The sequence below is a fragment of the Acanthaster planci genome, linkage group LG05 (genome assembly GCF_054643075.1).
Source record: "Acanthaster planci isolate LZ-2023a linkage group LG05, COTS_SCS, whole genome shotgun sequence".
Lineage (NCBI taxonomy): Eukaryota > Metazoa > Echinodermata > Asteroidea > Valvatida > Acanthasteridae > Acanthaster > Acanthaster planci.
In genome coordinates, this window is record NC_141781.1 from 20787463 (window position 1) to 21037790 (window position 250328).

General features: G+C 43.7%; 9 protein-coding genes and 4 long non-coding RNA genes across 19 annotated transcripts; 9 read left to right on the forward strand and 4 right to left on the reverse strand.

Annotated features, from left to right (window-relative positions):
• Positions 1–5881: 5881 nt before the first annotated feature.
• On the forward strand, positions 5882–68283 carry LOC110984148 (gonadotropin-releasing hormone receptor-like). Of its 3 annotated transcripts, none has more exons than XM_022243984.2 (5): positions 5882–5982; positions 29981–30168; positions 47841–48561; positions 62374–62578; positions 63300–68283. In XM_022243984.2, exons 3-5 carry the CDS (start codon positions 48043–48045, stop codon positions 63797–63799), a joined length of 1224 nt encoding a protein of 407 aa, XP_022099676.1. In that variant the 5' UTR covers positions 5882–5982; positions 29981–30168; positions 47841–48042; the 3' UTR covers positions 63800–68283. The 3 variants fall into 3 exon arrangements, with proteins under 3 accessions (XP_022099676.1, XP_022099675.1, XP_022099677.1); XM_022243983.2 differs by lacking the exon at positions 5882–5982 and adding an exon at positions 29604–29740; XM_022243985.2 differs by lacking the exon at positions 5882–5982 and adding an exon at positions 44738–44931 and having other exon boundaries at positions 29609–30168.
• Positions 68284–79822: 11539 nt separating this feature from the next.
• On the reverse strand, positions 79823–83243 carry LOC110984139 (uncharacterized). The gene is made up of 2 exons (XM_022243973.2): positions 83083–83243; positions 79823–81630 (listed from the first exon to the last, which is right to left on the reverse strand). Exon 2 carries the CDS (start codon positions 81619–81621, stop codon positions 80830–80832), a length of 792 nt encoding a protein of 263 aa, XP_022099665.2. The 5' UTR covers positions 81622–81630; positions 83083–83243; the 3' UTR covers positions 79823–80829.
• A 3951-nt stretch (positions 83244–87194) lies between these two features.
• On the forward strand, positions 87195–100663 carry LOC110984153 (uncharacterized). The gene is made up of 3 exons (XR_015425301.1): positions 87195–87356; positions 97432–97535; positions 99481–100663. It is a non-coding gene; the product is annotated as an uncharacterized LOC110984153 (long non-coding RNA).
• A 4109-nt stretch (positions 100664–104772) lies between these two features.
• LOC147799218 (uncharacterized) lies at positions 104773–107309 on the forward strand. Its single transcript, XR_015425313.1, has 2 exons — positions 104773–105084; positions 106097–107309. It is a non-coding gene; the product is annotated as an uncharacterized LOC147799218 (long non-coding RNA).
• LOC110984131 (uncharacterized) lies at positions 105840–114683 on the reverse strand. Its single transcript, XR_015425312.1, has 5 exons — positions 114344–114683; positions 110202–110304; positions 109489–109580; positions 107447–107524; positions 105840–106327 (listed from the first exon to the last, which is right to left on the reverse strand). It is a non-coding gene; the product is annotated as an uncharacterized LOC110984131 (long non-coding RNA).
• A 6592-nt stretch (positions 114684–121275) lies between these two features.
• On the forward strand, positions 121276–126114 carry LOC110984130 (complement C1q-like protein 3). Its single transcript, XM_022243961.2, has 3 exons — positions 121276–121468; positions 121701–121772; positions 123949–126114. Exons 2-3 carry the CDS (start codon positions 121770–121772, stop codon positions 124708–124710), a joined length of 765 nt encoding a protein of 254 aa, XP_022099653.2. The 5' UTR covers positions 121276–121468; positions 121701–121769; the 3' UTR covers positions 124711–126114.
• Positions 124814–127890, reverse strand: LOC147799219 (uncharacterized). Its single transcript, XR_015425241.1, has 2 exons — positions 127652–127890; positions 124814–126767 (listed from the first exon to the last, which is right to left on the reverse strand). It is a non-coding gene; the product is annotated as an uncharacterized LOC147799219 (long non-coding RNA).
• A 19-nt stretch (positions 127891–127909) lies between these two features.
• gfm2 (GTP dependent ribosome recycling factor mitochondrial 2) lies at positions 127910–143286 on the forward strand. Of its 2 annotated transcripts, XM_022243960.2 has the most exons (18): positions 127910–128252; positions 129483–129585; positions 129923–130054; positions 130970–131095; positions 131308–131396; positions 132131–132280; positions 132700–132885; positions 132985–133065; positions 133653–133801; positions 134266–134406; positions 134723–134822; positions 135276–135465; positions 135988–136064; positions 137749–137887; positions 138666–138848; positions 139465–139631; positions 140131–140262; positions 142291–143286. In XM_022243960.2, the coding sequence occupies exons 1-18, from the start codon at positions 128214–128216 to the stop codon at positions 142414–142416; spliced, it is 2310 nt and encodes a 769-aa protein (XP_022099652.2). In that variant the 5' UTR covers positions 127910–128213; the 3' UTR covers positions 142417–143286. The 2 variants fall into 2 exon arrangements, with proteins under 2 accessions (XP_022099652.2, XP_086993048.1); XM_087136922.1 differs by lacking the exons at positions 127910–128252; positions 129483–129585 and having other exon boundaries at positions 129942–130078.
• A 1527-nt stretch (positions 143287–144813) lies between these two features.
• LOC110984140 (4-galactosyl-N-acetylglucosaminide 3-alpha-L-fucosyltransferase FUT6-like) lies at positions 144814–147707 on the forward strand. The gene is made up of 2 exons (XM_022243974.2): positions 144814–145682; positions 145906–147707. The coding sequence occupies exons 1-2, from the start codon at positions 145138–145140 to the stop codon at positions 146735–146737; spliced, it is 1377 nt and encodes a 458-aa protein (XP_022099666.2). The 5' UTR covers positions 144814–145137; the 3' UTR covers positions 146738–147707.
• A 1894-nt stretch (positions 147708–149601) lies between these two features.
• On the reverse strand, positions 149602–171769 carry ipo11 (importin 11). 3 transcript variants are annotated; one of them, XR_015425297.1, is made up of 29 exons: positions 171703–171769; positions 169857–170206; positions 168507–168783; positions 167803–167935; positions 167047–167105; positions 166526–166574; positions 165629–165699; positions 164799–165026; positions 164338–164421; positions 163936–164013; positions 163608–163698; positions 162718–162765; positions 161933–162038; positions 161589–161752; positions 161134–161174; positions 160701–160766; positions 160431–160481; positions 159494–159607; positions 158533–158648; positions 157997–158073; positions 157626–157705; positions 157076–157156; positions 155971–156066; positions 155619–155732; positions 154731–154852; positions 154207–154296; positions 153744–153816; positions 152557–152940; positions 149602–152260 (listed from the first exon to the last, which is right to left on the reverse strand). XR_015425297.1 is itself a non-coding variant. In XM_022243990.2 (28 exons), exons 2-28 carry the CDS (start codon positions 170090–170092, stop codon positions 152782–152784), a joined length of 2904 nt encoding a protein of 967 aa, XP_022099682.2. In that variant the 5' UTR covers positions 170093–170206; positions 171703–171769; the 3' UTR covers positions 149602–152781. The 3 variants fall into 3 exon arrangements, 1 of the variants encoding a protein (XP_022099682.2); XR_015425298.1 differs by having other exon boundaries at positions 149602–151248; positions 151543–152940; XM_022243990.2 differs by having other exon boundaries at positions 149602–152940.
• A 42-nt stretch (positions 171770–171811) lies between these two features.
• LOC110984167 (tubulin-specific chaperone A-like) lies at positions 171812–176211 on the forward strand. The gene is made up of 4 exons (XM_022244044.2): positions 171812–171976; positions 173469–173574; positions 174176–174262; positions 174583–176211. Exons 1-4 carry the CDS (start codon positions 171918–171920, stop codon positions 174667–174669), a joined length of 339 nt encoding a protein of 112 aa, XP_022099736.2. The 5' UTR covers positions 171812–171917; the 3' UTR covers positions 174670–176211.
• A 3521-nt stretch (positions 176212–179732) lies between these two features.
• Positions 179733–215633, forward strand: LOC110984170 (homeobox protein orthopedia-like). Of its 2 annotated transcripts, none has more exons than XM_022244054.2 (5): positions 179733–180116; positions 204678–204862; positions 206763–206920; positions 208976–209110; positions 212335–215633. In XM_022244054.2, the coding sequence occupies exons 2-5, from the start codon at positions 204712–204714 to the stop codon at positions 212950–212952; spliced, it is 1062 nt and encodes a 353-aa protein (XP_022099746.2). In that variant the 5' UTR covers positions 179733–180116; positions 204678–204711; the 3' UTR covers positions 212953–215633. The 2 variants fall into 2 exon arrangements, with proteins under 2 accessions (XP_022099746.2, XP_022099745.2); XM_022244053.2 differs by having other exon boundaries at positions 179755–180116; positions 208967–209110.
• Positions 215634–229645: 14012 nt separating this feature from the next.
• Positions 229646–243554, forward strand: LOC110984144 (uncharacterized). The gene is made up of 3 exons (XM_022243979.2): positions 229646–230590; positions 234995–235341; positions 240883–243554. The coding sequence occupies exons 1-3, from the start codon at positions 230116–230118 to the stop codon at positions 241399–241401; spliced, it is 1341 nt and encodes a 446-aa protein (XP_022099671.2). The 5' UTR covers positions 229646–230115; the 3' UTR covers positions 241402–243554.
• The last annotated feature ends 6774 nt before the right edge of the window (positions 243555–250328 follow it).

Sequence of the window (250328 nt, forward strand, 5' to 3'; positions counted from 1 at the left end):
TTTCAACGGTTTTATTTAATGCATGGACATTGTGATTTGACGTAGTGATTTATATCACATTTTGTATACGGATACAAGTCAATCGATTGGTGTTGAAGTCCTTCAATAATGCAATGAAGCCAAAGTGATGCTCGTAGGGAATCGGTTGGTCGATAGTTTTGCTGAGTACTGCGCACACTTTACTCTGTAAACAAGAGGCAGGTGGTTGACGCCTCTGGGCCCGTGGGGCCGATTCCTCGAGGGCCCGCGTCGTGTTGTGCGAGCGCGCCTTCCGATGTGGGCTGCCGTCTTCCAGGACCCGTGGAGTCCGCGAGCGAAATCCTGCTGGCTTCTCCCAGGACGAGAGCGCTCTATACGCCTTCCTTCCGCTCGCGTGCATTGATCGCTTGACACTCCGTCACGGTGTAGCCCCTTGTTTGGCCTGTAAACACGCGCATCTCCCGGAAATTGTCCAGCAGTGGGGTTCGACCTTCTGGCTGATGATCTCAGTCGAAGAGACGCTGACTGAATATGGTGTAGCAGAATCGATCTTTATTTTCTCCCTTTTTCTCTTTTAATTGAGAAAAATCCTCTCAATACCATGTTTCTGTGCCTTGTAATTTGGGGTTTGGGGCAGCTGGCTGTCTGTTCAATGCAATACCCCTCAAAGTGTGGACTTTTTCTTTGTTCTCCTGTGGTTAAGGAAACTTGAGGACAATGCTCCTTTTTCTCTGACTAGGATAACTCCTTCGAGCTGGATTTTTGATGGTTATTTGCTGGACTGTTCCTCTTCATTTTGTCAGAAATTACCTTGACCCCAAAATGCCTCTGAAACTGTTTTTCAGAGAGGGGGGAACATTGTGTGGACGTGTGCGAGTCCACACTACGCCACTGCACCCTACATTATGTGGACCTCTTTTGTGCAGAGGTCCACACTATGTATGGCATGTTTGCACACATTTAAAAGCACTTGTTTGTTGGCACATTCAAATGTGCATTATCTACTGTACAGTGTAAGCTAACTTGTCTTAGTGCAGATTTCACCTGCTGGTCAACAATGCATTGTTACTCTTTCTACCGTGACATTGAGCACATGATCAGGGTGTCATTGGAAAGACATTCAGGCCTTTCTGGAGACATAATGCTTAATTAAAAAATATGCAATTTTCCTGTAAACAATGGTTTAATATGGGTTTCCTTTTTTCACCTTTGGTTAGTACAACTTAATAGGACTCAGACTGCTCATTTTTTCCATTAGTATTGAGGGGAATTAGGCTGTATATGGTATCTATTAGTTGATGTTTTGACAGAACTAGCCATGCGAGATTTGTAATACTTTGTGAATTATGGTCGTCTCATACTATAATTGTGTGGGCGGCCAAAGGTTACCGAAATATCACCCTTGGTTGACCGTAGTTCTCTCTCAATATCTATATTCGCCCATTACATGTACTTTGAAAAAAGGTCGTGTATTCATTGAGTGTTAGGTACTAGTGTTTATTATTTGATGTTCTGACAGCTGCATTTGTTGTTTTTTTACACTTCTTGGATTGTTGTCTTCGGTCCTGACGGCTGAGCGTAGTTATCAACTACTGGTATACGAAGTGAGGAATCCAACTGTAACGTAGACAGAGAGAGGCTTACTTCTTTACCGATGGCCCGTCATAGTCTGTGAACGACTGGTTAGGCAAAGCTACGACTGTGATAGCAGGAGAGGTGTCAGTGAAGCCCACGAGCACCGTCTTTATCATCAACGTATCACCTGCCAGGAGAGGGCGGGCGAGGGGAGCGGCATCGACGCACAGCGCACGCATGTCTTACCCGAAATCACCACGCCGCTTTCAAATTCTCTGGTCTCGGTTTATTGTGACACGTTAAAGTCATATCCCTGTGTAGACTTGTGCACCGTAGCCGGAAGGAGCCAGGAAATTCGGACAAAGCTCTATATCCGTCTGGAATAGTAGAGGAGATCTAAATAAAAGCAAGACCCGTAATCACATGCTAATTATCTTTCAGTCTGAAAGAAAAAAAGTATAAACACATCCGGCGAAAAGAATTAGAAGCCATTAGTGTGGTCCCATCCTGTTCACACGCAGGTGGTACGCGCACGTTACATTCGTCTCCGACCAATAGGGTTTCGTGACTTAGTAAAGTACGCGCGTACGCTCGCGTTAAGACGTGCGTGAGGTCGATGGCCCCGCAGTAATGGCAACTCCTCGGATTGGTCTATTAATTAAACATGTTCCAACCACAATGTACAGTGTTTTAGGCTACCTTTGCACTTACGGAGGAAGTTGGTTTCGTGTCGAACACAGTCACATATGGTAGAATTATCTACAGAAACACAAACTCAAAACAAAAATCGCTTCTATGGCTTCCCGCCTTTTTGTATAGTGACACGACTATCCGTTAGACAAGGCTGACAAGTAATGTTTTTCATGCATTTTTAACCCATATGTCAAAACATCATTTTGTAACTGTGCTCTTCGAATATAATTGAAGGGGTTATTCGAGTGAACTTCACTCTGGTACGTTTTTCTAGCAGATTTCCACATGCATAATGACGAGATGCTGCTTTTGCGATTTATTTCCCTCAGTATTTAAAAATTCCCGCCCGTCACTTTAGGAGCACACTCCAGAACACGCAGCGTGGGGTTTTTCTCAAGAGATTGTCAACCTGCACTTCGGCTAAGTGATATCATGTGTTCATTCCGTTTGCTCACTGCCCTTCTGTAATGTACGAAACAAATTATGAAGCACCCAAGCGACCGATGCAGACCAGTCAATTTGGGGGAGGGGTGACTATTGACGCGGAAGAAGTTCTAACTTTGGGGGAATCTTCCGAATTATGACATCGCAGTTTATAAATATAGAACACTACATTGGTATAAGAAACAGAACGGCGCTAAAGCAACATTTCAAATGCCAATTATGCCGAGCGATATAGAGAAAGTAAATCTATATTTAGGTATAAAAACGATTTCCCTCATTCCATTTCAAATGTCAAAAACTATGGCAGTGACCCAATGCCGACTTAAATCTGGAATGCCCATTAAGGAGCAAATTATTTTAATATTACCAAAGGCAGAAACAGATTTGAATGTAAAAAAATGTTTTCCTCCCACTGCATTGCTCGTGGAACTGAGGAACATTTGACTTGTTTGTGGAACCTTGCTGTCAATATTTTCATCCCCAGAACCCGTGGGGACTTGAACGCGGCTGCTGTGGCAGCGGATTAGGCACTAAAAGCTCCGGTACCCATGGATTGTTTGGACCGCAACGGGTCGAGAGAGGAGTGGGCGCCCACAGCGACCGCCGATGGATTACCAGGTCTTTTTTTTTCCTGCGGTGCTAAATTTGCTCATGCCCGCGACCGAACTTCAACCCAAGTCGCCGCGAGGGAGGAGAGCTACATTAATGTGCACTCCCGGGACAGTGCACATTAAAACTTCATCGAGTCCATCAGGAACGTCTTATCTGGCGCGTCAACTTGGCAATATCCTGTCCGAGACAGAATGGGGTCAAGATCCTTAACACCCATATGATGCTGACTTGTCTCCGGTCTATCCCAAGCTCAACATGATCATCTGTGAAGCTCCTTTTCCCGGTATTCAGCTATCGAATTTCGATTTGATATCTGACACATCCCACCTCGCGTACGAAGCGGCACATAGGGACCGTGACACATTTCATTCCCGCATTATTGTCCCACTCACTTCTGCTAAGACGTATAATAGCGGGTTTCAAGTCGGACTCGCCGGTTGTTGTGTTGAACATAATCTGTGCATACGCCATTATGTGAATTTTAACTTGTGCACGTGTACAATAACCCGTGCACGCGAGTTCTTCGTTGTAGGCACGGCATATAACCCCAGCCTATGATTCCATAACGGCTTATGTATTCCTTTTCGGAGCAGAGTGGGTGTATTTTTCTCACCACGTCCACGCAACTTTAGACGGGCGCTCCCGAACTCAAGACAACCACCAAGAATTAGTGTAGGCCGAGCACACATCACCACAGCTGCCATTATGCATCCTAAAAACCCTGTCACAACTTACTTCCTTTTCTTCAGTTCCTTCCCCAGCCCCTTTTTCCATTTGTGCAGGTCTACTTGGGTATTACTTTCAATAAATATTCACAACTGAACGTACCCAGTCGCTCATCAATTGCTGCCTTTGGCTAGGATCGCTGGTAACTCCAAAGGGATTTTATTTTTAAGTCTTTCTGGTCATAAAACCAAGGATTCCTCAAACTCACCCTGGGCACTGTAGTCTGTAAGCCTGAGAAACCTGTAGAGAGGAGACAGTGAGAAGCATTGTAGTTGTGTAGAGGTGGGAGAAAACCACACAGGAATATTCTGGGTATTAAACCTCACGGAACCAGGGACTGAAAACCAAATCCACAGGTGGACCGTGCCGGCTATCGAACTCCAACCTGATGCGTAGCCTCTTGCCAAGCCCACCACTAATTTTGTTGGCCTGTTTTGTGGACAGAGGGTCGGAGGGCTAAGGACGGAGGGGGACGGCTTTAAAGAAGATGACAATAATTCACGCACGTTGGGAGCGGAGAGAAACGACTTGACCTCTCTTCTGCGAACGCCCAATGGGGGCAGCGTGACGCATCATTGTAGGACCTCTTGCTGGCCATCTCGGAGCACTTCCAAGGAAGATTATCCCGGTCTCTGAACTTTCTTCGAGACTAGAGCCGGGGCAGTAACCGCTTGTTTTTTCTCGCATCTTTTCCAGTCAAGGAGTAGAAGACAAAATTGCTTGTCTTATTTCTCTTTAAACGTTGTCTGGGAGAGCCGCTCTACATCCATCACATGTCATGCGGTTCCAATATATGACTTCCGGGACAATTTCAGTATTCCTCCCCCCCTTACAGTTTGCAGTGCACCGCTATGGCATTCGAGACAGAAGATAGGGTCATATCAGCCGACATCGTGGGAATCCTATGGATTTATCTCTGCCCAAATAGCTAGTCATTCTGTTGATGAAGAAGGTCAGAGAGTATATTGCGACCGTTAAAGCGGTGTCGAGAGGCAGATCCGAAGCTCTACCCGTCGTTGCTGTAAAACTTCCAACCAGTTTCACCAAGCACATGTTTTTTTTATGCCAATCCGTATTCATTTTTTTTTTGATGCTTCAGTCAGTATCAAGACTAGTCGATGGCTGGAAATAGATACCGTAAAACCCTTTGGGGCTGGGGTGGAATCCGCAGTGACCCTTTCAAGTTGTGTCAAGTGATGTCTCACACCAGTTATGACATCAATTTGCATGAATATTTTCACGCGCTGTTCCCGCGGAATGTCGCAGTGCTGACACCCGGTGTAGCAAGATCTCACACGTTGGTTTTTTTGGGTTGTCTTCTGGACCTGGCACAGGAAAAGAGAGCTCATAATGATCATCATTACAAAGCAGTTGGTTCGTTGGGATGTAAAACTGTACGGCGCAATAGTATTTCTAGGTTTGAGCAAGAGGGCCAAAAAATAAAAAATGAAAAAACTGCCAGTGTACGGTCGAAAATCTCCTCACTCTTAATTTTCATCCTTCAAAGATGATCAAAAGTGCAGATTTCATCTGCGGAAGGCTAGTTATGGGGAGAAAAAGATGCGGAAATCGCATTTTTCGTGTGTATCCTTTTTAGATAATGTTTTAGAAGTTTTCCCACTGGTTTTGCAGTGGTGGGCCACAATGTATTTTCGTGTCTTTGAGGGTTGAGGTGTTACTTAAGAATGTTCTTCTGCACGGAAGGCTTGCATACAGTGCGCCCTTACTGAGGGCTGCCCTTTGTTTCTCTGTGGTTTTAAATGTGTCTACAGACACTTCGTTTTTCATCGTCCCTGAATTTAAGTACCAAAAGCTTCCAAGCTCTCAATAATGATTTACTGTTTCATTTCGCAGCAATCATTTCGGGAGCCTGGACAGCATTGCCTTTGTGTCTGACAACAGATTGTGGCCGGGGCCTGTCTACTGGACTAAGGCGCGGAGTGACCTACGCAGGTAAAGCAGAATGAATAATGCCAGACGATTTAAAGTGCAGACGTCTGGTTGAGAAAAAAAGAGGAGCGCGGTAAATCCGATCGCCCCACCGACCGGACGCGCGTTTCGAGCAATCGATGGGAGTAATTATCTGTCGAAGGAGAAATTGGATATGAGGCCCGTGTGTGTTTTGTTCGTTAAATACAACTCAAACCGAATTTTGGCGTTTAGGTCATTCATGACTACTCAATGCGCCTGCGCCTCTGTCACAGCAACCTGACTTGCAGACAGAAATAACGGAACAAAACCAAGCGGATAATCGCAAAGAGTTTAATAGCGACAACAGTTCTGGTAGGGCACGCAGCGCAATGTATTCCTACATTCGGTCTCGTTACCTTCAGTGTTGCAAAAGCAGTTATGAACCTCTTTCCAGGGCCAGATACAACCACGAAGGACCTTTTCCTGTTATCATGTGAATTTTTAAAACTGTTGCCTTGCGGTCGGGAAATAATTATGCTGTTTTATTTGTGGAATGGGTATGGAGTTTGCTTTGCCTTATTTGGTTTTATTTTCTATTTGGCGATAAATCAAGTTAATTTACAAGAGCAGAGCATACGCAGACATTGAAAAACACTTATTACCGTGGAGAAGTTGTATTATTTTTCCCTTGCCGAGGGTACATCAGGGCCCGCGTAGAATGTAGTGGTATGCGGAATGTGTCAAATGCATTGGGCCCGGGGTATCTCCTGGTGACAAACTCGACCGACTTGAAGAGCATTTTGAAGACCTACAGACTAGCCAGTCGGCACGTTGTCCAAACAAACAGCAAAGGGCCTCATCGAGTCAACAGAAACCAGGAGTTAATCGCCCCCACCAGTTTGGTCACACAATGTCCAGGGCTCCCCCCGTCTTCTGCCAAGACGCGCTGAAGAACGAAGCGGCGACGCGAGGTCGTACAGAGGATGCAAAGCAACATTGCCTCCCTAAAGGTCACGCTACCTCCTCTGTCATCTTTTCATTAGTAATGTATCCAAATAAATCAACAGCTCGGTCCTATAGGGAGCCCTAAAGGGACGTTATATTATGGAGAATGAAATATGACACGGGTGGAAAAATGCCCAAGAGGAAAACAAGACAGCTCCGTAATTATCCGAACCTCGCCGTCAGTCGTGCGTATCTCTAGTACCAGACTGTGCTGGCGGTTGTATAGCTCAACTCTATATTTTCGTCGATAATAGTACGCCTTGACCCGACAGAGATGTGTACAACTCTTCCGAAAAAGGACAACCATCAAACTCTTCAGATACGTTGCCCCTGCTCATGGATTTGACATGCGGGAGAGTTACGATTCAAGAATACTCCCCCTGTATTGTAAAGCTTGATTTTGGCGCCCATTGCCGTGGGCGAAAATGTCACACTTGAGACTGTTGGGATGTCATTAAGAAATTGGCGCCTGGACACAAAATCCTGGAAACCATTGGACACTAATGGTCATCAGGACCAGCGCCGGCTGTAGAAGATGATACCAGCGAACTTTGCTGCTTAAATTACCCAACACCAGAGGTGTAAACGAGTCCTTTTGCCGAGGTCGGGAGGTTTCTACGAAGTCCCGGTTTAGTGTCAAGCTGTTTGAACCAAGCCTGGGGAAAATGGCTCGCTCGTCGTTAAATCAGAAATTGGACTAAGCCTTTGATACCGGTGTTGTTGTCGAGACCATCACAAGAGCAGACACAAGACCAGACACAGCAGTTCATCTGAATAGCTTGTGACTTGAATTCAGACTGGAGGCCTTGTGCTGGTCCTGTGTGGTCTTGTGAACGTCTTAATTGGTCTCAACTACAACACTGTTTGATACTATGGAAAGACTCTTAGCCCTTGGGCGAATCAGGTCTACTGCACCCGATTCGACTACCCACAGCTACTTATAAGTGAGGCCTATGCAGCAAAATAGCCATGCAATAACTGTGATGCTAATATATTATCGTATGATGCAATAGATTAGGCAAACTGATAAGTGAGGACAGTCAGCGAGCGTCTCGAAAGTTTGCATTGAGAAGGCTCGAACAAGCCTCACTTATAGGTTTGCCCACTGCGTAGCATCATGCGATAATATATTAGCATCACAATTATTGCATGGCTATTTTGCTGCACGGGCCTCACTTTTAAGTAGCGGTGGCTAGTCAGATCGGGTGACTATTTTGAATGTCAAAAATGGTCTTCACTTGTTGGAATTTGGCAAGATTTTGTTACCTGTATCACGCCGTTCCCTGTAGGCTCAGCCTTGCTGCTACTCGCGCTTGATTTCAGTATGTTGTCACGGTGAGGTTATACTTGGAAACTTAATGGATGACTCAACCGTAGCCCTGCCGAATGCCCCCTCCAAAAGGTGTAAAATCACACGGTGTCTGGAAAGGGGAACGCCTTGTTTTAATGACTTTTTATTAACACAGAGGCACAAAGATTATTTATTTGTCAGCAGTCAGCCTGCCTGGCCGTCGGCGGGCCCATCCTTACCTCCGCGAACAAATCGAGTGAGTCAGGTCCTCTAACCGAATTACCGCCAGATGAAGACGGTGATGCTGTATAAATGACAATCTCGTCAGTCATTGCTGGACGAAGATGTCGCCCGGGCGAATATGACCCAGGAGACAAACCGTTTACCACCGGTTCGACTATTTACAGGAGAGATATTGCAAGCGAGTGAACGCGGGGTATAGGGTTACCATTCCCGACGGGTTGTTGAATGCGATTGTATCGAGTTGCCGGGGTTTAATAAAGGTTAATGAAAATACGCGACGGGTGCTGTTACATTTTATTTTTTTTTTGAGGGGGGAAACGATGCCTTGCAGGATCTCCCATTATGCCATTTCTTATTGACCTGACGTAATTATGAGGGAATCTCACCGGCCTGTATGGAAATATCTGCTACATGCAGAAACAATGGGTGGCGTGGTTTTTTTGGGTTTTTTTTTACGTGGCAACGGCGTCCAAACATGGCGTGCGTCCGAGTTCATTCGGGAAAAGTAAAACGCGTGCAAGGTCTGCCCCATCAAGGCCATCATACGCCGACTCGAAAGCGTGCTTTGTTCTCGAATGACCTTGACGTTTTGAAATACCGTCCTGGCTCATGGTTTCTGTGGTTTGACCACTTGGCGCCCATACAATACAATGAAAAGTTTCCCTCAACCTGTTTCGTCTTTGCCGGCAAGGCAACATGTATTCATTGTTCCAGGCTCAATGTCTTCATTGTACAGCGCGTGTGAACATATCTATATGACATTTGCGCTATAAAAATGAATAAAATATTGTTGTTATTATTATTATTAAGGGAGTGGCCTATGTTTCTAACCAGAGCGGACTGGACTGTGTCTCCTTAGGCCTATAGTATGAAGACTTCCTGAGTTGAAAAGAAAAAAGAACCGACGGTGTTCCTTTCAACTGTTTGGTTTCTTTGGTCAGCTAGTCGGCTGGTAGCTGAAAGTGGCACGATCATCTGTGTGCATCTATGGCAAGCTCCGCAGGGTGCAGCCATAAAGTTCACAGGCTTTTGTCGTTGCCTACCGTAGACGAGTACAATGCAGACGCGCCCCCAAGTTACATGCGGGACTGGCACTCGCTGACACAGCGTTGCCGGTCTTTAAGCGAAAGTCCATTCCTCCACGGTGCACCGACAAGCCTCAAGAAGAATGCTATTCCAGTGGCATGCCGGCAGTCTTGTCCCCTTATCGGACGATGCTTCTCATCATGGAAAAGGGGTCAGGTACCCGCCGCAGCGTGAAAAAGAACTTCATGACTCGTCGTGTAGCTTTTTAGGAAGCTGCTTTGAGGCGTAGGAATTGAGTTTGGAAAATTCTTATTAGGCATTTCATCACCTGACATCTACTGTTGTGGTTTGGAGCCTCATATGAATTATGAATTGACAAATAAACACAGGATCAGAAACGGGTGTGGTAAGTGTTGAAGTTTTCATATTGTTTTGCAATAGGAAATACTCGACCATCGCGAGCATCGGCGGTGTAACATCTGAATGTTGACAGCGCTCGTTCAGACAATTTCGGCCGATTTAGGAAGCCAGTGGGAATTCCTCCCATGCGATTTTTCCGGCTACCTGGCTCACGAATCGTTCGAGTCACCACTTCAAAGAACCAGGCTATGTGGTCCAAAACGAGCATCGCTGTGCGGCTATGGCTATTTGAAAGACTGCGCTAATGGCAAAGACTCAATGGCCGTAGCCACTGAATAATCGATACGGACGGAGCGACGACGCCGATGAGCGTCTCAGTCGCGCCTCCCTTGCAGACGAGAGACGGCGATGACCGAGCAACGCTCGGCTGACGCCACGAGATGGTTATCTGTTGTTACGATCCTGGTTAGCTCGTCAGAGAAGCAAGACCGGGGCTGCCTACTCCGAGCGGCGGAAATGAAGTGTCGCTGTGTCATGCATGGTTGGCAGCTGCGCGGGGAAAAAAAATGAAGCTTCAGTAGGTTGGAGCTTGGCTCAGAAAAGAGGGTAATGGAGACGGCTGAGTAGTATACCAACCAGAGACATTCTCACATTGGGGGCCATGGGAGTTGGATGATATCTACAAATCGATTCTTAAAGTTTGAAAAATACTACCAGCATGGTCCATGAATATTTATTAATTCACGAATGCGACTACGTTCATAGCCTTGCATTGCTGCGCTGTCTACGTGATACCCACGCTTTCATGTTGCTATCTCAGAAGTTTTGTGTCGCATCCCCAGTGGATCGAAGATTGAGAGCTTTACTGGAGTCAACCGGTGATGGAGTATAATGAGTAAATAATGAATCATTATGAAGTATCAGGCAGTAAAGTCTTGAACCAAGACTAGGCGAATGCGAGACTCATTTGAAATTGGATAAGGAGTGCTGAACTCTGTTTCCATCTCTCTCCTGGCGTAGTGACGTGTAAATCTGGTTATCCACTTCGAGCACTGCCTCGTAAAAATAAGAAAAGCTATGTTTTTCCCCGTCGAAGGCGTTTAACTCAATTTTCATGGAAGTTTGATACACTGCTGCTCTCTTTCGCAGAGAGTTAAGTGGAATTTTTTTCCCTGGGGGGGTATATCAGAAAAAACTTGACCAATTTTTGAAACTTTGCAGATTGATGTACTTACTGATGAATGCCTTTAGCTTTACGCACAGATCAAATTTAAAGGAATCCATTCCACAGCTGATCGTGACTTGCAGCCAATTTCACGAAGCAATGCGTCACTTTAAACGGGTTTGGCTTAGGACTAAAACACACTTACGCCAGTATCCCGATATCTCGTATTAAAGCTTCGTGAAATTACTCTCAACTTACGCAATAAAAAATGTGGAGTTACGCCACTACAAAAGTTTAGCTGCCAATCTTTGGTGACGTCAAATGCAGCTCGCTTTCACATTCGCCTGCAGTATGCACCAGCCTCAGGTTGTGTGAAATCGGCTGCTGGAAGGGTCGAAGTAGCCCCACCAAATTCTCGGCTGTCAGCAAGCCTATTCTTTTATGGTTGCAGAATCTGGACTGGCACTCATTTCGACACTTGTATACATCATCGACTGCACCAGCAAAGTCCATTAGTATGTATACTGTAGACGGATCTTCCTGGCCGACCGCGCTTCCACTAAGCCATAATTTGTCGCTCTGTAAGTGCGACACGATCTCACAACCGTTCAGCACCCCCCCACCCTTCGCTTGGTGATGGAGAACGTCATTTCCAAGATCTCGCGTTCGAAATACCACCCGATCAAGTAATTGTCGGCCGCGAATGATGCATATTCCGGGTTGGAAAAAAAAGCGAGATGGCAGGGGAATTAACACACGCTCTATCGCGGCAGTCGTTAAAACACGCCCACCCATTCCCGGGACCACACGCACGCTTGGAGTAACGGCACGCGCCGGCAGTTGAGCCGTCGGTGTTCGCGTACCATGTACGAACACCCAGTAATTTGTGAAGCTGCATACATAGTGCATGTTCTTCGGCGCCGACAGTCATTGTTTGCTCAACAGAATTGAGATGACGCAAAATGAACATTTTGCGTGATCATTTTGCGTGTGGTATCGAAGATGCAGCTCTAGCGCAACCTAATTTTTCAAAATTCCATTCTTCGACATAATTACTGTTCAGTCCGTTTTTCAGAGTCACGCATAATTTGCTCTCTCCAATTTACTGTATTACAACATAAACCAAAGTGCTTGGAATCCTTGTTGAATTGCAACCTATCAAAACACACTGCATCTATATACTCCCAGCGCTTTCCCCGATAAGATTCTATTGCCAATGACCTAACTTCTTTCAAATCGACCATCGAGGAAGTCGAGGTTGGAGCGCGGTGATTCGAATCGATATGGCATTAGGCACCGCAGTTAACATCTCAATTGTTATGTTGTCAATATCTTGTCCGTCGTGAGACCAGACCAGGGCTAGTTTTTGTCATTGTGGCCAGAACCCCACACATCGACTATTTTCAATGTGATAATCTTGTCTTCGGGCACTATGAGACAGCGATTATCTTGTCAAAATCTTGTCACTATGACAAACGGAACTTGCTCTCTCCCGGCAAGAGCTGTTCTTGTCAGTCAGACCAGAACCCACTTATAGCATGCTTTTTAGCGTAGCTGTGATTTGTTATACTCTAATCCAACGACAATAAAAAGAACTCCATTACTGTGCTCGCGCACAGGTGATACGCTAATTTTTCATACCTCTTCCGAAGGTGGGGTGACGTGTCCTTTTCTGCGTAAGTCAACGCAAGCCTCAAGTTTAATAACGTGCGCGCGACTGTACGAGTGCCGCCACAATATGGCGTCTCATAGCTTCTCCCTTAGTCTATAGTACCAGTCACTCGCCATAATAATGAAGGTAAAGTACACAGAACATCAACGGGCAGGGTTTCTCAAAATGACACATGCTTCAAGTTGACCGGCCAACAAGTCCATAAAGTTTAATAGCAACGGGGCTGTTATTTTGTCCGTGGTATGGCCAGCACAAGGTGCATCACATGAAAAAGAGCGATCTCCCCATGAATGAAATGACCGGGGTTCTTTTAAAGAGGATTCATATTACTTGATCGCAGTCTACGTGTGGGATCTTAAGGTTGTAATAAGTCATCAATATATGCTGGAGCAAGACCGCGGAGTGACTTAAAGACAGATAAGAGCATCTTGCAAATGATGACCGTCATTATTGCCCGTTAAGGCAGGGGTGAGTTTTCTTCAAGGATTTCTCCTGGTTGCAGAGTATATTTCATCATGGCGTTTCTGTTTTCAGGAGTTTTTTTCAAACTCCAGTTAAGGTGTTATTTAGATGTAAACGTTGATAGTGTATACATGATATGGGTAGATAAATCTTGAAGGTTTGCATGGTGAAGAGATATAATAGAAAGTAGGTTTGCGGTAGCACCATGGACGTATCTCTTTTGTGAGTATTTGTGGTTCTGAAAAGAACCAGTGTACACTGGTACATGAGTATTTGTGGTTCTGAAAAGAACCAGTGTACACTGGTACATGAGTATTTGTGGTTCTGAAAAGAACCAGTGTACACTGGTACACTGGTACTTTTCAAAACCACAAATACTCACAAAAGAGATACGTTCATGGTGCTACCGCAAACCTACTTTCTATGATATGGGTACTTCAAAGGGTGTCTCTTAACAGATAAATATAAATGTTTACCGTATATACACAATGCTGCTGTGGGACCCCCAAAACCTCTGGTGATTACATCGTGAATAATCCTCCAATCTCACCCCTGTTTCAGGCAATTTTTAGAATGTGCTTCGGGCACTTAAAGCCTACCGATGAGGTAAAATAATTATTCTCCCGCACAAAATCGTCATCTTCTTGCCTTTTGTATTAATTTAGGATTGCATATCAAGTCTGGGAATCAATCCAAGCTCATCTGTTAAAGTACATGAGGATTCTTTGCAGGCCACCGCCGGGTCCATTAAAGCCAGCCCTCGGAAACGATTTGCGAGATTTCAAATTGCGACTATATCTTTGGAAACTTAATTAAAAAAGCCGTAGGCGAGCTTGGAAACAATCGCGTTGAACTTTCCCCGACTGCGTATCCTGATCAAAACGAGATGTCTGCACGCACTCAGAGCCAATTCTAATATAAGGACACGAGAAACTGTTTTATTATATTTGGTTCAGCGAAAGTGACATTAGAACTTTCGTGGTCGGGGGCACTCTCCGGAAGGGGGAAAATTGGGCTTTCGGACTAGACTCGCCATGAGGAGAAACCATAGGGGCGATATTGCGCATCCCCAGTCGCAAATCTGGCCTATCCACGCTAATGACCCCCGGACGATTAACGGTTCCCGCGGGCTATTATTGTGCGGCTGTATAATTGCTCGTAATACAGGTAATAATACTATGGATTGCTGTGTGAGAGAGTTGGGGGGGGGCGCAAGGACCTCCCGGGACGTCAGCTCGCATTACCGTTCTGCTATGGTGTTACAGTCGGCGTTCTCGCGCACGGGGCAAATGGCTTGTACACGGCGGGATATTTTGATCAAAATGGGATACGGTGAGTTCGGCATTAAATTACAACATTGAAGCCGTGCAAGTCAGATTCTTAAAGACACGAGTAGTCTTCAGGACACATTCGGACGCTAAATTATGTTCTTTCGTTATTATTTATTTTTTTATTTTCTTTTTTTTAATTACAAATATGTATTTTTTTTGGGGGGGGGATTTAATTTTCGTGTTCTTGGTTAATGCTTTTCCATGATATCCTTTCCACTGCTTGTTTGGCAGTCGTGGGTACTACTGTTCGTATAAGAAAGACCCATCACCTTCCGAAAAATAAAACCTTGGAAATGCCAGTTTCATGGAATTTCACAGCAGTTTATGTTGATGATTGGAATTTAAAAACAATGTTTTCCGCCAAAACTTCTAAATTGTACCCAGTTTTTCATTATGAAAAAACCTTAGTTTGCTTGTTTCCAATGTAACATTTAGGAATATTTAGGAAGAATCCATACGTGGATCATGGAGCTTGCAGAAAACCGAAAAGATAGCATTCCGTTCATTCAGGTTTATCCTGTTAATTAACACGTTTGGACATCTACTTGTAAGCTGGCCACAAAAATTTATGGCCAGGAAGACTGAAACAAACAAACAAAAATTGATTTGAAAATTAATGAGGCGTGACTGTGGACATGGGTAATTAATTCTCGACAGCACTTCACCGATGAAGGTGAAAAGCTACCGCGTTCTTTGCTTTAATATACCTATTTGTAAATGCCAACAACACGGCAGATTTAAAGAGTAGCTGCAAAGAATTTTTCGCGGACCGTTTTTTTGTCCAACTTGAATATTGTTCTTCCGTGCATTAAAACTACTTGGCATCCCTATTGTAGGCTATTGTGCAAGTGCACTTTTTGTAACATTTAAGATTTTCGACGTTTTCCTCTACCACTGAGGGCGCTGTTGCTGTGATGTCATCCATTGAGGAAATGGTTCGGTACCGATTATTTCTGATCAAAATGTAAACTCACTGAAAACATTTCTGAGAAGTGGTGACTTTATTGCTTATTGTCAAGTACTTACACAGAAAACAATCACGCAAGAGACAATGATAAGACAGCAAAGTCTAAAAAACAAAACAAAACAAAAATCACACACAAAAAAATGCCGGAGTTTTCGTGCATAAACAAATATCACACTGACGTTTTCCTCCTGTGATGACATCACAGTGTTGCTCATGAATATGGAAATTGCATTAGCATAAAAACTACAGCAGCGAAGCACTCTTTAAATAGTGAAGCAAACACTGAAAAGGGGCTTAACTGAGACACAAGGATGCATTTTGGGGGTTGTATTTGGAAAACACTCTATTGCTGCTTATAATTATACCCTTTAATGTTTCTTCAATCAGTGAGCCAGTTTAGTATTTTAACGGTATTCGACACTTGGGTGCAGACCTCACACATGTCCAGATGCCTCCGCGTGTGATAGAGGGTGCTATACATTTCATTTCATATTCTGGAAGTATATTTCAAAGGTTAGGTCAAAGGTCAAGCATGTATGTCTATTTTTAAAGATCTTCTATTCCAAACACTCGCACAATTATTTTTGAACGTATGAACGAGTATTTAGGTAAACCTTGCAAGACATCAGAGATGAGCCTTCATCAGACATCAACCCCTTTCTATTTCTGAGATACCAAACGGCGTAAACAGCAGATGGTGCGATATATTACGGCCCGCGAAATGTTTCTATTTTAATCATAGGTGCTATGGTCGGTGCTCAACATCACCTTGATTTAGCGTATGTTCCCCACCTTAAAAAAGTAATCAATCACCCTGAAAATGGAGGGAGGGACAGTTGGAGAAACCACAAATATCCCTCGGAGACGTCTGCTCACTTTTGAGGAGGGGAAGATAAGACCTGTGCAGGTCCCCTCCGCCTTGTGCGCGCCGTCACGCTTGTTGCCGAACAACGCTGGAGTGTTTTTCATTTCGCCCTGGAGGGCGGCCCATTCTCGGAGCTAGACAACGGACGCGCGGGATGATATTCCGCTGTGTCAGACGAAATTGTCTTTCCGCGGTTGCCCTGATGTGTGGCCGCGATAATAATTGATGACAGCCGCGGCAATGGCAGTCGGTCGCGTGGCCGACACCACACGACGTTCGAGATAGGGAGGGGATGGGAGATCCAGGGGTGGGGAGAAAGAGCCCCTCACAGCTGCACGGCAGAAAAGTTGTCAGACGGGGCTCAAACTTTGTCTTCATCGAGGGAGACCACCAGGCCCTGCGTTCCATCAGGTTTACGCCGCTCAGCGCTATATCGACTAGCGCACAACGGTATCAGACAAATCTGCACTTTCTCTCTCTCTCCCAAAAAAAAAAATCCGGAACAAAACAAAAACCAAAAACGCATCACTTCAATCTACAATTATTACGCGCCGCGAGAACGTTACCTTGTGGCGTGTTACTGGTGGCGTGCAGGAAAGCCCCGCGACCAAAGACTCTTAAAACAGGTAATAAATGGCGGTCGAAGATTGTCTCCTGTGACAAACATCAGCTGAGATAATACAGCGAGGACGCATCTGAATCCCTGTCGCTGTTAGTAATCATCCCCCATCCGAAAGTGCATTGTCATAGGACTGAACCCTAAATCAAGAAGGTCGAGTTGTAACTGGTGACATATTCCACCCTCGAGCAGAGAGTGACTGATGAAAACGTACCCGGATCGCACAAATAACAAGTTTCGTTAGTCACCGGTTCGAACCTCCGCCCCAGCAATTTATCACTTTCATGCAATTCGCAAGCGCAAGTCCCCCAACGACAACTGACGGATACGGTGTCCCCCAAAGTAAAAAAGATTACCCCGCCCTGCCCCCATTTAAACGGGGATCGTTACACGGACCATGCAATACAGTATTTTACTGCAGCCCTTCAAATTTCACCTCAATGCTTCAACATTAACAACAAACTGAAAGCTTTAATGGAAGGGGGCATTTTCGATTTGTGTTTCCAGCAAAATGGTGATTGTCATTCGCTTTCATCTGTTCTTATTACTTTGCCTGGTTTCTCTCTTTTTTCATTGGTTTTATTTTTCATGTTTATTTTCTGGATGAAGGGTAGGCGTCCCCTTTGATGCCCCCCACGAAGCCCTATGCTTGAAGATAGAAGGCTTGTGTCATGTCGCCTAGTTAAGCGTTTCCGTCAGACAGGCTTGTTTCGTGCTGTTGCACCAAAGACTCGGCGACAGTTTGCGCGTCTCATGCACGGTATATAAAGGCCGCGCAGTATTAATAAAATTCCCAGTTTAAACCGTTCGTATTCCGGTGGGTATTTTCCTGCCTTCTCGGGTTGCCTGACCCCTTCCATCCAGTCTCAGCGTGCGAGTCAGTGCTTGTTTGTGGGATGGGGAGATTTATCTCCCCAAATTGCCTCCCGATGCTTGTGTAACCATAACGAGACGGCAATTGCGCGGGACGCTAGGGCGTTCGCCTTCAAAGCGAAGCCGCTGAGATTTCTTGGTTTGACCGCATTTACTAGGAGCTGCACGCTCGTCGGGCTGTGTGATTTACATTCGGCCGATCATGTAGTCTCCACTCTCCAGTGAAGCTATCCCCAGTCTGCATATGTGTTCTTGGACTTTTTCCCGTAATGCAATGAACCATAGTTGCCATTTGTGCAATTTTGACAAATGACCCAGGCTGCTAAAACCGAGCGGTTTCCCCGATCAAATTGATTCACTCGATTTTTTAAACACAAAATGTCAAACAAAAAAGCAGACGCCATTCAGGTAAAATTCTGTTGAGTGCTAAGTTTCATTCAAACATCATGCGTTAACCGAATATAGAAGACCTTACGAAACAACATTTTTTGGGAACTGCACCACGTGAGGTAATGAAACAGGAAAAACAACATTCCCGGGAAACCATTTTCAGTCGTGTTCACAGAATTATTCAATGTAATCCGTGTTTGAAAGAGATGATGCCAGACTCTTTCGGGTTTTGAGCCTCACGTGCTTTTTATGTGACTTAAAATATGTATATAACTAATCACAACTGTTTAAGTATTCATCAGCGTAAATTGACATCAGTTTGTAAATCACTTTTATTTTATTGCTGTCATTTTCATTCTGAATGTCCCAAAAATTAAACGGTGAGTCTCACTTTCAATTCAGTATGGCCGACTTGTGAATAAGTCTAGTTCATTGGAAGGAAACCATTTTCTGTCGTGTCTCAACTTTTGGAGTGGTTAGGTTTTTTTAAGTTGATACAGTCTTAGTTTTTGAAAGTTCCTTTGGAAATAATGAGGAAACGGGGAAATAAAGAAAGCGAAACTCTTACAATTCCTTATGATCCAAATAATACCCCTATAACCGCATGGAAATGAATCGCTAGGGTAAACGGATTCTTGAGTCTTTAAGTGGAACATTCAGTGTAGGTGCTGAATGCAGACGAGACCATTCTATTACTATATGTATGTTTTAGTTTAAAAAAAAGAAAAGGTTATTGGTTTTGAAGCCCTCGGGAACGGAAAGCCGACAAAAGAGTGAAAGCTAAGGCATGTGATATTCGTACGCATCACACTTATTCCGTACGTCGACGACGCTTAGTAATACTTTCAAATAACAGGATATGGCCTAGGGCATCGATTTCAATCAACAAGAAGGGGGAATTTCTCTATTTTTCTCCTTCATGTTGACTAAATGTTTATTGTAGGCTACATTACGCCCTGGAACGATACTTAATTTTTCTGCGCACAGCCTCGAGCCCAATTTCTAATTCCTTTCAATTTCAAAAGGGCACCTACGGTTTTTATCTAAGATGACGGATTTACCGCAATTATAGGACGAATTAGACGACTACAAATTTGACTTGCAATACTACACAAGGAATTTGTGTGATACGGGATTGAAACGGGAGAGCCAATGCAGTATAAACCATCGATTTCCGTCAATCCTTCCATCACGTTCTTTCCATATTGTGGTGGTATTTGCCACGATCACTGAATCATTTCATTTATATTTGTCAAAAAGGTCGGGGTTTGAATTACAAGTGGTCCAGTGGCCTCTCACACACTGATAGAAATGTTGAGGTGGGGTTGTATATTCCCCACCACGGGGACCTGTGCCCTTGCTTCAACGTATATTGCATCTCGACAGTCAAAAATCCCGAGACCTTCACCGCTTGTTTCGCAGTGTGAAATGTGACCTCGTAAAAACCGACCAACCCATCCGGCCCGCGCTCACTTCTCGTTTCTTTTTTTTTAATGAAAATATGCCGCTGCACTTTTTCAACAGCTCCGGATGAGTGTCGTAAAAATTAAGCACCCTGTCTTTTGAGCAGATCGCCTCGTTTACATGACTCCGACCTTAGGTCTATTGGAGACATATAATAATTATTGTTGGAAAGAGTTGGTAATAAACGTGAATTGTTTATGCCATCACGACCTTTCGGTCCCTTCGGCTAATATATGGAAATAGAGTGCACCTGCGGTATATTGTGACAAATGAGGTTATTTGCGTCGGCATTTGTAATAAGACTTAGATTAATTGAAAAATCAGGAGCCGTTACTGCGATGGTGCCACGTTCACTCCAAGTTGGTTTGTGCGCGCTAAATAACTTTTCGACCGATGGAGTGCTGTTACTTGCAAAACTGCGAGCACTTCGAGGCTTAATTTTTGCGAACACTCGTGCGCGCGTATGTTTTGGTGCCACATTCAAGGACCCATTGGATGGACACTCAAGCTGCCCATTAACTTCCGGCTCCAGTGGTTCCAATTAGCTGTATGCGTAGTCGACATGGTTTAAATTGTAGTGGCGTCACACAAATCCGATTGACCTATAGTGCTAAAATCGCGTCAACGCACCTTGTGAAATACTGTCCAATGGACCTTTCCCATGCAAATTAGGTAGGCGCATCCTCATTACCACCACTGGTTGGCAAAGTTGCTTAAGTCTGTAATGTAACAAGACGAATCTCCATGTGCGCGCAACTATGAGCACATACACATCGTTTCTGTACTTTGAGTGCCAAACTTAAAGACAAGAATTGTTACTTTCCAACCTCAGGACACTGAAAACTTTGCTTAGTTTCCAAAAAAAGCTGTAGTACGGTTTTGCTTGACCTTCAACGCACTAAGTTACGATTACAGCAGCTCTCCTACTCTACCGACAGTGTCGACGGCTGCGCTTCCCAACCAAGGGAAGTAGCGCGCATGCGCATGCCTAATTTGCATATTTCATGGGAAAGCTCCTTTGCGCGATATAAAAAAAAGAACGCGAGACGCACAAAATTTGAGATGAAAAAAAAACAGGTGACAAAATTCCTGTCTTCTTTAAGGGGCGTGGCTAACTGGCACACGGCGATAGGTCAACAACGCTACCTCCATGCTCTAATCTTTAAACTTAGATATTACGCTAGGACGCCGGTCTCAAGACTCATTATGCTCACCCACATTTCGAAAAGCTGTGTTGTGCGCCCCTGTAAGCCCTCAGCTGGACCAAGAGAGGGGGCGATTTTCTTAGCAACAGAGGCTCTTTGATCGGAACCGAACTTCGCTGGTTCACAAACGACCAAGAAATGCACGCCTTACGGTCGCATTGCCACCAACTAAATGAACACTCCCGACCAATACAGCTCTTTTCAACCGATGAGGGGGTGCTTCTTAAGTCAAGACCGTAACCACATTGCCCGCTTCTTTGGCACAATGGAAACCGGAGCTCTCTGCCCAGAGTGGGATATAGCCTAAACCATTGTAATGATTCTATTTCACCCCCCTTCTCAGATCCGCTCTTCTCTTAGCAACTATGTAAACAGAGATTACGACAGCATCGAAAAACGTAACCAGGTCGAAGACAGAGATCGCTCTTTGGCATCAGGTCCCTCTCAACCTGCTGAGCCTCGAACCATTTCGAGTGCCCGGTGCGTGGATATTTCATGCCTTCGCTAAGCGGCGAAAAAGGGTTATCTCTCCATCCTTCGAGGAATCCTCTTCCGTCTACTCTGTTGCAATTAATTTGCGTGATGTTATCGCCACGTCGGCGGCAGGAGCAGTGGGCCAGGCGGGGGGTGGACAACGTCAGACACAGGGGAAAAAATCCTGCTCAATCTCTGATTTGTTTGTTTGTTAGATAAGTGACCTCTAGCCTACAATCGCTTCTTTTCCAGCTGTCAATTTCAAATGGAGACAGGAGGTTCCTCTGCCGTGATGATACCCGTGTTCCTGGACTTTTGTTTTTTTATTTTCTTTTTTTTTTTAATGACATCCGAGTCTCAGGTTGTATAATTTATTACAGATGCTGTCAGTCTCTCCGAGCAGAGACGGGCTGAGACGACCAGTCGTCGGGCAGGCAGCGCCTCAAGAGCCCGAGAGCAATGTCTGCTGGACCGCTTGGGTAGAGTCGGGTTTCTCATTGGATTCTCATCCTGTAACCCGCAGTGGCGATTTCTCTATTTTTCCCCTCTCTTTCTTCTTTTATTGTGTCCAGGCAGCCCAAGGCGATGCAATCTCGCTCCGTCATCTGCTGCCTCCGCCCCTCCGCACGAAGCCCAAACCATCTTGCGTCCTCCGATTCCCCCCCCACTCCCTCGTCATGTCTGATTCGTGTCCTCCCCTTTTGACGTGTATTATCGGGAATTCAATTTTGTTTTCTTCCCCAGTCGTCCGTTTGTTCCCTGAAGCCTCAGCCTTCTTGCCGGATCCAGATTATTTCCCCAATAACAAGATTAGACAAACTAATGAAATACTGAAGGTCTCATCGGATTTTTTCCACTATGGAGTGACATTTACGTTTGACTGCTGGGCTTTGCCTTTGCTTGTTTAGACTTTATCTTTATACTTTATACCTTGTTCTTCCCGTAATATGTTTCTGATAGGAGAACAATAAACGACAGATATATGTGACCAAACGACCAACACTGTGCTTGTTGACTATATTTCATATTAAACTAAATTTCGGAACGGGGGCATAATTCGTGTCCTAACTGTCACTTCGTTGCGAAATGACAAAATGCTGTTTACTTTCTTATTAATCGCTAAAAAAACACTTTATAAAAAACCCTGATCTCAATGTTGCTTTGTTTCTACGATGTGACGAAAAGTCACCTCGTCAGCAGGGCCTAATGGGGGACATGCATTCTTCTGCAAAAGTCAGGATGCTGTATGCGTGCGTAGGAAAGATGTTGAACGAGAACACGGCGCATGTGTTGAAATGTGACAAAGTCTAACTTCTCTGGCGTTTGCATTTTTATGAAGTGACAAAAACCGTGCACAGTGTAGCAGGGGAAAATAAAGACCTCTTCGTTTAGCTCTTTTCAGGAAGAAAAAAAATTTTCATATAAAAATACGGTCAGATGAAGACTCTAAACTGTGGATGAGCAGTGACAAAAATTAATTTCAGAACAGTGCAATCTGTGACACGAACCAGTCAAAGATATGTCACAAAAAAGGAGTTATATTCAAATTCAGTCATACACATGTGTCTTACTTCATGAAAACACCTTAGACGAGTTGATAAGTCGTCGTTGACGTCATTGTCGACGTCGTTCAAAATCAATCAAAAATGTTTCAGAAACGGAAGATCTTCTACAGAGGATTCTCTGTCAAGTGGGTTTTGATGGTCAGCGTTCAATTTACACGGATGTGCGCGGAAATGCGCACGCCTTCGAAGTTTCTCAGCATTCTGGCGTACGTGATATCGTCGATAGACGTGATGCCTCCACAAACATGGTATTCCTGAAATACTTTTACCCATCATGTTACGTCATGTGAAAAACCTCTATAGGCCCGTGAAGGAATAATTTGGGGGCCAGGTCCAGTTTAAGCGAGCAATTCTCCTGGATTTGCAGTATTAACATCACAGCTCGCTGAAAAAAATCAGCGTTTTGGATGATTAGCCTACCCAGCGCTTTCCCCAGTTAATTGGCAGCGCGCATGGGTCGGTAACCTCGCCTGCCTCTACGTACCCTCGTCTTGACTGCTTCAGTGCCACGCAAAAGATGATACCAACCACTCTCTCGGCACGATTCTTCACAAATGAACCTTGCAGTGGGAGGTCAAAAATAGTCTCCACCATATGTGACCGTTTTATGGTTTCGTAATGTGTTTGCGCAGTAACAGGCTTTTCTGGGGTCAGACTTTTAACGCCGTAACAAAAATTCCAGAGCGAAGCCAAAAAGGAGATCAACAAATGAAAGTTGCGCTTCTGATCAACATTTTATTAAGCTCAGATATCCTCAGTAACTCCACTTGGGCGGTGTATAAATTTGACTCGATCACGCGCTCTTACTCACCTCGACCTTCTTGGGCCGATATCTCTACTTAATTCGAGTCATTGCATTAAAATAACCCCACTCGACTGAAGTCATGGGATTTAGTGACGATTTATAGCATTTAACACAGAGCTGCCCAATACGAGTCGACTCTAAGGGCAAAATTACCTGGACAGCACGAGCTAAATCCGATGAAAACTGTGCACGCCTGTTTTGGAATTACATTTCCATCATTAGTTGCCTGACTGTCAAAACGAAATGTTGTTCACATGATCACATACAAAAGTAAACTCGACTGCCAAAATATGCCTGAAGAAATAAATCGTCAGTAAAAGCCACCGATAAAGATTTCAAAGTGAATCTCTTTTATTAAAGTTTAAATTTAACGTCATTACGCCTTTTTTCAAAGAATTGGTGGCAGAAATGTAGGAGTGATGGGTTTGTGTATGGTCAAATCCCTCTTGATAGAAGCCCAGCTATAATCTCCTGTAAAATAACACAGAGTTCTCCTGGGACAACCCGAATACGATTGAGCTGACTCAAGTGACTGTACTCTCTTCCTAAAGCCGCCAGCTTAAGCTTGCTGATCGAGCCGCACCCGGTAATATTCCGCGCTCGAACGTGAACTTTGTATTCCGTCGCAGAACGCGACTTTGTTGCCTATTGACGGATGGGGCCTCTGCAGTCCGATATTGACGGAGATTTGGTCTGGCTGTGGCGCGCTGAAAATCATTTTCATAATTGAACAGCAGGTTACGATGAAAGGGCAATCTCTCTCGAAAAGTACAAACGAAAATTCATACATGGTTTATACTGCCTTTGACTTGATGAAATTGAAATCTACCTTCAAACTTATACGGAACTCTCAGAACTGTTTGGTAACTGAGTTGAAAATAATCTGAATAAGCTTCCTTTGTGGAAATAAACCTCGTCGTAAAAATGCTTTCAAATCCCTAGAAGTGTCATTATTCATCATAGTTTGGCTCAAACACTGCGATGCGTGTCACAGTTAACGTGGGTGTGAGTACTGTTGTTCACAATATCAATTCAGTGAAGGGTGACACGCTATACCCTAACCTTTTTTAACCAGCAGAGCGCGAACATACAACAGATGTGGGTAAGTTATACACCAATTTAAAGGGACCATTTTGGGTTAAAGAGAATGTGGTGTGTGAGCTTCCGTTTGTGTTTATTTGTCTGTTTCCATGCTTTTTAAATAATGCACACAACTTCCGACAAGGGCAACATTCTGTAACAACAGTTCTCAACCTGTTCTTTTCTTGGGTCTTGAAAAACCAAGGTGTCGCAATGCGGGAAAAATAACATTCTGTTCTGTTGTTTGGATGTTTTCCCAGGCAAGACTACTATTAGCCAGTACAATTAACAATTAAATAGTCAGAGTTTATTCCCAAATAAACCCTTTACTTTCTCTCCAAATGTAACACACACAAAAATCTCACAAAAGAGCCCTGCTCGTAATCTTCCCTAGTCCAAAAATTATAATTAGTATACGCCTCAATGGTCCCGAAATTACAGCTTGCGTCTTTCTGTTTGTTTTCCCGCGGCATACCGTATAGACCTCGCGTGTCTGTTTAAGGCAGGCACTTGAAAGGGCTGACAAGAGTCTACTTCTTCTTGGTACAGTATTTATCTTCCAGAAACTTAGTGGTGCAACAGTGTCAGATGAGTCGCGGTTAAAAGGCTAGCATATTTTAGCCGATTGCGGCGCCGTCAGTTATTCAAATGTCACTGGTACCATCACCGAACTTCATCACAATCGCAATGGCTTGTATCACTGTACTCGCCTGCCCCCCCCTCAAAAAGTGGAGGTCATTGTCAAAACTGAAAACATGTAAACATTAATTGTGAAGTACTCGTGCAGTGCTCCAATCTACTTACCGTGCTAAACAGTTCGTCTCAGGTACACCTCCCTCAGATCTCAGCCGGCATGTAGAGGAGCAATTATCTCAATATACCCGATCAATTAAACCAATATTAATCTTTTGGCGCCAATTGTATTCAAAAGCTTTATAATGTGAGGACGGTGCGATAACGAGGAGTGACATTTGTGGGTTAACCCTAACGCTCCTCAGTCCTCCAACAGGTGAAGGATTGAGGAGGGTTAGGGTTAATGCCCTTTGTGTGAAGTACCTTACGGGCTTGGCGAAGCTTTGCGGGCCGTCTTGTACGCACATTCTGTGCGCATGTGTCATTGCGCACGTTTAAACTTTGAAAAGTGTTTTCGTTCAGGTAAACTGCATCCAATGAGAATTCCAAGAAATGACCTCATGCAGCCTGTCCAATTCAAGCCATCCAATGACACTTTCGAGGAAGTTACGTTTCTTAGCCCCTTTAGAAATCAGCCGATTCCCGCGAAAGGGCATTGTGGGGCGACCGCGCGTGCGTTGCTCTACTGTGCCGCGTTTTTCGTGCGTAGGAAAAGTGAATTCCAAGACGCTGCCGTCATTCGAGTGGCTGCACGGTGTTTGCATCCTGTCACTAGGAGACGTCTGTTGACACAAGCAGATCATGTGGAGCATCGACAAAATGTCTCAAGTGCGCAAAGAGGATGTCACGCAGAGTCAAGCAAACTCTTTTCCCGCTGTTCGTCAAGAAAAGGGGGAGGGAAGGAGAAATCTCCAAGGTTTCCACTGTCGAAGTGGAAAGGAGTACATCCGAGCATTTGCGACATTTCTCCGTATACTTGTTACAGGGGGAGCTAACGTTTTCCAGTCGACAGTTGTGTCAACACCGCCACCCCCACCCCCCCCTCGTATCAATGGTCACCGACGTGTTTGCCGTCATGCGAATTCGTAATCGCTCAGAAGCTGCGGGAATACCGGCTGCTTCGCGCAGTGATAGCCGCACGGCTCGGAAAGAATCATCGAGCTGCGGTTGCCCTCTCATGGGAGTTGAAAGAGAGGGGAGGGGGTGACTTTACCCGCCAAATTAAAACAAGCATCGAGGGGTGTGTTTACCCGAGCGGGGAAAATGCCGACGGAGCGTGGCGAAGAAACTAGCGGGCAAACAGGGTAGTAGGAGCTACAAGTGATGAGTTCCGGCGTGTGTGTGTATTGTGAGAATTGCAATGAGGGAAAAAAATCTTTTTAAAGGGCCACGGCACGCGTACGAGAGCTGTTTCAAGAACGTGTATGAACGCACAACAGCGCACCTCACTCGGCAGATATATTTAACTGCTCCACTCGACCACAGAAAACAGACCCACAGAAGGAGCAAGGTATGCTTTCCTGACCTTCGTGATTGCCCCTTTGTTCAATTTCTTTCTGCTGTGGTAAAAGTGCGCGTGGGAGGCCCTGTGGATAATAGTACGACGAGAAAGTGTTGGAGGCGGAAGAAACGAGACTGTACATTAAGTCGAAGTCTCGATGTGAGTGATTTCATTCCACGTCTTGGGACGACACAAACATCTTTCCAACAAGACTGTGACGTTGTGACGTGGTAATGCATGGCTGCGTCGTATTAGCTTTACACTGGGCGACCGTACCCTGGCCCGAGGACGGCTGGGTGCACTTGTGTTAAACACGCCAGACGGTGGGTACGAGGTTAAACCTGCGAGTATGGAAGCTTAGCTCATCGAATGCACCCCCATGAGATCAGAGCGAGGAAGCCGTGCAATTCACGCGTGGTTTGGTAAGGCTTCAGAGAGTCACGAGAATGCAGTTAAGGGAAGGGTTGTGCTATTGGACGTATGCTCAACCTCGTCGAGAGAATGGCCCAATGGGACCGCTACAGCCCAATTATGGATCCCATTTTTGCCGCATAAGCGCCTGTGGAGGTTGTGCGAGTGGGCCAGCCTCTAACGCTTCCTGAGTGTCATGACATAACATAACAGTCATGACATGATATAAAAATAAATTTTAAAAAAACGAAAACGTCGTCGTGGGTTAAGTTAATTCGTAGAACACAAGTTTTTCATCTTGTCATAATTTCCATAGCCACATCTGCGGGCACCTCCACCATCTGGGTTTTACGGCCAGTTCTGGTTAACTACTCTGCCTACCCACATTCATGTACAGGCCAAGATAGCTCATATAACTTTACACAGTTGGCCTCAGAACTTAAAATAGATTGTTGTAAAGCACTCATCTGTCATACGGTCGTTTCATCAATGCCAAAAGGGTATCTATTATTAAAGCACTCTATACCAAATGCCTAACCTATAGGTTTGCTTTCTTTGTAGGTTCGTTTGTCAAGGCTGAACTATATATTGTTTAGGTTAAAATGGTACAGACTTTTAAAATATGTGCTTCGTCTGCCGACTGATTTCATGATTTCGAGTTGTTATTTTTTTCAATTCACGATTAATGTGATCTCGAAATTCGGTCCCCCAGATTTACTTGGAATTTCAAAGATAAGTATTCCGTTTCGTCGGTTTCGTAATCTTGAAAATCTATAAATTAATTTTAGCTAACTCGGCGGATATGGCAAAATGGCATATATGGCATCTCCATGACAAAAAAATTAAACAAACAAAGAAGCAAAATGTGGATGGGCCATCGGCCGTTAGAAGGGCCACGCCTCCTTAATGTCCTCTTCTCAGACAAAGGCCAGATTTTTTTTAATGAGAAGTCTTAAAGGGCCCACGAAAACCAGTTTTATTAGTTATAATATAAAATTATGTGTTTTAAACGATTTCCTAATGTAAACAATTGTTGTTTCGATTGATAAATGGGAGGGAAAATTCTCGGCTAAAAGGCCCCGCTCCTGAGAGGTATCTCATTAACATAGATATGTTGCATATCTGTGGCGTACATTTGAGAATACACCGTCACGCGCTGCTAACGCGTCAATGCTTGTCTTGAGTCGAGTTCTGAAAGTTCATTCTAATTTTTGTGTGCGTTTAGAGATCATGCCGACCAGATTTGTTGCCGCAGCCTACGGCACCACCTATAAAGATTGGCCAAGCCTGCATAACTCTCCAATCGAAGCGAATCAAAAGTCAGGCTGGCCAGAGCCAAATGGTGGGGACTGACGGCGAGATTCAAACTGTGCAGTGCGCATTTCTAGCCATAGTGTTTTCTTCCGAACGTGTACGATTTGTTTGGAATTAAATTTAAACGATTGCTGAAGTCAAACGGCGTGCCCACGATCTTTTGGAAATCAAAGAAAGTCTGTGAACAAAGACGACGAAGAGCTTTTACGAAACGCGACCGACAAAGGGTATGAAATGCTTCCAAATCGGCCTGGGCTATTCCGCTCAGTATTGGTGTGTAATAGAGGGTTTGCATGGCTGCCATCTTGCAGGCCTGTTCTTTTGTTTCACAAGGCATGCACAAAGGACGTTCCCTGGGGGACAAATCAACTTCCTTGCAACAGTCCATTACGCAAAGCCTCTGTTGCCCATACTTTGGTCTTACTGCATGTACACATGGTTTTACAGGGCGCCTTGGCATCGCATACGTGGACATGTACATGTACATGTATATAAGTGTACATGTACACGTATTTTACCTTCAGACGTACTAACAGGGTGCAACGTAACAATTCGACCGCAGAGGTTTTCATGTACCCTTTAAATCTGGTTCCTTCCACACATTTCTATGCAGACGATTGTAACCAGCGCGTAGCATCACTCGTTTATACAGCTTCAAATGATAAATTAGCTGTCCGGATTTTTTTTAACAAAGAGATCAGTGTTTTTGCTCATGGCGCTAATACACAACCAGTCCCGACTCTATGTAATCTCTTGTCGCAGAATACCAGAACAAAATCATTTTTTCCCTCGTTATGTCCTTTTGCTCCTCCCCTTTTTGCCCAGATGATGACACCTGCGCACGCGCATCTGTTGTGCGACCGGTGATTCAATCACCTGACGTGTCTGTAAGCAGGGCGTGATAGCTAATGTGTAAAATAATAAAACGAAGCAAGCACACGCGCCGCACGAGAGTAGAGGGCTCATTTCGCTGTGTGCCATCGCGGCCGGCAGATCGTAAGGGACTGGCTCGGTCGATGTACGGTCGACAGAGCAGTGGGCTTCGTAGACAGGCAATTTCTGCACCGTGTGATACTGTGGTACGTTTTCAGGCAGTTTGCATCCCGTACACACACAGTCATTACGTTGGAGTGGAAGTTTTCTACGGAAGGGATCGTAATATACTATTATGGTTTCGGATTTTTTGCCGGTTGTGCGAGCGCAGCTCCCGTTGGACTGACCCAACTTTGCCCGGCAACTCCGAACTTGACCTGGCGGACCGCATGCTCTGACTTAACTCACTCTGAACTTACTGTCAATCTCAAACTTTCTCCAAACAGTGTCGACACGCGAAGAAAAGACCCAGAGATCTCCCTTCTTTGGGATACTGCCAGCGCAAGCCATCGTGGCTACGAGTTGGAATGAACAGATTCGCCAAAACATCCTGAAACCAGCGACGTCACATTGTTGATGACCGCCTTCCACATACGTCGAGGACGGGTGGCCCATAGCAGCAGTCCGTGAAGAAGTAAGTACCTGTTTTCGTCCAGTTTACTTATTACCCGATAGGTCCCTCTTACGTCGCCCATGCTTTATCCGTATGGGGGTGCCAACGTTCAATGGAAAGTCACCCTTGGTTGCGGTGTTGCAGATGCTACCAGGCATGGTGCGTTGTTGTCTGAAGTGGTCAGCCTGACTCGATCATCAGGTGTTCCCTGTACCAGAACCTTCAGTGTGGTGTTGCGAGACATAGTATGTGTTGTTCCTCTCGGAGAGGCTCACCTAAAACTTTTTAGCGGGATCATTGTTTAACGGGGAGGTTAAAATGACAGGATTTCGCTGGTCGCCCTGGAAGCATTGCATGCTCTACGGTCGTTCGGGTGAAATCCTGTCATTATAACTTAAACATCCTCAACGTCTTGCCAGCTTGAGAAGTGGTACATGGTTTTTCCAATGTGAACAACCAATGACGCCCTTTCGAAATTTGAGTGGCTTGGTGTCAACCAATTGAAAGATTGATTCTCTGAGCACTGGTAATTTTTCTCCTGTCTTGCTGGCCTGAACCTTAATATCTAATGCGTCAGGTCCCGTCAAGTGATAATACGTTTCACTCTTCCGGTGAAGGGCCAGAGTGTAGGGAGCGTTTTCTCAATTTACGGCCAAGGTGTTGCAGATGAAGTGCCCTGCTTATCCTACGATTGTTTAAGTTTAAATAACATGTGATTAATACGCCCCGGCCCAGCGCGCAGTTGTGCAGAGTCGATACAAAATATACTGTACAAAATGGCAGTCGGCTTTTTCGATTGAAACTCTCACTACTTTATTCCTTTCCATACCTTTCATTTTTTGCCTTCCTTTTCACTCCAGCTCCATTTATTTTTCTATCTTGCGACGTTGAGCATTACTGTGTGAATAGTTACACCACGATGCATGGACTGTTTTGTGCTTGATCGTCCAGGTGTGGAAACTGGCGGCCCATCACCTACTTACCCTTTCACGACATCAGTAATTGGTTACTGCCATTGCGGAATACTCCCAGAGCTTGTGAATCAGCCACGGCCAGATTTTGAGTGGCTGAAACAGTGTATGAGCGTCGCCGTAGACGTAGAGTTGGCGTGGACAACATATCCACAGACGGATCCAAGTTCTCAAAATGTAACCAAAAAATGCCTTGATTCCACGCAGTCTCGTGGATTAAATTTCTCTTTAACTATCCCACCCAGAGCTACTCAGCGCAGGCAATCACTGCCGACTTTGGCAGTTTGCAATCCACGCTCACTAATCCAACAAAATGGATCAATTTAGGTCAGTCATCTTTGATACTGCAGCTGAACTGTACTTTGTCTCTGGAACTTGGATTATATGTTCTTCTGTAATGGATCATCTATAACAGGATGGCGTCTGTCTGTTTTCAAAACCCCGAAAGTTTCTGGGTTTTTTTGTTTAATCTCTATTTGAGGATAAGAGTGCGGTGAAGGTGTTTGTGTTGTTATAAGCTTCATGCTTTAGCCATTATTGTGAGCTGTGTTCAGTTCCCCTTTCACATGCCACATTTTTATGTCACACTGCCTCTGTTTATACGTGTGAACTGTACTGCATTTCAAATAGGTTGTGTGGGCCTTAAAACGGGAGGTCGGCACGATGCAGGGTTAAAAGACGGGTGTGTGAATTGGAACAGCCTAGGTCCATACAACCTTCACTCGGTCTGTGAAATAAAGCTTTGGGGCATTTCGGTGGGCGGGGTTATCCGGAGCTAATTGAGGGGGGACAGTAACTCATCATAAATTACCCAGCATGAGAAAAAGAGTTCAAGATTCTATCGTGCAGATTCCATCTTCCTCCGCGCTGCATGCTGTCTCGGCAATCGTCGCACTACTTTGCTCTCCGCGTTGGACGTGCACGGCGCGTGCAGTTCGGGTTTTATTATAAGTCCTACGTGTAATGTTCTGCTTCGACTTCTGATTGCCGCTCCTCGATGCGGGAGAGTGTTGACGTCGTCCCCGATATGTCAGACCTGCAAAAGGAAATTGTCCACGATAACTGTGAATAATGGCGACCACTGCCGTGCACCATAATTGGGCCTGCCTCAAGGCTTTCGCGGCCTGTCCTGACGTCTGAACTCATAAAAATGAGTGATATAATTCGAGATACATTTTGCAAAACAGTTGCGGAAGATACTTGACAATCAATGAAATACGATTATTGATTGACGCCGCTAAAACGAAGCAACTGTATTGCACCTGTTCTAACGCCAGGTAAAAAGCAGAGGTTAAAACAATCTGATAACGTCAGTGTGCAACAGCCGCCGCTTTTTGCCACATGAATTTCAGTTTCAAACACCCACAGCATTGTCTCTTAAGTACTTCATTTGCCCATTGCTCGTCAAAATACGTTTATACGCTCAAAGTTAAGTTCCTTCCCATAGATGGTTAGATTCTTGCCACTTTTTTTTACCGACAGAGAGCTTTTTCGCATTAGCTGTCCGTTTAAATTATAAATGTTATAAATATTTTCATCACCTTCACCCATTTTACCTGGAGAAGACCTACTGATCATCCCCTAAGAATCCCTTGAAAAGGTTAAGCCAAACACATCTTGTCATCAGCCCCAAGTGCGACACAGCTATTTTACCAACCACAGGCGACACCCATGTGTTTGGCTTTTGCTGTGTATTCCTTTACAAATGCCGACCACGTCCGCGTGGACAGCACAATTAACCGTTTTAAGGTCGTTCTGGCAAGCTCTGCTAGTGATCTGCATTGGAACAGCATGTTCCTGAAGACGAGCTTCCTTTTGGCATCATCCCTAGAGTGTCTAAAATCTTCTCTTTTCTTTTTTTGGCCAACGTCCGCCAGAAGAAATGGTTGGTAGATTTTTTCCACTTCGTACACAATGCCGCTCGCTTTTGATTCACGTAAACGTCCGGAAATGCCAGTTTTTAACCACTTCAACCTCGGCAGCTGCCGTGTCACTTTCATTTCTCAGATATTGGCAGACACGACGATGCAACATGTCTTTCTGTATTTTAAGGATGCGATCACGTTACATTTTGATGCCTTGCCTGTGCCCTGTATCGAGTTATTGGCGCACCTCATATTAGAGAGGCCCTCCTCATCTGCAATATTAAACAAGCAATTTGTAAAAGCACGGCTTGACGCTGGAGCACGTTGGTTGGCGTCGGCCTGGCAAATGATGCTTTCAGTCCACGCAGAATCCAGCTACCGATACAGTCGCACCTCGTTATTAAGAGGTCCTCGGACTAGGCAAATTGTACCTTGTTATAACTGGAACACTGTATTATCAGGAATGAAAACAATGAAAATCATAGGAATGGGATCTAAAAATGTCCTTATTATAAGCAGAATCTTGTATAAACGGTACTCCTATTAACCAGGTTCGACTGTATATTGTTTTGGCGATAACAAGCAGAGCACAGCTCGGTGTGTAAAATTAAAAGGGGGCCGACATTATTTGCCGTGCAATGTTTGAGAACTTGAAGTTATGCAGTTTTCTGAGAATTTTTTTCCTCTCTTTGAAAAACCTCGCTCGCGACATACCATAGGCATTTTGGGGGGAGGATATGCCATGCATCCATGACACTTTGATACAGTAATCCATATTAATTGATATCAAGACAAAGATGATCTATCTGACGGTTATGGTCGGTCCGTATGGTCTGTCTGTGCGGCTATCACACCGTCAACAGTTCAGACCCTCTTCGTATTCTTCTGGTTTTAATTTATTAATAGAAGAAAATCCAGTTCCTCTGTGAGAGCTACACACCTGCCACACACAGGCCTGTTACACCTTGTACGGGGTAAGACACTTCTGACAGACACAGCTGTCGGTGTGTGGTTACGTGCGCCGCCGCGTGCCCACGATTGTCATCCCTCGGCGGCTGCGTGCTGCGCTTACATTGTGTCCAGCCCAGAAATGCCACCAGAGGTGTTGTCATTGGCATGAAACAGAGTGATTCTGCTTCCTGAACAAAACGGGCATCATTGCAGAATCGCGTTGTCTGCCTGCCAAAACTGCAGGGGGCATCGGGAGACTCGAGCTGGAAATACGCCCGAACGCACCCGCTCGATGTCGTGCGTATAAACTCAAACGCTGTTGAGCTGCGCGTTAACCTGCGCGTTATAAACCCGCATCACTGTGGTACACGATGTACGCATGTGCGTAGTGAAGGTCCCAGTTAGTCGTGTTCTCTGAAAACTTTGGGTCAGTTTTTTTCACACAGATCTCGATCAGTGATCCGTCACTATAGTTCACCGACAGCAGAGCCCGCCTAATGGACGGAGCGAACCAGCGTTGGGATCGCCGATCGAGATCGTGATCCGTGTGAAAACAAACTAGGCCCAGCATTTGATTTGTCGTCAAGTCGTGGTCCCAAGGGGTCGGGATTTTACGGGGAAGGAAAGACGTGCTTAAGCTGCATAACTCGTTGCACTAAAAATGTCCGGAATATCAAAGATTCCCCCTTTTTAACAATTCAAGACAATGTAAAATACGTTCACAGACGCACTGAACTTAAATTCTCATTTATTGCCTGTACCGACGCACAAAGTATCTCGAACTTCACCCCCCTATTAAATTGGTGTGAGCTTGGACTATTATTATAGTACATTAATCATACCTTCCATTTATCGAATATAGGCCTAATGCAGGAAAAAAGCTCATACATACCAGCAAAGAATGAATAATGGTAGAGTTCGAGCAAACACCATCATGTTCAGTCGTTATTAAAAACTGGGACGGAAGACATACATGCATGGCGCTGCCGGCATACCTCCATACTGTCTTCGACTAATAACCGATTCTAATGATAGTTTGTGATCAAGCGCCAGGCTTGCATCCCTGCAGGATGATCTATTCACGGTCGTTTATCACGGGGGAATGTTCCGCGGATGGGGACTTACATGACAATCCCTCGTGTGGGTCCAAAACGTAGCCTAAATCGCGTGTGTGCCGCGCACGTAATGTGCATAGGTTCAGATTATAAATTGATTGTGGAGTTCCACAGCGGCGCCCATATAACCCGAGTGGTAAAAGAAAAAACCATTACAAAGTGCAATCGGCCATTGGGAAACGTGCAACGTTTAGATTGAGTCGAATTGGAGCTAAAATGCAGTTGGTGTTAAAACACTTGGGTACGAGTACCTTTTCCACAGTACAGGGGGCGCCCTTCCTCATGCGCACTTTCAGTGCACGTGGAGTCCGCATGCGCAAGTTGCGGAGCGTGTCCATAAAACGCGACAGACTAATGCGGCTATGGAGGGGATCAAACAACGTAATGTAGATAGGCGACCTCAGTGCGCTTTGGAGGATTCGAACAGTGTAGAATCAACACGGGAGGAATACAGGCGATTCACAGTGGTGCGCCTCCAAGAGTTTTCATCGCGTTGGCCTTCACACCGCGTGAAATTTGTCGACCCTTTCCAAAAGCGCATGGGATCCACTGATTCTTGTGAAACACACGTATTGAAATCGAAAAATATATGTATCGCTTTGGATGGGGGGGGGTGTGTAGTGTGCCTATCATACGAAACCACTTGGTCGATATTTTGGCGCCTCGCATAGACTGCAGTTACTGGAACCCTTTCGTTAATGTTTCCAAGGTGGTTGGACACACTTCCTATCCTCACGCGGATAATCCCACTGGTTTCGGGTTGGTAGTACTGTTTGTGCCCATAGAGCTTCATGCGTAATAGGCTACAGTCCATTGCTTGTCATGGGTGCATTATGTTCCTTCGAGGCAACAAAATAAAGCTCCAACTCTAAAGAAGGGTGCCTAAAGAATAAACCTGATGAAGTTTCAGCTCAGTGAATGCTGTACCGGTGTATTTCAAGAAGACGCATAGTCTAGGATCTCGTCGCGCAGTGAGCCAACCAAAGTATACCAACCGCACGCGCGTGTCGTCTACGCTTGCGTGCACTTTGCCCAATTACAATCAAATTACTGGCAGAAATTTCCAAAACTGCGTCTTTATATCTATATAAACTATATATATATATATAAACTAAATCTTTAAACCACAAGAGCGCTATAACTCCTTTTTTCCCAAGTGCCCAAACTGTGATCTCGCATTCAAGAGGAAAATAGTTCACAATTCGATAATACCGAATGTGACCTTAACAGTGATCTTAAAATAAAAAAAAATGACGATAGCCACCCACATGTTGGTTCTTGTGATGTAAAGAAAGGATCTAGCTAGAGGACTTGTCTGACCTACTGTGCACAGCTCAGCAAGTGCTTTTATGTCACATGTTGACAGACTTGACTTTATATTTCATTCCAAAAGGGAGATTGTGGACCTGACGCTGGTAATCCAGGTTGACACAAAACTATCCACGACAGGAAGGTTGCATACTGTTACGCGCTCCCGAGTATACTGGAGCCGACAGGCGATTTTGTGCTGACACCCAATCCGTAAACGGACACTGCGTGGCGTGAACGCAGCGCGGCGGCGTCGGGCTATCGGCTTTCGTCCGGCCCTGTGAAGCTCTCCACACGCTTATTTCTCGTCGTGCAATTTTAAGGGTCACTGCAAGGAAGATTACCGCTTTCAAATTACCCTGCCAAAAACGCTTTGTGCATTTCCAACAGACGGAAAAAGATCTTTTTTATGCAGACCCCAAACGGGACTATTAACACAGTAAGGTCATTATTTTGTAACATGCCTGTGTTATTATCGTTCGTATACCTCCAATTACAAAACAGCGGCTCGTCTCGTTTTGATTCAAGAGGATCGACGCGCAAACAATGAGAATTTAGACCGAACTTAGAAAACCAAAGGCAAGATTTCAGTCGCTTGTCGTAAAAAAAGGTGTAAAAGTAAACCTGATGACTCTGTTATTCCTTCAACATTATAATGGACCTCTCCAGGAATCGTCTTGACGATTATGTCGCATTGTGCCGAGACGAATTTGGTTTTTGTTTGTTTGCCTCCCTGGGCGGGTCATCGTCCATTTTTCTTGGACTTTGGCAGGGATGAGAAGGATTATGCGACTAGAGACGGGAAGGTTTCCCTTGGCTTAAAGGTAGTGTACCGTTGCGTGCCTGGAAAAAAGGACATAAGCGTTTATGCCCTTTTGCCGGGAAGCATGATCACTGAAAAAAAATTTTCCGGCAAAAGGACGTATGTATGCAACTGTTTTATTTTAATGAAATATAAACATTTCTTTGCAAAAAGTTTGTGAAAAATTTTCCGAAGTCGTTTAATAAGTTGTTCAAAGGCTGCTTTTGGTACAACCTGTGTTGATTTTGTAGTACATTTTACCCGTTTTTACTAAATAAAGAGAGTGTGTTGAGCGAATTGTACTTTTCAAAGATCGTTCGTCCGGACGAACGATCTTTGGAAAAAGCATAAAGTTTCTCTTTTCTCGAAAATGACAGCATTTCTGGCGGTAAGATTTTACTGATTGTCTGACACTATCATGTACTTACTTTACAGTAAGATATTTCGAGATAGATTCGACGGTCGCGTTTTTGATATCTTTCAAATCCTGTACACTGCCTTTAAGGGAGAGTTACGGAGCAACATCTGAAACAAAACTGTCCCCCAAATTGGCTTTTACTGCAGGAATTGTTAATAACGATGTTTTTAGCTTTTGTCCCACCGCAAAAAGCCAGGCCCTGATAGACCGAAAAATCCTGACGCTTATCTAGTTTGGAGAAGTTTATTGTGTGTTTCTTTCCCCAAGACTTCGGTAAATTGAAAAGACAAAAGAGAGTAAAGAAAGCACTGATTCGATTATGGATAAATCCGAAACGTGAGTCAGTTTGGCTAACATCGCATATCTGATTGAATCGTATAGCGACGAAACACAGCACGGAATTGAAGCCACTTGAAACTATTACACAAAGTCTGTTATTTTGGATTGAGAAATTATTTTGACAGGCAAATCGGAGTAAAACAAATGAAGAACCAAGATACCTCTAAAAGTCGGTTCATGCTTTAAATTAAACAGACAAAGGTAACAGCAACGCCAAGATGTGACGTTCGATCAAGTGTTCGCGATGCCACTGTGCCGAAATCTTTTCAACTGCAGCGAAATTTTGCTGCCATTTCTCGTGACGTCGAACTGGCCTCGTGTTCGAATTCGCCTGAAGAATGTATAGGACTTGACGCTCTTGGCATTCCCAAGACAATCGATGGTTAAGGTGATTTCTCTCGATACCGTAAACCGTTGTGGTGATCGATGACAGCTGAAAATTCTATCCACCATGGTGGGAAAACAGGCATGAGTTTACGAGTAGGCCTATCGATGGCCCTGTGCCAAGTGCTTTGCATTTCACGCAGAGACTACCGGTGGCACCTATTTGATTTCCACTATGGAAACGGCGTAGGAGTACAGTAAAGCCTGATCACTAATTCGACTAATAACAAGACCGGGACTTGATGAGCGCGTATCGTTGACAAACCCTTTACACACAACCACATGGGTGTACATGTACATCAGCCTCAGTCTATTCACCGGGGCCACATCTGGAATGCAGAATGATGTTAGGGGAAATTAGATCAACGCAGCATGTTCAGAAGGGCCGACCCGCCAGATTACACACGGCGGTGGGCTTGAAAGCTCCCCAGTGTCCTGACACGAATCGCAGCCCTTGTGTGGCGGTGTAGATGGTGGGGGATGAGAGGTGATGGTCCTACAGCTGACGGCTATCAATAGCGACTGTAGGGTACCAAAAACAACGACTCGGCAGTAACGTAGCCAAGGGGAGGGGCGGCAAGGGGAAAACTCCCCCCCCCCGAAAATCCTGGTTATCTAACCAAGGGGGCAAGACAACTTCGCACGGCCAGCAGGAGAACTGGTTTGGATTAAAAAAGATGTCAGGAGCCCCACCGCTTAAGCGGTATAATGAGCGTACGATGGCCAAAGCGAATTCGCCGAGCAAGTATATTCACCCTGTATTCACTGTCACGCTCTTAGGACAAAGAGGTGCCCCCGTTGTAAATTTGGAGTCATTAAATTCAAGCGAGGCAACCGACAAGCCAATGAATTCGCCTGTACATGAGGCGCGTCAAGACGCACGCAGATCGCGCTTATTAGCGGTGTTGGTGTGATTTCAGTGGCCAAACTTCCGTCGTCATAATATTGTATTGAATACGGTACATAATATTGCACAAATTTCTAATTCTGTTAGCATTTTTTTGCTGGTAGCCAATACATTATGCTCTCCTGCCTGCTTCTGCCGTTCGTCGTGATCTCTGGCACCAGATGCTGCGAATTAGTACGTGCATAAAAGGCAGAGTCATAACTTTATTATGAGAGAGCTGTATTAATTAATTACCAGCGCCATACGCTGGCTACACAGGCCCGTGTTAACAGCGCCATACTAACCTTTCTGTGCTTGTATCGTTTGACTTATTTTTTTCCCTGTCACAACCAACCTTGAGGCAAAGTTTTTGTGGGCTGTCGTAAAATAAAACTCGTATTGTAAATTACTACTGAATTCTGAAAATAAAATTCTAAACGTGAATTTCTAAAAACCACGTAAAAGCGGTAAGCGCACTGATGAATAAGAATGGAATAATTTCCGTAATGTTCAGTGGATGTGCATAGCCTCGTATTGGCTTGAGTCTGGGAGTCGTCTGGGAACGCCACACGATGGGTTTTGCAATTTCTCACGCTTGGGCCCTGGCTTTGCCACAGTTTCGGCCAACTTCGGTCGCGTTGGCACCAGACCCGCATTTAAAGAGAAAACAAACCGATAATGAAACTTTGTGTACATACGAGACCCGATCCGACTACCCACCGCTACTTATGAGTGAGGCCCGTGCAGCAAAATAGCCTGCAAGAACTGTGATGCTAATATATTATCGTATAGGCAAACTTATAATTGAGTCTAGTCAGCGTCACTAAACTTTGCAAGCAGAAGGCTCGAGCAAGCCTCACATATAAGTTTGCCTTCTGTATTGCATCATACGATAATTATTAGCATCACACTTAGAGCATGGTAATTTTGCTGCGCAGGCCTCACTTATATAAGTAGCGGCGGGTGCATTCGAAGACTGTGCTTTTTGTGGCTTCCAGTGGCTCAGGGTAAGAATGCAGTTGGCATGCATTGGTGAATTTATGCGTCGGGGGGGGGGGAAGCCACCGATTTGCGAAAGTGCATTCTATCGATCATTACGTCCATGCTCGTCTCAGTGATGTTTGGTTCCCAGACCAATAAATCCTGAATTAATGGAGAGATCTTTAGGACCAGTACCAGCCACGATCACACGACCCCCTAAAAGGGTTGGAAATTCCTCCTGTTATCGCAATGCTTTGTCGAAATTTGCCGAAACGTTTTTGTTGACTTTCTAGTAGTGCCGCTTGTTTCTTGCGTGTAGAAATAACTTGTCTTCAGATCTTGCCCAACGTTCATGACAATTCGAACTGATTGCTCAAGTTTTCTTTGTAAAACTAATTGTTTTCCACGTTTTCACAATTTGGACGTGTGCGCTCAATACGTACGAACACAAGGAGGTATCCCAGGATCAACGTGATACGGTTCTCCTTTTTTCAGTCGACGGCGGTTCGAACATTATTGATACGAAGGAGAATCGGTCTATTTCTTTGGGGGCTTCTCGCAGGCGCGCCCCCGTGTAAACGTGTCGTTATCACTGCCTGCTCATTGATTGGCTAATGAGCGTGATCCGTCACGAAGGTGACAGCGTGGCAAGCTCCACGTGGCCAGCCATCAATCTTAACCATCATACCATGCAATCTGCTAACAAGGATAGGGCACCTCGTGGTGTATGGCCCTCGAACCTATTACAGCAGCGATCGTGACGCCGGGCGTGAAAGCTATAATATGCTGTCACTTACTTGACCTAATACATCAGTTCTTCGACGTCGAGTATGTCTTTTTTTTTAAGTATTCGTGTTAAGTTCAGTGGGGGTGTTTTGAAAGCTGCGGCATCAAAAGTGTATTGCATTTAGGTATATGTTTTGATAAAGAAAAATTGTTTTCTTTATCAACAAGGCATTAAATTGCTATATATTTCTTTTTCGCTTTTGAGCATGCGCCCTGGGAGGTTGGAGGTACGCGTTGACGAAATGCTAATCTTGTACCCAAAGAGGGAATTTGTAACGGTGTCTCCTGAAGTGAGTCTTCACTCCAGTGGTCCATGCATATCATACCAGCGACCATGCAGGGTCATTCTCGGCTTGGGCAGAGCCTATCAATCGCCAGGATATCAGACTACGCGGCTTGCCATCCACCAGCTGCCGGATTACTGCATGTTTAATTTTGCCAGTTGCTGACGTGCGTATCCATTACTCCACGGTGCTGAATTCATGAAATCAGCGGAGATAAAGGATAGCTTAATCTGCACAGTTTTGTGATAAAATGTTCACCGTCCCCAAAGCAACTGGGGGCCATTTTTCGCATAGGTTTAGGTTACGCAGCCAGTAGCCAGACTTGATATTGTCGGCAAGATGAACGTGAACAAACTGCTCTGACAAGACAGCCCGAGACTTTAGTGCAGACACTCTCAAGGCCACGTGTCAAACTTATCCAAATATTGAAACATTAATTCCCAGATAACCCGCCACATATGCAAACCGTGTGTCGACTTACGAAGGCACTTCTGCGCAGACGCAGCACGTGCAGCCCCTGACTGCTATCATGCATTTCATCAGAGTGCAGTCGATGGCGGATTTTGGTAGTGTTGGCCGGTGAATTGCATTTGGTATAGTGTCGTCGATAGTAGCCGTCGTCCCTACCCAAAGATGTCATTGAGTTCCCGAGGGACGATTGTTGATTATGGACGTGACACTCGCTGCGCCTATCCCCGAAATGTTGGCAGTTTTTCCAGTTTATCCCCTTTATTTACTTATCTTAGAATGGCTGGGCTTAAGCAGTCGGGTTTTAGCCGACTGTCTCTCTTAGCCGTCTTAGATACGACAGCTAACTGAATTTATTGCAGTAATTATTACCGTATCTGCTTCAAGAAGAAGCACTCCCTCATTGGTTGAAAAGAGCCATTTTTAGTTGGGAGTCTTCATTGTGTTGGTAACGATGCGACCGGAACACGTGCATTTCAAAGTCGTTCGTGAACCAGCGAAGTTCAGTTCCGACCAAAGGAGCCTCATTTGCCAAGAAAAATGTGCCCTCTCGTGGTCCAGCTCGGGGCTCATACTCTTGCTAGTGAGCCCGCTTATAGGCCTGTTGACAATGACATCACTGGTTCGTTATTCGGCCATCTTGAATTACATCTTACGATCAGCTGTTGGGCATAAACAATACGCGACGTTCGTTCTTGCTGTCCAGTCCAGTGAAGTTTTTTGTTTGCGCTTACCGTACAGCTTGTGTTGTACTAGCTATAGGCCCAGCATGGTGAACTTTTGCGCCGCTGTGTTGAAAAGGGAAGGTGAGGCAACCCGAGAACTGTCTCAAAGACGACAGACAAAATGGCCTTCCAACATATCAAGGAACATCCCGAAAGGAACTTGCCCTACATCCGCATATGTTCGGACCATTTTATATCAGGTGCGTGCCTCTGTTGTGTTTTTTTATCTCAGGGAGAGGGTTCCATATACCGCCAGCACCTTAGATCTCTTGCACGAAATAATTCTAACGTTAACACTTTGTCAGGTTGACCGGTCTAAACAGTCTATATGTATCATGACAGAAAAAGCCTAACGTTAAGTACACAGGCCCTTATGTCTAACATTTAAAATTTGTTGTCATTCCTAGGCCTGAACCAAAGCGCTGTGTGAGCTACGTGATGGCAGGATATGGCATGTCTTTACAATTAAACCTTTCCAAGTTTAACCAGTTACTTTGACCATATCATATGCCACTTTGCCCATAACCATGACAATCACTTTGCCAATCTGCCACTTCACCATTTACCACTTCGCCCATTTGACTCCTTGCCCACATGCCACTTCACCGAAGGCTTTTGTCAAATTGCAAAGAAAGTCACATTAAAACAACTACACTGTACCCAATGCTTCCTGAATCCACCGGAATGCCAGGAAATATAAAAAGACCTAATAGCGTTAGTAGGATGGATTTAGAAACTGTCTAGGTTTTTCTGTGGTTTCAACCGGCGGGAGTAAAGCTAAAAGCGTGGGAGACCAACCCAAATCTGCAATAAAATGATCAAAAGTTTCATAAATATTTTAGTGAGTTGTTTCTCAGAATTCGTCATCTTCATGCATCTAGGTATTTTCAATTTTTATTATTATATCCAAAAACTGCACTCAATAAACTTTTTGAGGATGCTCAGATTTGCAGGCCGACTTGTGAAATTGGGGCATGCATTATACATTATTATACATGCATTATGCATCCCCATAGACTATGTCATGGCAAAAGATAGCAGTGTAGTGTCAATTGACAAAATCACAGCTGTGTGTTGCGCATCGACCAGTATGTGTATGTGTCAGTTTTCCCGTTTGACTGGCTGCCAATACACACATTATCAGCTAAAATAACCACTTGAATAGCTGCATACGGTCCATAATATGTGCGGGTACATTTTAGCTGCAAATAGGCCTACATGTAATTCAGATACAGTCCATGATGTTTAAGGCTGCGTACATCTGCGTTTGTTTATTTAGGATACAGGTACAATGGATTTCATCTGAAAAAGTCTGTGGGACTATTTGCAGTCTCATTCAGTAATTTACAGTTAAAAAGTACACTGACATGTACAATTTTCTTCTCATCCGAAACAAAAACCTGTGGTGTATATTTGTAGTCTTGTTCAATATGTATTCTACAGTTGAATGAATACTTGTCCATATGCAACAAGACATTTTTCGTATATTTCCTTGGTCAGTGCTGACTTTGACTTCATGTTTTTTAAAAGATGTCTACATGTATGTACAATAGCGTATAACTCCCCTGTCCATCCAACATCAGCCGTTCTAGAGGGCAGAGGCCCTCCCAAAATTTCCCAGTCTTACTCAGTGTGCTGAAACAGTGTCTGTGACCATCTCTCTGGCTGATTACTCTACGCTCGCGGGATGTCGCGCTTTGCGCACCTGGGCGTTCATCGTTTGGGTGTAATAATATTCATGGCTCACTTTCAAGGGGTGCAAGTAAACTTGTGGCTGGCCGATACTTGTATTGGAGTCTGTCCTATGAAAACTAGGGCTCTATTTTGTAGTTTCTACGTTCTAATTTTGTTACATAGAAGTGTTTGTCTTTCAGTCTCGGTATCCGCTGAACATTTCTTCAGAATCATCCCATGAACATGCCCCCCCCCTTCGAAAAGATCAGGGTGTAGCCTAACAAAATGAATGTTTGGGAATTGGCGTATATATTACAATTTTCTCTTCATGGCAAAGCGCCACGTGTACTCAGTCACTGTGACAGCACAGACCTAGGGAGCTTCTCCTCAGGGTCAAGTGGTGACCATGATTTTTAGAGGATAGGATTGGCAGTGGCATGCTGTCAGCGAAATGATAACGGGAGATCGTTTGCATGCAGTGCATGCACTCAGCGTGGACATTCAACATTCATCATTTTCATGCCAACGAAGAGACACGGGCTTGCACGAAAAAGCACTGATAAACCAATGCTGGACTCGACCACCGTGGAATAGATCGTGAATATTTATTGTAATCCCCGTTGAATCAAACAGGAAGGTCGAAACCTTAACCGGTACCATACCACGCTTGCACTTCGCATATGTGGGGGACGGCGCACACGTATCTTGAGTATTCAGCAAATTCCCGAGGACTAATCATGCTGGAATGCCGCAGCAGTTATTACGTCACCGTCAAGAAGGGGAGAAAGCGAACAGTTAGGAAACCAAAGCCGCTCCAGACCAATCAGGTAAGAGCACCCCGCCGGTACTCGGCTCGTCTGCAGCATGGCTGAGAATTACCATAGAGCTACAAACCCACTATGGAACTACAAACACACTATGGAACTACAAACACACGTACGGAAAACCGGCTGCAGCCCATTTCCATCTCCAGTGTATCGGTTGCAGCTATTTCGTTGCGGCTCGTCTTCGCAAATACACATGTGAGCTGCATGACTTTCGGACGCTGATCGGGAAATATTTGGCCCCCTTTTTTTGAAAACAGCATGGTTTGGGCCCGTTTTTTTTTCTTGGTATAAAATACGAAGACATGTAGCTACCATACATAGAAATTTTAGGGGAAATGGAGCAGCATTTCTATGGGCACACAACTAGAATAGAATTCGTGTCATGTTAAAAGTCATGTAGAGTCTATACCGAAAAAGGTTCATTTACTTTGGAGTTCGTGGGAGCGGAGCGGACGCTGGACCCCACGGTTCTGGGGGTAAGGCCAAGGGGCCAAGAAAAAATCCACCATTATGACCATGTCCCCCAGAAATTGCAGTTGCAGCCCATTTTATTTGTCATGTTTGTTAGGCGTAAAACGATCCGGTGATAAAATTAAACAAACCCGTACCTTTGATGAAACAACGTGCAGATCATTAACCCTAACACTCCTCAGGGTTTGTAGCTCTATGGTCCTCCAACAGGTGAAGGATTGAGGAGGGTTAGGGTTAAATGACTGTGGAAACATAACACGGACCCATCCGGAAACAAACTGGTTGGCCGTTAGACCATTGTAACTTCGCTGGTCCTTCGGTGTGTATGGACTCGGCGAGTACACAGGAAAGTGTACGATATCAGGATAAGAAATCGATGGTAAAAGTGACGGATCGTCACTCCACGATCTGGATCAGTTGCAGAGTCTGGTCGTAACGGGCTTTTGAATCCACGGTTATCTATAGGGTTTCATAATACGATGATCGAGCTGCATCAGCAGCCATGGTGATGACACTGGACGACAAATGTTTTCCTCTTGCGCTGGAGGGCCGTAATCTAAGTTATTGGACCACACAGGTCGCTGAGATTACAATGGTCTATCCGGTTCGTAAGTGATTCGTCACAAACGTGGACGCGCCACGATTTGAAGGCTCCCATGGGACGATCGCTGAAGTTGCTTGCTAATTTCCGGTTCCATGTAAACGGCGACTAATGCATGTAACTCTATGTGCAGTGCATGTGCAGTGGGCGTGGTTTAAACCGATGTGACGTCACACTTGCGAACTGGATAGGCGAGGTGCTAGTGCACCAATAATTTGTGTGCATACTGCGCTGTGATCGGCAACGCCGGCTGCATTCATTGGTGCGTCAGGTGAATGAGAAACCAAGGTGATAGATAAAATATAGAGTACGTGGACTGCTCTTTCCGCACTCCTCGAGTAGTCTGGTCTGGTGACTGATAATAGTGCCCGTAAGCCATGCAAAAAAAATGGTGGGTGCCAAGCTTCAGTAAGTCTGCAATATGTATCAGCCCTGGCAAAATGTTGCAAACAAAAGAATTTAGATACCACCTGCTGAGATGTTAATTTATCTCCTGCCCTCAAAGCCATACTGCCAGTTGAGAGATTGCTTGACACTGTTCCAGTGACCAGAATGAGCCAATTTGGTACTCGAATTGCGCATCCCTTTGGCGCATATAAGGTCAAAACACCAGTATGTCGGGGCAAGGTCCGCCACTGCCGTATTCTCACTTCCGCGCACTGAGTAAGTTCGCTGGGCCAGGGGTCAGATCTTCCCTTCTGTATTTGCATAAAGGCTTGTTCGTACCTAGTGTGGAAGCCCATACGAACGCGATCAGAAATTCACCCCTGCAAATTTTGCGAGAGTTGAAAGGCCGACATTTACTTACGAGCGAATATGAAAGCGAAGCGAATGGGACGCCATGAAATATTTGCCTCAAAATTTTGCTCGAGTTGGAATGTGTTCAACTTCTGCCAGTCGACAGCGCAAATATTTGATCAGATGTCACAAAGTTGCGTTTGTGTTCACTCTCTTGAAAAATTTCACAAAAGTTCCCAAGGTCACAAACGGAGTCGATCCTATCGTCATCCCCTTCACTTCAGGGATCAGCTTCGAAGGGTAACTGCCAGCGAGATGATAACATAGCAGAACGACGCACTCTGCTGTAACATACTTCAGCATCCGTGCACAGGTGTATTGCCAACTGATGCAACGCGTCGTTGCTTACTTTGTGGACTGCCGCTGCAGTTGTCAGTAATATTCAAAGGCATACGGAATTACACACTACATTTAAATACCCTATCTTTCGTGTGGAATTTACTGTAAATTAGATAAATGTGTAGGATTCTGACACGGTTGAGGATAGGTGTTTCGATTGGTATTGCGTAATCATGGGCGAGATCCAGGGGGCGCACGCCCTACCCCGTTTACTCCCCCCCCCCAAAATAAATAATAAAAAGAGAAGAAAAAGACGGGGGGAGGAAAAATAGGTGGACCCAGCCCCACAAATAAGGCAAAGGCGTAAAAGACAGCAGTTATGTTTCCAGATACCCAACCTCCCAAACCACCCCTGAAATAAAATTTAGTTCACGCCCCCCCTAAAATCTTGGATCCACGCCCCCCCCCTTCTGGGTCCGCCCCTGGTAATTATGAATAGTTGGAGATGGGGTTTGGTGTAATTACGACTGAAGTTAACACAAGTGGCTCGGAACTGGTATTACAGTTTTGGCCTTGTCGTTTGAGAACTGTTCGTCTCAGGAAATGAGACGAAATGTGGAAACTTCTATACTTGTAATAAGACAACTTAATGTTACTGCAGTCAATTTTGGATGGTCAAAAAGTCAGAATTACCACGGTGATGAAGATGTAGCAAGGATTATGTTTCATTTTATCTGTTTTCGAACTGTTCATTCGGCAGATTTTGCGGTCCAACTGGCTGGCTTGCTGACACAAACGCCGTTCCAACTAGGAATTTATCTTTGAGACACCAACAAGCTATAGCAGAGGTACACCTTTCTGGTCGCCGGGCTGTCACTTTCACATTTGGCTACCTTCGCCAGACTCCACTTGCCAGCTACGCCCATTTTTTTGGAGGAAGGAGGGATTCCTCTTGATCCAAGATGGCCGCCATCGAGGTAGAGAGAGACCAGGAGTTTGATCTTTGCGCAGTACTATCGTCCGGTTTTGACTGCAACGAAAACACCACCATACCTCTGCCTGAGTTTACGCCTTTCACGGCGTTCAAGGTGGCCACCTTGGCCACCATGATCATTTTCTCCACCGTGGGCAACGGCATCGCCATCGCCGTCACCTGCAAGATCCGCGGCCGGCGGAAGTCCACTGTGACCACGCTGATCCTGAACCTGGCCCTGGTGGACCTAGTGGTCACCTACTGCCACATGCTCTTCCACATGGTCTGGTACGCCGTCAACGTCTGGTTGGCCGGCGATGCGCTGTGCAAGATCGCCAAGTTCTTCTCCAGCTTCGGGCTGTTTGCCTCCTCCTTCATCACCGTGGACGTGGCGCTTGATCGGTGCCTGGCGGTACTCAAGCCGCTGGGCCAGCGCCAGAGACCGTTCCACATCAAACTGCTGATACTGGCGTCGTACCTTCTGGCCACCCTCTTCAGTATTCCTCAGGTAGGTTGCCTTTATAATGACCGGAAGCCATTACTGCATTTGTGCCCAGCTTTTGCAGAGGTGCTACGCGCATGTTAAATGCCTGTCAGACTACAGGATGTCGTTGTTAGTGCCAAAATGCGCGCGCATCTCTAGGTTGATATTCCGGTTCGTTGATGCTGCACCTTTCCACTTAAAGCCTCGTCTTTCTTAGAATGAGACGCAATAATTTGGGATGCGGCACGGACACATACGTCAAATGAGACACGTGTGCGTTACATCATGCGCGCAGAAGAAGTGAGCACCGCTCTAATAAACATGTCCATTTTACACGATGTGCCAGTGGTAACATTGGAATCCGACTACATGCAAAGTTGACGTATATTAGCCAATGCGCACTCTTAGGCCGTGGCTAGGCTGAAACGGCCTTCCAGAGCTACGGCTAGGTCTTCTGTCTGCGCGTCTCCGCGCATTTCCAATGGTTTGCAGACCAAGGCCTAGCTCTAGACAGCAGACTCGGATGCATCCTTCTATACTCAGTAGATGCGTAATTGCCGTCAGCAACGAACTGGATAAGAACACTCGCAACATGCGCGTGTATTTTTTAAATGGCGTCTCCTAGGATAAGCGCAGGCTTTGTCGTTTCATAGGAAGGTGACTACTGTAAATCATGGACTTACGAGCGTGGATACAGTGCTAGTCGACTACAATTTCTGAATTTATTTGTTTCTAGAAAGAGCTTGCGGGAGTCTGGTTGCACATTTATGCACTTAATGGTTTTTTGGTAGACTTGTGACAAGTAGATTTGCATATTATGACGTTATTTTCTGCCTTGTTTTTCTATCTCCCAATCCACATTCAGTAAATATGTTCACTATATTCATAGCATCAAGTATTAATATAATGACTTATCAGCATTCCAGTACAATGCTGTTTATTTTTTTATTTTTTTATTTTTTTTACTTATTTATTTTTTGGTTTTCATCGAGCCCTCAGATACATTTGAGTGTCGTAATTACATGTACCTCTTTGACGCAAATTATACAGAAAGTTTTTCAATCAGTTCCCCCGGAGATAGCAATTATTTTGTTGTCCTCGCTATGCATTTCATTTAATTTCTCGCTTGACAAAGAACCTTTAGGTATTCTGGATATTTTACCAGAGTTGGCACCTTTATTCAAATGTATATATCGTGCCAAATACGAGGTCAATTCATACGAATGACATTGCCACTTCTAGCGAAGGCGGTCTGTGGCGCAAAACCTGTTGGCAGTAGGCTTTCGCTTTATATTTGTTTTAGCTCAAAAGTGCGTCATATCATCCTCAGCCAAAGCTACAGCTTTTTGCCAGACATAGAGGGATCCCAATACGACGCCTTTAGCGTCGATCTGCGCACTTCCGCGTTTGAAAACGAGGCTGTTTGTGTCAGTTTCAATTCTTAATACGATCAGACGATTGAAAGTAAGGAGTCAAGACACAAATACATAAAAGTATGTTAAACTCAGACTTTTTAGGCTGCAAATTTGTGTGGAAGAGTTTTCAGGATGACTGGACACGTGAAATCAAAAGAAAAAATAACGACAATTGACCGCGAACTAACGTACCTGCGATGATCGTGTATCTTGTGCAGTGGGTGTGGTTAAAACTGAAGTGGCACCACACTTACGAATGGGATACTGTATGTACTGTGTCGACTCCGCGGGCGCGCAATGAAGTTCAACACAGAGAGCCTCGGTTTCGATATGCACAGAAGGCGCTAATGTGAAATCCCTCTATTTCGCCGACGGTGGCAATAGCGCTAAAGTGCCATAAAGGACCATTGCAGTTACACTGAGAGACATAAAACAGAATGATATCCTAGCCTACAGTGTTGGCGTTCCGGAGACCTAACATAGGCTGTCTCAGTGCTCGGACAGGTCAATCTTTCCACGGTCGAGGGTGACAGCTCACGAACTGACCCCTGTCGACCTGCAAGCACTTACTTGCAACTCCCGTGGGCTCGAGTCAAAATATCCCACAAGTTGCCAAATCCGCTTACTTCACCTCAAACAAACCTCAGACTAACCCGTAATACCTCAGCGCTCACCCTTCCCGCCGTTTATGACTATTTACCCAAGTCTAATGTTGGATTCCTCGGTCGTGCTCCCGACTTGGAAATCACATCACACCCGCAATCGTGCGCTGTCTTCATTGGTTGTAAAATCGACCCTATAGCGCTGCTGCGATTACGCCATGTCAACATGTGTTAAATTCAGTCGATAAAGACTATGTGGGCAGTGATGGGAATGTCACACTTTGTACCCTGTCGTGACAAGATCGTCGGCACTGACGTCACAGATTTTATCGCGCACCTCTCTTCTCCGCCATGTTTGATGTTCGAGCGTGCCCGGAAAGGGCAGCGACTCGTGCGTTTATCCTTGTCTTGCAATTTGCAGTGATGATAGCAACAGTATTTTCGTCAAAGCACAGTGATAAATTGCAGGACGTCATTCTTTTAGCGAAGCATTCTTCCAGTGTTTAAACATTATGAACAATGCCGTGAAATTAACTACTAGCGAGTTTACCGGCTCAGCAGTGAAGCATGACAAGTTCGATAGTTGACTTAATAACATATAGAGCATAAATAATTTAACACATTGAAAGCACATAACCGCGCGTTGTACGTTGGAAGCTCGAACAGATGGACCTTGAATATTTTTTTCAAGTGTGGCAATGACATTTTCAATTCAATTCAATTTAACTACATTCATTTCCTTCTCATGGCAAAATACAGGTACTAACAATGTATGAGCTAAATAGGCCACTAGAGGTGGCAAAAACCTTAAAAGCTGAGCTCGTATCAGGCATGCCATTACAAGAAACAAACAAGACAACACAAAAGAAACAACAAAATACAATCAGGGAAAACTTTACACAAAATGAACATCAAATAAATGACCCCAGGGACTAGAAATGCATGAAATCTATTGCATAAGATAACATGTAACGTCTGAGAGAAATCGGTAAGCTATTTCATAGTTTCGGTCCGGAATATTTGATACTGTATTGAAATGCAGATGTTCTATGTTCGTCGTTGGCACCGCATATGCAAAAGTAAAGTGTCATTAATGGCAAATGCAACTGCATTATTTTCCCACGCCAAGATAGATTGGTCATGTGTATCTTTGCCTGTCGGTCTTTTGAGACACGCGATGGCATAAACATCAGCGTCCTCCAAAGCAGTTCTTTGTGTTTTTCCTTCTCTTGCCAGCGCTTAGTTACCTGAAATCATCAGCAGTAACCGTACCAGTAAAATGGTACCTGAATGGTAAACGGCCTTAATGCATCTTATAAGTAAGCGCGTGCGTGCTTCCCACCCAGCCTCGTCCCCAGGGGGATACTTACATCCAGTTTGGTCTCCAGTAGTACCCTCCTGAAAAGAAACGTTGTTCCTGCATGTGTGCTGTCGATACCGTAACAGTGAGGGAACAAAATCGCGTTTTTTTAAAAACAATTTCGCGTATTTGGTTTCACATTTGCAGTAAATTACGTCGTGTGCTTTCCGTTTTTAACATTCCCCCGTAGTAGATGTGAGGGGATTCTCTGATACGCTTTGACCTTTTCTAGAGAAATCTGAAAAGGTCACGTATAACTTATGAATATGGATTAGATTCAGTATAAAATGTTTGACCTTTTGTATGGATGAGAAAAATATGGAATAGGCTTAACCAATTGGAATGAGCTTTTGTTGGACCAGTTTGATCTTTGATATAGACGAAAATGAGTGTGGAATAATTTTAAGGGTAAAAGGCTTTAAAAGGGTTTTAAAAGGTTTAAAGTTAAAATTGTCGGCACAATTTGAAGTTTTATACGGATGACAATGAAATGTTATACATTCTTAGATGAAACATGAATGTTATATTCTGTCAAACCCTATGCGTGTAATCAGGGAGCCACAAGGTTTGAACAGGAATCTAATCTACGGAGGCATAAAGAAAATATTGACAACGACGAGGAATTAGACATGAATGCAGTTCACAGTGATTTGGAATCCGTGAAGGAGGCAGAAGACGACGAAGCCCCGGATAGACGGAGATGAGTGTGGTTCAGAATCGGAAGAATTGTTACCTGCCAAGATTGGTTGGGAGAGGCTAAAGTAGCCAACAGAGAAAGTGGAGTGAAAAGTATGGCAATATGCCAAGATGACAATAGACTCATCTCCATCCGAGGTTTCGTAGCCGTAGCATTCAGCCTTCGGTTTTCTAGTGTTTCAGTCTCCAGACAGGATTTACCGTACTTACTGTAGTTCTAAAAGTTTAAATGCAAAAAGCCCGGCTACGCCAATGAATACCTATCACTTGATGCGCCTGGTATGCAGTTTATCTGGTACAGACCTAAAGAGTACCGAAGAGTGACGCCATCTGAACCAGGAAATGTAGTGCAAACAAATAGGAGTACGCACTCGTGTTATTCACACGCTGGTTTTTGCGCTGTTGCCTTGTTTTACACGTAGTTACGTGCGTGACGTATTCACTTTGGTGCTCAAGTCTTCTTTTCATGGTATAGGCTTAGATCAGTGGTCTGCTGATGGAAAGAGCGTTGATACATCGTGTAAAATTGCCTGTCAAAATGACACTGATTCTGTACCATCTAATTGTATTCTACAGGACTGTAAACAAAAGCTGTGGACTGCGGCAAGCGAAAACGTACGCCTTAATATATGATGCAGAACGTTAAAAATAGTATAGCTTATATGGCCCCAATATAAATGTCGACTTAATTGTGCAGAAGAAAAATATGACCGTGCCCAAATTGCATTGTGACATTCAACTCTCGTGTAGTTTATCTAGGTACTACCATCTCACTGACACAGCGGCCAAGATGTTTCGTCCTTTTTTTCACTTTGCCTTCTATGGTGTCCGAGGACATTATAAACAATGGAAAACACAATGCCATGGTACACTGACATACGGCCATGTGTTTCGAAAGGTTTAATTGCTCACATGAACACAGTTTTGGCCCTACAGTGCATAAACTGCGCAGCTCTTATTTTCAAGCACATTGAAGTCACAAAGGTTTTCTACAGTTTGCTTGAGAGTTCGTTATTGGGCTTTTTTTTTATTTAAGCCCCTATGGACGCAACCGGTCCAAAAAAGGACTTCACGACGCAGTGCTCCACCTGTTGTCCCACAAGCCAACTCAGTTATATCGCATAGAAGTCATCAGGAGGAAAGGCGGCAGTCAATTATCCAAGGTGGCCAGCCTCCATGGACCGCAAGAAACTGTTGTTCGCCAGCCTCCACCAATGCCCATGTACCAATCCTGCCGGCCGTGAGAAGTTTGCCTGACGTCGAGCAGGTAACACGCACCACCAGGACCCTCCTGTTCGTGTCTCAGAGGAGCGTCTTTCCCATGAACCTCTCGCTACTGCTGAATTGCTCTGTGAATGATTTAAGCTCATGGGGTCACTTACTTTTTACTTGGATTGGACAGGCTTATTAGCACAGCTGCACACCTCCTTACTGTTGAGATCCCATGAGACTGTTCGTCCGGGCCGCGTGTCGCTTCCCAAGCGAGATCGAAGAGTTTTGAAAGAGGGCGCCCTCTGTGATTATGCATTATTCATAATTCTGTCCGTGGCTTTAAGGAGTGATTATATAAAAAGGTATAAAGGTTATAAATTCACCGGAACTTGGCAGTCAATGTGTGGATTGGTGTGGAATACTCCTTACTTGAAATCCTCCGTCTCAGGTTCAAATCCCCTCTTCTGTTTCACAACACTTTGTTTAAACTTGTAAATGACAAGTGAGAAAGGAACATTCTCACATAAGTTTGGTTTTTGAGGTCGAGAACAATGCATGAAATTTACATGTAACAGACCAATCACAAGACAGGAAACCAAAACCATTTATGAAGAAAATCGCGTCTGGGCCGTAAAAAGCCGTTCAGGATATTGATTGAGATACCTTCCCTGACTATGGTACTCTTTCGAATCTTCAGGACGCCACGTGTAAACCAGAGCGCTCCCCCCATTGGTATCCACGATATTTCCTGATATCTTTTTCAGTGGTATCGCGATATTCCAATATGTTTACTGGAAGCATAGATGATGATATGCTCTCCACACATCGTCGACCCAAGATCATGGCATTCCAACCTCGCCGCTTTAGACGGCCTCTCAGCCCGTTGATGAAGTCTTCTTCGTGGATGACAGACTATAAGTATCGCCCCTTTGGGCGATAGCCTCGTCGTAAAGACGAACGGGGCCCGGGCGGGCGGTTGCTCCGGGGGACAGTCACCTGCACTGACGGTTAATAATTGGTCGGCAGGGACTCTTGAGGAAAAAAAATGCTCGCGTGGGCTTATTTTGTGTGGGATTCCCACTGCCGATGGCTACAGGCTTGGCCTGCCAGTGAACTCCGTTGTCGATTTCATGACGATTTTTTGGCAACCGAGACGCTGTGTTTCCCCCGCGCAGAACAACATCGGGTAAGGAATCTATCAAGTCGTATCTGCAATTACAGTGAGATCTGTTGCCACTCTACGGTACTTTTTCTCATTATTTTTCACCTACTGGATGGCTCGACTGCGCTGTGCTATATCAGTCGATGCTGTGAGCAATCGCAGACCTTACTAACCTTTTCTACAAGCATCTTCTACAACCGTAAATGCAAAACAAAGGATGATCGCCTGGGGCTTAATTACCGAAAGATTGTGTCTCGAGATCGAGCGATCGCGCAGAAATTGACCAGTCGCTCAGATCGACTGATTGCCCCTAACGTCATCCCAAACTCTTATCTGGGGCAGCGGAATTTCACAAGTTTACCCCCCTTATCTTCAAATGAGTTCTTTTCCCTCATCAAAATACCCAAGGTTAGCCTAAATAATTTATCATCAAACCTATCTTGGGATTAAGTGACACGGTTCTTCGCGGTAGCCTTTGTTAAAATTGCATTTCTCTTAAATAATTGCTCCTAGGAGCAAGAACGGTGCATTTATAATAATTATGTTGGGATGCATTAAGTTGTCTTTCTGAATAAATTGAACATCGGCATTGGCTCTTAGCCGAGTGAAATTCCATGGCTTGTACATGCTTCTGCAGTACCGCTGGCTTCTTGATGTAGCTTGCGATCACAAGGGCCCTCATAAACCAATCCATCAAACAAAAGCTGACGAGTTGAGACGGAATGAGACCATTAGTCATTACATTAGTCATTTTTCTTTTTTTACTTTTCACAGCGAACGGCCGATTTTTGGCAGGATTATTCGCAGAAGTAATTTATAAATTTATATGGTAATCGACTTGAAAAGTATCGTCCCAAATTACAATTGTAAATAAATGAAGCTGTTGACATCCCTTGGATCGCCCATCATGGACAAAGTGTGGTTTTTAATTCTGAAAGATGCAGTGGACATTTTGTATGGAATGTTCAAAGGGAGGAACTGAACACCTATTGTCCAGTCATCGCACCGCTGATCGACGTTTGCTCTGAAATTGCTGTGAAACGTTGAGTGTTGACCCGTCGGTATTGCAGAGTAGATGTGCATCTTGTACGAGATACCGTCTCTCGAGGATACCCCGTTGAGGTCGCCCGCTGAGTGGCATAACTGGGCCGAAATAATCCCCTTTTGCCAGATAAATTTGAATACTTGGAAATCTGGTACACTGAGCTATCTGATTGCACATAAACACAATTTGAATTCCCAGGCCCTGTTGCTATACCTCGTGATTCGGGGCAAGCCTTTGCATGTCGACCACCATCTTTAGAATGGACTGGTTCCTTTGTGCCTTTCTTCACCGTTGAAAACAGTGTATTGGTGCAAGGCGTGTCTTTTGTATTGCTATTAAGCAAAACCTAAGCATCAGTGTTTTAGTCTGGAGAACGTAAATTGTTATTTTCACTTTCAAGCCCAACAACTGCAGGCTGTAAACACTTAAAAAATTCAACGGGGGGGGGCAGGTGCAACCGGGAGACACCGTTGGGACCGCTTCCCCCCCACCTATGCCCTCCGAGTTGTGGCAGTCTCTGTTTAATTGACAGCCCTTGAAGAACTTAAGTTGTTGGGTACGTATAGACTGTGAATTTTTTTTCACAAACCATTAGGCAGTGACCAGTTAATTGGTATATTCATTACTTGAATTTTATCCCCCTCGGGATTGGGAGGGAGTTAACCCCCCCCAAAAAAAAATTACAATCCAACAGATTCTGCTTCCAGCTTGAGATCCTCATTGTGACCCGTCACCTGGAACGTCATTGTGCTTAAAGAACATGACCTCAAGTATGGCTGCCACGTGTGCGAGCGTGAGCTGTTTACATACGCACGTCATCGTGGCGTCACCACCCCCGCCACTGCTGTGCTTCATTGCTACAAGGCTGGCGAGCCAAGGATAGATTATGCTCGCGTGCCACGTTTGCACTGTGACCGAAGCACGGAGCGCTTATCACGAGCCGTTTGGCTCAGATAGATTTCTGGAAGGCCGTCTTCCTGTGTTGTATCCTGAGCGCAGCGTGAGACTCTCGACAATTTTGAAACGAGTAAGAACTAACACAGGAAGATTTCTTTCCACAAATTCATAAGCTTATCGGGCGAATCCTTGCGTAAGGTCGAAAACATTATCAATATCTTGACGGATATTGACCAATTTTTTTCAGTTTTCCTTCGTACAAATGTAAACAAGAAGCAAACACAAATTGCTCTAAACCTCATTATGCACCACTTCTCCTGTTTTCCTTTAAGTCAGTTTAACTGCTAAGAGCTATTTTCTGAGCCATGTAATGGGAATTTTATGACTTAATTACATATAGGCTAAAAAAGCCTGGATTCATTCACATGTTGCAATGAATCTTGGCTTCGTTTGTAGCAGTACAAGAGATAAATATCAACATTTGTGGGATTTTGCGCACGTGAAAATTCTATATTCATGAGCCAAATCGTAATGTCATCCAAGGCCGAATAGGAGTGTTTCCATTGCTTTGTGTACAATGAGTGTATTACACTTTTCTTGGAGTGGGTTTTACTTTATATTTGGTTTCACGTTAAACAGCTTGCTTGGAAAATGGTGGTCGCCATTAGTTCTTCAAAATATTGTTTGTGGGTGATTTGGAAGATTTGGAAGTTTTCCACCGTCTCGTATTCTTTAACGACGACATCAAAATAGCGCCGTCGTACATACGTTGAAAAAAGTATTTATCTCTAAGAATTGAAAAACTAGCACCTGCTTTTCACTTCTAGTGAAGTGCTTAGATCTTGTCTGTATTGTATCACAAAGTTACATGCATGGAAACAAGTTGAACTAAATATCCACTGCATGTGTCATTTGAGTAAAAAATTAAAGTTCGGAAATGATTCTGTCTTATTCACACAACGCATAGGCCTTTGGTATCTGTGTAAACATTTTAATGACCACCAAATGAATGGATATTACTCACATACAAGCGTCTATTCACCGCACAGACAGGAAAATAATAATGCCGTGTCCTGATTATTTCGCTGGTTCGCCCTAATTTTGTAGTCCGTCCTCACTAGATGATTTAGGTCGTCCTCAAGAAATGAGGACAGCGCAAAAATATTAATAGCTTTGGTCTGGTTTTGCTTCCACTGTGCCCCGGGTATTGTGCGGCAGTGAGATCGGTGTCATATGAGATGTGGACTTTTTTTTACTTCACACGGACTCCCCGTATTCCATATCCCTTAGTCGTCCATTGATCGGTGCACTCAACCATAGGCTGTACATTCATTGCGGACGTATTTCGTGAAGACCAGCACGCCGCCCGAGAGCAATGCTAACTGCATACGTCAGGCTTAGAGAGCGATCTCTAAACTAATCCGATTAGACGCACCGCACTTTCACACGCTTCTTCAGCTTGACGCGCGCGTGCATTTGGCAAGTCTCGGGAGACCGTCGAAGCCCTGGCATGTTGCGTTGGGCGCACAATGATTTCACGATGGTTCTTCAGTGGCATCGTATTCCGTAAGCTGCTTGGGTCCCACCCATCACCTTGACTGATCCACAAACCTCTGAGATCTCACAATCACATCCTCCATGCATATTCTGTCTTTTTAATAACGGCCCTTTACGTAGACTTCACTGCAAAGAAAGTTTAAGCACGAAATACGTTTAGTTTATTGAAAGGCAATGTTTGACAACAGAACATTAACGGTTATAGGATTCAAACACGTCATGTCTCGATTCTAAATAGGCTATGTTTGCAAATTCATAACAAAGCTTGGTTTTCTAATGTGGCGTGTACCTTTGACGCCCATTTCGTATGTGGATGTACCCGCCGTTCTCGCAAAATGTTTCGGTCGCATCGGTCTGAAACTTTGCAGAGATGTAGACCATTTGTGTCTTGGTTTATGCCAAGTTTCAACAGAATCTGTCTGCTTATAGTAGCAGAATAAAAAAAAATCTCAATTTATTCTTTTTTAAATCCAGCCTTTTTATTTGAAAACTAATTCACCAGTCCCGTGTGCTACAGTAAACGAAAAGAGCTGCATAGTGTGCACGGCATGTATTTGAATTTCAATTTTACACAGATGTAGGCGTAGGCCTACATGATAGAGAAACTGTGACCGTCGTTGCTGGCAGTTTTTTATCCATTTTTTTTTATTTTATTCAATTTGAGCAGCTTCAGCTTTTATCAGAGTAAAGGTTCCTGCTCTGCACTTAGAAATTTTGCTTTGTTGATATTGATCAATCTTGCACGGTCGACGGAAGAATCGATCCGTTTCGTTGTGCAGGCCAGTTCGTGTTGGAAGTCAACCGCTGCAAACCGATTCCCCATGTCTCTTCACCGCCGATTGTCGTCTGTACTTATTATAGGCATTGTTTTCAGGCAGGTTGGAGCCCCCGTCCGCTCCGATCGATTTTGTGACATCGACCTTTTTCCATGTCCGGCTTCGGGTCATCCCTCCCATGGTGACTCAGTGCCACGACTTCGTGTGCGAAATGGTTGGCGCGAAAGCCAACTATTCAGATTTGGGAATTTTTCCGTGCAAGTATGTACGTAGCGGAGAGTAAAAAAAAACCTCTGTTTCTCCTCCCCATTTTAAATGAAACTATGAAGTCTTCACGATTTTTCTTTTAGCGTCAAATTGCTTGTATTTTTTTCTTTTTTTGTATAAAGGCATAATGGATAATTTGCTTGGGAATGCCGTATGTTTCATCGTTACACCTAATTACGTGTAGTGCAAGGTAAATCCCTCTCTTTTTTGTTCCGTGGTCGATCGAGAGTGGCAAACTTGCGAAACGTGATCCACGCCGGGACTGTTCTTCCCGATGGCGGCATTGTTGACTCAACTTGTGGAGCGCGTTGAAGTATTTCACGGACGGGCGGGCAATCCCCCGTAGTACGGTGCCACGCTTTTAGCGCGCAATATAGTCTCTTCAGTTTGCACTGCACTCCAGTGCCTGTGGTCTGAGGTGCTACTCGCCGCCCGCGCCAAAGAAGGAAAAGCTTTTTGCTGACTTTAATGGATTCGCTTCTCCCAACAGGGCTGGCCCGACAATGTGCTCCAAGTGTGCACCCCGCACGCCGATTCTTCAACAAGCCTGGCTGCCAAAAACAACAGGGATATTTCAATGTTACCTTTTTGTAGTGGACAGAACAGCTTTTAAAGGACGTGGGGGGAATTGGGACAGTGAACTTACAGTGGCAAGACACGTCAAACGTCTTAGAATTTGGTGGTTTGATATTTGAGTATTTTTTTTTCAATAGACGCGACGTTGTAGATGACAGGAGCAACAGTGCGTTAACGTTGCAAATGCCCTCGAATATGTATACCTGTACCGCTAAGTCGGCACGTAGCGCGCTGAACACGAATCACAGTGTGTCTTTCGTTTGATGTAAACTGCCTTAAAGACGCTGGGCCAGCTAGTCTCTCTCACAGGGTGGTGTCAAGGTAACAAAAAACACTTTGCCACGATCGTTGGAGGTTCATTCCCACTTTGCTTGCCCATTAAAAAAACAACCGAAGGAAAGAAACTCGATAACCATTGCTTATGTAGTAACCCCAGCATCAGAAAAACCAGTTATCTGCATTAGGGCTCAGTTATTCCCAAAATGGTCGGGTTTTGTCCACATTCACGCAATATTCCGTCATTTCATACCAAATGCCAGGTGAGAGAACACTGCCAAACTATTTTTTTAATAAAATGTTCTCTGTTTTTTCTCCTCTTTGAAGTTGTCGACTGTACGGCACCCCGTATACTTTTTAAAGTGAAATTGGTCGGCCGTCCCCTCAGCAACTGATGTACCTCCCCGGTGCAGGGAGGATGCACTTGACGTGCTTAAGATCCCCCCCCCCAAAAAAAAGGCTGCAGGAAGAGATAAATGAGCGGTTTCCGCGCAGGGGAAGCCATTTAGGGAAGTGAGCCCCTCCTGTAGCTGTGACTTCCGCGGAAAGTGACAAGTGATGGGAGTGGTTTATCAGGATTACGGCGTGGGGAAATCTACCACCAACTTTAAACGCCGGCAGGTAGAGCGTTCTGAACTGTAAAGCAACCACCTTGTGGTTATACACAGGGAGCCGGGGAAGCTTGTATAAAGCGTGTCTTTGGTAGCTTCCTCCCGTCGACATCCACGCCATGCAGTCTGGTTTCCACTAACCTGACGGTACCCCGACTTCTCTCAGTGGCACACTTGCTTTGCGCACTTCGAAGTTCGAGCGGGAGGGATACACGTCTATGGTATACGTGATAGGGATCGTTGCGTCCTTAGAGACTAGCATCCGTCACCTCCGCGTTTTGTCGGCAACAGTCACACACCTGTCGGGATGTTTGTTCTAATGAAGTGTAGAAACAGATAGCACACTGTTAACTTGACCAATTGGTGTTGTCACGATAAGGATTTTTCTCATCGAGGCGGAAAAAAGTTTGAGAGTTATGACGAACTAAATGAACTGATGGTATGCAACTAGTGACCGTCTTTCAGTTTGTTTGTATTCATACACATTGCTAAACAAATTAATCCATGTAAATTCATGTCCAGATATTCGGCCAGTCTGGGGGTATTTCATTTGCGAAATAATACCAACATTGCTCGATACATAGACTTAAATAAAAACATGGGTCCCGTGTATGTCTGTCAACAAATGATCCAGGAAAAAAACGGCATTTGAATTTCACATACCGCATTCAAGCAAACCACACGAACGGTAAAGACAAGTGTACATCTGATCGCCCATTCCGTGAGAGTGTTTTCATAACTGGTGCTTTCAAAGGTGAACAACTGTGGGAAAAAATGAAAACAGGAGAATTTGGATCCTGCAGTACCTTTTTTTGCGCGGATCGAACGGCGACTCAACTCCCCCGAGACGGTTGTTCTTGGGTGTCTGACCGTAGGCGTGAATGGCAAGTGTCGTTAATGAACCGCGTATTGATTTCCCATGGGAGCCCGACCCGGCGCAGAACATGAAGGGAGATGGTTGCATTGCAGATCCCCTGTGCCTTTCCAAGAAAGCACATTTATGATTTTTTCCCCCACCCGGTAACCAGATAGGCGCTCCTTGGAGCACACACATTTGGGGCACATGCCCGTCGCATTCGGGCAACGCGCAGCTTACAACATCCTCTGCCTTGTGCATGCAGCTGGGTCGTCTTTCGGCTAGATATAGAGTCCTGGCCATGTAGTGCGCCATATGAATCCCATACAGGCGAATCGTCTTTTGTTACTTCAGCTGCATGTCTCTGTTATCGTTATCGGTCATGCATTATCTCGCTTCATCCCAGAATGCTGTGTCGATATGCCCCGCCCCTTCCTCCTTTAAGTGTCTCTTACTTTATGAAATCGTATGACGTTGGACTCGGAAAGCAATCCCAACCTATCTGTCCACTTCTTCCCCTTTGTGCAGCTGTTCGTCTTTCGGGTAGAGCACTGGCCGTACGACCCGGACGTCGACTGGTGGCAGTGCGTCTTCTCGAGCGACCTGAGGCCGCCCTACGCTGCCGTCTACACTACGCTGGTCGTCATGGGTCAGGTCATCTTCCCGCTGATCATCATGTTCGTCGCCTATGGTCTCATCTATAACAAAGTGCGCCAGAAGATTGTCATGAAAGGTGATTCCCACCCAGAGATCCCCCAGCACCCCTTCCCCTACCTCCTGTATCTCCTTCCTTGAATTTCTCCCATGAATTGTTCATAAATAACAATTTTATAAAGAGGTAGGTCGTTTACCGACAGGAATATGTTTAGATTTGATCACTCGATGTTCTCAAGAATACTTCAATTCTGTTCCCCCGCGGTTCGACCGCTGTTTCCCCGTCTCCATTCCACGTTGTTTGGTTTGATGGTGCAGTTTTTTATGACCTTAACCATTTTTTTTGTTTTGTACAAGAAAGACCATGATTTTACAAGATTGCGATTGACAGCACGTGCGATTTACTTTATGGTGCTATGTACTGAGTACAAAAGATCAGTAATTTGTGGAATATTGTGTTCTAGATGACAAAACTCTTACTGAAAAAAGCCATTAAAACAATGTCACATTTTATTACTCTCTGAAGGCAAAACACACTCGTTACACCCGTTAGAGTGGTGCCTAGTATGGCTCTTTGAAAAGAGCAATGGCTAATTCACCCCTTCAGAGTGGTGTTGACCCTGGGTTTGAGTAAAAACACTCAAGAGAGTGCAGACTGCATTTCAAAAGAGTGAAAGATCACTCGAAAAAGAGTCGTCCCTCATCTGGCTCTTTAAAGACGGAAATTTTCATCAACAGGTCGCTTGGCCGCAATGACGGTAATTTATTGACGCTGACGGCTGTAACTTTTCTCCCCGCAGAAACCAGCGAGAATCTTTCCGAGATGCGACAAGCGCGCTCCAAGTTGTTCCTCCGGGCCCAGCGGCGCACCATCCGCATGGCCATGGCCATCTTCACCGTCTTCACCCTCAACTGGCTCCCTTACGCGTTCTTCTGCTTGTGGTACCTCTGGTTCCCCCACAACACCCTCCCAGACGCTGTATTCGAGATATCTTTTCTTTTCGGCCTCACCAACTCCTGCTTCAACCCGCTCATTTACGGCGCCTGCAACGTGCGCTACTGCCACAAGATCTGCGCCTGCCTGGGGCTGCGGCCGACCTCCAAGTCGGTGGAAACCAGCCACTCGGATGGCCGGTCCAACAACAAGACCACAATGTACTCCGTCCGCTGGCAGTCCTCCAAGAGCGCCAACAACACGACGCGGGCGGGCAACAGCAGGAACAACAACAAGGAGAGCCGATGGGGGAGGACACAAGCGGTGCCCCCCGAGAAACAGCAGATGATAACAACCACAACTTGATCCAAGAGCCCAGCGTCGTTGTAGGGGAGGTGGGCAATGTTATCGGAAACGTGTATATAATAAGGCATTGTGGGTCCCTACTTCATTGCCCTCTGTGGACGGGAGATAATTTGACGTGTTTAGAATACTATTCGTCAGATCCGACGAGATGTCATCACATCGATGGCTCTGCTCAGGCAGAGCTTTGTTTTGTTCGTGTTTTGTTTTTGTTTTTTTTTATTTTTGCATACCGTCTGCGTGGCACCACACCAATAATGCCTGCTAACCTGCTTGACATTCTCATGGCTTCATGGCATTGGATGACGAAGAGAACGTTGATATTTTGTGTGTCAAGCAAAGCGGTCAAATATTATTCAACACCATTCTACATGTACATAGTTTTTCGTAAGTATCTTCTTCTCATGTCACAAGTCATATGTATTTGATAAAATGCTTTGTAAAATGAAAGCAAAATTAATAAGTTTATTACAAGGAAAAGCCACCATCTTTAAGAAAAGGGCACCTCTCGCCAGTCTGAAAAATGAATTTGATTTGTCGGTACAGGATGAACGAACTTGAAGTATGAATTGCGATTGGCCAATACTTGCTCCAGACCTTGGAACTCACACTCATAGCCCAAGACCACCGACCCGACTACCCACTGTTGTTAATGAACAGGCTTATACAGCTGAATTATGTAGCTTCAGCATCGTTTTGTTGGGTCATGATCACAAAGAAGGAAAAAGGGAGTTCGGTCGAGCTGATTTAAGAAATCTAGTCGGTATGAGCAGAAGTATTAGTGCTATGGGTGTTTGGGATTCCAGTCCTAGACGGTTCTTTTTTATAACATTTTTCCCTGTTTTGTTGTTCTTTCCCATGGTAAAATATCTATGTTGAAAGATTATCAGATTAATTGCCCGAATCTGTTTCATTTCAGTTTTTTTTAGTCGAGGACAGAAGTGCAATCCATTGTGTTCTCGGTCAGGTAATATCATAATATATTTCGGCCATGTTCCTAACGTGGCATTTCTGTAAAAGCTTTGTTTATTAACAGGGACGGATTATCGGATCGGGTGGACCGACATGTGGAAAGGGATGTATGTTTTGTCGGTACACGTTTTCCATCAGGTTGGGCATAAAAAATGGACTGCTTGTTTGTGGTCCAGTCCCGTCCAGTTATGGATGTACGGATCACCTTGAAAATGTTGTCTGAAAGCTAGCCTGAGTGGATGAGAGTTTAACGTGAACAAAATGCCCACGTGCAATTTGCTGATTTACACAGTATAACCTTTGATGGGCCTGTGGAGTTGACAGATATTTAGTATAGCTCGTTAAGTTCGTCTTTAAGACCCAGTATCTTTTTACCCAATTTTTGCATCGTCACTTGACAGTTGTTCCCGGGTTTTTTTTTTTTCCGGTTGACTTGAATTTCCATATGCATATGAAAAACTGTGACGTCATCTTAAGCAGAGGTTTCCATGTTGCAGCTTCTCTGTCATCCAAAGTTTTTATAATTGTTTAGTTTGATTTTTGTCTTTGGTTTGGTTCTGAGTTTTGCTGCGGTCAGTGATTTATTTTTATTAATTTTTTTATTATTTTTTTTGGTGAGTATGTGTTTCCCCAAGGCTTCATTGTTCAGTCTTTACAAGAAAGTCAGTCAGGGAGCAGGATACCTGTATAAAAATGTTTTGGTGAGGTATATTTTGGGTTCATAATTTCTACAAGATACAGCAAATCTGCAGTCGTTATGGGACAGTATTACTCTTCTGAAAAAGGGAACTTTAAAAGTCAGAACTAAAGAAGGTTAATCCAACATGGCTCACAGGAACAGATACTTTCCGAAAGTGCGTTTCATTGTGATTTGATCTGACCCGATTCTGATAGTTTTATGACTTTTTTTTTACAACGTCAGCGTTGTCGATCCGGCTGGGGCGCACTGCTGTAGGGGTCACACAAGTTTTGCACATGACTTTGAAGAGACCCGTGGTAGTTACTGTTTGACGGGTATAGCTTAAAGAGCGAACATTCCCACCGTCGCGTCTAATGAACTCTCGGCTCACGGTCATGGCTCGCGACGCCTTGTCATCCATTAAAAACGCCGGAATCATCCGCCATCAAGAGAAGGATGGCAGTGCGCCTAGCCAAACTCCACCGTCGCAGAGAAGATCAAAATTTGCAACGCTTGGCACCCCTCGAAATGAAAGATTCATTGAAGTGAATTGACTCCTTGCAAAAGTATGACGACCAGAGTGATCAACTCCCAAATAACCTTTTCCGTTCTGCCCATCTCAAGGCAGGTGGGGGGGTCCGTCTGCCCCCCCCCCCCAGATCTCGGCCGTCAAGTCTTCAGTGGCATCTTGGTGCGCATGTACAGACATTAATTATGAACACATCTGTGAAAAATGTAAGGTTAAGTCAACCATCGGCTTTGTTGTTATGGTAATAATAGTCGTAATGATTGCCCATGGACAATGATTGAGTTTAAGGTTATGCAGATTTTATTGTAGCAAACAGATATGTCGTAGATAGTGGCGTCGGGACGCTTGAACGCTTCATCACGGAAACCGGTTGGCATCGAGATTCCAGTATTAAAGTAAGATTGGAGTTGTTTGTGCGTTAATTTCCATTAATTTTTTGTCTAAAAGCGAAGATTGTATGTGGAAATGTCGGCAGTGTAAAGTTCGGAGACTTTTTGCACATTTTTTAGGATAGTTTTCACCTTTTGCACACGCTTCGTATGTATCGCTTGGGAAAGTTTTTTTCACAGTTAATCTTGAAGTTAATTATTTAAATAACCTTGTATTAAGTTTTTCCTTTCAGTTCGCAGATGCACTGAACAAAATAAAACCCCGATGGCCCGCCATCTTTTAATTTCGATACCGTGACCATAACGCAGAGATAACAAGTCGAAGGGCAATCTCTTATATAGCCAATTTAACGGCTCTTTACCCTTTACGTTTCAGTCAAATTTGTTCGGTTATGAAGTAACAACGAGCAAATATATTTCCTGCAGGAATTTAAGGGAGTCAATATAAGAGAAGGGAGTTGTAGTTGTTGCATGGCTGCCATCTTGCAGACTAGCGCTTTTGCTCCACAGGGTATGCACAAAGGTTTCCCTGTGGAACAAAAGAACTGCCCTGTAAGATGGCTTCCAAGCAAAGCCTCTATTGTCAGAGTTGGACGCCTCGAGATTGTAAACTGAGAGTCAGACGTTCCTTGGGCTGAGCGAAACGGCTGACTTATTGCGTGGCGCTCAGGGAAAGTCTCGTGCGACCCACCGCGCTCCAGGCAACCGTAACCGCTGATCAGAAATGGCAGCGTGGCTGTTGATTGGTCGATTGCTGTCGCAGTGTGAACATCTATTAATGTGAATGTCTGTCAAGACATTACAGAAGGATTGGACCGTAGCTAAGATGCTACACAAGGTAAGACGTAAGGTCCAATGTATAAACTGCATCCTTGATGTCGCATACATTAGATTTATCCCATCCATAATCGTATTCCACAGTAAGACCTTAAACTACACCTCAGCTAGTGTCGCACAAAATGTCAAAGGTCAAATTAAACTTAAGTGCATAAATGAAAAGTGCCGCCCAGCAAACTTGGCCACGAAATAGCTGTTTCTTCGAATCTTTAAGTGCATGACTATGTGCTTCAGCGTCCAAACAAAGAACGCGCCGGAGCTGCTGTCCACATTTGCCGCATGGTCCAACGGGCGGTGCTGTTTTACTTAGTAACGGAGTTCCACTTTTCTCCAGCTTGTTTCATGCCTCTTGGGATTGCTGTCTTCCACATTCTGTCGTCCAGTTCAAGAAAGGGGCAGTGTTGCATGCGCCATGTTTGTCATCGCCTGCAAACACCGTCCAAGGAGTTGGACATGTCCCCATTCTCTGCATTTGAAAAGTGGTCGAGTTTCGAGCGCAGAATATGAAATGACGGAGAACCCGCAGCCATTGACAGAATCACCACAAATTTATCACTGCAATCAATTCTCTTAAATTTCACTTCTTACCAAGCCATTGTTCAGTGTGCAATGCCCCAAGTGTCTTGTGGCGCTACCTTGTCTGGTTATTCAACTCAAGCGTTGCGCTGTCATCGCTATATCCTACCCAGGCGCGGTGCTCAATGTCCCCAGTGGAGCGTGAATAACACGCACGCTCGTTGATTTTGTATTATACACCTCCCACATTATGTGATGCGTTGTGTCAGAGACCACGTAAAGTTAACAAGTCATGTGAATATTGATTTTAAATACAAATATTTTGGTTCCTTGTTATGCACTTTGTACGTAAGCTTGTATTCGGGGATGACATTTTAACCAGGTTATTGTGTATATTTTTTTGTCAAAGTGTAAATAAATCGTGGACGATTGTCGACAAAACGCATATGTATCATAAAAAATACACCGTTATGAAGCACAGTTGAGCACAATTGAAATAATTTATTGTTGGTGGATATTTTAGTACAATAAAGAGGACGAGGTATATCGATACACTTCGAGAAAACTGTCACGTAGTAATGGGATGTCGTGGATCAGCATCGCTGTCTGGTGTGCCTTCTCTACGTTGTATGCCAGTGGCATTTTTAATGAATATTTTGATATTATACCTGCATAAATCCCCGTGATCTGATTGGTGGATGGTTGATCACATGTCATTGATTTATTCGTTCTATTCCACGGTACGCGTTGAATAGAACTTCATTTCACTTGACTGGTTCCCGCCCCCATTCGTGTCTTTCATTCCCAGTAAGAAGGAGGAAACGAATGTATGGACGGGAACCAGTATAACATCGCGCGGTACTAGTTTATTTGGTGGCGCTTCGGGCAGGAATCTGTAACACAAAATGATTATGCAGATATTGTCTATAACAAATAATGAATGTTTCGCATTCGTGCAATGATGAAAAAACTTCGTTCGCTGACAGATGTAATGTTCTATTCCACTTGGCTTCGCCTCATGGAATAGAATATTTCATCTGTCGCCTCGTGAGATTATTCCTAGCATTGCACGCATAGAAATTCAGTATTTGAGTAATACTACCCCAGAATTATCCGAGGAGGCGGCATTACGTCGTTGGCACCCCACCCACGCCTGCATTCTTGCACGAGAAGAAGTGTGTTCATCTTGTTTGGTCGAAGAGGCATGCAACGCGCGCGTATTTCCTGCAAGCCGGCGTGGCGTGTCTACACAAGAATGGCCTCTTGTTCTTGGACACTAGTTTAGTCTATAAGAATGGAGGGAACTGTTCTGAATCAGCTTTTGATCAAGTTTGGGCCAAAAGTCCAGGCCTGTGTAAATCGTATAATAGAAGTTAATATGCATGAATTCCTTTCACAAGCACCATGAGTGAAAGTTGTGCAGTTGACATCTTAAGTGGTCTCAACGGAGAGCACATTATGTTTGACAGTGTTGCGGCTTAATCTACGTGAAGGGCGGACTTCACGCACACTGAACACTGTTTACTAGAGGGCTACTTGACCGTTGTTTTGCGTGCCTCTCGGGACAAACATGTTTGCGTTTTCACATGTTGACAATTCTTTTCCGAAGAATAATGACTTCCTTCCAGGTTTCTTGCCTTGGCGGTTCAGATAAAAAATTTTCGATGTAAATCTTGGCACCTCGTTAGAATCAGGCGAAGGTGGGCGGAGGGGAAACGTTGTATGCTAAAAAAAATGAATTTACTTCGGGAACGGCTTCACGCTAGGGAAATTGAGGGGGATAGTGATTTGGAATGTTGCGGTTCCTCGACCCATTTTCCCAACTTGTAGGAGAAAAAAATGCAACAGTGATTTTGACTAATTGCGACCAGTGTCTCAAGATGTGCTTTCCTGCGGACTAATGCGAGGAATTACATGTAACGATCAGAAATGACGAAAACAAACTAGCTGGTAAACACCAGTCAATAACCGCACGTGTTAGGTCGTCGACAGGGCGAGTCAGCACCGAACGAGTAACGTACTTGTACTGTCGAGAGATGTCAAGAATACAGGCGTTTCACAGTAGTGCGCTACCAAGAGTTTGCAATGCGTTGGCCAATCACAAATTTTGCGCGTTGTGATTGGCCAAGGCGTTTCAAACTCTTTATGACGCACTGTTGTGAATCGCCGGTGTTTCATTTTACGAACGAGGGTGGTTTCGCGGCCATGGCACTTTTTTTTTTTTTTTACAAAATGAACTATGATAATTACGTGTACATGAACATACTAAGTATTGAATTTTGGGGACAAATTTGACGTCATTCAAAGTGCTGGCTGTTGCATACACAAAGGCGTCATTGTCATGTCCTAAATCAATGCAGCAGACTATTAGGGATCGTCAAATTAAGCACTTAATTGATCATTTCTTCCGACGTAGGTTAAACTTCTTTTGACTCGCTGGAATCTTGCCGACAGTGTGACTGCCACATAAACATGCATTCGGCTGTAGCCAGTTATCAAATTGCGACTTTTCAAATCCGAGTATTACCTATGTAAGCCAAAATAGATAAATTCAACACGGTATTCACAGACATAATGCCTACAATCGCGATGCATTTTGAAGCTAACAAAAATTAGCACGCCAAAACCGACCCCTTCCCACCTAAAGATCGAGTCTGCCGGTTGTGTGTATTTAAGAAAACGTCCTTACGAGCAGCAAGACGCAGCCGCTCCCCAAACTCTCTAATGAGACCTCGGTATTGAGAGCCTATACACTGATTGAAATTTTTCATGCAAATATATATTGAGCAGAAGAGCATAATTTGTTCTGAGGACTTTCGGCCAAGGACAACCTTGTCTCCAGTGTCAGGGCAAGTCGTAACCCAACACAGCCACAGGAAGGCCCCGGATGAAGAAAGACATGCTCCCGATTAATTTGTCCTTTCGAAAGCTTCCGATATGACGTTATTTTTTATTGAAATTTGACGATTGAGTTTAGAACTAAAGAGTTCTGTTTCGAAGGTTACGTTATCAGGGTATTACATTGTATTGTATGCTAAGATGCACTCCACTTCTATATATGCAGTAATTTTCATCCTCGAATAGTGTTGTACTTTCACGTAACTGATGAATTGTTGCCTCCCCCAAAAAAATGAATAACTAAAAGAGAACAGGCGACGCGTATTCCATGAAATAAACACAGGATGGTTTTGTTGGATTGTTTGGGTGAAGTCAAGAACAAGTAGTAACAAAGGAACTGGTGAACTAGTCAAATGCTGAAAGGGGGCCGCCAAATATCATCAGCAGGCTTAATGGTGACTGATTCGAATTCTATCCTGGACTGATAAGATACAAAGGCCAGCGAATTACCAAGAGAGTTTTCCCCCTTGTGGCTGTCTTTGGAGGGTATTAAACTTGGGTTCAGATTAGAAATGACCAACTGCAAGTGTTTCATTACAGACTGCCCTTTGGCGTCATTTCTCCGTATAACGCCTGCGTTTGTTTGAACCTTCCGTACATTTCTTTCAGTACGCTCAATAAGCGTCCTGGTGTCGTACATTCAAAAGCAACATGGAAGCGCTGATTTTGGTGGAGTCATTCAACCCCACTAGTGATAATGATGTGTTATTACATGGCATAGACAATGAGCCTCGAGCTGGACCAAGAGAGGGCGGGATTTTCTCAGCAACGGAGGTTCCATTGGTAGGAACTGAACTTCTCTGGTTCACGAAAGACTATGAAACGCACGCCTTACGGTCGCATCGCTACCATCAAAATGAACACTCCCGACCAACAACAGGTGGATACCATTGCCGAATCAAACTCGTCTGTAGATAAAATTAAGCCAGGATAATAAAAATGTTACATTTCAAAATTAAAATGCAGCATACGGTGTGCTTTAAATATTTGAATATTCGGAGCCATAATTAGGAAACAACCTTCCAACCCTATGACAGCTACGGTCTTTCAACCTTAACTGCATTATAGGTCCCATATGTTTGATTAGCGTCACTCATGTAGTTGCACCGCGTACAACTATATTTTATGCCCTTTGCTTTTTGGAATTTTATACTCGGGTACATACGTACACGCGGGTCGCTTGGAACCAGTGATGTGTAAAGCTTTGGTGTGGCATGTGAACTACGTTTGACTTATGAACGACGGAGTGGTGACAGAACACTGTTTGTGCAAAACTTCGCTCTTGTTTATGAATTAAAATGAGACCTGAGACTTTAATTAACAGAAGCTGGTTTACTCGTATACACAGCTAGATCCTGTGCTGTATTCGCCGCCGATCGTCAAATCGTCATCCGCTTCTCCCATCCCTGGACAGCTCACTAAACAACAACTTTGGAAGTGAGATTTAAGTGAGGTTTTTGACGTGGAATAAATTATGGTTTGCGCCCGATTTTTGTTTTCATTTGTGTGGCACTGTCTGCAGTTTCTGACTTTGTGCAAAAGTGTTCTTGAAGTAATTTGGAACCAGGGTGCACGTGTTCTACTTAATTTCCTGTTCTGGTTTTCACCGACCAGACAAAGCTTTAGCATTTCTTTTCCATTGGAAAACAATTAATGCCCACTCCAATCCTTTTCCTTGCCATTTTATGCTGCCCCAGTTTCCCTCTCGATGCAGTCATCCACCTCGAATGTCAAACTAAATACAGTTACGGCGCTTTTCCAAGTTCACTCGCCAAGGACTATTAGCCAGCATAGCAACGATCGATTGTTGGTCATTTTAGGCGATTATTTAGTTCGATATGTGGCACAGTTCGACGGCTGAGAGAGGGTACAAAATAGCCGCGGCAATATCTGGGCCGGTGCGGCATTCCCAGACGTCGATTGCAGACACGTCTCTCTGCACACTTAACCAGTGAATTCACTCTCAGCTCAACTCGGAGTCAATTTTTCTCTGAGTCCCCACAGTGATTTTGTTTCTGTTAGATTGAATGGTTTCCTGAACAGACGTGTCGCAAGTATTGGATGCCAACGGCACGTGACTGGGTTGCAGCAACCGGCGGTAGCTACAGATGAGGTTATCGAGAGCTGGGAGCTGGAAGCTTAGTCGACGCGCGTGGGTTCGTGCCAATTTTCCTGCTTTGAATTTGAGACCCGGAACTGATTTATGAAATGAGCAGTGGTTCTGCAAGAGAAAAAAATCCATCGTTCCAGTTCATTCCATGTTCTCACTCCATCCACCGTTATAAATCCCTCCAGGTCGACAGCGACAAATTCCCGCGCAATAGTGATTGATGCGAGCGCGTAAATGGCGTTATGTGCTCACACGGAAGAGGACCACCGAAAACAAAATCACATATGCCAGATTCGGTCAAAAGATGGATGGGTTTTTGAAAAAATATGTGTCGAAGAAATAAACACTGGGATGTCTCAAAGCGAAGATCCGTGGATTTATATCCTGACGTTATTGATGCTCACACCTGACTTTTTGGCATTGGGTGTCAAACCCTTACCAAAGAAAGCAGCCGAGATATTAATCCCTTGTGCTGCTTTTTCCCCTAGATGGCTGTTTTCTGGCGAACGGTAGAACGCGGTTTTCATGACCACTTCTTGGTTGTGAAACTCGACAGGCGAGAATCGTATTTCTTGGCGCTTTTTAACCGATGCAGTGCACCTTATTTCTGTACTGGACAGATTCACAATCACAAATACACGTTGATTGATTTGTATTTTTCTTTTTAAATGGAATGACGCAAACATTTTCGGTACATAAGAGACTCTGACATAATATTTCCCAAAAATATAAGCACCAGGGAAAAAGTAAAACGAGACATTTAAAACGGTCCTCCAAAAATGGAAACTTGAAACAGTATTGTCTTTTAGTAGCCACTGTAGCCTTTACACTCTTGGGCGGTAAAATTGTCCCAGTTTCACCACATCTAGTGCTTAATTAACAGCGTGGATGGGTATAGAGTAGGAACAGAGACAAATCGGTGTCGTGAGGAGGGGTGGTTGGCTGCTGTTGAGAAAGTCAAGAAGCTGAACGGCAAAGTCATGAACAGGGACTTGCATTATTGCAGTGTGACTTTCCAAATCTTTTCAAGTTTTCTCAAGGTACATATATATATTTGATTCAAAACATTGGTCAGCAGGAAAGAAGGGTCGGTTTGTCAGCCCAACCAAAGCCTACTATCCGTCTGTGCCGAGGCCAACTCTGTGGGGGTCACGTCAAATCCACACTGTGCCTTCTGCAAGTCAAGAATGCTTGCAAGGCATTGATTCCAGCGAACGAAAAAAACCGCTGGAAAAACTTTGGAATCCAACACATTAAGAGCAGAAGCTTTTTCTGGCATTTTTATTTCCCATCCGATATATTCATCAACTCCCATTAATTTCCCGCGGCGTCTTGTATTGGATTTCACAAAATGGCCAAAACGTTCCGATCAGCAAGGCAGATTACGGGCCTTCTAATAATATGATTGATTGCCGATTGGACAGCTGTGGCGCATATAAAGGGCGAGTCGATGACAAGTGGATAACAATATGCAGGCGATCGCCATGGCAGTACATGATTAACACGGTGGAGCGTGTTGCACTGTCGATGTCGCGCAAATTCATGCTACGGTCGCACCGGTATACTGGGGGTGGAATTTTGACAAGCTTACGTACCCACTAACAGAATGATCTAGGGGATAGCCAAAGGAGCAATGCCTCCACCCCGTATACCGATTTTAGAAATAATTTCTAAAAGGCAAATTTTAGGACCATGCTACTTCCTAAAATGTACCGGTAAGTTAGAATGCCCCAAACTCTGTAGCCTCCCACCATAAAGTCACAAACAGGTATTTCTTTGGCCCCTTATAATAATTTGCCCGCCCCCTCCTCCAAAATTTGGTTCAAGATCATCCTTTGCACATAATGGTATGTAAGAACCGACAATGCATTCTTGGAAACGGAGACTTCAGTCTGCTTTTAATCAGTGTCAAAAACTGACGACGCATTTTGACGTTTTGTCCAAAGGTTTTGACGTTTTGGAAACTAAGGGGACCACCTTTTGCCTTCGGTCACGTGGACACTGACGATTTCGTTTTCTTTCTTTTTTTTTTAAACACTACACGCTGGAGAGTTTCTACTTGAATAAAGGCTGTAATCGTGGATCTGACAGATGCTTCCTCGAAGGTGTGTAAAGGCCGACATTTCAACAGGGGAAACTTCCGTGAGGCGTGAAGACTAGTCTCCTTTCAAGATGAGCAATAATACCATTCTTTCGTAGGAAAGTACGCGGTGTATCCACAGACATTTATGCAGTAACCAAAAATACGTAGACAGCCTTTTTTCGTCGGATTCGACGACAGAGACAGGGAGCCAAACTAATTTTAACGCTCTCCATTGAGTAATAGACCCTGGCGCCGTTTCCTGAGGGCGTGGAAACAATGCGTTTGACCACAGGTTAATTGCTGTCTGATCATGCACATACTTTGTGCAATCACACTCGAACGACCGTAGTCGAACTATTTTGGGGGTTAAATCTCCCCGTCACCAAACTCTCATTCCTTCCTGGTCGACGACGCACAGTTATTTGCACATTTGTTTTCATGTAAATTGCTCCCTCTGTATACTGATAGATATAATAACTTATATCCAAAATCATCCTTCGTTCTGGAGACGTTGGTCGAACCATAGAGGAAGAATGGTCAAATCATAGTTAACTGTTGTCGTCGCTCGAACTCTCCTATGTTGGACGCGCTTTACGCGTGCGTGGCAATGTATTTATTTCATGATTACGTGGGGTCAGTACTACGAGCCAGTGTGCCAAAAATGACAGTTGAGTTTGTGGACTGAACACCGCAAACATCATTTCCTACGGGGGAGAGGAATTATTGATGCACCTCGCAGGGTCAGAGCATTATCGACTGGCGAGTACACCTCGTCCATCGGCAAGGCGCAACAACAGGTGTTTTAATAACGTACAGGTCGCGAGCGGCAGGAATACAGGATGCAAGGAGGCTAGAGACGTGTGAGATGACGCCTCGCGTGTTGGTCCAGGTGCGCCCGGCACCTGCAAGCCTGATTATAGGACACGTGGGATGATTATGGATTAACACTGCCTCCAAGCAGGTTGCAAGCAAACAACCTTTGGGAAAATGTAAAACCGTGACGCCACTTCGGCACTCGGCGAGCTGCCTTGATGATAATTTTTTGTTCATTCACATCGAGCGAGGGCGCTGTTCCAACTAACAGAGTCGCCCATACTGGTGCCTGAAACTCATGGGTTTTCCCCACATTTTGCCTGTCACTTTATTTGACTCTAAACTGTAGTTTTGTGACTTTAATCTCCTGAGCTGGGATCTTTAAAACTCGTTACAGCTATATGTTTCTGCTTGTTGACGTCAATCTTTTGTAACTTTTCACTTGGTTCCCATGGTTAACACTCAAAATTGGTTTTTGGTGTGAAAATGAAGTCACGGAGGGAGACAACCTGCAGTATTTCGATAAACCCATCGGCACGCCCTCCAGTGTTTCCACTTTTAGAGAAATTTCCTTATTTTAAAGACAATTTTCACGTCCTCAGGAAATTTCTAAGGAAATGAAAAATTTAAGGAAATTTTAAGGAAAATCCAAATTCTGAAGTCGGAAATTTTATAGAATTTTCCAAAATACAGAAAAAAATCATGAAAACTAAATTTCAGTTGTGTTCCAACGAAAAAATTGGCAAATTCAGGACAGGGATTGGGTGTACGGTATGTATTATATGCAGCGTCTTGCCCTTGGGGCCTACTGTTGCCATCCTAAAGCCTCGTTTCGCGGCAGTGTTGGCGCGGCTGTTTGACTGGTTCCGTCCAAAAAAAGTCCGAAGATAGGTTAAACCAGTAGGCCTAGTCTGGTATCCGTGGTATTGTCGTGATTCGTTTGACCTCAGTGGTCTCAGCCTCCTGTAAGCGGCAGGGTTGCCGCCGCAATCGCTGCTCCATTCAGTTTATGAAAAAGGAGTGCATTCAGATGCGCAATATTTAAGGAGAAACGAAAAAAATTCAAAGAGAAATTGAAGGAAATTTCAGAAAATCTCAAAGGAAATTTAATTTTGAGGAGTGGAAACACTGACGCCATCGCGTCACACAGTGACACCTGTACACAAAAATTAGAATCGGTGCGTTCAACACATTCTGACTGGGTCATCATCACTTGCTGAGATACGCGGATGAAAAATGACATTTTTCGAAACATTCAAATACTTTCTCCTGCATTTGAGAAGAATTGACGGTGCGGTGGGTGCTGGCCCATCGCATGTTAGGCCGTGTCGGAATCACTTGGATGAGGCCTGAAATTACGCACGAGTCTTTGGTAGTGGCTGGAACCAGTTCCCATAGAGTCGTGTATAATTTCAAACCGCAGCCAAGTGAATCGGAGGCGGCCTTTAGTCTCCTCACCCACTCTTATATGATCTAATTTCTTTTGCGACGATTATTGCAGGAGATCTCGGCAAATGTTTACCTCAGGCAATGACTTTTTCATTCTTACCGTCTCTCTCCCTGTGGATTTTTTAAACACACCATTGCGATCAGACAATTTTTATGGCCACTGCCTGAGAAGTTCTACATGTTTTGCTTTTTTTGTTTTGTTTTTTAAATTCGCTCCCCCCCCCCTGAATTTCGAAAAGTATCTCGGTGAAATAATCCGTCAAATCGGCTCAATCTCCCGGCATTAAATCCTTGCCCTGCTTTGCCTTTCAGGGCAATTCGGAGTCAGAATCTAAGTAAAGTGGCCACTGGAAGAAGTAGAGCTTTCTTACTTGAGATCCAATCGATGATTTCATCGGTTTATCAGCGACAGCGACGACCGTTTATCGTTATAGTCAATACTCAAATTCTTAAAAGGAGGGATCCCGCGTGTGTTTGATCTCGGCTGCACTAGACTCGAAACACTCACTTCAAGGACAACTGTCTGCGCATAAATATTGATGTCTTCCTTTCACATTAAGGAATAGAACTCCCAAGTCATTTGCATGTACATGTATTGTCATGTCTGTCGAAAAGCAAAACTGTTTGCGGACAAAAAAATCAAAATTTCTTTGTGCAACCATTTATGGCCTCTGAGGAGAGAGGTTAAAATTTGGGCCGTTTCACACGTTTCTGGAAGTCGCATTGTTTTAAAATGATCTTTCCCATTGTTATCCTTTTTCAAAAAAAACACAAATATTTTTACTCTTTTGGGGCGGGGCATCGCCCTGTTGCTCCCCCCCCCGAAACGTCAGTGAAATCAAGACTGACTGATATGCTGCTCATCAATGACAAAATTCACTTGAGGGTTTTATTATATTCTGACCTGTTTTTTCATAATTCGTTTTTTAAGCTTAGTTGATTAGAGACCGAATTCACCTTTACACGATTCAAGGAACTGTAAAATAATTTGAGTATAGAACCCAATAATTTGAGACTGTAGTACTGTAGTGTAGAGTACGCGCACACTGTCGATCAACTGGTTTATTTTTATACGTGATTAATATTGCCAAGAGTTTTCTATACAGAAACCTTTAGCCACAAAATTCATTGCAACGGACAAACTGTGCCAGACGTTTCGTTCTGGCGCTTTGCAATGTATTTGTATAGAATATCCATGAAGAGCCGAGTGATCACACACAATGCCTTGATCATTGGGCCGGCATACCTGGCATTTTTGTATGGGCAGTTTGAAAGGATAGGCATTTGCTATTTTCGTCATTGTTACAGCTGCTGCTGTGGTTGTTTAGAATAATCTGGAAAACAGTGCATTTGTCTGCTTCAGTTTCAACTCAAGTTGTTACGTCGATGATAACAGAACGGGACAGTGGGGAAGATTATGCACAGTCAGCGAATGTAAACGAGGAAACGGGAGCTCCGAATCGGTCTTCTCAAACGTTTCAGAGCCAGCCGTCCACCAAATTCCTGTAAGTCTTTTCTATTGTATAGGAAACCTTATTTCGCACAGGGTACGTGCATGCAATAATGAGACTTCATGTAACATTGGACGCGTGAACGGACCTTATTCGTGAGTCAGCCATATCGAAATTGAGAGCGAGGCTTTGGGGGAAGAAATATGAGAGCGACTCACAATACAGTGCGCCACCAAGATTTTACCTTGGAGAGGCCACATTTAAAGTTTACTGTCGACAAAAGCATGGCCGCCTTTTTATGATTTTAGCGTATGAAGTAGACAACTTGGGAAATATTTCATAGATTGGGACATTCCATACCATAGAAAGAAAAAACTATTAAGTGACAAAACATCAGAAACAATTCAAGTTCACCGCACCCGCACAACCTACGAATAGAATTTGCTGACCATTTCCCACATTGCACTTCGAAAACTGGCCTTTTCTGTAGCACCTCTTGGTGGCACCCTGAATTTTGCCCGTATTAAAAACACTCCCAAATCATCTGGTATGATTTTGCATACACCGTAGCCTGGGGGCTTAGGGTTAAAAAGCTCCTCAATTAAGTTTGAATAAAACAGATCCGTTGGGGGAGGCAGACCCGTTCCCTGAATCCGTCAATCCGCTCCGAGCTGAACAAAAGAGGGCGTGTTTTTGTTTTGTTTTGTTTTTGGTTTTGGTTTTTTGTGTTTTTTTTTTGTACCGCACTGGCGCGCGTTTATACTGCGATCAATGGCACGTTTAACGTGGAGCACGCTGAGTACGCGTAACGAATTAATGTATGGTATCTGCGTATACGCAGAACGCTTGCAAGAACCCAAGAAAACTTACTACCATCTGTCTTTCTTCTGCCGCTTGGGGGTGCACTTCAGCTCGGGACGAATAGGTGCAAGGAGTCTCGGCCTCAAGTTTTCTTTATGTCCCCAGCCATCAGGACCCCCCTTACTTAGATACTTCTCCCTGGATGTCACATTTGGAACCGATCTTAACACATTCAAAGTTATCGCTTCAAAAATATGTAAAACCATTCTCCTAAAAAGACCAACCACATTTCGAACGTGTCCCCGTTCCTTCCATCATATGTGTACATTTTTTGACATGGACATCTTCCTGGAAGAGCTTCATCACAAAACAATTAAAAACACGGTGGTGTAAATTTGTGCCTGAAGTTAGGGGATAAAATATTTAGGTGGGGGGTACTTGTCGGGTCATAGAAATTTGAAAGAGGGGAGGGGTTGACACCATAATGACACTTAAAGGGTGAGATGTTCAAGACACAGATGTATATCTGTAATGTGCTTTATATTCCTGCAGAATCTTACATCGGAGCAGCATATTTCGGATTTTTTTTTTACTCTCCTTTTTGAGAGATATCGAATAGATTTTTGTTGCGTGGGAAGTACGAAAAAACCTTCCACATCCGCCTTAATTTTGTTCTCACAACGAGAAAGTGGGGGAGATTTAATAGCCCATCCCTGGTGAAAGGGTGAAGGAAATGTACCCCCATTCCCCGAGATTACAAAGAGAAAACAAAAACAGCGTGACAGAACTTTATTTCGCATGCCTTGACATACCGTCTTTAAACTGATATTTAAATATCTTGATATTTCTTGTTTGTAATCAAGTGTGGTATGCTAATAGCTTTAATTTTTGCCTCTTAATTATACTCGTTTTAATGTAAATTTTTAAAATTTGCTGTTCTCCATTACAAATATTTAAAACTAATTTCCTGTCTTATTGTACTTTTCATTTTAACATCATAAAGTTGAGTAATACACATGTAATAAAAGCCTCAGCTATCCAGGTACTGTGTTAGGAAAGGAAGGCATCATAACTACCAAAGATCCAGAGTAGATTGTATTGTGGTCAAGCGCCATTTTGTCGCAGGCCATGAAAAATGTAGCCTGTTTTTTTATGAACACAGGAGGGGCGTATCCTTCCTAGCAAACACCCTGCACGCGCGGAAGCTCATCAAATACCAGGAAGCGTTTTCGACACTGCTTTTGTGTAAGATATCAACCCCCAAAATTGAAATAGCGAGTCACCTATAAAGCAAAGCCGTTAAGAGGCGAGATGCCCAAATTCTTGATTCTATTGCTGTTTATAAATCACTCTGTCTCTTCTACGAAAAAGTGTCTCAGTGGTTAAACGCGTTTTGGATTTTACGTGTTCAGTTATTGTATCTTTACAAGCGCAGAATCAAGAATTTTTGTCTCATTAAATTTAAATTCATCAAAAACCGGTGGAGAATTTTCCCAACAACCCTTTCTAGTTTGGGTACAACAAAAACCCCGTGAACGAGGTGAAATTGGCAGTAGTGCCGTGAACCTCACCGACCAAGGTTAAATAAACGCGGTCATCCGGCACCAATGCCATCACGGAGCTGCTGCTTAGTTGGTGATACCCGGAAGTACTGTCGTGAACTGTAACAGTTTGTTCAGTGTTTTTATACAAAGACACATAAATGGAGCTTATCTGCGGTATCTTTAAGACTGAAAAGATGAATGCGTAGACGCCGGGCACGCTGCACGTGAAAGTACCACCGGACAGGTCGAAATTCGCCCCTACGTTAAATATTGTCTTGTCAAAGGTCAGGGGACCTCCCGAAGAACGGTATCTGGTTATTCTGGCCACAGTGAAGGCCACTTGAGGAGTGCTGGTACCACAGTCACCTTTTGGGCCAACCAGCCCCGCGGGTCCTGGGCTGCCCCTCTCCCCTTTCAGACCGGACACTCCCGGCGGGCCTTGCTTCCCGGGTGGCCCAAGGCCTGCCTCCCCCACCTCGCCCGGTCGACCCGGCAGGCCTGGTGCGCCATCGGAGCCTTGGTCTCCCTTCAGCCCCTTCAGGCCTACCTCCCCTGGGGCCCCGGGATCCCCCTTGGGCCCCATCGGTCCCGGGGGAGCGGGCACGGCGGGGATACCGGGGGTTCCAGGCAGGCACGGGCAGCCAAACGAGCTGCAACTTGAGTGTGTTTCCTCGGGCGCTGCTGAGCCATCGAGCGGCAACAGGTTTAAACTGGTTGTCAGCCACAGCACGACGAACAGCAATGCAAACTTCATCCTCGCGAGCTAGGAAAGAAAAAACATCACAAACTTCGTCAATTAAAGCAAAATCCACAGACAACAAGGGTGGCAAATTAAGCTGCTATGTTCAGTAACATCTTGGAGTTATTAAACACAAGGAGTCAGCACATACAGAGATCGAAAGGGTCAATGATAGCCACCGTCAGCACTGCGCGTGCTGCAAGGACAAAACTGAGGGAATGTAGCTGGTCCAGAGTAAAATAAAAAAACACACAAAAACATGGGAAGATTCGTTTTCCTTTCTGTCATTGTCCACAACTGTGTCGGCATGAAACCTCACCATGTTGTGAAATGCATTCCTGCAGCATGTTTCCATCTTCTTTCAACCGTAGGAACCACTAGGATTGCGACTTATAATATAAATATCGCAGTTCATATTTTGGGAATTTGTTCTCTACCTCTGGAAACGTAAAAATGTCATAACTGACTTTAAAAACGTCCGACTTTTGCCTTATAACCACCGCTGATTTGGAATTTTCGAGAGCATGCGCTGATCACTCGCTGACTCCTGAGGACTACTGAAGAGAACTGCGCATCTTCTTCGTGCATCTTTTCCACAGCGAAACACGGCGAGTCTGTGGGTTACCAGCTACCTGGCGGTGGCGATCATTGTATACAAAGAATGTCTGGGGTCTTCAACACTGGGGCTGGTAGCCGCGCTTTGTCTATGGAGCCGACCGGAGCAGTTAATTGGATTACGGTCTGTAGGGACTTCGTTCTGACTACTTGTGTTTGATAGCTCCATGGTAACATGTAAACCCCGCTTCACGCTATTTAGCAACACAAAACGAAGCAAACTGAAACGCGTGCAGGGAAATTTACTCAGATTCAAATGTTCAACTTTTGCGAATTTGCAGCACAGATTCCATCTGACGTCACAGTGTTGCGTCAGTGGTGGCTTTTGCACCAAGAATGAGCCGACCTGAGGCTCAAGTGCCATAATAAAATCGTGCCATTTGGGCGAATTTAATGGTTGAATTTTTTTTAAAAAGCGGGTTCCAAGCTGAAAGTTTTTTTAGGGTGCTTGAATGTCACTGTGTTTTGCGGCGCAAATAAAGTTTTAGTACCTGTGAAATTATACGGTGCTTTCACGGGTACTAAAACCTTTTGTATGCCCCCACGTTTTTCGCAGGCTAAAGGCACTTTTCAGGATAATCTTAGACTAGCCCTGCACGAAAATGCACCAAGCCCATTGTTGTATGAGTGTAATCTTCAATTTCTTACTCTGAAATTCGGCGGAGTAAGAAAAAAACAAAACAACAGTTGTAGATCTAGCTAGGAAACGTGTTAGTAACCGTCCTGGTCACATAGGTGACAGACAGCATGATGCCCATGCTGGAATGCCCAGTTTGTCATGGTAGAACATTCCAATGTATGCATTATGCAGTTGCCACTTCATGTAAGTTGGCGTCGATTAGTCTGAAGTTGAAATCTCACCTTGCAAGTTGACAGACTGGATCTCGCAGTGAGTTCGAATCAGCTCGATCTTTGCTGCCTATAGAAGATGTGGTGGCGCAAATATGACTGTGCGGGGATCACAGCCCCTTTTTATGCCAATGCAAAACTTTCTAAACAGTGACTGCAGTGAGTTACACTGGTTTCTGATTGCCCTTTGCGAACTGTCAATCAGAAACTGGTCGACCACCACCAAAGTCATTGACTTCCCACATTCCCGGAAGTAGTCACGGTGAACTTGTGCGGAGTTTTTGATTGGCTCTCGCTCGCTGTCAGTCACATCACACGGCACTCCAAGCACGAACAACACAGTGAAAGGACTTTACTTCGCTGGTCATCTTGACAAGGCAGGCTCTCATCCAGAGTGTTTTGAGCCCCCCCCCCCAGCATTGCTATCTTCCCTTTTTGGCGGCCTACGCTTAAAGGTTGCAAGCCCTGCTAAAAGCATACATCCCTGTAGAGGTTTCATTTTTGGTTGAGGACAAACGAGATTAAAATGATTAAAACAAAAGAGATTAAATGACTTTAATAATGGCGAAAAAATCAGCCACCTCGCCCCCCTAAAAAACTGGAAACCTCCCACCCCAAAAATCTGGATCCACCCCTGCAAGGCACTTCCCCAGATGAGACATTAGGCCTACTAGCCATCCAGTATCATGTTAAATTGCACAGAGTATACCAGTTGGAGTGAAAATAATTATTGTGTCATTCTGGACACTTGCGGACTTTATCACCATGACGGGATCTCGTTTTGTGTACGTTCATTTGTTTGTACTGGCTCTATCTAACGCACCCCGAGGCGCGGAGTTAGTGCTCTATACAGAGAAGAAAAAGAAACACCCTTCGGTGCAACCATTTTTATGACTGTCTTCGTCGATCATGCGTTTTCCATACGTTGGTCTTTGCATGCGCGTAAACCGAAAGCGGATATAAGCGTGCAGTGTCCGCAAAGTTTACCTCGCAACATATTGGGGTTTTTCCTTAATCAGCGACATTGTTGTAATCTTCAAATTCCGTGTTTATAACTGACAATGCATTGATATAGGCGATTCGTATCATCACACATCAGGAAACTACCGGTAACTGCCTCGGGGTCAGGGCAACTCCTGGCCTTTAAACTTTTGTCTGAAGAAAAAGTTGGCGAGTCACTTCCGTCATTACTTCCAGTTTTCCCGAATGGTTTCATTGTCTGCTTTGTCTCCATCCTATATTAAACAGAGCTTTAGTGATTTATATTCAATACAATTCAGATATAAGAAATACAAGCTTGTACAGCGAAGATCAGCGAATATGTTTTTTTATAAAAATCAAACAGTTTTGTAAAGCGAATAGGTTGGTTGAGTCGGATGTTGATCATTCGGATGTGCATTTGTATGGCATGTGGTTAGAACTTCCAGATTGAAAAATATGAAAATTGCTCTGCACATCAAAAAAGCATGCTTGGCGATATTCACACGTGCATGTTGGATCACAAATACTCTTTATATCAGAAGCGCCGATCCATCCAACCACAAATGAAACTACACCTCAGGCGCAAGTCACGTTTACCTGAGTGGACTATACCACTCTCCAAAATAATAATAACCTGATCCAATGTGTGTGTTAAAATTACCAAAAGAACATCAAAAATGGAGGAATCTCAGACAGATCACCAAAAAATTGTCAAGAATTTGTCATGACACTGCCACAGCATCCCCTGCCCTTTTTGACCAGGGGATTGGCTCTTGAAACATCCCCCTCTACCCCTCCATATTTTCGTGGTGAAAGGGGAAATTAAGGCAGATGGTAAAGAATTTTTCGGACTTCCTAGCTACCAGAATGTATTTGATAGCACTCAAACAAGGGAAAACAATTACAAGAAACATTACTGCGCCATATTGATGTAAGGTTCTGCAGGAGTGTAATACACATTACAGATGTACATCTGTAAGAGATATAATACGTCAGCATCCCGCCTTTCAAATTTCCGTGGCCAGGCAAGTCCCCCCCCCCCAGTTCCCGACACATATTTACGTCAGGGATTTTACAGATGGTTACACACCATCTGTAAAATCACTGTCATAAATGAATAACATGGTTGAGGTTTTGTTTTCTCGGTGTTTGTCACTCTAGCGATCTAGGCTTCCATGCCCGTCGTTCTAGTCTCCGAGGGACGTACGGATCCAGTCCAAGGGACTGTCCAAGGACGACGTTGTGGAGAGCTACACGGCAGTTACAGTCGAGTCCGCTCGTCAAACTGGTGGAGCAGCAGCTGTAAGGCCCGACCCTCACGGGTTTCATCAAAACAACGGGGCCTAGAAAATCACCAGTGCTCCGCGGCAGTGGCTTATTCAGGAGGCAGAGGAAAATGCCCTTTGTGGGAACTCTGGCCGCCTTCCCTTCCCCTTTATAGGACGCCATCTTTTCAGGAAAATTGCAACTGCGTACAACACCACCAGGTGCGTGTACACGCGGTGTGCAAAATGTTCTAAACTCATGTGCGTGCTAGATTCAAATTATGTTTGAATACAAGCGCAGCCGATGCACATCACGAGAGTTGAATTTAAAAATGCCGATGCACGTGGCATCTGTAGGAAGTGGCGTCATTTGGGGAGAGACTTTATTGAAAATTGGGAATTTGGGGGAGGGAGCTGTCGCCACGTCATCTGTAAAGAGTGTGCTGATATTCATGTAATTGGGGATCCTGAGCAGCTCTTGCAAAGCGCCACCTACAGAGCAGATTGAATCCTGTTTTGTTCCCTGTGAGATTGAGAGAGAAACCTCTCCCGGCCTCGGACACAAATCGTAAAATGGGCCACCTAATGACTCGCAAAGTGCTATTGCAGATGCGATGAGTGTGATGCCATTTTGCAGGCAAATCAGTGGACCCAATCTGGTTGCGATGTTATCCAATGGTACATTAGTCTTCTGCCAGTGTAGATGGTAAATCTGTCCGCCGGTAAAACTGTCTAGGAGACAGAAACACCAAGGGTATCTGCCCCGCGTTGAAGTGCATCACCAAGCCGCAAAAGAAAGACAAATGGCAGTAAGTTCTTCAAGCGGGTTCTTGCACACGTTCTGCGTATACGAAGAGCAGAGAATATTATTCTTGCACGAACCGATCAACTTTCTTGCCGGAGCTATGAAGTCTTGTCTGCTAAGATTTGTCTGCTGCCCTCATCGACCGATTTCGGTATTTTTGGGAAGACCCCATGCGGAGACTGAAAAAAGCACACAGGCAACGCCAATTTTTGCTGATTTAATGACAAAAAAGGGGGTTAATCCAACTCATTGTATACAAGATGTTTGAAAAACTACTGTTTAAAGTCAATTTAAAACTGCAAGGCTATCCCATTAAAGGAATAAATTCGTAACGCGTACTTGGCGTGCTCCACTCCAAACCCGCCGTTGAGGCTCCATTATATAAACGCGCGCCTGTGTGGTGAGTACCCAAAACGAACGCCCTCTTTTGTTCCCGTCGGTGCGGATTCCCCCAGTTTGTCCCTCAGTGGGTAATTATGTCATATGCCCTCATTTTCGCACGCAGAAGTCTTTATTTTGACTTCGTGCTATTTTGATGAATTCATTCCACATAAAATACATTTTTAGACTTTCATGCCCTTTTTCAAGACACCGAAATGAAGAAAAAATATAATGTAAATGCGTAAAATTAATCGAGCTCTATGTTTTGCAAAGAATCAGTAAAAGCGGCATTGGATATTCTTACAACTAAATGAAGTGCAGAAAAGTCTCATATGCTTTCCCTGCTGACTCCATTCATAAAAATGTGAACTCCTACTTGGAAAAGCCGGAGGGACAAAAGTACCTGAAAGAGACAGAATAATCTGGCGGAGACAGGCTTGTGATATTGTGATGGGACACATTTTCCAAGGGAGACACGTTTTCCTTTGGGCAGGGGGACAGACGGCTGAAGTTAAAAGAGGGCGCTATGCAGTTTTTCATCGTAGTTTTGAGACTCGGCAGAGGGCGCTCTATAAAGCATTTTCTAAACCTGCCTAGTCTCGGCTAATAGAGGGCGCTACATACTATATCAACAGAGGGCGCTATTTATTGTATCAATAGAGGGCGCTATACATATCAATGAGATCAATCGAGGGCGCTGTTTGTATGTGGGACATCATGCATACCGTGAGTCGATAGTGGCAGCTGGGACAGCACTTATGTATCTCAAGTTATAGTTTTGAGAAAAACGAGTATTTATGGAGATTGCTCGAGAATGTAACAGCGATTTTAATCAGTGTGGAGAAATTCTGTAGGTAAGATAAACAGTTTGCGCAGTGGGGAGGGCAAAATCGTGTGACCAGCATCATGAGCGTGACCAGCCGATCAGTGCATGACCGTACCTCACGTAGTCCGATACTCGTGCATCATTGACTGAGCAACAACATGGTCATGGACTATTTCATTATTCAGTCATTTGGCATTTACATTGCCTATTTACAGTATACTATTATACATGTACTTGTTGGACTAGTCTGAGTAGCTTGGACTGTACAAAATGGATGCTGGTTCCTTCATGATTCTGGTGAGCTCATCACGCGTGCCAACTCGTACATCAACATGGCCGCACACCAACACAACCAATTGACCAACTCATGATCATTACGATCATACGCCAAATTGTACCATCACATAAGTGTGACGGTACATGTGAGGATGTGTGCTTTTGCCTTTCCCTCTATAAATGTCGTATTTGGAGTAATTGCAGAATACCCCACCATGCAAAAATACCCCCTTAAAATCCAATGGCTACGTAGTCGAGTGGAGGTTGTTCAACTTTTTCATTATCCTTGCTGCGTCAAGGTACATGTACGTGTTCTGTACAGTATTGAAGTCATTATTGAGAACGAAGCACTCACTTGAATTACATACCACTCACCAGGGGAAGACTGAGAATTTTCTAAGTCCAATGTGGGACTGAATGTGGCTGGCAGGGCTGTCCAGCTCTACATGTAATCTCCACCCGGCACTTGGAGTAATTTTGAGTCTGACAGCCCAGCACATATATTTCATTCCCTGAGTTGGTAAAATTTCTTAAAAATCTCAAAAATTTCTCATGTATTTTCAATCTTTAGCAATTATAAGATATTGCTGTGTTTAATTCCTTGTTTTTAACAGCAAAAACACTGAGGTACATGTATGTAAGTGTAATGGGGAAAAATGGCACACTATGGAGAAATTAAAAAAAAAAAATCCCCTGGCAAGTCCAAATGAACAATCGGGAAGAATTCCATATACGAAGTTCACTGTAATATCGCGTAATTACTACAAAAGTATCCTTACTTTGATCGCTGAATGAAGCCGATTCCAATAGGCATTGAAGAGCTGAACATCATAGGACAGAAATGTGGAGTTTTGGGCACACTTTTGGAGCTACACATGGACCAGGTTTACATCGACAGGCGGCCATCTTTGCTTCTGAAGAACATGGCGAATGCGCACGACATGTGCGCATGAACCGAATCATATCCGGAAAGAACCATTATGTAACAGGGGTTGGGCTGCCACAAGCATTGAGGTAATTTTATGCATGAATCCGCAACATGAGGAGTGCAGAGGGCCGTCATCTGTCTGGATGGATCTACACAGTTCACGAAATGCCGCGCAATGTGCCTTACTGTACATGTACAATTTTTACTTGGGGGAAAATAGTGCGTGTTTTGCGACAATTTTTAAGTTGGAGGATTTGGTTAGAAGGAAAAAATGGGCCCAATTTCTTTTACAGACAGTTTGTAAGTTGGACAATTTGTTTAGAAGGAAAAAATGGGCCCAATTTCTTTTACAGACAGTTTGTAAGTTGGACAATTTGTTTAGAAGGAAAAAATAGGCCCAATTTCTTTTACAGACAGTTTGTAAGTTGGACAATTTGTTTAGAAGGAAAAAATGGGCCCAATTTCTTTTACAGACAATTTGTAAGTTGGACAATTTGTTTAGAAGGAAAAAAGGGGCAAATTTCTTTTAGAGAGTGCTTGTCAGTTGGAGGAGTTTTTTTCTATATTTATACAGAGGGAAGGGGAAAAGGGAGCTGAAACCTGTCTTTAGATTATTGTGTGGCTATCTGCGCTCTAAAATGTGAGGGGAGGCTTGTACAGGAGAAGAACATCCTTAAGGATTTGATTGAAGTGGTCTACTCCTGCATGTCGGCAGCGCCACATGTATTCGGCTCACGTCATACAGTCAATTGTGCTCAGACATGTACCTTACCTAGTTGATTTCCTTTGGCACAACCTACTTATATTAACAACGGATAGCCACATTTATTTATATTTAAATATTCTAATTTATACAAATATTCGTGAATAATTACATATTCAGTTTCATAAATATTTAATTTTCCAAATATTCATCTTGACCTCATCGTGACCTCTCCTTAATTCAACCGTAACTTTATATGGAACATATCGACTTCCTCCGGCAACAAGCGCTCGTGTGGCGTGGTCAGACTGCTGTATTTCTATACCTAACAGTTCTCTTCATTGCAGGTTCGATTTCCCTTTACGACACAATTTGGATTAAATGTATTAAATGTGTATACTAACTGTAATAATCCTTGTACTAATGACAGGAATACTGTGGAGAAATAAAAGGACGGGATAGTGAAGGAAAAAGGAAACGGTAGAGGATATAGTAGGGGAAAAAAAGAACGGCAAAAGGACTCACTTTTTTGCCGTTTTATTGCGTGGGGCCCCTTCTTTTTAAACCTTTCCCCTTAAGTTACTGAACCCCCTTTCACATCTATATCCCCCAAAAATAAATGTCGCCCCTTTTTAAATCTGTCCTGGAGCAAAAATTTCTCCTAAAAAGTGAACTTCGTATATGGAATTCTTTCCAAACAATCAACTGAGGAAGAGAGGACAAAGGAAGGCATGTTCTTAGGCAAATGGGTGGAAATACTTATACATCACTAATATTCTTAGGCTAAAAAGATTAAGAAAGGTAAGAAAATATGAGAAAATCAAAGAAGTAGAGATCTAAAAGATGATTGAAGCTTAGAGTGTGAGTGTTTTCTAGGCATAAAAGCTAGACAAAATTAGGAAAACTACAGTGATTCAGAAAACTAATACTCAGAAAGAAAATGGACAAACCTTGACAAAAAGTTTAGAAACTGGATAATATTGAGGGAACTACATGTATTTCTATGTAAAAACGTGTATTTACTGACATACACATTTCTGGCTCTGCCACACTAGACTAAATAAGGCACCAATCCAGGCCTTGAAGTGAACGACGGCGGCCATACAACCACATACATCCCATCACATGAGACAAACTTCACATCCAGTTTTCCAAGTACTGTACATGTACAGCACTACACACGCACATTGCATTTGGTGTGTACATGTACATACATGATGTACAGACACAAACAAAAGCTCAGCACCAGAGTGTCCCAATACTTCAAGCATTGATACCCCTGCTGTACAAATAAATATCTGTATTTGTATAGTTGCATTCCAGCAGGAGTACATAACATGAAGGTACGGCAGAGTTTATGCGTAATATCAACTGACAGTCTCTTTGTCAGAACTTTCCCCTGGTGCCCACCAGGGGCCCCTAAACAGCCCCCTTATTCCCAATCCCCTGGCTGTGACCCGTGAGAGTTCCTGTCACTGCACTTCGTCAAAAATTACCCGGCACGAAATTTGGCTTGGTGACAAGCCTGATCTTGATGCTGCTCTTTGAATGTGAATTAGTTTTTAATTTGTACTTCTGAAAGCTGAAAAGGAGCTTTTGATGTGCATCAGGCAATTTAGTCAAAAAGCATTGTTTCTAGTCATCTGACTTCAGAGTTCAGACTGTAAACCGATGGCTCGTCAAGTTGCAGTGCACGAGTTGGTCAGCATATGAGTTGATCAGAGTGCGAGCTAGTCAATGTACGAGTTGGTCAGAGTACAAGCTAGTCAGTGTACGAGTTGGTCAAAGTACAAGCTAGTCAGTGTACGAGTTCGTCAGAGTACAAGCTAGTCAGTGTGCGAGTTGGTCAATTTACAAGCTAGTCAGTGTACGTGTTGGTCAGAGTACAAGCTAGTCAGTGTGCGAGTTGGTCAGAGTACACGCTAGTCAGTGTACGAGTTGGTCAGAGTACACGCTAGTCAGTGTACGAGTTGGGCAGAGTACAAGCTAGTCAGTGTAGGAGTTGGTCAGAGTACAAGCTAGTCAGTGTACGTGTTGGTCAGAGTACAAGCTAGTCAGTGTACGAGTTGGTCAGAGTACAAGCTAGTCAGTGTACGAGTTGGTCAGAGTACAAGCTAGTCAGTGTACGAGTTGGTCAGAGTACAAGCAAGTCAGTATACAAGTTGGTCAGAGTACAAGCTAGTCAGTGTGTGAGTTGGTCAAAGCACAAGCTAGTCACTGTACGAGTTGGTCAGAGTACAAGCTAGTCAGTGTAGGAGTTGGTCAGAGTACAAGCTAGTCAATGTGCGAGTTGGTCAGAGTACAAGCTAGTCAGTGTAGGAGTTGGTCAGAGTACAAGATAGTCAGTGTACGTGTTGGTCAGAGTACAAGCTAGTCAGTGTACGAGTTGGGCAGAGTACAAGCTAGTCAGTGTACGAGTTGGTCAGAGTACAAGCTAGTCAGTGTACGAGTTGGTCAAAGTACTACATGTAGCTAGTCAGCGTACGAGTTGGTCAGAGTACGAGCTAGTCAGTGTACGAGTTGGTCAGAGCACAAGCTAGTCAGTGTACGAGTTGGTCAGAGTACAAGCTAGTCAGTGTAGGAGTTGGTCAGAGTACACGCTAGTCAGTGTACGAGTTGGTCAGAGTACAAGCTAGTCAGTGTACGAGTTGGTCAGAGTACAAGCTAGTCAGTGTACAAGTTGGTCAGAGTACAAGCTAGTCAGTGTATGAGTTGGGCAGAGTACAAGCTAGTCAGTGTGCGAGTTGGTCAAAGCACAAGCTAGTCAGTGTACGAGTTGGTCAGAGTACAAGCTAGTCAGTGTAGGAGTTGGTCAGAGTACAAGCTAGTCAGTGTACGAGTTGGTCAGAGTACAAGCTAGTCAGTGTACGAGTTGGTCAGAGTACAAGCTAGTCAGTGTGTGAGTTGGTCAGAGTACAAGCTAGTCAGTGTACGAGTTGGTCAGAGTACAAGCTAGTCTGTGTACAAGTTGGTCAGAGTACAAGCTAGTCAGTGTGTGAGTTGGTCAAAGTACAAGCTAGTCAGTGTACGAGTTGGTCAGAGTACAAGCTAGTCAGTGTACGAGTTGGTCAGAGTACAAGCTAGTCAATGTGCGAGTTGGTCAGAGTACAAGCTAGTCTGTGTACGAGTTGGTCAGAGTACAAGCTAGTCAGTGTATGAGTTGGTCAGAGTACAAGCTAGTCAGTGTACGAGTTGGTCAGAGTACAAGCTAGTCTGTGTACAAGTTGGTCAGAGTACAAGCTAGTCAGTGTACGAGTTGGTCAGAGTACAAGCTAGTCAGTGTACGAGTTGGTCAGAGTACGAGCTAGTCAGTGTACGAGTTGGTCAGAGTACGAGTTAGTCAGTGTACGAGTTGGTCAGAGTACAAGCTAGTCAGTGTACGAGTTGGTCAGAGTACAAGCTAGTCAGTGTACGAGTTGGTCAGAGTACAAACTAGTCAGTGTACAAGTTGGTCAGAGTACAAGCTAGTCAGTGTGCGAGTTGGTCAAAGCACAAGCTAGTCAGTGTACGAGTTGGTCAGAGTACAAGCTAGTCAGTGTAGGAGTTGGTCAGAGTACAAGCTAGTCAGTGTACGTGTTGGTCAGAGTACAAGCTAGTCAGTGTACGAGTTGGGCAGAGTACAAGCTAGTCAGTGTAGGAGTTGGGCAGAGTACAAGCTAGTCAGTGTGCGAGTTGGTCAGAGTACAAGCTAGTCAGTGTACGTGTTGGTCAGAGTACGAGTTGGTCAGAGTACAAGCTAGTCAGTGTACGAGTTGGTCAAAGTACTACATGTAGCTAGTCAGTGTACGAGTTGGTCAGAGTACGAGCTAGTCAGTGTACGAGTTGGTCAGAGTACGAGCTAGTCAGTGTACGAGTTGGTCAGAGTACAAGCTAGTCAGTGTACGAGTTGGTCAGAGTACACGCTAGTCAGTGTACGAGTTGGTCAGAGTACAAGCTAGTCAGTGTACAAGTTGGTCAGAGTACAAGCTAGTCAGTGTGCGAGTTGGTCAAAGCACAAGCTAGTCAGTGTACGAGTTGGTCAGGATACAAGCTAGTCAGTGTAGGAGTTGGTCAGAGTACAAGCTAGTCAGTGTACGTGTTGGTCAGAGTACAAGCTAGTCAGTGTACGAGTTGGGCAGAGTACAAGCTAGTCAGTGTAGGAGTTGGTCAGAGTACAAGCTAGTCAGTGTGCAAGTTGGTCAGAGTACAAGCTAGTCAGTGTACGTGTTGGTCAGAGTACGAGCTAGTCAGTGTACGAGTTGGTCAGAGTACAAGCTAGTCAGTGTACGAGTTGGTCAAAGTACTACATGTAGCTAGTCAGTGTACGAGTTGGTCAGAGTACGAGCTAGTCAGTGTACGAGTTGGTCAAAGTACTACATGTAGCTAGTCAGTGTACGAGTTGGTCAGAGTACAAGCTAGTCAGTGTACGAGTTGGTCAGGATACAAGCTAGTCAGTGTAGGAGTTGGTCAGAGTACAAGCTAGTCAGTGTACGTGTTGGTCAGAGTACAAGCTAGTCAGTGTACAAGTTGGTCAGAGTACAAGCTAGTCAGTGTGCGAGTTGGTCAAAGCACAAGCTAGTCAGTGTACGAGTTGGTCAGAGTACAAGCTAGTCAGTGTAGGAGTTGGTCAGAGTACAAGCTAGTCAGTGTACGTGTTGGTCAGAGTACAAGCTAGTCAGTGTACGAGTTGGGCAGAGTACAAGCTAGTCAGTGTAGGAGTTGGTCAGAGTACAAGCTAGTCAGTGTGCGAGTTGGTCAGAGTACAAGCTAGTCAGTGTACGTGTTGGTCAGAGTACGAGCTAGTCAGTGTACGAGTTGGTCAGAGTACAAGCTAGTCAGTGTACGAGTTGGTCAAAGTACTACATGTAGCTAGTCAGTGTACGAGTTGGTCAGAGTACGAGCTAGTCAGTGTACGAGTTGGTCAGAGTACGAGCTAGTCAGTGTACGAGTTGGTCAGAGTACAAGCTAGTCAGTGTACGAGTTGGTCAGAGTACACGCTAGTCAGTGTACGAGTTGGTCAGAGTACAAGCTAGTCAGTGTACAAGTTGGTCAGAGTACAAGCTAGTCAGTGTGCGAGTTGGTCAAAGCACAAGCTAGTCAGTGTACGAGTTGGTCAGGATACAAGCTAGTCAGTGTAGGAGTTGGTCAGAGTACAAGCTAGTCAGTGTACGTGTTGGTCAGAGTACAAGCTAGTCAGTGTACGAGTTGGGCAGAGTACAAGCTAGTCAGTGTAGGAGTTGGTCAGAGTACAAGCTAGTCAGTGTGCAAGTTGGTCAGAGTACAAGCTAGTCAGTGTACGTGTTGGTCAGAGTACGAGCTAGTCAGTGTACGAGTTGGTCAGAGTACAAGCTAGTCAGTGTACGAGTTGGTCAAAGTACTACATGTAGCTAGTCAGTGTACGAGTTGGTCAGAGTACGAGCTAGTCAGTGTACGAGTTGGTCAGAGTACGAGCTAGTCAGTGTACGAGTTGGTCAGAGTACAAGCTAGTCAGTGTACGAGTTGGTCAGAGTACAAGCTAGTCAGTGTAGGAGTTGGTCAGAGTACAAGCTAGTCAGTGTACGTGTTGGTCAGAGTACAAGCTAGTCAGTGTACGAGTTGGGCAGAGTACAAGCTAGTCAGTGTAGGAGTTGGTCAGAGTACAAGCTAGTCAGTGTGCAAGTTGGTCAGAGTACAAGCTAGTCAGTGTACGAGTTGGTCAGAGTACGAGCTAGTCAGTGTACGAGTTGGTCAGAGTACAAGCTAGTCAGTGTACGAGTTGGTCAAAGTACTACATGTAGCTAGTCAGTGTACGAGTTGGTCAGAGTACGAGCTAGTCAGTGTACGAGTTGGTCAGAGTACGAGCTAGTCAGTGTACGAGTTGGTCAGAGTACAAGCTAGTCAGTGTACGAGTTGGTCAGAGTACACGCTAGTCAGTGTACGAGTTGGTCAGAGTACAAGCTAGTCAGTGTACAAGTTGGTCAGAGTACAAGCTAGTCAGTGTATGAGTTGGGCAGAGTACAAGCTAGTCAGTGTGCGAGTTGGTCAAAGCACACGCTAGTCAGTGTACGAGTTGGTCAGAGTACAAGCTAGTCAGTGTAGGAGTTGGTCAGAGTACAAGCTAGTCAGTGTACGAGTTGGTCAGAGTACAAGCTAGTCAGTGTACGAGTTGGTCAGAGTACAAGCTAGTCAGTGTACGAGTTGGTCAGAGTACAAGCTAGTCAGTGTACGAGTTGGTCAGAGTACAAGCTAGTCAGTGTACAAGTTGGTCAGAGTACAAGCTAGTCAGTGTGTGAGTTGGTCAGAGTACAAGCTAGTCAGTGTACGAGTTGGTCAGAGTACAAGCTAGTCAGTGTGTGAGTTGGTCAGAGTACAAGCTAGTCAGTGTACGAGTTGGTCAGAGTACAAGCTAGTCAGTGTACGAGTTGGTCAGAGTACAAGCTAGTCAGTGTACGAGTTGGTCAGAGTACAAGCTAGTCAATGTGCGAGTTGGTCAGAGTACAAGCTAGTCAGTGTACGAGTTGGTCAGAGTACAAGCTAGTCAGTGTACGAGTTGGTCAGAGTACAAGCTAGTCAGTGTACGAGTTGGTCAAAGTACTACATGTAGCTAGTCAGTGTACGAGTTGGTCAGAGTACGAGCTAGTCAGTGTACGAGTTGGTCAGAGTACGAGTTAGTCAGTGTACGAGTTGGTCAGAGTACAAGCTAGTCAGTGTACGAGTTGGTCAGAGTACACGCTAGTCAGTGTACGAGTTGGTCAGAGTACAAGCTAGTCAGTGTACAAGTTGGTCAGAGTACAAGCTAGTCAGTGTATGAGTTGGGCAGAGTACAAGCTAGTCAGTGTGCGAGTTGGTCAAAGCACAAGCTAGTCAGTGTACGAGTTGGTCAGAGTACAAGCTAGTCAGTGTAGGAGTTGGTCAGAGTACAAGCTAGTCAGTGTACGTGTTGGTCAGAGTACAAGCTAGTCAGTGTACGAGTTGGTCAGAGTACAAGCTAGTCAGTGTACGAGTTGGTCAGAGTACAAGCTAGTCAGTGTACGAGTTGGTCAGAGTACAAGCTAGTCAGTGTACAAGTTGGTCAGAGTACAAGCTTGTCAGTGTGCGAGTTGGTCAAAGCACAAGCTAGTCAGTGTACGAGTTGGTCAGAGTACAAGCTAGTCAGTGTAGGAGTTGGTCAGAGTACAAGCTAGTCAGTGTACGTGTTGGTCAGAGTCCAAGCTAGTGAGTGTACGAGTTGGTCAGAGTACGAGCTAGTCAGTGTACGAATTGGTCAGAGTACAAGCTAGTCAGTGTACGAGTTGGTCAAAGTACGAGCTAGGCAGTGTATGAGTTGGTCAGAGTACAAGCTAGTCAGTGTACGAGTTGGTCAAAGTACGAGCTCGGCAGTGTACAAGTTGGTCAGAGTACAAGCTAGTCAGTGTACAAGTTGGGCAGAGTACAAGCTAATCAGTGTACAAGTTGGGCAGAGTACAAGCTAGTCAGTGTACGACTTCGTCAGAGTACAAGCTAGTCAGTGTACGAGTTGGGCAGAGTACAAGCTAGTCAGTGTACGACTTGGTCAGAGTACAAGCTAGTCAGTGTACGAGTTTGTCAAAGTACAAGCTAGTCAGTGTACGACTTGGTCAGAGTACAAGCTAGTCAGTGTACAAGTTGGGCAGAGTACAAGCTAGTCAGTGTACGACTTGGTCAGAGTACAAGCTAGTCAGTGTCTATGAGTTGGTCAAAGTACAAGCTAGTCAGTGTATGACTTGGTCAGAGTACAAGCTAGTCAGTGTATGAGTTGGTCAGTGTATGAGTTGACAAAGCTGCGTATGCGTTGGTCAGTGTACGAGTTGGCACAAGCTGACCTGTTGCCTTTAAAACTTTGACATGGTCGGGTGACAGTAGACTCTAAGTACCATTCATGTACATGTACTTTTGCTTCCATTACATAATTTCACTCAAAATATTTTGTTCATTGTTCTACCCTGAATCAAAGTCCTCAGAATTCACTTGCAAAACGGTCCTTAGTCTGTTTAATGCACCTCTTAGGATTCTATGGGATGTACACGCAGACGACTGTTTCCTGTGCGGTGCATCGTCCGGTGTTCAGCTCGAGGTCATCACAGCTTCTGAACGTTGCACTGCTCAGGAAACAGTTGTTGGTGTACGAGTGCACACCGATTCCTCAGGCTTAACTCTGAGTGGTCCACTCGGTTGGCGCCTCCTGACTGTTGGACATTCTCCCTGTCTTTTTGCCTTCAGTTTGAATAGCAGAAGAAGAAGAAGATGGCAACTTGGATTTCCAGCTCAGCAGTAGGAGAGTTTAGGATTTGAAGGGGAAATTTCTCAGTTTTATCTTCCTGAATGTAAGTAAGCTTTAACGCCATCACTGGAATCTCTGATTCCCATTGATTCCTTACAGTGGGCACATTAGACAGTTTTAAAGGTGAATTCTGAGGATTTTGATTTAGGGCATGAGCTGTTTTGGATGAGATAAATTAATGATAACAAAGGCTTATGAAAGGTACCCGGACTCAACTGTCGTCGACCATGTCTTAATGTAAAAAGAGGCGATTCGTTGAGATCTAGTTACTCAATTATTGCCCCATAGTGTTGCTCATGTACCAGACTACGACACCATTTGCAGACCTGCCAACTGTTCTGATTTGATAATCTGAACTGTTCCGATTTTTCAAGTTTTAAAAGGCTTCAAAATCGGAGCGTTTCGATGTCTCGGGAGTAAAAAAAAAGTTTAAAAAGTCTTGAAATTTTCCGTGGATTGTCCAAGAGGTTCACTCGTCCTCATCTTACATCGCACAACACATACCCACGTACGTGCTGATTGTGCCCAATCACTTGGCTGCGGCTTCAATTTAAGCGTGGGTGTATGGAAAATGGGTGCAGCCACAACTGTACGTGTAGATTCGTGTGTAACTTCAAACCGCAGCCAAGTAATACGGATGCTAACCTCGACTCCATCGGCTGCGTGCACGTTCCTTTGAACCATATAGTGTGGCAAGCTCGTGTGAATGGGAACAAGGTTGCGCGCCAGGGACAAAAATTAATGAAGTGACGGCATTATTTATTTCTGTCTGTCCCACAAAAAACTCCCTCATTCTACATTTTGTCGTTCACCATAAATTATACAACTTTTTTCTAAATCTTTTTTGTATGCATGGTTCAGTAATTATGGAAAAAGAAAATTAGAGATATTGCCATTTGTAAACAAGCCTATACATAGCCAATTCGCCGTGTTGTATTTGTAAATGGATAGTTCCATAGCGGGTGTGCATGTGATGACCACTATGCGATGTCATGTCAAAGAGCTGCATCCAACACGAGTAAGCTGATAACCTGTGTCCGAAAAGAAGATACTTCAAGTCTTCAGTGATAAATGCATACATCCATGCTTGCTGTCCCCCAAAATGTGATCCTTGTGCAACCATGGCAACTGTATTGCTGTTTTCCAGTCTTTTTGTATTTCACATTTGTGATTTCATTAAATGCAGCAAAGAATTGTAATGCAGCAATAAAAATTTAGGCCTACTATTAAAAAAAAAATGAAATTTAAATGCACAAAAAGAGAATATGAAAGAAAAAAAATTGAAGTACTCACAGGAGAATGTTTTTTGGGGCATGGTGGTTGTGGAAGGTGCTGGGGAAAATGACAAATTCTGTTTCATGTTTCACTTACTGTCTTTTAAGTATTGTTCTAAATAGCCTTTCCAGTGCTCTAAAAATAGCTAAAACCCAGAACCTTCCGGGAGCATTGTCCCTGGACCCCACCAGGGGCCCTAAGGCGGTCGCTGGACCCCACCCAATAGGGGCTCGTGCCAAGGTGTTTGCATTGCATGCGCGATGGTCGTTTCTTTCTTTCCAATGTTGGCAGGTATGCAATTGCTTTATGTGTGGAGAGTCCCCATTGCTTATGTCCCTTGAAAATGAGATTGAGACATAGAAAGGACATACAACTGCTGTGGCTGACTGCATGACCCACAGTCGAATTTTCCCTCTTGTCTATACCGTCACTTACACATTACAAACAGATGGTCAGTGGGAGACACCTGCCAGAACAGAAAAAAACTGGCACTGCTTAGGCTGCCGGGTTCGATCTAAACTCTGGTCAGCTTGCCGAATTCTAGTTAAAGCAGCCAGGTTGTGGTCAAAACCATTCTCTAAGTGGTCCAGTGGTCTAGTGTAAAACCACCAAGCTGGGTGAGCACACTTCCGTAGAGCGAGGCAGTCAACTGAAGACAATCATTCGTCCTAATCCAGGTATCCAGTTGATTTTATGTGTGTGCATCATTGCAGGTAAACCGTGTGGCAGATGACATCCTCTATTGCCATGGAGAGAGCTGTGCTTGCAGAGGTTACCAACCAAATTCCAAGTCAGGAAAGGATAGGTACATGTACATGGAATATCAGAAAAAATACCCAGATTTTTTAAGCATGTTTTTTCTTGTTAAGCGGGTAGAAAGATTCTTTCAATATCCGTCTCATAAATCCTTTTCAGTTACGACACCAAAAATGTGACCTGTCACCACAAAATGAGCTGAAAGTCGGAATTTTCAAAAATTGAGATATTGGTATTTTTTAGTTCAGCAGAAAAAGAGCTGTCCAACGACATGTACCTGGAACACTTAGGGTAGAAGTATAATGTGACAATGTGACATTATTCTGGCAGCTTTGCAGCTTTGTTCCTGACATTGTTTCAACATTTCAGACCAGGCATACATAATGCTATTGTCAAAACTGCTGTGAAAATGACGTTTTTAACGCTATGATCCTGCAAAATGTTTGGAATTAAATAGGAGACAGGTTAATCTTTCCAAAAATTACAAAATCCCCTAATTAATCTCCACTTCACTATGATTTTGAATTTTCAAAATAGGAAAGAGTGGAATGCGACTTTATGCTCAGCTCATTTTGTCGGGACGGGTCACCAATGAAAAGTTTCACACTTTGATGAGTTTCCTTTATTCACCTCTATGATTTTAGTGGGCCCCCTTGTTAATGAACTCCTCAGTTTTTTTCTGCAGCAGACTTTAGGGCATGCATATGTCAAAATGACCACAAACTACAAATTCTCTTTGAATTTTAAGAAAACCCCTTGTAAAGTTACGGCAGCCAAAAAAAGTTTTGTGGCCATCAACATTTTTGGTAAACATTAGTGTTTCCCAGCCTTCATTTACCGAAAAGAAGTGTAATAAAATTGTGATAAAAGTGCAGATGTTGAAATTCACCCTACAGGGTAATCATTTCAACTTACAGTTATTCAAGTGAAGTTCAGTCTTTTATACCTTGGCACTGATTGGTCAATCCCATAGCAACCCCGGTGGGACATTTCCAAGATTTTCATCAGCACCTTCCATTAAAAAGTGTCTTTGACCAGAGCTGCATGTGTTCTTGTGCCAGTGTTCAATAATTGTGTACTTCATCATTAATAATCTTTGTGTGCGGTTTGTTGATCAGCGTGGTTGACTTCATGCAGTCTTTAGATGGCCAATAAAACTTCCACAGGTGTTTCTGTGACGTGAAGAATGTGTCACTTTTAATTGCTGCATATAAAAAAGATGAAAGATATGAAACAATTCCAAAATTAGAAATGAAAAACAAATGAAGTGTGTGGTTGAGGAGCTTTACCTTGTACAAATTTTGTGGATGAGACACCTACATGTAGTTTCATGTGTTTGATTTATTTAAAGGCCCAAAAAATTCTAAGGTCCTCACATGTGTGTAGGTTGAAAAAGCCTAGTAGACAAGTTGGGACAAGTCTGAGCTCATTCACATTTCAAATCTGGTACCTTTAACAATGTCAAATGTTATGAGATGGGGGAAACATTTTCCATCACCAAGGGAGAGAACATTTTTAATGCACATCTTTCCATACCAGGGGAAGGGTAAAGTTGAAGGAATCCCCCGAACTCTGAAATCTCAGGGGAATTATGTCATACAACCGAAAGCTGCCACAAATATAGAAGATACAGGAAAACTGAGTTGGTAGTAACCCTGGACACAGTCCGGGTATTATTTCGATAAATAAGAGCATTTAGAGTCTCCGAATTTTTTCTCATCGCGATGATGTCCCCCCCCCCGGGTTGCTGCACATGCCACGGCCTGAGAAAACTATTTCGTCCACCAAAAGCATAAAAGCACTAAGCGAGACATCAAAATGCAGTATCTTGTTTGGAATTTCAAAAGTGATGGAAATTCATCAAGACTATTCATAAATGTAACAGTGATAGGGTAACAGTTGCTGTTTGACGAGAAATTGGTGATTTGGGGTCTCATAAAAAGGAGCTGCCACACTTGGAGTGTAATGTTCTTTCAAAAGAAACAAAATGTTTTTTTCCTTGTTTAACATTTCAAAGTTTAATCAGCAAGTCTGTGCTTGCGAATAGCTAGGAATTCAGTCTGTACGTTTGGAGTTCATGGTGGAGTTCCATTTTCAATTTCTTCATTTTTAGATTATGAAATTGCAAGTCCTGACATGGGTTTTGCCGAGAACCATTCACTTCAAATAGCTTGCAGTAGCTTTCACTTGGAGATTGCAGTTGGGTACGTTTAAAACATGCCCTCATTTGTTCTTTCTGGTAGCATGCTCAGCTTGTCGGACCAAGTCATCGATGTCTGGTTGTTACGAGACTGAACCCAAGATGTCCCCGGCAGCCTTGGATTCCTTAGACGTTAGCTGGTTGACCTTGTGACGCAAGATGTCTTCAGGCAGCTTCGTATGTCAGTTTGTCCCTCTCACGGCTTCAGCATCACAGCCTTCAAGACTAGAGGAAGGCTGCAAATCTTCGACTGCAACTTTCTTCTGCTGTTGGCTAAGAATAGTGGGAAAATGTTAAAATTATGAATTCCACGTTCCGGAGCTGTTTGTGTTCTGAAAGACTTGGTGCGTTTGTTTGCAAATTGAATTTGGAGAAAAGGGGACCTTTCTGTGCAAGAATGGTGGTCTTTGAAATTAAAGACACATTGTTTAGCATTTTCCAACTGTTGTAGTTTTGTAATGAACAAATTTCACAGTGCTGGCATTGAGCCAGCGAGTTTGCAATAAAACAGTGAAAGTGGATGAATTTGATATCAAGTCTCTTCAATTCAGTAGTATTTTATGACTATTTCGGTAAGAGTTCCATTTACGGACATCAACAATTTTCCCTTGGGGTAGTTTGCTAGCCATACAACAATGATAATGTGTCGCAACAGTCTTTTCCAACAGTGACACTGTTGAAGCATGTACTTTTACTTGGAAAATACTACGAATTTTTCAGCCCTTTCTCATACTCATAGGGTTTTGCACAGGGTATCGACATCAAGTGACGTCCGCATAGGGAACTCTATAGCATTAATTTGATATAAATTGAGCCTTGGCAGAATTATTTTTTAAGGCTAATTTAATAGCTACCTATTTTGATTTTAGAGGGGGGGGGACTTATTCTAAGGGAAATTGAAATTAGCAAGGCTTTAAGGGGAATGCTACCAAAATGAAAGTGTGAACTGCACATGATATTTGTACGGTCAGGATATGGATGTACATGTAATGTACCAAAAAAGCATTTGCATCAAGACTGGGATTAGGAATTCCTCCATGCTAAGACCGAAAACATTAAGGAAGAAATTGAGCCACTCCAGTAGAATGATTCGTCATACACATTGATATTTTTCAGGAAATGTGCCGTAAACGAAGCTGAAATACCCCCAGTTTCTTACCTTTTATGCAGTGGGTCTGCTTGTTGACACTGGCGACAGAGCCATGGAGGGATGAAACATATGAAGAAATAGCAACAGTGGCAGGTTTAGGGTCGACGACAAAGTGCAAATGCCTATGATGTAGAAAGTAGCCAGAGCGTCTGATAGTGCAATGCCTCTCGGCTGAAAACCCGACTACAAATGACAAAAATTAATATGGATAAGCTATGACATAAAACAAACCACGTGTGGGCAGGGAGCCAATAGGAATAGAAGGGGGAGGTGTGGCGAGAAGAGAATTTGGGGGAGCGGGAAACGTTCCATAGACTAGACTGCACGGGGAATACAAGTCAGAGTTAGAGGCGAATACAAGGCGTTTAAAATCTGGGCCCTCATTGCATACACGTTAAAAGAACGGTACTTTGGCTGAGAAAGAGACCAATTCTTTTGTTGGATTCTTTTGTTCAGTCTCCCCTTAACAATAAAAAGATTCGAGGCTTGGGAGAGGATTAGACGCCGCTATCTTTCGTTACGCTTGAGTGAACAACAATGGGGAGAATTGAAGCAGAAAATCTCGAAAAACTCGCCTTTAAAAGCATTTCAGGCAACAACATGATACTTTTTGCAGAGGAAATTACATAACAAATCTAACTATAGTTTCAAAATTTCAAAATTCGCCCGAATAAAAAAGTTGGCTTTTCAGGACTGGCTGGTTCCACGCTAAAACTTTCTCCCATCCGACGTTGGTGGCGCTATAACATTGAAAGTCCACCTTAGTTCGAGAGCATGCAGTGAAGCTGTACACGTTTACGTGTGTATATCAGCATACGATGTGCTATCGAGAAAACAAATTCGCAGTTTCATTTTTAAACTTTCATATGAAATTTTCAAATAGATATTATCTTTTTATACACATTTTCCCAATTTTTTTTATATTTTTCATTTTTACATTTTTCCTCGAGAATCATCTTTTCTCGGGGGCTTTAGACAATGTTCATCCCCTGCCACCCGGTTTCAATCTCTGTTTTTAAAAATCCTAAACATTCTATCCTTGTATATTTTCCATGAACAAAATCCTTTCTAATTCATCGGTCACACTTTCTAAGGTTGCACTTGAATATTATTTTTCCGTTTCCTCAAGGGCAAAGACTTTTTGCTATTTTTTAGTAATATACACGGCATTTTATACTACGCGATACTGGTTCCCGCCTATGCAAGCCAAACATCGCGCAAAAACGGGCAACCAGCTTTTTGGACCGTAAAGAAAATCCGATTTGGACCGCCGATATGGCTATTTCTGTACACGGCCGATTGTGCACACGTATATACAGCACAGCGAGCTACAAAATTGGCCATTTCGGCGTTTCCACCAGACATGCGCATTGTGCACAATTATATGGCGTGCGCTGTACTACAGAAACAGCCATATCGGTGGTTCCCATTGCTACGTGCGTAATGCACGGCCCAGGCGCCGTGACTTTCAATGTTATAGCGCCACCATCGGCGAGTGGGAGAAAGTTTTAGCGTGGAACCAGCCAGTCCTGAAAAGCCAACTTTTTTATTCGGGCGAATTTTGAAATTTTGAAACTATAGTTAGATTTGTTATGTAATTTCCTCTGCAAAAAGTATCATTTTGTTGCCTGAAATGCTTTTAAAGGCGAGTTTTTCGAGATTTTCTGCTTCAATTCTCCCCATTGTTGTTCACTCAAGCGTAACGAAAGATAGCGGCGTCTAATCCTCTCCCAAGCCTCGAATCTTTTTATTGTTAAGGGGAGACTGAACAAAAGAATCCAACAAAAGAATTGGTCTCTTTCTCAGCCAAAGTACCGTTCTTTTAACGTGTATGCAATGAGGGCCCAGATTTTAAACGCCTTGTATTCGCCTCTAACTCTGACTTGTATTCCCCGTGCAGTCTAGTCCATGGAGCGTTTCCTACTCCCCCAAATTCCCTTCTCGCCACACCTCCCCCTTCTATTCCTATTGGCTCCCTGCCCACACGTGGTTTGTTTTATGTCATAGCTTATCCATATTAATTTTTGTCATTTGTAGTCGGGTTTTCAGCCGAGAGGCATTGCACTATCAGACGCTCTGGCTACTTTCTACATCATAGGCATTTCTACTTTGTCGTCGACCCTAAACCTGCCACTGTTGCTATTTCTTCATATGTTTCATCCCTCCATGGCTCTGTCGTCAGTGTCAACAAGCAGACCCACTGCATAAAAGGTAAGAAACTGGGGGTATTTCAGCTTCGTATACGGCACATTCCTTGAAAAATATCAATGTGTATGACGAATCATTCTACTGGAGTGGCACAATTTCTTCCTTAACCCTCCTGTTTTAACCATCAAAAACAGTCAGAAATGCCTTCCAATTGATTTCCCCCAGTACACAGACACGTATGGGAAATTTGACTGATATGACAACTGTGTCAAGAATGCATCTTAGCATAGGAGGGTTAAAGTTTTCGGTCTTAGCATGGAGGAATTCCTAATCCCAGTCTTGATACAAATGCTGTTTTGGTAGATTACATTAATCCTGACCGTACAAATATCATGCGCAGTTCGCACTTTCATTTTGGTAGCATTCCCCTTAAAGCCTTACTAATTTCAATTTCCCTTAGAATAAGTCCCCCCCCTAAAATCAAAATAGGTAGCTATTAAATTAGCCTTAAAAAATAATTCTGCCAAGGTTCAATTTATATCAAAATAAATGGTGTAGAGTTCCCTATGCGGACGTCACGTGATGTCGATACCCTGTGCAAAACCCTATGAGTATGAGAAAGGGCTGAAAAATTCTTAGTATTTTCCAAATAAAAGTACATGCTTCAACAGTGTCACTGTTGGAAAAGACTGTTGCGACACATTATCATCGTTGTATGGCTAACAAACTACCCAAAGGGAAAATTATTGATGTCCGTAAATGGAACTCTTACCGAAATAGCCATAAAATACAGTACAATGAATTGAAGAGACTTGATATCAAATTCATCCACTTTCACTGTTTTATTGCAAACTCACTGGCTCAATGCCAGCACTGTGAAATTTGTTCATTACAAAACTACAACAGTTGGAAAATGCTAAACAATGTGTCTCTAATTTCAAAGACCACCATTCTTGCACAGAAAGGTCCCCTTTTCTCCAAACTCAATTTGCAAACAAACGCACCAAGTGTTTCAGAACACAAACAGCTCCGGAACGTGGAATTCATAATTTAACATTTTTCCCACTATTCTTAGCCAACAGCAGAAGAAAGTTGCAGTCGAAGATTTGCAGCCTTCCTCTAGTCTTGAAGGCTGTGATGCTGAAGCCGTGAGAGGGACAAACTGACATACGAAGCTGCCTGAAGACATCTTGCATCACAAGGTCAACCAGCTAACATCTAAGGAATCCAAGGCTGCCCGGGGACATCTTGGGTTCAGTCTCGTAACAACCAGACATGGATGACTTGGTCCGACCAGCTGAGCATGCTACCAGAAAGAACAAATGAGGGCATGGTTTAAACGTATCCAACTGCAATCTCCAAGTGAAAGCTACTGCAAGCTATTTGAAGTGAATGGTTCTCGGCAAAACCCATGTCAGGACTCTGCAATTTCATAATCTAAAAATGAAGAAATTGAAAATGGAACTCCACTATGAACTCCAAACGTACAGACTGAATTCCTAGCTATTCGCAAGCACAGACTTGCTGATTAAAATTTGAAATGTTAAACAAGATCAAAAACAATTTGTTTCTTTTGAAAGAACATTGCACTCCAAGTGTGGCAGCTCCTTTTAATGTGACCCAGAATCACCCATTTCTAGTCAAACAGCAACTGTTACCCTATCACTGTTACATTTATTAATAGTCTTGATGAATTTCCGTCACTTTTGAAATTCCAAACAAGATACTGCATTTCGATGTCTCGCTTAGTGCTTTTATGCTTTTGTTGGACGAAATAGTTTCCTCAGGCCGCGACATGGGCGGCAACCGGGGGGGCGGGGGGACACGTCCCCCCATGAATTTGGTATGAGGACACAATGTTGAATGTCCCCTCCATGTTTTAAGCAAAACACTTAAAGAATTGATGGATATGGATCAGGAATTTTCCCTTTTCAGTTGTTATAAATGGAATAAGATAATAAACATGGTGTGCATAGAAAATGTAAATTGATGTCCCCCCCCAAGATCAAGGAGAGATTCCCGCCCATGGGCCGCGAGGTCACTTTTGTATTTGTTGAAATGAAATCTTTTTTTCCTGAAACTGAAATGAATCTTGAGCCTGATCCAATTATTTGAGAAGGGGAATTTTGCCAGCTAAACTTTGAAATTAAATTGTCCGTCTCCAAGTTCTTCCCTCGTGAGTTTATCGATTACTTCAAATTAGGAACAGCTAATCCTTTGAGAAAGTGCACTGTTGCCTTTATATCTACAAGAATAAAGCAGGAATAATTCTGATTACAAGTCTGAAATGATGTCCCAGCTCTGTTATGCTTTCAGGCAAGTTTTAGCAGCCTTAAAGAGTGCAGCATCACGTGTTTGAAGCTTGTAACGACAAAATTATTCAGACTCTAGGCAGCTAGCACAATTTAAGAGCATCATTCCTTACCTTGTCATGTGACCTCTGATGGCCAATAAAACTTCCACAGGTGTTTCTGTGACGTGAAGAATGTGTCCCTTTTCATTGCTGCATATAAAAAAGATGAAAGATATGAAACAATTCCAAAATTAGAAATGAAAAACAAATGAGGTGTGTGGTTGAGGAGCTTTACCTTGTACAAATTTAGTGGATGAGACACCTACACCTGTAGTTTCATGTGTTTGATTTATTTAAAGGCCCAAAAAATTCTAAGGTCCTCACATGTGTGTAGGTTGAAAAAGCCTAGTAGACAAGCTGGGACAAGTCTGAGCTCATTCGCATTTCAAATCTGGTACCTTTAACAATGTCAAATGTTATGAGATGGGGGATTAAACATTCCATACCAGGGGAAGGGTAAAGTTGAAGGAATCCCCCGAACTCTGAAGTCTCAGGGAAATATGTCATACAACCGAAAGCTGCCACAAATATAGGAGATACAGGAAAACTGAGTTGGTAGTAACCCTGGACACAGTCCGGGTATTATTTCGATAAATAAGAGCATTTAGAGTCTCCGAATTTTTTCTCATCGCTCGACTTGGTGTAAAGACTGCATGAAGTCAACCACGCTGATCAAAAAACCACACACAAATATTATTAATGATGAAGTACACAATTATTGAACACTGGCACAAGAACACATGCAGCTCTGCTCACAGACACTTTTTAATGGAAGGTGCTGATGAAATCTTGGAAATGTCCTACCGGGTTGCTATGGGATTGACCAATCAGTGCCAAGGTATAAAAGACTGAACTTCACTTGAATAACTGTAAGTTGAAATGATTACCCTGTAAGGTGAATTCCAACATCTGCACTTTTATCACGATTTTATTACACTTCTTTTCAGTAAATGAAGGCTGGGAAACACTAATATTTACCAAAAATGTTGATGGCCACAAAAGTTTTTTTGGCTGCTGTAACTTTACAAGGGGTTTTCTTAAAATTCAAAAAGAATTTGTAGTTTGTGGTCATTTTGATATATGCATGCCCTAAAGTCTGCTGCAGAACAAAACTGAGGGGTTCATTAACAAGGGGGCCCACTAAAATCATATAAGTGAATACAGGAAACTCATCAAACTGTGAAACCTTTCTGAAGTCATTGGTGACCCGTCCTGACAAAATGAGCTGAGCGTAAAGTCGCATTCCACTCTTTCCTATTTTGAAGATTCAAAATCTTATTGAAGTGGAGATTAATTTGGGGGATTTTGTAATTTTGGAAAGATTAACCCATCTCTTATTTAATTCCAAACATTTTGCAGGATCATAGAGTTAAAAATGTCATTTTCACGGCAGTTTTGACGATAGCATTATGCATGCCTGGTCTGAAATGTTGAAACAGTGTCGGGAACAAAGACGCAAAGCTGCCACAATAATGTCACATTGTCACCTTATACTTCTACCCTAAGTGTTCCATGTACATGTCGTTGGACAGCTCTTTTTCTACTGAACTCAAAAATACCAATATCTCAATTTTTGAAAATTCCAACTTTCAGCTCATTTTGTGGTGACAGGTCACATTTTTGGTGTCGTAACTGAAATGGATTGATGAGATGGACATTGAAAGAATCTTTCTACCCGCTCAACAAGAAAAAACAGGCTTGAAAATTATGGGTGCTATTTTGGGAAATAAATCTGCTGCAGAAAACTGACATTACCTTAACCCTAACTGCCCAAGGGTTGCTGGCCCTAACCTTCCCCATTCACACAAAGTTAAACACCCATATGGGAATTTGTGCACAGAGGCTGTTGGACTTTTGTTTTTCTGAGGTATGCCAAACCCAATGCATAAGCTACTCTTTAATTCTGTGTGGTTGGGGAAGGTTAGGGTTAATGTATGGAACACTCAGCGGTGAGAGTGACCAATGATAAAAATAGCTGAAAACAGCTGAAAAAAAGGCATAAAAAAGTTGAACTGTGGAAATCTCTTATACTTTTGTACACAGCCAGGGAGGAAAAAAAGCTGAAATCCAAAACAAAAAAAGCTGAAATCAGCTAAAAAGCTAAGAAATCTCACCCCTTGAACACTTTCCTTTCCCGACTTGGAATTTGGTTGGTAACCTTTGCAAGCGCGGCTGTCTCCATGGCAATAGAGGATGTCAGTTTTACCTGCAAAGATGCACACACAAAACATCAAATGGATTCCAGGATTATAAAGAATGACTGTCTTCAGTTGACCATCTCACTCCGAGGAACCGTGCTTGCCTATCTTGGTGGTTTTACACTAGACCGCCGGACCACTTAGAGAATGGTTTTGACCACAACCTTGCTGCTTTAACTAGAATTCGGCAAGCTGACCAGAGTTTTGGTCGAACCCGGCAGCCTAAGCAGAGCCAGTTTTTTCTGTTCTGGCAGGTGTCTCCCACTGACCATCTGTTTGTAACGTAAGTGACGGTACCTTAGGCATGACGGAGAATTTGATGATGGGTCCAGAAGTCAGCCATGGCTGTTGTATGTCCTTTCTATGTGCACGCTTTATATTTTGTTGAGATTCCGTCAATAAATGCAACAATGTCACGCAACAGATGTAGGTAAGACCTTTGTGCAAGCGCTGTGCATGACCCATAGCACAACATGGCTGCTATCACAAAGTTTTTGGTCAGCATTGCTCCAAATTTCAAGACAACTACAGAGCTCAAGATACGAAAAAAATTTCTAAGGGACTAGTAACATTGTCAACATATGCTGTGTTGACTTTTAAGCTTTATGATGGTGTAAAAGATTGCTTACATTCGGGAAAATGAAAGGACTTTCTCCTTCAAGTCGGACACTCTCCTGTTGCAGAGCTTGAAACTGAAGTTGCCATCTTCATCCTTTTGTTGGGCAATTCAAACTGTACGCAAAAAGACAGGGAGATTGTCGAAATGTCTTGATGTGCTGGCTGAGCAGACCACTCAGAATTGAGCCTGAGAAGTGTGCACTCGTATACCAACAACTGTTTCCTGAGCAGTGTAATGTATGCTAGCTGTGACAACATCAAGTTATACGCTGGAGATTGTACCCCTCAGGAAACAGTCGTCTGCATGTACGTCCCACTGAATCCTAAAGGTGGGAGCATTGAACAGTTTGAGGACAATTTTGTATTAAGTGAATGCTGAAGATTTGGAATCAGAGTACGACAACTTCCAAAATATTTTGAGCAAAATTGTGTAACGGAAGCAATATGAAAGGTACTTGTGGCCTCTTCTGTCACCCACTCCTGTCAAAATAGGCAACAGGTCAATACGTATGTGTACCAACTCATATACTGGCCAACTCGTATGCCAACACACTCGTACTTCGACCAGCTCCTACGCTGACTGTTTTGTTTACCGCAACTGGACGCGCCACTGTTTTATAGTCTGAACTCCGAAGTTGAATAACTGGAAAATGATACACACGAAATCTCCTTTCAGAACTACAAATTATAAAAACCCTTGTCTGTATTCAAAGACCAGCATCAAGGTTTCAAATAACAGTTCACAAAAACAGTAAACGAGGAGCGTAAATACAAGACTGAACCACTTAATTTACCATGCTGAATTGTCATTGATAAGTTAAGTCAGCGTCTCTAATGCTGTTTGTTCCCAGACCAAACAGATCCAGACTGTGTTTGGCATCGGTCGGCGATCGGGAGTTAGTCGTTTTAGTAAATGAAGGGCCAAATCGAAACCAAAATTTCACTGACTTCTACAAATTGGAAATTGCCAAAAGTAATACATCGATGGTTTGATGGGGTGAGTGATCCATACAAACAAATGGGATTTCATAGATGGCATTTTCTCTGAGTCCCCACTTTTTGAATGGACCGCTGTGGGGCGCGGCCTGGGATATGGAGAGAGTCCAGTAGACTGGCCCCCAGTCTGGGACTGGGGCAGTCCCAACTGTAGTGCTGCAGTTGGGCTAGTCTTGGTTTCAAGACGTTAGTGCTTGATAGCGGACACCTTGCATAGTGCACCCCCTAACGACTCACGATTAGACTGTGCGCCAGCTCGCACTAAAGTCTTGGGAATCTTGCAGCAGCATTTTAACTTGTTTTTTATTTTTCCCTCGGCTTCCAAGGGAACTAATCAGCACTCGCTAAATTGCATGCATAATAAATTTTGATGACCTCAATAATACACCATGGTATGGTCACATGCATCATGGCTGTCTGCAGTCCCGTCAACACAGACACGACAACATAGATACCTCGTACAGAGTTAGCACAGAGTCGAACGGGTGATACTCTGACTACATGTAGGTTAGGCCTTGGATATGAGGATGCTGTTCTTGGTGACCCATAATCATGTACAGTCAGTATGCCCTCCCCAGCTAACTAAAGCGTCCTTAGAGACCATATAGACCTTAACCTTCAAGGACAGAATACCCGGACTGCAAGTTGGTTATCGTTTTCTTGCTGCACGTGTAGATTTATTGCCGCTGGTGTGAGTAATTTGGCCTCAGGCAGCATGCTCATTGTGAGTTGCAAAAAACGCGAAACGTATTTATTGTGTGATATCAGACAACGATTTTGTTTTCCCAATTTTTCTGCCACAAACATCGCAAACGTGATGTAATGCAGTACAACTGTAGTCCCCAACGATATCTTCAGAAGAGTGGCAATTTTATGTCTAGTATAGAGTGAAAAATACGTCTTACATGTCACTAATCCCTTCCCACAAACCAGACACTATCGACATCGCACTTGCTCACGTGAAACCGCCATGTTGTTCGAACTTAGAAGTACATGCATGTACATAGATATAATACCAAAGGTATAAATATTTAAGAACATCGGACATTTGCATACAACTGCCACACCCCCATTCCTGCAAGATTCCCAAGACGCTAGAGAGAGTAAGTAAAATCTAGGTGTGCGAGGGCGCTCTTCAACAGAAATAAACCAACTATCGATCACTGACGTCTTGGGCCAAGACTACAGTTGGGCTGGCCCAACTGTTGGTGGCCAATCTCTGTGTGGACTGTGGAAAATGGAAAGAATTCCATATACGAAGTTCACTTTTTGGGAGAAATTTTTTCTCCAGGACAGATTTAAAAAGGGGCAACATTTATTTTTGGGGGATAGAGATGTGAAAGGGGGTTCAGTAACTTAGGGGGACAGGTTTAAAAAGAAGGGGCCCCACGCAATAAAACGGCAAAAAAGTGAGTCCTTTTGCCGTTTTTTTTCCCCTACTATATCCTCTACCGTTTCCTTTTTCTTTCACTATCCCGTCCTTCTATTTATCCACAGTTTTCCTGTCATTAGTACAAGGATTATTACTATTAGCATACACATTTAATACATTTAATCCAAATTGTGTCGTAAAGGAGAATCGAACCTGCAATGAAGAGAACTGTTAAGTATAGAAATACAGCAGTCTAACTGACCACGCCACACGAGCGCTTGTTGCCGGAGGAAGTCGATATGTTCCATATATAAAGTTACGGTTGAATTAAGGAGAGGTCACGATGAGGTCAAGATGAATATTTAAAAAAATAAATATTTATGAACTGAATATGTAATTATTCATGAATATTTGTATAAATTAGAATATTTAAATATAAATAAATGTGGCTCTCCGTTGTTAATATAAGTAGGTTGTGCCAAAGGAAATCAACTAGGTAAGGTACATGTCTGAGCACAATTGACTGTATGACGTGAGGTATCTCCGTCGTATTATGTAAACCAAGAGAGAAAGAACAAGTAGAAATGCAGTCGGCCGTACGAAAGAAGGAATTTCAGTCCAATGCTGTATAAGAACTCAGGCTAGGTGGAGTCTTGCTTCGTCCATTAGCAATACATGCACTAGTATGAGCGAGAATTGGAGTCTTAAGCGCAATTGGTGAGAGAGGTGACTATCCACACCAGTGGAAGCGACCAGTTTGGGTTCTACCTGGCCGAATACATGTGGCGCTGCCGACATGCAGGAGTAGACCACTTCAATCAAATCCTTAAGGATGTTCTTCTCCTGTACAAGCCTCCCCTCACATTTTAGAGCGCAGATAGCCACACAATAATCTAAAGACAGGTTTCAGCTCCCTTTTCCCCTTCCCTCTGTATAAATATAGAAAAAAACTCCTCCAACTGACAAGCACTCTCTAAAAGAAATTTGCCCCTTTTTTCCTTCTAAACAAATTGTCCAACTTACAAACTATCTGTAAAAGAAATTTGCCCTTTTTTTCCTTCTAAACAAATTGTCCAACTTAAAAATTGTCGCAAAACACGCACTATTTTCCCCCAAGTAAAAATTGTACATGTACATGTACAGTAGGGCACATTGCGCAGCATTTCGTGAACTGTGTAGATCCATCCAGACAGATGACGGCCCTCTGCACTCCTCGTGTTGCGGATTCATGCATAAAATTACCTCAATGCTTGTGGCAGCCCAACCCCTGTTACATAATGGTTCTATCCGGATATGATTCGGTTCATGCGCACATGTCGTGCGCATTCGCCATGTTCTTCAGAAGCAAAGATGGCCGCCTGTCGATGTAAACCTGGTCCATGTGTAGCTCCAAAAGTGTGCCCAAAACTCCATATTTCTGTCCTATGATGTTCAGCTCTTCAATGCCTATTGGAATCGTCTTCATTCAGCGATCAAAGTAAGGATACTTTTGTAGTAATTACGCGATATTACAGTGAACTTCGTATATGGAATTCTTCCCCTAATCTGTATAAAAACTTTTTTTCTAAAAGCACAAGTTGATGATGTTCATGCAATAGCGCAGGCACACACTGAACTACAACTATACATGTAGTTGGACGGGTAACCGGGCCAAGTAATAGTTGGGATTGATGCTATAGACGGGGCTTAACGCCATGACAATGAACATGAGTCAATGATAAACATGATCATAAACTGGGCCTCGGCTGGTCACACGATTTTGTCCTCGCTAACTGCTTATCTTACCTCAGGCTACAAAATATCTCCATACTGCCTGGAGTCACTGTAACATTCTCCAGCCATCTATGTCAATACCACATTCTGGCACCTTTTTTCTCGAAGTTAAACTCCAAATTGAGTGCGCACCGATCGTCGCGTCCCTCACAACCATGACATCCCCACGTTCCAAGAACAGCGCCCTCTGATGTCTGATATATATGTAGCGCCCTCTCTTGATTCAATAAATAGCGCCTTCTATTGATATATTATGCAGCGCCCTCTACCGGTCTAGACTGGATATGTTTTGAAAATGCATACAGGGCTCCCTCTGCTGAGTCTCAGAGCTACGTCGAAATTCCTTATAGCGCCCTCTGCAGCCCGATTAAGCGTAAAAGGGCGCCTTCCCCGGCTAAAAAAAATCCTTCAAAAAATGTACTGCGCCCTCTCTTGGAAGTTTTGGGAAATTAATGGTCAGTAGTTTTGTAACCAAGGTCGAGTTCGGGCGGCCTGTTCTTGACACGGGTTTCTTGTTCTCGCGCTCGCACGTCGGGAATACGACTCAAGAACACTGTTCTCGGAACAGGATCACACACTACCTCCTCGTCAGGGTTTTACAGGAACACACGGAAAAACTCGTGAGATTTTGATTTTTGAACAGCTGCAAAAAGTAGAGAGATGGCTTCAAAGCCAAAGACAATGGGAAGTTTTGCAAAATTAACGTTAACATTAATTATTTTCCGTAACACAGAAACGAATGTTCCTGTTTATATAGAAAAGAATTCAGCCCATCCAAACATCAACTCTCGAATAACGTAGCCTATATGGACGCCGCCATGTTGCTTGTCACTAACTACCATCGATAACCGATTGTTTGTTCCCGGCGTTCGAGCGGCCGACCCACGAACAACAAATCGAGCTGTTCGTGAACATACGGGAACAAGCCGCCCGAACTCGGCCGAAGAACATAACATTATTATGTAAATGAGCCTCCTCCTCAAAATAAGAGGTTTTTTTTACAGATGCCACATGCAGGGAACTATAAACTGCAGCGTTAAACTTATGATTGTGAAATAACGTTGCGCACATTCAGATGCCATCGAAAAAAAGATGTGGAATTTTTTGCACACTGCATTACAATCAAGTCCACTCACGCTTTATGACAGTTTTGGTTTATATTTTCTCTCTTTTTTATGGGGGGGGGTAATAATAATTGAAAAATTCTGGAACCAGCCTGCTGAGAAGGGGAACTCAGTTTTGAGACTACTGAAACATTTTGAAAGTATACAATTTGTCAATCGTGGTGCTTCTTCGATTCCTGACTCTCCAAAGTAATATTTGGGTCTCGGATTTGCAAGGAAATTTCTCGAATCGGATGAAGGTAGGCTACCGTAATTACACTGTGAGAGGGGAACAGCTCCAGTACCAGGAAAGCTGTGTATAGTCGAGCCGTGCACGGCAGCCTGTTACCTGTTGGTATGTCCCTACCCCCAACTGCGACCTCCTCGTGAGGTTGCTCTTTGGGTTCAGAGAGGGGATCGTTTGGAGAACATAAATCACTTAATTTGTCCCTCGGTGCGCTCTGTTTATACGATTCATTCTTAGGCACCATAAAAAAAAGAATACCCAAAGCTGTTCAGGGCATTTCGTGCAGGTTTTGGGACTGAAATTGACATGGAATGACCCAAAATGGCACATATGAGATTATCTACACAGTGAATGCCAAATATAGGCTATGGATAATTTGCAGTCGATCGTAGGTGTCTGGGATGGCTCTAGGCCAAGCTTCTATTGAGTGGTGTATCAGAGTGGCCCAGGTGAAGTGTCAAATCAACCATAATTTCGTATTGTCTCTCGGAAAGGGCCGCTTGAAGACACTAAAAAAGTGCTCCCAGTCACAGCCAGACCCTGCACACCACTCAGGCCAACGATTTCCCAATCGACCTGTGGCATTTGAGATAAATGGTTACGGTTTTGCGGTGATCGTCTGCTCAGTAAGTTCTCCGTTAGCTTGGCAGACACAACTTAAAACTCAAACGCTGTTATCGCGTCCCAGTCAGCGATGGTCCCTGTCTCGCGTTCCAGAGAGTCAATGTTATTCATAAACAGCAAGATGATGTAACTTTTTATTCATATTTTTAAAAAATCTTTCGACATTTCATATAAATTATAATGAGTTGAACAAGGCCTACCAAATTATTGAAAAGTGGAACGACAACCACCGAAGTACATTGTATTGTGTACACTCAGGACCCTGTCAATGATAACAGTCAACCATGCCGTTCGCTATAACTTGAAAATGACAAATTAAAGCCAATGATGACATTATTAAATACTAGTGAATTCATCTTCATGTGAACAGCAAAACAGCTTTAACCCTGCCCATTGATTCGATGGGTAAATTGAGCAAATTGTAGTGGGTCATTTCGCCTCGAGTCCGGAAAGTAGAAATTGTGCGCGCCCAGGCGACGTCATCCCGGTGAGTATCCGGGTCGCTGCTGTGGGTTACTTGATTTCTGGTAGCACCAAAACTTTCCTCTGGAACCTTCGTAGCATGTAGACTGTGAGATGTGATTTTGACGGAACCAGTCTGTTATATAGTTCTTGCCAAACACGTGGAACTCTGCAGCTCTGTATGCCGCTTTGAATTTCCTTAATTTGCTCATGAATAATTTTATAAGGTGTAGTTAATTTGTTCAAGAAATACAGCATGGGTTGAGGGGGAAATTAACGCTCGCCAAGACGCAACAGCCAAAATAAAGATTTACTACAACATATAAACCTTGGAACCAAGACTATCTTGCCCATGGCCAACAACCGCCGTGAAAAATGATCGTTCTGCACCTTGCCGGGCGCGGATCGAGATTTTAAAACAGACATGATTATGTTAATATTATTCTACAAATACAACAACGAAACGTCATACCCAACAAGAACGCTCAGTGGCCAGAGCGCGCCGTCTCGGCGAGCTAGGTGTCTTTGGAACAATCGCTCTGGTTTCTAAACGCAGCGGCTGATCCAGCGACTGTTCGGTTTGTCTGTTGTTAATTAATTTAAACAACCAAATAGAAAACCACGTGTTCCATTCCCTGCGAAATGCTATGGGCCTCGACCTGGACCAAGAGAGGGCGCTATTTTCTTACCAACGGAGGCTCTGTTGGTCGAAACTGAACTTCGCTGGTTCACGAACAACTAAGAAATACACGCGTCACAGTCGCATCGCTACCAACAACATGAAAACTTAAGTCTCGCCGACGTGACTCTTTTCAACCGATGAGGGGCGCTTCTGCTCAAGGCTGACTATCGCGCGCGTGTACTTATTATGTAAATGAGCCTCCTCCTCAAAATAAGAGGTTTTTTTTACAGATGCCACATGCAGGGAACTATAAACTGCAGCGTTAAACTTATGATTGTGAAATAACGTTGCGCACATTCAGATGCCATCGAAAAAAAGATGTGGAATTTTTTGCACACTGCATTACAATCAAGTCCACTCACGCTTTATGACAGTTTTGGTTTATATTTTCTCTCTTTTTTATGGGGGGGGTAATAATAATTGAAAAATTCTGGAACCAGCCTGCTGAGAAGGGGAACTCAGTTTTGAGACTACTGAAACATTTTGAAAGTATACAATTTGTAAATCGTGGTGCTTCTTCGATTCCTGACTCTCCAAAGTAATATTTGGGTCTCGGATTTGCAAGGAAATTTCTCGAATCGGATGAAGGTAGGCTACCGTAATTACACTGTGAGAGGGGAACAGCTCCAGTACCAGGAAAGCTGTGTATAGTCGAGCCGTGCACGGCAGCCTGTTACCTGTTGGTATGTCCCTACCCCCAACTGCGACCTCCTCGTGAGGTTGCTCTTTGGGTTCAGAGAGGGGATCGTTTGGAGAACATAAATCACTTAATTTGTCCCTCGGTGCGCTCTGTTTATACGATTCATTCTTAGGCACCATAAAAAAAAAGAATACCCAAAGCTGTTCAGGGCATTTCGTGCAGGTTTTGGGACTGAAATTGACATGGAATGACCCAAAATGGCACATATGAGATTATCTACACAGTGAATGCCAAATATAGGCTATGGATAATTTGCAGTCGATCGTAGGTGTCTGGGATGGCTCTAGGCCAAGCTTCTATTGAGTGGTGTATCAGAGTGGCCCAGGTGAAGTGTCAAATCAACCATAATTTCGTATTGTCTCTCGGAAAGGGCCGCTTGAAGACACTAAAAAAGTGCTCCCAGTCACAACCAGACCCTGCACACCACTCAGGCCAACGATTTCCCAATCGACCTGTGGCATTTGAGATAAATGGTTACGGTTTTGCGGTGATCGTCTGCTCAGTAAGTTCTCCGTTAGCTTGGCAGACACAACTTAAAACTCAAACGCTGTTATCGCGTCCCAGTCAGCGATGGTCCCTGTCTCGCGTTCCAGAGAGTCAATGTTATTCATAAACAGCAAGATGATGTAACTTTTTATTCATATTTTTAAAAAATCTTTCGACATTTCATATAAATTATAATGAGTTGAACAAGGCCTACCAAATTATTGAAAAGTGGAACGACAACCACCGAAGTACATTGTATTGTGTACACTCAGGACCCTGTCAATGATAACAGTCAACCATGCCGTTCGCTATAACTTGAAAATGACAAATTAAAGCCAATGATGACATTATTAAATACTAGTGAATTCATCTTCATGTGAACAGCAAAACAGCTTTAACCCTGCCCATTGATTCGATGGGTAAATTGAGCAAATTGTAGTGGGTCATTTCGCCTCGAGTCCGGAAAGTAGAAATTGTGCGCGCCCAGGCGACGTCATCCCGGTGAGTATCCGGGTCGCTGCTGTGGGTTACTTGATTTCTGGTAGCACCAAAACTTTCCTCTGGAACCTTCGTAGCATGTAGACTGTGAGATGTGATTTTGACGGAACCAGTCTGTTATATAGTTCTTGCCAAACACGTGGAACTCTGCAGCTCTGTATGCCGCTTTGAATTTCCTTAATTTGCTCATGAATAATTTTATAAGGTGTAGTTAATTTGTTCAAGAAATACAGCATGGGTTGAGGGGGAAATTAACGCTCGCCAAGACGCAACAGCCAAAATAAAGATTTACTACAACATATAAACCTTGGAACCAAGACTATCTTGCCCATGGCCAACAACCGCCGTGAAAAATGATCGTTCTGCACCTTGCCGGGCGCGGATCGAGATTTTAAAACAGACATGATTATGTTAATATTATTCTACAAATACAACAACGAAACGTCATACCCAACAAGAACGCTCAGTGGCCAGAGCGCGCCGTCTCGGCGAGCTAGGTGTCTTTGGAACAATCGCTCTGGTTTCTAAACGCAGCGGCTGATCCAGCGACTGTTCGGTTTGTCTGTTGTTAATTAATTTAAACAACCAAATAGAAAACCACGTGTTCCATTCCCTGCGAAATGCTATGGGCCTCGACCTGGACCAAGAGAGGGCGCTATTTTCTTACCAACGGAGGCTCTGTTGGTCGAAACTGAACTTCGCTGGTTCACGAACAACTAAGAAATACACGCGTCACAGTCGCATCGCTACCAACAACATGAAAACTTAAGTCTCGCCGACGTGACTCTTTTCAACCGATGAGGGGCGCTTCTGCTCAAGGCTGACTATCGCGCGCGTGTACTTATTATGTAAATGAGCCTCCTCCTCAAAATAAGAGGTTTTTTTTACAGATGCCACATGCAGGGAACTATAAACTGCAGCGTTAAACTTATGATTGTGAAATAACGTTGCGCACATTCAGATGCCATCGAAAAAAAGATGTGGAATTTTTTGCACACTGCATTACAATCAAGTCCACTCACGCTTTATGACAGTTTTGGTTTATATTTTCTCTCTTTTTTATGGGGGGGGGGGTAATAATAATTGAAAAATTCTGGAACCAGCCTGCTGAGAAGGGGAACTCAGTTTTGAGACTACTGAAACATTTTGAAAGTATACAATTTGTCAATCGTGGTGCTTCTTCGATTCCTGACTCTCCAAAGTAATATTTGGGTCTCGGATTTGCAAGGAAATTTCTCGAGTCGGATGAAGGTAGGCTACCGTAATTACACTGTGAGAGGGGAACGGCTCCAGTACCAGGAAAGCTGTGTATAGTTGAGCCGTGCACGGCAGCCCGTTACCTGTTGGTATGTTCCTACCCCCAACCGCGACCTCCTTGTGAGGTTGCTCTCTGGGTTCAGAGAGGGGATTGTTTGGAGAACATAAATTACTGAATTTATCCCTCGGTGCGCTCTGTTTATACGCGCACTTTGACCTGCCCGCGTGCATATATTTCAATAGTCTGTTTTATTTCAAACTCAGGAGCGAACCCAGGATTGTCGGCAGGGGGCCCGAGGATGGGAAAAATTGTGGTCGTGGGGAGGTTACTATACATGTACATGCAGTTGTCACTAATGTAATTGTTGCTGTCCTTTTGTCCGCATAGCAACATCATCGCAGGTGAAAAGCATATACAATAATCAAAGAAGTGTTCGGGTATACCCCGCCCCCCGCATCTTTTGCAAGGGGGTGCTGTTACTTTGATCATGCTGACCACTAGTGCACTTTTCAGACGGAAAGGAAAACGAAATTGCATAATTTTGCGCCTCTTTATGTAACTGACCAGCAGCCATTTTTTCTAACATTGAAAACGGGAAATGAACAACATAAAAAATGGATTTATTGTTTCTGCGTAAAGGTTAGAGTAGACATAAACACAAGAACTGACATTATTTCACTTGTCATTCTGACAGCACGATTTGTCTGATCATACCGCCTTTTTAACATCAGTCTGACGAACCAGTGAACTTACACGTTGTCAACCTCCGGTGACCGTGCAACTAACACTGCGTGATTTCGAGACACGGTATTCTGGTATCTTGGCAACCTATAGCGATTTTTTGTTTCGGGCGAGTAGAGCGAGCAAGGGCCAATCACAAAGCGCTACAGATTTACAAGTGACTGGTTCGTGGGGTAGTAAAATGTCTGAGCGCAGCTTACGTGTGCAGCAACTACAAAAGTGGTGGGAAACAGCGGGCTAAAAGGGGAGTCTTCACAGCATCGCTAGGCCAAACAGGTCCGGTTTTCCAGACAACGAAAAAGCTAATCAAAGTTACTGCCAGATCACGCGTTTGAGGTGAGATTTCTCAGCTTCTCTCTACAACGATGTGCAGTCATCTAGGTTTGCTCTACTCACTCACTGCGGTGCACGGTCCGGTGCAGCGTGCATTTTGGACCGTGATAAGCTGATGCCAACCGGGGCAAATCTGGATTGGCATCAAGGCAAAATTGTCGGTGGAAGTATGGACTGTTTGAAAAATAATTTCAAGAAAGATAAAATTCAGTTTGTTTTATTTGCATTTCTGTAGCTATAATATAGCCATTCTACCAATCGTGGGCGTAGCCTTGGATCAAGAGACGTGGCTTTTTACGCAAACATGGTGAGCACGTATTTTTAAGAGTAGGTATATACATAGATGGGTATCTGTCAAAATGCTATAGCTGCTAAATGAAGGCAGTGTTACTTTTGTGTCACGAGTCTAGAGTCTAAAATTGAAAGTTAATCCAGGTTTAGTGGTGGTGAAGAAATTGACAACAGTTTCGGTCACGAAACGTAACCATCTGCGCAGTATGCATGACCGCTGGCAACATGACACTGCATTGTTAGCGTGCCAATATTTCAAACATCGCGTGTGCCATATTTGGCAACCTATATAGAGAATTAACGGTCCGCAATACGGACGATTCACAATAGTGCCCCTTCAAGAGTTTGCAAAGCGGTGGCCACTCACAATGCGCGAAATTTGTCGCCCCAATGCGTGTTTGGAAAGGGACCGACAGATTTCGAGCGTTGTAATTGGATTGGCTAACGTTTTGCAAACTCTTGGAGGCGCACTATATTGTGAATCGCCCGTACTGTATAACGAGAAAAAATTAAACTAACAGCTACCTTACTAAGTAGGTACTGTGACTAACAGGTGCTCTTAAAACCAGCAAACGTGATGCATTTTTACTTGATTAGCTGTTAAATTTTATAATGCGGTGATTTATCATTAGCTCATAGAGCAACCGATTCTCAGAAAAGTTGTCAGTGAGCCAATTTTTCCGAGTTCTCAACTTAAACAGAAAAAAACTTATATACATTTATAAACCAAATATATGCATGTAATGTTTTCCACAGTCATCTGAACGCATTGAATGTCAATCTTCAATTTGCCAGTCTTCAAGTTTACTATGAACTTAAAGGAACCAGGAAATGAATTTTTCTTAGAATCACTTTTTGTTTATCTCTGTACTGTTCTTCCATGTATGAAGACTGTTTGACATCTTTTTTGAGTTACGAGAACTGAACGGTGCACTTTTCCAAACATTAAAAATTGACCAAGCATTTCTGGACAAGTGAGGGCGTTTTTGCTTTGATGCAAATCCAGGAAGACATGGTTCAGGATGCGTGTTTCATGCTCAAATTGTGAACCCCAAATTTGCTATCTGGGAACATTTCTGTGAAAAGGATTTTTGCTGGATTATTGCCATATACTTACACAGCAATAAATTGCCAAAGAAAATAAAATCTGCCATAGCAGTGGTTAAAAAAATCTAGAAATTTGCTGTGCACAAATCAGTGCAACTTTGAGATTCAGTGAATGACTATGCAAATATACATTAGCATAAAAACCAAAAAAGCATAAAAATATGGGTTAAAGTTGCACAACAAAAATTTAAAGTGAGGTTAATTGAAACCTAAAGATACAATTTCAAGGGTTTTTAGTAAAATTTATAAAAATATTTATATTTCCTGGTTCCTTTAACACAAGTTAAGGACGACACTGGCAAACATGGAGCCTAACGGTAATAACAGCAAGAGCGCCCTCGGTTACGTAGTTTTTAAAGTGCTCTTATTGCCCAAAAGGGATACATGTATAAAGGGTTTCAAACCTACAAGAGGTAAAGTTTACAGAGATAGTGTGCCTAAGAAACATTCAATATGCTTGGACCCTTTAATTTAAAACAAGAAAGCCATACATTTAGCATTTTTAATTAACATTTTATTTAGAGCTTTATTGTTATGAGCTCAACTTATTTTTACCAACAGACCATGGAACCATCAAGGCCAAAAACAGAACAATAGAAATAAAAAGGGAATCGCTTTGTGGAAATGAGCCAGTTTGGTGTTCGATGCCCAGTACAAGACCTTTCGGAAAGAGTTGTACGCGCGCGCAAGATATCCTGGCCCATCAGTACAGCCGTAAGCTGACTCCTGCGTGCACTTTGTTCAAGTTCCCGAAAGACCTTGGCTTTTCGAAATACCGAACTGATTCATTCTTAGGCACTCTTTAATAAAAAAAAAGATACACGTATCTTTTATCCCTACCCCGTTTTGTGCCAATGAGCATGTTCGGTATTTCAACAGCTTATGCCCAAAATGAAGCCCGCCAAGGTCATTCGGGAAGAACAATGCCCGCGCGACGCCTGTCCTGTCAGGGCGGTCACACCCCGACCCGCATGCTCAAGGGACATTGACTTTTTTTTGAAGTATCGAACTGGCTTGTTGATTACTAACCTTCAATTCGACAATCATATGCGTTGGCTTGTATGTTTTCTCCCCAATACATGTAGTTGACGTTGACGAGGCTGTTGGTCGTGCTGTGGTCAATAACCAACGCGAGCGTGCTGTCGGACAGCACCGTGACAGTGCCCACTGAAACACCCTCGAGCTGCAACTCGGCAGACTGTCCTTGCCTTCCCGGAACCCCCGGTGTGCCGGGCATCCCAGCAGTGCCCGCTCCCCCGGGAGTGATGGGGCCCAAGGGGGATCCTGGGGCTCCTGGAGAGAAAGGCAAGACCGGATCGAAGGGAGACAGAGGCTATACTGGCGCACAGGGCGTCCGAGGCCTTATTGGGGAGACAGGTCGTCAAGGAGAGCGAGGACCACAGGGATTTCCTGGCCCCCAGGGGGAGGTTGGTCCCACTGGGTTCAAAGGTGTCTGTGAAATGCCTCAAGTGGCCTTCACAGTAGGGAGAGTCACCAGATACACTTCCAGTGGAGGTCCCCTGGCCTTTGACAAGACAATATTTAACGCAGGGGCAAATTTCGACCTGTCCAACGGTACTTTCACGTGCAGCGTGCCCGGCGTTTACTCATTCTCGTTTTCAGTCTTGAAAACGCCTGAGTCAAGGGATCTTTATGTGAGCCTGGTTAAAAACGAAGAAACCTCCGTGAAAGTGTATGAAAATACTTCTGGTTTCCATCAGCTCAGCAGCGGAGCAGTGATGGCGTTAGTGCCGGGTGACCAGGTCTACCTGGTATTGCGCGGTCGGGTTCACGGCAACGAGGTCAGTTTCACCTCGTTCACTGGGTTTTTGCTGTACCCAAACTAGACACGCGGCGGTGTCCCGATCTCGTTTGAAAAGAAGTCTCCCCGTTGCCTAATTGACTCAATCTTTATCGGGACAAAGGTTCAAGACAGCGTATATTTTCATGAAAGGTTCATCGTCAACCCTCACCCCCACCCTCAACTAGTGTGGTAATGTACCATTTCGAAATGGTTGGCGCTTTAAATTCCGTTGAAAACAGTCAATGTTGTTATTATTATTATTGTTAAATTTAATTTATATAACGCTCATTTCATTAAAAAAATGTTCAGGAGTGCTTAACAATATTAAAAAAAAAATTCCTATTAGAACAACTATTTACAAAGACCCAAAATAATTAAAATAAACACACTTTAACTTTGATTAAAAATTTAAACCAAACTTGGTGGGACTTCCACACACGGCCAGCACCAACTCCCCTCCAACGACCCATCGTGTCCAGAGGACAACTTGCCCCCCCCGGATATGCCACACTTTTAGAATATTTTTATGTGGAAGAGGAGACTTGACTCCTCGGGTAGGCTTAGGACATAACAATCAGGACCCCGATCGTGAAGTTTTGAATGGGGTATGATGCAGAGATTTCCCAACCACACTCCACAAACAAAGGTTTTTGCACACTTCTTTGGCACACACATCGAGCACAATGTAAGCGCTTCAAGAAAGGCTTAATAATTGTCACAATTCGCAGTAATGTGATGCCAAGCTTGCTCTGATAATATATCTGAATGATGTTACTGCCGTGCTTGTAACTTGTATTTTGAAATGTTTGCGCTGAAAAGGCTTGTGGCATATGATAGGCATGTATTTAGCGCAACGTTTTGCTCAACTGATATGCCAGGAAACTATTCGATATCTGTTTTACATTTTTTCCAGCATAAAAGATAAATTTCCATTAATTTTTCTTTAATGAGGATGCTACTGCTGTGATGTCATCTTAGGAAGACATTTGTTGGGGGGTCTTATTTGGACAGTAAACTTAAAAACGTGATAAATGACAAAAATTGTGGGAAATCTTTGCTGACTGGTTTAATGAAACAGGAGCAAATCACTACAGATGAGGCAGCTCAAGACAGCAAAAGTTCTGTGATTCTGGCAACTTGTATAGTTTCAAAATACATGCAGCTGTACCATGAAGGCTTTTCCAGCGATGACATCACAGTTTTCTTGTAAATACATGTATGCAGATTTGCATTAGTACAGAAATCAAAGCCAATCGGACTTCCGGGACCTAAACTAAAAACAAGATCGAATGGAACATGAGGATACACTGATGTGAACTGTGTTTTGAACAGCCCTTTTGAAGTAAACAGTATAATCAGGAGTGGAAAGTACTTAAACTGTCTTCTTTGTAGTACAGCATGTTTGCCAAAATAATAGTCATAATTGCCTGAATGATTTAATAGCAAACTTTGAGAAGTTTCAGACTCGTTCTTGTAAAGTGAGTTGCAGCTAGCTGGGTTTTTTGACATGCCTTGGAAAGGATTTCTCCAACTGACAGATTATTTTGTAAGTTCACTTTTGTTGTCTGCTTGCTAAGTAAAATAACCAGTGTTGTAGTCGACACCATCACAAGACCATGCAAAAGACCAGTCACAAGACCATGCACAAGACCAGTCACAAGTAACGGGGTGAAAAATGACAAAGGAATGCTTTTGTTATAGTTCATTTGAATAGCTAGTGACTTGAATTCAGACTGGAGGTCTTGTGTAGGTCTTGCATGGTCTTGTGAAGGTCTTAAGCGGTCTCGACTACAACACTGCAAATAACTCATGGAAATAGTCATGATTTGACATTTGAAGGCTACTCATATCCATTTCTCTGTTTAGTCTGTTTGGTGCCGAATTCCCAGGCCAGTGCCACCACCACCACAAACTGCATCCACAGTTAAATGGTCCATGGTTGCCAAGAGAAAGAGACGACAGGACTTAATGTAGATCCATCAGTGAAAAAACATTACACAGAAAGTTTTTCATACAATAGGGTATAGGGTGTACCGTATTCCTACCTGCAACCTTCCCTGTGTCACGCCCATCGGTGTTCAGTCCAATAGTGAGTGACTTCTGAAAACAGAGAAAGAAATTATTTCAAACAGTTATTCTGGACCGTGGACATTTTCTTCAAGAAGGTCTGACAGCATATTGTTCTGTTGTTAAGGTGGCCACATAGAACCAGAAATGCACGCACTAGCAATGGAGACTTTATGAAACAGAACTGCTCCTTTCTCTTATGACAGTGGCAGCCCAGTCCTACCATGCAAGCGATTCACTGTGGAATTAAGCAACAAATTGCCACTGAAAATATTCACAAAGATTTGGGAGCAGAGAAGTGTACAACTAGGTGAACACTTGATTTGGTTAAATCTTAAACTGAGTCAAATCACTTTTCTCGTCTGCCGTGCGGCATAATGCAATTTCAGCTAGGTAAAAGTAGGTGACTGGTTCTGCATGCATCATGTGCTTGATTCAGTGAGAGAAATGCTTAAGGCATGAACCATACTGACTGAGAGTCCCACATCCAGACATCACTTAACCCTGTGCACAAAACCGTATTGCATGCGACTGGTCAGCAAAGTGTTTTCTACGTAAACGCCTGAAATTCAACATTTTCACGGCTAAATTGGACTTCTTAGGAAATGCTATCACTTTCTGATGGCTGACAAACTACTGCAAGGGCAGAGTAGTGAGATTGTTTATGGAACTGTTACCGTACACAATATCATAAATGTGAAGGATGCAAGTAGCCTACTGCAAAGGTCCAGTGGCACTACACCGTACAACAATCCCCAAAGTGCAGTGAGAGTCAGTTTCGTGACCGTGACAGAGCATCAAAGCTCAAACAGCGTCAAGACCGTTAACGATAAACACCCCCAAATCCTACTTGCCCACCGCTCCCATAAATAGTCTATGAGAAAAAAAACAGAACCCTTTTGTTTTTATAAACTCACCAACTGTTGAATGCCTGGGACTAAAGGGCCAACAATCGAGAGTTACGGTGAAATCTGAACTTTTCCTTTATCTCAACACCAGACAGAGTGCCGAAAGTTTTTTGCCAAATGGGGGCGCTATTACAGTTGTACGATGGCCGCAAATGTGGGTACCACTGAAGAAGTTTTTAAATTATTTTTTCACACAAAACGCTGGGGAAACCCAACTTGAAATTCGTTATAATCGTGGATCTGGAGATTTTTTTCCAAGGGAAATTGATTCCTGTATGTCAACAGAAGAAGCCTCGACTAAGCGGGAAGAACAGTCTCCTTTAGTAAAATACATGTGTACAAAAGGGTACAGTACATGCCTTCAAGTATAGATAGCGGGACTTGATCAAGTCTACGAAATGTGTGGAGTAATGAAAAAGTAACGAACAAATAAAATATGTCAGCGCCCATATAATACATGTTCGATGACAAGACTCAGTAAAATGACTTCATTTTTTATGTTATACAGCAATAACGTTTCACAGAAAGCTGAGTAATACTATCTTAGGCGTGAGTCTGAAGTAAAGGACGGATGGCTAATCGATTTTTCAGGAGATTAGTTGCCTCAAAGGTGGGTTAAAGACTTAAGCATGATTGATCGTACGCTAGTATACTGCCTAGCTAGAATTGTACAGGTAGAACTAGTAGTAGTACTTTTATGGAAGAAACTGCTGCACACTAATGTTTACGCTAGTATGGTCTGATGATTATCTGGTTATCATGATTTTAGGCCTGGTATTGATAGGGCCTAGTAATGGTCATGATCGTTGGAACATGACCTATTTATTTCTACCTCCATGGTTGGAATAAATAGGCCTACATGTAGGTTACTTCCTGAACAGTAAGGCACTACTCCGTAGACCTTACTGGATCCATCTTTTTGATGGTTCCGTATGCTATGGCATTTGAAAAGTGCCCTGTAATCATCAGTTGATCGTACCAGAGAAAACCTCCCTTTGTCATGTTTGTGCTTTCTTAACAGCTGAAGCAAATCTTCCCCTAAAGACCCTATAATAGTAGCTAGCCGATACAGATGCCTCTCATTTTTCCCTGCAGGTGGGCATATCATCATGTCTGCCGTTGGTTCCAAATTGGTAGATGCATGTAGGCCTAATTGCTTGATATTTACTCACTCAGGCAATTTCACCTGTCTTTTTGTATGATTCGTCAATACGCGTAATCCCACCTTCTGCCATTTTCCTTTCCTTGATAATTCATGGTTGTGGAAGATTGTTTTGAAAAAGGGGAATAAAAATGGAAATTTCATGCAAGACGGATCATTCGCACTGAATGATTGGGCAATCATGCATATTAGCTAATCATGCCCAGCATGACTAGAGGAAGTCTTCATTATATTGCAACAGACATCTACCAGAGATGCAAACATGTTACCCAAGGATATATGTCCTTCAAGAAATTTCAAATTTTTTAAGTAGCTCTGTTTCGGAGCAAAAGATTTATGTACATGTAGACACACAAAATTACTTGCAAACAAATTTCAGCTTCCTCCATGGTTGTAAAATTCTGAAAAAAAAAAAGTGTTGTAAGAAGTTCACAATGCAGGATCAATGTATATTCTGGATGTCAGTTGTATTGTGGTTGTCTTCAGAAGTAAAGGTCATTTTTAAGTCATCTTTTCAAACTTGCTGGTGTTTATAGAAAATGAAAATTCAGGTGAGTTAGTATGGAGCTGTGTATTTTTCGTGTAATTGTGGATATTGTTATCTGGCGAATAAATGATCAAGACATGACAGCAATGAATGTGTCTGTTAACCCAATTAAAACTTTCTGTTACTTCTAGTGCGCTCGCTGTGGCCGCACCTTTAGTGGACTGTGGACTTCAGCAGATGCAGGCTATTTCCTCCAAAGAGATTCTGTTCAGAGAATGTCTATCAGGTTGAAAGGTAAGTCGACGGGCACGCTAACTCTCAAAAATGTCTTACAGGAAAGAGTGCTGTTCTTTACCAGTTCTAAATGCCATGGATCAAATCCACAGGTGCATTATGCTCAATTGTCAAGTGGACTTTACAAATGAATGACCTCATCAAGAGGGCTTGAAATGATGCCATAGTACAGGTGTGTACATGTAGGTCAAATACTTAGAGGTGCTAAAGCGGACAGTCCACCCAAAACAAACCATGAAGGTACCATTAAAATTTTCAGGAGCATGAGAGAGGCCGATGGTATAATATTTTAGACCTTCAACCCGGACAAAGTCTTTTACCTTATATTCTTTGGTAGGTAACAAGATTGCCCCTGACATGGACATGAGCCGTATCAGAAACATTGGAATAATGGCACACATCGATGCTGGGAAGACTACAACGACAGAGAGGATGTTGTACTACTCAGGAACAACAAAGCACCTAGGGGGTCAGTCTAAGTTGTAACTCCTAGGTGTGTCAAAATTTTCCCAAGGGTATATTGCTGATGACAGGGTGCACGGCCCAATGGTTATGGTATGCGATTTGCAATCGTAGGTCCAGAGATGCAAATCCAGCAGCTGGGAAGTTGTTGTGTCCATGGGCAAGTCACTTTACCCTTGCAGCTTCTATCCACCTAGAAGTGAGAAGCAGTCTGTGATGGACTGGCATCCCATCCAGCGGGGAACCGAAATATTCTCAGTTGTTTCATGGCAAGGAAACAGCAGATTAATACTGACCTATTGAGCCTTTTGGCTCTAAACAGACTGGGCTGTGCTCTCCAACTATTGATAAAAGAGGAAAGGCAAGTTGGGCATTGGAAACTTGTACGCCTACTTATATTCCAACTTTGTAAATGCCACGTCAGGCTAGAAGCCATCCTTCTTGCAGGAAACTACACACAGTATGGGGTCACATTCTTTACCCCTTTAATAAGACCAGATGCTTTAAACCCAATAAATTTCAGAGAGGTCATGTGTGAAGCAACCTGAAAATTACCATGCCTGGCTGGTTGAAGCCAATGGGTCATACAGCCATGGCCTTTTCTGCCTGTTTGTTTGTCCATCCATTGAGATGGGTGCAAAGAGATTTCTCACCATAACTTGAGAAAAACTTGACATAAAAACTTCAGCCCTGGTAAGTGGTTGGGTTTGACAACCCTCCAGGGGCTGATTGATTTTGGATTCCACAGGTCAAGGGTGAAGGTTGTTATTCTTAAAACAATGGAAGTGGTTTGGATCGCAAGTTTAAATTCAAGGGCTATTATTAAGGTGTGGGCTTAGCGGTGTATTTGTGTTTGTTTACCCATCTTTCTTTGTTTTCATTTTTAATTTGTCAGTTGTTTGTTTGCATTTTGTTTGTACAGATGTCGATGATGGTGATACTGTGACGGACTACATGCCCCAGGAGCGAGACCGTGGGATCACCATCACCTCAGCAGCCGTAACGTTCTTCTGGAAGGAGCACCGGATCAACCTCATTGACACGCCAGGTGGGACAGCAGAACTTTAACCCACCGTTTACTGGTCCAGGTTGTCACTTTCAGTTGTTGTACTGTAAAAATGTGGTCCTCTGTGATGATCCATGGACTACACTTTTGCCCATGAAGACGCTTAACTGTGTACAGCATGACACCTTTTCTTTTCATAGCATATGACTTGCCCTCAAAGGACCCCTTCTACATGTACATCTTTTTATTTGTAGGTCATGTGGATTTCACCGTTGAAGTTGAGAGGTCACTGAGGGTCTTAGATGGCGCCATTGCTGTCTTTGATGCTTCACAGGGAGTTGAGGTATGTGTAAAGTGAAACCAGTCAGGGGCCGCATCCAAAACTACTTGGCTGCTGCTCAAAATAGGAAACATAAACAGAGCCAGTGACTGCAAGCATTTCTCACAGGCTCACGTAATCAGAAGGAAGCCTGAGTAGCGCATAGCACAGTAAGCTACACAGTGATAGAGAGGAATAGTCTGGTTCCCGAGCCAGGAGATTCCAACCGGTTAGGAGAATCTCTAGGTCTGGTAACTGCCGTGAGCATAAGTGTATTACTGCAATCGGATGAATTCCTCGTTTCTGGATATCACCCCAATTAGCTGGAATTTTTCAAACCCATTTCCTAGATTTTTGAATTCTGTTATCAATATTCAGTATCCCTTTGTAGACTTCCCAGCGTGTATCACAACTCTATAAAGTTCCATCAATCTTTTTGTTTTTGCATATTGATCTCCATTTGTGCACAACTTTGATTACTTTTATAAAAAACAAAAAAACTTGCTCATGTTGAATCTAAAATAGATGGAAATAGACATCCCGGACATTACATTATATCTCTGTTTTTGTCGACAAATTTTATCTGCCCTAACATGATTGCTTGGGCAGGGATCCAGTCTAACTTTGAGAAGCAGTTTTACGTGTTGCATCATGGGAAGGAGCAAGGGAGGGTAATCCGCTCCCACTTGAAGTTGGTCGTTGTCTTCGTCTGAGCCGCCTTACTTGCCATTTGCTTTTTTTTCCCCATCATCTTTCAGGCACAGACTCTAACTGTGTGGCGGCAAGCCAATCGGTATGGCATTCCTCGCCTGGCATTCCTGAACAAGATGGACAAGGCCAACGCAGACTTTGAGTTCTGCCTGGCGTCGATCCGGGACAGACTGCGTGCCGTGCCAGTGCCGTTACAGGTTGGTGGGCAGAGCAGAGCAGGACTCGCGCTGGGTTAATGGATCACGTCTGTTTGGGATGTGCTTGAACGTTACTACATACCTCGACTTTAAATTAAAGTCATGCATATCATATTTACCATTTTGAATCACTAGAAATGAAATCTCCCTTGGGAGTTTCAAATCATGGAAACTCTCAGAAGACACCTTCTGGCAGTAATCTGCATTTTTACATTAAAAATCTCAGGGGAGGCCCAGTTCTTTTAGGAGCATCACTATAAAGCAATGAAGAGATAGGGTACAATACTTTACAATTCATTATGTAATTCATTAAAACGAACTGCTCTGTGAGGTGTTTGTATCACGGTCATTAATGTACCACCCATTTGACTAGTCAGAGGCTCCCTGTGCCGACGTTTCTTCCTTTTTTTCTCATGTAGATGCCCATTGGCCAACACCGCACCTTTTCTGGTATTGTGGATGTTGTAACTATGGAAACAGTTACTTGGCAACCAGGAGCAACTGACAATGCAGGACGGACCTACACACGGGAGGCAATCACCGAGCGCAGGGATGCAGAGTTATGGCTGAGGGTGTCTGATGCACGGATTAGATTGATAGAGCAGGTAAATTCTCAGGAAAGAAGACCACTGGCGGGGGGGGGATTCTAAGACCACCAGAGTGTCCTTGAAGCTTCACATTCTTTGCTCTTTTTCCCCCTTCAGCTGATGGACCTGGATGAGGAACTGGCCGAAGCCATTTTGGAGCAGGACGAAATCGACTTCAGCAAAGTTTCACCAGAAATGGTTTGTGCGACGTTTGTTATCAAGGGGTATATGCAGTGCATTGTTTTGGTTTGTTGCAGCCCTCAAAAATGTACCCGTGTTTCAAACAACCTTAGTTTACATTTCAATGAACACATTTTAGGTTCACGATCTGAACGGCAAAATGGTGGGCAATGTCTTTGCTGAATGACATCATGGCAATAGCACTCTCTGTTGTCCAGGAAAGCTTACAGTTTGAAATGTTTGGCAAGGTGCACCTTTCAATACACTTTTCACCCTAAAAGAAGTTTCAAGTTGCTTCATCGGGGTTTCCAATGTCAAAAAAAGCTTGAAAAATCCTGATAACAGAATAATGATAGATTTACAGGCTGTCCTTGCCAGCCCATGGCTATGGCAGTCTTCCTGTCCATAATGCTAGACAACTTATCTTTGGAAATTGGCATCAAATGTCGCGGAAATAGTCATATTTTAGTCAGGGAAAGTCATGGAATTTGGTTTTCAGATTTCCTCTTCATACACTGAAGAGGCACGTAGAGCTGCACAAATTGTATGCCTATCAAAATTCAAGGCATGAACCCTTACAAATTCCACAACTGCTCCCTCTTCAGGTGGCAGCAGCCCTGAGGAGGCTGACATTGGAGCAGAAAATTGTGCCAGTTCTGTGCGGGAGCTCACTCAAGAACAAAGGGGTCCAGTTGCTGATGGACGCGGTCAATGCCTACCTGCCCGCCCCTGACGAGAGACATCAGGATCTTGTGTGAGTACATGCGACACCAGATTCACGAAGAGGGAGCGGCCGAGCTGGTGATTTGCTAGAATTGAGTTTATTTCTCATAAATGTGGGCACTGGGTTGCTGGTATTTGATCGTAGGCCTGGTCTGTGACTGTGTTGGTATAGGCCTGACTTGTCCAAGCCTGTGTTCTTCCTGCAATTACAGAGGGTGTTTATAATGAGCCAGTTTATTATTTCAAAAGGGCAAGGTCATTAGGGAACAAAGTGCGCAGGCAAGTCAGTGTAAGGCTGCACTGATTAGGCAGGCCTTGCCAGCGTGTGTGCTGTTCTTCCCGAATGACATCGGCCACGCTTCATGGTGGGCATGCCCTGTTAGAATGTCAAACTGGGTCATTAATCTGCTGATTGGATATTTAAGGCGGCTGACAAGGAGACGTCATTTAACTACGGTTAACGGTTCTCTTTTACCATTTACTGGTGCCCGACAGCCATCTTTATGGGGACGACTTGTGCGCTTACGCCTTCAAGATCATCCACGACAAGCAGAGAGGGGCACTGGTCTTCTTACGGGTGTATTCGGGGTCCCTCAAACCACAGTCGGCCATCTATAATGCCAACCGGGACTGCACGTAAGTTGGCATGAAATTTGCGTCGCTGGAGTGCAGGAGTTTTTCTTTGTTAAGTCAGAATGTTTATGTCTTGCTCTCGAAGGACCCTGAGGTCTCGGTCCCAAACTTTTAGGTCTCAAATACAGCACCCCTCAGTGTTTGTGCTTTGTAAATTTTGTTTACCGGATTCAGGCCTGAATTACCAGGCCACAGACAGTGACAATACTTACACCAATGGTGGAAAACAGGTAGCAGCTAAGTCGATGTTGATGTACAGCCAGATAAATCCAGGTGCCACTTAGCTCTCTCACATCTTTTCTTTTCTCCTCGTACTCAGGGAGCGTATCAGCCGCTTGCTGTGGGTGCTTGCTGACAACCACCGCGAGGTTCCCAGCATGTCGGCTGGTAACATCGCTGTCGCTGTTGGCATGAAACAGGTTAGGGAAACTAAATGTTTGCGGATATAATCAAATGTGAGTGCTAGAGACATTTGAATGTTCTTCCGTCCAAATTGACCGTAAAAGCATAAGGTCAATCTTCACTTGCAGCTGTCCACCCCAACTTGATTTTTGCACCCTCACCGTCAGTCAAATCGTATGAAACAATATGGAATGCCGTTAACTTGCTGCAAGCCTGTTGTCCATTAAAATTGACTTCCTTTTGAATGATTTTGGAACATCCAGACAGTAAATCTGTTAGTTGGTATTGTTTATCACACAACAGTTGCGTGTACATGCATGTGCATAGGTATGTACATACATGTACATGCTCAACATGGTGTACACACTTCCCGCACATGCGCTGTGCATTGTACAGTGCTTCTTGCACCTCCACGGTAGTTCTGTAAGTCAGGCATGTCTGTGTCACATTTTTCATCATGGCCAAGAAAGACAGCGACAGGAGACACCTTGGTCTCCTCCAAGTCAGCTCTGAAGGCTGCCACGAGAGCTTTGAAGAGGCACAACAAATCTGGCGCCGACCCCACCGGCTTTGACCAGGTCGCTGTGCTGGGCAGTCTAGATGTTCCAGAGCCGGTCTTCTTCTGCACAATAGAACCTGCCTCGCAGGCCTACCAGGCAGGTACATGTACACATAGTACTCACAAGATGTCATCAAATTTATGCAACATTCTGTAAGTCGTGCACTGAATTAAGATATGATGTAATCAGATCCAACAGAATGAGCCTCAAGCCTAGCTTTTTTTTTCAGTCCGAAAGAGCAAAACCGAGTTCTTTTTTTTTTTTAATGGGTTAATTTTTGTTCCCATTGATTACACACTGGCTGTGATGGTTTTCGGCCCATTTTGTAATGTCGGGTTGCACTTCACCAAGTGAACGTACAGTTTAAACCACTTGCTGACACATTTATTCCACCGCAAACGTTTAAAAATGACAAGGTACACGTACCTCAACCAGGGCCCCTTCACAAGGTTGGACTGTACGTGCATATGCAGACACTTTTTTCAAATTTCATGCAACACTTCTCACCAAAGTAGCCACTTCTCGTTTCAGTACTCCCATATAGATCTGTTCAGTGAGCACGACATGATTGGTAGGCAGAAATGACACCTGTATGTATGGGTGCTTTCTTTTGTGCTCACAGACTTGGACAGGGCCCTGCAGTGCCTTCAACGGGAGGACCCGAGCCTGAGAGTCCGAACAGACATCGATACTGGACAGGTGACCCCCCCCCAAAAATGCACATTGAAAAATACTAATCTCACAAGCAGCGTTGCATTTGAGTCCATCGTAAGTCCATCACAAGTCATTCAGTCTTAAAGCCTATTCACAAGCTATTCAAATGAGCTGTGGCAAAAGTGTTCCTTTGTCATTGTTCACCCTGTTACTTGTGACTGGCCTTGAGAAGGGACTCGTGACCGGACTTGTGAAAGGACTCGTGATGGACTTGAATACAACACTGCTCGCAAGATTTGTTGGGCAACCAATTTGACTGAGTTGAAAGGTTCTGCACAGCAATAGCTGTGCATGGCCAACATGTACTCACAAGGGGAACTTTCATATAGACCTCCCTTCTTTTTGCTACACCTTAACAAAACAATACAAATTCAAATAAGATTGTGATACATTACTCATGTTTATTGTGTTATTTCATGGAACAGTACAGGGAAAGATGGTGCTAACAGATCCTAAAAGATGTGGCCTGCGAGTACTGGCACGGTCATAGTTTCACTGTGTACATGAAGCAAAGTTACCACCTTTAAAAGTGTGCTCGACTTTTGCACTTTTTCAAGCATGTTTTCAATTTGACATTTCGAAATTGTAAAGACATTTGGTATTTCTACCAAGAGCAAAACACCTGTAGGAGTAACACATTCTCGACATGGCCCAGTTGCCCGCACATTTGCCATGAAAGAAATGTCGGCGAGCACTAGCTGGCAAGTTGACCTGTGAAACATTAGCTCCTTGATCACAAACAGCTGTGCTTGACAGTAACTAACTCTATCAAACCAATGTACTGTTTGAATTTTCTCCATGGGAGAAAACTACTGATCTACTGATCATCTTTTTTTCATATCTCAGACTGTAAGAATAGAAGCTCAACAGGCCCATGTGTGCCTCTGGTTTTCTTGGCATAAAACGACTGAGAATATTTCCATTTTCCCCTGGATGGGATACCAGGCCATCATAGGTTGCTCCCCAGCTAATGCTGGTATCCTTGTGTATACCTGGGCTAAGAGCTAATGTTGTACCCATTTGTACTCCTGGGTGGAGAGCTAATGTCTGTACCCATTTGTACTCCTGGGTGGAGAGCTAATGTCTGTACCCATTTGTACTCCTGGGTGGAGAGCTAATGTCTGTACCCATTTGAACTCCTGGGTGAAGAACTGATGTTGTACCAATTTGAACTCCTGGGTGGAGAGCTAATGTTGGTACCAATTTGAACTCCTGGGTGGAGAGCTAATGTTGGTACCAATTTGTACTCCTGGGTGGAGAGCTAATGTCTGTACCCATTTGTACTCCTGGGTGGAGAGCTAATGTCTATACCCATTTGTACTCCTGGGTGGAGAGCTAATGTTGTACCAATTTGAACTCCTGAGTGGAGAGCTAATGTCTGTACCCATTTGTACTCCTGGGTGGAGAGCTAATGTCTATACCCATTTGTACTCCTGGGTGGAGAGCTAATGTTGTACCCATTTGTACTCCTGGGTGGAGAGCTAATGTTGGTACCCATTTGTACTCCTGGGTGGAGAGCTAATGTTGGTACCCATTTGTACTCCTGGGTGGAGAGCTAATGTCTGTACCCATTTCTACTCCTGGGTGGAGAGAGGCAAGGTAAGGATGAAGCGGCTTACCTAAGGCCACAAAGGTGAGTATAAGTGTCTTTGTGTCATTTTGTTTGCAGACGATCCTTTCGGGCATGGGAGAGCTGCACTTGGAGATCATTCTCGACCGGATCCAGAAGGAGTATAAGATTGAGGCCCAAGTAGGACCACTGCAGATCTCTTACCGAGAGAGAATAACTCGGACAACAACCCAACAAAGTAAGGGCAAGTTGGAGGGAAGACTGTTGTTGCCAGTAGTTTGACCAGCATCGCCTGAATGATAGATCATCTTGTCGACCATCTAGAACCAGGCCCTGGGGCATGGTCACAACACCTGGTTATCAACAGCTGATTTCATTTATCAGTTCGGAGGGAACCATTTAATTGAAAATAATAAAGATGTCTGTGACCACATTCGATGCGAGGGTTGCAGTCAGTGGTAAAATGTTAGTAGTGACAAGACTTTAAAATAGCGTGACTAGGGATGTTCAAGTGTGGCTTCATTGTGCACAGGCATTGTTTAAACACAACTGAGAAGTGGTCAGTCAAATGATCAAACAAGGTCAAGTTTGATAAAACTTGAAGCTTTGCATGGTGGAGATAGACTAAAGGGGTAACACCATGTGGATAGATCTCTTTTGGAAGAGGTATGGTTTTTATAAGAACCGGTCAGTGTGTACTCAATGTTTCAACCAATCTGCGCCGGTCGTCCTCCGGAGCAGTGTTGCCTTAAGCCCTCTCTTTAGTAAAGGTCAAGTTCACGCTGAAAACTTACCTTAATCTATCCGTCAGCTGAGTTGTAATATGACATCAAACCACTCACCATGTTGCTTTTTGGACCCAATGTAAGCAAACTAGACTGTTCTACTCCTCCGAGGCTTACCCTCTCAACATTTGCTCCCTCACCTCAACACCTTAGTGCAACTACTGTAATCCCCCCAGTGGCTCATTTGCTGGCAAGAAGTAAATTAGCATGTTTTTTTTGTCCCGTGTCCAGCAACTCTAGACCGCATCATCGGTAATCAGCATCACCTAGCAACCATCAAGCTATCTGTGCAACCTAAAGAGGAGTCCAGTGAACCGATAACATTTGACCTGTCGAGTGACATAAGTATGGAGCATTGTGGGACTGACGTGGTGGAAGCCGTCAGAAATGGGGTGATGTCGGCATGCCAACAAGGTGAAGCCATTCACAGGTGCCCCGTGCCCAAAGCCAAGGCTTTTTCTGACTTACTGGGCTATCTGAAATCGGCAACCAAACTCCTGCTTCATCCAAATCCTATACTGTACTTAGCAAGGATAGCACTGTACAGGAACTGTAGTTTGCATTTGTTGACAGCATGGATGGAATAAAGTTCTTGGGTCTGAGATTCTGTGTACATGTATGTGAACACCTGGTTGATAATATGTTTTGTAAATGTAGTATTCAACACAAAAAACAGCCAGGCCATGGCAGTGGACGAGGCCAACCCTGATAAGGCACAGACACAACCAATCATGCAACGAACTGGTCTGCACATTCCTACGTACAAGGTGTCCCCCAAAACAGAATCCTGGAAGAGAGGGTTACCTTGGTCAAAGTTGTGTGCTGGATGTCTATATCTTTGTGTGTGCCGTATAGTGAGAGCAAAATGCTTTCAAATGATAAATTGTTTGAATTCCTCCAGTTTTGTTTCACTGTGCACCATCGTTTAAAAAATGGTATATCCAAACCTGTTTGTGGCACTCTAGGTTAAGACATGAATTGACGTATACACTTTTTTGATTGTTACTTTTTATTTGTTTGGTCTGGCAAGGTCCTCTGATTGGGTTCCCTGTCCTAGACATCCATGTTAGCTTGGAGAGCGTGGAAACGAGTCTAGGCACAGCCCCTGCAATGATCGCTGCCTGCGCTTCCCAGTGCCTGCACAGCGCCCTCAACAACGCGAGCTGTCAGATTCTGGAACCAATGATGAGCTTGGAGGTGAGCAGTTATTTAGCCTTATCTCGCTTAATATTCCCTATAGCACTTCAGATAATCATATAATTCACATGTCAAATACGTTGTTACTCATTCACAGAATAACAGCCTAAAGTTTGCAATGGCATGCGAATCAGAAAAAGAAGTTCACATCATTTTTCTTTCCAATTCTTTTCCAATCAAATTCTCAATCTTTATAATCATTCATAAGCACCTAGTCAGTTTCCCTGTATGATTTGTTTCAAAATCTCAATCTAACACTTTCCTGTTTCTAAACAATGTTCTACTTCTGAATATGCATGCAACAAGGATTACTTTTTGTACCAATTACGACCTAATTGCTTATAAATACAGGCCCAAGAAACCCATGTGATCACTTCCAACCAATTACAGTGTCTTAACTGCCTCAGGCAATTAAGGGAACTAGTTATTATTAAGGGAATATTTTGCTGCGTGGAAGGTTTTTGTGAACTCTTGCCTTTCACATTTGACCTTCATGCAGATCGTAACCAGCGAGGCTAGGCTTGGTGACGTGCTGGGTGACCTCAACTCTAGGAGGGGTCAAGTCATCGCCATAGAGACTCGAGATGACAGCAGGGTGCTGGTTGCCAGGACACCGCTTTCAGAAATGATGGTAAGAACAATGTGATATTATAGTGTGAAGGTGTGGTATTTCATTTCAGGCAGTGATTCAATTCTTAACAGAACACCTCAAAACAGAGCTTGTATTTGGGTTTTTGTCATGTCCACACCTGGATTTGCAACTGTCCCTTATCTCCAGCACCAGTAATGGACAGTTTGTATTGGTCGGATAAACAACTTGTGAAACGGGCATATATTTTCTCTACACACCTGCAGATTTTTCAGAATTGGCAAGCCATTGTGATAGGTGTACATGTAATTGTGTTTGTCACAGAATGAAACCACATGTTCCTGTTTTAATCACTGGCAAAGGTGTACAAACTCAGTCAGTGAAAATCAAGCCATGTCAGCGGAATGAAACGGGCCATGAACTGCCATGTTTTTCCACACCACATATTTTCTATGGGTATATCGAGATATGCACATGAATTCCTATGAATAGCACACGCAAATTCATACAAAGTTGTGCAGAGTTCCTGAAATTAAGTATCACAAAAAAAAGCCGAAGACCAGTAAATCAAAGCCCATGACTGTTATTCGTGCAGTTTGTCATCTGTTGTCAATGTGTCATCAAGATGTTGGCGTTTGCCTCTATTTCACAATTTGGGATTTGTGAAGGGAACACCAAGCAAGAAACTTGGTTGAGAGTTTAACATGTGGCACAGGAAAAAAAATGCCCAACTGCCAGTCTGCCAGCCACGATGTTGCGAATTGCTTGAATGGATATACATGTAGATAATGCAACCGTAGGACGAGTCAGGAAAATCTGGTACCCAAAAGAGCCTGACTTTGACCTTATTAGCAATGAGTGGGTGTAGCTATCTGTGTAACCTGTCACAGCAGACAGGTGGAACTGCTGTGCGCGGCTTTTAAAAATTCACCTCCGGCTGACATTTAAATGTGCCTACTTGACCGCTGCGTCGTGGTGGCAATTATCGTTTCGCTGGCATAACCCCCCCAGAGTGTTGAAAAAAGGGATGTTGAGGTACGAAATGTACATAGACCGTTCAATTATTGATTCTTGTAAATCATTAATTTGTGGTATTTGGCCGTGCGTAAGAAAGTACTGTTTTTGGAAGTTGGAAGTTTTGCCAAACATAATATTGAGTACAAGTTGTTGAAAGGAAAATACCTCCTGGATGTGGAGCCTTCAGCAGCGTTGTTGACAAGTACATATACTTCACAAGTACTTACACACATATTTCGAGTACTTCAAAAGTACCTCACAAGTACTTATAATACTTCACAAGTACATGTATATGTAAAACAAGTACTTCAAAGTGCTTAGAAGTACTTCACAACTACTTCTTCACAAGTGCACCCATCCCTCAAAAGTGCCTCACATAATCTCTACAACTACTTTAAGTGCTGGTACTTCACAAGTACATTAGGCCGTGTCCGAAACGGGCTTCCAGAGCTACAGCTAGGTGTATAGTCTACGCGTCTCCACGCATTTCCAATGGAGTGAAGACCTAGACCTAGCTCTAGACAAGAGATTCGGATGCAGCCTTAATCTTAGCAATGCTGAGTGGAGCGTGGAGCATTGGTGCTCCACTCAGTAGAGCTACAATGTGACCATCATCACAAGCTGATTCTTTGTGAATAGTACCCAAAATCTTCCATTGTAATAGTTCATTCTCAGTGTTCGTTTGTGTACGGTGGATGTTTATGTGTGTGATCTGTGCAGGAGGAAGGATAATCTCTGGCGGTGACCGAAGGAATGGAACATTCAATCCGTCACCAGTGTATTTTAGGCATTGCCCGAACAAATCTTGGTCTAGTATTGGGGAACATGTTTTCTTTTCTTTCCTTTTTTAGAAATGTAAATTAGAGAAAGATGATTATTTGGGACTATTTCATTTCCTTTCCGTCCAAAAGCCATGGAGTAGATGTACCCATGGGAAAGAAGATTGCATAAAGAAATGTATAACCCCCCCCCAAAAAAAAACACTCCCCCCCCTAAAATTTGGTTAAGAATCCACAGAACAGACGCCGCGTGTTTCTTGTACATGTTTTGTAGGGGTATTCCACATCGCTCAGAAGTCTTACCTCGGGCACGGCAACTTTCTCCCTTGAATTCTCCAACTACGAGCCAGTGGACAGAGCGGAGCAGGACCGAATTGTCCGGAGGTTGACAGGGTTATGACGGGGACAGTTCCAGCGTGGGAAATATATGTAAATAGCAGGAAACTGCCGCTCCGAAACCACGCGTCGGCTAACGCAGGGTGTTCAAATATGCCTTGACCTTCAACCGAGGTCATCTAGGCTGCCGAAGACTTACATATACGTTCATCATGTAACAATGTTAAAGGTCCGAGCGATGACTTGTTCTCTGATATGTACTTTTTATCCAACTTTGTGCTCCTCTTCAATGAGTGAAAAACTGATTGTTCGTTTTCGGCTTTATTGCAATGGAAGTCAACTGAGGGCGCTGTCACCATCAACTCAGAAGACACCGTTTTGTTCCAATAAACCGATTGCGCCCGATAAGTCAAGTGACTTATAGTAGGTATTAGATATCAACAAACACGACGTCCACCAAAAGCAAAGAGTTTTGTAAGTATCATTTACCAAAGATAACGCGGACGGTAGGCACCGTACTCAGACTACGGATGTACTGGGTACTAAACCGTAGCCTGGCTGTATAGTTTGTAAACAACCCTCAAAACACACGTTGTTATGGGGTTGATACCCACTATATGTCACGTGATTTAGCAGGCGCAATCGGTCTATTGTGAACCCCAAATTTACTGATTGAAAACATTTCGGAAAAGGGGAGGCTTGTGGCTTATTGCCAAGTATACTTACACCACGAAACATCAAACCAGTAAATTTTTACCGATAAAATGTAACAATTTCTAGCAGTTTTTGTGCACAAATAAATGCAACTTCGAAGCTTTTATAGTGGAACAAAAGCACGGTTTTGCTTATCAATAATGGCAATATAAAACTGAAGAGGCATCAATTTACTTTCTAGTTACCCTCAAAAAATAATAAAAAACACAAATGAAAGTCATTCCTTTTGTAGTGTCTTGATTCGTTTTATGATACATTGTCTTTATTTTGAAACTCTTGTCAGTTTTTAAGTCTAAAAAAATGTTTTGGGGTTCGTTACAAACATCTGCCGGAGGGCAGACATCACCGGCTTACATCAACGGCTGCCTGGCTTGCCCAGGCCCGGCCCGTGACCCATAAACGACCCTGTAAAGGCTGCAGGGCGTCTTTGAAGCTTTGTAGCCTTCTAGGCACGTGCCTGCAGTGGGTAATTCTAGACATGCCTTGGCAAGATAGTAGGGTATAAGCCTAAGGCTATTTCATGTGTCTTGTTACTGAAAGAGAGATCTACCTTTTCCTGTGATTTCTCTGCGGATTTAATGGTTACAGGGTGCAGAGGACATCCTCGAATGATTTCAAAACCATTTCGAACAAAATCTGTGTTCAAAAAAACGGGATAGGGATAGAAAATCACCACGTTATGAGTTAAAAAAAAATGACAATTGTCTCGGAGGGATTTAATTAACTACACCAAGGTATATTTGTCCTCTAATTTCCTCGAGGGTTTCGCTAAGTTTAACATACTAGTGCAACTGGCTGGTTTTTCACTTCCACCTATTGAATTGCTGTCAATAATTTCAAGGTCTATTACATGTTCTCAAATTTGGCACGTCCCCGTGGATGTGTATGGTAAGTGTGGAACCGCACAATGCTTACCCATCTTTGATGCCTGTGCGAGGAATTGTACGCGTGTCTTGGCACGGTACAAGTTCTATCTTGCACTCGAGAATTCCGAATGTGATGAATATATCGCAGAGAATGTTTGGGATAACGCGGGAGCCGTGCCAGTAGTTTACGGAGGCAGGAAGGAAGCGTACCAACGACTTCTACCTCCAAAGTCCTTTACTCAGCGATTTTAACTCGACTGAAGCCCTGGCAGTGTATCTCCAACTCCTACATTCCGACACTTGTACAACGCCTACCACGCTTGGAGAAAATATGGAAATTTGCAAGCCACGCAATACCCGCCCTTGGACCCCCTGCTTTTCTGTAAAGTTGTACCCTTCACATTGGCTTCGCCCCCTCAGTTTAAAATGGAGAAGAGCAGTGGCTACTTCAAAAGTTGCTGTCACTCTTATAAACAGGAGTGATCTTATGGGCAGACTGATCAAAGGGACAGATTCAGTGAGCAAAGAAAATTAATTATTTCCTAATTCGCAAACCCAAATGGAAATTATTTCCTATTGCACCTACCGTCGCTGCTCCAACAATAAACATCATGAATACCGTCTAACCTCGTTAATAAGAGCACTGCTAATACAAGACTCTGCTTATAACGAGAAATGCTTTAGTGACCCTTAGTGCTGTACCGTGTCTCTACCAGGGTTGCCCCTTTAACTTCCCTTTATTACCTGCTGGTGACCGGTGAGTTTCTTTAAGACTTGTTCCCTCCTCTGAACAAACTAAGCTCATCCCGGTTGGGGCTGTGGTGAACACCGTCAAAGGCTTCTCCTGCGTGCCTTCCACTGCACGTCTTCTGCTCTCATCATGCGTTACGTCTAATCAGCATATGGAAAACGTACCCCTAGCCCCTAATGTGCTCCCTGGTTTATTCAATAGGAAAATACAAATGCATGGCTGTGAGGAGATTCACAACAGAAGGGTTATCAAGGCCACAGCTATTGAAGACTTCGGCAATACAATACTGGTACGGTCTAAGTAGGCCTAGTCGTCGTTTGGTACCACCCGGCTGCATTTCCAATCTAACTACGAGTGCAAGGAGAAGGGTGCCCTCCTGTAGCCCACGTACGCTTTACCCATTCAAAGTGTTGCCCATTGGAACAAACTTGGAGGAGAGAGCGCATGCGAAGAAATGGTTCGTACCCGTCTGAGACTGTATTATATCCCAGTGTTCTTGGCAACAGCATTAATTCCAACATGGCTGATCGTCAGCAACGCCTTAAGATATGTGCCGGCCATCTCTCCCCGAAGGGGATTTCTCGCACAGCGTGCCAGAAACGAGTCAGACAGGCAAGAAGATCGTGGAACCTCAGTTATTCAGCACGAAATCTCATACCAGCTGGGCAACAGTTTAGAATTTGGACATAATAGTCGCGGGAGTCTTAATGTGACGCCCAAGTGCAACACGACTGTCGCGATTCTGGTGCCGTCTTTGCTGCCCGGCCTTTTATGGAGGGAGTACAAACAATTCGTGGACCAGTTCAAACGTCACTCAACCCCATTTGGGAGGGGGAAGAAACTGAGAAGTCTTCACTTGGAATGTCCGAGGCAGCGATGCAATGTTCACGTCCTTGTCACAGTAGAAGCAAGATATCTCAATGCTTCTGATGCCATCATTGTTAACATGAATCCACAACATATGAAACGCAAACATCCGAAACTCCTCCCCCATCTAAGGTTCGTTATAACTTATAGAACAATTCACATCACGCCGTAATGAGTTCGGCGAGATCAAAAGAATTCATATTTTTTTTTTCATTCATCACACCTTGTGTAGCTTTATCTTTTGACATTTTGTTGAGATATATCTGCAACTAATAATTTGTGTTTTCTGTTTCTTTTATCTTTCCGTGGAAAGAGATTAAAAACAATACAATTCTCATATCCTGTCCTTCTCCAGACGAGCCTTGAATCCCAAGATTCATTGGGTTTTCTACGGCGTAGAGAGCCCCCAGAGGATGACATACTGGGACCGATCAATTAGCGAGATTGAGTATCATCACTCCATCACGTACCACTCTGAAGCAGACATTGAACTTCCTTACGGCAAATACTCTCCCAACCTTCTTGACCAAGTGACGTCATCTAAGCGGGACTGGTCGGCCAATAAGACTGGCCTGGTAGCCTGGATGGCAAGCAATTGTAAAAACACTCACTGGCCTCGCCTCGAGTTTGTGAACGAGTTGAAGAGGCACGTCCCCGTGGATGTGTATGGTAAGTGTGGAACGGCAAAATGCTTACCCATCTTTGATGCCTTTGCGAGGAATTGTACGCGTGTCTTGGCACAGTACAAGTTCTATCTTGCACTCGAAAATTCTGAGTGTGATGAATATATCACTGAGAAACTTTGGGATAACGCTCTCAACGCAGGCACAGTGCCAGTAGTTTACGGAGGCAGGAAAGAAGCGTACCAACGACTTCTACCTCCAAAGTCCTTTATTCACGTCGGCGATTTCAACTCAGCTAAAGCCCTGGCAGCGTATCTCCAACTCCTTCACTCCAATAACAGCATGTACAACGCCTACCATGCTTGGAGAAAATATGGTAATTTGCAAGCTACACAATACCCGCCCTTGGACCCCCAGCTTTTCTGTAAAGTTGTACCCTTCACATTGGCTCCGCCCCCTCAGTTTAAAGTGGCGAAGAACAGTGGCTACTTCAAGAGTTGCAGAAGGTTGCCTGGTGTCTTGGCCGAGAGAGGCTCCTTAAAATTGTTTGTTCCATGGAAGTAAGCCTGGCGAGTTTTAACGGATGCCCTTCATCTTAGCGAACTCTGTGGTATATCCTTATCAGTCAAAGACACTTCCATTCCAATTATTTAATTTAAAGTTAGGCCCATTATTTTTATCTTTTAACAAAATCTTTCCCCGTTTTTGTTCACACAGTTATCTTTCTTTCAATGTTAATGATCTTCTCCTCCAATTATTCCCATTTTAAACATTCATTCAGGCTTGTGGCGTTTCCAGCTTCAGGTTCCATTACGCTAGTGTTCTTGCCCTTCATTTTAGTCTTAGTACAGTAAAGAGGCTCGGAAACTTTTTCGCCCCCACCTTTTTAGTGGTGGTTCGAGAAATTATAAGGTTTACTAGGATTTGCATTGGCCAATTTGCTGCACTTTACAACACTTCCGGGCGTTGTTTTGAGTGACAATGGTATGTAAGCCCTCCGTTTATAAAAGTTGAAAAGAATTATGCCGCATAAATCAGTCGGAAAATTACAGTGAAAAATAGAGGTAAAAATAGGGTTTGTGCATATGGGGCCCAATCAAAAGACGCTGAAGTCACACGTGACCACACAGTTTCCTTGAAATGGGCCACCTTTGTAAGTCAGTCAGGTGCAGTCATGAACTAGAGATGGAGGCTCTTAATTCCCCGTAAAAAATAACCGTAGATTTTATTGCCTGTGGCATACAATTTATGTGGCGAAGCCAGAAATTCATTGGAATTTCATGTACTTTTCTTCATTTACAAAATAAAAGTTTGTTTTCAATTTAGATGCCCACTTCCCTTAATTGGTCTGTAAAGAGCCTTTAATATAGGTCCTTGGTCAAAGCAAATAAATTGGCCGAATAACACCCACGCCTCCCTCGTGCGCCCCCGCTTGAATTTTGTTTTGTCCCCTCGGAGTCACGCCAATGATGTCTGCTATGCTCTTCCTTTCTTTTTAACAGTAATGCATCAATGCATTTTTTCTTCACACGCACGTTTTGGCCTCAATCATCTTTACTGTGTGAAATGAAGTTTTCCAGTTTATTTAATGAAATGCAAGCATTTAAGTTCAAAATCTTTATTGGAAAAAAAAGTGATGCGGGAAGGTCCCACGTGATCCAGTAAAGGGTACAATTTTGTGATTATCCATTCTGTGATTTTCCACATAATTTGTAATCCTTTAATTTTCGCCCATTTATCCCTATTTATAAATGTGTATTGTACTCACTTTGACAGCTGCACTGCCGCCTCTGCTGGAGTTTCACTTACTGGAGGTCAGGCACAACAAACGCACTTAATTTTGTTTTATTTTTTTGCATGTATAGTTCGTAATGATAATAATTTATTGGGCACGTGTACTGATGTCTTTTATTGTCAAAATTCTTTCATTTTTCCCCCCAATTTTTATTCGTAAAAAAGAACAGATACAGAAATGGCCTTTTCAAACTATTCTCACAACCCAGGTTGAACTCAAGCTTCAGCGAACCCATGACTGCCCTGAGTTGTAAATTGGATTTTCGAACCCCGCGTTCAACCTGGCGTTGTGTCACACTAGTAAGTCTTTAGTCTCTAGTAAGTCAAACCGTTCTCATCAGGGAAAGTTAACGCTCTCAAGCAATTTTCAACCCGGGTTGAAAAGTCTCCACCCAGTTGGACATTTTCAAGTGTCAATCGTCGCCAGTTTTACCCTGCATCGATCCTGATCAAACCCGAGATTTGTCCAGTGTGAAAACGCCTACAAAAGAGGATGAATGGTCGCTGAGTAGATCGCAGCATAACTGTCCAGGCTGAAAATAATAGGATTATGAGATGTCTCAACCGTATAACTTTTTTATTAAAAAAAAAAAAAATTTGTACGTCCAGCATAGTACCGTACCTGACTGTCTTCAGAACATTGCAGACTTCACCAAGTTGAAAACTGAGCCTCATACTTGGACAAGAATCGTTACTGGTGTTTACTTTAAACGCCCCCCCCCGACAACTCGTGAATGGAACGCCCTTCCTCCAGACTTTAGAGCTTTAACAATATGATATCGAATCACTCAAAGAGACTAGATGGAATCAATTTGGAGGTGTTGGTCAAAATTTATCACTCGAAAACATACCCCACCGCCACACTGTCCCGTGCCTTATAACCACTACGTGGTGATATGTGCAGAGGCAGAAAAACATGAACAAGGCGACGTCTGAAACTGAGGCGTTTCGGAATTGTTGATGTACGCCCTTCAGTATCACCTATACAAGCACATGCACGACCAGTTAACCTTCACTTTGAGCGGTTTTCCACGAGCCTTTATGGACAAGTTCGATCAGGGACCACTAATTAACTAGTGGTTGATTCGTGACGTACTTAGCGCATGTGCAGTGAAATTGAAGTGCAAACGACTCCAGTCAACCGCTGTCAGGTCATCAGGCCGAAGGGGAGAAAAGGTGGCAGCGGCAAAATTGTCGCCCACTGCTTGGATATCCACTGTTGTCGAATTTTCAAGGGTTGTTAACAAAGATAAATTACATTCATCATTTCACCTTTTCAGTGAGTCAGTTAATGACATGATTGATTTAATACCTCTCGGGTGCAACTTTTAAGTGTCCAAAACGGGCTTCCAGTGCTACGGCTGTGCGCCTCGTCTTCGCGTATTTTCAATTGAGTGAAGACCTACACCTAGCTCTACAGACAACAGATTTGGATACAGGCTACGCCCCATGCAGACGAGGGCTTTCCTGGCCTCCAAGGATATTCGGGGGGGGGTCGAGACTGACCGAAGTCTGGGGCTACGTACAACCAATTTCGGCCTGAAATTCCTCAAATCACTTCGCTTGACAGGTGCCAAAATGACTGTCTGTCATTACGCATTTTGTAATCGGCATAGAACACAAAATGTCCACCCTTTTAATTGTACAAAAAATTACATTTATTACACAAGGCAGAAGGGACATGCATTGTATGCAGTTTTTCTTTACATATGTTACGATCACGTGGTAAAAATTAAAATAACACAGGCTTCAACCCTGCCAAAACATGTGCCCATCGTCGATTGCGCCTTGCCAACCCAAACCATCTAGGAGATTTCTACACTAATTTGAGAGTTTACAATGCTTCGGAAGGTACTTGGCCGTTTAAAACATTCCTTTTTAGTTTACCTTTGCACCCAATTGATGACCAACCGCAACTGTAAATAAGCAAGAAACTTGACTGAATATGGAGTACACGATTTTAAAAATATGAAGCATGCAGTTTCATAAGAGGTATAAAATATAGTCTTAACCTTTTGCACGGTTCATGTTATGTGTTATATACACGGTTTCCCTAAAGCACAGTCCGTTTTTTTTTACGTATTGTTTCTTTTTTTCCAAACACCGATATTAATTTCAAGCTCTACGTGTGAATGTGCACGTATTAGTTTAACAGACCACTTAAAGGAAATGGAGACGTTCTTTACCAGGGATTACCTGGGGCAGTAAAAGTTTAGCAGAGACTGAAAAAAGAGCATTGGCTTCCTGACAGACATCAGCATTTTGGGCAGAACTGAGGGATATTTGAAGCTGGTACATCAAATCTCGAGGTAAAACGAATGACAGCAAAGCCAAGCGACGTGTTTTAAAAGATACCACCATAAGGCATAATAATATCAAATACAGGGATAACGTTAAGTTGATAAACCTTTTCAGAAAGAAGGAATATGATGGAATTGCTATGACCACAATTATTGATCTTTTCAACATTATTACTTGTACTTTTATATAAAAGCAACACACCTGGTAACTTTTGGTTATGAAGTTTCATACAGAGAACGTTTCAGTCTTTGAACCTACAATTATTTGAATGACACATTAATACTTTTTTTTCACAAAAGATAAAAATCATACTTTCAGGGAAATGTGAAAAATTAACTTTTTGGTTTACTATGATTATCATTTGCCTTTTTCATTTGGAAAGAGGAAATGAAAGTAGATTCAAATTTACGAACCGAAAAAAACAGGAATCTTCAATCAATGACTTCCTATGCATAACAAAAAACAAAAACTTTTAGGTCCCGGACTAGTTAGTGATTTGCTTGTGACTACACTGTGGGTCTCAAGTAGAAATTTAACACGAAAAGCAGGGCGGACTGTGGTGCAAGTATTCAGGTTTTCCAGAGTAGGGAAGAATTTGGGCTAGGAAATAAGCTTGGTTCTCTAGTTCGAGACATTTTGAACAATCTGCCATCTTTCTCACGCACCCATACTGGGCGATGAGTTGGCCTAGGACTCAAGCAGAATTCGTCTAATTGTCAGTGTGGTAGTCCAGACATCTTGAGACCATCCCAAGACCCCACAAGACCATCACGACGGACAGACCTCCAGTCATAAGCAATTCCACTGAACTCCAACAAAAGCATTCCCTGTCACTATTCACCCGATTTACTTCCGGCTTGTCTTGCGACGGGTCTGGTGACTGGTCTGGTGACTGGTCTGGTGACGGGTCTGGTGACTGGTCTGGTGACTGGTCTGGCAATGGTCTTGACTAAAGTACTGCCAATAGTGGGTCCTATTCCCTTTAAGAAAAAAAATAACCGAAAGCAGTATCAGAATTTTCTCACTGAAACGTTGGAGCATGTCAGGCATTGCACAGGTGCAAACAATGCTGACGAGACTTACAAATCAAAAGAGTTCTTGTTCCGCCCATCCCCCTCAATGAAAATGTATCGGGCAATCGACAACTCCAAACAACATCATTCCATTTCAATTGACAAAAATGAATACAGACCCAACCGATGCCCGTAAATTACAATCATTTTTTGCTTTTTTTCTTTTTTTACTGACGCAAATCAGAGTACTGTGTACCTTACCATATCAACCCTGACTGTTGAGGCATGTTTCCTAGGATGCAACATCAGTCCTACAAAATCCCCCTGACTGCCTCCATTTCAAAAAAGGATACACACTTGGTCCTCCAAAATCCTCCATTGCATCTCGGATGTGTTTCTTGGAGGGCTAACCGTTGCGTCAATCCATGGCGAGAGTGCGAATGATGTTCCAGAGCAGTTCGGATGATTTCAATATGGTCCTTAAATTCATGCAAGACTTCTGAAATCAGCCACACATTTCATCCTTGGTCCTTCGAGATCCTCTGCATATGTGAGGAGGATTTTAGAGCTGGGTTCAGGTTTTATCTTCCAATGATGCAATGCAAACGCCGACCCTCCAGTGTGCTTCTGTAGCCATGTTCATTTGCAAAAGCAAGTCGCTAGAGCCGGTAACAGAGGGTGTCACATTTATAAATAGAGGCAGTGTTATCTACAGTGACTGTCACAATAAGGAGTTTATCTCTGAGAACAACCTATAATTGGTCATTGCAAAGTCACAACATCACTGCCCATGGGCACATGCCACCATCTTCCAGGTGAGCATTTCTCGACTGATAAACAGCAATATCGGGCAACAGTTCATCTGGAAACAGGCTGTAGTTGGTTCATTCCATGAGGTTGGGGCACAAGTTGTGACGGTGTCTCTGTTACATCCAAAACTTTTACCACCTGTCATGACCTGTAGAGTAGGTCATTTACTCTGTAAAAATAACACACACCTCTGTATTCAGCCTTGCAAGATGTATAACAATGTCAATTTGGAATCCACATGCAGGGAAATAACAGTTCAATTTTACGGAACCCGTGTAACAACTGACACCGTCACAAATTGTGCCCCAACCTCATGGAAATGACCCAGTTCCTACCCGCATCCATCGCTCGATTCCCGCAAAAGATGACCTCTCTCACACAGGTCCACAATACTGGCCAAACAGCAATAAAAAGTTCTTGAATAAAAAGTGTTGCGATGCACAATCATATAGAATAATTGCTTGCCTGAGACAAGGTGCATTTCTCCAGTCTCAACCGTGATGAAGACTGAACGTTTTCAAATCTACAACAGGCAATGCCTCAGGTGGAGCTGTTTACTTAATTTACAATCCTCCAACTTCCGCATCTTGTCTGGTCCCACTGTCTAATGCTCAGAGATAAAAAGAAGTTACGCGAAGTCACAATCACACAATCGCCACATTTCGCACGCACTGCACCATTAGTCATTTTCTACTTGAAGAAATTTTCCAGTTGTTGGCGGACCTCCAGGTCAATCGACTCCATCAGCTTGGTGAAAGTGGGTGTTCCATGGATGCGCTCAAACTCGGTGAACTGCAGTATGACAAAATCCCTCAGTGACGTACAGTGCACCGGGTCCTTCAACGACAGCTGCAGAGAGAGCAACACATTGGGGAAAAGTAAAATATGTTGCGGGTCCAGGCTAAAAGGCCACAAATTTCGCTCAGAAAGGGTCTCTCATTAGCTTATTACCATGTGATCCAAAATAAATCTCCACAGAAGAGGAAATTTACAACAGCAAAATATGCAAAATTCAACCCTTTATTTATGCGCAAGTAAAAGCGACACTTAAGTTTTCTCCATGCAATGACATCACAGGTTTGCTCATAAATGTGGAAATACTTAGTAACTTAACTTCGGAAAAGGCACCAAAGTGTCTTAACATAGAAAAGTAGTCATTGAAAGTCATTTGAAACACACAGGTTTATTTCCAAGACAGTTGTAAAAAAAATAATTCACACTGCATAGTGGGACCCAAACTTCATGACTTTATCCTAGATTTCCATAGCCTTTCGTTAAGGCATTTGTGGCTGTCTGTATTTGTAACTGCAAAGCGACTGGACTGGAGACCAGGCAAGTCAAACTCAAACTTCAAAGAAATTAGAGTACAGTATACAGAGAACCCCTGGGTAATTCTGTATGCAGACCCGGACATCTCTCAATACTCAAGTCAGATTTTTTTGCGGATGGAGTACGCTAATACTACCAGAATCATTTATCTGGATAAAAATCATCTTTACCCTGCAAATTTTCAGCCACTCTGGAGCCACAGCGCTGTGGGTGGTTCTTTCCATCAGAACAAAACAGATAACGGTGACACCAAAACAAATTTTTTTTTTAGGATTTGAACACTTTACGGATTGTTGCAGAAGAAGTTGCCTCGTCTCACTTACCCGTCTTTTCCTTTTGTCATTTTCCGTCTCGTATTCATCTTCCACGTCCTCTCTGTCTCCCATGACCAAGTAGCTGGTCAGCAAAAAAAGAAACAGAAATGTCCAGAATTGTTTTCAATTCTGTGGGTAGTCATTTCACAAACAAAGCCATCAAAATCATAAATGTGCTCCCTAACAACTGTCAAAACCTAGCCACCAAATATGTTTACATTCGGTCCGAATCTTGTAATCTGTTTCCAATTACCTACACCAAAAACATGCAGTGCGAACAGAAGGTTAACATCAATGGAAAAAATTTTAAAATCCCGTTGAAACTTTAAAATAAGAAGTCACAATATAAAAGTGATTTAGTCCACGTCACAATAAAACTAACGAGCCCGAAAACAATATAACAGCAAATTTAAAAAAAGAGGATATTTGACGATGTACATGGTGATATTAAAATTGGATACAATTTACTTACTCGACTTGAGATCCATTTTCTTCCCTACAGACATCATGGAGGACTTCCACCACCGCATACACAACATCCGGAAACTTCTCCGTAACAACCCTGACACCAACAAAAGGCCAGAGAAACTTTATGATACTTTTGTGGCGACGACTTAGGCTGTTGCCACTGGCACACTATGATGATAAGCCACAGCCATGGATGGAAGCTTCTTGGCCCTGGCCTAACACCAAAAAAGATGGCGGCTCAAAGAGATTCATGGGAAGTGTATCGCACATTTGTGCAAAAATATCTACAGGCAACTGACGATCAGGCTGCCATCTATATGCAAGGTTTGACGGACAGTCTTGATGGTGTGAGATATTTACAGAGGCTCAAAAATACAAAGAAGGGCGTCTTGGATACCCTTCTTTGTAATTAGCCCAAGAAAGAGAAAGAGAAAAACAAATCAAGATTAAGGTTTGAATGTCAAGTTTACAGAGCACAAGATTTGCATAGAGGGTAGAACCCAACCCCGGCTGTGAGAAGTGAGTCACCTTGAGTTGGATGGTAGTAATGCCATGAGTGCCAGAGCGCTCAGCTTCCGTCGCTCAGCCTGAGTGATCCAGTCCATCTTCTCTGACCAGACAACGAGCAGTTTGCTAAAAATCTCATCAGGCTGAAAAAAAGAGGATGAAAACACAGGGTAACAAGCGTGGCTATTTTAATAAAAATTGGTTCATCCTTTAATAATTCTTCAAAATCCTTTTAAATCCAATTAAGAGGTTATCAAGGATTTGGCAAGGATTGAGGAAGGTGCAAAGTACTTGACGTCCCTTAAGAGTTCAACAAAGAAACACCACTGACTTTATGCCAAGGACTGATGAATTTTGGAGGGGTGATGTCTTGTCAACATTTAGCTCTACCTCCAGAAATATCAACAGGCCGTTCTCCAAATGCTAAAAGTTTAAAAATGGGTGCAGCACTTACTTGAATGAACACAGGGAAAAAAGTGCTCATTTGGAGGTGGATTACCAGTAGCCATAATGATAAAAATTTCTTTCAATGAGCAAGTTCAGCATACCAAAAAGGCAAACTCAATCAAGAACAAAGCACGCATGTGAGTTGGCGAATGACCCCACTGATAGGGCAGACCTCGCTTGTGCATTGCTGTTCCCAAATGACCTTGAACATGCATCATTTTGGGTAGCCACGGCTGGAATACCGCACTGGCTGACTGGCACAAAAGTCTGCACATTACAAATCACAGACATCTCTACGTTCATGCAAAGTTCCAATGAAATCTCTCACTTCATGGCCTAGATCTGCTAGAGTTAAAACTTCCCCCCCCCCCAAACTTTGAAATTTGCCTCCAAAGGGAAAATGCTGTCGCCAAAAAGGATCAATGGAAGGTGCAATGTTCATCACTGTGACTGGGCACTCACCTGTTCATTAGTGGAGTGGCTGTATTGCTCGAGGAAGGAGAAGAAAAACGACTGGTTCTTGAGGATGATCCTCGCCACGACAGACAGGTACATGGACATCACTGTTGGGTACTCCTGCGAAAATGATGAGGCACACAGTATCTATCAGCTTCTGTCAGTCAAAGGTTATTCGCGATAATTATCGCTGCTCACTGCGTTCAGAACATTTGAATATTCCTGAGACCATCTCGGCCCCCTGGGGCCATACTTGAATGCCATTAGCACAGCTTGCCAGACACCCGCTCAAAAATTGTATGATGATCAAAAATGCCCCCAACGTACCTCTTTGTCCCTCTACAAACGGCAGACGTACCTCTTTGTCCAGTATCCTCTGGAACACCTTGTGGAGCAGTTGCCGGAATATCTGTGGGCCTTCCACAGGGAAAATTTTGAATATTGTCTCCACCAGCTGAGAGTAGGAACACAGGAATTCATTGCAGTGATGTAAGCATAATCAAACAGAACATGTCAAAGGATGATAAAAATGGAAACAGTTATCTAACTTAAAATGCTGAGAAAAGTTATCTCGGGGTATGTAAGTACCGATGGGGTAAAACACTCATCACTGGCAAAATGAAAAACCTTTTAACAGAGACAAGGGTTTCATTCCGCGGTACCAAGTAAATTAATAATTTTCATTCCCTTTCACTCCTTTATTTCGATTTTTTTCATTTGTTCTCTTTTTATTTTGCATGTTTTTCTGAGGGGGCAAGTCCCTTCCAAGCCCCCTGCAATGCACATGAGGACCCACAAGGCTTCTGAAAGGGGTGTGGAGGCAACCTTTGCAAATTGTCAACCCAAATTAACCTTGAACTGAAAACCAGATCCTCAAAGTCATGAATTTTTACATATTTTCCTGCACATTTGCATAGGTACACAGCAGGGAACTGGAAATAGCCTACCGAGTGACCTAAGGACACCCATGCGACCCTTTGGCAGAAAAGTTGTCCCCTATCCCCTCCCCCCAGTAACGACATGCTAGCCACTTCATTCACCGACTCCATAATGAACACAAAGTGCTGAGGTTGGGCTACAAATGACATGAACTCAAGACAAAGTCTATTTTCTGAGCTCTTTTGCAAATACATGGACAGCCACCGTGAGCCTTTTTGCCCAAATACGACCACTCGCCTTCCTGCTCACAAAAAAAGAAGTTCACAAGGGTGCCCTGTTTCCAAGCTTAACTAACAACTGCATCATGTTACTTGCTGGACTGACAAACAAAGATTCAATGCTGGGCTGTATCGCAAGACCAGTCACAAGTTCTTTCATGAGGCCTGTTGCAAACCCAATCACAAGCATCAGGACGAAAGCAGGGTATCGTCACAGGTCAATCGAATGGCTGGTGATAGACTTGTGACGGTCTTGCAGGGACTTGAGACAGACTTCACAACAACCTCCGACCGTGGTTTCTTTACCTTCATAACAATGACAATTGCCTCTGGTTTGACGTTGTCTAGAAGACTGACGCAGCCGGCAAAGACAGCTCCTGAATAATTCTACAGGAAAAAAAAAGTCCAATCATTGCTGTTGACACTTAAATGGGTTATCAGAGAATTGGAACAAGCCAGGGGCAGCCCATTAAACTCCATCTGTTGGTTCAGACATCTTTATTGCTACAGAGGTAAGTTTTCAACAGAGCAATGTACAAATTGGTAGTAGCTCTTGAAATCCAGCACTAAATGTTTTACCAACTGGCAGTGTAGTAGTCGAAACCATCGCAAGACCAGATACAAAACCAGTCACAAGACCAGCCATAAGACAAGACACAAGACCACCAAAGATTAACAGGGTGAACGGTTTATTTGAATAACATGACTTGACCTCGAACTGGAGGTCTTGTGTTGGTCTTGTGATGGTCTTAAGAGGTTCCACTACAACACTGCCTACTGATGTTTTGAAGGTAAAGTTTAGAAAATATAATGCATTTATTTTTGAGTGAGCAAATTCCTAGAGGTGCTGACTCACCTGCATAAACTCATTAGGTCCTAAAAGCACGTATGCTGTGATGATCTGGAAACATGTCTTGAGATTTTCCGATCCCAACTCTGCAGTAAATGAAAGATTCGAAAAACTTTTCGTTCAGCTTTATGTTTGTTGAGACACAAGTCCTACTTCAAGGAAATTCCCTCTTTAACAGTAAATGCTTAATACCCGTCTTTTGAACAGTATCTTCAGTTAAGAAATAGATCCAACACATTCAATTCCTAGAGGCTTTTTCTTTCAGACTTTGGCATTGGCATTGGCAAGGTCTAACAAAGAAACCACAGTGCAGCAAATTTGTCAGATTTTAAGACAACCACATTTCTGTACTACTAGGCTGAGAGCAGCTACCCTACCTAGTAGCTCTGGCATGTTGCCAAACAACTGCAGGAGTTCTTTGGTCATTGCTGGGGCATTCTGGATGGTCTCATACCTGCAATGAATAGAGAAAAGCGACATTTTTTATTTTCTTTTAAAACAAACCAAGCAAGTTATATTTACACTTAGTCCACACAAAATTGCTGCAGCTCAACTCAACACCTGGCAAAAAAACCTTTAAAAAATCCCATGGGATCTACATATTTTTGTTCCAAAACTGGTTCCCCAGAAAAGAAATCTTATAACACTGACCCCAAGCCAAAATTTCAGCTGTACTTTGGGTGTTTGCCACCGCTCACACTTGCTTCTACATTCGGATATTCTATTATCACACAGTGCTATTGCATTTCAGTGTATTTTTTCTTAAGCACTTAAGCTTGGCATTGAAAAAACAAAGCATTTCAAACTACCAATGGCGACCCTCCGACCCACAGTTTGAGAAATCTTTTCTCATACTTCAAAAGAACATCTTCAGAATTGGATAATTGGTCAGAGTGCGCATTTGGAAACCTACCACAGATCGATACCATCGTCAAGGAGATAGACGTGTGGGGGGTGTGAAACGTCAGTGCTGAATTGGATGATGGGAAGGAGGAAGGGATAGAGCTGGACGCTTAATGAACCGAGGCCCTGTCATGAGAGAGGATGATCGGTGTTAGGGGTCAAGTAAGTGCAAGTAAGATTCAACAACTCAAATCACAGTACACCAAATCTAAGTCACAATTTCTTTCATCATAAGAATCAACTACAAATGGGTTGTTCCACATATAAAAGGGTCCCAATTGTGTGGCACCAGGGTCTGTTATGACAGAATGACTTAATAAACATTTAAATTCAACAGTTATCTGTTGCTTGACTACCACATTTCCCACGTTCCATTATTCACTACATGGAGACATGCATCTGGACATAGAAAACTCTTGATCACTGAATTCCATGTTGTTCTTTAATGACTGATGCTAGAGGGGCATGAAATGTACCATGTTTCATAAATGCTGGGAAATTGTTTTAATGCAAGCCCTGTCCAAAATGAACTTGTGTGCAGTTTAAGGCTATGGCTGTACCTTTATATCGGCCACCTCACTTCCCAAAGCCTTAGGCATAGCCTGAAATGTATAGGACTTGGTCTTCGTGAAATAAGGTGATGAATTACACGCAGAGGCTTTATGCATGGGTTGGCCATACTGACACTGAAACCGAGGTTAACTCTTTATTTTTAGAACTTGAGGGTAGAAATGAAAACAATAAAAATGAAATTTTTTCAGGGCAAATTGGTACTTCTATACTAATGCGAATGATTCCATATATGAGATTACACATACTTTGGTGTTTTAAGCCAGATTTTGAAAAATATTGAAAGAGAGGCCTAGAGTTCACACCAATCATAAAATAGTCTGATACCATCCATATCAACTGTTAAACAATCTGTAACACAGATTCCGGGAGCAAGATCAAAGGCTTCCTTGTGTTCTCACCTGAACGAGATGTACAAGTGTTGAGAGTATGGCGCACCTCAGCATGTTGTGCTCTGATGACTCCTCCCACAAAAGGGGCAGGTATTGGGCCAAGCTGGATGCATACGGTCTGATCTGTGAATCGGAACATGGTGATAAATGAATACTTTGTACCATTCAGCACTTATTGCCAGTTTACGAGCCTTTCATGAACAGACCTGAGTGAATTTCAGTGATTCGGAAATAGGCCGGGTCATGTCACCATAAGACTCAAACCCAAACTTGACCTTGACAATTATAATGCAGATATGACTCGTTCTCATCATTCTCCAACCTCAATTTTATTTGAATACATCTGTCATTCTAAACTCATCTATTCATCAACCTCATGTCGGATAATATTCAACAGGCCATGTCAACTTGAGGTTAATGTGCTGCCTTACTTTGATATCGCAAAGTCTTCCTAATAATAGTGCTGTTTTGGCTGGAACAACACATGTGTGCATACGTGATGCAATCTGGTTACACCCACGGTATGTCACCGAACTTGTGTTGAAGATGATGGCAAGTGGCTGGTGACTGAGACGCAAACTCGACCTGAGTGACTTTACTGCAACTCTGTGATTAGGTACAATAAGCATCTCCCAAAAAGATGATCCTATCTTTAACTCACCCTAATACCCAATCTTTCCCCTGGTTTGGCACAAAAGGCCCTGCAATTGGTTATTTCACTTCAACAATCACAAACCGAAAAGCGTATTCGGCAACACACAAAGCACCTTCTCCTTGAGATCACCAAGTTTACACATTCACATTTCTATCACATCATCCTAAGAGACAGGTGAAAGGTCAGAGTGCAACTCAAATATGTCATGTCCGCAACTTCAACAAATAAACTTTGTGTAAAAATTTGCAATGAAAAAAATGTAATGACAAACAGACATGAAAATATGCCTACCTGGGCTTCAACTCTCTCAATAATAAACGACAATACATGCAGTATGTGCATCTGAAAGGAAGCAAATAAAAATGGAAAGGAGTGAGGCATTGGTCACTCCTCCAACGAACACATTCAAGTAATTATTAATGGAGTATTTTTGGATGAGTGAAGCTGTATCCAATTTCCACCTGGATGCAGTTGGAGGATTTTGAAAGACTGAGGATGCATTCTCAAAAAAAAAGGGCCTGGAGGTCAGGGTTTGAAGGCTGATGGACATTTTCAACCAACCTTTGTGTCGCACTCAGACACCTGCTTCAGTAGTTGGAATAGAAGAGCGAAGCTGGACTCCAAATACTGTAACAGCAAAACAGACAAATACCGATATCGCAAATAAAATAGTGTGGACCATATTGGTTGGTACAACTGGGTCCGAGGGAGGACAGAGTTTTATTTCATTGTTTGACAGGTAGATTGTTTAAGTAGAGGACGCTGTCAGTGCAGTGCTTAATAATGACAGCTGAGCTAAATCTTGGGTCTAGATCTAGGTCTTTGCCAGTTGCATGTACAAGGGCACACACTGGCGAAAAATGCACCCACAGTTCGGAAAATCAATTTCGGAAATGGTCACAGAGCATGTCTAATGCAATTTGAAACAAATGCAATGACGCATTTTCTAAGGAATAAACTCAAGCCCAAGAAACTGAACACCAAGGAAACTTACTGGGAGGAAGTTGTCCTTCTTGAACTCAAAATCGTCAACAGGTGCAGGGCATTAAGGAAAAACATTGATCGCAAAGTGACTAATAAAGTTAATGCCTCTTTCTGATGACAAAGTAAGTTAGCACAGATGAAATAGAACAAAGGGGTTAAAAATTTGTGGAAAAATGTACAGAAAAGTCTAATTAATTTGTATATCACTGCAACAGTTAGGGGCCATTTCTAATTATCATCTGTTTCAACTTTTGTTGGTCATTTCCAATGTGAGGAGAGGGGTCAAGGAAATAACGAATATGACAAATTTGCTTATTTTAAAGTAAAAAATGCAGGTGGTTGAGGTAAAATAAATTGGGGAAGAATGAAATCAGAAAACACTGATTGATTGTTTTGAGCAGTCCATAAATCTTGTTCCCATTCTTACTATCCTCCCAAAGTTCATTTTTTGTTTTGCAAGGATATCGATCTTGAGCGTCTGAGCGGCAGTTATCCTGACCACTAGGTCTTCATCCTCAGCCAGAAGGGGTAATACAGCCTGGTACACAGTAGGGTGCAGACTGGGTGCTAGCTTGACCCCCAGCCACTGACCTATTAGCCAGATGACACGCCGCCTGATTATCTTGTATCTGTCAAGATCAGAATATCGTAAAGCGTTAGGGCTGTGGCGAATACCCCAGGCTGATGTATGATATGGTAACGTTCCCAACGTTCATTTCACTACTGGTCTATTTCTAGCTTGCAGAAATTTTAAGCAAAGTGGGACTTTAAGCAAAGTGTCTCTGAAAGTTTCAAGTGAAAACTGATACCTCGGATGTTTATCACTGAGTTCTCTCAGGAGGTGGTTGGTGAACCACTGATCAAAGTCGACCTCATCAAACAGCTCAAATGCAGCCAGTCCCATAGCATTGTACACTACAATCAAAACAACGCACCAGGCATTATAAAAACTCAGTATGAATCTGAATGAGATATACAGTTTGTTATTGTTAGTGATTGCAGACGCAATACTTTCCACAAGAACTCACCAATAAATTTTAAAAGCAAAGTGAGTCAAACAAAATCAGGTTTCTAAATGTAATAAAGTGACAAAAGAACAGCAATATGCACATTTTTGTATGAGCAATCAAGTTCAAGTCGAAATGCAGTGACGTTTTAGCAGTGAAAGTCTCGCTAAGATCTTCTCGAGACCGTGTCAAGATCACTTGTTTATTAAAATATTAACATTAAATTTCACATCAAAATGTTCAATTTGGAGATGAAAATCTCACTGACACCATTATGAGACGTCGTCAAGACTATTTCAAGATCACTTTTCAACTCAAACTGTACATATCTACAAAAACTGTACTTCAAGACTAGTAGTTCTCAAATCTTCCAAATTTCTAGTGATTTTTTTCACATTCTCTGGGGAGTTATGGTTAAGATATAACCATTCAAACTGTTTTCCGTGCTCAAAGTAATACACACTGGACTTTATCAAATCAAGCAATGAATAAATGTTTGCAAAAGGTCTCCGAAATGGTCTCGGCAAAGTCACTAAAATACAGAGGAATTTGACGTTCGTCTCATCCTTTGTAACTTGTTCTACTACCTGCTTCCTTCTGCAACATCATATCCATGTTGGTTGGCTCCACAATTCCTGGAACGTCAGTGGATAAACAAGTTCAGAAACGCTTAAGTGCAAGTCATCTTTAAATTGCAATTGCTGCACGGCGAAATACATTATCATTCTACAACTTCCATGCATGAGGGAGGTAAATACACATAGAGTAGGGTCATACAAATTATGTTTAATTGCCATACCTCATACATATTCATGACTGAGAACCAAGTTCTCATTGGTCCACTCACAGGAACCATTTTTGCTCTTTACCCAACAAGCATGAAAGGATCAACGCAGAAGTCGGATATGAAAGCATGCGCTTTATGAAGCCATCACAGAAATGTCACCTGACTGAAGTATCCATGCGCAAGGATCACCTGAGCTGTATAAGAAAATGTGGCGGCCGCATGCATGTTGATCAGCATTTCAAATCATGCCTGAAAGTGATGGTGACTAAATATGAATGAGGTAGGGTTAAATAAATATGATTTGGTTTATTTTGGGCGGAGAGTCAATGTTATTTCTGCGTTTTATCGATCAATCACCATCACCCACATGAAAGCAGAGCATTCTGAGTAAGGATCCGGGGAACAATCACATCCCTGGTTATCAGTAGCCTTTTGAATTCTTAAGTGGAGAGGGAACCACTGACACAGAAATAACTGCACGAGATGGGAGAGACCTTGAACCATGGTACAGCGGCAAACTATGAGTGATGACAAGCTTTTGCCGAGAAGAATTTGATCGATGGTCGGACTGTAGCTAGCACTCAAATTTGCTCTACATTTGTAAAGAAATATTTTATAAGTGGAACAGTGTAATTCTATGTCACAACATTCGAGGCAAGGCTGTTTTCAAGGTTTCTTTCCTCCTTTTACCTTGAACGCTTTGCACCATCTGCAGCAACACGGTCGTGAAGACTTCCCGGTAAGCATGGAACAATGCCAAGAACAAGACCTCCGTGCACGGCTAAAAAGGGAACGGACAAAATGGTAAGCTACATATAAATGACACAAATGGACATTCCGCCAGAAATAAAATACCCGTGACAAATACTGCCAAGTCATGACAATCACAGAGAAAGAAATTTGAAGTGATGCTTCACATTAAACATGCCTTTGATCTGATAGATTATCCCAAATTAATCGTCGTTTTGTACAAAAAGAATTGCCCATTCCAGAATTATATATTTTACATTCAACTCACCCTCAAAGTGAATTTCCAGGACTCCCCTCCTTCATCAATGGTGAAGCCCTCAGGATCATTTTCCCACATTTCTAAATCCTGGAAAGAAATATGGCAAAGAATGATAAAAGGGAACACATTTTAAAACACAGTTTTAATATTAAAAACGAAGTCAGATAGACTCAATAACAAATGAAACACCCTCATATTTCTGAACAATTTCCTTCCTTTTAACGACAAGAATACTCAACTGCAACATATATCAACAGACACAAAGACAACAGAAATTTCTGCTGAAGATATAATTTCTTAACAGGGTATGTTCAAGAAGTCTGCTGCCTGACATGTAATACACAAATCTAATACAGCCTCTACCATGATCACAGGAAACCAGACCAAGATGGCCCCCCCATACGGACTTACCTCCTGTGTTAATAGGAAATACTGTGCAAGCAGCCTGTGGCACATCTCCCGTAGTGTGCTTTCAGTAAAGAACTCGTTCTTTGCCTGAGCCCAAAACAGGAAATTATACAAATACAGTTCTAAATCGATAAAAACTTTATATGATTGGGTTAGAAGTGGTCACATCCCAAAATATAAATAAATGGAGAGTCTCTTTTTCAAGTAGTTCCAAGAGTCTTTGTCTTCCAGAAAGTAAACTTTGCACATATGAATTATGTATACCTATTGATGAACTGTAAAATATTACTCTTAAAATAAAAATTTAATTCATATAGAAAAGAGTACCTCTTAAAACAATACAGAAGTACGTCATTTGCCAAATTTATATTCCAAATTTAATTTAATTTGTAACGGTGATGTTTGCAACAAAGACATTTTAGGTCTAAGGACTTGCGTTATGCATTATTCATGCAAACTCCGACCTTGTGGGCATCGATGGTTCCCTGCTCCTTGGTCTCTTCGATGACCTTTGACGTGCGGCAGTAGTCGCACTTGACGATGCTCTTGATGAGGTTCATGTTCAGGACGATGAAGCGCTCAAAGAGCAGGCCCTTGCCGGCCTCAGCAAAGACATAGGAGACACTGAGCTCCAAGGATCGCCGGATGAAGGCGACGTAAGACAGAGGAAAGGTGTCCTGGGTGTCGAGCAGCTGAAGAAACAGAGATTGGCACCACCCGAATGATGAATGATTTGGACCATCCACCTGACCTCTGGTCACAGCACTGGTCATCAATAGCTGATTTCATTCATTAGTACAGAAGACACCATTCACACGGCATGTATTATTGTACAAGATGCCTTTGACCATGTACGCCTCAAGAGTTACGGCCAATGGCAAACTGTAAGCACTGTCGAGATTTTGACAAGATTTTGCAAAAATCTCTTCTTTGTCAGTGACAGGAATGCTTCAAGTCCAGTCAGGCAACTCTGGTGCTGATGAATACAGTCTTTTTTTGGATCTTCTTTACAATGAAGGCTTCTCAAACACATTTTCATAACTTTCTACTTTACAAATAGGCTCTTGAATGCAGGTAAACTACTGGATATCTATTTTTGGTTAATTAATGGTATTGAAAATTGCATTTCATTAAACATTAAAAACTTGCCAGACTTTCGCAGACAACAAAAGTGGTACCCACTGATTGCCAGTGAAGAGAGATTAAATTCACCTGGAGTCAGAACAGGGAAATGCCTAATCTCGTCACCGCAGCAGTTTCGCTGCACTCTTGACAAGTTTTGGAATAAACTTACCGTTTTCATCAACAGCAGGACTTTCTTTTCCAATTTTTCCCTCAGGTGTTCCTCGGACGGGGTCTTTCCTCCTGGGAAGAGGCATCAACACAGAATGCTACAAACTCCATGTATCACGATTACGTCTAATGCCCTTAGCCAGTTAGGGCCCGGTGGACAAGCGAGTTCAATGGCCACGGGTGCCTAAGTCACTATATCCAGCAAGAAGTGCGACCAAGGGGTACCCCCCCAGCATGTCCAATCGCTATACACTCTAGCCTATTGTTACCTAACACATCCCCCAAGATGTCTGAAAAGAATTCCTCAGATTCCAGTGAGACAATGACCAACACAAAGAAGGGGGGGGTTCTCGCCATCTCATATCTTGCTTCATATGCGAGTCACTGCCAACGGCGTGCATATGCAATAATCCACGTTTTGTTTTGTTCACACACACGGAATTTGAGAAGTCTGTGAAGGCAGACTGTGTGTTGAAATTCAACTTGGCCGCTGCGCATGGCCTGTCGTGGCAACAAATTAGCTCCATAGGCACAACCCCCCAAAAAATGTTGAAAGAAATAAGAGGTCTACGTAAGAAATATCATACAAATACCATTCCAATGACGTTATCAAGTCAATCTTTGTGGCGTACAGCCATACCTCAAAAGTTTGCCTCGGTATCTTCCCTCTTTCAAAAGTCACAAATTTCAGCCAAAAGAACACTGTACACAAGAGGTTAATAAGCAAGGCCCTAAAGACATCCCATCGCATTGGCGCCGATGTACAGTTCATGTTGCCTTCCTATTCATAGTTTGAGTAGATTTGTTTGCAGTAGGAAAAATGTGCAAGAGTGCGGCTACAAAAAATCTGTTGTCACAGTCACAAAACTTAAACTTTGAAGAGCAAAATTCCACTCACTTATTTCCAAAACCGGTCTAATTCTCTGGAACACCAGCTGCAACAGCATCTGTCGTATAAAAAAAAACTGAGGTTATAAAAGGAGAAATATTTCAAAAGATAATCTGCTTTTTAAAAGCAGGCTTCCAAAATCTGTCCAGGGAAAAAAACATAATGTATACTTAAGTAAGATTTGAAGCTTTGCATGGTGGATGAAACATGAGAAATGGATTTGCGGGTACACCAAGAAATCAATCTCTGGCTGTCCTGAGGAGAGTGAGGACGGCCACACTCTCCTGAGGACGGCCAGAGCACACTGGCAGAAACGTCAAGTTTATACTCACCGGTTCTTTTAAGAACCACACCTTGTCCAAAAGAGATTGACTCCATGGTGTACCCGCAAACCCATTTTTCATAATGTATACTTCCACTGTTTCAATTAACCTTGTAAATACACTGGCCATTTTTCAGCGGCCATTTTTTCAGCGGCTGTGGGGATTGGTTTAAGAGGAGACCCAATAATGCGAATTGCTTTTACATACCACTGCGTCAGGGTTTTTGTCCGGTTCGAGTATGCCATATATCAGCTGTTTACGTAGAACTGTCGAGTAAACAGGCAAAAAAAAACCAGTACACATTAAGAGTTTGAAAATTCACATCATAGAGGATGAAACGACAGCAGCGTAACATGTCAGCCCTCATCAAGAGTTGACAAGACGTCCCAGCATTGCAAGATGTCCTACGGTTATTTGTGGGCTGGGTTTTTTCAAAGGGGGGGGGCCGAAGGTGCCCCTCCCCCTAGATCTCGGCTGTCCTATGCCCTTATCTCTTTGAAACTCGGCGTGCCCTTCAAGACATTCACTGCGATATTATGTTTCAATTTAATTGGGCACAGGTTTTCCCCGTTAGTTCATGCTCTCTAGAATGATGCATGCGTATACACGTGAAAAGCTGATCATTGGAAATTATCATTCTCGACCAGCATGTGTCAGATAAAAACGGATGCGGCGAGAACAACAGGTCCAACTTTAATAAAAATCAGTGCCAATATTAACCTTGAAATATTTATGCTGGAAAACTCTTCAAGGCTCAGCACCAAAAAAAAATGTACTGCGATGAAATCTGAGCAAATGACGAGTGGCAGATTATGTGATCAATCATAAAGCAAGGTATAGCTTAGAATGAAAAGTGGATAACAAACAAATTCAAAGAAATAAGTAAAAACAAAGGCACAATAATGGCGGATCTTCAGCAAGAATTGTAGATCTACTGGCCATGGGCAGCAATTTCAAACTGACCTTTGAGAGCCAGGGTGCTGAGTTCCAGCAGGACAGCCATGTTGTGGCGGTCGTCCAGTCCGGCATGGTGCAAGAACGCCTCCAAGTGGTTGTTCCACAGCTCCAGCAGGTAGCCAAACGTGCTGGCCGTCAGCTGTGCAGACATGATAAACTATCAACATTACATACATGTACATCAAGGAAACGAACACAGGTCACTGGGCCCTGACTACCTCGACATGTTTGATCGGGACCATTTCTGGGGCGTGTTTTTTACTTTCGCAAACCCATGACCAGAAATATGTTTGTGACAACAAAGTGACAAGCAAAGCCTCCTGGCTACAAATGCTGTAAGTATCTTTACAGAGTTCATGGTCTTCAGTAGAGTCCATCACAAGTCCCGGCAAGCCCTTCGCCAGTCTATCACAAACCACCATGTCACACATGAAGTCACAAGCTATTTGAATGAACTATGACAAATGCAGTCCTTCATCAGTGTTCATCCTGTCACTTGTGACTGGTCTTGTGAAGAGCTGCAAACAGGACTTAGGGAAACACTTGTTGCGGACCTGACTATTGAACTGTCCACACATTGCCAAGTGCATCTCTTGCAAGTATCACTTGCCATGCCAGTGAGTCAAGCTGATTTCAAGCAGTCCTCATGGACTACTTGGCGATCAGTCCCTATCTTAATGCACACCCCCCACGTTCCAGACATGCCCTACCTCTTGGAAGAGCTTCCTGTCCGGGCCTAGCCTCTTGCTGGCTAAGGTTTTGACCACATGGTGGTAGGTCAACAGTGCCCTCTGCTGCTCCAGGTGCTCCGGACGGCGGATGGCGGCCAGAAGCGTGGGGATGAGCTCCGGCCAGTGGCGGGGGCAGTCGGTGCGGGCCACCCGGCTGATCAGCACAGCCAACTGGGTGGCTATGGGACCAACGGGCTCCTGGAAGTCCACGATGAGATGCGCCCGGATCTTGGATTTCTCTGTCTCCGAGAGTGCACTGAAAAATAAAAATTGTTAATATAATAAAAAAAACAAAAAGCAAATACTTGTACAAGTAGCAAAGTAGTGAAAAAACCTTTGCAAGGATTATTCAGTTTATGATTAATCAGAGTGTTTGTCTAATCAATATAATCACAAAGGCTTTCAAGAAAATGAAGGCTTGTTTTGAAAAGCTGGTTTTTTGAGGTGAAAACAACAGCTGTCAGAGAGAAAATCAAAACATACAGGAAATCTTTTTCAAAAAAAGTTGAGACCAACAGTCAAGCACAAAGACAGACTTGCTAAATTGGAAAAATACACGATGAAGTGAGGAAGCTTTAGCTAACCTATACGTCATTTTTACGATCCCAAACAAAGCGATGTTTGTGTTTTATTGTTGAATGCAACCTCACATGTGAAAAATTTAGATTTCCAATTGAACAAAGGTGAATGATCCATTGGGTGAAAAAAATTATTGAAAAACTTGCGAGCTAAAGAGCTTCATATGTTGATGAGTGTTCATGTAGGGGTTTAGAAAACTTGTAGAACACTTTCCGACCTACTTTGAGAGACTAGAAGGCATCCCATGTGCCTTCCGGAATTCTTATTTTGATATCACCGTTCTTTCACTCTTTGCCTCAATCATCATAAGATAGGGCTACAAAAACAAGAAAAGACTCCCTTCCCCTCCTGCTTCTGTAAATGATCAAGTCAATATGTGGAGGTCGGCCATGGATCTGATGCATGTGCAGTGTGTATGAACACAAAGATTACAGTGTGTTTATCATTGCGTCAAAAATGAAACGCTGGTGAGTAAAGATCAAAATTTTCAAAAAAAATTTGACCCAATTTGCGAAAAACTCGAGTTTTAAAATGTTAAAGAGATATGGATAGGCCACGGTTACGTTATGGTGAAGATTTGTGTTAGCAAGTGGAATTCTAGAACTGTGCAAGTTATGTATCTGAAAACCACAGCTAAATTCCAAGTCTCACAATGTTACAGCCTCTCAAAAGTGAGCATGCTAAAAGGCACACAGGGATGGGGTGCCTTCTTGGTTTCTGGACGTAAATGTATCTCCAACCGTGACTTACTTGGGTGCAGTTTTCCGCCAGTATCGCTCGATGCCATTCTTGAAGTACACCACTGCCAGCCAGCGGACATTATCGGCCAGGCTGCGGTTGGAGAAGATGGCCTGCAAGACAGAGTAGAACCCTGCCTGGTTCTCCCAGGCCTTCAGCTGCTGCTCAGCCGGCTTCAGGATGGCCGTGTCCTGGCTGGTGGCGCGGGCCAGCGTGTCCAGCACGGTGGCGACCACCGTGGAGTCCATGGCCGTGCGGGCTAGCTACTGACCGTTCTGGAAGCTCAAGGGTGACTAGGGCTGTCTCCAAGTCCTAGCCTATTGAGGGCCACACTTGCCAATGTTTAAGTTCTGAAGAATGGTCTGCAAGTCACAAAAGGGTGAATTACGAAAGAGTTCCACATCAAACTTTTTCAGACAAGCCTCATAGAGTTTGTGCACAGGATGTCAAGTCATGTCCCTATATGGAAAATCTTTCCTGAGAAATGGGTTTGTGGGTACACCATGGAGTCAATCTCTTTTGCACGAGGTGTGGTTCTTAAAAGAACCAGTGAGTATAAACTCGACGTTTCATCCACCATGCAAAGCTTCAAATCTGAACATCTTTCCCCAAACACAGCTGATCCGTCATGTCCATATCCATACTAGGCCTAGGCCTTATTGCTGATACCGCAAGGTAGCCCCACTATTGTGGCACTGACTCTCACTCCCGATCCATCCTTAGCCACACATCTGTATGCGCAATTTCGTGTCGGCGTACTGAACATTTTCGGCACACCCACTTACCATCGTGGGTGCAATTTCTTTTGCACACGAACATGATCCTTGACCTTTCCATTTTCCAAAAACCATTTACTGAATGATTTCACTCACGTTATTCAGGTATTTTCCAGTCTTTTTGCCTTTATCTTTATACCTTTATCAATCTAATAGGGCTCACTCTCACGGTTGCCATCTTTAAAATAAGATCATTGAACAAACGTCACTTGACCCCTCATCGTCTCGACGGCTGTTCCATGTCAAGACATATGTAATAAAAGGACTGCGCAATAAGATACTACATGTACCAATGGGCTCTTCCAAAACTTTGGCAGCAGTTTAGATGTCTTGACATGGAAGAGCCGTCGAGACGATGAGGGGTCAAGTGACGTAATGTTCAACGACCTTATTTTAAAGATGGCGACTGTGAGAGTGAGCCCGTTAGATTGAAAGGATAAAGGCAAAAAGACTGGAAAATACCTGAATAACGTGAGTGAAATCATTCAATAAATAGTTTTTAGAAAGCGACAGGTCAAGAATCATTGATGATAAGTAGGGTGCGCCGAAAATGTTCAGTACTCCAACACAAAATTGCGTATACAGATGTGTGGCTAAGTATGGATCGGGAGTGAGAGTCCGTGCCACACTAGTGGGGCTAGGACCGGGAGTGAGAGTCCGTGCCACACTAGTGGGGCTAACCGAAAGGGTGATTTTGCACAATGGTCGATGGTACAAAGGCATTGTGGGAAAGAAAAGGGGGGTAATGTTTGCTCCTTTTGCCTTCCCACAATGCCTTTCTACCATTGTGTAAAGATACTCATGCAGTATGAGCAGCAAGGCTTAGTTATATCGGGACCGCTATATCCACACGCAGCACAATGCAGTAGGCCTAGCTGCCTAGGCCTACGCGCACGCAAGCGACCATGGCGACTGAGCGAGGCCGCCTACGATTTCCCATCACTTTCCCCACAAAACACATTGAGTCTGTTTACTATGTAGATGTTTCAGATAAGGTATACATTAGCTATATAATGAAAGGTTTGGGCCTATAGATCGTTCGCACTGAGCCCAATTTTTTCAAAGTTATTCCTAAATTTTACCTTCTAGTTCTTTACAACTCATGCATGGTAGTCGCCATTTTTCGAAATAGCGCCCTCTATTGTCATCATTCGAACAGTCTTGATCTGAAATGGTGGCGCCCTTTCATTTGCTTGTCAACACCGTACCCGCGGACAAATGATTTTCTGAGCTGAGTGGACTGGAAATTGCGAGTTTGGTTTCTTTTTACTCACAAAGTACAGTCGAACTTCAAGCCATGGCAGCACAGGACCCACGCATTCGCAATATTAAAATCAAAACCGGAGTCTTGAAACGGTAAATAGCTGAATTTGGATATCAAGGGCAAAATGTGTTCCGTGTGTTTAGCGGCCTAATGTAACGTTTAATAATAGCGGTTAGGCCAAAACAATTTGTATGCTACACTACAGGCCTAGACCTACATGACACTTTTTACGAGCTGACGAGTACTGTGCGCTTTAAGTGCAGTTTGAGCCCACTCTACCATGTCTACTTGTGCAAATATTTACTCCCTAAGATATCATAGGGCCTTTCTTGATATACGGTAAGCATGCGTCAACAGGGTGGATTTGTTTACCTTATTTTATGTTATGTTATACGATAATTTTTTTATGATGAAATTTTCGAGAATTTCGCTTGCCCACACCAGTCACCATCATGACCATGTGTTGAGCACACGCTTCAGCGTGACCTGTCAGTATTTGAGCCACCATTAGCTGATCAATCATTCTCATTTATTGTTTCATGTTTCACCTGTCAAACTTTACCTCCGTACGCGGCCCCCTAGAAGTAGACCTGTGTGGTTCCTTACTCCGCTTGTGGAACGTGGAGTGGAGCTCCAAACCATAGATCCAGATGTAGGCCTAGTCGTAGTGTTTTTGGTCTCAATAATTCTGAGTGTTTTCTCACTAAATGCTTCAATATTTTCCACGCTAACCAAGGGTCTGTTATCACTTTCTGATGGCTGATACAACTTTAGGGGAAAATTAATGGTGTCAGAATATGAGAATCTTTCCCTTTTTAGTTTTAACCTCTTCGTGCCGGGGCATTTTTCAACGTTGATGATGCTGGGCCGGCATGACTATCATTTCTTCCATTTTCAAAAACCTTCAAAAATTCATCATTCCAATTAACAGTCGTTTATAGCCGCGAAAAGTAATCTTTAGGCACTACTCTAAGTTGACAGGTGACCTTCATTGATGCCCGAGTATTTCAGCCAGGCCTGCAGCCTTGTAAGCAGAGCCCAGATTGTACGGTGTTATACAACTGTCTTTTGTTCACGAACCTGGCTCAGTGCACTGCTGACCTCTTTTCAATAGGGGCCAGACTAGCGTGCAGCAGTGCTGTGTGGGTCATCGCTGCGGTGGTGGAGCACTTTAGTCCCCGGTGGTAATCCGCTTGCTCTAAATACCCCAAACCCTGGTATACGGTTTCAAAATAACGCTGGATTATCGCCACTTTTGAGAGTGAAAAATGCCGGTCATGCCCAGCAGCCTGGTCTTTTGTTCTGAGTACGGTCTTTTGTTACAGGGCCCTGTTTCCTTTGTCCGAGTTCGGAGACCCCGGCCACCCATATAAACCATACGGCTCCGATTTGGTAGTGGTTACAGGTGACTTTTCTTCACCATCTTCCTCCTGAGAGTGAAGCCAATTGATTTCAGTTGGAAGCCTAAGATTAGACTGATACTAGTCTGCCATTCAATAGTCACTCAGGTGGCACAGTGGAGAGAAAGTCACTCCGTTTTTCCCATGGCAATGCCCTTGCCCTTTTCCTTTTTTTTCCTGGCAGACTGGTAAAGGAGAAGGCAATGTACGAGAAGGAGGTGGCGGACCAGATGACGAAGGTTGAGCAGATGAAAGCAGGGAACCAAGACGAGTACAACATCAAGAAACAGGTGAGCTGAAGACCCTGCAGTGACCACAGGTCAATTTTTCCCCGGTACCCAGAACATATTCTGTGCACAGGTTATCAGGGAAATATCGACCAGTGGTTGACAGTTGGTTGTCACTCGAACTTGCCAGTGTTGTAGTTGGGGGAGCATGAGGGGTGCACGATCCTACAAAGTCATCGTCTCTCCTACCCCCCCTCCCCATCATACGCCACCAGAAATTTTGAAAAGCATAGAAGGTCAGAAGATTTGTTAAGTAAAGCAGAAAGTAAGTCCCCCTCATTATTACATCCAGGCCCCGCCCCTTACTGCTCCCCATATGTCTTGCCCACACCTGCCTGGACGTACCATGACGATGTGCACGTCCTTATCATGAAGCAAATTACAGTTAACATCATGAAGCATTCACAATACATGTACAAGGAAAGTAGCCGCCCAGTTGAAATATGTCCAGCCTCCTCGCAAATGTACAACCCTGGGAAAAATTAGCCCCGACTTCAAACTCCATTGAGAGGCCTTGTCCTATCCGTAGAAGCGCACTCCACAAAACTGTGCGAAGGGTACTGAATTCACCGTTTCTGTGTTGATCGTTGCCTGTCCTTTGCAGCAAGAAGTCTTGGAAGAGTCAAAGATGATGATCCCCGACTGCACCAGGAGGATAAAGTCAGCATTCTCAGAGTTGAAAAATTTGCTGGTAAGACCGCACCAGCCTGTCGGCTGAATGAGCCAATTGGTATTCCAATGGCACTTGCCTGATATAAGCATGTTTGGTAGGTGACAAAAGAGCCCTCTTTCTCTAGTACTCACATAGCAATGAGAGGGCAAAAACAAGGAAAAATAAAAAGAGAAACAAAACCGAGTGGGGGGGTGAGTAAATGTGATGAAAATCCCCACTTTGCTCAAAAATACCTCGAAATCATCCCCCACAGCATTGGAGGGGTTGTCAGCCTGCCGCTCATGCAGTAAGATTTTAAACGGCTTATGAAAATGTCCTCTTTTTTTGGCCTTCACCAGGAGACCACAGAGGAACTCCAAGAAGAGGAGGATTACAAGAAAGCGTCTGCACTAGTAGACGAAGTTAGCCCCAACATCTCGATTTAGGCCCACGGCATGCTGCCGTCCTTGCGCGTCCTTGCTCTAAATATTTGACCAAACCGTTTTGTATTTATATGTGTGTGTGTGTTTGATTGTCGAACAGAGTGATTTTTATTACAGGGACAAAAACTGTTCGATGAGGGAAGCATTTTAAAGCGGCCTTTTTTGTTTTTGGTTCCATCGGCAGTGATGTAGAGAAAACTGCAGTTTCACGATTTGGCTCTGTGTAGTTGCCAGACATTTTTATCAAGGAAAACTCAAGTGGGGGTTTTCTTTTATACAGATGCAGACTGTTGCTGAATCTTCTTGTCATGATTTTCCGGGTTTTTTTTTGTTTGGTAATATTTTTCACATTTGCAGCTACTGTTTTGAAATGCAAAGTGTATTTTGTTTTGAAAGAAATGAATTTATATTCGAAAGATACAAATACATGTATCCCAGTTCGAGCCTGAATGTTACAGCAACTAGGAATGCTTTAATTTAAAAGTGCAGTTTTGACCATGTAGAATTCTGTCACAATATTCCGCTGTACGATTAGTGTCCCGACGTATTTGTAATCATTTGATGCTAAATTTCATTTGGAATATACATGTACCCGACTGTTTTAGTGTGTATTACTTCAAAAAATATTCTTCCCACAGTACACTTCAAACAAATTCCATCAAACATCAATGTCGTCACGGGCTGCTCGTATCTCGGTAGCATTTATTTCTTCGCTGAAAAGTTGCCCAAAATCGACGAAGGCTCATAATGACAGGGAAGCAGTGAAGTAACTTCCTCACTCTGGCTTTCTAATGCGAGGGCTGATTTTTTTTTTTAAATGAGACGAAAAATTCAGCGTGCTCGTGTTGGCTGGTAGAGGCTGCTAGAAGTCCCACTGAAGAACCGAAAGGGCGCCCTCTTTTTGAAATCGACACGGCGGTGGATTACGAGTGAAGGCCTTCGGTCGCAGCCGTCTTCGTACAGAGGGCGCTCTTTGGGGGCTTATATTTGTAGATGTTAGACGTGATTTCTTAGAGCTGTCGTTGGGTAAACTTTGTTTAAATAACAGGGGCCATAACCAGTCGTCCCGTTTTGCGCAAGGTGTAACGATGGAGGCAGCAAACTACCCACTATGCTTTGCTTCCAGGAAGAACAGAGAGAAACTTGAGTCCACACTGGTGACTGTAAAGTGGGAGCGAGCGTCCGTGCGTAATGTGTCTGCATAGATAATGGCATTGAAGCTACCCCACAGCACCCATCGAGGGTGTCCTTAACGCCACATCCCGGGAGATGGTCGGTTGCCCATCGCCCTTGGATTTGGCGTGTTGTGCGGTGAAAGAGCTGGCCGTGGTATCGCTGACGTAGCTCGACTGCGTGCTAAGATGATGGCTTGTTTATGATCGCGCAGTTTATCTGTGCCTGCCTTAATGCATCTACTCTCTGTGTTATTTTGAATTGTGCAAGTGTATTTTTAAGTCCTTTCCAAAATCGAATGCTGAACTGTGAAATCGTTTGTGCATGTGCGATTATACGATTGCTGTGGGTAATAAACTACTTCGGAAACAGGGCGAGTGTGATCGAGTCCCTTATGCCGATGACATGACATAATCGTAAAAGAAGACTGCAGTGGTATAAAACGACACGTGTCACGTGGTATCTTAATTAAGTCACGAAACAGCTTGTTTTGCCGAAAGGAAAACAGTTGTGTAGAGGAAAGAATACACACAGGTTCGAACACAGAACACCAATATTACATCACTTTTTTTTCTTTAACCAGATTTACTTTAAAATCATTTTGTTAACATCTAAATCTACACATGGTCTTGCTTTTAAGATGTTTACAAGGTATTATTCTTGTTAGGGGGGGTCTAGATACCATCTCAGGTCAACGATGGCCCCATTTTGGATTATTGCTACGGTGAAATGTCACCGTTGGTGACGGCTTTTGCAGTAGCGGCCCCTAAAGTATGGAATGCTTTGCTGTGCCACGTACGTGTTGAACATGGGATTGTCAAAACCTTGAAGTTCTTTTTTTTAATGTAGGATTTGCAAAAATAATGTGATTTTAATGTAGGCCTTACAGTTCTTATTTGTAGTTTCACCGTGTCGGGTGGTTTGATGTTTTATTACGTGGGTAGGGTAAGAGGCGTCTTTCCCGGGTGAGCTGAGGACATCATCGATGCCAGCGGGGTTAGGCTTAAGTACTTTTTTTCCCCTTTTACCCTGTTTGCACATATCTGGACATGTCTTTAAACCCGTCGTCACAAGACGCGTTGAGAACGCAGAAAAACATCCAAAGATAGTGAGGAGAAATTAAACATGCACCGCAAAGACGTGCTTGGAAGAACGCGAAAAAATTGAACAGACCACCTGGATTCTGGAAAAAAAACCCCAGTTTTTACGGGGAACTGAGGTCGATCATCAGCTATGACGATGCCAAATTTCTGATCTCAAGCTTTACAAAAGAAGTCTAAATCATTTTTAGTATGCTTTTTAAACACTGGGCTCTGTTGTGACTCTAATTGCACAGGTAAGCGATGTCGATTTCCCCAGACGCAGAAAGCGAACGTGACGTGAAAATGTAAGTCCAGCAAATGAGCTCCAGCTAGAAATGTGGCGATGGATTTTTTGTTTGTTTGTTTTGCGGTTTTTGTTTGTTTTGTGGGTTTTGGTTTGTTTTTGGTTTGTTTTTGTTTTTTGGGTTTTTTTGGGGGGGTTGTTTTGGGTTTTTTCTCTCTCTCAATATGAACTTTACCCCAAATTAGTTTCCTATACAAAGAGCAAACTCAATTATGAGTAAATTCCAGACTTGTAGCTGGAGTTCTTGTTTATAGGTGTACACGTCCGAGGGGTATTGTTGCAAAAATGTTTGCTGCCGCAACAGCGTGTTTTCAATTTGAGACTCGAAACCGTGCAACGCGTTCCCCGTCAACGTCAACGGGCGCTTAAGCCCGATTTCCCCGTGTGCTGGTCTCGATCGCTCCGCTGTTTAATACGTTGAGCGGCGCCGGGGGAGCCCTTCACGGGCGGCAGTCGAGGATCACGTCTGACGCGGGCAACGTTGATGTGCGGCCTTGCTCAGCGGAGACGGGGGTGAGGCCGCAGCGGGGAAACCGGGGTGGTGTAAGTGGCGGGTGATGACAGAAAGATGTTGTCCTCCACGAGGGAAGTGTCCCACAGGGAGTCTGTCTGGAGTGCAAAAGCACTTTTTCAGTCCGCTTGTCATAAATGGTGGTCGCAGACTTCACACATGAGACCGCGCTCCCGAGCGGACCATATTCGACGTCTCCTTGGTAAGGATCGTCGCGCTTATGTAAAATGATCCTGCATCGTGCCTAATTGCCCCTCGCTTGTTCGCCTACCAAATAGCCGTCGTATCTCTTTGGTTACTTGGTTGGTTAAATTGTTTGTTGGTCAGTTGGTCTACCCATCTGTATCCCTGTATCCGGTTGGTTTCTGGGTTCCGCGTGTCAATAGCTACACCACGTTATAGGGCACATCATGAAGTGCCAGCCTGCCTTTTCATTCATTCATTCTTTAGTTTTAACTTTGAACGTTAGGCCTAACTGAAAAAAATTGTTACATTAATTAACACACTTAAAAGAAACATTAAACAAGACTACAGAACAATCGACAAAACCAGATTTCAATCGTAGAGGTGACAGAATTCTACAGATCGTTGGCACAATGTCATGTACATGTTCGCAATAGCCCGCTACATTATTCAGAATTCAAGTAATTGGACCAAAGGTAATGGTTCAATTTGGATTTGCATGTATGCAAGAAAAGTTCCGTTGTATTAACAATATGCCGCGCCCGTGAGTTTTCTGTGAACCCTGCGTGTGCGAACCAGCTGTGTTGGATTTTCTGTCAAACTCTGTCGGCCTAAGAGTTGAGTCTCCACTTGTCTTTAGAGATCAATATTTTTCCTTTGTCGTTTGCCATGCTCTGCGACAGTAATCGATCAGAATTCAGATTTAACACGATTGCCCCCCTCTTTAGAACTGAACGCAGATGTTCCTCAAAATCTTGTTCATATGAGTAACTTTTGAAAAAGTCACAGCCCTTTCTGTCGTTTGGGGCATAATTTATGCACGACATTTCGACTGAGATAGATTTCTACTGTTACGTCTTCAACATCAGCCAGTGAGTCAGGCTCGGCGCTGCGCGTTGTTTACCGTCATTTCAGACATCGTCATCTCTGTGGACTCATGATATTTCTTGTTATGTGAGTCGTCATGTGAGTCGGTGCCTACTTTTTTACAGTGGCGTCTGTCTTTTTTGGTTTCGAGTGAGATGCTTAATGGAAAACTCGCATGATAAGTAGGCCGTGATGCAGCAGGCGAGTAAAGGACCCGTCCAATTTTAAACGCAATCCAGAATGCATGCATAAGAACACTGTGTTGCTTTCATTTTGTGTCGTTCGTGTCTCGTGGGACAAACTGGGCTAACATAATTGCCTTTTTGCTTTTTATTTGGTGGGGCAAACACTTCGGTGAGCGTATGTAAGCCTACTGGACGCCTAAACGGCTCAACTGGTGATCAAAGACGGATATTGGTCTCTCGTGTTAAGCGTCCAATGTAATTCTAGAACAGTAGTCAAAATACTGACGGGTTTTCGGCACGCCTTGAGCCCCTCTGGAATCAAATCACTGTAAGAAAATCACGCCATTATTTTTCAGATGAGGTTCCGATTGACCGACCGCCTTTATCATAAATACATGTACTCGGAGGATTATTTTGACTCCAGTAAACCTTATAAACGCCAGTCAAGCCTGATTGAAGTCATGACAAATTTGCAGGAATTTTCGTGTGCTTTAATATCGGTCCAGCGTCAACACGCAAACCACAATACACGTTACTTTGATAACGCACCAAACAGGTTCACTGAAATTGGCCGTAATTTTGTATACATAACAAGGAGACAAATCGTTTCTTGCAATGTGTTTGCACCGTCGTGTAAGCGGCATGTACTCAGTCTGCGACGTCACCCGGTTGAACCCGTGGAAAACACGGCGCGTAACGCGATGTGGCATACCTAACCGCGCTAACTGATGAAATTTGTTAGCGATGGTTAGCGCAATTGACGAAAGATTACCGGGCCGAAAGGAGGGGGAGATGGAATTGCGCAAATAAATCGCCTTGCAAATTTAATCTATCACATCAAACATAATCGGCCGCATGGATAGCTTATGTTTAGCCACCGGGAGCGGGTGTTATGTACAACGCCAAAGCCAGGCCGGCAGGTGAGGCTGCGTGTTATTTCGCGAACATGTCTGTAAGGCGCGCGCGCAGTCGGAAGAGTTGTGGTGTAACACACCAGTCATGGCTTCACAACGGCAACAGTTCTGTCTAGGATATTTTCTGCGCGAACAACTGATAAGGTTGGATGTCAAAACTCCAAAAATACGACTAGAAGACAAAGTAACGGAGAAGATGAGAGACTACATCACGGTGTTTTGTCTCGCTCGGTAAGTTCAGCTCTAACAAATTTCAAAGAACTTAAACATGTAACACTATAAGCCTGTGAATAGAATTAACTTTGAAGTTCACTTTATGGATTAATATTCGAATGTTCGAGTGATCATTCATACGGTGCGCAGAACAAAATAGATTTGCATCTCCACTTTGCAGTTGACGGGAACAAGTTTATAGACCTACGGCTGCGCAACTTTACTGTTTGTGTTGCGTAAGGAAGTCATATAGGGTCGTCAAGTTTGATTGGATCTGTACAGTAGTGCGGCAGGACCAGTAGCCTATAGACCATGGGCGTCCAGTCGAAAACACTGGTACCCGTGGTGACAGTGAAGATGAAGATGCTGTCCCCTAGTAAAGCATATTTCAAATAAGTAACGCAGTGAGAAATTTTGTAGTAGATCTATCCAGCGTGCAAAGGCCATTTGGGCACGAGGAGGCGCTATTCAGTATACTGGCACGCATGCGTATCACAAGCGGCATGGTATATTGCCGCAATTTAGATTCATTCCTGATCGTTTCTAAGCTTTGGGGGGATAGAACTGGGAAAAGAACCTCCATCCCTCGTTACGCTTGTGCTACAAAAATTAATCTTTTTCCCCGAAACCTTTGCACCAACAGCAGGAGTTTTTTTTTACATTATTGATCACGATACTTAATTGCAGTTAGGACCAATTTAAACGTGTCACCAGCAAACTGGGACTTGACGGTGGCACCCTTTAATAGTATCGACACCTAAGTTGCTGTTCTAAGTAACAACCGTTTTCCAAACATCAACAGTTTGTTCTGTCGCCTTAGTAGACGTGCCGGTTTTTACTTTGGAGATTTGTAAATGAAAATGTACAGCTTGTACTATACGAACCTGTTGCATCAGGCGAGATTCCTCCTCAGTATTTCTCGTTATAGGTATCGATTGTTTCTGTTCCACGCCCCGGGCCCGGCAGACATTGGCGGCCGTTGGGAGAATCGATTAAGTGATCAAGTCCATGAGCGCTGACTTGTCATTGCAACTCGTATCCTGTGCGTGGCACGGTGCGTTGTATCACGGACCTACGGCATAGCCCCTGGGTCTTCCGAATTTGTACGGAACTTAACCGTAGAAAGAGATGTAGCCTTCGTTGTTTTCTTTGAAGCTGCATGGATACCACAATTGTTGCGCTAGCTCTATAGCCTCTTCTTTTGTTTCTTATCACATTGACCGCCATTTTGTAAGGGCGACCAGAGTGTGCAGAAAGTTTGGCCTTCGTTGGCAACGGCTTTTGCGTTGAAATGCCTAATTTGCTTGATCAGATTTTCATTTAAATTTCATGTGTTTTAAATTGGAGTGAGATCGAAACAAATTAAAGCACACTTTGCCCCCTCTCCCGGGAAAGAATTGAAAAATAAAAGAGGAAAAGGAGAAAAAGCCAAAGAAATGAACCAAACTAAAGGGGATGAAAATTACCAATTGGAAAATACCTCAGAATGGAATCCCTTTAACCTGTGATTTGTCAACTCGTAGCTGATGAGTGCTCTGCCCCGCCCCCTGGAATTTTTTTCCCCTCGGAAAGCAGTGCTGGCTCCTGAAAAAACCTTGATGACACCAATGTTTGTGATTTAGTCTTTTAATATTGCACTCGGTTCACACTACTCAGTCTATCAGCGTTTCACAGATCAGCAGCGTTGACTAATTCCGCCAGCACCTCAATCTCTCCAACCCTTGTCATTTTGACCACCGTCCACCTCACTTCTTGCCCCATGCTCGCGGATGGCTACGCTCAAATAAAGTGACACCCCCCACATTTTAGATAAATTTCATTTAGCTGTGTTTTTTGTTTGTTTGTTTTTTGGGGTTTTTTTTTTGCTGCTATCGAAGAGTTGACTGTGTTTGTCGCTTGGTGTTGCATGATCTTCAACCCACTGTCACAGTGAATCAAATCTCGGACAAGCGTTAACGGTCCACGACTGTACAGAGCCTCTTGTCGACATGGACAGAGATTGCTGTCGTGAACGAACATTGGCGCAGTGATATCGCATGGTTTCGAAGCGCTTAAACCTAGACCCATTCTGTGTAGTCAAAATCTTCACAATATTGAAAATGAGCAATGCTTGTGCATCCCCGTCTTTACCCATTTTGTAATCTTTTCATCTGTACACTTGCAAATCCTACGTCGGTTGAGGGCAGGACGAGAAATTTCTGTCAGGTTTTCAATTAGAAGGGTTTCGGGAGACTTACAAATGGACGCCAAGCCGAGGACTTGTTGATGAAAACAGAAATGAAAAGAGGAGAAAAGCATGTTTTTTCTTCGTTTTCTATCTAGCGCCTCGGGGACGCTAGAGATCAGAGTGTTTTGCAACTATTTTAGGCGCTCCCGGGCAGTGGATGGTGCGAGAAGTTCCGGTGAGAGGGGTTACAAGGTTGAGGAAAATGACACGAAAACGCAGAACCTGAGCTGTTGGAGCGCGGTGAGAGGAAAAACCGCTGTCGGGGGAAGTGTGTGTCGTGTTTGCCCGGGGTGCCGTGGAGATAATGAAAAGAAATCGGCGGGAGAGTGAGAGAGAGCGGCGATGCATCATGGGGTTAAAAGAAAACTGTCAAGCTGCTGTAAAGCTCATGACAGTGCTACTGGGAAGAGCATCAAAGCCAGAAATGATGTCTAGAAAGTTGAGACTATTAAGAGACGGGCGGCAAGTTGGCTGTTTGTCTATTTGACCACAAATTACAAGAGTGCCGAGCTTTGAATCTGCTTGATTTGTAGTTAGGCTTATGTGAAACTTTCTGTCGAAGCTTTCGCTTTAAATTCGGGTTTTGGATGAATATAGTTGACCACATGATGATACCACACTGGAAATAGACAGAATGCACTAAATATTTTCAGTTTCGTGATTTTTGACGGTCAGCTTTCAATTTACACAGACGTGCGCCGAAGCACGCCTTTTAAGTCTCTCAACATTCTGGGCGTACATGAGACTACCACTAGAAATACACAGATTCGAAAATCCACGCGCATCCACAAACACGGTACGCTTCCCGAAATGTTTTTCCAGTCGTGTTACGTCACATGAAAAACCTCTATTTCACGTTTCACTGTTTCCTCCAATCAGCCACCCCATCGCACTGCAAGGCACTCATTATGCCACTCACGCGGTTCGAAACTTGGTAACGCACACGTTGTGCACGCCCGAACACAGCAAGATACCCAGGCCGAAGACCTCTGACAGCTCAACGCCTTTCCCCCGCATGGTTCTCTCAGTATAACTGCTCTAACTGATGAGATTTGTTAGCCCAGTACATGTATATATGCCGTGCCCACAGTACCGGTTCGTTAACATGAAAAAGGCAACGGGCGATCGGACAAATGTGTGGCAATCGTCTAGATTTAATCCAATTTGAGTTATATTGGGGTCGATCATTCCTCGATTATGGCGGAGATGGCTTGGCTCGCACGCAACGGCTCAGCCGCCAGTTCATCGGCACAACATCGGGTTAGAATCAACAGATTTTGGCTGAGCAGCTCAACTCACGTGATATTGTTATCCTAAAGCCTTTATTTCGGCAACAAAATGCTGACTGTTCCTTCTCCTGCATTGTATAAAATAACACATTGGGTATAACTCCAGCTGTAGCCATTCACATGTCATCGTTACGATTTAAGATGGATAATGGTCTTTTTACAAGACACTAAAATACATGCATGTAAGTATGTAGTTATCCTTTAAGGAAACCTCTTCCGATGTGCTTTCGTCCTCGTCACCATCCCTTTTCTTCCCTTCCGCTCTCACCCCCAACTCCTTCATTATCGCCACTCTGTTCTGGCTCAGTATGTTTCTTAAGGATGACGCGGAGAAGTGCGGGTCGGAATTTTATTTTCATTAGTTTTGAGGTAAAAAGTCGGGGGAAAGTTTAGTCTCCCGTACCTGTGAAAACCACGGTCTAAAAATCGGCCTTTGCAAGATTCCATTCCCAGAATGCATTGGGTGCCTCTGACTGATACAGCCATGAGCAGACGGTATTGGAAAACATTACTTGCTCACACGTAAACAAAAACTGTGGGAAGACTAAAAACATCAGTGCAGTTACAGCTTAAGTCTATTCATCGCGCTGACATTATATCAACGACCTTCAAGTTGCTTCTGTTTGCAATATTTAAAAAAAACATATTCCGCCTCTGCTGATGGTAGACGATGCAAAGATGGAGAACGTTGGTCTATCGATAGAATGAGGGAAACTTGAGTATACAGAAAATATCGACTTTGGGACGTTGAAAGGTGTTGGATAATTGGAAGAAATCCAACAAGGGATTATTGGAATACGTTGTGTCGATAGAGGGAACAAGTGGTTGTGGAGGTAGACAAACAGCCTGATAAACAGACGGACAATACCTGTGAGTATCAACGCAGTCAGTAGCAGAAAATGCATATTGGTATTGTGATAAAGGCGAAAATTGGTTGTATTGCAGACAGGCAGATACAACGTGTACCGGTACGATTTTCCCTTTTTACCGTTGATTTGGTGTCATTGTTGAAGACAGCTGTGGAGACGATCTGTTGGTTTTGGTGCAAAGCAACATGGACTGCAGTCCGCTTGAAAGGCTGAAATATGAGACACGAGAAACATGCCGAGAATATTATATAGAAACATTGTGACAGACACCCACAGGGAAAAGGGGAGACAAGGGCAAGGGATAAAAGTCAGGCCATATTGACCGTTGATTCGGCGTCTCTCGATCCACATCAATCTCGCGCGCTGCCGCCGCCATAACATGACAACGACGACACACGGAGAGGAACACGGTGACAGAGACCCACGGGATCAAGCACACGTGAGGAGAAATTGAGCTCAGAATCGAGCTGTGCGCCGACCTGTTGATTTGGTGTCTCCTTCATCAAGCCCCTGCGTCCATCCACGGTCCCCTTAATATGGCAATCGCGACGGCCGCGCGGTTATAATTTTCTTCATGCATGATTAGGCCGTCACTGCGCCCGCGGCTAGGAATCGGTAAATCAATATATCGTGAGACGCGGGGATGTAATAATAAGAAGCGGGAATAATAAAGGCCTGGCTCCGGGGGGAAAAAGAAGAGAAAAAGCCAGGAGTCAGAGAGGATGGATTCGCGGGAATAGCGTCGCGTGAAATGAGAGGTTAATGTCGTGTTGAAAGGGAGAAGCCATCAATAGAGAATATAAGAGGCATGGGAAAAAAGGTCGAAAATCTGGTCATTGTAAGCGGCCGTTTTTCGTGTATCACTTTCACACACACACAGTGTCATCAAGTACAGCTTTTTGGCCGCAGTGTGAACGAGTAACCAGCTATTTACGGTCTGGTCTGACTGCGTCACCTCTATAGATCTCATTTTACAAAGACATCTCGATCATTCCGTCCTGGTTTTTTATGGTCAACAGTTTCGCGGTGACCGTGAGACTGTTCATGCAATCACTTCCTTTATTTCCCTTCAATGCCAGGTGCATAACACGGGCGTCTCGGGGGCAAGAGGACGCCCCCTCCCCCGAAAAATGAAAATTAAATGATTAAATGCAAAAGAAATTTAGAGGTCAAAAGGGACGAAAAATCACCAACATGCTCGAAACGCCTTTAATTGGCCCCTTTCCACTTTTATTGGTTTAGAAGTTGGTGGCTGATGAGTGCTCCCATGGAAAAATCTTTAGGCCTACCCGTGGCGCTCAATCTACCGTTCACAGGCTATCCGAACTTTTAAAATAGTTTTATGTTTTTGTGAACAACGTTTCCATCTCTTTCCGCAACTTTCCCGAAACAGAAGTTTCTTTAAAACTGTTCTATTTATCACTTTGATGTTTTTATCATTCTGCCGTTTGCGGAGAAAAGATAGTGACACTCCCTTATCAACACTGTACAAACAAGTGTTAATGTTTCGACACCTCTTTAACGCCTTCTTCCTAACACTTCATGAACGCGTTGCGGCATTAATAATCCGAAGCTAAACACGTTGTGGTGTTAATTTCTTCAGCAATTGCGTGTTGATGTATTAACAAATTTAGACACAGTGAAACGATTGTGTGTTAATAAAAAGACACAAAACATATTTATCGGAGGGTAACACATTCTGACCACTGAAACACATTTGTTTCCAACAAGGTGTATTAATTTTAAACGGTGAAATATTTACAGTAACGCAACGACGCGTTTATAATGGGCGTTGGTTTTTACAGTGAAGTTTTTTTCCTTTTATTGCTTATTTCTATGCAGGTGTCGGGCTTACACCCTTACAACTGTCGTGATTTCCTTAACCCCTCACGATTACATTGGCAATTTGATAGCTATCTTGTCTCTGCCAATACCCCCTTTTCTCATGAGCTCCACCTGTCCGCAATTTAGCTCAAAGGAGTTCCTTTTGAACCCTTAATCCGCGACTATGCTGCCTGTTGCCTTATTTCCCCTTTTTCAGAGTTAGGTCATGGGCAACTCCCCCACCAAAAAAGTCAGTAAGTTACCCTTCCGTTGCTTTAGAAGTTCAGAGTTGCCCCAGCCCACATCAACGCCACTGCCCTCGGAAATAAGTACATCAACCCCGGAAGACAACAATAACAAACCCACAGGAAACCCCGCAGCAATAACAGCAAACTGCGTTAAACAAGTACATGGCCATTTTTGCTTCAGAAACGACATGCACCATGCAGACAAAAATTGCACGGCTTAATCTGCCTCATCATGATGCGATGTGTAACCATAAGAGCCGTGTTTTTCGGCGGATTTCAGCCGCGGTAGTAAGAGCGAGCTATGGTTGGAAAAACAACCAGTTCTCCGTATCACTTACATGCTTTTGGACGGAGGGACTTAAGGTAAAACGATGCTCGCCCAGATGGGATACGATCAGAGATCTAATGCGATCCTTCCATTAATACTGGACTCGATAAATTCCACTTAACGCAGCTCCTCTCTGCTTCTTTGTTTTTTTTTAACTTCGCGTTCGCGGTCTGCCCGGGCTAGACATCGTTGTAAATCATCACACGATTTTATAGCCACTTACCAAGCTCACAACACGGGTCGTATCTTACGAGACCACGCGGGGCTGGGGCTCCAACGCGTCCAGCGCCGACTTGTGTATAAGGGAGTTTTCAAGATAAGGTCCCGAGGTATGGATTCCCCATCTCGATGGCCTGGGAACTTAACGCGACCGCGTGGTTTTGCGTTTCACGGGAGATCTGAGCTTTGACAAGCTTGCGACAAATTGAACATTTTACGGCACTTGCACAAACTTCTCCCAGGGGAGAGAGAGAGAGCAAGATCTCTGGGCATCTGCCGTGCGGATAACGGGGGTCCATGTCCCAGTGTCACCCGAAAGAGAGGGGCGTTTTTTCCCCTGAGATCGCCTTGGATCTTTCTTCCGCGGACCAAAGACATTCAAGAAAAATAGCATTGACAATTTTAAAGTTTGACCGCGTATATCATGTCAGTTTTAGCCCTATTCCTTTATAAAGGTCAGATATTTACAACTATCATGCAAATATAAGAACTGAGGAATGACAGTCGTCAACAGACCGGCCGCTCGTTTACGCAGGTCGTTACTTCTATGAACTACTTTCAAACATCATTTCCCGAAAAGCGCATGCACGCACCAGAGCAAAAAATGTTCATGCAATTTGCAAACCTCTCTCCCGAGAAGCGAGATTGCGGGTTTGCAGTGTAACTTCCCTGGTTATCACTTCAGCTGTGAGCACTTTCTCGTGCCCAGTTCTTCAACTAGCCCTTGTTTTCGAGGAAACCATTTTTGATCTCATTTCCTAAATCTATTTAATCAGTTTATTGTAAGCTATTGAATGAAAAATACCGGGATATTTTTGTGACTGGCGTGAGTTCAGAGCCTACCTGTCAATTTGCTTTGGAATCACCAAGATCGAGCTTGAAATACAGAGGTGTGTATAAAATGAACAGTTGACCGCGGTTTCAACCTAACGTGGCCGACTCATGAACAGAGTGGCGGTAATGCGCCGTTTTAAAAACAAAATATTTTCCTAAATATGCACACTGGCCGAAATGGTCTGTTGAGGGAGGTTTTTTTTCACGCAGCACTTGAGATCCTGCCCCCCCCCCGCCTTAGGGCGTGGTGGGTGAAACAAAGCAAATGCCAATTTGGGACATCCACCGAAGAGGGCAGGGTCGAGATAGTTAGGAAAGGGGAGGGGATTTTAAGCCGTGAATGGATCCCGGAAGCACGCTTCTTTCAACTACTGGGTCATGCAGAATCCCCCTACCTTCCATGAAAATTTATATCTGACGGTTTGCCCATTCCTGCCACGTTTGGGCATCTCAGGACAAAGTGCGTGTGTATAAAAAAACCTCCACCCAACTGGGGGAGGGGATAGAGTTATGGGGGGCTTCGTTAAGGGAGCGTTGCTCTTTGGGAAGGGGAGGAAGTCCCCTTCCTTACTGATAACCTTTCTGCACTGGGGGTCATTCACAAGGCACAATACCATTCACCTCCTTTTCAATCTGTTTTCCTTTTCTTTCCCTGTTTTCCTCATTTATCTTTCGTATTTTCAAAGGGCATCTCCTCACAAAGCCTATGAGTAAAATGCCAGATATCTTAACTGAGCTGGGGGCGTATTTTGTTTTGGCCTGCACTGTGACCAGATACATGGCTGTTTCTGCCTAGGTCGTTGGTTGAGCGTTTTAGCCGTTTCGATTATGCCTGTGTGACGCTGTTGTTCCGACATGGCAGGCAAACGTTGGAATAGGTACAGAGTCGGTTCAAAATGACAGACAATATGCAGGTAATTTCCTTTCGTCCCTCAAATAAGTGAATTTAGGCTTTTAAATTCCGAAATTTGCTGTTACATGCTGCAAATCAAAAGAGGACTTTCTTCTCCATGCAACGTGAAAGGAGGGGGATAAAAGCATTGGCGAGAAACTCGTCGAAACACTGAGTGAAAATGACGTCATCAGTGAGGTTATCTACCTCCCTGTACCTTACTTTCTTGTTCTGCGCTTTATGTGGGCCGCCTTAAGCATGTTTTTTGTTATTACTTTGACGTCTCAAACACTTTTCTGGTAGGGGTTGCTAAAACATGCTTCACGTCGTAACGTTCCACGAAAAATGCTCCCCAGCTTTCCGTTAATGTTTTCTGTTTTCGATCATAATTACAGAACTAAAGGTTTAGATTTGGAAAATTTGTCAGGACATTTGGTGTGTAAAGAGGATATTGATGGAAGAATAAAAGAAACGACATCTTCCAAGATAAAGACTGAGAGTGATCACCGGGCGGTTTTTTAAAAAATAAACCTCTTTCCCTCTATCCCATTTCACAAAGCCTGTAGCATGAACAGTAGCGCTTGCCCAGCCCGCGGTGAGCAACATATTAAATCGTGCTAACGTCCGCCATCCGACGATTTCCCCCAACCGATAACGTCACAAGACTTCCGGTTGCGGATGCACTCTCGCAGTATCCCCCAAGTGTCTCCTTTTCATTCGCCAGTATCGACCGCCAAAAAACCCCTGGAATTTTTTTTTTTTTTAATCAAGTTGTTGCGCTCACCTTAGCGGTCGGGAGACCCGATGCATTGTCCGAATTTCCCAAGCATTTTGCTCGTGGGTAACAATACACGCGACACTGTTGCATCTCGGTGCTCGATAGTTGAGTTTAATTCTCCCAAAGCCGCGGATTGTGCGCAAACCACGGATCCCCCATTTTTTATTGAGTATAACGGATCATTAGGCGCGCTATTGTTGGCGAGGCGGCGGGCTGATCATAACATGCACCCACGGTGTGAGATCGAGCCACTTTAATCATGGGTAAGGACGCATTAATACACTTTAATTGCAAAATCTGACACAATGGATCGTTAATGACCCAGCCCCGCTCTAGTCTACACGGGGAGAATCTGTTGGTCCGGCGCCGTCAGCCGTAATGTCGACTTTCATCCAAAACAATACCTACTGAATGAACTCATTGTGTACGTGAGGCTATTTTTGAAAGAATTGTAACCACTGTTTTCATTGCTCATTTTAGAAAATTTAGCTGTGGAAAGTCGATGAACAAACTGCACCGAAAGTGATTTAAAAAAAAATCAATCGACAACCCTGCAGGAATTCCTAAAATTAAAAATTGCCAATATTTCGATCTGAATGCTATAACAACATAACAACTATATAAGATTAAGTTTCATTGTATTTTCAACAAGACAAAAAGTGGGGAGAACTTGAATGGAGGAAGTTCTCGCAACAAGCAGGGAACTTTGTTCCTTCAGGCGGGCTAACCTTGCTCCTTTGAGCTTAATCTTATGAATGTTGTAACTCAATTTGCACCCATTTTGGCCCGGGTCATCTTGAACCTGCCCCTTTCCACCCCCCTGCTTAGTTCAACCTTCCTCGGCCAATCCCTTTGCAAGAGGCAAGCCCTTCAAAGAGATGACCTCATCGTGTCTGATGGAGTAATATACGCACTCAACGATGGAAAGCCAATTTTAAGTCGACGAAGGATCAGGACTCAATCCTAGTCAGCACATGGGACTTAATGGAAATTTCTCCCTTAAGAAATTACTACTACTACGTCTAAATTTGTCTGGAGAAAACAGACGAAGTTGAAGAGAGAGAGCAAAAGATCCCACGCTGTAAACATACTCACAGAACTGTATACGAAGTCGTAAAATCTGGCCAGGGGGCATATGCAATCATATCTACGAGATTGTGACGGAGTCAAATTGAATTTTTCAATCTGAGTGATAATACAAGGGTTTAGGAACGCGACGATGCGCTGGGAGAGATTGACTTTGCATGAGGATGGTAATTATGGACGGACAATTAGATTGGAAGGTATACCGGTAGGGGGTGTCGTGGTTCGCAAAATGAGCTGGTGCGTAGAGAAGGCCGGCCCACCACTGCCTTCGTCGGCCTGAAGTTTATATACACGTGTATGTGCGGTATTTGGAACCATGTTTATGTACGGCTACTTGAAGCATAATCATTCTGCAAGGTCTCTGGCAAAACGCGTACGCTGACAGCTTTGGTGTGCGTTCGAGTAAGTGAAAAAGATGTTCGACTCGCTTAATGACAACATATCCTCTGGTATTCCTAACAGGGTTTAAATGAACAGAAATTTTCTTTACCTGATGGAAAATCCACACACGCTCCAATGCGTTGGTTGTTTAATTCTGCACAGAGCAATATTTCTTTTCATGTAAGGAGTTCACCACTTTTATTTAAGACATTAAATCCCCAGATAATCATACAAATCCAACCTGAATTTCCCAGGTGGGCAGCAATTTCTCGTACCCATTAGAGAAGTAAATGAAACCCCATAATTACGGTAACATCAAATATTGTACAAAATTGTAAAAAGTCAGTCTTAATTCCAGCAGTACATGTGTTACTACTTATTCTGTAACTCAGTTGTCACTCAGACCCCTTTTAGCATTTATTATTTGCAGTCTTTTTTGTCTTCGGTTTACTTTGTATGTCTTCATATCTGTTGACTAATCTGTTATTTACAATGGAGTCAATTTTTGTTGTGCTTGTATTGAACATTTTCAATTGTCATGCATTTTTTTCGGTTTAATTTATTTCTATTTATTAGTCGTCTTAATTTTGTTAATTCCTGTCGAGAAATCTTTTACTTGTGATAAGTTACTTTTGGATAATTTTTGTTTTAGTTATTATTGCCAGTTTTGTTCGTTTACAAATGGAATCAAAGAAAGATTTCATAAGAAAAGTCAAAAAGTCTTCTTTTTCTTCTTTTCCTCTTGATTATGTCAATGGGATCTCAAATGGCTTCACCGAAAGATTTTTTTATTGAGAGAAAAAAATCTGAAGTTAAATTATGCATTCCTTGAACAAGCTGCCTTTTGGGGGGTTAGCTTCTGCGACGATCCATTAACGGGGCAAAACACTTTACTTCCGAGACCAAGACTTCATCGGCCTCGTCCGTTCCGAATTCCTCCTTTTATTCGACTTCTGAGTCCCTTCGAACCGAACACGGGCGGAAATGCTTTTAATTTGCGGGCTCTTCCGGTCCCAGCGAGGGAGAACGTAACTCGACGTCGATTAACTCTGACGGGAGATGGCCCTGCATTAATTAGCCGCTGCAAAGGTATAATGCTGTCGCCCCCTCGCATACCAAATGACATCCTCCCTCCCTCTACCCCATGGAAAGTCATAAGCGTAATTGAAAAGGCCCGCATTAAAACAATATCCATAATCTAGCGCTTTATGGCTAACCTGATGTTTCCAGAAAGTCATGTCCAAGTTTATGGCGTCATTATTGCTCATTTGTTGCAATTTTTAAACCCATGCTCGCTGTTTTTCATTAATGCAATTGTGCATTGTAGACTTAATGGATATTTTGAAATAACTTCCGAAATGTTTCCATCTGTGACGCAGACCTGCAGGTATCCGCCATTTCAATCAGTCACCTCTCATTTTGGTAGCATCACGCAGGTTTTCAAAATTATGCCCAGCAGGAGTGTGAGATATACTTGTACTACGTGAAAAGAAGCAAAGCTGTCACTCCTTCGGTTTACATTTATTTATCAATAATGTTCGCGACAACCTTTGTTTTCTGCTTAAAAGCTATCGAAACTATTGCACTGCGGCTTAAATCTAGAGTTCGGTTGTCTTTATGTCAAATTACTTTAAAGGCAAGTTAATTATGGAAAACATTACCCTGCAAACTGACTTGGCCGGGGACCGGGAGTTGATATAGGACATGCCCCAACAAGTCTTGTAATAACTGGTAGGTTTTGGTTTGTAATTGCATTATTATCGAATGAAAACATATAAATATCTCAAAGCAATTTAAGAATATTAATTCTGAAATGCTGGAACAGAAACTTCAAATATTGTATTTCCACCCTAAGGATGTCCTTTCAAGACCACTGTAAAAGTGGCTCTAAAAATGACACTTTCTCTGCCGATCGCTCGCGGATTTCATCGTCAGATTATTCGCGTAATCCCTCCCCTCTGGAAGAAAAGCGCTCCGTGTTCGGGTCTATATCTTGAGGCGGGGAGGCTGACACTGTATCACTTCACGTCATCGCGAAATGGACCAGCGGGCGAAGAACAACAATGGTTCCCCGGACCAGATCCCACACTACGCGGCCGAGGCAGCGCCGAGAATCGACGGCATAGACAGCGGGGGCGAGTCTGTCCCTCAGTGCGCCGCTGGAGGAGCCTCCTCCGCCAAACAGGAAATATCATAGTTCTCTCGTCGATCGGAAAAGAGGGCTTTTAGCATCACGCTGGCACTGGATATGAAGCGCCGGAAAGCCGCCTATATCCATAGACCACTATATGACACTGCGTCCAGAATATGCCAATATAGACTATATCAATCTCTTGGCTCCTGCTTTCTATCCCCCCCCCTCTTTTCGCCTTCCATCCTTCCTTTCTGGTTGGAAATCGCCGCAGGGGGTGGAAATACGGTAGTTCTAGTGTTAGACGACTCACTGCGCCCACTAATGAAATTCTCCCGGGTTGGCGCTCGGCCCAGACGCGGTTGAGCCGAGTATGCACCGACTCATCCGCGACGGGCCCGCTTAAACCTTATGACTCACGGAGGGGGGGGGGTATAGTGGTCGGCGTAGGGCGTAAATTTCCAAGAGTTCCGCATGCGGTGAAATAAATGCAACTTTCTTGATTTACGGGACAGGAAGTGAAAACAGTCCACGAAGTTGTGCGATGTAGCAAATTATTCAAATCTTGACGTTCGTTGAATGCCTTTGCCGCTCCTTCTCGCGAAGGGCTAATCTTTAAAAAAAAAGTATGAGCGATTTAAATTGCTGGAATATTTTGACAGGGAAAAATTAACCACTACAAATCTCTAGTTTTTTTATGCTGGAAAAACAAATAATTTAAAGAGCAGTTAACTTCAGCAGTAGCAAAGCATCAACATTCAAACAGCATTTCTATAACATAGTCACCTTCATTTTGTCTTTGCTATTATTTTGACACTATAAAGTTACGGAATGTGTCAGTAGATTAGTGTAGGCCTAAATCAATTCGCCCTATACAAAGATAATGTTCAGCAGGACACCAGCAATGCCAGATGGGGGAAATCATTTTCGACGTATTACATGTAATGATTGAAAAATGTGTTTGTGTATATTGGGAGCGAATGCTTCATCACAGCACATAAAGTAACATACAGCCTGGTGCCTTGGACGAATGCATGTTACAAGTTCATTACTACAGGGCATAACATATAGTCTCTTATTTGCATCATTTTACGTTACATCAATCACCACTCCTCCAGAACGCTGATGTGTGCCAGTCTCTATCACATTTTGTTGATAAATCGCGGAAAATTCTTATGGTATTCTGGAAAAAGTTACACAATCCAAACTCCGAGGACTATGGAACAATTTCCAGAGAGCGTGTAAAATCGGAGTTTTGACGATCAGAACTAACGTTCGTTTACAAATCCAGCGGACGGTGTAGATTTGGCTGATGACTGTCACGTTACTAGTGTTCAAGCACACCATTACTTACCACCCTTGCCGCTTCGCTTCGTTTTAGTGTGATCGGTCTTAATGCGAGGGTCGAATTTCCTACTATTTGCACTCTAATTAACCTGAGCTGTAAGCAGTTGTTCGGCTTTAAGTCAGCCGGCCCGACACTTCCAAGCTCATGAATCCCGTCATTTCGGGTCCCTTTACTTTCTGGAAGATCGATCGATTCTCTCCTAGGTGTTTTCATATCATTGGCACCACGCTCAGCCGGCTTTAAATGCCAACAATGCCCGAATAATCGGAGATGGCTAGTGCCTTAATGTAACAACACGGACTTTTCACGCTAACGTTGAGGTTTGAGCGCGCACAATATGAGCTGAGCTGAACTTTCCTTCCGTGTAATGTATAGCTTGAACTTATAACCAATGGATTAAACTCCTGCGGAAGCTATCTCTGAGCATTTTCTTTCGCCCGAAGCAAAGCCTGTAACTGTCTTTTGTCCCAGGACGGAGGAGTGAAGGTCGTGTAATGTATGAAATTATAGCTGGACGAAAATGTATTGCTAAGTGGCAGTTAAACGTTTCTACTTTGAAAGATCGAGTAAGATCATCCAACGACGGGGGGGGGGGGGGGGGGCCAGACGTTCGACCAAACTCAGCCACTGGAGGGCGTTGGGCGGTCTTTTTCTTGACACAAATGAGAATGTGTCAGTGACCTTTCACGAATTCTAATTCGTCCCAAAAAAACTCACGCGAATATTCATCCGAGCTGCATATGTACTCAACTTGCAGGAAAAAGTATTTGATCTGTTCGTGGACGGAATGCAAAAATCACTTTACCGAAGCATCGGCATACTACAAGTCTAGATCTGAGACACAAATAAGGCCCTATTGATCATCTGCATGCATAATTTCATGAAACCGAAATTAAAATTGGACACTTTCTGCCATACCTTGGTCCTAATACAAAAAATTATGCTGAAATCCATCTCCACAATGAGCCATAGGCTTGTCACCGTCGCATTGACGCCTACAAAATCGCTATAGGAACCTCGTTCACCGGAGCCCGCGTTATTAACCGATTTGTCATTCGGGAAGTGTTACTGACAACTCGGGAACCTAGCTCAACTGACCTCAAGATAGCACAAGTACACGTACATTACACAAAATAAATGCATTCTAGAGAAAATAATACTCAAAATCATCCCCAGTGGTGCTGATACTGTCACGCTAGTGACCTTTTTCGAACTGTTGCTCAAAATGTCATCGTAAAACGCGTAGTTTGTAGATTTCCTTGAAAATGGAAAATGCTTAGTTTTCGTGTAATTTGATTTGGTGTAACTCGCTGTTGGAGTAGACGACACAGTCGAATTGCTAGTGGTATCATACCTCCAATCCCCCCGGCCCTGCCCCCCCGGGCCTGGACAGTAGTCTCCCCAACGGGATAAATTTGGCCTGACTCGTGGCATCTGATAGTGAGTAGTCATTACACCCTTGAAAGACTTTAATAGTATCATTGATGAGTTATATATAACTAGGTGCGATACTCGGACCAACCCCCGTGCCCAAAATGTTCGGTCAGCTCGCTTTGATCAGATCATCTCCAGGAAAACCCCTCAAAATAGGTTTTCACATTAGGATGCTACCGCAGATTTTGTCACTTTTTGGGTTGCAATTGTGAAAGTTTGCCTTCAAGCGCAAAATTGTTCATTTTTGGTTCCTGACACATCTGCCCTTCGTGACCCGGACTCACTAACAGCAATCGCAACTTTTCCCGTCGCCATGACCTTGGCTCGCATTTCACGGTGCTCAGACGAAAATATTAAGTGCCGGTTAGGGGGGAGACATTATCAAGGGCGTAACGTGCCTGCACAGCCCATGCACTGTCCCCGCACGTCGCCGCTGAGTCGCCGCCAAGTCTGTGGCAAGTTTTTCCTTCCCCAAAATATTCCATTTCAGTAATCACTGACGACGAATTGTCCCTAGTTGCTGCATTTCGCCTCGTTTCCTCTCCACAGTGCCCCGGATTCGCGTGCCATTTCCTCTTAGATTTACTGAGCAGTTGCTGGAGGAATTACACTTAGTGTCAGAAGCGAAAAACAAGACGATTGGCCGAACGGATTTATTTCTTGCCTCTAAACTTTGCCCACGGGGATTGCATGGTGTGCAAAAACGAGCTTTTTTCCGGTAAGGAGAAAATACAGATAGAAAAAAAAGGAATTTCACCGTTGAGCCAATTGCAAGATACGGGTTGGGAGACCAATTCCTTCTTTTCATGTGAATTTAAGATATCTCGTTTGTATTTGGATTCTCACAAAGAAACTTTGGAACTGAATTCGACTAACAGAATTATAGGCCATGACTGCGATAACACCGAACGCGTAGGGGAAGCTAGTGCGCGCACGTTACATACCTCGAGAATAGGGGTGCTGTGACTTGCTAAACAGTGCGTGCGCGTCGAGCTTATAACGCACGCAAGCGTTATGCCAGCGCAGTCATGGCATCTCTTTGGGTTAGTCTTTGCTCGTGGCGTACCTCCCGCCTGGTTGAAAGCACCAGGATAAAACACAAAAGGTTCACTAATAGAAAACACCGGCAGGACAAAAACCCCATTTGATGAGAAATCAAAACCATTTTGTCAAACAGCTACTTCTCAGTATAACTATCAATTGATATACGAATTCTATTTGACTGTTTATAATGCAATTTCTTAAAAATCCGGATTATTTTCTTTTCTGATTTTGAAACAAAATGCAATTAACAAATCTCTCGAAAAGCACGCCAATGTGGCAAATTGAATGATGGTTATTTACGCAAGCAAATTAAGATCCAAATGCACTTTTCAAATGACGTACCAAATTCCGTACACAGGAAACCACTTCAGCTAAAGCTCTCTTGAAATCTGTTCACACCATTCAAAATATGCGGAAAATTGGTCTTGAAATCGACCAGGGTGATAACATAAAAAAACGAGGGACGACTAAAAATCAAACACCCTGCGAAAGTAACCCGTCTACCCTCAGGATTAGAACACTTTCACTGAACTGGAAAAATGAAACTGATCACAGAAAAAAAGTATCGCGCGACCAGTTTTTCTGGTTTTTTTTTCCCGGAGGGTCATTTTGTGTGTGTGATGAGGAGGACTTTCTGCGCGGTCCACGTGAGCCAGTAACCGTTTCCCGGTTTCCCGGCCCTGAGGCTCCGTGCACCACGTGCTTTTTCACCGCGCTGGGGCTGAGCCATTGCGAGACTCCTGCATTCTCGCATCGCGGAAATGAGCCGGCGGGGTCGGGCTAGCTGTTGATGGCATTTTCCCCCTGTTTTCTTCTTTTCTGTCTGTTTCTGAGCTGGTTGGATGGTTTCTGGTCCTTTGCATTTACACAGGGCGAGAGAGAGTCGTGTGAGGCTGCTACGCACGTAGAGTGCCGGTAGCTGGCGTACTCTGCGTGTCAGGATCGCTTTAGTCGCTTAGCCATCGCCTCAGGGGTTTCATGGGCAATATACGCGCGCGGTGAGGGGAAGTCATGTATCTTCCGAGCCTGTGACGGGCAAGCCATGCGCCGGCTCCCCCTCCAATCTCGCTCTTTCGTTCCCTGAAACCTCAGTGTCACACACGCACAACCAAAAAAATGCAAAAAAAAAAAAAAAAGAAGGAGAAAAGAAAAAAAGAACAAGAAAAAAGGCCTTCCTTCGTCTTCGCAAGAAATTGATTTTTAAAATTAGAACACGTTCCCCCGTTGTACAGGGCAGTGGGGCTCCACTGCCCGAGCCGCGGATTCGCCGGCGACTAATTCAACGATGGATGGCCGGGTGGATGAGGGTTGACAGGTAACTGGAGGTCTCGGTATGATCTCTCCGTTTGGAAGGGTTCTTTTTAATGCGGCAGAGGGTACGGCATTAATGCGGTCGGGTGATGCAGACACGGAGTGGCGGTGGAGTGCTCTCCTCGCTCTGTCTTCTCGCCCTTCGCCTCCTTACCGGAGTGCTGCCTCGTTCACAGAAATTCCATTCAACAACAACCAAACAGCAGAAAAAAGGCACATTTTGTACTGAAAAAATAGATGGTTTTGCGCAATTTTTTTGACAGGCAAAAAAAAAAGATTTCTCACACAAAGTTCCTTCATAGATTTTTTGGTGGAGAAAGAGATAGGAAAAACTGCCACGATTTTTGCATAAATGTGAATGGTGCTACCACTCTTTTCGTTTTCCTCGGTCGTAAGATCCATTACTAATTTACTAACCTCTATCTCGAATTATGAAAGAAATGGCGTTTTTACAGTTTAGTTGTTCAGTGATGTTAAAGCTTATTTTTCTTACTTAAAACAAGTACCATTTCCTAAATCATTCGACCAATGAAACTGCTGCATTATCACTCATCACGACAATCGCAGACAGTCAGTTATCATTATGTTTGAGTAGTGATGACGTTATCACTACCCAGCCAACTTCCATCCAATCCCAAGAGACACCCAGAGGGTACGCAGTAATCATACCCCCCCCCCGCCGTTTACCTGTCAACACCGCTGCTCCAGCATTGTATAGCTGAAGCAAAGCGAGCCCGGCGTTTCTGAGGATAAGACCTGGCTTTCAAGGTCGTCAAGCGCACGCGAGGAGCAGTGCCCAATCCCCCCTCTCAATTTATTGCCAATAACTCCTTCCATGTGTTTTAACGGGAGGGTAAAATGGCCATATATCCGTCAGAAATTTGTCAGATACAGTCATTTTTTTCGGGGTGGTGGTTGCCAAGGAAGTGAATAAGCTCGGTTGCTTTTCGCCCGCGCAGAGCGCGAGCGGGAGACTACCAAAGCGGCGCTCTCGGTGGATCACATCGGGCTGGGCAAATCCTGGTTAAGAACCCCCTGCGCCGAGCGCCGGGGCTGGTCCGCGTTCAAAAAGCGGGGATTACCCGCGTATAAAACGGCACAAGCCGCAGTTATACCCCCGAAATCAGAACCATATGAATCCGTGTGCAACTTGGGCCCTGGTGACGAGAAGAGATTGAACTTGTGTGTCATTCCTCCGTGTGATGAATGAGGACCAATGTTTGTCAGCCTTTCTCTTGTTATATTTCAACCCTTCGCCTCCCGTACCAATTCAAATTTGCATCTTTCTCGAGCACAAGACTAGTTACACCAACCGCACATACTGGGCAGGATACACTCCTGCCTACTTGTGGCACGTGATCACGAACTTTTCTAGCAGGACCAAAGTGACAGTGACGTTAATGGATTTGCGCAGAATACTGTCCATACGACGACACTCAACACAGTGCATTCTCGTAATCTCATTTCTACACACATTGCGCACGCGATCGCCTGATGATGGCAATTGACTAAGCTCCAGTTGAAGACAAAATCTCGGTAGAGGTATCGTTTCCACTCGAAATTTCTCTCGGATCCCCCGTGCAGTCGATATCGTTCATGCAATCGTTTGTGCTGGATGGAAGACGCTTGGCTTTGTTGTAACCCGACCAAGATCCAAATTTACTCTCAGTGCATCTGGGTAACTGCTCTTTGCACCTGAATATTTTCACTAGTTAAATTGCAGGTTTATAGCAAGTTTACACAATGACAACTCATTCTCCAACCATGGTAAATTTTCAAACGCATTGTGGTGAAACCATCAGTCACTCTGAGTAAAATACCATGCCATCAATTTCAAATGGCTGTTGCACTAAATCCTTTAATTGTCCAGTTTAGATGTAACTGTACAAACGAACTGGACGACAATATCTCATTGTCTGAAGCCGGTAACCGGAATCAGCAAAAGACACTGTGTTGCTACCGTAGACATGTGGTACTCTCGCGTTACTTGCCTTTGACCAATTGGAAGCTGTGTCTTACCAAAATGCACAGGTGTTTCGGATGAAGAAAGCACGTACCAACACTGTAATGCCGTCTCCTTGACCAGCCTTTTCCATACAACGTATACGTAACGTGAAAGCCTGCTGGTGAGAGGTAGATTGGTTGAGTTCACATGATCATAACAGCAAAACCATTATGTCAGATTGAATTGAAACTTCACAGATGCCCTGATAACCAGCGTCTTGATATGCAATGCTAGGTTTTTAAAGGAAGAGGGCGTGAGATAGCCGAGTTTTAGGGGGTGGAATCCGCTTCCCTTGGCCCCGAGATGATCTGAAAAGCCCGACCCTTTTTAGGGTTAAAACCTGCTTCGAGCTGTACGACTAGACTGCAGTCTGCGTCCTGTTTCGAATTTGTTTTCTTAAAATTAACAATTTTCTGGCACAATCTTTCAGCATTAGTCATGTCGTCATCGTTGTAATGAGGTAATGAATTACAACATCGTGCAACTGAAAACTGACTGATTGTTTTTAAGCCACTTGTCTGTAATTGGAGTAACATGAAAAATACAGTTGTCAAGCCAGTCTGGAAGCTGTTTTTTATCATAATATTTATTGACAACTGCTACGTATTTTGTGTATAGGTCAAGTAATAATAATTGTGAATCATGAAGAGTTCGTTGTAAATAATTACTCAGCTATTTGACTGACGATTACGGATTTTTTCTTGTTTTGTTTTTGGTGTCTGCTGGGGAATCAGTCGGTTAATCTGTCATTTAGTGGGGGTTTTCAGTTGCATAAACTCACGTACCTTCATCCAAATTGGTAACAAGGGCTTCTGTTACAAATTCATTACTCTTAAGAATGAATCAAACAATCTGTTTTCCTTGATTTAACTCGCGCAAATGCCCCCCATCAAACTTTGTTTAACCAATTCGGGCCTCTAATGTGCAGCATGCGTCTTTAGTTAACGAATACTTGGTCTTGTTAGGCAGAGAATTCGCCGCTAATTTGCAAACGCGATTAGGCCGCGCGCAGTTTAACTGCCAGGGACCCCAACTTCACAATATACCTTGATCAACAGTATAAACGACCTGATCAACACGCTAATAAATAGTAACACGGAGGGGGAAATCAGCCCAAATAGAACGGACTCTCGCTCCCGACACACGCAGGATCAAGGAGGAGGACAGAGGGGGAGAGAAAGAGGGGGAGAGAGAGAGTAGTGGGGGAGAGATTTTACCGGTTGCGTCTCCATGGCGACAAAGTGACGGCGCGTGGTGCGGCGCGGGAGCTAACTGAGGTTGACAGGGCCGACTGCATCACCATGCCAGCGACTCGGGACGTGGGCAGTGCATGCGGGATGCAAATTTCCCCACGCAGTTCGCTCCCCATCTATGCATATATATATATATATATATTTTGCGTGCGTTCTTCAACGTTCCCGTCCGCGACGCCAAGCAGTTAAGGAAAAAAAATCAAGAAATGCGCCCCAGTCCGTGACTCCACACGCTGATACCGTCATTTGAGGAGTTACCGTGTGAAAACATACCCTTAATTTTTTTGTTGTGTGTGAGGGGGGGAATATTTTAGACACTGTATACTTTTACTTTGATGAAATCATCTTTGAGCGCCATACGTGCGCCCACACGACCACTATTGAAACGTAATATTTTTTTGCAAATAAAATGTTATAAAAAGTTATATAGTGTACATCACATTCTGAAAAATCAATGTGGACGTCAACGAATCACTCAATTCAGTGAAATTTCTGTTTTTATTATCTATTTTGGTGTTACAAAAATTGATTTACTCTCCATGGATGTTTCTGAGAGGCGACCTTTCTCTTCCCTCGGCCTTCTTCAAAGTTGTCGTTTAAATATAACCCATGTCATCACAGTCCAAAGACTGAAAATTCACTTTATTGGATTGAAAATTCACTCCCTCCGACTGAAACTATAGGGACCAGACGAACTCGAGTGAAAATTCTTCGCCCCAGTGGATCAAATTTCACTCGAGCTTCCTTTGAAAGGGCTCCTTTTTAAACGATTCCAATCAAAATTCAGGATGAATTTTACTCTACAACATGTTGTCCTTTGTTTCACTATTTTGAATTTTGTCCAAGGCACATTCCAAAATGTATGAATGTTTCCCACTGTGTTCAATACGGATCATGACTATTTTTACAACAGATTTTCACCATGCAGTGCTTCGCCGTCAGTGCTCAAACCGAATGTCATAAATTACTGTTGAAATGCATGCATTTGATCCTCTAGCGTCCTACATTCGGAGTATCGTACGTTGATGTCAATACAGCGACGCAAAATGGACGAGGGTTACGTAATATTTGTGCTTCTGCCTATATCGCAACCGCTCACTGCATTAATGAATAGTTTGAGGTTGCTATTATCTTTGATGAAGATACTTTGTCGCAACTAAGTGTATAAATTAGTTAGACAGACTTAATGAATTGAATACAATTTCTCGGTGTTTCTTTATTTTATTAGACATAATGATTGCTACAAACCTGATCGGATTACTTCATTTGAGCAGACTGATTTTATTCGCTCGTGGTCGCTGTTTTTTTTTCTTGGCTGGTTGAAGAATATGGTAGAATGTTGGGGGATTTCCCTCATAATGAGAGTACTGAACCGATACCGTCGATGGGGATCGTGACGATCACGATGGGGCTATGATGAAGAAACTAGAGACGAGAGTGACAGCAAAGATCTCGATGGTATACCACATGCCGAAAGAGAACAACAGTAACTCGGCAGTTTGGTTCGAACATTTATACTACCAGCACTGATATCTTCGCTATAAGGTCTCGGTGATCGTGTAGTTTGGGCGGCAACACGAAAAGGTGCATGCCCGAATCGGGAAAGGCTGCAAGAAAACATAACATGGCGTGACTGATTTTTTTTTTGGGGGGGGAGTTAAAAATTCCCAAAATGCAATTGAAATATCTTGTGATAAACCTCACAATGAACATGATGGTTATTTCTTGTGAGACGGTCTCAAGGGGAAAATTTCCAGTGAGTTTACAAGCAGGCACAGGCCTGCGAGCGATTCATTCACAGTGAAAAGGTCTGTCATAGTAAGCCTATTTTGATACAATTAGCTTGAATCAAATCTCATTTTAGACCGGGGAGTCACCTGAATGATTCAAAGAAGCTTCAGTTTGTGCAATGACTGTTAAAAACGAAAAATGGCCGGCCTTGAGTCTCGTCCTCTGAAAGAACATTGTCCGTTGGACCGCAACAAATCGCCTGACGATGGCCACTGTCAGGGGATAATGTTAAGGCCGATTGTTGCCTCCAAACGCCCAGAACTGATGGATTTGAGAGGGTAGAGTGGCGGCGAACCAAAAAATCTCTGACTTGGCAACGAAGTAGGAGAATAACATTTTCCGCCTTCGCTCTCTAGAAAGATAAACATCGGTGCTTGCGACCCGAATGTGGCCGGTCGGATACATTAATCGGTTCGGAAGGGGGGAATAATAGCCAGCACGGCCGGCAACTATGTACTGCTTTTTTAATTTCCTCTTAAAGAATTTTAATTGGTGTTTCATTTTCTCCCTCTAAAGGGCGGGGGGAATGACCCGCTGTTTTGGGAAGAATTGAGGACGGCAAAGACAATGTCTAGCCGCGCGAGGAGAGCGCAGAGTTAATGAAACGAGGCCGGCCGCCTTAAGAAAACTCCACCGCGATCCCACGCGCTCTTGTTTCTTTAGCAAGCGCTGCATGGACGCTGTGTTTCCGCTCGCCAAAGACCGACAATGCGCCCCAGTCTCGTCGGCCTCTGGATCTCTTGCCTGGTCATCCGTCTGAGACAATGGGCACTGCAAATAAAGCCGGCCAGCGGCCATTGTGCTGCCCGGGCAAAAACAAATATGCCCGCGTAATGAGCTAAATTATAAAAACGATAACGCAACCAGTGATCGTTACAATAATTATACCGGGCGCTGGAGAGAAACAAAATAACAAAGCCGGGGGCTTATTTACTCCAGAATTCTCTTTGTTGGGGAGATAGATATCAATAATGTGAATTATAATCACATCACGCACTATCAGACGTGTCTGTCAATTTGTCAACCACTTGTTACAACTAGTGTTGCTACAGCGCGTCGGGGATTGGCCAATCAGAGCCCGTCTTGGCCGGCTCGGCGTGTTCATTATCTCAGCGACGGCCAATTACACCGCTCGTTAGTTCCAGCGGAGCTCCAATGGCGCAGGCCGACACGGCGCATAAAAAAAAAATCAACGCCAGCACTCGTCGCGTGACGTTTGGACGTGCGTTGGACGTACGAGGGGACCGGCCGTGATTTCAGGAGGGGGATATACCTTTTTCTTTGAAGGCAAAGACTGATTAGTTGTTGATCAGTCGGCCAAATGAACGGACTGCGACTGAGCTCGCCGGACACCTCCCTGACGGACATGGAGCGGGTACTGGACCACGCGGGCGTCATGCACGTGCCCTCCGATGCGATGCTGTCTCATACGGTACTCAGTGGAAAGATGGTCCCCTCACCGGTCAATCACTGTAAGTGCGCTTATCTCAATATGATAAAAAACCCACAAAATCTGTTTTACAAACAAAAAGTCATCTTGGTCCACCAGAGACAAAGTGCTACTAACCCCTTTATATTAAGTCACGTCGATTTGCATAATATCTACTTGAAACTCGGTATTAGAGTATTATGCCTTTCGCTTGTTTTCTCAAAAGACTTTCAAATCAAACTTTTCTTTAATTTTTGTCAACTAAAGTTGATGACCCAGCCGTCACTCGCCGAGCAGATAATGAACATTGATTTTTTTTTTTTTGGTTATTTTTTTCAAAATAGACTTGTATATCCCAGTATAAATTCCAGCTAAATAAGCGCATGAGTAGTGAGTCCGCTGCTATTGTCTCGACATCAACATAAATATTTACATTGAAAATGTGGATGTGCTGATGGCATATTTCCCTCGTTAAATCACTTAATGGCCACCGCGTTACAAAATCTTGTTTAAAAGAAGGTTTGGGCGTCGTTTTAATTTCCAAACGTGTTGTCAAATGATTTGATTTCTGTTCATTAATTTTGATTTCTGTTTAAAGGACGAGATGTCCTGGATTCATTGAGTTTTTGTCTGCAGACACGGAGTGTGTCCTCCCTCTCAGGCATTCGAAGACGTTGACTCAATTCGGCCGTGCCAAAAAAAAAGCAATTCCTTGAATCTTGGCCGTTTCGTTGTAAGAGATTCGCTCTTCATGGAATTATACTTCCTTTACAATGTTCACGTTCATTTACGCTTGACATGGCACATTCGGATTGGATTCCTCTTGCGTCAGATTACTTTAATGTTAATGTCAAGCTGCATGCTTTACAGTGGTCGTATTAATTGAATGCAAAACCCTGAATCGGTAGTCATAGTCTTACCATTTTCAATCACGAAAAAAAAGGGTGATAAGTAGGAATCAAAATGTTTAACTGAAGATATACGGCTTTCAATTGTGGATGTGTTTAGGGATTATTGTAGGGTTTTTATATCTGTATCGACCAATTAATTTTATTTATTGGCTTTCTGTTCTCTGCTATTTCATTGTGGTGGAAGTTGTAGTTTAAAACCTCATGGAGTTGCAGTTCGTTATTTAGTGTTCGTCAGAGGAGGTATCACTGACTAATCTTGATAATTATAATCAACAAAAAACCTGTGAAAAACTAGCAGTTCCAACAGTGTCATTTCAAGGTGTCAGGATGAAGAAAGGACAGGTTAGCCCCTCACCGCAGAACAGTTGTATCGGGGCTGATTCTAATGGATCTGTTCTTTAGTCGATCAGTATTCGCTCACTTTTATTTATTGATCACCCTTGGGTTATAGGCATCGTTTTAAAATGAATGTTGTGTCGATACAATCGAGATTGTGTTTTGTTTGAAGCGGCACCACATAGACCTCCTGTCGCTACTCTTTCCGCGATCTGCGTGTTTTCTCCGATCTCCCGTGATTTTGGACTCGATGCATTGGCGAGAAGCAATCATTTTGATCAGTATTGGGGAAATGGACTCGCCCTCGACAGGGGCGGATCTAGTTTTCAGGAAACAGAGGGGGGAGGTTGATGGGCGTACGAAGGGATGGCCTGCTAAGGGCATCGTCGTCCAGAAATTTTTTATGGTACTCATTTTCCGTCTTTTCACGGCTAAATCCGTTTAGTCCATGGCTTAAGGGGGGGTTCCAACCCCCAACGCCCCTCTACAGTTTTCATTTACATATAATGCGACTTGGCGAGAATAGACCATGACTGGAGTCCAGCCAGCTAGTGGCAAAAATGCCGCCTGTTTTTCACCACTGACTTCTAAACACAGCACTTGTAGTTTACTCGAGCACTTGCATTCTTTGAAAAAGTGCGCGCAAAATTAACGAAGGCGTGTGCTACTGTTTTTCTCTGACGCTCTCTGATGCAGCCAACAAGAATGACTGCGAGGGCCATCACGGTCGCACGCTGGACAAGCTGTCCTACGGCACCGGGAACGAGGTCAGCAGCACGCCGACGACTACGGGTAGTCCGAACGCGGACGGCCACACCAACCTCGGAGGCTCAGCTGGCGAGGACGATAAACAGGTACGACGTTCAAATTCACAGGCAGACAGACAGATTCGGAATTGCTTACTTCCATCGCATGCGGGCAAAGAAAATATAGAGTTAACAATTTGCGCACAACCCGGAAATGAAATCAAGAATTGTAAAATATTGGCTCATTTGCAATCCTTTTGTTTATATTTTCTATTTACTTATTTCATTAATTTGTTAAGTTGTACATTTTATTTGGTTTGTTTGGCTACCATACACGTATGTAGGTTTTTCCTAATATTACTTTTCTGATTGTCTGGGGCAAATATAGATGTACCTCTAGTCATTCTGTTGTGTCATTAAGCACACAGTTTTCAAAAGGAACAGACCAAAGCATAAATTTATAATTACAAAAAAAAACCACCGAAAATGTAAACATAAGAAGAGGTGATTACTTTTCCACGTTATAATGTCTGGTTTGCTTACAGCTCTGCTAAAATTAGAAAGGTGACCTTCAAGACACTGTTCTCATGTCTTAAAGTATGGTCGCATTGTGTAAGAAAAAAATCTTATTTCGTATCATTATACGATGAACCTCAAGTCTCCGTAGACTGCATCAGGAGTGGTTAGGAGATCATTCGTGGCATTTCTTCCCACTCACCAGCCCAAATTATCCAAAATATTTTCTCTTTTGAGCGGACTGCAGTTTTTCTTTAGCAGACTGCATCTTGCATTCTTCGTTGAAATGGAAGAAACACATCCTTGTGTGCTCTGTATTAAACATTGCGAAAGTTTTCTTCTTTTTTTCTGTTTGATTGTAAATTTCGTAAAGAATTTTCCGTTTATTGTACGGTCTAAAGGTGGTCTTGTACCTTTTGTCGTGAAGATGCAATTTAGTACATTACATTCGCATAAATGAAGGAACCATCAAATTTGTCGCTAGGAGAACGAATGTCATACCTCTTACACTTGGCTGGATTATAATTATGTATTATCTGGTTGAATGAAAGGGCCCCATTGAGATTTAAAACATTGGTTGCCCATTCGCAACAACATAAATTCATAAATGATGTTGTGATTGGGCTGTTCACGAAACAGCTGAAGGACAGTATTCCTTCTCACCGTGTAACCTCATGCAAAACTCATCATCTAGGGTAACCATTTGAATCAAAGTTTCCGGTGAGAGTATCAGTGTTGGTTTGTATCCCCGATTCAGTCATCGTATGGCATTTCCTCGTGTGAATGGATAAATCTTAAGTGGGTCGTATTGTGAAAAGAAAGATTGAGAAATTATCCCTTGCTGTCATCCGGACCTTCATCAAACATTTCGAAACGCATCTTCAGTTGTTCCAGGCTACAGAGGAATCCAGCCATGTTTCACTGGACATTCGACATGCCCCCCCCCCCCTCAAAATGGCAGAGAGCATGGTGCTCGATTTTGAGAGAGCCGTTGTCACGGAACATCGGCTACGTACATGGCAATGTACGTATAGTCACAATGTTTTCTACCATTGGCGCGGGCCATTGCAAATGAGCAGTGATGGCGTTACCATGGTCACCGGAATTGTCTGTTCCGAAAAAATGCCTTCCATATTTAACGGAACCTGTCCACCTTGCCATTTTACGCTCATTTTTTTTTATTTGTATATTGGACCTCTTTGTACCAAACAAAGGCATATCTCGGCGTCTCACACATACCTATTTAAATGCATATTATATCCCACCAATGGCTAATGTACTTCAGGCTTATCGTGTTTATCTACGCAGTGTAGTAAATGAAAGTCATTTTGTGTGTGCTCCGGGGTTTCTTATTATTATTATTATGGTTAACAGTTTGCATTGTTTTAAGAATTTACATAATTATTCTCTTTCACTAGATCAAATTTATTGAAATTGTCCGGCTAAGCTCTCATCAGAAAAACAAATACAACCGACTATGACGTGCTCCATGGACCCACGTTCTCGTAGAATCTCGCCAATTTTTGATGTCTCATCACTCGGACGTTTTATCTCATCGCCCTTCATACCATGCCACGAAAAAAAAAACGAAGTCTTGTTTGCTCGTGTTTATAATGCACCTGGCGTGTTTATGCGCAGGTCAAACAGAAGCGACACCGGACCCGCTTCACGCCCGCGCAGTTGAACGAGCTGGAGCGCAACTTCGCCAAGACCCACTATCCGGACATCTTCATGCGGGAGGAGATTGCCATGCGCGTTGGCCTCACCGAGTCACGCGTACAGGTGAGGAAATCATTTACCCCTTATTTGAATGTTCATTGCCTGTGCATTGGCTTATTCTGCAGGTTTCCTGTGTATTTGTTCCAACTTGTGCCTATGAATAAAATCATTATTATCTATTTCTTAATTTATTCAAATTTTCATCCCTTAAAAATTTGTCTTCATAATAATCAAAAATTTTTAAGCAGAACATTTTTATTCTTGAGTGAAGATAATTTCACTGTGTCCCTTATCGGCTTAAATTCTCTCAATCTCGGGAAAGTAGACACGTCGCACTTCTTAATTCTTTCATGGAACCATGAGTTATATTAGTGATAATTATGCAGTGTCGGCAAGCGCGTCCTTAATGTACCCACGTAGCAACTTCATTATTAACCTTGATGATGTGAGAGTCGTGGGACATAATCATTCTCCCATCGTGAGGCGTGTTTCCAACGGCTGGTTTGCCTTGATGCACCAGCCGCGCGACGGTATGCACGCGGTCACGACACGGCCGTCATTCCGCGGCATTGTTCGGCCCTCATTTGCCGGCTGATCTCGACTAATGCGCTGCACAAACCATCTCAAATGAAACATCTCTGGCCACCCTGAGGAAGCTCTTGCCCCGAACAAATTATATTAATTTGGGCCCTTTGCTTTGCCTACTTGAAGCCGGACCGAGATGAGATACACGATCCACTCCACGCGACCTTGGCACAGGGCGTCGCGTGCGTCCGTGTCCTTTTCAATCCTTTGTACTTCCTTCAAAATGGTGGAGGTTTCAGCGACACAATCTGATACGAAAGAGGGTCTAACGAAAGTGGGAAAGGGTTTCCTTTTTTCCACGATAGAGAGGAATAATGACGCATGTATTGTCTGTTGTTGGAGACAGTATTCCAAAGAAAACGAAAAGTAAGCGGTTATAGGAACGGGAGTAAGACGTTTTTCCTATCCATACGTATATATTTTGGTAAAATTTATAAACGAAGAAAAAGTGGCATTCGTCAAATTTGTCAATGCTGTAGTACATTTTAAAGAACTTCAGTGTTGTGATACTTGCATTGTGAACCGATACAGGTACAAATAGGCACGACCCAGCGACCAGAATCAGAAAACCATCACTGCAGCGGCGGCACCACTAGATTGAACGGTTGGTACGCTCGCGTTAGGCGCCTCTTGGCCTATTAAGGCGCCTTTCCATATAATTATGTGCGTTTTGGGAGCGTTGCGCACAAGATGCTTTCATGTGTTTCACTTTCACGGACACAGAAGTCGACTCCTTTAACATAATAATACGTGTGCGTTGCGTTCGGCTGTCAAATTCGCCCGGGGAGCGATTTTGACGAATACGCAACGCTTGGCGCAAGTGTTAATGTGCATATGGAAAGAGGAGCATTTAGCATGCTGCGGCTTGTCGAATGCACGCGCGCATCATGCTCAGGAACGTGTGGTACGTCACGCGTGCGTTCTTGAGCCCGACACTCCTTTTTTGGGTGGGAACTCAACACGTGATACCCCGAGATACCACACTGCATAAGTGGATTAGACCTACATGCCGTGCTCTCACTTTCCATCCCATGCGATGCTCACTCCTCTAGTTTCTTCTTCTTCTTAATACTTCCCTAACCCTTGTCCAAGACTGAGAATTGACACTGCAACCTTTTTACGACTTTCTGAAATTTGATTCCACCCTTCTAGCCTGGTGTGCCGCCCCCTTACATTTCCCCCCTTTTGAGGATGAACATAGCTCCTTTTAATTCGCCGACACCTGAGAAGCCACTCCGCTATGGTTTTTTTGTTAATGTCGCGTCGTCCTGTTAATATCTCCGCTGCCGCTGCGGACATAATCCACGCTGATTGTCCAAAAACTCCTTTAGCACTATTGTACGCATCATTTTCCCCCGTCATATCTGACAAGTCGTTATTAAAGTATCACTTTTGGAAACCGCCGTTTTTCCCCAGACAGATAAGATACCACAAGAGCCCGTGGTACTCATGACCGCTTTTAATCATTCCGTGAGCAAAGATCGAAGACAGTAAATCAAATATGATGTCATGTATATAGTGTCAGCGCATTGTGCGCTGATGTCGTTTTATTATAATCGGCGTTATTACCGCTGCATCCCTCCAGCGCGACATCACAGCTCGACTTGCGCCGTGCACAAAGCCGGTTTTCTTCGGGGACGCTGGGCCACTACATCGCGGCGATGGCAGTGTCGCGTTACGGACTTCGGGAACGGCAATAAAAATCATCCGGCTTTCGGAACTTGTCTGATCGTCCATTATCTTGTCATCGACTCGAGTTGAGAGCACACATCCAGTTCCGCTGTGATATTGTATCCGTCACTGTCTGCCATGAACCCACAGGGTACGAGGGCTATTGGAAAGCCGAAGGACTTTCTTTTTCCTCGCAGAAAAAATACAGTCTGTTAGATTTTCAAATGCAACCTTTGAGATTGATGATTTTAGACGAGAAATTTTTGGAATACCAGAGTGTTCAACATGAAATAATATTTTCTAGGACACAAAGTAAAAAAGGTGTTTAGAGCTTGAACACTTTCCTAAACACTTAATTTAGGAATGGATTTAAATGCCTACCGGACTTCACAGGCATATACCATGGAAAAACGTTTAGCATTTAACACATTCCAGACGCAATTCAGTTTAAAATTTATTAACATGTCGTTTGTTAAATATGTTTTAAAAATGAGTGCAAAAGCTATCTGAACTTTAGGCGATGTTTTAAAGTGCATGAAAAAAGAGCACCCATGCCCACGGCTGCTAAACCATCTTTCTCGGGAGCTATTTCCCCTGCGCATTAGTTGCAGAGTGTCAGAGAAAAAACGTTGCTGTGTGCCTTTAAGTCGACGGACAGAAATGGCAGGCCACTGCGCTGACTTAAGCTATTTGGTTACAAACATGCACCGTCTGGTTCGTGAAAAGGCTTCGTACTCAGTGTATGATGTTTGTGTAGTTACTACATTGTAATGTGCAATGGTTTGTTGTGCGCAACAGCGTCTGTTTATCAGCATGCTGTCCTAGCAGTGTTGCACTTATAAAGGCCAAGTTCGAACAACGCCATTTGTCGACCACTGGTCAATTTTCCAAGGTAACCTGTGCGCAAACCAGGCAAAATCGACTAGCGGTTCACGAACGGTTGAGCTCGAACTTGCCCGTTAACTGCTACACGTTGGTCATCACCTTGTGGCAGCCCTCTCAACGCTTTCTTCTCATTCTCATTTGCTCAGGTCTGGTTTCAGAACCGCCGTGCCAAGTGGAAGAAGCGTAAGAAGACTACAAATGTGTTCCGGTCTCCAGGCTCTCTGCTGCCCTCACACGGCCTACCCCAGTTCCCCTCAGCGATGGGCGCCGAGCCTTTCTGCAACTTCCACAGCAACGTGGACTCCCGGGGCTGGCCCACCTCTATGCAGATGTCCCAAATGGGCGGGGCGTCGCCCTCCCTTGCCCTGCCACCCACCTTACCCCGCCAGGGGCTAGGCCAGGGCTTGAGCCAGATGGGTGGGATGGGCGGGTCCGGGCCCATCGGCCAATCGGCGGCCTCCAACCTGCAGAACCTGACGGGAGGGCTGACGGCCATGTCCGGCAACAACCACATGCAGTCCATGTATCAGCCCAGCTTCGGCGGGGTGGGCTCGGCCGTGTCGTCGGCCTCGGCGGTGGCGGCCGGCGGCGGCGGGGTCATGCCCAGCTCGCCCACCGGCAACACCAACGCGTCCATGGCCGGGGATTTCTCCTGCTCGGCGGCCACCAGCGACGGCGGCGACATGTGGCGGGGGACTAGCATTGCGTCCTTGAGGCGGCGAGCGCTAGAACACACTGCCACCATCAACGGAATTTTCAGATGACTATTGACTTTCTGATAGGTCGTCGTTCGGTCCCGTTTTATTCCAAAACACCACGGTCAACATTCCTCTCTCGTAAGCGCTATTAAACGACATATTTTCAATTTAAAGACGCGATAGTATACTTCACACATGTAGAAGCCAATTTTCCCCCTTGTGACCTTATTTGATATACTGTAAAAAAAATACCTCAAGAAGGCCAAACAGGTAAAACGATGTCGAAAAATACCTTGAGTTTTGAAAACAAAACGGATTCAGAGAAATAATGATGTATTAAATTCCCGGGAAAACTCTCCAACACGATGAGAGACTTTGAGACGCTGGTGGCAGTAGACAAACTGGTCCCTTTTCACAGTATTGCGCTTGCTCGGAATTATACACGCATGATCAAAGCAACGTGCGCATGCTCAAACTGTTACAAAGGTTATCAAGCGTCCATATCAATATTTAACATTAATAAAAACGAAATTATTCTGTAGTTTTTGCCATGTATTATTTGGAAATTCCAGTCATGCGTCTTATCGTTGCATAGCTGTTGGCGTCTCATTTGGAGACAATTAATGGTGGAGTACCTATTGTTTCTTTCTTTGTTATTTTTTGTGTCACAAGAACTACGTACTCACTACGCAAACTCGAGCAGACCCGACACCTATCTTAAACACTACGGGTCTAAATGTGTGACTGTCGGGGTGGACGTGGTAAAATGCGGAACGAAGAGCCCATAACGTCAGACATCTGATGCATAAAAAAAGGTTCTGATCTGATGAAAGACATTGTAGGCACTTGTCATGTCAGAAATTACCGAAATGACATTTGCCAGTTTCCTTTAAAAGTGAAAAGTTCATTTAACAATTCAAACATCGTGCTCGGAGCTGACAACACAATTTTTCATTTTTCTAGGAAGGCAACTTTTCAAACCTGCCTTTCTTTCCAATCCCAGAAACCGAGTAAAAATACACAAATTTGAATATTGTCGGCGGTCTGAATTATCAAATTATATGAAACTTATTTTAACGTGAAAAAAAAACTTGAACAGGAGCCGTACCTTCAAGGGCTGGGAATGTACATAGTATTTTCGTGGTAATACAGTTTACTCTATTTATCGATGTGCAATACTAAGTCTTGTATTCACTTTACTTTGCCGATGGTAGTGTAGGAGTTTTATATAACGCTGGCCGCTGGTGGTTTTGAGAGACCGATGAAAATTTTCAAGGACAAATTTAGCAGATTAATAAAGGCAAAAGAGTGAAAAATTCATTCTCCAAAAGAGGGAGCTCCTTATAAAAAAGACTCCAAAGGAGTGAGAACCATTCTAGAAAGATTTATGATCACTCCAAAAGAGGAACCATAGTTATTCTTTTTACGAGTTTTCCCTCATGTGGCCTCTTGAAAGAGAGGAAATTTCACTCTTTTTGGAGTGGTTTTTAGTCTAGACTTCTTAGAATAATTTCCTATATTTTGCAACGGGCTCACTCTTTTGGAGAGTGGGTTGTTTATAACCCTCTGTTGTGCACCACGGGACAGAAATAAATATCGAGAGATGTGAGCGATCATTTTCGCTCCACATTCGTCAACATGGAACCATAATGATAAAAGGACCATACTATAATAACTCCCTTTCCTGCTGGTCGTGTTCCAGACTGCCCCCGCTGATGGTAGCTTTTGTAAACCAGGATCATGCACTAGATAAGTTTGGTGACTGTAGTCTTCACTAACTGGTGTAGTTCTTGTAAAAAAAGTTCTTTTAATTTCACTGTGTATAGGATGCTGGTGCAAGCCAGGTATATATCTCAATTTTTTCCTTGCTTTGATAGAAAAAAGGTGAGTGGCTTTCAAAAGATTTGGACTTTATTTCTTAACACTGCAAAATTCCGTAGGCCTTGATTTCAAACGTCTTGGATACCTAAGTAGGACCGTTCAAACTGATTCGGTGACCGTTAATGTAGTGCCACATCCGTGGGTGTGGTCAGAAAGGGGTAAGTCCTCTTTCGGGGGGGGGGGGGGCAAAGCAGTCATAAGCAGGTCATCGGCACACCGTTACAGATAGAAGGGATCGATGAAGAGGTATCCTTTTCATGCAAATTGGCTATTGTTATCCCTTCTCAAATGGGGAAAAGCTCTTCACACCCGCTCGAAGCTTTCGACAAACGCCCATAAAATACGGAACCAGTGGCTCAACCACAGTAACGGGATATCAGAGCGACTCCCTTCGTCACGCCCCCCCTCCCAGAACTCCCGCCTCACTTTCAACTGCAGATCTGTTCATTTAGCCTTTATCAGATTAATATCAGTTTCATAAACGCCCTCTCGGGCGTTGTTTTAGAGCGCGTAACCTTCTACCAAGTTAGCGCAAACGATCACCCGATCACAATCGCATCTGACCGGCGCTCGATATCGTCGATGCTTCGCTCGTTCCTTCCACCGTCAAGGCTGTACGAGCCTTCGCTGATGTTTTTCCTCTTCCCCAATCGACCCACATTAATATTTTTTCGAGCAAGCTTCATTAGGTCTTCATTCTCCGCTAATTCCGCCGACCTAATTCATCCCTTGGCCAATGGGGAAAATTGTTATCATATATAGCTGTGGTCATAAAAGTGTCATATTTTGATGTAAATAATAATATAATGATTTTCCCAGTGATTATAAAATGTATGAATAAAGATTTCGTGATGGTACTAATTAAACCTGAGAATAACTCAGTTTGTCATTATTTTTAGTTATGCACCCCCCCCCCAAAAAAGTAACCTGATGATCCAAATCTGTCAATATAGCGATGCGCTTCAGGGTGAATTCTTTCCCAAAATGATCCAATGTTTAATACCAATATTGAGACAATTCCATGCCCGTCTTTTGGAATATGAATCAACCGATTTTTTTATCAACCAATTTGTTTCTAACTCCAGATGAAATCCAAACTTTGAAACCAGCTTCTTTCAAATTTCGTGAACGGAACGGATCGGAAAGACATCAGATGCTAGCCATCAGGCGAATTAAAAGAAGGGTACAGAATGCTCAATTAAGTCTATGGTGCTCTAGAATGTGAAGCTAGCTTTATCCATAAACAAAGGGTTTCAGGAAACGAAAGCGTTTGTGCAAATGTAGTTTGTATTACAAAGGAAGTGAAGATATTATTGAACGCTGACTGGGAGGTAAATATATAGTTGGATGATTCTTATGAGATATTTGCAATCATCAAGGTTGTCTCAAGCCGCTGTGGGGGGAAGACGCATTGTTTGCGGGTTTCCTCGGCAGACGGAGCATGCCAGCACAGATCGAAGACCGGACAACAGCCGGTGAGGATGCGTCCGCAGTCATCCCGGGAGAGCGAGCCACGACCCAATGCTCCTTGACCCACTTCGCCCCACCGTCACCGGCGCGCGTGGCGCACGCGCTGCGGCCGTGGCGGACCGCGCTCCATCGCTCCGCCAGCTTCGAGGCGGGGAAACATCACGGCACGCCTGACGTGACGCCTCCCCAACTTCCCCTCAAAAGTCTTCCCGCAGGTTTCGACACGGTGATTATTGTCTTGTTTTCTGGTCGATATGGCGCCTCAGACATAATAATTCACCGTTGACGGTGATTTTCTGTTTGGAATTGGGTGGATATTTTTTTGTTTTAGACAAACCAAATTGCAGCAAAACAGTCATGTAGCTCAATACTGTTCTTCAGGGACTCAACCTTGAGTGGCGACCACTTCATGAAATGTTGACACACCATAGCCTTTATTTTCCTCTTAGTTATTGATGATTACATAAATATCTGTGCTGCACTTCCTCAATTTCCGCAATGTGCTTTCCTCGGACGATCCTAATGTATGTGTTAACCACCTGCATTCTCGACGGGTCCCTCCATTGACCAATAACATGTGTTCATACTTTGCTTTGAATCCGATGTACTCTGCCATGCCATCTTTCACGCTCTGTTTCTTCTGATCACTCGAGTCAGGTTCACTGAAAGTATGGTGGGATGTTTTCCCGTAACCATTTATTCCAGCACAAAAACACACGGTGGACTGTGAACCTTCGGGCTGTTCATATATTGGGTGGAAGCGAAAGTGAAGCCATTATTTGCCTTCACAAAACCTTTACAGCAAAATTTCACTCGACTCGAAATGTGGCACGGCTATTTCATCTGACGCCACCATTTCACGTTCGCTTTTCCGACGCGTGTGAACCGGCCTTTACACGTGCAAATGAGATTGGCAGAGTAAAGGGTGCAAACAGAAACCATGGGCATCCGAGGGGTCGCACTTTGGGGGGAAAAATACCAAAAAGGCGATCTGGGGGAGTATTTAATTTTCTTCCCCAAAATGTGAAAAAAGCCTTAAAATGTAGCCTCACCCCTCAGAAAGGCCATAACAGACTGCATACAGATGATTTACATATTCCCCCTTCCCCCCAAATACGGTCCCCTAAAAAGGATAAAATCTGCAAAATGTTGACTTTTGCCATTAAAACGGAGAGACATCATACTATCGCTCTTCGGCGCTGGAACAATTTTCAAGTATCGGTATAAAGATTGGGAGTTACTTTAGGGTTACATCTAAATGTGGGGAAGTAATCAAATAACAACCATATTTTGTTCACAATAACACAACTATTTACAAAACAACAACAAAACACCGTCAAAAGGCGCGATTACTTTCTGCTAGTTTTTGGTGACAAGCATGGTTTTGATGTGGTCCACATTTTCTTACACAATAAAGATTTAAAATTGTCTGTTTTCATACAGAGGCGGCAAAAAAGCAGAAAAAAAAATTAACAAAACAACGAAATGAAGACTGAAAGACAAGAATGGTACATCCCATGAAAAATCACATGTGGGAATCGTGGCTTGAGTACCCTTGACGACCAGGGCAATATTGATCGTTGCCTGCGACTCGGCAGGCGTAGATGTGTGGACAATATTGTCAGTTGCTAATAAGTATATAATTGCTCTGCGGACTAGATCGCTGTCAGTTTTGGGGGATAGGGACGGAGCAGGACAAAGATAGAGGTTGAAAAAAAACACACACGCATGAGCTGTCGTATTACTGGTCTGAGTGAGTTGGGCGCAAACTTGAATGGAAAAGGGACGACAGTTTTCAAGGGGAGAAATGATTATGTGACCTTATTGGAGAGGTCCATTTTTTCATTCCAAATTGCACAAGAGATATCCAAATTTGGTTCTGGTTCTGTGCCAGAATAGCACACGATGTTCCCGAACTTCACACGGGGAGATAAAACATGACCTTTCCTGCCACTAGCTTGTGCGTATAACAATTTCAGTCATTTTCGCCATTTTGCACAAAAGCTGCAGACTAGTCGTATCGCCGTAGAACGTGCATTGTGTATTTACCTTTGGCTACGTTCGTAACTAATCCCTCGGCCCCTCGCTTCTGAAGTCGCTAACCGGCGGGAAAAAAGATGTAAATCATTTTGGAGATAAATTCCAAAAGAGATGAGTCAAATAACTTTATCTGCCATTATCGTCTGTTTTTCTTTCGATCACTTCTACTTCATCGCATGCTTCTGCTTTTGTATGTTCTTTCTCACAATCAGAAACGAATTTTAGCTTGGATGTACATGTACATGGGACATGTACTGGGATCAGTCGATCTTCGGCAGCTACAGTACCAGATCAGAGCACGAGGTTGTTATAGTCGAGGATTATCTAATCTAAGGAAAAACACAGCAAAGATAGAAGTTTAAAATCTTGCCATAAATTTCATCAATTAATTGATGGATTCAATCAGATCGCCAGAAAGGCTGGTCAACAAGTGTCATCCATTTGTCTTAGGGTGTTTAAATTTGCTGTTATTCATTTTCCCTTTTTCATTGTACATTTATCGTACAATCAAAGAAACGCACAAAACAGTATATTTTAGAAAACGCTTGCAACGGTTGTTAATAAAACTACGAAGGGAAGCGCTCACTAAACCTACGGTGACTTCAAAAAGCAACCCTTGAACCCTACTCTTGTGAGCGAACTGGTGACTTCCAAAAGACTTCTCAAGCAGACAGCCCAAAATCCTGTAATTTTGCTCCAATTAAGGCTGGCGATTAATTCCCGTTGAGGTCTCTTCAAAACGACACAGGTCCGTGGCTTCGTCAGACACGGTCCTTCGCCATGTCACGATAAACGTGTTTCTAAATAGGCGAGGCCGAGTGCGGTTTTTTTCGGCAAAGAGTTTTAAAAAATTGTCCGCCGTCGACTGGAGCACATATCAAATTATCCCGGCTTTGCAATGGGCCGATGGAGTGCTCGGCACACATCCGTTATGCCTATGGACCTGACAGTGGCTGGTTGGAAATTACTGGACGAGGTTTGTATTGATACACGAAATCTCTGTCTTTTGTTTTCTGAGCTGTTAGCCTTGAAGGCGTCAATCAAGTAATCACAGGGATACTTTTCAACAGCGCACTGTGCAAACAAAACATGAGAAGAAAATTGTGGGCAGGATATAGATCTAATAATTCCGCATGTATAACATGAATCCAAGCGTAATGCAGTTACATCAGTAAAAATTATTCTATAGCCATTTATGATTGTGAAAGATTAGAACTGTCCAGTCTTTTTTTCTCCAAAAGTGGATTTTTTCGCGGTTGTGAAAGGCAGAAGCGCTGAATAAGTTTCCTAATTATTGCAGAATCCGGGAAATCAATGGAACTTTAATGTGTGCTACGACTCACTCCTGGCAGGGAATTGCAAAATATGATCAAAGGCTAGGCTGAACTTGCAAGACAGAAGAATCCATTCAAGTGACAAAAGCTTGCCAGAGCAGCCTCTCTTTCAAACATTTCTTAGAGGTCGTGAACATGCGTTGTGCCAATTTTACAGAGCTGCTCTGACGACGAAATATGTAGCTTAGCCAAATGTGTGTGCTTAGCGAAATCTGGCAGGGCATCTGCTGCTGCTGCTGCTGCTGTTGTCGTTGTTGTTGTTGTTGTTGTTGTTGTTGTCGTCGTCGTCCCTGTTTTTGGCAGAACTCTTGAGGTCGCTATCACGAAGGACCGCTGCCGAGGAGAAAGTAGCGACATGCGTGTCGTGCACCAGCAGTGCGCATGGACAGATGCATACATAATATACATCGATTTTGTTTCCAAAATCAGGAGCTGGCGCTGCTTTGTTAAGAAAAGAAAAAGGTTGGAATTCTTTCGTTCAAATGGCCAAAGACGCTAAGTGTAAGAGCCATTCCCATGAAAGCATTTCGGCCTTTCAGTGAGTCATTTCTCCGACTACAAACCATAGCCCCCTCCTACTATTATCCACTGTACAAGAGAACAAAATGCTTTTATTAATGCTTTGAGCCATGAGATGAATTCGATGCATAGTCCAGCGTTGGCTAGCTACGTACATGTACATCTGCACGTGCATAAGAGCACCGTGTATTCTTCAGTTGTATTCGTGCACAACTGTTTTTTGTTTCATTCACTTGCAAGGTTCATGTGATCGAGTCACACACAGAAACATGCTGTCGACAGTGGACCACCATAGGGTGCACACTCTGTCTTCATTACTTCACCAAATGGATTTATAAGTTAGCAACGGAAATATGTTGGATTCAAGTTGTCAACGCGATCGATATGACTGTCCAGAGTTCGGGACTGTTTACACCACGAGCTAGCAAGCACCAGCAAGCATGTGTGGTAAGCGGTTGATTGGTGACCACGGTTCACTGTCTCCTCAGATGAAGACCACGTTCACAAACTTGGAATTACATGCTTACTCATCAATATCCCTCTGTCGCCGTAGGAAATTATTTCGCTTGGACAATACTTGCATTTGGAATATCATCTGGAAACTACCGATAGGTAAGTTTCTGAACAATTAATCTGTTCTCTAAAGCTGTACATGAATTGTCACATTTGTTGTTATTTTATAAATTGTTTACTTTAATAACCGAGGAAGGGTTAAACTGGGGTTAATCTGAAAGTGAAATGGCTTAGTGCAAATATTTAAAGAGAAAAACACAAAGGCAAAATAGTTGAAAAATATACGTAAAAAGGAACTGTTCAATTCTGAAACACTGAGCGTAGGCACTCCTATAACTGGCATGCCGCCCTGTTTGAAATTCTCTCGCTTTTTGTTCTATTTTTGTTCTTTTTTTTCTCTCTTGCTCGGCGTCGTTCGACCAGTTAGAGGAGCCTCCGTAATGAAAATTCGCCGACAGTTTAACTCTTGATCCTGTCGAGGGCTTCAGGTTTGAAAAAGATCGAGGGAGGGGGTTGAAAAAATTCCAGTTTGCATACCAGGGGGCGCTGTTTAAAGGCGTCAGTGGAGCACAGCGGGGCAACAGGTGGCGCTGTTTACAGCGGCCCCTTTTTGCCCACAGTACATATAAATATTTGTTTTGAAGATAACGCTGAAAGCAGAGAATGGGAGAGTCGTGTTTCATGTCCTTCCCTATTAAACCGCCAGGAACGCCCCTGCAGATGCATTGCTGCCCCTGCAAAAGTATCCTTTCACTTGGAAGTAACACCACGCACAAATTGCGTACAATACTGACTTGGAGCTTGGAAGCCAGAAACCCCAGCCATGCATGCTGGTACGTGTTCTAGTACTTTGCCAGCTGTATGTTTGCTGATCGAACAGCAACCCAATATCAGTAATACTGAGAACCTATTAATTATCCTTGTCTTTGACACGAGCATTGCTGTACACCTGAAATAAAGTGCGCCCTCACGGTATGCTGAAATTATTGCACATTTGAGCCAAATTTTTTCTCGCGGAAATGGGTCAATTGGGAATATAGAGGGCGTTTGACGAGACTTGTTATGAAGGAGAAAGTCCGAGCACAAACTGTGGTCGACCATATCTCGACTAACTCTGCACCCGAGTGCAGGGTTATTTAGACGACTCACTAGTTGATTACTTGTCTCAGAGAATCGTGTACAGCTGCACCATGGTTGGCCAATATTTCCTGCTATAGGACTTAATGGGCCCATGAATATAAATATAGTACGAGAGAAGCCTACTCGCTTTGGGGTCAGTGCAGAGTATTTTGAGCGATGAATTCTCAAATAAAAGTACACCGACGAAAATGGAGATGTCACCATAAGGTTTGCAAGGGCAGTTGCGACTTCAACAAGAGGAACCTAATGCATGAACGACATAGGGGGCGTTGTCACCAAGAAACGACTGAAACCTACCTCACGCAGAGTAGTATGGGCGGTGTGTAAGGTTTTCATAGGACCACAAGACGCGCGACTGAACCAGCGTTCAAGCGCTTCACGTATGTGTACTCCCATGCCCTTGCGCACCACTTAGTTGAGAGCTATAGCGCATGCGTACTCGATCACTTTACTGTGGATTTCGAGGCAGGCGACGTCGAACATCGCTCTGACATTACTTTTCGCGGATGAAGATCACAAGTATTTTTAACAAAACACAAACAAACAAAGTTCACGAAGATAACCTGATTACTAAAAATGGATTAGACAACATTAAACCACTGCATTGTACGAACCCAGTTGCACAAAAATTGAAACAAATTTTGAAAAAGTGATTTTTACAAAAAATAAACGCAATCAGATTGGAAAGAAAATACATCCATGGTCTTTTCCGTTTTAATACAACTTCTCCAGTTTATCCAAACAAACGAAATAAAGTGTCATGCGTATTAAGGTCTAATAAAAACATCGGTAGTATTTTCAAGTTATTGCGAATTTAATATCTTGCACGAGAATCATTTTGTCCGTAGTAGCTTCGTGCGTTGATGGAGTACATGTACATTGTACATGTACATGCACATGCACAGTACATGTACATGAACTTGCACATGTGCACAATTAAAACAATGGGCGACCGGTCGACAGAGAGCCAAAATTGAAATTGAAACTAACAAAGGACAAGTTGCAATAGCTTAAACACAGCAGGGTAACCTTTTCAGACACTCTTTCAGTAATCAGGATATGCAACATGTGTGGACCAATTGGAGAACAATTCAGATTTTCAAGTTTAAAAATACCCTTTTTTACGTTGAGACACACAGACATCGTTTACCCCATTTTCTCTCAAATGTCACTTTTGATTAACAAGAAACACATCACAAAATAAAAACCTGCAGCCTAATTTTATTTCTTTGAAATCAGCAAACGTTTACACAGTGCAGAAGATCTCCGCACATAGATTTTGGTGTAGTCATTTGCTGGCTGGCGTCGCCATTTTAACAAGCAACAGACTTGCTCAGTGGTCAACAGACAAGCTCGGTGGTTGAGTGGTTAAGACGTCTGCACTAGTAAGCAGGAGGTCGTGGGTTTGAGTCCCACCCGAGTAAGCTTTTGACTTTTTTTGCAACCTCTCGGACAAGCACTGAGCATACAGTGTTTATCAATATGTACGTTGGGTAAGGGCAAAAGCCGTTATATAAATTAACAGAACGTGACATCGACTTTGCCGAATTTTAGCGCATGCGCACAAACTAAGTGGAAGGGTTGAACATACGTAAGCATATGTTCGGCCTCTCTCTTTTGTCACCGTTGAGGGCGATATTCGTGCACAAAGCCCTAAACACGTGGTAGATGCACTGCCATATTCAAACTTGGCATTTCGGTGGCGATTGGGCTCAACACAATTATCTTTTTGAAGTCGTACGTTTCCTATTTTCTTCCCTTGTTTTGTCTTCCAGACAATAAACTTTTTTATTTATTACCAAAAGGCCACCGTTTTCCGAACAGGGTACTACGCCAAAAACCTGAAAGTTGGTATGAACCCTGCTCCCAAGGTGAGTCTGCAAGGTTGAAGTCATGATGACGTCATCCTGTGTCAAATGACAGTTACAATTTGATACATGTATTTTTATCCATATAAATTTCGTTGATCGCTAGAAACTTCATATCGCCATTTTGGGCAAATAAGAAGGTTGGAGTATGTATTTTTTCTCGTGACTGTAAAATCATCCGCTCTATGGTAGCCTGCCGCGTAAAAAAATCGTCACTAGCTCGTTCTCACAAACGCTGTCAACAGGCTGTTTCGGCAGGTGTTTCATGTGTTTACCCAATTACGGGCAATACTTAACTCATAATTTCGGCCGCCTTCCAAAAAAATCGAGGTGGAGATTATCCCCTCAACACAGCGAGGTGTCGGTGTGTCAGAGTGAAACAATGTGCCTCATTTTGACGGTGTTTGTTCCCCTATGGCAGCCTGACAATGGCGGACTTTTCGAAGTGTTTTACGCCGACAACCCTGAGCATTAAGCCCCGTAATTATTCCTGAATTCATTGACTCTCGACGGGGCACTAACCTGCGCAGTGTGGCTTTGCAACTGCTTACCAAAATCCTTAACAAAAACTACAAGGTTTTATATTACTCCTGACGCTGTTGCACAAACACAAGTTTTATCATAATTCCCATTATCAAAAGGTCACTGAACAGAACATCTCCCAAAGGGACTCTGTTATGATAGACTTATTCCGAGCATTAATGTAGAAACTCAGCATCTTTGTAATCGTGGGAATTTACCATCGGATATTAATGCCTCGTCGATCGGTGTTATTTGTCGCGTCTATCCCAAGTCCTAATTTGTTTTTATCTTGTGGATTTAAAATATTAGCAATAACTGGTCTATGGGATGATTTTTAGACAGGCATTTCTACAGCTTTCTGCTTCTTCCACGCAGTTTTGCGCGCGGGAGCATCTTTGCAGAGGAGCTCAGCTCCAACCATAAGTGGCCTCGTTGCGAGATTTCTGAAACTAACTGAATCACCCTTTCTCCATCGTGCACAGATTTTACATTCTGCGTGCGTCCTGAAATTAGGAGTGAGGGATTCCTGAATCATTTTGACCTATGCTGTTGAATGTGGAAGTGGTGTCTTTTGTAGCGCGATATAGTAAGGATAAGAAGAACGGAGAAATAATTGTTTTGAGGCAATGCACGCCAGTAATAGAAAACCAGGCAAGCAGGTGTAGTTTTTCTGATGATCTCCGAATTCGTAGAAAATCCTTTAATCAGCACTGTGTATAGGGTGCCATTTCGCTTCTGTCCCACAAGGCACTTCTTGTCAAAAGTGCATAAGAAAAACTACAAGAAGACATACATTCAAATCATAAAAATCATATTTTATGTCTCTTTTAAAGGAGGATCGTGGGAATTTCATGATGTCACTGCCGACGGTTCGTCCATGCCACCAGTTGCAACATCAAATCTGCTACAGTGTTTCAAATACATATATACCCCCCCATTGTGAGTTGCGTGTCTTTTTACATTATTCTAGTGTGATCAGAGAGTATCCCTTCATGACTGGCTAGCGTAAGGATTCACGCATGAATGATGATTTGATTTCACTGAAGGGGCATGGCTCGCTCGTAAGCCGTGCCATCGGCGAGTCGATGTCAGCCGTCGGTAGGGGGGGACACTAACCTGTCCTGACAGCCACGCCACTGCGCTGATTGTGCCCGGCACAAGCCGCCGTGGCTCTCTATATCTATCGACCCAGCGGGGCCGGACCGAGAGAGGAAGGGCCTGGGCTGAACTCGTCTATGCACTAACTTTAATGTTATTTCGCCAAGGCCGCTCGAGACCGATCCAGCCAGGGCTTAGCGCGAGTACCAACAAAGGCCCACGGGTGAAAAGAATAGCCAGCCCACGGTAAAACCGTTAGAACACACTGTCCAACACGTCATTGGGAATAATTCATAGACAACTGTCAAATTAGCGATATTGTGAACAGATTAGCGGAGTCCAATGGAGTCAGTGAGACGGAAACCAGCCTTTATTCCATGATCCGTAGAACCCCATTAATTAGGCCCTTCGCCCGAGTAACGATTTTGAGCTGAATGGTTTTTAAGCTGTGGCCCTGGTCATAGGAGATAAACAGACTGGGCATGGCGAGCCGACACAAAAACATACCGGGCTATACAGATTGGATAGCTGTCCTGTTTAAAATTTCGACTGGTTTCCGGACTCGTGATGCATATCATTCCGACGCTTGAGCAGGCTACCAGCCACTTGACCAAGGTCGGTTCTCATCTGACAACGATGCCAGGCACTTGATCTGCGATATTAATATCTATAATTCCAATCTGCCAGAGACAAGAGTGATGTCACCTTCAATGTAAAAAGAAAAACCTGGCCAAAATTGTTTCAGGCACTCATCAAACTAAAGCTTATTGGCGTCGTCCTTCGTGTTTTTGTTCAACTTCGGTGGGTGATTTGATGACTGTGGGTCAAAACTTTCCATGTAAGATGATCACCTTCGAAAATAGTCCTGCAACTCGGCGCCATTTTTTTTAAGTGATGCCTCCTCTCTTTTTCTTAATGAAGCAATTAAAGCGCCAACTTTCGTCAACATATCACTGCAATGCGAGCTGTCGGTATTGTCTACAGCTTCCAACCTTCCTTTCTTATAGTAACCATTTAGTTTGTGGGACACACACAGTACTTGAGCTATACGGAGAAAATCCGTGGGAAATGACGTTTCTCAATTAAGCACGGAGACCACAGTGCTGAATGGACGACGAAAACAAAAGTTAAACTAAATCGTCACTAGATTTAAATCGTCCCACTGGGCCTGATCTATCCACGCACACCAACCCTCCTTGTGTTCTGTTCCAGGTCATCCAGATGGACACCAATCGCCGTAACACGATTCATTACGCCGTAATTAAACCTAATAACCGCTCCTCCGTTATTTTAAAGTCATTTGCAAGCTCGTTAGGTCGGACTTAAATGCTGTCCCAAACCAATTTCGTCCGGAAGACTTGACAGGCAGTGGAGTTTAGTTTGACGAAATTACTCACCGTGGAACACACAATCATTTTCATTCGACGGATTTTCACGGTAGATACTATGCAGTCACAGCTGCACTTTGTGGATACGACAAACACATGTTAAAATCATTAACGATAGACGCTCCGAGCGCCACTGAATTTCAAGAGACTTGGAAATCGAATTTTCATGCCTCTATATTCGAAGGACACCCAATCAGCCTTCAGACTGGCAAAACATAGGCACTAACGATAACATTCGCAATACCGACGACAAACGTACTCGATTTCGATAGACCAATTGCAACTGGTACTCGGTAAAAAATCCTTTTGGGGAACCACTGAAAAAAACGCGACATGAAATGAATCTTGAGTTTCAGTTTTGCTTCCAATAGACGCAAAAACCATACCTCTGGTGTCAAGTAAGACTTCACAGATTTGTAAAATTTATCCAGAAAACAAATCATACCTACGAAACAGGTCCTGTGGATTTTGATAAAATGTAACAAACCAAATACAAAATCGAAGTATTGGTCTGAACAGACATTAGGAGCCGATTATATATAATTAAATGTAAAATGGTTATTATACAGAAGGTTCGGCGCACTGAAAGTTGGGTTCATAAGTCGAACCAAGTGGAGTAAAAAGGCATATCCTTCCATGGTCTCCCGGAAAAAATTTATATCTGCATGGCCTTGTCAAATATTTGTAATGTTTGAGAGCCTTTCACCACTGCAACTGATTCTCAGCAGGAACGTTCCCGTATGTGATTCACGTCATCTTAATTCAATTTACCATTCGTTTGATTTTCTGTCTGTAACGTCAACTCCGCCAATGACCTATACGCCGTTTCTGATCTGGCTTTTCCTAAGAGTACCTGCTATCCTTTTGGCAACAGTTGTTGTTTATATTCGTCAGTTATCTCAGTTGTCGGATCTGCCTTGCTGTCCATGGGCAACCTGTAATTTTTCAATCATTTGTTTTGTTTTGAAATTTTTGAGGCAAATGGTGGCTGAGAAAATGTGTCCATCAATTTTTAAGAACAGCATCAGGTAAAACTTGTCAGCACTTATCCTAAAAAAAGCCTTCAGGGCTCTTTTCTTCAGGCATGCAACAGTCGTCAAACATCCGGAATGGACGTTCTTCCTGTGTAATGGTTCATTACGTACATTGGATTTCAAAAATTGACTTTATTATTGGAAGAGAGAAATTAAGGTTACAGTCACCGCGGCTTCTGCCGGGAAACCATTTCACTTACAGACAGGCACAGCGGTCGAGGAGCCAAACGAGAAAATTAACACCTCATTTTCTCGTTTCCCCGCTGTCTTTTGAGGACGCGATCTCGGGACGAGATTGAATCAAGATTCGACAGGTCCAATCACGGCTGCTGGTTCCATATACTTAGTCAGTTTAATCATATAATTTACCTCGGTTTAGATGACAAGACGGGTCGTGCTGTGCGGTGCAAGAACAGAGCTCGACTGTCGTCAACTTTTTTTCTGTAAAACACGACTCAACCAATAAAGGTCTCAAAACTATGCCCAAAATTATGCATGGAATCGTTTAGTCCGTGCCGTAAGTTGGCAAGTATTCTGCTCTCGATATTGGTCTATGTGGGTCTGTGTATTTCACACGGATCCGGATCACGATCAGTGATCCGTCGTTGAAGTTCACTGACACCTGAACCCGCCTAATGGATGGATCGAACCAGCATCAGGATTGCTGATCAAGATCAAAATCGATGTGAAACAAAAACGTCCACTGAGTAATGCGTAGACAAGAGAATCAGCCAGGTCGGTTACCTAGCAGCGCAGGCCCAAAATGAAGCGCATCCGAGGTCATTCGGGAGCAGCAATACGCGCGCCCGCGAGGTCTGCCCTATCAGCGCTGTTCTGCGCCGGCTCGCACGCGTGATTCGTTCTCGAACGACCTCCGCTCAGTATCGAACTGGCGCGTCAGCTGTACGTGTAACGTTGGAGTACTTATCTGCTGTGTCCTCACAGGATTACACCCCCCCTCCCCGGTACGCGTTCACCACACCTCTCTTCAACGATCACGCACCAAGTTCAGCACGTGCGCACTTGAGCGTGATTTCATTGCAGTAATGGTGTCTATTCGGATTAAGCACCCGGAGCGCAGATGAGCATTGGAGTGAAGTATTATGTCAAACTTATATATAAATCTAGTAATATTTTTGTTGAGAGTTCTCCAAATTCAAGGCCTGCTTATGTATAGTTTTGGTTTTAGGGACTTGGGCCCCGAGAGTTGAACATGCTTACACAAATTTTGATTGTAGTCGAAAGGGGGCGTATGTTAGCAGAACAACTGAAATCCTCAGCCGGGTTCTCCAGGAGATAATGTAGACGAAAAACCTTTGTTTTACGACTCAAGTTTTATAATACCTTTTGACTGTTGTAACAAACAAAACAAAAATACTCTCATGGTCCACGGACTTCTTGTTTTTCTTCAGGTTTGATAACAGAGATTGTATAATTTCACACGTATGTATAAAGCCTTGTTTTCCCACTCAGAGAAAAGCTGCATTTTCCTTCTCCATTCTGCGAGCTATATTTACTCGTAATGAGAGCTTTCTCTTAGAGGTTACACAAAAATGGTGCTGGGCTTATTACCAAACGTATTGCTATGACAAAGCATAATTTTGCTTTACCTTAATAAGAATTACCGCTTTGATATCTACTCTGTTTTCTAGAGGGGACGTTACTGCTTGTTATCAGTGGCCACCAGCCAACGTTGATAAATAATGAAGAGATTTCAAAAGATTGAAAGAAAAAATCCAACAGAACGATGAGTCCAACAACAGTTTACAGTGAGCAGTATATTCGCAAAAGATAAATCGTCTCCCTATTTGACCTAATTGGTTGATAATTGGCTGTCAGTCACTGGCGTCCACAAGCAGATACCGCGCCCCCTCTAGTTTGAATAATTCATTGATCGGCCCGACGCATGCTATGGGACTCCCTGCCGTTTATATCAGCGTGTGGCGGTCTGGTCACTGCCTCGCACCCAAGTGCAGATGACACCTATCCAAACAAGACATTATTTTTTTTCTTCAAAAAGAGATGATTGCTGGATGTATCGAGGATAAATTCGAAGAGACGGTAGGAAGACAGAAACGCTGCAGTAAGGTAGCGCTGCAAAGTGCTGGTAAGCCCATTGGGAAACTGACGATATCTCTACCCGGCTTCGAACAAGCAACTTGGCATTGCCGAAGTTTCCCTTTTTCTTGCCGCATCAAAGCCCTGGACTGCTTGTAGTCATGGCCATGATTTGGCCTTGTTTGGATTGGCAAAAATCTTGGATTTGATAAAACTCCCGTTGGCGTTTTTGAAGACGTGCTGGAGACAAGTGCAACTTCATTGCGGTTTGCAGTCAAATTACTTAGTTTCAACGCTTAATTTTTTTTCTCCCAAGTTGGACTCTTCGGGTTTTAAGAACCGCATAGAACCTTAGAGCAGCTAGATGATATCTGGGTTAGAGTTGTGCGTGTCTCCTGCTAACAACACGGGCTCGACCGACCATGTCACGGCGCCCCTGATGAATGGCATCATGGAGCGTCGGCTCCAGGGCGCTGGCGCACCTTGCCCGTTGGACTTTCCAGCCCCCTCGCAATGTCTCCCCGCTCACCACCTCACCCCAACGAGCACCCACCATCCCCGCCACCAACATCACCACCACCACCACAAACCAAACCACTCCATCGACGCAATCCTGGGCATCCAGCGAGATGGAGCCAGGGCGGCCGAGAAGCAAAGGACATGTCTGGTGGAGGGTCCTTCGCAGCAACACCCGCCCAGCCCCACTGATTACAACGGGGGCCGGCAGCGGGCAGGATCGACCTCCCCTACCGCCGTGCCGTGTACACTGCCTCCGGAGAATAGGGAACACGCACAAGAGGAGAACAACTTCTTGGAGAGTTTCAAGACGAATAACAATGGTTTGTATAAAATATTACACTCTGAAAATCATATTGAGAGATTGTAACCATTCCAACTGGCTTCTGGTGAATTAACCATTCTGCCCAGTTTTCCTGGATCTCAAATACTTCACAAGTTTGGTACCTTTTTTCTTAATGCTATGAAAACTTACTTCGTCTTATGTTGTTTGTGGCTATGTTTATAATGCGCCGAATGAGTAACTCTGGCTTCAGCTTTTGCAGATACATTCACAAATCTGATAAGGAAAATCATAAAAGAATCTTCCCAAAATCTGTGTACTTTCCCATCTGTTCACGCTACGTGAACTGAAGCGAGAAGAGTCAACAACCTCATCGGTTTGTTTTCAGATTTCTATGTGAAAAAGGTCAAAATTGAGAACATTCTCTCCACACCAACCTGTTTAGTTACAGACTGTAATCCTGCAAATGCAATAAGGTACTGAATAGGGAGCTTGAAGCTCAAATCAGTTTCTGTGCGTTCAACTTGGTTCTCACCTAATAGTGCTTCTTGCTTTTTGTGTGTTTTGATTCTCAATCAGCTCACAATTATTTCCTTATCGTTATATTGTAACTATTATAAGACCCAGTGTAACTTTTATCCAAACAGGGTTGTAAAACTTTTAATAATCTTGTTGACGCATTTACTGCGAACCGTGAAAAGATTTCTTTTCTGAATGACTGTTTTTAAATCGAATCAAACATTAAATTTTAATTCTCCTAGGACCTTGTTGACATTCAAAGCATTTCTCACAGAATACTTGCCTACAAATCTAAACCAATACCGGTACGAAAGATGCACTTCTTTCGTTTATGTAACAGACGTTTTTTTTTTTCGATCTTTTAAAATTAATCATCGTGTTTATGTTTTTACAAGGAGTATAGGCTGAAAGTGAAAAAAACTGTCAATCGGATTCTTTGTACGATTCATTATATCCATGGACACCAAGGAGAAAGCAGCAAGAGTGACCATTTGACTTTTTTATTTAAAACGGGAAACGAAACTGCAGAAAAGGAGTATGGCCACATAAGTCGTGACCAGAGAAGTGTTAGGTGTTTTGCACCACCCAGGATTTACGCTGACTTTCTAAGAAGCTACCTTTCCAAAAGCTGGTGCTCAAAACTGACAGCCACTCCTTGTTTACTCCCGTCTTTGTGGCTGGAGTTTGAGTGTTCCTTGTCGTTGTTCTACTAATCAACATCTCTTGACTGTTCTCCTCCCATTTTCCTAAGTACTGGACAGTCACTTTGTCAAACGTTTATCGCAAATGACTTCATCTTTGCGTTTGCCAGATGTAGGCCACGGTAGCGAAGAACAGGTTAACTTTTTTTCAGCAGAGTCAACGGGGATGGGAGAACCACAAAGAGGTTGCGGCTTTGAATACGGCTTCGCTATTGAAAGATAACCAGTTGGGACAATACCGTGACGGTCGACCTCCCCGCCCCGGTGATTAGCGCGTATCTCACCCGTGGCTCCCCACTGAAAAACACGCTGAATGGCGGCTAAGAGGCACGGCTAATGGGCCCTTGTTCCCAGACCTGCCCATCAAAAAGCTGTGAAGAATCCCGGAGACGGTGGTAGGTTGAGGGAGAGACGAACAAGGGTGTTTGGAACACGGCCGACGGATGGTACTTTTCCTGCGTGGTTCGTCTTCATGGTTCTTTTTATTTTGCCCACTCGTAATCTCTTACGATCCAGGCCTTGTTCTACCGTCTTTCTGACGTCTCTTGGTCTTTGGTTGTCCGTCATTCTGGTCTTTTAGGAACAAAGCTACGACATGAATTGTTTTTGAAACAATCAACACTTCTTTGGCTTGGAGGCACAAAATGCGATTCTCAGTACATCGTAAATATGAATTAATGTTTACAATGATGCTTTCCCAAAATTCCTTCACTTAATGATGAAAAGGACATTGTTTTCAAGAATGGAGGTTGAATGATGCGACAGTAAACATGATTCGAGACCAAGTCGATATAGGCCACTGTACACAGGTTAGGCAAAACAAGTGTTTTCGAAAGGTGCGAGCTTCAACTTTTGACCCTAACGTTAATTTCTTGATATCTCAAAGATCAGTGAAACTTGCAGACAGTTCGACTTGCTCTGTTACTGGAGAGACGTAGTGAAATTAAGTATAATTTGTTACCAGTTCCAGTTCTCATTAACTCTTTCAATGCGCAGAGATTCCACACAAGACGTTTGGGGAGAAATAATAACAAATGTGACGCCGCCATATCGCTACACTTGTTACAAGGGTCCCATTTATTATTGTCTCGTCGTTATCTCGACAGTTATGCAAATGTTCTCTTCGCGCAGCGCAAATCTGAGGCTTCTGTGACGTAGGCGAGTCTTATTAATACAACATAATTAAGATTTATGGCTAAATAAATTATGCCCATCATGCTCATAGAATCTATTCTACCTTCGGCAAATTTTATGCTTTCCTGTTATACATACATGCCGGTGTTTACGTGCATAATCGAATATTGTAGAGTTTACTTGGTATGCTAAAGTCACCGTAAACATAATGATAAAAGAAACTGCATTTTACACTCGTGTTTACACTGTACCTGCAATCTGATTGGCAGATCGTTGATCACATGTCATTGAATTATTTGTTCTATTCAACGGTACTCGTTGAATGGAACTTAATTTCTCTTGACTAGTTCCGGCCCCCACTTCCTTTATCTTATTCCCAGTAAGAAAGAGGAAAATAATGTAAGGACGGGAACCTGTCTGACATTGCATGGTACCATAGGGTATAGTGCTTCAGACAAAAATCTGCTTCGCAAAAATTAATACGCAAGCGGGACCTATTTTGTTCTAGCAGCAGAGGATTTATGCGGGTATTGTACAGAACAGATAATGAATAGTTCACATTTTATACAGGGGTAAGAATAGTTTTATGCGATGACAGGTAACCGTGCTAGTGGCCAATGTGATGTTCATGTTAAAATTAGCTAACTTTTAAAAAATATTATACTTCATGTTGTGGATTAGAAAATTTAAAGCAGATATCTAAAAATGTTTTTCTTGAACCTCATTTCTGACCAAAAGGAAGAGAAAGTAGCAGTTTCAAAACCAGCTGTCGTCAAGGCTTTTACAGGAAACTACTAAAACTTTTATACGTTGTGCGGCAATCGACTTAAAATTTCTGTTGGGATTTTTTCTCTAGTGATATAAATCTTGCTTTAATAAAACGTGTTATCTGTCGAATCTGTTTTTAAAGATGCGAAATAGGATGGAACTTTCGAAACAGTACACTGAAAAAGGGGTTCCTTATTCTATTCTCAATCAGTTGATCCAAACCCACCGAGCACAGTCAAATTATGAAACCTACATGTAAAATGTTGTTTCTAGTTTGTTCTCGCAAAGTACAATGGCATTTTAGGGGATTTTTTACGATCTAAAACAGCTCTTCTAATTGCACTTTGCGAGTGTCTGCGAGAGATGACATGTTGAAAATCGATTTTTTTTTGACGACACGGCGTGTAAAGAGGCTCAAAGTGAGCATCAGTAAAGTATTAAAGGCCATGTACATTTCTGAACACTGATCATACTCGCACCATAAGGGTTTCAAGCACCTTCTGAAGGATGGGGTTTGGCTATTTGTCGACCTTTGAGAACAATGGCTGCTCGCCAGACAATTTTGCCAATGTGTATACTTGAAGTTTAAGTAAAACGGTAAATAGAAATTGAGATGGTTTAAATAAATGTCTATATGTAGTGAAATCACAAACTTATAGTCCACGTTTTGCCATTAGAGGCTGCGTTTACAGCACAAAGGACTGCATGCCACCGTACAGCCCATGTACCACTCCGCTTAATTTCAGTCTAAACAAAATTTTAAAATACATATCTCTCATTAAGTTATCTGGCCAGAGATGATTTTCCGTTGTCTAATTTAATTCATTACTCGGTTGACCGTTTGACTGACTAACTGACTATTTTGGGTGCAGTCTCTCTCTCTACGTTGCAATCTTTCAATATTTATAGAAACCTTTTCAATATTAATTTATAGAGAAAGGTTTGGGATAGGTTTTTAATATACCATAAAGTTCACAAAATACAAAATACCGTTGTTTGAAGGAATTTGTTATGAATGCATGGTTCTTCATTAATTTTCGTTAAGTTATGTTCAGTCAAGTTAGATTAATCAAACCATGTTTTCTTCAAAGAGGATCCGCATCCGGCCTGGCACTAGCGTAGTTAACGCCGTTGTACTATGTCCGGAATGACACTTATATTAATTTGAGACATTTTTGTTGATCGTTTTGCAGTGTCAGAATGTCAGAATTATTTGCAAGATGTACGGTCTCATCTATTCTTTGAGAAGTTTTTACATTTTACAGAGCGCAGATCTATTCTGAAATTACTAACTGTAAATACGATTTCCACCACCTTCGCAGGAATTGCTCACAAGAACCCAGCCCGGCCGGGAACACGGGCGGCGCAGCCGAACAACGCATCGGCAGCCCCCATCGGCAGCAGAGGCTGCGCCTCGCCGCCGGAGCTGGACGAGGCAGGCCCAGACTCTCCGGGCAGCCCCAGCGAGCCTTGCGAGTCGGTCGATGGCGGTGGCGACCTCGTCGACGACGGCGGGGACGGCAAGAAGAAGCACCGGCGGAACCGCACCACCTTCACCACCTACCAGCTCCACGAGCTGGAGCGGGCCTTCGAGAAGTCCCACTACCCGGATGTCTACAGCCGAGAGGAGCTGGCCCTCAAAGTCAACCTTCCCGAGGTTAGAGTTCAGGTGAGTTTGCGACCTTTCTCCTCCTGAAATAGGCCTATTCAGAAACTGACCATCTTGAATCAGAACCAGGGTGATTCCGGTAAAACATTCTCCAAAAATTCAAAATGATTGGGAACAAATTCAGAATGATAGATTAATATCCCTGTACCACCATGAGAAGTTACAAATTTCGCATAAAAGGACATAGCACCTGTTGGCCACAACAAAATTGAACAAAATTCAAAGCAAACTGATGAAGTGCGTAAACTTCCACTCTAAAATGTTAAGAAAAATAAAATGGATTCGGGGAGCATAATATGAAATAGCCAGCCCGTTAACAATGCTCCTTACTCGATGATGCTTCCTGCTTTCAGGAAACCTTTAAAATCCTGCAAGTGATGTTTTCGATAGGTAGACTCAGATACAAGACTGCGTGTCAGTATTCTTTATCTGAGCACTTTTTTCCCTTGAAGAGAGACCAAGGGCGGAAAGGAAAGAAATTCGAATTTCAAACCGCGCACGAGTTCCGACTTTTCCATACAGTAAAAATATTTGTAACACTCTTTGTCCAACGTAAAAAGCTGTCTTTAGTTTTGGCTACTATTTCCCTTTGCTGTCCTACCATTAGAAACTCCAAAAACATGTTGACATCATAGTTGCTATGGTGTTCAGTCTTCTTTGGCTGTCCTTTTATTGTGATATGCTAACATTCACTTGAGCTGAGAGTCTTTTGTTCACAAATAATATCCACATTGGGGCTTGACTGAGTTTCTGTGTTTCATGAAGTCTCGGTAAGAATGAATATTGTTGATGCACAGTTTGGTCACAATTGATTTATCCTTCGGTGTAATATCGTCGCCTAAAACATGTAGAGGATATCAAAGTAGGTCTGGGATGCGAAATACAAAGAAACTTGGACAGTGTGAATGTTCGTTTTGCGCGCTTTTGGAAAGGTTTTGGAAAACTGACCACTCCACCGCCGAAATGGTTCAGGGCTGGAAATGGAGATTATTAGTCGTGACCCCAAAACCCTATTTACAGCATAAAATTGTAAAGGCTTTCCTCGAAGACCAGGCACTTTTACAAATTGGAACATCCTTGAAGTAATGAACCAGAGTAGATGTCAGGTCAAGTCGGGGAAGGAAGAAAAGAAAGTGAACTTCGTCTCGGTCAACAAACTGGAAGAACAGGAAGCGATTGCATGGCTAAAGTGTGTTCAGTCTTGATCGTGGGGGCTCTGTGTTCATCCCAGAGCTACAGGCGAGGCAATACAGTGATTCCAATCGAATTCGAAGTCCATCGCGAAAATTGGCGATTGTGATTCGAAGTTCTTTTGCTCTCTCTACTGCCTGGAGGTGCTTGGAAATGAAACATGAAAACTACCTGACGCTTTGGATTCAAGCGAGCCTGGCCGGCTGAAAAGATGCCTCCCCTCGTTCTTCTGTGCCTTAATTAGCAGGAATTAGTTCCCCCGAAGTGTGTTTCTTACCACACAAAACCCGTTTGTGCACCTAAGTAATTGGGCCGAGGCTCGCGAGAGGGGGCTCGCGGGCGTTGTTGTCCGGCCAGATGATGTCGGCCCTGGTGGACGAGCGTTCCCTCGGCCCGGCCAAGGAGAAGACAGAGTGAGTCGACGCGACAAAACCCTAGGAAAATGCAAACGGGGACGGATATTGGGCTGCGGCACGGTGCGATTCCCAGGTCTAATTAAGGGATATGGTGGGGATTTTTTGTTGTTGCCGTCGGCGCTGGGCAGGGGATTCACTATGTAAAATGGCCTGCCCCAGCCACAAGGAGCTCCACGAAACACCCGCGGGCTCTTAAGGTATCCGTCTGACCCGTGAGACTGGTGGAAATCATCACTTGCTGGCTATATATTTTTCAATGGCGATGAAAAGACATTGAAGAGGAAGAAAAGGGGAGAAAGACCGAGAGGAGATCGCGCAGACGAGACGGCCTCATCTGCCGATAGCAGAATGCCAATAACACCGGAGCCGGGCAGCCGAACGAGTCAGGACCCCCTTCGCCTCGCGGGAGGGAAAGCTTCCCCGCGCTGGCGCAGCGATCAGTTTAATTTGTGCTAATTGATGAGACATGGTTTCGTTAGCTGATCATTTCGGGTGTTCCGTGGAGGCACACGGTGTACCGAGCATAAAGGTATCTGGCGATCCGAGACAAGACGTACTCTCTGCAGATCTGGTGTTGCGTATGCCGATGAATAGCAGTTTTGTAAAACGAAAATTAACTTTTATTCAAGGAGAAAACGAACGCAACTGCACACACGCATTCAGTAATTGCATCTTATTATAAGTATAGAGCTAAGTATGAACACGATAAGATGAAATAAGGAACGTTTGTCCGCGTAGCTGTCCAGCCGAGACAAATTTGAGAAAAGTAACTGCAGCGACCTAAAAAAAATATATCTTCTAAACAAATCTTCAGAGTCACGGGGTTTAACGCTTCCATCAATCCTAAAGTGGTGTTGACATTTAAAGAGGTAGGACTGTTTGGAGAAAACTCCTATTTTGTTCGTTCTAGGCCTGTGTTGATCTTCAGTTTGGCGTGACAGTCCTTCACTTTTTTTTTCTCAAAGCAAATATTTTGCATAAAGGCTAACTTTAGCGTTTCACCAAGGTGTTTTAGCGCAGAAAGCTTAGCTGTCCAACTCTTCCCAATTGCACTCGTTTTATACAGTGCGACAACAAACACACATTATAGCTGAACTGGAAGACAGTTCCCTTCAGGCAGCACAAATAACCTCAAAATCGATTCCAAGGTCGAAAAACTCTAATGCCGAACGTGGATAATCCGAGCGTTTCTTTTCAACACATCGTGACTTCTCAAGTCGTTGGAGCGTACAGCCTGTCTAATGACATCAATGTTGAAAAAAGTGAACTCAGTCGGTATTCGGTTAAAAAGCCAGAAAGTCGGCTGATGCGAACTGAGTCGATAATCAGTACACGTACAAGTATTCGACATTCGGTTGAAGTCATTCCTCGGTTTGTGAAATGTTATTAAGAGTGATGGTTGAAAGCAACGTGAAGCACAGGGCTTGTGAGGGATTAGTCTGCGACGTCCAACGACCTGTAATGAATCATTGGGGTAGCTAAGGATTCGTTTTAAGGATTGATTTTAAGGGGAATGTGGAAGTTTCCCTATTCGCTGGCAAAAATGCCAGGCCCATTGATTAATTAACTGTATCACCCGTTTGTAGTTTGTCTTTCCTCGTCACTGATTACAATTCGCCTGACAAGGTCGGACGAAGTGTGTATATTTGTCATAATCGCCGTTGTCGTGCTTTGTTGAGTGATGATTTCAATATCGCCGGCAAATTAGTCGGTGTTCAAAATATTAAACGGCTTATTGGTGTCTAATTGGTGTCCGGTGGGGGTACTGTGGCATCACCCGCAACCGGCAGGGTTGGGGCTAGAGGAGCAGGCGGATCGCAGCCCAAAATTGGCGTCGACACCTGGAACCATCCAAAATAATTGCATTACATAAATCTGCTTTGCGTGTCCGACGACTGTTGTGCGATCTCTTTTCCGAAGATACCATCGAAACAGTAGGCCTACAACGCGTACAACTTTGCAAAAGACTCATTGCTTTCCACTCATAAAAAATACGAGTATAGCTATAGAGGTTTGTGAACATGTGTAGAAAATGTATTCAGCGTGCTGGAACTTCGCAAGCACACTGCAAAAGTTATGAAGTTAAAGTCGGTATCTTACAACACCAGACTGGTGTCACCCTATATGGATTCCACTGGTGTTGAAATTACACAACACCTTTTACAGTATTGAGTAAGGATTTTAACGAGTACTTTTTACTTCTGCTTTATTCCATGGGAAAAGAGTTTCACACGCGTTTGGGATGATTGCACCAAAAAAGTTTTTGTGATGAAGTGTCTGGATCTTCATTGTTTCTATGATTCACACGTAATGTATCAGCCACCGTACCTAAAGACTAGTCAGGGTCTGAAACAAATAGGAGAATCAGATGAATCATCGGATCATGCATTAAATAGTTATCTGTGGTCCAGTTGTGATTTGAAATGACCACAATCAAACAGAGGGCAAGAGATAGGGAGATTAAAATCTGTGTCTCCGAAGGTCAGCCGCGTTGCGCAGAAAACAAAAAACCTTGGTGGGGCGGCCGCGCTTCGCACCACGGGTAGGATGAAGGGCAAAGCCAGAGTTAGTGCCCCATTGTTGGTCGTGATTGTAGGCTATTTAGTGCAAGGTGCGATGACGGACGGGTCAACCGCTGAGGCGATCGTCCGGCCAATTACCGGAGCCAGCCGATCGACGGGCGTGGGGCGGGCTCAGGTCTCGTTGATTGGCGATGATTGCGCGGCATCAATCATACAAATGAGATTAGGGTTTTGACATCTTTTTAAAAAAACTGTGTCCTTCGACCCTTGCAATTTTTTCCTCCCCCCTTTCTTTCTTCGCCTAAAACAGCTGTCACTGACTGAGGAAAGCCCCACTGGGATATTACCTTTGTCGAGTGAATGGAAAACTACCACGATTACTCAAAACTACAAACCCCGCTGGGTTCTACTTCTTATACTGGTGGACTGGCCCGCGACAGGAACAGCAATGGGAACTTTGCTGGTAACTCTCTATTTATTTGGGAGCTGAATGTTACGAATCCGTCTGACTTGGATATTACTATGTGCTGGTTTGGTATTCCAAAAAGAGGCAAGGTCATTCTAGAACAACCCACGCGTGCCAGTCGGCTTATGGCCACCCTCATAGGGCAGGCCTCGCGCTCGCGTATAATAATCCCGAATGACCTCGGACGCTCTTCATTTTGGGCATGCGCTGTCGGAATGATGAACTAGCTGCCATGACAGTCACGGCATGCAGCCCTGTAGTTTGCTTCTTAGAGTGCTCGACCGAAGCGGCAAGCCTCGGCCTGTTTGCCGTGATGATTAAGTGAACCCTCTTCTCGATGTTGTTTTGGCTCTCGTCAATTAATCTGTAGATCAAGCCGTAAAGCGTAACGAGGTTAGCTAATTGATGTTGTAACACGTCCGGTTCTAATTAGACTGGTCAAAGTGTAATGTAAGGCCTTTTCTACACAGTCCCAATACATGATGTGTTCATTTCGTGTTCCCTCCAAAATCAAGAACTTAATTATACCATGAAGGTTGACATGGAATGCATCGCCTTGTGTGCGTTCTTAAAAATAAAGAACGTAGTTAGAGTGACAGTGTAGAAACCACGAGTGGCCTACCACTTCACTGGTAAACATTACTTGCACAACCAGAGAACTACACGATGAACCAGCGAATTGTAGATTTTGGGCCTGAGCTGTTGACCAAAGGGTGCATGTTTGAGCGACCAACTTTCGCTAACTTTCGTTTCGTTGATCGATTTTGCCTGGTGCTCAGGATAAATTCTGTGCACAGGTTTCCCCAGCCAAAAGTCGTCCAGTGGTCGACTGAATGGTCGTCACTCGAACTTGCCCGGAGAAGCCGTCGCTAAGTGCCAAAGCGCCCTCTTTTGTCCATAAGATCATGTCTTACAGGTCTTATTTTTCTTTGATTCATTTTTAAAGGTGTGGTTTCAAAATAGGCGGGCTAAGTGGCGTCGCCAGGAGAAAATGGAGTCCAGCGCAATCAAAATGCAGGAGCAAGCCATTTCGTCTCTCCACCGGAGCACCAGTGGGCTCAACAGCAAGCTACCCCTGGACCCCTGGCTGACACCACCCATGTCGAGCGCGGCGGCGCCCGCTGCGGCCCTCCACTCGCTGCCAGGACTGCTGACAGCCCACGGCCACCACCACCCCCAGCTGCCCCCGCCCCTCGGCTCCACTGGCACCTCCCGGGGGCCCCTCTGCAGCCTGGGCCCCATCAGCTTCCCCTTGCTGCCTCCCGCCTCGTCGGGCTTCTCGCTGCTGAGCCCCGCCGCAGTGGCCGCCGGCCAAGGCCGCCCAGGGTCGGGAATGGGGCTGATAGAGACCGACGACATCAGACACTCGAGTATCGCGGCCTTGCGCCTGAAGGCCCAGGAGCACCTCGACACCATGATCAGGACGCCTGTGTACAGCGGCCGGTCGTCTCCTACGAGTGACTAGGGCTCAATTTCATCAAACTGCTAAGTAGGAATTATTGCTTAAACAGAGTATTAACATTTGTGTAAAATCACTCCTTGACTACAGCACCCTATATTCAAATGCTCTAATTTTGCGCGCTCATGTAAAATTGAGCCTATAAAACATTACATCCCTAAGGCCTCAAATCAAAAACATTGGCATCTTTTTTGTAAACTCAAAAAGGACGTATGCAGTGCTGAAAAATATCCTTCCGACCTTGTCCACATGAATATTTGGTTTAAATTTCAATTTTGCCATGGAGTTTTCACGTCTCTGCGACATTTCAGTTCTTCAATCACTATCAAAAATGTCTTCTTAAAGCAGAAAATCAAACGAAGGTGGACTGTATTTGTGATATCTGAACGCAGTGTCTGCTGTATAGTTTGGGAAAGAAGTTTATTGTGTCCTCAGACATCCCCAAATCCTATATCCAGGCGTGAAGTCCCATATCGGCATTTCAAGCCAGGGCATTCGTTGTGCCTTATGGCGGCTACCCGACATGTAAAGCTTAAGAGAATTGCCAGGCCAGGGAACAAGACTCTGATTTGCATCTTCACAATCTTTCGCACGCACCGTCAGAGAGACGTCAGCAAGTTAAGGCCACGTCCGAATAACGTGGCTACGACTTGTAATAACACGCGCGTCTATGGGAAAGGACATGAAGCCCTTCGTCGGTTGCTTCCATACCGGTGCGCGTTATTTCCAGGCGTAGCCAAGAAATCTGGACATACATCTTAAAACCTCTGACATCTTGGTTCAGAGTTCGCACCCCTTCACTTGCCGCGATACGTGTATTTGCCGTTTACGACTTGTTTTTCATTGTCTGTGATTATCGTGAGGGTACATGGTGCTTAGCAGCAATTAGTCTTCACTACAACAATTTGGTAAGCTTTCCTGTCACTGTAGGCTTTATCGGCACTCTAGATGTGATTACGGTTGCGAGACTTGGCATTTCCCACTGACTGTGTGTACTGTGTGCATAAAAAGCCGTTGTAATTAACCTTGTGTGCTACGAGAATAAACACAGCAAGTGTGTATATTGGAGTTGAAAAGTAACTCAAGATTAGGGTTTTAACATATGTAGAGGAAAACAGTGGAAGTACGGCACGGTGTTAGGTACAGTTTTCTTCAGCCACTGCTGTTGATGTGCTCCGTATGATGTTCTAATGGTCCCATGGCATGTATTTTCCTGTCAGTGGCATATCCATATTTCGAGTTTGGGAAAGGGGGGTTATGACTTTTTTCTGAAATGATCTCCCCTTTATTACTTTCCTCCCCTAGTCCACAGAGGAAGGAAGTATCGTTTTTAAAAATGTTGGCGCTTTAAATTCTTTAAAAAGGGCCCTTGCCCCCACCCACTGATTACGCCCCTTTTTCTGTGCAGTTTTGAAAACTCAATATTTTATAGCTAAAAGTGACCCAGGTTAGGCCTATACGGTTCACTGTCGACGGGGCTTGATGAGAAATGCGCTTTTTGGTGTAACATTCAGCGTAGTAATACAATCAATCTGCAGAAACACACAAGCTGATTCAAGTTGAACTATCGTTATAAAGGTTTCTTTTTGCCAGAACATTGTGTAATCTACGCAAAAATTACTTATTTGTAATATTTTATATGTCTATGAGTTTGTGTGTGAATACCTGCATAACTGCCGAGCAGATGTGTGTTATAATTATGTATATCAATTTAGTGTCTAAAAAACGTGTAAGTGTTGAAATCCTTGAATTTCCTACAGCAAACTATACACTTCTTTTTTCAGTCGGACGTTTGCTTTTTTTAAAAACAATTTTGGCAATCTGGGCTTCTACAGTTGCTCCTTTTTGCCTTCCAAATGCATTGTTATTTGGCATAGGTAACGTTCTGTTTGGTGTTTATGTCAACGTTTGTGGTCAGTTTTCTTATCTTGAGATGATGGCTTCTACGCGGTTGAAGGTCAAACCAGTTTGTAAACACATCCTTTTTAACCTCAAGATTTTTACAACAGCTTGTGAGCACGGCAAGACTGACGAGGGCACATTTCATGCAGAAATGTATTTTGTATATACCATGGCATGGTCTCAACAGTCTATATTTTGTTCCACTTGATGTATGCCTCGTTTCACGTAATAAATGCCCGTTTGTGAGCGCTACCCAATTACAGCACTCCCGAGGTGTCACTTTTGTTGTACTAATACGTACTTAATTAAATGAGGAGAACAACGTGTGTGGTTCACGTGTGAATAGACCAGAGTAGGGCCCAACTTGAGATCTGAGTCAAAAGAGTCTGAGTTTGATGTTCAAAAATGGACTCTCCTCTAACCCAGTTTAGAGAGTTTGGACCATTTCTGTCTGGAGCGATGATGGTGATCCCAAAACGGACCTTTTGATATCACACTGTTGACAACAGCACATTTATTGCTTTTGTAACAAGAACTTATACCTTTGTCTCCTTAGTTCGCTAGTTCTAATTGCCCTTGACAGAATGGTTAGGAATGTTTTCATTAACTGTCTGTCTGTTGTGAGGTTTCCCTTTGCGGTGTTGTGCACCTGCGCCAACCCATCTAAAAACAGTTTTTAACTTATGCGCCATTTTGTGCCGTCCAGTATTTCTGTGTGATGCTGTTTACTCATTGAGTTGTTCTTTGGCAGTTTGTTATTGCAAACCGTGAGTTTCTGAAATGATGGTAGGGACCCTGTTTTGGCAAACCGTCCAACCTTGAAAAAGGGGGATATTGTCTTCGTCGAGAATAATAATAGTAGCGTGACTGGAGGTGTACTGTACCTTTAAGGCCTACCGGTATATCGTTTGATAGCCCCGCCGTTTAGCTAAAGCCCAACCACGGTGCTCCCCCGCTGTGAGGGGTGCAGCCGTAATGCCCTGGATCTGCTCCCCACTGGGCCAAATTATACCGTGTTAATACTTGTTTTTCTTACCTTCCACGTGAGGTTGAATACACCCAACGATTTTTTGGCCGCCTTCAAGGGGATGAGACTGGCTCGCGTTTGGGTCCCATGCAAGCAGGCACCCACTGTGCTGGAACGAAGGCCTCATCTTAAATTTTTTTTCCTCCGTTTATTTTGGAAGACAAGCGGCCCTCATTAAAGCTGACGGCTTGTCATCGAAGGGGATTGGCAGGTCCCGTTATCCCCTCTGATTCGACACCGGGAGTAATAGCTGCTGAATGAGCTCATTAATTTAACAAATGCTGCCTGAATGAGGCGGGCCTTAACTTCGTTAGCAGCCGATACAATGAGGGCATCATGGGTGGTTGGGCCGTCATTAAACTCAACGACTACGTGCTGGGTTTCCAATCAATTTTTTTTCCACATGGCGGTCTTTTTCCAGAGATTTTGGTCCACATTTCATTGACTAATATGAAATCATAAGCGTATCGCACTATTGTGATAGGCCGAAAATTCATGTGTTGGTCCACATGAACCGATGAAGTAGACAAATACTTCTACTACTAAATGTACAAGTGATTTTTAATTTTATTTAAATTTTAAAATCGTGGAAGTTCGAACTCTTCAGAACCCTACGCCTCTGTCAGTGTATGCTCAACTTGTTAATTTTGGTATGCTCCATAAAGTGAGTTTAGAATTCAAGATAACTGTGGCCGAAGAAAGACAGAGCGAAGAAAAATCTTTGGGTTGGGCTTTGATTCCCAAACGGGTGTTCCGTTTTCCTTTCTTTTTTTTTCAAACAAGGAACCATTTTAATTGGTGGGTGGATTAATTCAATCGCGGCTGAAACCCTGTAAAACACGTCTCTCCGCCAAGCAATCCTGGTACCCTCCGCTCTCCCCTGCTGTTCCGGACAAACCCCGCTGTCGCCAATGCGGACAATGGGAAGAGGATCATTAAAAATGTGGGATGCCGTGTCGCCCGGTGTTCCGCGGATCTAATGTGTCCGTCACTGATTGTTAATACAGCCTGTCTGTTAGGCCGTCACAGAGCCTGGGCTGGAATTATCTATAGCTCCGTCGATGGACTCGTTGAGAGGCGGTGAAAAGGAATGGCCGAGAAGTGTACCCTGTCTTGTGACAACCGATCAATGGGTTGATCTGTGAGGCGGGGCTTTCGCGCCTCCAGTGGGTGCATCTTCTCACCCTGTCCTCGTTGATGCCGCTCCGAATCCCTGGCGCCGGTCATGCTAATCACCCCCCTAGACAGACTGGTCCTGACACCCGGTTCAACACCTTCATCGTCGCTATTCAATGCATCACTACCATCCATGCCGTGCTTTATGCGCGTAACGGCCCCCGTCAATAGTCAACCCGCTTTATGGTGTTCCACACACCGCACGACAGCCTGGTACAACTACACGAACCCTGTGGAATGATTCTCGTATGTTATTCGCACAGCATACACAGTGGACTAGCGAGAGGGGGGGGGGAACCTCTCAATGACTTTGTCCAATGTGTTGAGGTTACTGGGGACGGGCTCTGAATGGAAGCCTGATTGACAGACTGAGAAAAGGGACGGGGATCTAGGTATTCTGCCAGAGGGCTTGAAGGGGGTAAGCCTGTCGGTCGTTTCCCTCGGCTCGAAGCCGGGTCTGGAACGGCGTCTGAGCGCAGAGCTCATGATACAAGACGAAGCGTTACTAACCACCACCTGATGCAGATTCGAAATGAGCCCACCAGGAAGAGGCACTTACTCTAGATTTTGCTGCTCTACCCAGACTTCCCGACTGAAATTGCAATCGTGATGATTACAAACAACCGATAAACGAGCTCAGGGTAACATCGTTAAGTTGACCCGTGCACACAAAATGCAGCCATGTTTGTGAAAATGGGATTTTGTGTAGTCACCACACACTGGAGGAACACTTGTAAAATAAATTGAGGTCATGGGACATATTTAGATTCTTCCATGCACCTTCCAAGTCGCAGCGAACAACGGTTTCTTATCCACAAAACAGCCGTCGACAATGACACGTCAGTTTTCCATCTCCGACTCCCTATTACGTCCATGCATGTTGCACCAAGCTTATACGAAGTTGAAAATCGACTGCCTCCAATTTGAGAAAAAGAGGCGCCTTCCCGTGTTTCTGTCATACAGGCTTATTCTCGTGCGAAATCTTTACAGATTGTTTGGCCGAGTTTTGAGATCTATTTTTTTTTAAATACGTGGATCAAACTATACTGATGAATTGAATGCTTTAGGCGTTGAGTGCCGAAAACCCGAAGACTTTAGTTGACAGATGGCACCCTGAATTTCTGTGCAATGGTTTCAATTACAAAACACGTTTTCTTATTTTATTACTAGTTTTTCATTTTTCACCCAAGATCGGCTGAGAATCTCATCAAGTTGCCAGATGAATGCTCGTCCGGGGTCGCTGAACTCCGCCCACGCAGGAGGGTCCACTTCGATCGGATTTTTGAAACCCTCGGCTCATCCAGCAAAAAGCAAATATTCGATACGTCAGAGTAAGTGTCGCATCGATCCAGTTTTACTCGCCGCTACTCAATATATCCTTAAGTCGGGCCGTCGTTGATTGACACGGCGGGGAGTGTTAGGAGATGACCGGATCGCACGCCGACGAGACGCGGACCGCGTGAGGCGGTGAATTATTGGTCCCAGTGTGACCGGCCCGAGCCGCGTTGTTCGCAGGCGCGAGGCCTCTTTCATGCGCTGGCTCGCTCTGATTACATCGGCACAACCCTGGATGTTTCCCCCCTCCTCCATATAATGATTTGGAGACTTGATTAGCTCAAGTCGCTTTGAGCTAATCAGTAGGTGGGAAGTCCAATTTAAAAACCAGCAAATGGATCTCGTCGTACGGCGTAATTCACTCGAAGATTATCGACGGAGAGTATTTAAAAAATAGGATTCAGTTGTGATTTCCAAAATGAAGGTGTCCACCCAGAGAAAATTAAAAAGTGGGTGGGGAAGATGGATAAAAAAAATGTTCATATGCGTGGGTTTAAACATTCGCACGCCCTCAAAAAGATAGATCCATATTCAAGGCTGGTGCAGCATGCTGATTAAACTGTAAAGTTATTTCCCCAAACTCGGCATGGTATCGACGGCTCCACAACCATATAACGTTTCTGTGCATTCCTTCAGCGTCCAGGTTTCATAAACTCGTTACACCTTAGCTTGGGGTTATTCTCAACATTATTTGGTATTCGCATCTCAACGTGGGGCCAGCTAGCGAACTACGGAAGCCCGGGGCCTAAAATCTCCAACGGCCGGAACCGCGGAGAAATCCGAGGCTTTTTATTGGAAAGCCGTTTTGAACGGAAATACAGAGAAATAAAGAAAGTAAATCCATTCTGTAAAATAATGTCCTGATGTATACAGAGGGCGCTACTTTCAGGCGTTAGCAAGCCCTAGAAATATTTTCAGTTCCAGGTACAATTTTGTGGTGCCATGTATCAGTGCAGTCAAGTTTCAGCAAAAAGACCCCAATATGGCCGACATGTGAACTGTCAGTTTTGTTGACTCTGTCAAGATCCCCTGACTTGTTCTTGTTTGCGTATTTCACGGTGTGCATTACAGACTGTGCAAGTCTTAAGTCCATTGTTGAAGAGCTCTTAATGACTAAAGAGCAGGGTTTGCTTGAAGCAGCTGCACTCACCAGCATGAAACACGATTAATAAACTTTCCCGTAGGGTATCAATGCGATCTCAGCGTTATTAAGGACGCATTTTTATGCTGCCCCTTAATCATTTAGGGACTTAATTGCCCGTGCACAATCATTATCCCGAAAAAAAATTACGTAATTGAAATTAATTAGATCACCGGCCGCGTGGGTCGCCGAAGGACAGATAGAAGGGAATTGTTGTACCAGGAGAGCATGCATCGTATACCGAGTGCGCCCGGTGCTGGTCTCGGTACCAAAGGGATTAATTTTAGTCACCGTGTCGTCTTTCACGGACCGAAAGACCGGGGGGTTATTATTCGCCTGCCCGATGTCGGTGGCTCCCCCGTGGTTGATGAACCGGCCGCTGCATGCAGTGAGGGGGGGGGGGCTATAGTTGCTTGTTGAAGGAAAACTCTGATTTCTGACCAGCAGGATGACACCACAAATTAGGCTTGGCCCCCGTACCAATTAAGCCCCAGGTCGAGTGTTCGGCCGTCGTTGGATGACACGTGCTGAGTGTAATAGACAATCTGTTATTGTTCCTGTATTATCCTTAACTACTGCTCCAAACATCCGGAGCTTCAATCATGTTTTGGGTTCTTTGTTCCTGTTTGCTCAGAAGCGTATGCACTACAAGCCCTCTATTGGCCAAACTAGGCCCAGTTCAGTTTATGATTTATCACAAGCATTGCACAATGACATACATTTTTACTAGTAAATTGCTAGAGACAGCCATGGCATAAACACTTCTGTTTAGCCTGTCAGGACGAACACCTCAGGCACTCCTCGAAACAAAAATCAATTTTTACTTTCTGTTCTATACATGTAAAACCTCCCTGCAAAGATGACCATTCCTAAAAGCTTAAAACATTTAAAAGTGTTTCGTCTGCATCATTGCATAGTTAAACCATTTAGGGGTCCGATTTCATCCAAATTGCCTAGGAGTACAACCTCATAGATCTGTTATAGCTTGTACTCTGTAAAGTACCACGCGCAACTGATGCAAAGCTTAGAAGATGAGACATGCAAAGTTTGAATTTATTGGCATGATATTTAATGTCCAATGTTGGGGTCTCCAATCACTGACCTTCAATCTTCCAGATGGCCAGAATATACATTGGTCATACAAGACGATTAGATCTCACATCTTGCTCCCAGTTGGGCTTATTAGGGCGCATTAACCTCAGAGGTGCTTATTTGGGAATTCTTTTCCCTTGCAATTAATACCATCACGTGGTTTGCGGTTTCATCTCTTTTATTCTTTCGTCTTCATTTTAGTTTACTTAAGTCTGTCCGTAAGCTGGGCCAGGCAAGTGTACGCGTCTAGGGTGCTTAGACGCTCATTAGGCTTCCAAAATGCCGACTATTGTGGGCTCGTTTGTAGTGAATTATTCAGCCAAACTGGCACTAATGGCCTGACGCCCTTCGGACAGGAGTGACTGACCGGGTTATCAGCTCCGTGGCGGTGCCGTACAAACCCTGCAGTGCTCCGCACACTGAGCTGTGTTAATCCCCCTTGCTACACTCGTGGTCCGTACTCAAGCCCCGACAATTATTCGAGAGAACACCGAGTTTCTCTTATTGTTCGTCCATCATCGGTGCCGTCTAGAGAAAAAAGATAAACTTTGAGTGATGTGACTTAACGGGACACGGAAGCCATTATGCTACTAGGGACAAAACTGGACACTTCTTGAACAAAACAAAACAGCGCATTAGGCCTAATCCTGAAGTTGGAATTTTGTTGATAGCGGGCGTTGTCGAAAAGCCCTGTACGATTGGCAACAAAATTTACTCATCATTATAGAAAACTGATGCAAGCGCTTGTTAAGTGAGAGCCATGTTTCAATTTTCAATTTGGTGTCATGCCACTGGAATGTTTTACATTAATATGGTTGTTGAAAGGCAAGCAGTTCCCCGACTGAAAAGTATACACCTGAGCTGAGGAAGTTTGTGTCTTGTGATTGTCTGTGAAAAACATGGACGCCACACCCGTGTATGCGCAGTCTCATCCGTGACATATTAAACAAGGCTGTGCCGGCCTGTCGCCCGCGGCTACTTTGCACAGTTTATTGGCTACATTTTCAGACGGAAAAGATACTTGTGGGTATATGATATCATCGTTGCTTCGGCTCAGCGGACCCCAGAAACTATAGGTAGCACAAGCGCCCTCTCTAGTTCACGTACGACGTCTACGAGGTACTTGACTGTTAAAGTGAAAATTTGCGGGAAGGGCTGATGGCTTTGCACTGCGATTGGCTACATTTTGCGCGACCTGTAAGCAAAACGTGAATTAAATTTTGGGTGTGCCAATGGCAATGCTTTGACAGGAACAAAGTG

Excerpts from the sequence above, each read along its gene's own strand:
- LOC110984144 (XM_022243979.2), top strand. The coding sequence starts at position 230,116 with ATGATATCTGGGTTAGAGTTGTGCGTGTCTCCTGCTAACAACACGGGC. Across the intron at positions 230,591-234,994 it reads TTTCAAGACGAATAACAATG|GAATTGCTCACAAGAACCCA; the intron begins GTTTGTATAAAA and ends CCACCTTCGCAG. Across the intron at positions 235,342-240,882 it reads TTCCCGAGGTTAGAGTTCAG|GTGTGGTTTCAAAATAGGCG; the intron begins GTGAGTTTGCGA and ends TCATTTTTAAAG.
- ipo11 (XM_022243990.2), bottom strand. The coding sequence starts at position 170,092 with ATGGACTCCACGGTGGTCGCCACCGTGCTGGACACGCTGGCCCGCGCC. Across the intron at positions 161,175-161,588 it reads CGCTCAGACGCTCAAGATCG|CTGTTGACGATTTTGAGTTC; the intron begins ATATCCTTGCAA and ends AATGCCCTGCAC. Across the intron at positions 155,733-155,970 it reads AGAGGATACTGGACAAAGAG|GAGTACCCAACAGTGATGTC; the intron begins GTACGTCTGCCG and ends TCATTTTCGCAG.
- LOC110984170 (XM_022244053.2), top strand. The coding sequence starts at position 204,712 with ATGAACGGACTGCGACTGAGCTCGCCGGACACCTCCCTGACGGACATG. Across the intron at positions 204,863-206,762 it reads CCCCTCACCGGTCAATCACT|CCAACAAGAATGACTGCGAG; the intron begins GTAAGTGCGCTT and ends TCTCTGATGCAG. Across the intron at positions 206,921-208,966 it reads CTGGCGAGGACGATAAACAG|GTCAAACAGAAGCGACACCG; the intron begins GTACGACGTTCA and ends GTTTATGCGCAG.
- LOC110984140 (XM_022243974.2), top strand. The coding sequence starts at position 145,138 with ATGGTTCGTACCCGTCTGAGACTGTATTATATCCCAGTGTTCTTGGCA. Across the intron at positions 145,683-145,905 it reads AAACTCCTCCCCCATCTAAG|ACGAGCCTTGAATCCCAAGA; the intron begins GTTCGTTATAAC and ends GTCCTTCTCCAG.
- LOC110984139 (XM_022243973.2), bottom strand. The coding sequence starts at position 81,621 with ATGAAGTTTGCATTGCTGTTCGTCGTGCTGTGGCTGACAACCAGTTTA.
- gfm2 (XM_022243960.2), top strand. The coding sequence starts at position 128,214 with ATGGCTAATCGATTTTTCAGGAGATTAGTTGCCTCAAAG. Across the intron at positions 128,253-129,482 it reads GGAGATTAGTTGCCTCAAAG|TGCGCTCGCTGTGGCCGCAC; the intron begins GTGGGTTAAAGA and ends TGTTACTTCTAG. Across the intron at positions 129,586-129,922 it reads AATGTCTATCAGGTTGAAAG|GTAACAAGATTGCCCCTGAC; the intron begins GTAAGTCGACGG and ends ATTCTTTGGTAG.
- LOC110984148 (XM_022243984.2), top strand. The coding sequence starts at position 48,043 with ATGGCCGCCATCGAGGTAGAGAGAGACCAGGAGTTTGATCTTTGCGCA. Across the intron at positions 48,562-62,373 it reads CCCTCTTCAGTATTCCTCAG|CTGTTCGTCTTTCGGGTAGA; the intron begins GTAGGTTGCCTT and ends CCCTTTGTGCAG. Across the intron at positions 62,579-63,299 it reads CCAGAAGATTGTCATGAAAG|AAACCAGCGAGAATCTTTCC; the intron begins GTGATTCCCACC and ends TTCTCCCCGCAG.
- LOC110984167 (XM_022244044.2), top strand. The coding sequence starts at position 171,918 with ATGGCAGCACAGGACCCACGCATTCGCAATATTAAAATCAAAACCGGA. Across the intron at positions 171,977-173,468 it reads AAAACCGGAGTCTTGAAACG|ACTGGTAAAGGAGAAGGCAA; the intron begins GTAAATAGCTGA and ends TTTTCCTGGCAG. Across the intron at positions 173,575-174,175 it reads AGTACAACATCAAGAAACAG|CAAGAAGTCTTGGAAGAGTC; the intron begins GTGAGCTGAAGA and ends TGTCCTTTGCAG.